This window comes from Myxocyprinus asiaticus, chromosome 7 (assembly GCF_019703515.2).
Source record: "Myxocyprinus asiaticus isolate MX2 ecotype Aquarium Trade chromosome 7, UBuf_Myxa_2, whole genome shotgun sequence".
Classification (NCBI taxonomy): Eukaryota; Metazoa; Chordata; class Actinopteri; order Cypriniformes; family Catostomidae; genus Myxocyprinus; species Myxocyprinus asiaticus.
This window is the reverse complement of record NC_059350.1, coordinates 33,603,674-33,885,958: the sequence shown is the minus strand read 5'-3', so window position 1 is coordinate 33,885,958 and position 282,285 is coordinate 33,603,674. Positions and strand designations below refer to the sequence as shown.

Genomic DNA, 282,285 nt, shown 5'->3' with positions numbered 1-282,285 from the left:
CTCGCCACAGACTGGAGTGCTTTGCGAGTGGTTTCTGATCATAACATTGCTGTTTTAGATAAAACTTCAGTTTCGCTTGATTATTAGGATAACCATTAATTGCACACTTTGTCTGGAAAATTTTCAACAATTCAAAAGCAAGAATCTAACCGCAAGACACGCAAGCAAGCAGAGACCGGCTACACACAAAATGTCAACCAATCACACTTCTGGTATCCAACCGGAAATTCCACCCACCTAGTGAAATACAGTGGACTCGCTGAGAATATTGTGGATATACATTTATATATTCTGATGCATATAACATTGCTAAACAAAAGAAAAAAAAATTGAGCCCTGAAAATGTTTCTCTCTCTCTCTCTCTCTCTCTCTCTCTCTCTCTCTCTCTCTCTCACACACACACACACACACACACATGTTGGTGTGGCTATCCTTATGAGGACTCTCCTTAGACATAATGGTTTTTATACTGTACAAACTATAGATTATATCCCCTAACCCTATCCCTACCCCTAAACCTAACCTTCACAAAAAACTTTCTGCATTTTTACATTTTCAAAAAAACATTGTTTAGTGTGTTTTTAAGCGATCTGAATTATGGGGACACTAGAAATGTCCTCATAAACCACATTTATAGCATAATACCCTTGTAATTGCCAGTTTGTTATCTAAAACAATTTCCTCGTAAACCACCCAAACCCGCCCCCACACACACACACACTCACCTATACACATCTTTATGTCATCATCTTTATATAAACCTCTTAAAGCAAACATACAAGCTTGTACATGTTTATTCTATAGCCTACACACTACTTCTTTGTATTTTCCAACTTGCATCTTATATGCTGGAGTAAAATATGTCAAATTTTGTAAAAATGCAACAAACTGTTTGCAACCATTTTGTATTTAGGCAAATCATTAGATTTGGGCTAAAGTGACAAATAATGGTTTAAAAGTTATCAAGCTAACAGTCGCAGGCTTTCTCTGAACACTTGAGGATGCTTTCTGGCTGGGTATGCCTGTTCTGCTGGAGGAGGTAACCTTTAGGCTTTTTTTAAATCAGTTTGTGGTGGAACTATACCTGCTCCGATAAAATTCCAACCTCGTTTTTTTCACCAGGGATGCTGAAAGCAAAAATTTTAGGCAGAAGCCTTTTACAGAGCAATAGATGCTATTTCCACTAAGTGTAAAGAGCTACAAAAAACATATTCTTTGCACTAAGTGGCCAAACTGGCTGGTTGTGACGTCATCAAACCAACATTCCGCAGTCAATATGCAGATTGTGTTGTATACAAAATTTATACTAGATCAGCTTTAAAGATTGTCAAAATCATGGTGACGGACTAGTTCTTTGTCTATATAAATATTAGTCAAAAACTGTCTCCTTACACAATTCAAATGTTGACATAATCAAACTAAAAAGATTCAAATCTGCTTCCACGCCTAACCAGGGACTGGGGCTGCAAATTAGCCTATGGCTAGAAGGCTGTATGCAGAGCATCTACTGCTTGAAACTCTATGTGTTAATGTTATTCTGCATTGTCCCTGTCAAATAAACGAACAAACAAACACAATGAGAGAATGGCTCTGCATTACAAATGGGATAAATCACCCTCTGAGGGGCACATTTTGAAGGGTGAACAATCATGAGAGTCATGCTGTTAGATCACTTCAAACAGAATTTCCAATAAAAATGACTTAGAAAGTGAGTTTGAACGACCCTTATTCCTCACAGTGGAAGGTAAATTCTTTGAAAGCAATAGGGCATAGGGATGATCAGTTCTGAATGGAACGCTCCTTTGCTATGCACAATTCGCACAAACTGCTGCTCAAACTGTCTTTTCAACAACATGTTAATTTTATGTACTGTATTAACTATGATGTTATCTTACCATACTTATACAACAGTAAGAGAGAAATTGTTTACAAGGATACTTTTATCACAGTATTTTTTGTAGCGGTATTTCAAATTTTGATCAATTTCAAATAAATTATATTATTATTTTCAAGTATAATTATTTTTCATTCCTTTACAGAAGAAAGAAAATGTATATACTCTTGGCTCTAATCCAGCCAATCAGATTTTAAAACAACATTACACTAATGACCACCAAATTGGCCAACCCCCACTACCTTCCAGAGCTGTGTTTGAGAGTGTATTAGTGTATTACTTATTATTTATAATTTCTTTTTTTTTTTTTTTTTTTTTTGATGAATGGCTATGAGAAATTTGAATATATGGATTACATGGAGCATCTCAACCTATCTGTTACCAGTAAATAGAGAATCTATGTGACTAGGATAATTTATTATTCCATGCAAATGTCTAACCCCCACTCTCTTTTATAACATGTAATTACTGTTTATTTCATTAACATTTCTTTGATTAATTTTATCCCTTGTGTAAAAGCTCTCAGACAATTGCTTAAATGGCGTGTCGGATTTTGAAAGCATTCCAAGGTCGAGGTTGGCACCTGTTTAAAGTCAAATGGATTTGGCACAAAAGCAAAGTGGACACGGCTGGCACCAGCACCTCACAAATCTGCTGTGCCACCACCTTGGCCCTTCACCAGTAATATGGTCGCTGCATGCTAAATCATACATTTATAAAGAAAAACAGTACACAAAAAATACAAAAAGTACAGGCTTCCTTCATATTGTGATGGTAATTGAGAAACCAATTCTTTAGGACCAGTTTTATTTATTTTGAATTGAATTAAAAATGTGGGTGCAAAAACACACCCTTGTGTTGTATATGTGATATCATTTCTAAATGTTTTTTTCAGTATGGATGTATTTCAGTTCTATATATACATCTTTGTGAGAATTTATATTCAAAAGAATACTTCAACCATAAATGATAATAAATTATTATTTACTCACTCTTATGCTGTCTAACTTGTATATTTATTATTTCTATACAACACAAGTCAATGGGTACTAAAACTTTCAAGCTCCAAACAGAATATATGTAAAGGCAGTAGAAAAGCATTCTGTTCTATACGTCTTCAGTAGTTTCCATCTCCATATTCTACAAATCCATATTTATTATCTGAACGGTATAGGGTAGGTAAGAAATAGAACAAAAAATATAACCCCCAAGTTACAGCATACCTTACCATTGCAGTCTCCTAGGTGTGATCATTATTCGAAACTAATTTACACTGCCTCATACTTAATCCATGCATTGTGCCAAGAACACTGTAGAATTTATAGTGTTTGCAAAAACACTGGAGATGTCAAGAAGGAAAGTGTTTCTCAACCAAATCCAATCACATTTCTTCAGAAGAAATGACCTGAACCACTGACTTGAACCTTTATGCTGCCTTTATATGCTTTATTCACGTGTGTTTTAAGGATATACATCTCCATCAAAATATCTTTGTTCTTTGTTCCACAGAAGTAATAATGTCATACAAGTTTAAGATGGCAAAAGGGTGAATAAATGATGAGAGGATTGTCATTTGGCTAAACTATTCATTTAACAAAACAAACTAAATAGAAATATTTAACATTAAAATGATAAACATATGTCCATAATTAGAGAACATACACACTCACAATGGTATAAAAAAAACAAACAAATGAAGATCAAATTCAGTTAGAGTCATAGCCTTGCTCTAAAATATGGTGTTGTTGCATGACTGGTGACATGAGTTTAAGTCTTAGCTTGTGAGGTGTTTTCCTGATCCCATTCCCACTCTTCTCCCCTGTCATTATCTCTGCTGTCAGATAAAGCCAAAAGGCAATAAAATAATGTGAAAAAAAAAACAAGAAAATCGAATTCAGTGAGATAATTCTGCCCCTTTATGGAAAAGGTTTTGACTTTTCAACCTGAAAACTGAAAAAGAATCCATGAAAAAGGAAAATATGAAAGCAGTGAAATGTATGTCAATCAACCATTTACTACTAATGATGGTGGGTTGTCCATTTAACAGCTCTGGACCAGATCATGACTAAGCTGATTTTTCACTGAACTTAAAACAACATTGTTGAAAGCAAATTCAGGTATATGGGGAAACAACAGCAATTTACCTTTATATGATATAATGTAAACATAATAAACAATGTATAAAAGTCATTTACCTCTTATGTGATTTTGAAGGGAATGGTGTGCCACCTTCTTCCTTTTCTTCTTTTTGTTGTCTGTTAGTTCAGGCTCATCTGATTCGCTCAAACTTGGTGATGAGGAGGTGGTGTCATCATTGTGATCATGGTGGTGGACTTCTTGTTTCACGTTCAGAGGTGCTAAAAATAAATAAACAAAAGTGTAGCAAAGCATTATTAAATCATCACTTTTTAGGAAGCTGACAGTTATTGACAGTTAACTGGCAGGTTTACATGTTAAAAACACCTTATTTTCATCCTGCCTTCATATACAGCCTTTGAAGGCAGCATTTTTCTCTATTCAGATGCAGCCTTAGACAATAAATGGCAATTATTTAGAATCAGTAGCTAATCATTGGCTGGATGACACTTTATTAATCAGAAAAGTAACAGAACTTTTGAATTTTAGAGATTACACATTTTTATAAATGTGACTCTGTGTACGCTTTTGCAAAATATGTCAAACATGTATCTAGGTACAATTCACTACAGTTTCCATTTGAAATGATCAACCTAGGCTCATGGTGAAAATGTCACAATGTGGTTGGAAATCTAACCAGTACTGTTCTCTGCATATAGGTCTCTGCAGTACAATAATGGCCATTCCCTGATTGGTGGGCATTTCCATAACATAGGGCATTATTTTCCACTGCTTTACCTGATTTGCACAAACCACGCCACGGGTTAGGTGAGATACGGGGCGTCGTTTTCATTGCTTCATTCTGAGTGTGTTACTTCTGTGGCTTCAAATCCTTACGCGCTCACTGTTATGTAAGCTGACTGAATCATGTCAACAGCGTACACACCACTGAGTGTTAGAAGTGACAAAACGATGCGTTACAGTAAAAGAGTTTAGATATCATAAAACAGCAGCAAGTTATAGACCTTATTCAGAGCAAAGCCATCTTTAATTTTTAACAGGAATGACAGCGAGGCTGTGAGGGATAGACGTAGGTCTCTTCTGTGGGCTGTATTGTTGTTAAAGTGTTTTTAGATGAAACACTGCAAAAATATCTTTCCAAGAGATTTCAGTAGACAAAACAATTTCCAGACAACAAAGCTATGGAAAATGTTAAGTCATCTAGAAGCTTTACAGCTTTTTACAGCGGATGGCACTGAAAAAATGGTAAGTCTATCCCTCCAGCCTCGCTTTTATATCTGTCATGGCGTTGCTCTGAATAAGGTCTATCGAATGAAAAATAAGTGTTTACAAAGTTGGAATCGGCTACTGTACTCGTGATTTGTGTTGAAAGCAAATTAAATGCACAGTTGCGCCTCTAGTGCTCATTTCACTTGGAAACTTCAAATTGTACCTACAATCAGGTTTGACACATTTAGCAAAAGCATGGGAAGAGTAATGTTGTCACAATGAGCCAGTGTTGAAAAATAACTAAAGCTGTTAACCAAAGCTAACAGCACTCAGCAGCCATACAAATTAAATCAATGAAAATGCCAGAAGTTTAAAAAGTCTGATGTGTAAATTGCTTGTATGTAATAAATATCGCACACACATCATATTATTATACTATCCAACATCTTGTCCTTTGGCTTTCCCAAGAACCTGTTCTCGGACAAAATCACGTTCATTTTCTAGCTCTCCGATCATTTTTCTTGCCACTTTTCTCTTTTCTCTATTTTCCCTTCCAGAAATTCTATCTTAATTTTCATGGAAAAAATGCCTAAAAACAAAATATCCGAAAGGAATATTAGTAAGCTAACAATTAATACTGGACACAAATACAAGTAGTTAATTGCTATTTGTGACATAGACAAAATGACAACATACTATTATCAGAACCCTGGCTACTGCAGCTTGGTAAAGAAGGTTAATTTTCCTCCAGATCATTAGGTGTTGCGTCTTTGGAGCTCTCAGGAATGGACTCCTGCTGCTTGTGTTGTTGCTTCAACTTGCGCTTTGGCTGTATAAAAGGTCACATGAATTAATTTTTATTAACAATATTACCTCATAACCCCAGAAAAGTTGGGATATTTTGTAAAATTCAATAAAAACAAAAATATGTGATTTGTTTATTCTCTTGGATGTATAATTTACTAACAAAAGTTAAAAAAAAGAAAAGAAAAAGAAAAGAAAAAAGAAGAAAAATTACAATGTTTTCACTGTCCAACTTAACTGTATTTGTAAATATACCACTTAAGCAATAAAGTTTTGTCTTAATCTAATTTTAATTGCCAGTGGGTTGGCAAGATACTGTCAAACAGTCCTTTCTGTTAAGTTTAGACCATCAAATTCAGTATAAAATATTTGTAAATCATACTCTTGTACTATGGAATACTCTTGTCGTTTTACATCTCTTATATCAGTCTACTGTCTCATTATTCATGCATAATTTTAAATCAATACAAGTATTTAATAATATACAATCAGCTTGATTCTAATCACCCTGCTTATTTTGTGATGACAGGCTGAGTGTATGTTATCAAATATATAACAACTTGTTTATTAAAACATCAGGACCATTAAATGTTTTATGCCTAAATACCAACAAATGTGTTCATTGGTTGATGCAAGGAGGGTTACTGCAGAAATACATGTATTGCCCATCATGCCACCACATCATGAAATTCAAGGACTTCTACAACGAAAAGGAAGCTGCATGTAAGAAAAGTTATATTATCCCATGCTCAATATTATTCAACTGTGTTTCTCACCGAATTCAGTGGGGGAGCCTCTCTTTCTCTCTGTCTCAATTTACAATGTCAAAGTGCCCTACTTTAGTACCTTATTGGCATGATTGTTTACAATGTAATGTATTGTAATGTCATGTGAATTAGAGCAATGGCCTATATTATTTATTATTATATATTATTTATATATATTATGTATTATTATATATTATTTATTATATCATATAATATTTAGTATATTATATTATTATATGTGTATAATATATTATATGTAGTGTATTATATTTCTTTTTAAATTAAATTTCAGTGTAAAGTTTTATTTAGTAGGAATTAATTTGTTCAGTTTAATGTTGAGAATGCAACCCTATTTGTTGCATGATTCTTTGAGTTGTTATTTAGATGTTACAATAATTAAAACTTATTAAAACTCAAAGATTCAAACATGTTGATTCAGACTTGATTCAGGGTTTGTAATTTTACAGGCAACACTGTTATAAAATATAATTTGCTTTCTAATTCAATGTTCTTAATTCAGTATATCACCTGTCTTTAAAGTATGCATTTGCTTTGAAAATATTACATTTTTAAATAATTTTGGTGTTGTGAAGCTAGTATGCTTATTTTAATTATTTTTAATTATCATCTGCTAGGGTGTGTCGAAATAAATGCCACATGAAATCTTATAGCAAGAGCATTCGAAAGCTCAATATTTTCCAAGTCTCATCTCAGCCTCCAGACATGGATTCATTTCATTGACAGGTAAGAATATATCATCCTGTGTTTGTTACTTAATGAGGGTTGTTTTAATAACTATTTGTGATTATGTAATAATTACTGTATTTGTGTTGAGAGGAAAGTATTTTGTAGTATATTACCCAATCAGATAATATCATAACTTCATTGATAGTGAATTGAGTATTGAGAAATGTTATGATCCTGATGTATTATCCTGTGTATCCTATGTGTTTGCTTTTAAACTGTAGATTTTCACAAGGACTCAGGTTGCAGCAAGTAGACATGCTACAGGAAAGCATCACTGGAAGCTCTTACACACTAACTAAACTTGCTTATTGTCTACGTGGAGTCTGCAAATCTTCAATTAAAAGAATGAAGAGGTGACCTGAAAATTGGAAAAAGACACAATTTGTTTTGATTGATGAGAGCAAATTTGGCCACAAAAGAAAGGTAATATATTTTCAATTAAATCTGGTCACACTTTATAGTAAAGATGAACGATACAGTATATTTATCCTAACAGTTTAAATTTTGTCATTTTTAGTACAACCGAGGAAGACAGAGCAATAGGAGTTCATGGGTGTTTGGAATGCTTGGGGTCAAAGAGGAGAGTAGAAGATCCATTCTGAGAGTTGTCAGTCAGCGTTCAGCTCAACACCTCATGCCAAATCTCCAGAAGCATATTAGATAAGGATGCACTGTTGTCTCAGATGGGTGGAGAGCCTATAACTGTCTCAGAGATGCTGGATATAACCATCTAACTGTGAACCATAAAGAGGTTTTTGTTGATCCTCGGGCAGGTGCTCACACACAAAACATTGAGAGATTCTGGGGAGTCTGCAAGGCAACAGTGTGATTTAGGGGGAACAGCAGAGAAAGCATACTCAAAGACCACTTAAAAGTAATCGAGTGGACTTACTGGCATGGTGACAAACATAAAAATGGCCCCCAGGGTATGATTTTGTATGACATTAGAAGGAAGTATCCCGTGTGAAAAATGCAAATGTTCAGTTTATTCTGTGACCATTATCATTTGTGATAAAAACAAATTTGTCCATAAATTGTTTGCCAATTGACTGTGATTATTCAAGATGTCTCTCATCTGCAGTTTGTTCTCTTGTTGAACAATAAAACAATAAAGACTGAATTCTTCACTGCAATATTTAATGTCTCTTTTCTTATTGGAAAACAACAAATGTTTACTTTAGAACAGGGAACATACTCTGAAGTAATATTGCCTTAATATGCATTTATTAGTGAGAAATGTGCTTGTTACCCATGAATAAATTCAGGGAATGTTTCAGTTATAAATAATTTGTTAGTATAGAACAACTACTAGAAAAACTGTGCTTTTGTGTAACATAATTGTGCTTTTTTTTCTAATTTATATGTCTGTGTTGAAATGCCCATTCTATATTTATTTCATACTTATAAGCTACACATTCACTCAGTGTACTGAGAACCTATAAAGTGTGTATTTTGCACACTATTAGTATCTTTTATTTTTAGCTAATAAGTTCATTGTTAGGACAGAAACAAGTGTAAAGGGGCTATAAGGCAAAAATAAGAAAACAACCAATAAAGGCCTTATAAATAGCTTGTAATGGCATACAAGTCCATAACTAGTCACTTACAAATGCAGTTATTAGTCATTAATTATTGTCTAATTTCTGATCCTTAAAATAAAGTGTTACCCAAAACAGTTTTCAATATCTTATCAAGAAAGGTACTTTGAACATTCACACATAGGCCTACAGCTGCAATCGCAAGTCGAAAGCGCACTTCTTGCAAGTGCACATAATTTTTTTTATTACAACTTGTCCCTCCTTTTCTTTAAAAATGGCAAAAATCTGGGTTACAGTGAGGCACTTACAATGGAAGTGAATGGGGTCAATCCGTAAACGTTAAAACACTAAGGGGCGAATTCACTAAACAGTTGCGCCACTTTTGCTTGTGGTATTTCACTGCAAAAACCTGCAACTTATTCACTAGCCACCAACAATCTTGTTTAAGCAAGCACAATTGGCGCAATTTACATCATGCTATTACTGCCTGTTGAAAGCAATATAAACTGTTTTATGGGTGCATTTACGCTATTGCCTGATCTGTAAAATTCCTTTAGTAAATGAGGTGCTAAACTTCTGATATAATACTGCTAATAAATAGCACATTTACCAGCTACAATTCATTCTTAGTACATTTCTCCAAAGTCAAAGTCAGTTTATTGTTGCTCTCCTGCATTGGAAAACTAAAGTGTGTGCAGGAGATACAGTACAGAACTTATGACATCAATATATTACTGTGGTGGGGAGGAGGGCATGGCCAGGCTGTGGTGGAGCTCAGCCGGCGCTGAGTCAGCTGATAAGTGGGAGAGCGAGATGGGGGGTGGCCGGAGACGCCGGTTCAAGATAGAGAGAGAGACACACATGGCCGCGTTGCATGTGTGTCTGTGTCATTATGTTTTATGTTGTTTTAAGTTCATTTATATCATTAAAGTTTATGTTTACTGTTCAGCCTGTTCCCACCTCCTCCTTGCCCATACTTATACTGTTACAGTGGTGCTGAAACCCGGGAGGGAGGAGGGATGCGCTGTTGCAGAGTCCTTGCCGCTGCCATCTGCCAGGGGAGCAGCCGCGACCGTCTGCCTGGGGACAGAGGGGTCGCTGCTGGCTGCCGGAGGACTCGCTGCTGTCCGCTGAGGAAGGAGCGAGCTGGCTCCCGGACGCTCCCATCTCCCACTGATCAGCTGACTCAGTGCCAGCCGTGCTCCACCACAGCCCGGCCACGCCCTCCTTCCTGCCACAATTACAAATACTTTATATTATGCAGAATTTACACAGACAATAAATGCAGACATTTGCACAGCTGAAATGTGTCCTAAAATGTATTAAAAAATAATTTGAAGATGTACTTTTTACATTAAATGTATCAAAGCTAGATATGTGTTGCGTATTATTCGAATACATAGTTATTTCACTCCAGGTAAATGTATATATTCTCGTGTAAGTGTCTCACTGTAACCTCGATTTTTGCATTTTTTAACCTTCCTATCATCACAGATGCCCAATAGTATCATTATAAAAGACTTTGTTTTCAGTTGTAGCTTTGTGAAGTATTGAGTGCAAAGTACTGAGCCTGTACTTTTTCTGCTATCTTGTTTTGTCATTGCCTGTTTTTGGATCATTGCCTGTTTTCTGACTACGATTTTGGATTTGTCCTAAAAAAGTAAAGTTTCTGGCTGCCAGCATCTTCCTGGATGAACAACTGGCCAGAAAGTTGAATGCAACCCTTCAAACCATTCATCCTCCCCTTCATATCCACTCACTGGACGGTCAACCACTGGGTAAAGGGGCCATAACTTACCAAACTGCCAATCTTACTCGACAAGTGGGAGCACTGCACTATGAAGAATTATAACTGCACCTTATCAAGTCACCTAAAGATCCTCTGGGCCTTTGACACCCTTGGCTTCAGCTACATAACCCTGTAATCTCACTTCATGCTTGTCTTTGTCATGTCGATCCACATCAGTGGAAAGCCCTTCACTAAGCAACCTGGATAATATTGTAGGGCTTTACTGGCTGTTTAGATCAGTGTTACTATCAGAAATAATTAATAATTATTTCTTTAGTTATTAATTAATATTTAAATTAATTAATTGAATCTAACTCATTAAAACCTCATATGGGGCTCCACTAAATGTAGTGCACTACATTTAGGAGCGGGTTTGGTTATTAGCAATAATTAATAATTATCAAAGACAATAATTAATTATTAAAATCAACAGAACATTGATGAGAATCAATGTTAGCTTTTCCTAATCCTTTAAATCAACAATTATCAAAGATAATCGTTAATTGTTAACATCAATGAAACATTAATTAAAATTAACACTAGCTTATTGATCATTCAAATTCAACAATCATCAAAGATAATTATCAATTATCAAAAATCAATAGAATATTAATAAGGATTAACATTGACGGGGCACCACCCTGGAATCAGGGACTAATAACCAGATAGTATAACAGTCTCAATATTAGATTGTTTTCTTAGGAAAATCGACATCCGAAGAATATCGATTTTCAGGAAAAAAACAATGAATGAAGGCTTGAATACGAGCACTGACATCCCGTCAGCATGACACAGGTGTATGCAAAACAAACCAAAACACTTCTCTTTGTAATATAACAAAGTTTATTTATGCAGTAATATCAATTAATAATTAATATAATGCAGTTAATAAACTTCCGACTTACAACTACAAACTAAACAGTGATATGATTAGATATGGAAATCAAAATAATCCTATAACACATGAGGGTGTGTGTGTGTGTGTGTAAGAAGGGACGTGCACAAAATGGCGGACGTGACTCTCGTGGAGAGTATGTCACACGAGACTTCCGGCCAGGGAATATGGCCGCGAATGTGGGCAGAGAGAAACCAGTCAATGGCGTCTACCAGTTACCACGTGTATCCGCTTGTACGATAGCTTAGGGACAAAGCTGAGCTTTATCACGAAGCTATCTACTAGCCAAAAATGTGTCCGAGAATGTTTGTGAGGGATCGTGTGTGTGTGTGTGTGTGGTTAGTATGAGAGGGAGAGAGAGAATTAAGTGATGGCCCCAAAGCTGATTTCGCGATCGTGGGAGAGAAAGCAGCTGTTAGTTTATCACTCAGAGACGCGGTGGACAGCTCATAAACCGTCCCGCATTCTTTAATTCTTTAATGGATAAACTCAGTTTGCCGGTCTCACCCGCAATGGCGGAAATGCACAACAGCCCAATGTGGTTGGACCACAATACAGCAATCAAATTTGTGATAATTAATACCCTGAGTATTAATAATGAGCGGACATGGCGGTCTGTAAACTGTACAAGCAAAAACCTTGGTACACAGGAATAACACACTATAATATTCTATCTCTGCCCAGACGTAAACCTCTTACTTGAATCGCATGAGGAGGCAGAATGTGTGTTCATCCGTCCTTTAACTCAGACTCGGTTCCTCGAGGCTCGGGTGATGACGGGAGGCCGTTTCCTTGCTCTGTCGGCAGGCGGTACAGCTGCTGATTCTCGGTGGGCTGGCGGAGAAATCAGCGACGTTGACTTGATTGAAGAAGGAAGAGAAATCTTTTCTCTTCACTTCTGCAGGCAAACGGATGAACATGCGGATTGCTCGGCAGTCTCCTTCGGATCCGTTAGAGTGTTCGGTGGAACACAGAGTAATCTCAACTCATCCAGCAAGATGGAGATTGTATGGCCACAGTTTCAAGTCGGAAGTTACTTCCTTGTGCCACGAGGCTGCACCTGAGAGCAGCGATGAGCTGCGTCTACACACGGCAAGCAAAGTTGCTGGAAGCAAATTCCTGAAGCATTTCAGAGGTATTTCTACTCCTGATGATGTCATGGTTGAGGGACGTTCTGTTGTGTGCCTTATCTAATAGGAGTTGAGAGTTCGATCCTTTAGTGAGCAAGGCTTCATGGGATTTGTAGTCTGTCTTGGACTCCCTTTGTTTGATTTTGGCGCGGTTTTTATCAGTAAGATTTACGACTTGTTATGTGGGGGCCTGAGTTAGGTTTTACGACTGTGTTAGGCCTTCCTTTGTCTTCTATCTGACTACATGAGGCCCAACATTCCCCCTTTGGTCTGAAGAGTTGGTTGTTGTCCAGCATCTTTAGAGCAACTGAAGGGCCGACAGTTCTTGTCGGTTCACAGTAACCTGTGGGTTACGCCATCCATGTATTCCTGATAGGAAAGAAAATGGTTGCACAGTCCATACAGTTCATTAGAGTTCACAGAGGCTTTATCGTCTGGACAGAGATTGAGGCACATCTGGGCATAGAACTTCTAGCTAAAACTAAAACTACATTCATCACACATAAACATTTCAAGTTATTGGAAGGCACAGCATTAACCGTAACACAATCCTTTGTTGTTCTTTGGTCATAACACAAAATCAAAGTAGAACCTGACATTGGTTACTAGGAACAAAATGTTAGAGGAAAGGAGGGTTAAAGGTTAAAAGGCTTATCCTTGGAAATGATTTGGGTTAACCTGTGGGATGGGCTCAGACTGGTGTGTAAAACGCGGCTGTATGAGGAGTGAGTCCAGTCTGGCCTGTAGGTGTTGAATGTACCTGTACATGGTGTGTGCAATAATTGCGATGATGATCCAACCACTAAGGAGGAGCCAGAGGGCAACCAAACTGATAGGGTGTTCTCGGTAAGATGACGTTCTGCTTATGTGACTAGGAAAAATAGTGATCAAGCCAGTCGGTTTGAGACTGAACTTCACTAATTTCATCCCTTCAGCCTGAAGCTGCTGTTGAAGGGTGTCATCAATGGTGAGGTTGTGACCTCTAAATACATCCATGATCTCAATTTCTGCATCATGTTTATCGACGTTGAGATGGAGGACAATATCGTCAATGTGCACGGTGGCTCCTTGGGGAACCATTTAGAACACCGTTTGGTTTGGTAGCCTTAGTTTAATGGCTGTATCATGGCGGTTGTATGACATTGGGATTTCGGTGACTGGTGTGTTAACGAGCCAGCAATTGCCTGCTCGCTCTACCCTTGTCTCTGTTCCTTCATCTTTGATGGAAATGCTACCTTGACACTTGTTCAGGGAGGTAGTTAGTCACCTATCTAACAAAGGGGTTGTGTTTGGACAAACCCAATGAATGTTCTTTGTCTTGGTACACATGTTTAGGTTAGAGATAAGGTAGAGCGAGGGGTCCTCATCATGGTAGGCGAGTGTTGGTGTTGTTTTGAGATGAATGTGTGCATTACCTCTCTGAAAACCAACATTAAAGACAGACTTTAGTCTATATATATTCTGCCTATGACAGTAGATTGAGGATAAATCCTATTTTGAGGTTCTGAGGATTTACATGGTTTGGAATTGCAATGCCAAAACTATATGCCAGGTGTATCTGTGAAGGTTGCACAATGGAGATAGTAGCAGATCTAAGGATTTGTTCGACAAGGTCTAGGGACACCAGGTAAGCTGGAATCATTCCACCACTCAGACTGTTGACTGAGGAGCTAATTTCCCTGAGGTCCTGCATTAGATCTCTAACGATACACACATAAGTTGTCTTCTCTGACAAAGTCTCTAAAGTGTGCAAAGTGTTATTGATAAGAACGGAGTGCAAATTTACAGTGACTATAGTACCCTGAAGGGTTTTATTCAGGCCCTGTAATTGTTCTTATTGGAGTCGTCGTCTCTGCTGGATTTTTGGACAATGGCGACTTGTCCATCTGAAGCTGCGAACTGTTTTCTGGACCAAGTGGTCTCGGTATGTCAACCTGAGCCCATGTGTCCACGACGGCAGTCAATGAGCAGAGCCAGTCGGTTCAGTAGGTCCTGGCCAACTAACAGTGGTTCCGTATTAATGGGACATATGTAAACAGGGTGTACTAGCGTCATCCCTTGAAAGGAGTAAATTCAGGCCCGTTTTGTGATAGACAACCTATCTTGCGTGTAGCTTGTGATGCTTACATTGTAGGTCTCTGTCTATAATGGTTTGCCAAGGGAGAGCTTTGCTCTAGCCACCTCTGTAAAGATGTTGGAACCCATTAGACTATTTCGGAACCGGTGTTGAGTAGTGCGTGGGAGCTGAATGACCCATGTGTCAGGCGTTGCCCTTATGGTACAGATCGCCCAAGGAGGTCAGAAAGGAGGGTGTGGCATGTTAGGAATGACTGTTTTGGGGAGCAACTTGGACCCTGTTCCCCTTTTCCTGACCTACAAAGTAAACTTTGGCGTTAACGGGAGGGGGTACATTGTCTAGTCATACTGACGGGGTTTCAGTGCTGTGTTCCTTTGAGGAGTTCGGTGGACCTGGTGAACAATGGAGCACGTCAAGCTTCGTTACTAACTTAGTCAAGCATCTCCTTATATCCTCCATTTCTTTTCTCAAATCTTGTTTTCTGAGGGGATTTGAAACCTTTTCTACCCACCCACCTTCTTGTTTGAGTTTTCGTTTGAACCGCGCCTTTCCTTTCGGCCGGCGAACGTTTTGTTGTTTAGGCCTGCCATGACCCTGGGGGTGTGTCTGGTTACCACCCCCTGGTTCTGTTGCCTACCCTGCTGGTGGAGTGATCGGCGCCTCTGGGGTCCTGTTCTAGCATTCACCTTAACTCGAGGCATTTCATTGCCTTCAAGCGCTAAGTCTGCATATGAGGCTTGGATCCCCAGGGCTCTGGCGTCGCCTTCGTGCCCTCGGTCAGGGTGCACGCGTGTTTCCCATGCCAGTTGCGCAAATCTTCTGATTTCCTGCATGGTGGGGTTGCCCGTTCTGCAGTGCATCGTGACGTCATATCACACGCACTCGTGGAGGTTGTGAAGGAAAAGAGACTTGAAAGCTCATTCCTCCTCCAGACATTGTGCATTATTTCCTTGGAAGTACGTGGTTCTCAGGCATCTGTAATACTCACACGGAGGCTCGTGCCTCTTCTGGGTGATGGCAAAAGCAGCTATGGTAGCGGCGGCTTCGTCGATATACAGCGAATACTCCTCACGTAGGGCTTTACACAAAGCTGAGTAGCGGTTTCGTGTACCAGTCAGTAGCATTTCCATGAACGCATGGACACTCCTTATCATGGTTTTCCATATAAGCTTGAGTTTTTCACGCAACGAAGCATAAGGCAAGTCAACCAGGCAGTGCTCAATTTCTCTGAGATAATTGTCGATGTTTGAATCTCGATTACTTGGGTCAAAGCATTCTATGACCCCTGCAAGGGACATGAGTTGTCGGATTCGCAAGCGTTGGTGGCGGTATGACCACGGGTCGTCTGAGTCATCCGAAACACCATAGTCACTCAGATCGCTATAGCGATGAGGACGACTTCCCTTCGTGGTGGGGAAGGAGTCCAGTCAACGCGTGGGGGTGGACCCCGGGTTGCATACAGCTCCCTAGCTAATGGGATCTTCGAGCCACTTACACCACTCTGGGCTTGAAAATAACTGTCCCCCCTCCATGGTGTGGAATCAGTCAGTTTGAAATGCAAGGTGACGTGACTGAAAACTGACTAAGGGGGGCAACTGTAAGGAGGGGAACCTGCATCCAACCAGCGGGCCGCTGGAGGAGCTTGAAAGGTGTCTTGGAGGACGAAGTCAGAGACTGTACCACTAGGGGCAGCTTGGCTCCTAGCGTGTGTCCCTGGGTTTCTCAGGGGCACATTCCTACGCGTATTGCTAAAGAGGGGGCCCTCTTTTATGATGTTGTGCTGTGCATTTCAGCTGCACTTACCTGATCTGACTCTACTCTTAGCTGGGCAGCTTGAAGCTGCCTGCCCAGGGTTTCGTTTTCCTCCTGCATTCGGGCATTATCTTCCTGTGCCTGGACTTTCTCAGCTTGGGTGCACCTAACGTCTTGGTGCAGGCTGAGATTTTCCTTCTGCACTGCTTGGTAGCTGCTCTGCAGCTGGGCGAGCTGGGCCTGGTGCTCTGCGGTTTGCAGTTGGGTTTTGCAGTGATGAAGAAGGAACATTTGGCCCACTAGGTCCGGGATTGTGCTCTTTGGCTTCCCGACCGGGTTGTTGACATAATCAACTAGTTCCTGCAATGCTTCATCACAACGACTAATATTGTAGCCGTTAAGGTTATCTCTCTTCTCTACGGAGAGACGGAGGACAGCAGCGACCACATCTTGCAGTGCTGGGTCGACTAACCTCTGTGGAGCTTCAGGAGCATCGTCACGCGGGGCGATTGGTGACTTGTTTTACTGGACAGTAAAAATTCCTGCAACACAGTGGCTCTGATAGCTTGTTGTTTTACAGTTTCTATAATGCTGACACAAACGAACAGGTGAGAGGCTTTGACCTGTGGCTTACGGGCTACTGTTATGTAATGTGCAAATTTCACTGTGTTCTCTCTTTGGTGGACATCAATGAAGTGACTTGGCACCTCTCTGTAACATCTAGGTGAAAACGTTAGGAGTAAAAAAATAACAACAGCAGGTTTTAAGCAGACTATCGTAAATTTACCAACCCCTAATTCACTCTTAAGAGCACTTTCACGCCACACTGGCTAATGTTTGGCAAGTTGTGAGAAGTCAATTGTCAAACAGAACCAAACTTTGAAGTAATTATTACTCTGGATTCTTATGCATACACACTGTGACAAAGTAGGAGTTGTTTAGATCAGTGTTACTATCAGAAATAATTAATAATTATTTCTTTAGTTATTAATTAATATTTAAATTAATTAATTGAATCTAACTCATTAAAACCACATATGGGGCTCCACTAAATGTAGTGCACTACGTTTAGGAGCGGGTTTGGTTATTAGCAATAATTAATAATTATCAAAGACAATTATTAATTATTAAAATCAATAGAACATTGATGAGAATCAGTGTTAGCTTTTCCTAATCCTTTAAATCAACAATTATCAAAGATAATCGTTAATTGTTAACATCAATGAAACATTAATTAAAATTAACACTAGCTTATTGATCATTCAAATTCAACAATCATCTAAGATAATTATCAATTATCAAAAACAATAGAATATTAATAAGGATTAACATTGATGGGGCACCACCCTGGAATCAGGGACTAATAACCAGATAGTATAACAGTCTCAATATTAGATTGTTTTCTTAGGAAAATCGACATCCGAAGAATATCAATTTTCGGGAAAAAACAATGAATGAAGGCTTGAATCCGAGCACTGATATCCCGTCAGCATGACACAGGTGTATGCAAAACAAACCAAAACACTTCTCTTTGTAATATAACAAAGTTTATTTGTGCAGTAATATCAATTAATAATTAATACAATGCAGTCAATAAACTTCCGACTTACAACTACAAACTAAACAGTGATATGATTAGATATGGAAATCAAAATAATCCTATAACACATGAGGGTGTGTGTGTGTGTGTGTGTGTGAAAGCGAGTGTGTGTGTGTGTGTAAGGAGGGACGCGCACAAAATGGCAGACGTGACTCTCGTGGAGAGTATGTCATGCGAGACTTTTGGCCAGGGAATATGGCCGCGAATGTGGGCGGAGAGAAACCAGTCAATGGCGTCTATCAGTTACCACGTGTATCCGCTTGTACGATAGCTTAGGGACAAAGCTGAGCTTTATCACGAAGCTATCTACTAGCCAAAAATGTGTCCGAGAATGTTTGTGAGGGATCACGCGCACGCGTATGTGTGTGTGTGGTTTGTACGAGAGAGAGAGAGAATTAAGTGACGGCCCCAAAGCCGATTTCGCGATCGTGGGAGAGAAAGCAGCTGTTAGTTTATCACTTAGAGATGCGGTGGACGGCTCGTAAACTGTCCCGCATTCTTTGATTCTTTAATGGATAAACTCAGTTTGCCGGTCTCACCCGCTATGGCAGAAATGCACAACAGCCCAATGTGGTTGGACCACAATACAGCAAATCAAATTTGTGATAATTAATACCCTGAGTATTAATAATGAGCGGACATGGCGGTCCATAAACTGTACAAGCAAAAACCTTGGTACACAGGAATAACACACTATAATATTCTATCTCTGCCCAGACGTAAACCTCTTACTTGAATCGCATGAGGATGCAGAATGTGTGTTCATCCGTCCTTTAACTCAGACTCGGTTCCTCGAGGCTCGAGTGATGACGGGAGGCCGTTTCCTCACTCTGTCAGCAGGCGGTATGGCTGCTGATTCTCGGCAGGCTGGCGGAGAAATCAGCGACGTTGACTTGACTGAAGAGGGAAGAGAAATCTTTTCTCTTCACTTCTGCAGGCAAACGGATGAAAATGCGGATTGCTCGGCAGTCTCCTTCGGATCTGTTAGAGTGTTCGGTGGAACACAGAGTAATCTCAACTCGTCCAGCGAGATGGAGATTGTATGGCCACAGTTTCAAGTCGGACGTTACTTCCTTGTGCCACGAGGCTGCACCTGAGAGCAGCGATGGGCTGCATCTACACACGGCAGGCAAAGATGCTGGAAGCAAATCCCGGAAGCATTTCAGAGATATTTCTACTCCTGATGATGTCATGGTTGAGGGACGTTCTGTTGTGTGCCTCATCCAATAGGAGTTGAGATTTCGATCCTTTAGTGAGCAAGGCTTCATGGGATTTGTAGTCTGTTTTGGATTCCCTTTGTTTGATTTTGGCGCGGTTTTTATCAGTAAGATTTACGACTTGTTATGTGGGGGCCTGAGTTAGGTTTTACGACTGTTTTAGGCCTGCCTTTGTCTTCTATCTGACTACATGAGTCCCAACAATATTCCTGTGGAGTACAACCGGTTCCTGGATGTGTTCCTCAAGTCAAAGGCAGCTGCACTACCCCCACATCGCCCGTGGGACTGTGCAATTGACTTGCTGCCTGGTACATCTCTCCCTCCAGGTAAAATATATCTTAGATAACTTTCCATCCTTGAATCTGAAGCCTTTCATCAACACATTGAAGCTCTACGTCTTAGCATAATCAGACCATCCAAGTCACCTGCTGCTTCAAGTTTTTTCTTTGTAGGAAAGAAGTCCGGGGGGCTAAGACCCTGTATTGACTACCGTGTCCTAAATTATATCATAGTAAAATTCCACTACCCACTTCCATTGATCCCAACTCCTCTGGAACATTCAGCAACCTTATTCACAAAACTAGACCTCAGAAGCGCCTACAATCTCATCCAAATATTTGAAGGGGATGAATGGAAAACTGCATTCATCACCACCAGGGGGCTATATGAATACACTGTGATGTGTCTATGGTCTTTCCAACTCACCTGCAGTGTTCCAATCTTTCATGAATGAGATCTTTCAAGACATGATTAATAAAATTTTTATTGTGTACATTGATGATTTGTTCATTTTCTCTTTAAACCTGACAGATCACATCCAACATGTACAAAGAGTTTTTCAGCACCTCCGAGATCACCAGCTATTCATGAAAACAGAAGAATGTGAGTTTCATCGAACCACTATCGCATTCCTTGGCTATGCAATCAGGCCCCAGGGTGTTTGTATGAATGACCACAAGTTGTCTGCGATTCGAGATTTGCCTGAACCAAAAACGGTCAAGGAAATGCAACACTTTCTGGGCTTTGCCAGTTTCTACCGCAGGTTCACAAACCTCAGCATGGAGGCAGCACCTCTTACCAATATGATTAGTAAGATTCCCAAGACCTTGCAATGGACTGACACTGCCAGATCTGCCTTCGACCATTTAAAATTGCCCTTTACCACAGCCCCAGTTCTAAAACAGCCTGATCCCACACTTCTGTTTGTGGTAGAGGTTGATGCCTCAGAGGTTGGAGTGGGAGCCATCTTCTCTCAGTGCCATGGTATACCTTCTAACTGTTCCCTTGAGCCTTTTTTCCCTATAAGTTGTCTTCTGAAGAATGTAACTATGATGTGGGAAATGTGAGCTTCTTGCCATCAAGTTGTTTCTGGAGGAGTGGAGGCATTGGCTGGAGGAAGCAGTTAATCCGTTTATGGTCTCGACTGATCATCGGAATCTAGAATATGTTCAGGAAGCATGCAGACTCAACCTGAGGCAGGCGAGGTGGTCCCTAATCTTTACACGCTTCCATTTCACAGTCACATATAGGCCAGGAACAAAGATCACAAAAGCAGATGCTTTATCTCACCAGTTTGAACCCCCTAATACCTCTTCTATTCCAGAAACTATTCTACCCTCGTATCGCAGCCCCAATTAGTTTGCAGATAATGGATGCCCTGTAAAAAGCACTCCACTCTGATCCCAGTCCACCTAACACGCCTCCAGCCAAGACCTATGTCCCAGCCAGAATTTGTCCTCAACTCATGCAGTGGGTTCACACCTCATCATATGGACCATAAAATTACTTACCCGCAAGTTCTGGTGGCTATCTCTCCATGACGATGTGAAGGATTTCGTACTGCCCTGCCCCGTGTGTGCTCAGTCCATACACCCTCAATCCTTACCCATAGGTAAAATTGAACCCTTACCCATTCCCCATCAACCATGGTCTCACATAGCAATGGGCTTTCTAATCAATCTGACCAAATCTAATGGCTATACTACAGTACTGGTCATCAGAGATTCTCCAAAATGGGCCATCTCCTTTCCCTTGCTAAATTAATCACTGCAATGGAGTTGGCTGAATGTCTGTTTGAGCATGTTTTCAGGATATATGGCATCACTGAGGATATTGTTTTGGATAGAGGACCACAATTAATATCCAGAGTCTGGAGAATGTTTTGTAAGCATCTTGGCATCAATGTAAGCTTGTCCTCAGGCTACCACCCTGAATCAAATGGACAATTAGAGAGGTTGGACAATATCTAAGACAATATTGTTCAAGCAATCAAACTGAATGGAGCATGTACCTTCCCTAGGCAGAGTATGCCCAAAATTCTCTGGTACATTCCTTGCAGCGATTAACCCCATTCCAATGTGTTTTAGGGTACCAGCCACCAATGGTCCCATTAGAGACTGAGGATAGCAGTGTCCCAGTCTTGGATGAGTGGTTCCGAAAGAGCGAACAAATATGGAGGTCAAATATCATTCATAAAAACAATTCAAAATTATTCAAAAATGCTTACTCCTTTATTGGTATTGAAATTATAGAGGCTTATACAAGACTTTCTTCTTGTACACACAGGCACTGTGTTAAGCAGCATGTAATCTATTCAAATGAATAGTGTTTCTGGTTATTAAATGTAAATTTCAAGTTTCTGTATATCAAATCCAAAGCCTACAATAAAGAAAGCAAACATGGCATAATCTTCCGTGACTGATGTAGGTTCAGTTAAAGTTAATGACTGAAATGCATGGGGTTCGACAGAATCATACTCAAGTCTGAAACCAGACCAATGCTGCAGGGATTGCCAGAAACAACTGCTGATTCCAGAGTGAAATCCACCTCAAAGACAGTGGAATGCAAGGAAGAAGAATGCAGGACAGAGGAAAGTCAGACAAATTAATTTCAAATGTCACAAAGCATCTCACTATTATTCCAGTCCCTCTACTTCATTTTAGAAGAACATATAAACCTTAGAATATTCCAATGTCATGAAGAATTTAAAGGCAGTGTAATTGTCTCTGTGATGGTTCCTCTTTTTCAGCTTTCGAAAAATGGCCTCCTGCTGCAGTATTACAGAGCTAGTGGAGAGAGGGTACCTGAAAACGTCCTGGTTACTTTCGCATTGGAGTGGAAATACGTCACATGGTCTTACTGAGTTTTGTCAGAAGTATGTCTTGTGGAGAAGTCCCATGGTAGGTCCTACCCAAGGGGGGAGGATCTCTACAGACACAGTGACCAGGGGCAGAGGAACCTCTGCCCAAGGAAGACGCAGTTTACCAACAGGGAAACCATTTTGCGGAAGATACATCACATGGGGTTACCTACGGTGAACCAGCTCATGTGGAGCACCTACCCCAGTACAGGGCCTAGTTAGCACACATACTGGGCCGGCAGTGAGTTTCTCCGCAAACCCACCTGCCACAGGGCTGAGGAGGAAAGTCATCCAGGGTCCACAACTTTGTGGACATGACTGGGAGTCAAAGCACATGTCTTCACCTGGGGGAGGGGAAAGGCGCTATGCACAAGCGGTACACCTGTCCAGCTGTCCCGGAACTTACCTGTTCGTACCTGAAAACACACGGGGTGAAACCGGCTCAACCCGGAGATTACAGAATTTTGCAAAGGTGTTGGGTGTTGCCCAGCACGCCACTCTGCAGATGTCTGCTAAAGAGGCGCCATTGGTCAGAGCCCAGGAGGCCGCCACACTCCTAGTAGAGTGGGCTCGTAGCCCTAAGGGGGGCGGCACGTCCTGGCCGTGATGTGCCATAGCGATGGCGTCAATGACCCAGTGGGTGATCAAAGAGCTGCTCAGAGCGTCTAGAGCTCTGCGTGCAATCCCAGTAGATGCGTAAAGCACACATCAGACACAACAACGATAAGGCTGGGTCTGCCTACTCCCGGGGCAGCTTCGCTTGCAGGTTCACCACCTGATCCCTAAACAGAGTCTTGGAAACCTTGGGCACATAGCCCGGTCGGGGTCTCAGGATCACATGAGAGCAACCCGGACTGAACTCCAGGCACGTTTTGCTGACAGAGAATGCCTGCATGTCCCCTACCCTCTTGATGGAGGTGAGCACCATCAGGAGGGCAGTCTTCAAAGAGAATGCCTTTAGCTCAGCTAGGTGCTCAAATGGAGCTCCCCGTAGGGACCGAAGGACTGGAGGACAGTCGCCCCTCCAGCAGGAAGGATGGCACTGATCCAACTGCGCATCTCTGGGTGTCTTCGTGTCGGGAAGAACACCACTTAGCAAACAGACGTCACTTCAAGGCATACAGGCGCCTCGTAGAGGGAGCCCTGGCCTGAGTGATCGTGTCTACCACTGCCAGTGGTAGGCCACTTAGGTCTTCCACGTCCCGTCCAAGGGCCAGACATGGAGATTCCAGAGGTCTGGTCGTGGGTGCCAGATGGTGCCCCGTCCCTGAGAAAGAAGGTCCTTCCTCAGGGGAATTTGCTGGGGGGGGGGGGGGCTGTTGCGAGGAGCATGAGGTCTGAGAACCAGGTCTGGGTAGGCCAGTAGGGCACAACTAGGATGACCTGCTGCTTGTCCTCCCTGACCTTGCACAACATCTGTGCAAGTAGGCTCACTGGGGCGAACGCATACTTGCATAGCCCCAGGGGCCAGCTACGTGCCAGTGCATCTGTGCCGAGGGGAGCCTCAGTCAGGAAATACCAGAGCGGTCAGTGGGAGGATTCCTGGGAAGCGAACAGGTCCACCTGCGCTTGACCGAATCGACTCCACATCAGCTGGACCACCTGAAGGTGGAGTCTCCACTCTCCCCTGAGTGTGACCTGCTGTGACAGCGCATCCACTGTGCTGTTGAGGTTGCGCAGGATGTGAGTGTCTTGCAACGACTTGAGTCGCTGGTGACTCCTGAGGAGGAGACGGTGGGCGAGTTGCGACATGCGACGAGAGCGCACACAGCCTTGGCGGTTGATGTACACTACCGTTGCCGTGTTGTCCATCCGGACCAACACGTGCTTGCCCTGGATCAACGGAAAAAGCCTCCACAGGGCGAGCAATACTGCTAGCAACTCGAGGCAGTTGATGTGCCAACGCAGTTGCAGGCCAGTCCAAGGACCTGCAACTGTGCACCCATTGTACACAGTGCCCCAGCCACGCTTGGAGGCATCCATTGTAACCACGACATGCCTGGAGACCTGCTCTAGGGGAACCCTGCCCATAGAAACACCAGGTTGGTCCAAGGGCTGAACAGATGGTGGCAGACCAGCGTGATGAGCACGCGGTGTGTGCAGTGGCCCCATGCCCATCTCAGGACTCGAGTCTGAAGCCAGTGCTGAAGCGGTCTTATATGCATCAAACCGAGCGGCGTGACCGCCGCTGAGGATGCCATATGCCCCAGGATCCTCTGAAATAATTTAAGTGGGACCAACATTTTCCGCCTGGACGCTCTCAGACAGTTCTGCACCGACTGCGCCAGCTCGCTCGTGAGGCGCTCCATCATTGAGACTGAGTCTAACTCCATGCTGAGAAAAGAGATGCTCTGAACCGGGGATAGCTTGCTCTTTTCCCAGTTGACCCAAAGCCCCAACCGGCTGAGGTGCCTGAGGTCCATGTGTGCACACAACAAGTCCCGTGAGTGAGCTAGAATCAGACAGTCATCGAGATAGTTGAGGATGCGAACGCCCACTTCCCTTAACGGGGCAAGGGCTGCCTCTGCGACCTTCGTGAATGCGCGAGGTGACAGGGACAGACCGAAGGGGAGGACCTTGTACTGGTACGCCCGGCCCTCAAAAGCAAACCTGGTTTAACCACACAGTTTCCCTCGACTGTTGTGACAGTCCTGAACCGCACACATTGTCCCAGAACCTTTCAAGTACATTGTTCAACATTTAAAAAGCAAAAAAATAAATAAATAAATAAAAACAAAACAAAAAAAAAACACGCCAGCTAACTATTAACAGCTACACACAAAAAGCAAACCAAACTCACTTCCTTCAGCCAAGTGGAAGTTCCACCCACCTATCCAAAATGTTACCTTTTTTTACAGAAAGAAAATATATCTTGTTTTACAGAATGAAAACAAATGAATATGTAAAAAAAAATTGCCGCTGCCCTGCAGCACTCCACCAGTCTATGATGTGCTTCATTCATTGATGATATTTCATAGTTCAATTTTGATGATAATTAAATTACACCCTATAAAAATGGCAAATGACTTTTGTTTAAAATACAATTTGCATTTTATACAATGGTGACTAAGGCCTGTACATCTACTTATTCATGTGATTATCTAATCAGCCAGTCGTGTGGCAGCAATGTATAAATGCATGCAGATATGGGTCAGGAGCTTCGGTTAATGTTCACATCAACCATCAGAATGGGGAAAAAATTTGATCTCAGCGATTTAGACCATGGCATGGGTTTATGATTTCTGAGGCCCCAAGCAACCGACCAACCCGGGGCCCCATTTCGAAAATCTTGCTTAAAAAATTACATAAAATTGATTTTAAATAAAAAATGTAAATGCATTCTATCAGCCATTGTAGCCAAGTACATTCAAAATGTTTAATGAAATAAAATTCTAGATCAAGACAATTAATGCATGTTTTCCAGTTTTTTTCAATAATACATTAAAAAAAGCAATATTTACCTACATATATTTATACAAAACACTTAAACACTTAAATAATCTGGAATAATGTTAAACATTGTAACTGTCACCTCTTTGCAACCTGAACTTGTTCAAAACATTAAATCTTTGTGACACCTAAGCTAAAAACAATCTAGATGCAATGTTACGGTCATGGCTTGCTTTCGTAAGCTTTTCGTAAGTCACAGACTGATGCGGAAATGATGGACATGCTTTCCCGGGCAGCCGCGAGCGTCAGGCTAGAGTGGAACCCTCCGTTCTCCCCTAAACCCTCACGGCTCGATGATTGGTTCCTGGGCTCGGGGCGCCGCTCTAAGCAACCACGCCCCGCTCCAGTTCCTTTCTTCCTGGAAGTGCATGAGGAGCTGACAAGATCGTAGGAGGCACCTTTCACTGCCCGGTCCCGATCTTTCAGCTCCCCCAGGATGGCCAGGGGCTATTCGGCCATTCCCTTGGTGGATAAGGCGCTCACGGTGCACCTATGCCCGCAGAGTGCCGCCACCTAGCGCGGACGCCCAAAGCTCTCATCCAAGGCCTGTAGGTTCACGTTGTCCCTAATGGCCAAAGCCAACAGTGCCACTGGACAAGTCGCCTACGCCCTGCACGCCATGGCTCTCCTGCAAGTCCACCAAGCCAAGGTACTGAAAGAACTGCAAGAGGGTAGATCCACCCCAGATTTGATGCAGGAGCTGCGCTCGGCGACCGACCTCACTCTCCGTGTGACGAAGGTCACGGCGCGGTCTCTCGGGCAGGTGATGTCCACCTTAGTGGTCCAGGAGCGCCACCTTTGGCTCAACCTGGTTGAGATGGGTAAGGCCGACAAGGCATGGTTCCTTGCTGCCCCCATTTCCCAGGTTGGCCTATTTGGCGACACAGCAGTTCTCAACAGTGAAACAGCAGAAGGAGGCTATCTGGCACATCCTGCCCCGACGCGGCTCATGGTCCCGCACCCCGCCTGCTCGTCGCCATGTGTGTCCCCCTGCGGTGACTGCACCAGCTCCGCCGCAGCCCGCCCCTTCGGCCCGGCTCCGGTGTGGAGGCTACCGCAGGAAGCAAACGCCACCCATCTCACGGCCGGCCGCCAAGTATCCTCGCAAGGCTTCGAAGCGCCCCTGAGACGGGCGACCCAGGGATGATGAAACCCACCTTGGAGCTGGTAAGGAGACCACTCCATTCCCCGGTGGAGGGCTGGGAGGAGAATCTTTTGTTGCTTTTTCATTTAATTTCGCTGCATGCCCAAGTGGCTGCGGTACCCAACAGTTCAGCAAAAGAGCGGTTTCCTTGTTCCCTGGGTCACTTACCCGGTGTGCATGGCCGTCATCACGACCACCGTCCACCTTTCCATCCTTGCAGGTTTGACGCTCCAGCGGCGGTCTCCCCGCCCCTGCGTGCTCAGCTGTGGCACAAATCCGCCCCCAATGTGACAGTCTCCACGGGTCACGAGGACAGGCCTCTTCCTCCCCATCCCAGGCTGTTCCAGGGGTGGTCACAAGGAGCCAGGTAAGTGCTTCAATGTCCCTGAACTCAGCACGGCCACAACATGGCGTGGCACCTCGAGCTCCGCCCCGCCGTGAGGCCCCACCCACCATTGCAGGTGTCCTCCCAGGTTCAGCGGCATCCACTTCACCTCGGTAAAGGGTGTGAACACTGCTACCTTGCGTGCGGAGATCGCTACCCTCCTACGGAAGGATGCGATAGAACTTGTCCCTCAGGCTGAGATGAAGAAGGGGTTTTTCAGCCCCTACATTATTGTACCGAAAAAAGGCGGTGGGTTGTGGCCAATCTTGGACCTGTGAGTACTGAACCGGGCTTTACACAGACTCCTGTCCTAGATGCTGACGCAAAAACGCACTCTAGCGAGCATCCAGCATCAAGATTGGTTCGCGGCGGTAGACCTGAAGGAGGCGTACTTCCACATCTCGATTCTACCTCGACACAAACCCTTCCTGCGGTTTGCATCCTTCCTTTCGGTCTGTCCTTGTCCCCTCGTGCCTTCACGAAGATCGCAGAGGCAGCTCTTGCCCCAATAAGGGAAGTGGGCATTCTCATTCTCAACAATCTCGAAGACTGGCTAATCCCAGCCCACTCTCGGGATACGCTGTGTGCACACAGGGACCTGGTGCTCTCGTAGCTCAGCCGACTAGGGCTTCGGGTCAAATGGGAAAAGAGCAAGCTCCTCCCGGTTCAGAGCATCTCTTTTCTTGGTTTGGAGTTGGACTCAGTCTCATTGACAGCGCGCCTCATGAACGAGCGTGCACAGTCGGTGCTGACCTGTTTGAAGGCATTAAAACAGAAAACAGCGGTTCCACTGAAACTCTTTCAGAGGCTCCTGGGGCATATGGCATCCTTAGCAGTGGCCACTCTGCTCGGGTTGATGCATATGAGACCGCTTCAGCACTGGTTCAGACTTGAGTCCCGAGATGGGCATGGCGCTGTGGGACACATCGCGTGGTCATCACGCTGGTCTGTCACCGTCTTTTCAGCCCTTGGACCGACCTCTCGTTTCTACGGGTAGGTGTTCCTCTAGAACTGGTCTCCAGGCGTGTCATGGTCACGACAGACGCCTCCAAAACAGGCTGGGGCACTGTTTGCAACAGGCACGCAGCCGCCGGACTGTGGACGGGCCCGCGACTGCATTGGCACATCAACTGCCTCGAGTTGTTGGCAATTCTGCTCGCCCTGTGGAGGTTTCGGCTGTTTATCCAGGGCAAGCACATGTTATTTCGGACAGACAACACGGCAACGGTAGCATATGTCAACCGCCAAGGCGGTCTGCGCTCTTGTTGTATGTCACAACTCGCCCGCCGTCTCCTCCTCTGGAGTCAGCAGCACTTCAAGTCGCTGCGAGCCACTCACATCACGGGCAACCTCAACACTACAGTGGACACGCTGTCACAGCAGGTTACCCTCAGGGGAGAGTGGAGACTCCACCCTCAGGTGGTCCAGCTGATTTGGAGTCGATTCGGACGGGCACAGGTGGACCTGTTCACCTCCCAAGAATCCTCCCACTGCCCGCTCTGGTACGCCCTCACCGAGGCTCCCCTCGGCATAGATGCGCTAGCAAACAGCTGGCCCCCTGGCCTGCACAAATATGCGTTTCCTCCAGTGAGCCTACTTGCACAGACCCTGTGCAAGGTCAGGGAGGACGAGGAGCAGGTCATCCTGGTAGCACCCTACTGGCCCACCCAGATGTGGTTCTCGGACCTCACGCTCCTCACGACAGCCCCCCCTGGCAAATTCCCCTGAGGAAGGACCTTCTTTCTCAGGGACAGGGCACCATCTGGCACCCGTGACCAGACCTCTGGAATCTCCATGTCTGGCTCCTGACCTGCGGTGGTAGACATGATCACTCAGGCTAGGGCACCCTCTACGAGGCACCTGTATGCCTTTAAGTGGCGTCTGTTCACTAAGTGGTGTTCTTCCCGATGGGAAGACCCCCAGTGATGTGCAGTCATAGCAGCACACCACGACGCAGTCGACGGTAAGTCCTTAGGGAAGCACGACCTGATCATCAGGTTCCTAAGAGGTGCCAGGAGTCTGAATCCCTCCAGACCGTGCCTCGTTCCCTCATGGGACATCTCTGTAGTTCTTCAGGGTCTACAGAGAGCCCCCTTTGAGCCTTTGCAGTCAGCCGAGCTTAAGGCACTCTTCTTGAAGACTACCCTCCTGACTGCGCTCACTTCCATCAAGAGGGTAGGACACCTGAAAATGTTCTCTGTCAGCGAAACGTGCCTGGAGTTCAGTCCGGGTTTACTCTCACGTGATCCTGAGACCCCGACCGGGCTATGTGCCCAAGGTTCCCACGACCCCTTTTAGGGACCAGGTGGTGAACCTGCAAGTGCTGCCTCAGGAGGAGGCTGACCCAGCCCTGTCATCACTGTGTCCGGTGCGCACTTTACGCATCTATTTGGATCGCACACAGAGCTTTAGAGTCTCTGAGAAGTTCTTTGTCTTCTTTGGTGCACAGCGGAAAGGAAGCGCTGTCTCCAAGCAGAGGATCACCCACTGGCTCATTGACATCATAACTATGGCATATCACGCCCAGGACATGCCGCCCATGGTAGGGCTACAAGCCCATTCTACCAGGGGTGTAGCAGCTTCCTGGGCCCTGGCCAGGGGTGCCTCTCTAACAGACATTTGCAGAGCAGCAGGCTGGGCAACACCCAACACCTTTGCAAGGTTCTACAACCTCCGGGTGGAACCGGTTTCGTCCCAGGTAGTGGCACGCAATACAAGCGGATAAGCCCGGGATAGCCGGCCGGGTGTATCACTTGCACACAGTGCCTTCCACCTCCTTTTGAGATGAAGACATGCACCATTAATTCCCAGTAGTGTTCACAAGTTTTATTCTCTGGTTGACTTCCTCCAAGCCCTGTGGCAGTCGAGTTTTCGGAGAGGCTCGCTGCTGGCCCAGTACACGTGCTAACTAAGAGTCCTGTTCTGGGGAAGGTGCTCCGCATGTGGCGGTTCCCTGTAAGGCTAACCCCATGCGATGTATATCTTCCGCTAATTAGTTTCCCTGTTGGCAAACTGCATCTTCCTTGGGCAGAGCCCCTCTGCCCCAGTCTCCATGTTTGTAGTAACTCCTGGTGGCCCAGTCGGATAATCCCCCTTCTTTTTCAGGGAGTGGAAAAAGAGAAGGGGAAAAGAGGCCACAACTGGGTTAAGCCTGTCTCTATCTTTTGGGTAGTCGACTTGTCCCCAAAGGGCCGTTCTACACTCATAACTATGTTGGGGGAGGTTACGTGTCGACCTGGTGTGCTGGCTGTGAGGCACACAGTAGTCTGCCCACCACACACCGCCAGTTCACGTAACACAGTTCAGCCAATTGTGGCATTTCGTATTGGGACCCCTAGTGTCACTACATCGACACAACGTCGAGTGAGTGACAGATAGGGAATGTCATGGTTACTTGTGTAACCTCCGTTCCCTGATGGAGGGAATCAGACGTTGTGTCCCTCCTACCACAACGCTGAACTACCCCCTGAAATGGCCGGTACTTATATCCGCTCCTCAGCATAAAACCTGAATGAGTGGTTGCATACCAGCTCCTTTTATACCCGTATGTCTGGGGGAGTGGCATGCAAATACCACTCGCCAATTTTCATTGGCCTTTTATCAAAGACCAGAGGTGTCTCGGGCTCCCAAGAGTGACCCCTAGTGTCACTACATCGACACACTGTCTCGTTCCCTCCATCAGGGAAAGGAGATTACACAAGTAACCACGACGTTTCTTGTATTGCAGGGTGAAATCTCTCTCACTGGGTCAGGGGCCTAAAGCAGAGAGGATGATTCTGTAAGGTCTGAAGATTGGCAACCGGATCTTTATACAAAACTTTGCTGTGTCACCTTGCGGTGTCCTGGATGCTGGCAATGGAGGAGGTCATCTAAACATTCAGTGAACATACAGTAGTTTGTATGTGTGTACGAGACATACATTTAAGTGTGCTTGCCTAGCCCATATATTAATTATTCTCATTTACTTCATACATTTGTTTTTTGAATATTATATTGTGGGCTTGGTATGAGGGCTTTCTCCAAAACCTTGGCACTAAAGCTAAAGCTGTCAAATTAGTATGATCTGCCAAATGACCTTGTCAAATGGATGACTAGATTAATTAAATATTTCTGTATGTTTTTATTGAGATTTCTCTGTGTATGGTTCGATGAAAATATTATTCTGTTCTGACTATCCTGTTTTGCATCTAATTTGATTCCAATATAAAGCCAGGCATAGTATTCTATTGCCCTGTCTTCTATTGTCCTGTCCTGTTATGACCTATGACTTTGAAGACTTCAGACTGTCCCTCAGCTCTACGCCTACCAAATGTTTTTCATGTCACTGTATTACAAAATTCTTTCAAGGTACAAATAAGTACATAAAAAGCTTTGTAATTTATTGATTTACAATTTATGCTCACACACGAGAACTGATTTTGAACAGGACAAATACATAAATATTGGCATTTGTCAGGAAAGTATGCACATTATATATTTTTTTTTATCTCTCTCTCCTTTTCCAATCCCGCTGCCTTTTTGCTATTTTGATTGTTGTGTGATAGAGAAAATCTGAAGGTGTCCTTTTTTGTCAAATACTTCTATGAATTCATTTTCATGGCATCAGATGTAATCGTGTGTCAATAAAGAGTAAAGCCTCATACGTCTATACCTTATATGTTGATGGCATGCACATATTTTTACCTTTACACGTAATTCATAAATTCAGCACTGGAATATGTCTGCACATACATGAAACACTAACCCAGTCACACACTCCTGCAAGAAGAAGATAACACTTCATAGGAATACTTTCATGTTTTATTTGCTGTCTACCTAAATACATTAACATCACTGTGCTCAGGGTTGGGAGGGTTACTTTTGAAATGTATTCCACTACAGATTACAGAATACATGATGTAAAATGTAATTTGTAACGTATTCCGATAGATTACTCAAGGTCAGTAAAGTATTCTAAATACTTTGGATTACTTCTTCAGCACTGGTAGATTTTTTCACTTGTTTTGACTATAAAATCTCTGCCAGTACAGTAAAACTTTCAATAAAACTTTCAATAAAATTTCATTATCTGAAAAACCTAAATATCTTATGCAGTGTTGTTTCTAAAACAAGATCAATTTAATTGATCTTGTTTTAAGGATTTTTAGATATTTTTACAGGAAAACAATACAAAAATTATTATCAAGAATAAAATGTTTGCCCTAATATCAAAGGTCTTATAGAAAAAAAGAAATTATGATCCAAATTATGATGAATTTTCTTGATAAAATAATATGATCATGCCTGGTTACATGTGCAAGTAAAATGGCTAGAAATAGCATTTTAGCTTAGCATAAAGCTGACAATTTACACAAGGTTTATTTCTATTTCTTCTGCTCAAAACTTACCTCAAACTTACTTCTCTGTCTGCTCGAATGAATGTAACACATCATAAGAAAGTTTCACCACTGTTCAAATGCACTTTGGATCGCATCATTTATATGTATAAATGTTTTCCATCTGAAAGGACTAAATATTAAATAAAACAAATGACAATAAAATGCAAAGTAATCTCTTCAGTAATCAAAATACTTTTTGAAAGTAACTGTATTCTAATTACCAATGATTTAAGTTGTAACTGTTGTGAAATTACTTATATTTTGTATTATAAATACGTAATCCTGTTACATGTATTCCGTTCCCAACCCAGCGTATAAAACATAAATGAGAAATGTATGAATGTTGTCTGATATAGAAATGTGGCCATGCTTCTGGCACTTTTCACAAATACAGTACACCTTGGTTTCCTATAACTTTTTTTTATCCAAGCATGAAATGTAGCTAGTTGTAAACACATTAAATGTCTGTACAAAAAAAAAAAAAAAATGTGTTACAAGCCCTATTGTGTACCCTATTCACTGTAAGAGCCTTTTGGTTATAGTCAGACAGAGTAGTTACAGCCTTTTACTTTTCACTGAAAGCCTCTTGTATTCTTTCACCAAAAGCTACATTTCATGTTTTCTAACCATAAGAGACATCTGTTATGTAATTTGCACTCTTACAATTAACTAACACTGAGATCATTTTAACCCAGTTTGTATGCATTTCTCTTAGCATGCATCATTTTACAGACCATCAGCTGCTGATAGTAAACGTTGTTCAATTTGATGCAGCTGGTCTTGTGCAGGGACTATGAGAGAATGTTCCAGTAATGTTGTTATGAGAGGCTTCATGATATTCTATCTTATTAATTCTTGATAAGTTGCCAGTCAGTGATGCAATGAAATGGAATGTGTTTATACAGTATGTGTGTGCTTTACTGTCTCTGTAGGCAAGTTTACGTATGGAGGCAAGATGATGGATGCCTGGTATCTTCTCCTCAGCTACATTAGAGGAGGGCTACACCTACTCTAAATCAAGTACACACACAAATACACACTTTTAAGTATTATCACTCAAGCAAGACTGCAGTTGTAATGAATATCAGTATGGCTGTAATTTATCCACAGTGTTTTGGATGTTTTGCTTACCAAAACTGAACTGGAAGTATTTGAAAGAAAGGTAGAGGGAGCTGGTACTGGTCTTCTCCATTCTGAACAGGTGTATGTGTGACAAAACTCTGACTGAAGAGAGAGAGAGATCTCAGTGAAACTGAGTAGGTAGGTGTGACATTCTTGGCCAAAACCAAGTTTTTTTTAGCCGGATAGTGAGATACTGGCTTCAATATAATGTTATGGCTGCACAGCCTGACACCACAAATAGAAACCAAGTGATCAACAGAATTTATTATCGCTCATCTTGGCTTAAGACAAACATTCTTTATTAACATAGAAAAGATATACTTTTTTATAATGTATTGTGTCATGTCTGGTTAGGACACGGTGTGACTGTGGCTGTTTCAGTCTCTCCCATCTCTCTCAGTTTGATTTCCGAGTACTCCAGTTCATACAAATAAGGCTGGTCATAGAAATGCATGTTTTCTGGTTTGTCTGCAGCTGTGTTATGTTTTCTGTTATTAATATCTCTGTGGTTGTGTCCTTTTACTAAACAAGCAAGTTTTTGCTTGAATGCATAATCCTGCGATTGGGGGCAGTGTAACTGCTGCTCTCGTGCACTATCATGAACGTGCACAGGAGAGTAATGGTTGGTCAAGATTTTCACAAAAAAATAAGTTATGTAATACGTTATATGTTTTATATTGTTTCTCGCCAAAATATTATCGTATGCCTTCAGAACAAGGCACAAATCACATTGAAATAATTTATTAGACTTCTGAATTATATTTTTGCATTCTTTTAAAGCTTGAAGAGGTGGTCATCATTCACAGCCATTGTATTATATCACTGAGCTGAATTCTTTTTTTAACTTTCTACCTTTGTGTACTGAAAAAAAGTCATATTGGTTTAGAACAACACGAGAGTGAGTAAATAATGAATGAATTTTCGTATTTGGTTGAATTATCCCTTTAAAGGTACTGCTCTGAATTTAATAAATTCATAATCCTTCCCATATAGAATTCTGATACATGGCAATTAACATATATATATAAAACTACAGTTAATATATTTAGGCTAGGGATGCACCGATATGGAATTTCTGGGCTGATACTGATAACTGATAATTCACAGCTCATTGTGGCTGATACGATAACATATATATATATTTTTAAAGTTTTATTTTTTTATACTTTTACCTAGAACTGCTAGCAAATTCATTAAAATCTTATTTGAAAAAATGTGTCATTTAAAAGCTTGGAATTTGGACTTGCAGCTATTTAAAGTTTGGCGGATGTAACATGAACAAGAAATGTGCATATATTACAGATGTTTGCTAATTTGAATGAGAAATAAATGACAATACACTTGCATAAATTGTATGGTGCCCATTTATATGAGTGTTTATGTTAATCCTGATGAAGTGCTATCAGTTCGTAACCTTACGAACATTAAGGCTACACTATGTAACTTTTGGCCGTCTAGCGGTTAAAAAATAAAACTGCAAGCATCTTGCAGAAGAACATTGTTTTGGTAATGATGCATGTTTTGCTTCGGCTATGCTCCTCTGTGCAGATGAACGTGGTTCGAGGCACCGGTGCACACATGGATACAGGACATCTTATCAAAGCGAATGGACAAATAAATAACAAAAGAAAGAAAAATACAGATTTCCGAAAACATGTCATCTGAGCAGGTAAGTGCCATATCTTATGCTGTTGTTGTTGGAAACATTGATGTTTTGTAATAAATGTCATTACAAAAGTTAGGCAACGTTCATTAACATTAGACATAGCGATTACTAGTCTGGTAAGGTCAAACATTGTTAAGTTTTTATAACTGCAGGATATTCTGGCCAAATAGACTACGATAATAGCTAATATATAGATTAGTCATTTATAGATAGTCATTGTTACCAACCAGTTGTCAACAGACATGTGTGTGTGTGTGTGTGTGTGTGTGTGTGTGATTACACAACTATACATAAACCAAATATATTACCTGTTGAGTAAGAAAAAAGCCATCCCTCGGTCACTTTTAAATCCTTTCAGATCTCGAAGTTGTTGCCACCTCTGAAAAGCCAAGCCGATGTTGATTCGGGTTTTATTACGGACTCTGACGCTATCCCTTATAGTAATCTTTGTTTTTACAACTGGTGATTCCCTGGAGGTTTGCTGTTTTGAATGATCCATGGTCAATTTTGATCATTCTTTGTGACAACAAACTTTCAGCTTCACACTACTCTCTGTCACATATTCCCTGTTTTTTGCATTGACTTTTATGTTGAAATTCTTGTTTAGTTCCCACGTCCCTGTTTCCTGTTAGTTTGTAGTCCTTTGTAGATTAATTTTATGATTGGTTTTCCCCTGATTGTTTCTACAGGTGTTCCTCATTCCCTTGTTTGCCCCTGCGTATTTAAGCCCTTGTTTTCCCTGTTTCTTTTGTCAATCTTCACATGTATTGTCATGTCCTGTACCGGGTTCCCTGTGTTTTATTTTCATTTTTATTCTGAGTTACTTTGTTCATCTTTTGTTTCCATTAAAAACTGCACTTAGATCCTCCATCCTCGCCTGTCATGTTACAGAAAGACTGACACTGTCTCGGCCCTGCGGCCGCCTCCCAGGACTCCTGACCATGTCCCCACCTTGAGGTCATCTACTTGGTCTCCTGGCCATCCACCTGATCTGCTCTGGTCTCCTTGATCTCCTGGCCATCCGCCTGATCTGCTCTGGTCTCCCTGGTCTCCTGGCTGTCCGCATGATCTGCTCTAGTCTCCCTGGTCTCCTGGCCGCCTGCCTGATCTGGTCTGGTCTCCTTGGTCTCCTGGCCATCCGCCTGATCTGCTCTGGTCTCCTGGCCATCTGCCTGATCTGATCTGCTCTGGTCTCCTGGCCGCCTGCCTGATCTGCTCTGGTCTCCTTGGTCTCCTGTCTGCCCACCTGATCTGCTCTGGTCTCCTTGGTCTCCTGGCCGCCCGCCTGATCTGCTCTGGTCTCCTTGGTCTCCTGGTCACCCGCCTGATCTGCTCTGGTCTCCTTGGTCTCCTGGCCGTCCACCTGATCTGCTCTGGTCTCCTTGGTCCTCACTCCCATCGGCTCTGCCTTGGTCTTCCGAGCCCCCTGCTCCACCTAAGCCCTCGGAACCTCTGGTTCCAGATTGGTCCTCAGAGCCTGCAGCATAGCCCTGGCTCTCCATCCCTCCAGCTCCGCTTTGGTCTCAAGCCTCCCTAACTTTGCCTTTTTCCTCTGCTCCCCTTGCCCCATGTGCCCCCTTGAACTGCCTGTTTACCCCTTGTGCCCCCCTGAACTACCTGTTTTCCCCCACACCCCATGGACATGGGTTTTTGTTGTTTTTGGAGCTTCTGGAATCCACTCCTTAAAAGGGGGCTCTGTCACATATTCCCTGTTTTTTGCATTGACTTTTGTTGAAATTCTTGTTTAGTTCCCACGTCCCTGTTTCCTGTTAGTTTGTAGTCCTTTTAGTTTCCTTTGTAAGTCTTCACATATATTGTCATGTCCTGTACCGGGTTCCCTGTTTTTTGTTTTAATTTTTATTCTGAGTTACTTTGTTCATCTTTTGTTTCCATTAAAAGCTGCACTTAGATCTTCCATCCTCGCCTGCCGCGTCACACTCCCACACCATACACGCGCTACAATAGCCAGTGCTTATTTTCTGTGTACGGATATGACGTGAACACGCATGGGCAAATGAAGAATGTATGCAATTTCCTGTGAAATCCGTCCTGACAGCTCTAAGATATAAATCATTATTATAGGTTTATCAAAGTGTATTTGGGTAAAGACTTGGTTTGGAAGATGGATTTTTGTTGCACTCTCTCATTAATAACATTTTGTTATTTTTTTTTTTTAACAAAAAAAAGTTACATAGTGTAGCTTTAAACAACAAAACACACAATACAAACCCCAATTTCTGTATACATGGTGTAATATTTATGATAGCAGCCAGACTGTGAGGACAGTCGTAGTTTGTGTGTATGTTCGGACATTGTGCTTATGCATGTCTCATTCACAGACGCTTGTTACAGTGCTCCTCTCTGACAGTTCCACTGTATAACTCATGAAATGTATACACAACAATCACAATGGGAATAGATAACATCATACAGATTGAACAGTCATGAGTTATAATGTTAGAAAAGTCTCATCTCGTAAAATACAAGCACATTCGTTTCACTCACAAACTAGTGTTTTTAGCCAGGTTGTGTTTGGGTTTGTTTTAATCACAATGTTGTCCTGTTGTGAAATTTCCCACAGTCTGTTTATGTTTCATGAAGTAATAACCAAAAATAATTGCTCCCAAGTAAAATAGATACATGTTTTTTTCACATTTCGTTTATTGCCTCATGAAACCAACAGAATATAGGAAATGGCTTGTCCTTACTTACAGAAGATGACTAAAACCAGCCCCCAAAACAATGTAACAGGGTGCAGAGATGTTGAAATAATCCTCACTGAGTGACATGAGCTTGGTATCACACTGACACATTGTGTGTGTGCATGTGCACTGTCGTTTGGAGCTGCCTGAGTCCCTGCCTGAAGGAAAGAAGCCACAGGCAGTCAGTAGGCTTGGGATCGATGGCTTTTTCACACATCGATAATCGGAAGATTTTCCAGATGATTATTGATATACACAACCGGTCAAAGGTTTTGAAACACTTGACTGAAATGTTTCTCATGATCTTAAAAATTTTTTGATCTGAAGGCTTATGCTTAAATGTTAAACTCTAGTTGAAAAAGAATGCTTGCCACCATATTAATTTATTTCATTATAAAACATATAAGTACATGTCTGCAAAATCTAGGCAAAGGGTGATGTGGCATGGGGGGCGTGGTCATGTGTCGGTCTGCGGGAGAGGGAGAGCGGTAAGGCTCGTCACCTGGCTCATAATTATCTCTAACACCTGTCTCTCATTATAGTGATGGCGGAGGGAGACTTAAAAGGCATGCCAGAGCATCAGAGAGGTGGAGAGAGTGACCTACAAGCACAAACAGCCACAAGTGCTTTTCTTTGTTTATTATTTAGTCTGTTCCGACGGTTACCGTCGGTTGTGTGTGAAGCTGACAATTAAAAAGACTGACCTTGAATCTGCTTCGCTGTCTCCTGACTCCTCCATTGCCCCAAACTAAGAACTTGTTAAAGGTGACTACTTTGAAGATGCTAAAATATAACAGTTTTGATTTATTATGGATTTTGTTTAGTCACAACATAATTCCCATAGTTACATTTATGTTATTCCATAGTTTCGATGACTTTACTATTATGTGAAATGTGGAAAAAAAAAAATTATAATAAAGAATGAGTTAGTGTTTCAAAACTTTTGACCGTTAGTGTATATACACACACACATATATATATGTATATATACATATATATTTCTTAATAAGAGATACAAAGATAACAAGGAATCATATCAGTTTTATTTCAGTGGCTATACAGAGGCAACAGCCTGGATTTGAATATTTATGCAGGTGCAATTCATTACCTCATAGACTTCCATTGTAAATGCATTACTTTATATGCAATGCATGCTTGTTTTTACAAACTGCGGGATGAGTTGACAATGATTTCTGTGGTAAGCAACAGCATGCCACAGATGCTGTTTTAATTTGATTTGTTAAGTTGTCATGGGACTGTATAGGTTAATTTCATACATACATGGCTCACAGGTTTGTAGTCAATCTGTAAAACTGATTGTTATTCCAAAAACTATTTAGTCACTTTCATTTCTGTGTTTTTTAGTATCAGAGTCATTGTGCACAGGGAATATTCTCATATCTCAAAATTTTCTTCCAGTAAAGGCCAGTAAGGTTTGAGCCTCATGATGTTGATATTATAGCACACAAATGTGGTCAGAGCGGCTCACAAACAGATTCATCCAAATATGCACACACTCAGAACATTCCAAACATACAAAGGCACACTCTGTCTCCCAGTCAAAAAAGAAGCTATCATAAACAACTATAATTTCTAAATGCCCTTGCTTCACTCAGTTGACACACACATATGGTCATAGCTCGCTTGCATGGCTTGATAGGCACACCCAAACTTTAATTTTTGACTGGATCTGCTGTTCCTTGTAGCTGGTCTGGAGTTCTCTGTTACTGTAAATAACACACACGCCTGCACAATAAGCTCATGCTAATATGGATAAATGCTGGAGGTATGCATGTTTCAGAACTTGGCACACAGGCTGCACATATGTGAATGAACTCTAGTTGAAATTTTAGCAGGGAAACGTCCTGGTTACTTTCATAACCTCCGTTCCCTAATGGAGGGAACGAGACGTTGTGTCGATGTAGTGACACTAGGAGTCACTCTTGGGAGCCCGAAACACCTCTGGTCTTTGAAAAAAGGCCAGTGAGAATTGGCGAGTGGTATTTGCATACCACTCCCCCGAACATACAGGTATAAAAGGAGCTGGTATGCAACCACTCATTCAGGTTTTGTGCTAAGGAGCCGAGACAAGGTCCCGGCCATTTTAACGGGTAGTCCAGCATTGTGGCAGGAGGGACACAACGTCTCGTTCCCTCCATCAGGGAACAGAGGTTACGAAAGTAACCAGGACGTTCCCTATCTGTCACTCACTTGACATTGTGTCGATGTAGTGACACTAGGGGTCCCTATACGAAATGCCACAACTAGCTGAACTGTGTTACGTGGACTGGTGGTGCGAGACGGGCAGACCACTGTGTGCCTCATTGCCAGTGCACCAGGCTGACACGTAACCTCCCCCAATGCTGTTATGAGCGTCAAACGGCCCTTCGGGGACAAGTCGACTGACCAAAAGATAGGGACAGGCTAGCCCAGTTGTGGCCTCTTATCCTCATTTTATTTTATTTTTTTCTCCCCCCAAAAAAGAGTGAAATTTGTTAACCGACTGGGGCCACCAGTGTCTATGTTGGGGGGGGGGATGGTGTCACTCCCAAGGGGAGGACAATGCGGAGACCATTGGGGGGGGGGGTATTTTGAGTGGAAATACGTCACATGGTCTTGCCGAGCCTTGTTGGAAGTATGTCATGTGGAGAAGTCCCATGGTAGGTCCAACGGGGGAGGAGTTTTTACAAACATGGTGACTGGGGCAGAGGGGCCTCTGCTCAAGGAAGACGCAGTTGACCAACAGGGAAACAAATTAGCGGAAGATATACATTGAATGGGGTCACCTATGGGGAACCAACACATGCGGAGCACCTACCCCAGTACAGGGCTTTGTTAGCACATGTACTGAGCTGGCAGCAAGTTTCTCCGCAAACTCGTCTGCCACAGGGCTCGGAGGAATTCATCCAGGGAACACACCTTGTGAACACTTCTGGGAGTCAACAGCACACGTCTTCAGCTCAGGGGAGGTGAAAGGCGCTATGTGCAAGCGATACACCCAGCCAGCTGTCCCAGACTTACCTGCTTGTGCCTGCCACTACACGGGACGAAACCGGCTCAACCCGGAGATTGTAGAACCTCGCAAAGATGTTGGGTGTTGCCCAGCCCACTGCTCTGCAAATGTTAGAAAGGCGCCACTGGTCAAGGCCCAGGAGGCCACCACACTCCTGGTAGAGTGGGCTTGTAGCCCTGCAGGAGGTGGCACGTCCTGAGCGTGATATGCCATTGCTATGGCATCAATGACCCAGTGGGCGATCCTCTGCTTGGAGACAGTGCTTCCTTTCCGCTGTCCATCAAAACAGATAAAGAGCCACTCAGAGACTCTAAAGCTTTGTGTGTGATCCAAATAAATGCATAAAGCATGCACCGGACACAACAATGTCAGGGCTGGGTCTGCCTCCTCCTGGGGCAGCGCTTGCAGGTTCACCACCTGATCCCTAAATGGGGTCGTGGGAACCTTGGGCACATAGCCCGGTCAGGGTCTCAGGATCACGTGAGAGTAGCCCGGACCGAACTCCAGGCACGTTTTGTTGACAAAGAATGCTTGCAGGTCTCCTACCCTCTTGATGGAAGTGAGCTCAGTCAGGAGGGCAGTCTTTAAAAAGAGTGCCTTAAGCTCAGCTGAGTGCAGGGGCTCAAAGGGGGCTCCCTGTAGACCCTGATGAACTACAGAGAGGTCCCATGAGGGAATGAGGTGCAGTCTGGAGGGAAACAACCTCCTGGCGCCTCTCAGGAAGCTGATGATCAGGTCGTGCTTCCCTAAGGACTTACCGTCCACTGTGTTGTGGTGTGCCACTATAGCGGCTACATACACCTTCAAGGAGGAGGGGAACAGCCACCCCTCCAACCTCTCCTGCAGGAAGGAAAGCACCGACCCGACTGCGCATCTCTGGGGGTCTTCATGTCGGGAAGAACACCACTTAGCGAACAGACGCCACTTCAAGGCATACAGGCACCTCGTAGAGGGAGCCCTAGCCTGAGTGATCGTGTCTACCACCGTGGGTGGTAGGCCACTTAAGTCTTCCACGTCCCATCCAGGGGCCAGACATGGAGATTCCAGAGGTCTGGTCACGGGTGCCAGATGATGCCCCGTCCCTGAGAAAGAAGGTCCTTCCTCAGGGGAATTCGCTGGGGGGGCTGTCGCGAGGAGCGTGAGCTTTGAGAAACACATATGGGTGGGCCAGTAGGGTGCTACCAGGATGACCTGCTCCTCATCCTCCCTGACCTTGCACAGGGTCTGTGCAAGTAGACTCACTGGGGGAAATGCATATTTGCATAGTCCAGGGGGCCAGCTGTGTGCCAGTGCATCTATACCGAGAGATGCCTCGGACAGGGCGTACCAGAGCAGGCAGTGGGAGGATTCTTGGGAAGCGAACAGGTCTACCTGTGCCTGCCCGAATCGACTCCAAATCAGCTGGACCACCTGAGGGTGGAGTCTCCACTCTCACCTGAGGGTAACCTGTCGTGACAGCGGTCCGCTGCAGTGTTGAGGTCGCCCGGGATGTGAGTGGCTCGCAGCGACTTGAGGTACTGCTGACTCCAGAGTTGTGACATACAACGGGAGTGTAAACCACCTTGACGGTTGATGTATGCCATCTTTGCCTTGTTGTCTGTCCGAACTAACACATGCTTGCCCTGGATCAATGGCCGAAACCTCCGCAGGACGAGCAGAATTGCCAACAACTTGAGGCAGTTGATTTGCCAATGCAGACGCGGGCCCGTCCAGGAGCCGGCAGCTGTGTGCCCATTGCATAAAGCACCCCAGCCTGTTTTGGAGGCGTCTGTCGTAACCACGACGCACCTAGAGACCTGATCTAGGGGAACGCCTGCCCGTAGAAATGTGATGTCAGTCAGTCTAAGGGCTGAAGAGGTGGCGACAGACAGGTGTGATGGCCATGTGATGTGTCTCGCGGCGCCATACCCATCTCGGGACTCGTGTCTGGAGCCAGCACTGAAGCGGTCTCATATGCATCAACCCAAATGGAGTGGCCACCGCTGAGGATGCCATATGCCCCAGGAGCCTCTGAAACAGTTTCAAACAGGTCAGCACCAACTGTGCGTGCTCGTTCGTGAGGCACGCCGTCATCGAGACTGAGTCCAACTCCAAGCTGAGAAAAGAGATGCTCTGAACCGGGAGGAGCTTGCTCTTTTTCCATTTGACCCGAAGCCCTAGTCGGCTGAGGTGCGAGAGCACCAGGTCCTTGTGCGCACACAACATATCCCGAGAGTGAGCTAGGATTAGCCAGTCGTTGAGATAGTTGAGGATGCGAATGCCCACTTCCCTTAACGGGGCAAGGGCTGCCTCTGCGACCTTCGTGAAGACGTGAGGGGACAAGGACAGGCCGAAAGGGATGACCTTGTACTGATACGCCCGACCCTCGGATGCAAACCGCAGGAAGGGTCTGTGTCGAGGTAGAATTGAGACACAGTACGCGTCCTTCAGGTCTACCGCCGCAAACCAATCTTGATGCCAAACGCTCGCTAGAATGCATTTTTTTAGGGGCTGTAAAACCCCTTCTTCATCTCGGCTGGAGGGACAGGCTCTATCGCACACTTCCGTAGGAGGGTAGCGATTTCCGCACGCAAGGTAGCAGTGTTCTCGTCCTTCACTGAGGTGAGGTGGACTTCACTGAACCTGGGCGGACGCCTGGCGAACTGAATCGCGTAGCCAAGTTGGACGGTCCGGACCAGCCATCGCAACGGGTTGGAAAATGCAAGCCATGCGTCCTAGCTTTGGGCGAGGGGGACCAAGGGGACAATCTTGTCGGACTTAAAATGGGAGGTCAGTGGGGGGATACCCGGCGGAGGTGGTCCCATCAAGGTCCCCAAATCGCCCCCAGTGCTAGCTGTGCCAGCCTCATACCTGTAGGTACAAGGACTGAGGCGGGGAGCCGCTGGGGTGGCTTGCTTTCTTACGAAGGCAAGCCGTGACCGCAACGTTGCCATGGTCATGTTCTCGCAATGAGTACATGACCCATCCACGAACGCTTTCTTTGCGTGGGTAGCGCCCAGACACGAAAGACAGCGATTGTGACCGTCAGAAGGTGAGAGACAATGACCGCAAACAGGAATAACACACAAACAGAAAGGCATCTTTAAAAAGACGTTCCGTGTGTGCCGCTCTTTTAGAGAAATATACTCTTTTTTTTAGAATATACTCTTTTATTTCTGCCGAAATGCCCAGGGGTGTTCTCTGCAGTGCACCAGTGCAGAAGGGGAGAAGCCGCTGAAATGCGCCATCAGATCCAGCAGAGGTGAATGAACAGCCGTGAGAATTCAGCTCAGTGAGCACTGACCGTTCGGCTCCGAAGAGAAAATCTGAATGAGTGGTTGCATACCAGCTCCTTTTATACCCGTATGTTCAGGGAAGTGGTATGCAAATATCACTCGCCAATTCTCATTGGCCTTTTTTCAAAGACCAGAGGTGTTTTGGGCTCCCAAGAGTGACCCCTAATGTCACTACATCGACACAACGTCGAGTATGTGACAGATAGGGAATGAGTGTTCCCTTCTACATAAACATGAATAGATTGATGTAAACAGCAGAACAGATGACCACAGGCTTTTTTGAGAGATAAAACTTATCCATCTGATGTTGTCCTCAGATTTAAAGGAATAGTTCACAAAAAAAAAAATCAATTTCATTATTTACCATGCAGAACCGAATTATAAGAATTATCTACCATCCATCAGCACTGTTTTTTCATTGTTTATTTATGTACTCGTGCTAGATGCACAATTACATAGATACACATATCTAATCATTTTTCTTTTTTTTTATCTTCTTGAATGAGCACCATATTTTTAAGATGCTGAGCCAAGTTATAAGAACTTCAACTTTTGGAACAACTGCACATGTTTTGTCTAAGCAGCCATACCCCCATGTAATTTCAAATTCATAAGATGTTTTCATAAGAATCAGTGGAACACAAAAAGAGGTGTTTAGCAGAATGTCCTGCTCTTTTCAACACAATGAGAGTACATGTAGTATAAAAATCAGTTGCAAGAGAAATAAAACTAGGTTAACAAAACTAAAACATGCTTCTTGCACACTGTTCACAGATACAAAAAGCCATAATTAAACTATTAATTTAAATTGTTTTATTTTTGTAATATATATTTTATAACAAAATGACCTGTATCCACAGTTTTTACCTATTGCTACATAATACAACAGAGCACATTGTCAGAATAAAGTCACAAAATAATGACACTGATTACGTGGTCAACTGGACACAAGTGCGTTATGAACACGTTAACAACTGTAATATTTATATAAAAATGTCAAGATGGTGAAAGCCACTGTGAAAGAGCATGTCTATTAATTCTACCTTGAATGTAAGTTCTGTTAGTTGCATTGGCAAGGGAAACAGAAACATAGCAAAGAATGTATTGTGATGTGACTTCCAAAGGGTTTATGCTGCCCTTACATGGTATTGCTGCACATGAACCTGAAAGATACATTTCTAGCTGTTTTTACTATACTGACAGTTCTACCACACACAGTATACTTTTTACATAAACCAACTCATGTGCTCAGTGTATAAAGACAAAAAATATCACCCAAACAGCTTGTCCAAGGGTCTGCATGTTTGTTTGAAAAGTCACGCTTATTCTTTTTTTCTTAATTACTGTAACAATTGGTCACGTTTATCTCAGAATGATGAGAGAGGAAGGAATCAACTTTGGTGATAGACACTTCTCACACTTAATCATGTAGTGCTGTTTTATTATCTTTAACTTGTCTAAAAAACAACAACAAAAGAACAAAACCAAATGCAATGATACTGTGATTATGTGTAGTCTTTTGAGACTGCCTCAATGAAGTTTGGTGCAGACATGAGAATGGTAAAGGTACAGATAATGGAGAAAAGGGAAAACGCCACCAGACAGAGCCGATCCACAACTGCTGCTGCAAATTTCCATTCACTACAGATTGCCTCTGCCTCATCCTGGTCACGGAACCGTTGGGCAATATACATCACCTCCGCCAGAATGCGATGGATTTCCTGCTCACCTGCAAACATCCTAACTGCCTCCCGCTGTTCCTCGTTGGGTGACCCACCCACTCGCCCTCCATTGCAAGACACACCGGAGTCACTGCTGGGTGGGCAGCATGCACTGTCAATGGAGTGGTAGCCGAAGTACAGGTTCATGTGACCGTTGGTTGTGGAGTTGGTAGAGGATGGCTGAACAGGCATAACCCCCATCTGAATGCTGCTAGCACTGGCATGGTGTGCTGGAGAGTGGCCATATTTGTAGCTGGCTTTCCGTTCCTCACCTGGCTTCTTCATGCGCAAGAACCAGGCACACCAGTTGAGCAGGATTATCCGCACCTAAGAAAAGAAGGGAGAAGCTTCTAAAAGATGTTCTCAAAGGTTTTCTGATTAATTAATGAGGTATTCTACTCTATATGATTATAGATTGCTGTGGGAAGTCAGTGTATTTCAAAAGATTATGGGAGAAAGTGTCCACTAAAGGCTCATGTGTGTTTAAAGATTCAGGCCTGCTTCAAGCTGCAGGTGCTTCCCACTGGACATGAACTAAATAAGCAACACCAGACAGCTGTACCTAAGAGTTATTTTCTGCTTATATGAGTAAGACATTAAAAATTAATGCTAATAGACCTCATTAACTCTCTAGCGAGAAACCATGATGCACTAGAGTCATTGCAAAACTTTCAAGAAGCTCACCCACACTGGGTATTTTTCAGAGCACAAGATGTTTTCTCATGTTCTTAAAAATCAATTTCTCTAGTTGGATTTTTTTAATAATTCCATTACTCAACGTTGTGTCGACTAGGGGTCACCCTTGGGAGCCCCAAACACCTCTGATATTTGAGAAAAGGCCAATTAAAATTGGCAAGTGGAATTTGCATGCCACTCCCCTGGACATACGGACATAAAAGGAGCTGGCTTGCAACCATGCAGATTTGTTCTTCGGAGTCAAGCGGTGTCGATGAATTCCACTGCCATTCCATTCACCTCTACAAAGTGTTGTAAGCTGTTGGATATATGGCGCATTGCAGCAGAAGTGCAGAGAACGCCCCTGGGCACTTCGACAGCTATGCTAATAGAGTATATACTCTAAAAGCATGAGCACTGATGGAAAGTGTCTTTTTAAAGATGCCTTTCTGTCTGTGTGTAGTTCCTGGATGCAATCGCTATCTCTCCGCCTCTGACGGCCATGATCGCTGCCTCAGGTATATGGGCCATAGCCATGCTGAGACAGCATTCATGGATGGTTCATGCTCTCACGCGAGAGCATGACCATGGCAATGTTGTGATCATGGCTTTCCTTCTGCCTACGGGCACCAGGCCACAACGGTTAGAGCTGGGGGCGATTTGGGGACCCCACTGGGAGCGGTTCCACCGGGTGAACCCCCATGGACCTCCCATTCCCCAGTACACTCGTTTGCCCTGGTCGAGTTCTGGGATGAGACAGGCTGCCTCCGCCCTGCATGCCATGGCCCTCCTGCAAGTTCACCAGGCCAAGGCACTGAAAGAGCTACACGAGGGTAGTCCTGACCCAGGAGTGATGCAGGAACTGCGCTCAGAGACCGACCTCGCCCTACAGGCAATGAAGGTCACGGCACAGGCTCTCGGGCAGGCGATGTCCACCACTGTGGTCCAGGAGCGCCACCTGTGGCTTAACCTGGTTGAGATGAAGGACGCCGACAAGGTCCGCTTTCTTGATGCCCCCATCTCCCAGGCTGGCCTATTAGGCGACACCGTCGAGGATTTTGCCCAGCAGTTCTCGACGGTCAAGAAGCAGACAGAGACTAATCCAACACATCATGCTAAAGACTAATCCTACACATATGAGACCGCTTCAGCACTGGCTTCAGACTCGAGTCCTGAGATGGGCATGGTGCCGCGGTATGGATCTGTGGCTATCACGCCGATCTGTCACTGCACATTCAGCCCTTGGATGGACCTTGGATTTCTGCGGGCAGGGGTTCCCTTAGAACAAGTGTGCAGGCATGTCGTCATCACGACAGATGTCTCCAAGTTAGGCTGGGGCACCATTTGCAAAGGGCATGCAGCCTCAGGATCCTGGACAGGACCTCGACTGGATTGGCATATCAACTGCCTCGAGTTGCTGGCGGAATTGATGGCTCTGCGGAGGCTTCAGCCGTTGATCCAGGGCAAGCATGTGTTGGTCTGGATGGACAACATAGCGACAGTAGCGTACATAAACCGCCAAGGCCCCCTCGGCACAGACACACTGGCACACAGCTGGCCCCGGGGTCTGCGCAAGTATGCGTTTCCCCCAGTGAGCCTGCTCGCACAGACTTTGTGCAAGGTCAGGGAGGACGAAGAACAGGTCGTGTTGGTGGCACCATACTGGCCTACCCAGACTTGGTTCTTGGAGCTCACGCTCCTCACAACAGCCCCTCCCTGGCGAGTTCCCTTGAGAAAGGACCTCCTTTCTCAAGGACAGGGCACAATTTGACACCCATGCCCAGACCTCTGGAATCTCCATGTCTGGCCCCTGGACAGGACGCAGAAGACCTAAGTGGACAGCTTAGCACTATCACTCAGGCCAGGGCTCCCTCTATGAGGCAGCTATATGCCTTGAAGTGGCATCTGTTCGTGAATTGGTTTTCTTCCCGAGGTGAAGACCCCCAGAGATGCTCAGTTGGGTTCGTGCTTTCCTTCCTGCAGGAGATGTTGGAGGGGCAGCTGTCCCCCTCCACCTTGAAGGTGTATGTGGCCACTATAGCGGCACACCACGATGTGGTGGACGGTAAGTCCTTGGGGAATCACGACCTGATCATCAGGTTCCTTAGAGGTGCTAGAAGGTTGAATCCTCCTAGGCTGCACCTCATTCCCTTGTAGGATCTCTCCGTGATCCTGCTGGTCCTATAGAGAGCCCTGTTTGTGCCTCTGGAGTCAGTCGAGCTAAATGCCCTCTCCCTGAAGACGGCCCTCCTGACTGCACTCACTTCCATGAAGAGGGTTGGGGACCTGCAGGCTTCTCTGTCGGCAATACGTGCCTAGAGTTCGGTCCGGCATACTCTCACGTGGTCTTGAGACCCCGGCCGGCTATGTGCCCAAGGTTCCCACTACCCCTTTTAGGGACCAGGTGGTGAGCCTGCAAGCGCTGCCCCGGGAGGAGGCAGACCCGGCCTTGTCATTGCTGTGTCCAGTACGTGCTTTGTTTATCTACTTGGACCGCACTGAGAGCTTGGACCACGCTCCGAGCAGCTCTTTGTCTATTTTGGGGGACAGCGGAAGGGGAAGGCTGTCTCCAAACAGAGGATTGCCCACTGGATTGTAGATGCCATCACTTTGGCATACCAGGCCCAGGGTGTGCAGTCCCCCCTGGGAGTACGAGCACACTCCACTAGGAGTGTGGCATCTTCCTGGGCCTTGCCGAACAGCGCCTCTCTAGTATGTATGTACATGTTTGTATTTTTGAGAAAATAACGTTTATGCGTGGTTTTTAAAAAAACAAAAATTGTAAGTCACTGAAATAAGGCCATATTTCACATGCTAAACATTTGTTCACAAGACTTTTGAGAACTGGATCTTGTAGCCTAGAGTTTTTGCTATAAAAATTATGTGCAACCATCCTGATCACTCATTCAAACAAAACAATATAGAAATGTAACTTTTGTAAGACATTTTGAATGTTAGAAAGGCCATATGCAAGGAGGCGTGGATGATCATGAATATTTATGTGATTCACACCTGAGGAGACAAAGACCCCTCCCCTGAGAGAGAATGAATGTGAGGAGACTTAATGATTGAATTTATTATCTGACTATACATTTTCTTTACAAAAAGACTTTACTTAAAATCTTTAGACCTACACTACCATTTAAAAGTTTTAGATCTCTAAGATTTTTTAATGTTTTTAAAAGAAGTCACCAAGGCTGCATTTATTTGATCCAAAATACAGCAAAAACAGTGATATTGTGAAATATTTTTACAATTTAAAATAACTGTTTAATATTTGAATATACTGTCAAATGCAGTTTATTCCTGTGATCAAAGCTGAATTTTCAGCATCATTACTGCAGTCTTCAGTGTCACATGATCCTTCAGAAATCATTCTAATATGCTGATTTTCTAATATGGTCATATTTACAGCACATTTTACACATTTACACCCGAACAGATATTTGCAAGCACAAGCTACATTGATGATAATGAGGCAGCATAAACACTAGTTAAAATATAATCTAAACATTCATATTATTTTTATATCATATTACATATCATATTTATATCATACAGCATACAATTTAAATACCTGCTTTAGCCGAAACAACATTTAAATGTAACTAAATCTTGCCTATTAGGACATATTCCAAATTTCAATACTCTGAATCTTGGCTGGCAAGTCTGGAAATAGTCCAATTAGTAAAATATGTCCATGTTTATATAAAACAGCATGTCAACTAATGTAAGTAAAATTAAATGACTTACTCATCCGAAATTGTATCCTCGCTAGATCAAGTCGCTCTTCAAAATGTAAACGTTCATCGTCGGAGTCCTGCTCTTCTTCGGAGGAAAATGTGAACTCTTCATCACTATCCAGAACCATCTGTAGAGCTTCCTCACCTGTGTAGCGTGCCATCTTCCAAACGCGCAGAAAAGTGAATGAACTTGATGTTTTTTAAGGCATTGTTGTGGGGGCGTTTACCATTTACACAGATCGCCTCAGCACATTACTGTATGAATAGCGCGCTCTGCTGGTGGGTGGGATCACATTAGCGATAATGAGCTGAGCCAGGAGAAACTGTACCTCGCTTTGTTTCATACAGATTACATTGCAGGATAATATTTGTTTTAAATTTGAATTGTTTTATTTAAAAGTAGACATTTTAAGCTTTCTTTAGACATAAGTTTCATGTTTGTTTGATAAGTATTCATGGAGTTTCACTTCATTTTTGTGACGTGTTCCAGAAAGATGCTCACGGAGACAGAGACGGCTGAAAGCGTACCCTGTTTATTTTCTTTATTTTACAAAAGCACAAGGTTTTGTTGTTATTGTGAGGGTACACAAATAAAAGTAGACCCTTTATAGTTTCTAATGATGTCTTACACTTATCTGTATGCCCAAAAATGACGGAGTATTTTAAGTTGTTTCCGGTGTTATGCGAAAAAAATCCAGCAGGATGCGCCGGAGCGTCCGTCGACTCCAGAGGGTTAACCTCCCCTTCGGGCAGGATGTGGTCTCCATGGTGTCTTTCCCCTTGGGAAAAAGAACACCTTCCCTGACACGAATACATCTGGCCCCAGCTGAATGATTTTTCATTTTTTGTGGGAGAAAAAGAAGAGAAAAGGCCGAAGCGGCTGGTGCAGTCTGTTCCCATTGTAAGTACGTCTTGTCCGCCCCCACCTTTGGGTACGAGGGACCGTGCGACGTTCATGGGGCATTGGGAAGGTTACATGGGGGCCGAGTGCACTTGCTACTAGGCATGCAGTGGCCTGCCTGCACCTGCACCGCCAGTCCACGTAACACAGTTCAGCTGGTTGTGGCGTTTTGTATAGGGACCCCTAGTGTCACTACATCGACACAACGTCGAGTGAGTGACAAATGGGGAACGTCTTGGTTACTGTTGTAACCTCCGTTCCCTGATGGAGGGTACGAGACATTGTGTCCCTCTTGCCACAACACTGAACTAACTGCTGAAATGGCCGGGACTCTGTTTCGGCTCCTCAGCACAAACCTGAATGAGTGGTTGCAAGCCGGCTCCTTTTATACCTGTATGTCCAGGGGAGTGGCATGCAAATTCCACTCACCAATTTTCACTGGCCTTTTCTCAAATATCAGAGGTGTTTGGGGCTCCCAAGGGGGCAACCCCTAGTGTCACTACATCAACACAACATCTCGTTCCCTCCATCAGAGAACGGAGGTTACAACAGTAACCAAAACGTTTTGGGTAAGAAAAAGACTAAAATGTAACTACTTTTTCACTATAAATCTTGCCATCTGCAGTCTTCTTGGTGATCATGATTTGAAGTTCAGTTACACTTCCTCACCATGCATTGTGTAGCGATCAGCGCATGCGTTCAGGCTTCAGTACTTTCCAAAAGCATAGTTTTCATTTACTTCATTATATGTACTTCACGTCCAAAATATAATTGCAAAGTAAATGTCTGCTAACCACTTTGTGTTTACCACTAGATGGTTTCATGACTTTAATAAGGGTGAGGTAGCATAACAGTGCAGTTTTGTGTCTTTGTATTCTTGCATATGTTGCTTGGCATGCAGATGTGAGGGACTTCAATATTTGTTTTTTGTTTTTTAAATTATTACATATAAACATTCCTTTCTCTTTCTCTTTCTCTCTCTCTCATTGCTTTCGTACTAGTGGTGCCCTGAAGTTGCCTGATAAAAACAAAGAGTCTCCACTCACCCATCTTGGCATCTTGCCTCCTTGTGGATCATGATGATGAAACTGCAGGATGAGGACGGTGACAACAACTGACAAGCCCACAATCATCATAGTGCTGGCAAAGTACTGAGCTACAGAGAACCAAAGATGACAGCAGTTGGGTTCAGAAGTATGGGTTTGAGGATCTATATTGAAAATCTGGGATTCAAAATCGAATTTAAATTTGAAACTAATGTTTTAGGATTTTGAAAAGAATTAAAACCAAAAAACATTATGGATCATTACGTTTTGCACAAATTTGTGGATTCCATGTTAACTTGAATACATGCTGTCATTAAAGCAAAAAGGGGACCAACAAATACTAAGAATATTTTTTTTTTAATTCACTTGAATTACGCTGATATCATTTGCAATGAAAAAAATTATATATATATATATATATATATATATATATATATATATATATATATATTACAAGAAGAATGCAAAATAGAAGCTTTTTCACTAGTGGTCTCAGACATCTGGACCCCACTGTATATTGTCTAAAACTTACTACTCTAAATGGTTTATAGGGATATGCAAAATGTTGGTGCTGGGACTACATTTCAGGATTCTCCTCATTGTAAAGTATGTGATAGAATAAAGCATTAAACCAATATCATTACAGTTTTGTCCAAAACCAATCTTATTTAATTTTTAAGAAATATGATCACACTTTTCAAACAATCAACCAATAATCTCAATGAAGTACATGTCTTACCTATGAGAGGAACAGAGTCAGAGGTGGCTGGCATGATCTCAGCCACCAGCAGCATGAAGACTGTTAATGACAGGAGGACAGTGATCCCTAAAATAGGGGGAAATTGAAGGGAAGTATAAAATTATTTTAAGTTCAGTCATGAAACTCTACATGGCACAAGCTGATAGGTTTTTTGAACTTGATATCTGTTAGCCAATTGGCTCACTCACATTTGGTGTGTTAAGACAATTGGCTTGCATGGTGTAAGCTGATAGGTCCTTTGACATGTAATCAGGTAGCCAATAAAATTGTGTATGCACTCTTTGGTTAAATTGCTTAGTTTTGCAAATAAGCCTGTTTGCAGCATGCCGCAATAGATTTTCTCTGAAACCCTCCTCCTCCACAGCTCCATTTGTCTAGTTTTTCTACATAGGGATTGTATGTTTGTCTAAAGGGCCGGGTATACTTTGTTTTCTGCATTCTGGATTGGATTGCGCCCGGCCAACCATGTTGCCTTTCAAAGTATACTTTCTTGACCGCTAACAAATACGAACATGTTTGACGCATGCCCACTACAACTGCTTTGTGACACTCTTTTAGTACAGTCAATGGCTGGTGCAAGCAACAACTATGCGCACAGACAAGGCCTGTGTCCGCGGGTCGAGAAAACCCAGCGCAGACTGTAAATTTGTGTCACGCATACTGACTACGTTTACATGGACACCAAAGTAGCTTATTGCGAGAAAGCGGGTTATTGCAAGAAAGCAGCGTTTCCGTTTGCATGCACTGAATAGGTGGCATACTCTTTGCTCCCATATACATACGGCTCGGTCAGTAAGCAGCTTTCTCCACAGCAACGTAATTTCCCACCGACACTTGTGTAAATAACAAACATGGTATCTGAGGAAGACTTCACTATTTTATTCTCCGTTGCTTCACTTTATTTCCAGATATTCCAGGGTTGTTGCTGTGTTTGTTTCCTTAACTTTCCATCCCGATATACAGTGGAATTGCACTGCAGTAGTGGGGTTTCCCACTTATGTAAAACTCCAGGATTCCCTCAATGTACGTGCCATATACGTAAACGTGAGATGTTTTACATTGGTGTGTGTGAATGTGTATAGTTTATAGTGCATGTGCTTTTACAACTGTAGTCCCAGAAATGTTGAATTCTTTACACTGCGTTGACTTGTTGTTGGGCTCCATCCTATGATGTTTGTTATCTGGCTTTCTGCAAAAACCCTGAAATAAACAGTTTTCTTGAGTGCATGCTAATGTGATCACTGTGCACGGAGTGATCATCAACATGGACAACCGAAGTATACTTTGGCCTCAATTGTGCAGCAAATGCATGTCCACATGCTTTACACGGTATGTCTATGTATGTTCTAGCAGTAGAAAGTCTTCATACTTGCTCTGCAGCAGCAGCGTAACAGATCTATTCTGCCAAGACCAAATCCTATCAGTATGTCATACCCACATTAACATGCTGAATCATTTCAAGAGTTGTCATAACTGAAATGCCATCCACTCATGTGGGTGAAACATCTTTTGCTAGAGAGACACTTGAGCAAATGCACACCTTAAGTTTGGAGGTGCAAGTTAGGGCAAAATCTTTCCAAAAAAAAAAAAAGAAAAAAAAAAAAAGAAATTATATATATATATATATTGGTGCACACTCTTTTACAAGATTATTTTATTACCACTGTTTCGGCAACAAGCCTTTGTCAAGGGACAATTTCCTCACAATGGAGAGCAGTATAAATAGAGTCAGTCGTTACACGCAGGTGAAAGCAATTACATCACAATGGATGTTTAGCTAACAAGCCTGTCTCAACCAGTTAAGACAATTGAGATATCAGGCTGATTTGTATGTCACAAGAAACATTACTTAAGTACATTTAAAACCATGAGATACAATTAAATCCTAAAGAGCCACCACATCATATCATAAGAGAACCCTATGCACAAACCATACACACACACACACACACACACACACACACACACACAACCATCAATTGTTTGAGAGAACTCCCAACCTTCAATTTAAGATGTGTACAAAATAGATTTAATTTCCTCATTTGTAAAAAACAACTCAATTCAAAATCAACATTCAAACCATGAGGCACCAAAGTTTTTAATCTGTGTATCCGAAAGGCTTCTCATTTCAGCAAGAGTTGATCCAAATCCCCACCTCTTCTTGGTAGTGACACCTTCTCAATACTTATATATCGTAAAGATGCAACTGGATGATTATGTTCTATAAAATGTGCTGCTAATGGGTAATTTATATTTTTACATCTTATAGTACTATGATGTTCTGCAGTTTGTGTTTTTAATTCCCTGCTTGTTTTTCCCACATGTGATTTACAGCAAGGACACATTATTAAGTTAATCACAGCTTTTATTTTGCAGCTTATTGTACCTTTTATCGGAATACATTTTCCAGTGTGAGGATGTTTGAATTACATACAACGATATGTGTAGTTACATTTGTTACATTCAACACAACGACGGTTACCTTCTGGGATAGGTGTCAACATGCCATGTAATTTCACAGGTGGAGAAGAGATCAAGTCAGCCTTAACCAAGTAGTTTCTTAAATGATGTCCTCTTTTGAACACTGTAAATGGAGGGTCCTGAAAAACACCAAGTCTCTTACCCGATTGTAAAATATGCCAAAGTTGATTTATGATTTTCTTAATTTGCTCTGAACATTTAATATATTTAATGGTAAATACAATTGAGAACTTTTTTGGCGTTTCTCTTTTTTCTTGAATAGGTCTAAACAGAATTGTTTTTAATTTTTATCTTCTTCAGGTTGTAACTGTTTGACATTATAGCCTCTGCAATAAAAACGTTTCTTCATACCATTCAAATTCCTATTAAGATCTTCTGGTCTACTACATATTGTTTTTATCTGACGAAATTGACTATATGGAAGACTATTCTTTAAAGGTAACGGATGGTAAGAATCAGCTCTCAGTAATGTATTTCGGGCTGTAGGTTTCCTAAAAAGGTCTGTATGAAGCTAATTTCTTTTACAATCCATAAATTCAGAAAACTGATTTGGTTCTGATCAGCATCCATGGTCAAATTTAAATATTCAGAGCAATTATTTAAGTATTGGTGGAAAGAGGGAGGTCACGTGATGCCATGCAAGGGGCAGACGTGTGAGCGACGAGCTCTGCGCACTTTGCTAAATTTTTAATTATTTTCATGTTATAATCTGGTGAATTTTGATACACCCAGTTACACATTTGCTCTTTGATGCAAAACATGGCAAAGAAGACAAAATCCTTGGGCTCTGGAGACATAAAAAGACACTTACGTGTTCAGGATGAAAGCCCCGACAGGCCTACAGACCGGGGACTCGATTTGGATGGTGCAGCGGGAGAGGAGATCCAGCATCAGTTGTCCAACATGTCGGTGATGCTGATGAAGATTCTTGCTGACTTGGAGGATCTCGCTGTAATATGTTGATCGATTACGAAATAAAATTCTCTGAACTAGTTACAAGAGTGACTGATGTTGAGAGACGAATCGATTTTTTGGAATCTTCGGAGAGGGAATTAACTGCTAATCCGCCCGCGACCAAAGTTGATTTGGAACATCTCCTTGAAAAGCTTGAAGATCTTGAGAATAGAAGCCGCAGGAATAACGTTCGAATTGTTGGAATTCCTGAGCATGAGGAGGGCAGAGATATAGTGAAATTCCTAGATGAGTATTTCCCGAGTCTGCTCGACATAACAGGCCACAAGCTGGAAATCGAGCGAGCTCACAGAGTCCCAGCTCACAGATTCGCTGAGGGAGAAAGGCCCCGATCGATTCTGGCCAGATTTCTGAGATCATCCGATAAAGATCTTGTGTTGCGCCAGGCGAGGAGCAAAGGGAAGCTTTCTTGGAAGAACCATAATATTTTCTTGTTCCCGGACTTTGCGAGTTCGACAAGAGAGAAATGCGATCGGTTCAAGGAATGTAAGAAACTCTTACATCGGCGAAAGATCACTTTTGCTCTGATGTTTCCGGCCAAACTGAGAACAGAAACGAAGGACGGTCGCAAAGTATTTACATGTCCCAATCAGGCAATGTCTTTTATTGAATCAATGGGTGAGTAAACCATTGGGTGTTTCTCATGTGAGTGGGTCGACTCGCTGTACTTACTCTTGAGGAAGCTGGGCATCATTTTGGTTTCTTTTTTCTTTTTGCCTTGGCTCCGCCTAGCGGCTGGAGTTTGTTTTGTGAACAACACTTTCCTTAAAGAAACTTTTGCATTGACAAAAGATTATTTTGCATTGAAGTTCCCGGTTTGAGAGTGGACACTACGGATGACCGCAAAATATCTACATGCACACTGTAACGTCTGTGTAAGATCAGTGATGGTTAATTACACTTTGTTTAAAAAAACCCTTTTAGCCTTTTGACATTTGCATATAAATTACTGACCTGGCCTCCGCGTTTACATTTATATGGGTGCTAAATTGCAGATGGTCTTTATCACTATCAAAAGGATGCTAAAACAGGTCGCCTCTGGAGTGTCTCCATCAAGCTTCAAACACATTCCACAGAAAGGGGGTGACCCCCCGTGCCAGGCACCAGAGCAGTTGTCTGTCTCCAGTAATTCCAATACACGTCACACACACACCTAAAGACATTTTCTCTATTTAGGCCATAGTAAGCAGTTATAAATGTATCTGCTATATGCATGTGTTGTATGTATATTCCCCTATTATATTAACTTAGTTAAAACCCTTTACTTGTATTAGTTAGACGTTAAACGCCTATATTCAAGTGTATGAGTGTATCTCTGCTTTAATATCGTCTGGAGGTTACCTTCTTGGTATCAAAATGATCTTCTCTTTATTTCTCACACCATAATGTACACCATATGATCGTGAAATGCATCGAACAATTCTTACTATGTTTTGAATTAAAAGCTGCAATAGCGGTCCAGATCAGCAATAAAATGCGAATGGGCCATAAACGGAGACAAAGGATGTCTCTCCCGCTCAAAATGCATGCCTCTGATTGGCCACTCCACCCACAAAATGGGTGCGGCAATGAACTATCAAAACTCCAGAACGCAGACTAATCATCGCTCAAAACTCTTCTTCTTGAGACCAACACACTCCAAAAACTCTCCTTTTGAGTTTAACCTTCTGGCAGTGTTTACCTTCAAGTAACTTTGTGGATTTCCTGTGGACTTCTTCAACTCACTCCTAAAGAAATCGTCGAGAACCTTGTCTACCGCATCAAGACTCTTATTCAGCAACAAACCAATGCAAGTAACCATTTACAACTGATTAGATGCGCGTTTAAGTTTGAACCCCTTTTAAGGTGAATTGTGCCTCTGATGATTCTCATTTAGGTTGTGGTTAACTGATGTGAATTACTGCCTTCTTTGCTCTCTCTCTCTCTCTCTCCTTTCCTTACTTTCCTTCATTCTATATATGTATGTTTTGCTTAGTTTGTTTGTATGTTAGTTATAGTTTCATTTATTAAATCCCTTATATTCACAATTGATTGTCTCTGTGTTCCGCTCACAATTCAAAGTCACTGAATGTTGCTCCTTGCTACATGCTAAACTACTGCTAGCACTGTATAAGTAGGAAGGCTATTGTTTCTTGGCCAGGAAAGTAATCTTCCTAGAATTGATAAATAATTATATTGCCTGCTCGGTGGACGGACAGATCAAGTAATTGTAATATCGATTCTGCTACAGTTAATTCTAAGATCTAATCTAAATATTTATTATTAATTATAACCAGTTATAATTAATTATAAATAATTCCCTTTTAAGCTAATTTGCTACAACACACAAAGGATGTCTTTTATAAAGTTGACGGATTGTGTAAGTCATGGTATATACTTTTATGTGGCCTCCGAGTGAATTGACTCGACCATCCAGGGAACCGGGATGCCGGTTTTGTTTCTTTTTGTATTGGTTCCGCCTAGCAGCTGGAGCTTGTTCTATTGAATAACACTCCTTTGGAACAGCTGTGGATTAATCTGTTCGTTCTTTGTGCTTATTCCTCCTGCTGGCTGTAGTTGAGTATTTTTACGGGACATTGGAATGATTACGTCATCCATTGAACTCATTACAGCCAGCTCACTGAACATATCTGAACAGTTTTATATCAGCTGGAATTTGTTTTGTGGAAGATCACACCTTTGAGACAGTTCTGTGAATGAATCTACACATTCTTTGTGTTCATTCTTCCTATTGGCTGGGTTTATTTGACAAAGTATTTTCTGTTATGTAATTTTGCCTCACAAATTTGTGAGGCAAAATTGTGCAATCCGATGGCAAAGTTGTCGTAGGGGCTCGTGGGCGTTCATGGACCTTTTGAGTTTAGAGGGATTGTCGCCAGTTGGCACTTTCGTGCGTGGGGTTAATGACCACATTTTCCTTTTTTCTGTTTGTTTTGTTCGGGGGGAAGTTCAGGGTTTGATTGATTCACTAATGGGGAATGTGGTCTGTATAATTTTGTTTTTGACACAATTTATTTTTTCTACTATATAAAAATGTCAAATGTATTATCTCTCTCCACGTGGAATGTGAATGGGTTGGGGCACCCCATAAAAAGAAGGAAGGTTATTACTTTTCTGAAACATAAGAAATATGATATGGTGTTTCTTCAAGAAACACATCTCTCCCCGCAGGAAGCTGAAAAATTTGGGAAGATATGGGGTGGACATGTTTTTTTTTTAATGCTGGCTCAAGTAAGAGCAAAGGAGTCATTATATTGGTAAATAAACATTTACAATTCAAATGTCTCAAACAGACTAAAGATAAATTAGGGAGAGTCATTATTGTTTTTGCTGAAATTCAGGGGCAAAGGTTGATTTTGGCTAATATTTACGCACCTAACGCTGATGATCGGGGCTTTTTTATAGATCTTGAAGGGATGCTGCAAACCGCTGGCACCCCTCATGATATAATATTGGGAGGAGACTTTAATCGTTTGATGGACTCAGTCCTTGATCACAGTGAAGCAAAAATGTGTAAACCCCCTAGAGCAACACTGGCGCTTCACAGGATGTGTAAAAATCTTGGTCTTACGGATATTTGGAGACTTTTGAACCCATCTGTTAGGGACTATACATTTTTTTCATCAGTCCATAAGATTTGTTCTAGAATAGTTGTTTTTTTTTTTTTTTGATATCCAAATCCCTCATTTCATCTGTTGTGAATTGCTCAATTGGAAACATTTTAGTTTCGGATCACGCCCTGATGAGTTTAGAGGTGATGCCACATATAGAGAAAAAGAAATCATATAGTTGCCACCTTAATGTGTCCCTTTTGTAAAATCCCGATTTCCAACAAATGTTAAAGACTGAAATCAATGTTTATATGGAGACCAACTGGTCCTCAGTATCCTCTATGGGCATGGCTTGGGAGGCACTTGAGGCGGTTCTTAGGGGCCGGATCATACAGTATGCCTCATTCATCAAAAAATCCAAAGCACGAGAACTCGTGGAGTTGGAAGGAAATATTAAAAGTGCAGAGGCAAAGCTGTAGTGCTGTATGTCAGCTGATGGCCTCAGAGAATTGACCCGATTGAAATATCGATATAATACTATTTTGTCGCAGAAAGTGGAGTTTTGGTTGTTCAGGGCAAGACAGTCATACTTTGAGTGGGGTGACAAAGCAGGGAAGCTTTTGGCTAGATATATAAAGAGAGAGAGTCTCTTTCTATTATTCCCTTAGTGAAATCTGCTGGTGGTGAAATTTTTACCTCAGCCATTAATATTAATAATGCCTTTAAAGAATTCTATATTGATCTTTATAGTTCCACGTCTTCATCTACTGATAAAGATATTAGAAACTTTGTGGAACCACTAGATCTTCCTAAACTGACGATTGAGCAAAAAAACTCTCTTGATTCTGAGATAACCTTGGAGGAGCTTGCTGAGGTATTTAAGTCCCTACCTACTGGCAAGGCTCCGGGGACAGATGGTTTTGCCGCAGAATTTTTTAGATCTTATGCTACAGAACTGGCTCCACTTTTGTTAGAAGTTTATACTGAATCATTAAAGAATGGAAAGCTTCCTCCAACCATGACACAAGCCCGGATTAGTCTGATTCTTAAAAAGGACAAAGATCCAAGCGAGTGTAAAAGTTACCGTCCAATCTCCCTGATCAAACTAGATGTAAAAATATTGTCAAAAATTTTGGCCAACCGATTAAGTAAGGTTATGACATCTCTTATACATATAGATCAGGTGGAATTTATTCTCATCAATATCATGTGGTCAGTGGCGAATGATCAGTCTCCGGTCGCTGCCATCTCACTTGATGCCGAAAAGGCGTAAGATGTGGTAGAATGGGATTATCTTTTTAAGGTTTTGGAAATATATGGGTTCGGGAGTAAATTTATTGTTTGGATTAAGTTACTTTATAGACACCCTGTAGCAGCGGTACAAACAAATGGATTAATGTCAGATTATTTTACTCTGGATAGGGGCACTCGGCAGGGCTGACCTCTTTCCCCTTTATTGTTCTGGCTTGCCCTGGAAGATTTCTGGACTCAAGATGGCACCGAGAATGGCTGCTGTGTTGCGAACCCCGACACAACATGGTAGTGTTTTGTTTGTTTTGTTTACAGTTCTTATGTTTTTTGTCTTTGATGTTGTCTGCCTTATTGTCTACGACAGACAAACACTTTTGGACATTGGTTCAGCAATTATACACCGTAAACCAGACTTCAAATTTCTCAATGCCGACCCGCTGTTTACAAACACACCAGCGGAGCCCTTTGTCTGGGCTGCCCGGCCGCGGAAACGCAGGAGGAAAAGGGGAAACAGAACCGCCATTCTCATCAGAGTAAGACGCTGTGCAAATCGACCCCTGCTACCCAGTATTCTACTGGCAAATGTTCAGTCTCTGGATAACAAGCTCTGCGAGCTGAAAGCGCGGATCTCTTTCCAACGAGAGACGAGGGACTGCTACATTATCTGCCTTACAGAAACGTGGATGTCTGCAGAGATTCCAGACTCAGCCATTGAACCCACGGGGTTCTCATGCACTGAGTGGACAGAGTGAAAGACCTCTCAGGTAAAAGCAGAGGTGGTGGTGTATGTTTTATGATCAACAAATCCTGGTGTGATCAGAGGAACATATATTCTATCAAGTCTTTCTGCTCTCCTGATCTGGAATTTCTCATGCTTCTGTGTTGACCATTCTGGCTACCGAGGGAATTCACAGCGGTCATTATCACTGCTGTGTACATCCCGCCAGAAGCCGACACAGACTGGGCACCCAAGGAACTGTACGGGATTATAAGCAAACAGGAAGCTGCGCACCCTGAGGCTGCATTCATTGTGACCGGGGACTTTAACAAAGCCAGTTTCAAATCAGTCGCACCAAAATACCACCAACACATCAGTTTCAACATACAAGGGGACCGGGTTTTGGACCATTGCTACTCTCCTTCCCTCGATAGCTACAAATCCCTCCCCCGCCCACCATTTGGCAAATCGGACCACTCTTCCATTCTGCTTCTGCCCGCTTACAGGCAGAAACTGAAACAGGAAGCACCCACCCTCAGAACGATCCAGTGCTGGTCGGACCAATCAGACTCTATGCTACAAGATTGTTTTGATCACGCGGACTGGGAGATGTTCCGGTCAACCTCTGATGACGACATCGAGCTTTATGCTGATAGCGTAACTTGTTTCATCAGAAAGTGCGTAGAGGACGTCGTTCCAACCAAAACAATACAGATCTATCCAAACCAGAAGCCATGGATTAATAGCGATGTTTGCACGGCACTTAATGTGCTGACCTCCGCTTTTAATTCCGGGAACACGGAGGAGCATAAACAAGCCAGTTATGCACTCCGCAAAACTATCAGAGCAGCCAAATGCCAGTACAGGAACAAGACTGAAGGACAGTTTAACACCACCAACTCTAGAAGCATGTGGCAGGGAATTAATATCATCACAGACTTTAAAGGGAATAAAAACTCCGCCATGAACACCGCTGCCTCTCTCCTAGATGAGCTAAATACTTTTTATGCTCGTTTTGAGGGAAATAACACCACACTCGTGGAGAGAGCTCTCGCTGCCGAAGCTACATAGGTTAGTTCACTCTCTGTCTCTGTAGTGGATGTAACCCGATCCTTTCGACGGGTGAATATATCCGCAAAGCCGCGGGTCCAGACGGCATTCCGGGCCGCGTCATCAAAGCATGCACGAGCCAACTGGCTGGTGTTTTTACGGACATTTTCAACCTTTCCCTCTCCTTGTCTGTAGTCCCCACATGCTTTAAAATGTCCACCATTGTGCCTGTACCAAAGCAATCCAAATTACATTACATCTGCTCTGTGCTGCCTCTCTCACTGGACCCATTGCAGTTTGCTTACCACAACAACCACTCCACTGATGATGCCATTGCATCTGCAATACACACTGCTCTCTCCCACCTGGAAAAAAGAACACTTATGTGAGAATGCTGTTTGTAGGCTACAGCTCAGCATTCAACACCATAGTGCCCTCCAAGCTTGATGAGAAACTCTGGGCTCTGGGCTTAAACAGCTCACTGTGCAGCTGGATCCTGGACTTCCTGTCAAGCAGATGCCAGGTGGTTAGAATAGGCAGCAACATCTCCTCATCACTGACCCTCAACACTGGAGCCCCGCAGGGCTGTGTTCTCAGCCCACTCCTGTATTCCCTGTACATACATGACTGTGTGGCAACACACAGCTCCAATGCCATCATTAAGTTTGCTGATGATACGACGGTGGTAGGTCTGATCACTGACAATAATGAAACAGCCTACAAAGAGGAGGTGCACACTCTGACACAATGTTTTCAGGAGCACAACATCTCCCTCAACATCAGTAAGACAAAGGAGCTTGTGGTGGACTTCAGAAGAAAAGACAGAGAACACAGCCCCATCACCATCAATGGAGCACCAGTGGAGAGAGTCAGCAGCTTCAAGTTCCTGGGTGTCCACATCACTGAGGAACTCACATGGTCTGTCCACACTGAGGCCGTTGTGAAGAAGGCTCATCGGCGCCTCTTCTTCCTGAGACGGCTGAGGAAGTTTGGAATGAACCGCCAAATCCTCACACAGTTCTACACCTGCACTGTAGAGAGCATCCTGACTGGCTGCATCTCCACCTGGTACGGCAATAGCACCGCCCACAACCGCAAAGCACTGCAAAGGGTGGTGCGAACTGCCAGACACATCATCGGAGGTGAGCTTCCCTCCCTCCAGGACATATATACAAGGCGGTGTGTGAGACTCCAGCCACCCGAGTCATGAGCTGTTCTCACTGCTACCATCAGGCAGGCGGTATTGCAGCATCAGGACCCGCACCAGCCGACTTCATGATAGCTTCTTCCCCCAAGCAATCAGACTTTTGAACTCTTGATCTCCCATGATCAACATACATCAGCACTGCACTTTATTACTCTTACTCTTATATCTCACACCGGATTGTCATAAATTACATTATTATTATATTAGATTCTCTCTTAACAACTTACTATCAACCGACAGCCTGAATGTCAGTACAGTACAATACAACCTACTGTATATTCTATATATACTTTTTTATTGTATAATGTGTATTCTATATTGTGTGTTTTGTATACTTTACAGTGTATGTTATTATTTGTATATTGTGTTGTGTGTAATAATGTGTATATTAGACTTTAATTGTGTTGTGTTAATCTGATGTTTATTGTAAATTGGTATATGTCTCATCACTGTCACGACTGCTATGTTGCTCGGAACTGCACCCAAGAATTTCATGCACTATTGCACTTGTGTATATGGTTGTGAGACAATAAAAGTGATTTGATTTGATTTGGAACCATTAGCAGCCGCGATAAGAAAGGAGGATGATTTTCCAGGGGTGATGGCGGGAGGTATGGCGCATAAGCTTCTGCTTTACGCAGATGATATTTTATTATTTGTCTCTGAACCTACTAGATCTATGCCTTGCCTCCAAAAAATTATTAATTCCTTTTCCAAGTTCTCAGGATACAAAGTTAATTGGTCTAAATCCGAGGTTTTGGCACTGACAGCGTACTGTCCAGTAACGGCTTTCCAGCTGGGTGCCTTCCAATGGCCCAAACAGGGCATTAAGTTTTGGGGATTTTATTCCCAGCAAATTTGTCTGATTTAGTTAGTGTTAATTTTGACCCTTTAATAAAAAGATTTTCGAGCGATGTGGGCAGGTGGGCTTCATTACATTTATCTATGATTGGGAAGGTTAATGTTATTAAAATGAACCGTATTCCAAAATTTAACTACCTGCTACAATCTCTCCTGGTAGATGTCCCCCCCCCCTCTTATTTCAAGCAATTTGATAACATAGTGAAGTCCTTCATTTGGAATGGTAAACATCCCAGATTACACTTCAGTAAGTTACATAGGCCGATGGACATAGGAGGGCTAGTCCTACCCAAGATTCTGTTTTATTATTATGCATTTGGTCTCAGACATTTGGCTCATTGGTCACTTCCACCTGAAAGAGCCCCTCCCTGGTTCTGCATTGAACAAGAACTGCTTGCCCCTATTTTGCCATTGCAAAGCCTTTCCATCAAATTAACCAGAGAAGTTAAATCACACCCCGTCATTTCACATTTGCACTCAGTATGGACAAAAGTGTCCAGAGTGTTTAACTCAGATAATTATCTAAATGTTGCCTCGAGCCTATGGCTAAACCCCAAACTATGCATTAATAAGTGCCCTTTTTGTTGGTCAGAGTGGATTGCGAGGGGGGTTAATACACTCGGTGATCTTTATGAGAGTGGTGTGATGAGATCCTTTGAAAATTTGGTTCAATATTTTGGGATCCCCAGATCTCAATTTTTTTAGGTATCTTCAGTTACACCACTTGCTCTGTACTATTTTTGGGAGTAGCATACACCACCCTTAAGCAGCAGATACTCTAGGAGAGGTGACTTCTGCTTTTGGAAAAGGTCATGAGGCATCAGTGAATTACTCTCTGTTAATTCAGAGTCTGGGGGACAGAACTTCGACTTCTCTCAAGAGATTGTGGGAGAAAGATTTGAACTTGGTATTGGAGGAGGGAGTGTGGAATAGGATTCTAAAAAACATTAAGTCTACATCTAGAGATGCAAGGGTCCGTCTGATGCAATTTAAGATTTTGCATCGATTATATTGGACCCATTCTAGATTGTATAGGCTGGGTTTAAAAGACACACCCACCTGTTGGCGTTGCCAGTTGGAGGATGGAGATTTATTACATGCCTTCTGGTCATGTTCGAGGATTCAGGAGTTTTGGTTAAGAGTCCAGAATTTTGTTTCTGAGGTCCTGGGCACTCAGGTTCTGTTTTGTCCCAGACTTTGTGTGTTGGGCGATGGGGCAGTTATGGATATAGCTGATGGGTATGTAAAGAGGTGGGTCCTCACCAGCGTGATGATCGGGAGACAGATAATTGTGAGGGGATGGAAGTCAATGGGCGCTCCCTCTTTTTATGAATGGTGCACCGAATTGTGCAAGGTAGTGTCATTTGAAGAGATGTCATATAGACGGCTTGGCAATTCGGCTGCATATGATAAGAAATGGGGCAGGTTTTTGGACTTTTTGAGGGGTGCTGGTACAAAAAACACTGGTAAAGTATTGGTGGAAAGAGTCAAGTTGTTCAACACTTCCCTTAAAAAGACACTTCCCCAATCATCCAAATATCTCTTCCAAATCAACACATTAGTAATAAAGTCATACTGTGAACTTCAAAAAGACCCATATATAAGTTTGCAAAAGAGGGTGCAAATGCACTCTCCATGGCCACACTTAATTGTGAGAGAGTACAATTTCAGTTAAGGTGTTAATACACTCATTAGAAGGAGCTGAATCAACATTATGTTTTGATAAGAAATTAGTCATGGACTCAATGCCTTCCTTATGTGGTATACTTGTATAGAAGGATTGAACATCAAAAGATACAAGTAGAATATCATTAGGGACAGGATTGATTGAATCAATAAGGACAATATATGACTAGTGTCCTTTAGAAAAGATTGCCAGTAAGTCGGAGTGATAGGGTTCTTGATCTTTAAGAACTCAAATTCCCTTTTAGTAATCTGACCAGTTTGAAAGAGTGAGTCAAGAGTTTCATGAATCTGATATTTAAATAACATAGTCGGATCACCTGGTATTTTTCTGTAAAAATCAAAATCTGAAAGGTGTCTTTCACATTCCTTTACATAGTCAACATTATTCTGAATGACAGTTGCGCCTCCTTTATTGGCTGGTTTAATTATAATTATTTTATCAGATTGTAGATTATGCAGTGCATTTCTTTTGTCTTTTGACAAATTGTCACATCTTTTTGTCGCTTAATAGGATCTCAATATCATATTCTATTAGTCTAAAATAGGTCTCAACAGATGCATTTCGATTTAGAGTAAATGATCTTTTAATTTTAAAAGGTCTCACATAATTTTCACCATTAAGTGATACTTGACAATGAGGTTGATCAAACTGTGTACTAAAAAATTCCTTAATTCTGATATTTTTAAAGAATTTAAACAAACCAACATTAATGTCAATATCCTTTGCTTCAAAAGGTGGAACAAATGACAACCCCTTAATAAGAACCAAAATATGAGATGTACTCAGTGTCTTACTAGAAAGGTTGAACACTGTCACTTCCTGGTTATCACCCATGATCGAGTCCATGGTCTTCTGCTGGCTTGTCTTCTTTTCCCACCTAGTGTGTGAGAATCATCTTCTCAGTGCTGTTATGGTCACATCTGCATTGACCGGCAGATAAATAAACTTGAACTAGAGGTAGTACATATGGAAATGGATGTCAAGTCAGATGATTGTGGTTGTTCTTGTCAGGGATATGGGAGTACCAGTTGGTAGGTTGTGTTTGGAAGTTCTCCAGTACACATATCGCTGTACGTCATCCAAAAATCCTCACACTGGAAAATCTATTCCAATTATTATAATCAAAAAGTTATAATAAACTGCAAAACAAAAGCTGTGATTTACTTAACTTGTCCTTGCGGTATATCATATGTGGGAAAAACAAGCAGGGAATTAAAACACATATTGCAGAACACCATAGTACCATAAGATGTAAAAATATAAATTACCCATTAGCAGCACATTTTATAGAACATAATCATCCAGTTGCATCATTACGTTATATAGGTATTGAGAAGGTGTCACTACCAAGAAAATGTGGGGATTTGGATCAACTCTTGCTGAAACAAGAAGCCTTTTGGATACACAGATTAAAAACTTTGGTGCCGCATGGTTAGAATGTTGATTTTGAATTGAGTTTGAGTTTTTTTTTATAAATGAGGAAATAAAATCTATTTTGTACACATCGTGAATTGAAGGTTGGGAGTTCTCTAAAACAATTGATGGTTGTGTGTGTGTGTGTGTATGTGTATATGTATGTATAAGTGTATGTGTATATATATATATATATATATATATATATATATATATATATACACACACACACACAGTTGAAGTCAGAAGTTTACATACTCTTAAGCTGATGTCATTAAAACTCATTTTTTAACCACTCCACAGATTTAATATTAGCATACTATAGTTTTGGCAAGTCATTTAGGACATCTACTTTGTGCATGACACGAGTAATTTTTCCACAATTGTTTACAGACAGATTGTTTCACTTTTAATTGACTATATCACAATTCCAGTGGGTCAGAAGTTTACATTCACTAAGTTAACTGTGCCTTTAAGCAGCTTGGAAAATTCCAGAAAATTATGTCAAGCCTGTAGACAATTAGCCAATTATCTTCTGATTGGAGATGTATTGAATTGGAGGTGTACCTGTAGATGTATTTTAAGGCCTACCTTCAAACTCAGTGCCTCTTTGCTTGACATCATGGGAAAATCAAAAGAAATCAGCCAAAACCTCAGAAAAAAATACTGTGGACCTCCACAAGTCTGGTTCATCCTTGGGAGCAATTTCCAAATGCCTGAAGGTACCACGTCGATATGTACAAACAATAGTACGCAAGTATAAACACCATGGGACCACGCAGCCATCATACCACTCAGGAAGGAGATGCATTCTGTCTCCTAGAGATGAACGTAGTTTGGTGCGAAAAGTGCAAATCAATCCCAGAACAACTGCAAAGGACCTCATGAAGATGCTGGAGGAAACAGGTAGACAAGTATCTATATCCACAGTAAAACGAGTCCTATATCGAAATAACCTGAAAGGCTGCTCAGCAAGGAAGAAGCCACTGCTCCAAAACCACCATAAAAAAGCCAGACTACAGTTTGCAAGTGCACATGGGGACAAAAATCGTACTTTTTGGATAAATTTCCTCTGGTCTGATGAAACAAAAATTGAACTGTTTGGCCATAGTGACCATCGTTATGTTTGGAGGAAAAAGGGTGAGGCTTGCAAGCCGAAGAACACCATCCCGACCGTGAAGCATGGGAGTGGCAGCATCATGTTGTGGGGTTACTTTGCTGCAGGAGGGACTGGTGCACTTCACAAAAAAGATGGCATCATGAGGAAAGAAAATTATGTGGATATATTGAAGCAACATTTCAAGACATCAGTCAGGATGTTAAAGCTCGGTCGCAAATGGGTCTTCCAAATGGACAATGACCCCAAGCATACCTCCAAAGCTGTGGCAAAATGGTTTAAGGACAACAAAGTCAAGGTATTGGAGTGGCCATCACAATGCCCTGACCTCAATACAATAGAACATTTGTGGGCAGAACTGAAAAAGCTTGTGCAAGCAAGGTGGCCTACAAACCTGACTCAGTTACACCAGTTCTGTCTGGAGGAATGGGCCAAAATTCCAGCAATTTATTATGAGAAGCTTATGGAAGGTTACCAAAAACGTTTGACCCAAGTTAAACAATTTAAAGGCAATGCTACCAAATACTAATAAAGCATATGTAAACTTCTGACCCACTGGGAATGTGATGAAAGAAATAAAAGCTGAAATAAATCCTTCTCTCTTCTCTTAAAATAAAGTAGTTATCCTAACTGACCTATGACAGGGATTTTTTCCACATTTAAATGTCAGGAATTGTGAAAAAGAGTTTAAATGTATTTGGCTAAGGTGTATGTAAGCTTCTGACTTCAACTGTATATATACAGATGAAGTCAGAAGTTTACAAACATTTAGGTTGAAGTCATTAAAACTCATTTTTTTAACCACTCCACATTTCATATTAGCAAACTATAGTTTTGTTAACAAATTGTTTAGGACATCTACTTTGTGCATGACATGAGTAATTTTTCCAACAATTGTTTACAGACAGATTGTCTCAATTTTAATCGACTACAGGTGCATCTCAATAAATTAGAATGTCGTGGAAAAGTTCATTTATTTCAGTAATTCAACTCAAATTGTGAAACTTGTGTATTAAATAAATTCAATGCACACAGACTGAAGTAGTTTAAGTCTTTGGTTCTTTTAATTGTGATGATTTTGACTCACATTTAACAAAAACCCACCAATTCACTATCTCAAAAAATTAGAATATGGTGACATGCCAATCAACTAATCAACTCAAAACACCTGCAAAGGTTTCCTGAGCCTTCAAAATGGTCTCTCAGTTTGGTTCACTAGGCTACACAATCATGGGGAAGACTGCTGATCTGACAGTTGTCCAGAAGACAATCATTGACACCCTTCATAAGGAGGGTAAGCCACAAACATTCATTGCCAAAGAAGCTGGCTGTTCAAAGAGTGCTGTATCCAAGTATGTTAACAGAAAGTTGAGTGGAAGGAAAAAGTGTGGAAGAAAAAGATGCACAACCAACCGAGAGAACCGCAGCCTTATGAGGATTGTCAAGTAAAATCGATTCAAGAATTTGGGTGAACTTCACAAGGAATGGACTGAAGCTGGGGTCAAGGCATCAAGAGCCACCACACACAGACGTGTCAAGGAATTTGGCTACAGTTGTCGTATTCCTCTTGTTAAGCCACTCCTGAACCACAAACAATGTCAGAGGCGTCTTACCTGGGCTAAGGAGAAGAAGAACTGGACTGTTGCCCAGTGGTCCAAAGTCCTCTTTTCAGATGAGAGCAAGTTTTGTATTTCATTTGGAAACCAAGGTCCTAGAGTCTGGAGGAAGGGTGGAGAAGCTCATAGTCCAAGTTGCTTGAAGTCCAGTGTTAAGTTTCCACAGTCTGTGATGATTTGGGGTGCAATGTCATCTGCTGGTGTTGGTCCATTGTGTTTTTTGAAAACCAAAGTCACTGCACCCGTTTACCAAGACATTTTGGAGCACTTCATGCTTCCTTCTGCTGACCAGCTTTTTAAAGATGCTGATTTCATTTTCCAGCAGGATTTGGCACCTGCCCACACTGCCAAAAGCACCAAAAGTTGGTTAAATGACCATGGTGTTGGTGTGCTTGACTGGCCAGCAAACTCACCAGACCTGAACCCCATAGAGAATCTATGGGGTATTGTCAAGAGGAAAATGAGAAACAAGAGACCAAAAAATGCAGATGAGCTGAAGGCCACTGTCAAAGAAACCTGGGCTTCCATACCACCTCAGCAGTGCCACAAACTGATCACCTCCATGCCACGCCGAATTGAGGCAGTGATTAAAGCAAAAGGAGCCCCTACCAAGTATTGAGTACATATACAGTAAATGAACATACTTTCCAGAAGGCCAACAATTCACTAAAAATGTTTTTTTTTTATTGGTCTTATGACGTATTCTAATTTTTTGAGATAGTGAATTGGGTGGGTTTTTGTTAAATATGAGCCAAAATCATCACAATTAAAAGAACCAAAGACTTAAACTACTTCAGTCTGTGTGCATTTAATTTATTTAATACACGAGTTTCACAATTTGAGTTGAATTACTGAAATAAATGAACTTTTCCATGACATTCTAATTTATTGAGATGCACCTGTATATCACAATTCCAGTGGGTCAAAAGTTTGCATACACTAAGTTAACTGTGCCTTTAAGCAGCTTGGAAAATTCCAGAAAATTATATCAAGACTTTAGGCTTTTGGGCACTTTGTTCAGGAGCGGTTTTGGTTATTAGCAATAATTAATAATTATGAAAGATAATTATTAATTTTTAAAATCAATAGAATATTGATTAGAATCAACATTAGCTTTTTAATACTTTAAATCAACAATCATCAAAGATAACTATCAATTATCAAATTCAATATTAATTATTATCAAAGATAATTATTTATTATTCAAATCAATAGAACATTATTAGAATCAGCATTAGCTTATTAATCCTTCAAATCAACAATCATTAAAGTCCAGAAAACATCGACATTCAAAAGGAAAACAATGAAGGCTTGAATCTGATCACTTGCATCCCCTGCCAGCCCTTGACACAGGTACATGTAGAACCATACCAAAACACTTCTCTTTAAAGTATAACAAAGTTTATTGATGCATCTGACAAGGAGGAGGGCCCCAATCGGGCTAATCAGCCGAGGAGAGGGATAAAGGCAGCCGAATGCGGCAGGTCGGGAGAGAGAGAGCCACACGCAGCTGCCGAGAGTGCGTTTGTGTTTTGACTTTATGTTTTAATTTTACATTAAACATTACATTTATGGTTCATCCAGTTCCCACCTCCTCCTTTCCCATTTTAATCCCCCTGTTACACTGGTGCTGAAACCCAAAAAGGAGGAGGGATGTGCTGTTGTGGAGTCCTCGCCACTACCAGCCAACCGAGGAGCAGCCACGGCTGTCCGCCCGGGGATGGAGGCATCACTGCCGGCCACCAAGGATCTGAGGCATGCTGCCATCCCCCCATAGGAAAAAAAAAAAGAAAAGAGAAAAAAAGAAAAGAGAGAGAACAGAGGGGGAGTAATGTGACCGTCTGCCCGGGGCCGGAGGACCACTACGTCCACTGGGAGAGGAGCGTGCTGTCGCCCGCCAGAGGTGGGGGAGTGGCTGAGGGCCGGGCAACAGCGTATCTGGTTGCCGGTGAACCAAGTATTTCCTCTCTCTCCTCTCTCTCTCTTGCTGCCGCCCCATCATGATCCTTCCCTCTCCTCTTATCAGGCACAGCCAGAAGGGCAACACCCCCCCCCCCCAGAAATGAGGTGGGGGGGGTGTACGTCATGCCAGGGGTTCCCTGGACTGAGGCAAACGAGGGAGGAGTGTGATGAGGAGGAGGGTGGGTGACTACACATGCCCAGCCCCAGTCGGGCTAATCAGCCGAGGAGAGGGATAAAGGCAGCTGCATGTGGCAGTTCGGGAGAGAGAGCCACACGCAGCTGCCGTGTGTGCGTTTGTGTTTTGATTATGTTTTAATTTGACATTAAACATAAATTTTATGGTTCATCCAGTTCCTACCTCCTCCTTTCCCATTTTAATCTGCCCGTTACAATGCTGTAATATCAATTAATAATCAATACAATGCAGTCGATAAACTTTCAACTTCCAACTACAAACTAAACGGTAACATGATTAGATATGGTAACATATAAGCCTATAATACATGAGAGGAGGGTATGTGTGTGTGAATGGGTGTATGTGTGTGTGTGTGTGTGTGTGTGTGTGTGAGAGGAGGAGGACACAAAATGGCAGTCTTGGCTCTTGTGGAGAGTATGTCACGCGAAGTTTCTGGCCAGAGAATGTGGCCGCGAATGTGGGCGGAGAGATTAGTTAATGCCGTCTGCTCGTTTAACACGTGTCTCCTCTGGTATGATAACTTAGGGAAAAAGCTGGGCTCTATCACCAAGTTATCTGTTCGCCAAATGTATGTGCGGGTATGTTTGTGAGGGGTCGTGTGTGTGTGCAGTTAGTACGAGAGAGAGAGAACAGAGTGACGGCCGAAAACGAAGCCGGTTTTAGCGATCGTGGGAGAAAAGGCAACCGTTAGTTTTATCACTCAGAAAAATGGTGAACTCGTAATCTGTCCACAGCGGTTGTTATTTCTTTAATGGATAACTCAGTGTGCCTGTCTCACCCGCGATGGCGGAAATGGACAACAGCCCAATGTGGCTGGACGACAACACAGCAAATCTCATTTGTGGTAACAACAAGTTAAATTAATACCTTGAGTATAATTAGCAGCAATGAGCAGACTCGGCGGTCTGTAAACTGTACAAGCAATAGCCTTGATACACAAGAATAACACACTATAATAATCTATCTCTGCCCAGACGTAAACCTCTTACTTGAGTCGCGTGAGGATGTGGGTAGAATGTGTGTTCGTCCATCGTTTGACTCCAACTCGGTTCCTCGAAGCTCGGGTGATGACGGGAGGCCGTTTTCTCACTCTGTCGGTGGGCGGTATGGTGGCTGATTCTCGGCGGGTTGGTGGAGATATCAGTGAAGTCGACTCAGTTGAAGAAGGAATAGAAATATTCTTTCTTCACTTCTGCAGGCAAATGGGTGAGACGCGGATTGCTCAGCAGTCTCCTTTGGATCCATTACTGTGCTCGGTGGAACACGGAGAAGTCTCGGCTCGTCCAGTGAGATGGAGATTGTATGGCCAAAGTTCAGGTACGTATGTTACTTCCTTGGGCAATGAGGCAACACCTGGGAGCAGCAGGGCTGCAACTAGATGAGGCATATACTGTCACTGGAAGCAAAGTGCTGAAGGAATTTCTGGGTTTTATGCTCTTGATGATGTCATTGTTGAGGGACACGTTCTGTCTTGTGTTTCATCCAATAGGAATTGAGAGTTCGATCCTTCAGAATTTTACAAAGGTGTAAAGTGCACAAGGCTTGATGGGATCTGTAGTCTGTTTTGGACTCCCTTGTTTGATTTTGGTGCCGTTTGTGTTATCAGGTTGAGTGTTCCTATAGGCCGCAGTCAGGCTTTATGACTGTATGTAGGCCTGCCTTTGTCTTTTATCTGAGTACATGAGGCCCAACATTCCCCCCTTTGGTCTGAAGAGTTGGTTGTTGTCCAGTGTCTTTAGAACAACTGAAGGGCAGAACAGTTCCTGTAGGTTCACAGTAATCTGTGGGTTACGCCATCCGTGTCTTCCTGATAGAAAAGGAAACGTCATGGTTACTTGTGTAACCTCCGTGCCCTGATGGAGGGAACGAGACATTGTGTCGATGTAATGACACTAGGGGTCACTCTTGGGAGCCCGAGACACCTCTGGTCTTTGATAAAAGGCCAATGAAAATTGCCGAGTGGTATTTGCATGCCACTCCCCCAGACATACGGGTATAAAAGGAGCTGGTATGCAACCACTCATTCAGGTTTTATGCTGAGGAGCCGATATAAGGTCCGGCCATTTCAGCGGGTAATTCAGCGTTATGGCAGGAGGGACACAACGTCTCATTCCCGCCATCAGGGAACGGAGGTTACACAAGTAACCATGACGTTCCCTATCTGTCACTCACTCGACGTTGTGTCGATGTAGTGACACTAGGGGTCCCTATACGAAACGCCACAATTGGCTGAACTGTGTTACGTGAACTGGCGGTGTGTGGTGGGCAGACTACTGTGTGCCTCATAGCCAGCACACCAGGTCGACACGTAACCTCCCCCAACATAGTTATGAGTGTCGAACGGCCCTTTTTGTGGACAAGTCAACTACCCAAAAGATTTTTTTCCACTCCCTAAAAAAAAAGGGGGATTAACCGACTGGGCCACCACGTCTAGTCGGGGGGTGTCCCTCCCAAGGGGAAGACACCACGGAGACCACACCTCGCCCAAAGGGGGGGGGGGATATTTAAGTGGAAAAATACGTCACATGGTCTTTCCAACCATGTGGAGAGTCTTCAAGGTAGATCCTGCCCAATGGGGGAGGAGTTACTACAAACATGGAGACTGGGGCAGAGGGGCTCTGCCCAAGGAAGACGCAGTTTGCCAACAGGGAAACGAATTAGCGGAAGATATATGTCACATGGGGTTAGCCTTTCAGGGAACCGCCACATGCGGAGCACCTACCCCAGAACAGGACTCTTAGTATGCACGTGTACTGGGCCAGCAGCGAGTCTCTCTGAAAACTCGACTGCCACAGGGCTCGGAGGAAGTCAGCCAGGGAACAAAGTTTGTGAACACTACTGGGAATTAATGGCGCATGTCTTCACTTAAAGGCATACAGGCGCCTCATAGAGGGGGCCCTAGCCTGAGTGATCGTGTCTACCACCGCATGGAGATTCCAGAGGTCTGGTCATGGGTGCCAGATGGTGCCCTGTCCCTGAGAAAGAAGATCCTTCCTCATGGGAATTCGCCAGGGGGGGCTGTCGCGAGGAGCGTGAGGTCTGAGAACCACGTCTGGGCGGGCCAGTAAGGTGCTACCAGGACGATCTGCTCCTCGTCCTACCTGACCTTGCACAGGGTCTGTGCAAGTAGGCTCACTGGGGGAAAACGCATATTTGCACATGCCAGGGGGCCAGCTGTGTGCCAGTGAAAAGATCGGGACTGGGCAGTAAAAAGTGCCTCCCGCGACCTTGTCAGATCTTCATGCACTTCCGGGAAGAAAGGAACGGGGGAGGGGCGTGGCTTTGAGCGGCGCCACGAGCCCAGGAACCAATCACCAAGCCGCATGGGTTCAGGGAGAGCAGAGGGTTCCACTCTAGCCGACGCTCATGGCTGAAAGCATGTCGTCATCTCCGCATCAGCCTGTGACTGGGCAATCGTCCCCGAAGGGAGGAGTCCAGCTGAGGCTTCCGACTGGACGAGCCCGCTCTCCGATGCTGCGCTCGACAGCTCATCACTTTCGCAGGCTCCGAATAAGAGGTCGAACTCACCGTGAGATGAGCCGGCGGACTCATCCGGAAGCCCGATCGGGGCAGACGAGCGTGCTGGGGAATGGGAGGTCCGTGGGGGGATACCCGGCGGAGGCGGTCCCATTGGGGTCCCCAAATCGCCCCCAGTGCTAGCCGCGCTGGCCTCATACCCGTGGGTAAAAGGACCGAGGCGGGGAGCCTCTGGGGTGGCTTGCTTTCTTACGAAGGCGAGCAGCGACCATAATGTTGCCATGGACATGTCCTCGCAATGAGAACATGACCATCCACGAATGCTGTCTCTGCGTGAGCAGTGCCCAGACACGAAAGACCGTTAGAAGGCGAGAGATAACGAGCGCAACCAGGAATAACACACAATCAGAGTTCCATAGAAAGACACGTCTTTAAAAAGACGTTCCGTGTGTGCCACTCTTTTAGAGAAATATACTCTTTTATTTCTACCGAAGCGCCCAGGGGCATTCTCTGCAGTGCACCAGTGCAGAGGGGGGAGAAGCCGCTGAAATGCGCTGTCAGATCCAGCAGAGTTGAATGAACAGTCGTGGGAATTCAGCTCAGTGAGCATGACCGTTCGGCTCCGAAGAGAAAAGCTGAATGAGTGGTTGCATACCAGCTCCTTTTATACCCGTATGTCCAGGGGAATGGCATGCAAATACCACTCGCCAATTTCCATTGGCCTTTTATCAAAGACCATAGGTGTCTCGGGCTCCCAAGAGTGACCCCTAGTGTCACTACATTGACACAACGTCGAGTGAGTGACAGATAGGGAACTGTTGCACAGTCCATACCGTTCATAGAGTTCACAGAGGCTTTATCATCTGGGCATAGAACTTCTAGTTAAGTCTAAAACTATATTCATCACACATAAAGACAAACATTCCAAGTTATAGGTAGGCACAGCATTAACCGTAACACAATCCTTTGCTGTTCTTTGGTCATAACACAAAATCATAGTAGAACCTGACAATGGATGCTAGGACCAAAAAGTTAGAGGAAAGGAAAGGAGGGTTAGAGGTTAAAAGGCATATCCTTGGAAATTATTGGGGTTAACCTGTGGGATGGGCTTAGACTGGTTTGTAAATCGCGGCTGTACGAGAAGGAGGGAGTCCAGTCTGGCCTGCAGGTTTTGAATGTACCTGTACATGGTGTGTGCAATAATTGGCATGATGATCCAACCACTAAGGAGGAGCCCGAGGGTGACCAGACTGATAGGGTGTTCTTGGTAAAATGACGATCTACTTATGTGACTAGGAAATATAATGGTCAAGCCAGTCGGTTTGAGACTGAACTTCACTAATTTCGTCCCTTCAGCCTGAAGCTGCTGTTGAAGGGTTTCATCCATGGTGAGGTTGTGACCTCTAAATGCGTCCATGATCTCAATTTCTGCGTCATGTTTGTCGACGTTGAGATGATGGAGGAAAATATCATCAATGTGCACGGTGGCTCCTTGGGGAACCGTTAAGGACACTATCTGGTTTGGTAGCTAGTTTAGTGGCTGTATCATGGTGGTTGTATGACATTAGAACTTTGGAGGCTGGTGTGTTAATGAGCCAGCAATTGCCTGCTCGCTCTGCCTTTGTCCCTGTTCCTTCATCTTTGACAGACATGCTACCTTGACACTTTTGTTCAAGGGATACGGCTCTTAGGCTGCAGAGGTAGTTAGTCGCCTCTCTAACAAAGGGGTTGCTTGAACAAACCCAGTGAATGTCCTTTGTCTTGGTACACATGCTTAGGTTAGGGATAAGGTAGAGCAAGGGGTCCTCATCCTGGTAGGTGAGTGTTGGTGGTGTTTTGAGGTGAAGGTGTGTTACCTCTCCGAAAACCAACATTCAATATGGACTTTAGTCGATATACATTCTGCCTTTCTATGATGGTAGATTGAGGATGAATCTGATTCCGAGGTTCTGAGGATTTACATAGATTGGAATTGCACTGCCAAGATAATATGCCAGGTGTATCTGTGAAGGTTACACAATGGAGGTAGAAGCAGATCTAAGGATTTGTTCAACAAGGTCTAGGGAGACCAGGTAAGCTGGAATCCTTCCACCACACAGAGTGGTGCTAGGATTTAGTCCGTGCTGACGGGATGGGTTGAGGCATGCAGCTATCCTTATGGTGCTACTGTGGTGTGTCTTCTCCCCTTTGGAGTGAAAACGGCTTGAAAAGCTTAATCTGATTTGAATGGACCCATTTGTATGCCGGTGTTTGGCTTGGTTTGAGACCTTGATGTGGGAGGCTACTGGTGAGAGCTTTCCCACTATCTTGAAGGGGCCTGACCAACTTGGTAGGAACATTTTAGAGATTCCTGCCAGTTTGGTGAACCTGAAATAGAGTACCTTGTCACCTACTTGGTACACGCGGTGAGACGCCTTCCTGTCATAGTAGGCTTTAGAAGTTCTTCTGGGCCCATGCGAATGTGGCCTGAAGATGGTCGCACAGGTCCGTCACATATTGGTGCGCTGTATAGGTGATTGCAACACTGACGTCTTCGGGGCAGTACAGAAGGTGTAGCGGAAGGGTCATTTCTCTTCCAGTCATCATTTCGAATGGTGTGACTCCTGTGGAGTGGTGCAGAGTAGACCTAATGGCCATCAGCTCCAAGGGGAGTTTCACATCCCAATCTCTGCCATTGCTGTTAACATACTTTTTAAGTATGTTGATAATGGTGCGGTTGGCACGTTTGACCTGTCCAGATGACTGGGGATGATACAGAATACTGAAGTTGACTTCCACGCCCATGATTTTGTACATGGTAGTCATGATGCTTGAGGTGAAATGGGTGCCTTGATCCAAAACAACGGAGAGGGGTAGCCCCCAGCGGCTGAACACATGATTCAGCAGCAGAACTGCGATTGTTGTGGCTGTGTCGTTAGGGGCAGGGAGGCTTGGGGACTTGTCCAATCCAGTCCACCTGGAGGTGGGACCACGGGAACATGATCCCTTGTTTCTGGAGTGGGGCCCGATCCAGCAGTCTGGATGGCTGGGACTGGCTACAGACCAGGCATTCTTTGACATGGTGACGTGGGCCATTGATGGCCAATAAACGATTTGCTGGAGGGTCTTGAGGGTGGCCTTGTAACCCCAGTGGCCTCCGACAGGGGAGTCGTGAGTGTGGGCTAGCATCACTCACCAATGATTGGTTGGGACAACCCAGCAAGCTGGTCCCTGGTCAGTTTGGGTATAGACCAACAAACCTTTCTCCAGTTTAAGACGCGGCTGGTCGCAAAGGAGAGCATGTAGCTCCTCCGACTCACCCGGTGGGGTTTGAGAGGCCCCTTTTGTTGCAGAGTTTCCTACCCACTGCCAGACAGTTTGGATGGCCGGGTCTTACTCCTGCATGGTGTTCATATCTGCATTGCTGGGTCTCTGTCCAGGTGCAGAGTCCGTGGGCAGGTCTGTGGGTCTTCTCGCCTTTCTTTTGCCTGCCGACAGGTGATTGCATTTACCCCACATTTTTGGGTAATTGGAAGCCACTCATCTCGGAACTCCCAGGCTGTTCCCTGTTCCGCACCTAGTTTGGCTTACCGTCTTTGTCAGGACCGGAGGTTTGAGAATGACCTTTGACCTTTTTCCAGTACAAAGTCAGGAAGACTTCAGAGTGCTTGACTTCCTTGTTTCTCATGTTCCTCATGCCGTTCTCTTTCCATGTGGGAAAAAGAGAGATAAAACTATGACTAGGGGCAGCTGGGCTCCTAGCATGTGTTCCTGGGTTTCCTAGGGGCACATTTCTACTGGTTGTGCTAAAAAGGGGGCCCTCTTCGATGTCAGATGTTGTGCTGTGCGTTTCCTGGGTGGCCAGGTCAGCAGCTGCACTTACCTGATCTGACTCTGCTCTTAGCTGGGCAGCTTTGAGCTGCCTGCGTAGGGTTTCGTTTACCTCCTGCATCCGGGCATTATCTTCCTGTGCCCGGCCTGTCTCAGCTTGGGTGCACAAAACTTGTTGGCGCAGGCTGAGATTTTCCCTCTTTACCGCTTGGTAGCTGTTCTGCAGTTGGGTGAGCTGAGCCTGGTCCTCTGCAGTTTGCAGTTGGGTTCTGTGGTGATGAAGGTGGAAAATTTGGCCTACAAGTTCCGGGATTGTGCGCTCTGGCTTCCCGACCGGGTTGTTGACATAATAAACTTGTTCCTGCAATGCTTCATCACAACGACTAACATTGTAGCCATTGAGGTTATCTCTCTCCTCTATGGAGAGACGGAGGATAGCGGCGACCACATCTTGTAGTGCTAAGTCGTCTGACCTTTGAGGAGCTTCAGCTCCGGCCACGTGGAGCAACTGGGAATCATTTTACCGTGGCAGTAAAAATGCTCGCAACACAGTGGCTTTGATAACTTGTTGTGTTACAGTTGCTATAATGCTGACACAAATGCACAGGTGAGAGGCTTCGACCTGTGGCTTACGGGTTACTGTTATGCAATGTGCGAATTTCACTGCGACCTCTCCTTGGTGGGCGTTAATTAGGTGACCTGACACCATTCTGTAGCATCTAGGCGAAAGCGTTAGGAGTTAAACAACAACAACAGCAGGTTTGGAGCAGACTATCGTAAACTTACCAACCCCTAATCCACTCTAACAGCACTTTCACACCACACTGGCTTATGCTTGGCAAGTCATGAGAGAAGTCAATTGTCAAACAGAACCAAACTTTGAACTAATGATTCAAGTTATTTGAATCACACACTGTGACAAAACTGGCATGTAGGATGCCTCACATGGGGCACCATTAATGTTGGGTGCTTCGTTCAGGAGCAGGTTTGTTTATTAGCAATAATTAATAATTATCAAAGCTAATTATTAATTATTAAAATCAATAGAACATTGATTGGAATCAACATTAGTTTTTAATCCATTAAATCAACAATCATCAAAGATAACTATCAATTATCAAATTCAATAGAATATGAATTATTATCAAAGATAATTATTAATTATTAAAATCAATAGAACATTGATTTTAATAATGAATAATTATCTTTGATGATTGTTTATTTGAAGGATTGATAAGCTAATGTTAATTCAAATCAATGTTCTATTGATTTAAATAATTAATAATTATCTTTGATAATAATTAATATTCTATTGAATTTTATAATTGATAGTTATCTTTGATGATTGTTTAAATTTTTTAATTGATTGATTTAAATTATTAAAAAGCTAATGTTGATTCCAATCAATGTTCTATTGATTTTAATAATTATCTTTGATAATGATTAATTATTGCTAATAACCAAACCCGCTCCTGAATGAAGCACCCAACAAGGCAATTAGCCAATTAGCTTCTGATAGGAGGTGTCCTGAATTGGAGGTGTACCTGTGGATGTATTTTAAGGCCTCCCTTCAAACTCAGTGCCTCTTTGCTTGACATCATGGGAAAATCAAAAGAAATCAGCCAAGACCTCAGAAAAAAAATTGTGGACCTCCACAAGTCTGGTTCATCCTTGGGAACAATTTCCAAATGCATGAAGGTACCACGTTCATCCGTACAAACAATAGTACACAAGTATAAACACCATGGGACCATGCAGCTATCATACCGCTCAGGAAGGAGATGCATTCTGTCTCCTAGAGATGAACTTAGTTTGGTGTGAAAAGTGCAAATCAATCCTAGAACAACAGCAAAGGACCGTGTGAAGATTCTGGAGGTAACAGGCAGACAAGTATCTATATCCACATTAAAAATAGTCCTATATCGACATAACCTGAAAGGCTGCTCAGCAAGGAAGAAGCCAATGCTCCAAAACTGCCATAAAAAAGCCAGACTACTCATGGGGACAAATATCTTACTTTTTGGAGAAATTTCCTCTGCTCTGATGAAACAAAAATGGAACTTTTTGGTCATAATGATCATTGTTATGTTTGGAGGAAAAAGGGTGAAGCTTGCAAGCAGAAGAACACCATCCCAACCGTGAAAGATGGGGGTGGCAACATCATGTTGTGGGGGTGCTTTGCTGTAGGAGGGACTGGTGCACTTCACAAAATAGATGGCATCATAAGGAAGGAAAATTATGTGGATATGTTGCAGCAACATCTCAAGACATCAGCCAGGAAGTTAAAGCTCGGTTGTAAATGGGACCTTCAAATGGACAATGACCCCAAGCATACCTCCAAAGTTATGACAAAATGGCTTAAGGACAACAAAGTCAAGGTACTGGAGTGGCCATAACAAAGCCCTGACCTCAGTCTGATAGAAAATTTGCGGGCAGAACTGAAAAAGCATGTGTGAGCAAGGAGGCCTACAAACCTGACTCAGTTACACCAGTTCTGTTTGGAGGAATGGGCCAAAATTCCAGCAACTTATTGTGAGATGGTTGTAGAAGGCTACCCAAAACTTTTGACCCAAGTTAAACAATTTAAAAGCAATGCTTTCAAATACTAACAAAATGTATGTAAACTTCTGACCCACTGGAAATGTGATGAAAGAAATAAAAGCTGAAATAAATAATTATCTCTACTATTATCTATACTATTTCAAATTCTTTAAAAAAGTAGTGATTCTAACTAACCAAAAACATGGAATGTTTTCTTTCTAAATGTCAGGAATTGTGAAAAACTGAGTTCAAATGTATTTGGCTAAGGTGTATGTAAACGTCTGACTTCAACTGTGTGTGTGTATATATATATATATATATATATATATATATATATATATATATATATATATATAAAATGTATGTATATGGTTTGTGTATAGGGCTCTCTTATGATATGATGTGGTGGCTCTTTAGGATTTAATTGTATCTCATGGTTTTAAATGTGCTTAAGTAATGTTTCTTGTGACATACAAATCAGCCTGAAATCTCAATTGTCTTAATTGGTTGAGACAGGCTTGTTAGCTAATTACTAAACATCCATTGTGATGTCACTGCTTTCACCTGTGTGTAATGACTGACTCTATTTATATTGCTCTCCATTGTGAGGAAACTGTACCTTGTTACTGAAATGCTGGTAATAAACTTGTAAGAGAGTGTGCAGTTATATATATATATATTTTTAAACATCTTTTGCACCATTCAGAGACATAACCTGTCATATACTGTATATTTCTTTAGAAAACATGAATATAATGTGAAGTTATAAAGTTTCCACTATTCTTAACCTCGTGCGACCCCGCGGGCTCATGCGAGGACATGCTAATTTGGATTTGCTATGCGCAACGCATAATTTAAATTCATTTAAACCCATTGCATACTGTTCAGGACACTCTAAAGAGTCATTTAAGGGTCACGTAACCAAACACCATGGCACCAATTTCCGTGAACTGCTTCTATGGGCGCAGCGCCAACAAAAGCGCCTCTGGTAAGAAACCTCTTCAAATTTCACTGAAACCTGTACGCTATAAAGAGTAGCGTCTCTAGTTTCATTTGATATGCTGCTTTAAATATTTCATTCATTTTTCTTGTTTTGGCGCACTGATAAACATGAAGTACTCGGATAAGTGCTGTGGAGCGGTTTTCTGACAGACGTTCCAAAAAAATAACAAATAAAAATTATATATATATATATATATATATATATATATATATATATATATATATATATATATATATATATACTGTATATTACACACTGGTGGCCAAAAGTTTGGAATAATGTACAGATTTTGCTGTTTCGGAAGGAAATTGGTACTTTAATTCACCAAAGTGGCATTCAACTGATCACAAAGTATAGTCAGGACATTACTGATCTAAAAACAGCACCATCACTATTTGAAAAAAGTCATTTTTGATCTAATCTAGAGAGGCCCCATTTCCAGCAGCCATCACTCCAAAACATTATCCTTGAGTAATCATGCTAAATTGCTAATTTGGTACTAGAAAATCACTTGCCATTATATCAAACACAGTTGAAAGCTATTTGGTTAGTTAAATTAAGCTTAACATTGTCTTTGTGTTTGTTTTTGAGTTGTCACAGTATGTAATAGACTGGCATGTCTTAAGGTCAATATTAGGTCAAAAATGGCAAAAAATAAACAGCTTTCTCTAGAAACTCATCAGTCAATTATTGTTTTGAGGAATGAAGGCTATACAATGCTTGAAATTGCCAAAACACTGAAGATTTCATCCAAGGGTGTACACTACAGTCTTCAAAGACAAAGGACAACTGGCTCTAACAAGGATAGAAAGAGATGTGGAAGGCCAGATGTACAACTAAAGAAGTGGATAAGTACAACAGAGTCTCTAGTTTGAGAAATAGATGCCTCACATGTCCTCAGCTGACAGTTTCATTGAATTCTACCCACTACTTACTAACAGTAAAGAGAAGACTCAGGGGTGCAGGCCTTATGGGAAGAATTGCAAAGAATAAGAAACACAGACATTGGACAACAGATAATTGGAAAAGAGTGATATGGATCTTAACCCCATTTAGCTTTTGTGGGATTAGCTAGACTGTAAGGTGCATGAGAATTGCCCGACAAGACAGCCACATCTATGGCAAGTGCTATAGGAAGCATGGGGTGAAATGTCACCTGAGTATCTGGACAAATTGACAGCTAGAATGCCAAGGATCTGCAAAGCTGCTATTGCTGCACATGGAGGATTATTTTGATCAGAACACTTTGAAGTAGTTTAAGAAGTTCTGAATTTTTTTTTTTCAAATTGTAATAGTCATTTTTCATGTTATTAAAGTCCTGACTATATATTATGATCAGTTGAATGCCACTTTTGTGAATAAAAGTACCATTTTTTTTTCCATAAGAGCAAAATCTGTACATTATTCCAAACTTTTGGCTGCCAGTGTGTGTGTGTGTGTATATATATATATATATATTGTTTATTAGGTGGTACTAGTTACAAATCAAAAAATGAAATGGAAAATGCACACAGATGTCACATGGGGGTCTCAGGAGGTTAAAAAAAAAGGCAATCAGTGTCATCACATCAAACAATGTGGTCTCAACAGTGTGTTCACTGGCTTAAACCGATGTCCCACCTACAATCCAAACATCATAGCCACTAAATCTCACCGGATCATTCACGTGAATATTATCAAGAGCAAGAATCAGGCAGACAATTTCTTCCAGCAGGCCATCATACTGTTGAAGTCCAACATCAAATAACACTATAAACAAAACCTCTGCCAACCTCTCAGAACCGCACCTCATTAGTCGAACGACACTGTAATTACTGCCTATTTATTGCATATCACCAAGCACATCACACACATGAATACATTTTTGCATCTGTCACTGCTTTATGTCTTGTGTTTAAGTAATTTGCACATTTGTATAACTGTCACAACTGTTTATCCAGTAATTTGCATATTTTGTATTATGGATAAATGTTCCTAATGTACTACAAAAATTTGTATGTGTTAATGTCTCGTGTGTTTTGCACATTTGTCAATCTATGAATTATGTGTATATAATATATATTGTGCTTCTGTACATTGTGTATATTATGTTCTCCTGTCTGTATAAGATCGACTGTTTATTACTGTATGCAATCATTGCACTCGAATATGGGGTGTATATGGTGGAGTGACAGAGTGATTTGAAGAATGAAAAAAATGGGGTGGTAAAAATGGCAAAAGGATGTTATATTGCTTCAGGGCAATGTTGTGTAGTAGACTAAAGGGATAATTCTGTAGATATGGTTAATATGATGTGCGCTAGTAAAAAAGAGAGTGATATTTTACCCAGTGATATCTTCTCTCCAGAATCTGCAGGCAGCAGGAACACTAGCAGAGCCAGACCAGAGATAAGCACACATGGAATGAGCAGATTCAGACCATAGTACAGTGTTCGCCTGCGCATCGTCACTGTAAATGTCACGTCAGGGTACGGCTCTTTGCAGCACTCATAATACAGCTCATTACGCTTTCCCGGGACACCTGAAAACACATGCACACACATGCACAGGAACAATTTCAGTCTTATGTCATACAATAGCAGAATGGCTAAAGGTAATTGCTTACCAGGATTAAAAGTGAGATGAGGGAATTTACAAAAATCTAGGCTGTTATGAACTGGTAGCCAACACGAGCAGACTTGTGACAAGACTAAATCATAAAAGGATTTTTCATGACCTTCTAAACTTTTTGGTAAAATCTGAAGCAAAAACACAAGCATCAGTCATAATTTATTCTCTGTTTTTGTCCTTGATCTGTGTGTTCAGCACACTAATATTTGCTTTTAATTTTGCAAATATTTTTCAATGTAATCCACTAAATCCTGCTGGTCTCCAAAGAATGTAAATAAATAACTCAGTCCATCAAAGTCAAAGAAGCTTGACCCAAGTTTGAATAATATGAAACACAGTCTTATCATCTGTAATATGCCATAAAAACTCAATGCAATATATATATATATATACAGTTGAAGTCAGAAATTTACATACGCCTTAGCCAAATACATTTAAGCTCAGTTTTTCACAATTCCTGACATTTAATCGTAGAAAACATTCCCGGTTTTTGGTCAGTTAGGATCACTACTTTATTTTGTACTGTGTTTTATCATTAGTTGTTTTGAGATGCATGTTTTATCCATTTGTATTAAGCTCTGTATTTTTATATTTTATTTTAATTTTTTCCTTTCTATGTAAAGCGCTTTAAGAGGTTTCTTTAAAATAAAGTTTATTATTATTATTATTATTATTTTAAGAATGTGAAATGTCAGAATAATAGAAGAGAGAATGATTTATTTCAGCTTTTATTTCTTTTATCACATTTCCAGTGGGTCAGAAGTTTACTGTATATGTAATAATGTATGTATATATATATATATATATATATATATATATATTGTATGTATGTATGTATGTATTAGGACATAAGTGAAAGATACCCTTGGCCCAAATATTTTTGTTCGGATGCAGATTTTTCTTTTCGTGCCATTTCAAAATAACCTGTAATCCTGTATTTTCATTTAGGGGACTTTTAGTGAATCTGTATTTTTAAATAATAGCAATTTGTCTTGAGTAATTTAATTTATTGGCTAGTACCATTGTGCTGTAAAGCCTACTTATTAACATTCACTGTTACATAAAGAGAAGACTAGAGCTGCTTCAAAATAGAGTGACAGCTGTTCCACAGCACAGCATATAGACAAAGAATTCTGTTCATATACATCTGTCCTCTACCAGGGTGTGAATTAAGTAAGGGTTCAGGTCTGACCTATGGCTATTACTTTTCGACAACTCATGAAACCTAAAATAAATTCATATATATTATATTAATATAATATAATTTTAATCAGTCCTAACATGGGTCAGACTATTGATATTGACTGAGCAGTCCAATATATTAACTGGATGAAAAACTGAGCGCATTAAGAGAACACAATTATCACATAAGAATCTAGACGAAAAAATTTCTTAAAAATCGAGTCTCCTTTTTAAACTTAATTTTTATCCCATACATTTGCCACATAGTTTAATGATGATGTTAAATGTAAGAAATTAATCATTTTCATTCTGTTAAAATTAACATTTATTGAAGCACAATATGTTCCCTATCTGTCATTCACTCGACGTTGTGTCAATGTAGTGACACTAGGGGTCACTCTTGGGAGCCCGAGACACCTCTGGTCTTTGATAAAAGGCCAATGAAAATTGGCGAGAGGTATTTGCATGCCACTCCCCCGGACATACGGGTATAAAAGGAGCTGGTATGCAACCACTCATTCAGATTTTCTCTTCAGAGCCGAACGGTCATGTTCACTGAGCTGAATTCCCACGACTGTTCATTCACCTCTGCTGGATCTGACGACGCATTTCAGCGGCTTCTCCCTCCTCTGCACTGGTGCACTGCAGAGAATGCCCCTGGGCACTTTGGCAGAAATAAAAGAGTATATTTCTCTAAAAGAGCGGCACACACGGAACGTCTTTTTAAAGATGCTTTTCCGATTGTGTGTTATTCCTGGTTTGCGCTCGTTATCTCTCGCCTTCTGACGGTCACGATCACTGTCTTTCATGTCTGGGCACTGTTCACATGGAGACAGCGTTCGTGGATAGTCATGTTCTGGTTCTGGCAACGTTCTGGTCGCTGCTCGCCTTCGTAAGAAAGCAAGCCACCCCAGAGGCTCCCCGCCTCGGTCCTTTTACCCACGGGTATGAGGCCAGCGCGGCTAGCACTGGGGGCGATTTGGGGACCCCAATGGGACCGCCTCTGCCGGGTATCCCCCTGCGGACCTCCCATTCCCCATCACGCTCGTCTGCCCTGATCGGGCTTCTGGATGAGTCCGCCGGCTCGTCTCACAGCGAGTTCGACCTCTTATTCGGTGCCCACGAAAGTGATGAGTTCTCGAGCGCAGCATCGGAGAGCGGGCTCATCCAGTCGGAAGCCTCAGCTGGGCTCCTCACTTCGGGGATGATTGCCCAGTCACAGGCTGACTCGGAGATGATGACATGCTTTCCCAGGCAGCCGCGAGCGTCGGCTAGAGTGGAACCCTCTGCTCTTCCCTGAACCCTCGCTGCTGGGTGATTGGTTCCTGGGCTCGCGGCGCCGCTCAAAGCCACACCCCGCCCCCATTCCTTTCTTCCCGGAAGTGCATAAAGAGCTGACAAGGTCACGGGAGGCACCTTTTACTGCCCAATCCCGATCTTTTCAGCTTCCCGCCCTCACTACCCTCGATGGTGGGGCGGCCAAAGGCTATTCGGCAATCCCCGTTGGATAAATGCGCTCGTGGTGCACCTATGCCTGCAGAGCGCCGCCACCTGGCGCGGGTGCCCAAAGCCCCCATCCAAGGCCTGTAGGTTTACGTTGTCTCTGACGGCCAAGGCCTACGGTGCCGCTGGACAAGCCGCCTCTGCCCTACACGCCATAGCTCTCCTGCAAGTCCACCAAGGCACTAAAGTAACTGCACGAGGGTAGTTCCGCCCCGGGATTGATGCAGGAACTGCGCTCGGCGACCGACCTCGCTCTCCGAGCGAGCGTCACCTTTGGCTCAACCTGGTCGAGATGGGTGAGGCCGACAGGACATGATTCCTTGCTGCCCCCATCTCCAAGGCTAGCCTATTCGGTGACACCGTCAAGGACTTTGCCCAGCAGTTCTCGACGGTGGAGCAGTAGATGGATGCTAGCCGGCATATCCTGCCCCGGCGCGGCTCAAGATCCCGCACCCCGTCTACTCATCGGCAAGGGCGTCCCCCTGCGGTGACTGCACCGGCTCCACCACAGCCTGCCCCTTCGGCCCGGCCCCGGCGTGGAGCCCACCGCAGGAAGCAGATGCCACACATCTCGCGGCTACCCAGAAACCGTGAAAGGCTTCAAAGCGCCCTTGAGATGGGCGACCCAGGGACAACGAAACTCACTGCTCTGGAGCTGGTAAGCAGATTTCTCCATCTTTTGTTACCTTTTGCATTTAATTGCACTGCATGCCCAAGTGGCTGCAGTACTCAAGAGCTCAGCAAGAGCGGTTTCCTTGTTCCCTGTGTCACGTATCCGGTGTGCACGGCCGTCATCACGACCACCGTCCATCACTCTATTTGGCAGGATTGGCACTCCAGTGGCGGTCTCCCACCCCTGATCGCCCAGCTGTGGCACAAATCCACCCCCGATGTGACAGTCTCCACGGATCATGAGGACAGGCCTCTTCCTCCCCCGTCCCAGGCTTTTCTGGGGGTGGTCACAAGGAGCCAGGTAAGTGCTTCGATGTCCTTAGACTCAGCACAGCCACGACGTGGTGTGGCACCTCGAGCTCCACCCCACTGCGAGGCCCCACCTGCCGGTACATCCGATGATGTTGTCCCTTTGGTCCCCCTTGCGCGGAACTTGGACGCATGGCTTGCGCTTTCAAGTCCGTCGTGAGGGCTGGTCCGGACCATCCAACTCGGCTACGCGATTCAATTCGCTGGGCATCCGCCCAGGTTCAGCAGTGTCCACTTCAACTCCTACGGAAGGGCACGATAGAACCTGTCCCTCCAGCCGAGATGAAGAAGGGGTTTTTCAGCTCCTACTTCATTGTACCGAAAAAAGGCGGTGGGTTGCGGCCAATCTTGGACCTGTGAGTACTGAACTAGGCTTTACACAGACTCCCGTTCAAGATGCTAATGCAAAAACGCATTCTGGCGAATGTCCGGCATCAAGATTTGTTCACGTGCTCTCACACCTCAGCCGACTAGGGCTTCGGGTCAGCTGGGAAAAGAGCAAGCTCCTCCCGGTTCAGAGCATCTCTTTTCTCGGTTTGGAGTTGGACTCAGTCTCCTTGACGGTGCACCTTACGAACGAGCACGCCCAGTCGGTGGTGGCCTGTTTGAAGGCATTCAAACAGAAAACAGCTGTTCCACTGTAACTTTTTCAGAGGCTCCTGGGACATATGGCATCCTCGGCGGTGGCCACCCTGCTCGGGTTGATGCATATGAGGCCACTTCAGCACTGGCTCCATATTCGAGTCCCGAGATGGGCATGGCGCCACGGGACACATCGTGTGGTCATCACGCCGGTGTGTCACCATCTTTTCAGCCCTTGGACAACCTCTCGTTTCTACGGGCAGGCGTTCCTCTAGAACTGGTCTCCAGGCACATCGTGGTCACAACAGACGCCTCCAAATGGGCTGGGGTGCTGTTTGCAATGGGCACGCAGCCGCCGGCCTCTGGACGGGTCCGCTACTGCATTGGCACATCAACTGCCTCAAGTTGTTGGCAATTCTGCTCGCCCTGTGGAGGTTTCGGCCGTTGATCCAGGGCAAGCACGTGTTAGTTCAGACAGACAACACGACAACGGTAGCATATGTCAACCACCAAGGCAGTGTGCGCTTTCATTGTATGTCACAACTCGCCCGCCATCTCCTCCTCTGGAGTCAGCAGCACTTCAAGTCGCTGCAAGCCACTCACATCCCGGGCAACATCAACACTACAGCGGACGCGCTGTCACGATAGGTTACCCTCAGGGGAGAGTGGAGACTCCACCCTCAGGTGGTCCAACTGACTTGGAGTCGATTCGACAGGCACAGGTGCAACTGTTCGCCTCCCAAGAATCCTCCCCACTGCCCGCTCTGGTACACCCTGACCGAGACCCCCTCAGCATAAACGCGCTGGAACAGAGCTGGCCCCCTGGCATGCACAAATATGCGTTTTCCCCCAGTAAGCCTACTTGCACAGACCCTGTGCAAGGTCAGGGAGGACGAGGAGCAGGTCATCCTGAGTGATCGTGTCTACCACCGCAGGTTAGGGCCCCCTCTACGAGGCGCCTGTATGCCTTTAAGTGGCGTCTGTTCGCTAAGTGGTGTTTTTCCCGTCGGGAACGTCGCTGTGTCCGGTGCGCGCTTTACACATCTATTTGGATCGCACGCAGAGCTTTAGAATCTCTGAGCAGCTCTTTGTCTGCTTTGGTGCACAGCAGAAAGGAAGCGCTGTTTCCAAGCAGAGGATCGCCCACTGGCTCATTGACACCATAACTATGGCATATGTCACCCAGGACATGCTGCCCCGGTAGGACTACAAGCCCATTCTACCAGGGGTGTAGCGGCTCCCTGGGCTCTGGCCAGGGGTGCCTCTCTAACAGACATTTGCAGAGCAGCGGGCTGGGCAACACCCAACACCTGTGCAAGGTTCTACAACCTCCGGGTAGAACCGGTTTCATCCCAGGTAGTGGCACGCAACACAAGCGGATAATCCCCCTTCTTTTTTAGGGAGTGGAAAAAAAGAAGGGGAAAAGAGGTCACGACCGGGTTAAGCCTGTCTCTGTCTTTTGGGTAGTCGACTTGTCCCCAAAAAGGGCCGTTCGACACTCATAACTATGTTGGGGGAGTTTACGTGTTGATCTGGTGTGCTGGCTATGAGGCACACAGTAGTCTGCCCACCACACACCGCCAGTTCACGTAACACAGTTCAGCCAATTGTGGTGTTTCGTATAGGGACCCCTAGTGTCACTACATTGACACAACGTCGAGTGAGTGACAGCTAGGGAACGTCATGGTTACTTGTGTAACCTCCGTTCCCTGATGGAGGGAACAAGACGTTGTGTCCCTCCTGCCACAACGCTGAACTACCCGCTGAAATGGCCGGTCCTTATATCGGCTCCTACATCCACACAACGTCTCATTCCCTCCATCAGGGAATGGAGGTTACACAAGTAACCATGACGTTTCTTGAAATGAATAACACACACACGCACACACACAAACAGTAACAACAAAAATTAGATAGCAAAGCAGACACTTGCATATACATGAGACTAACTGTCTCACATGTAATTAATCATATATATAATCATATATACAGTGCATCCGGAAAGTATTCACAGCACTTCACTTTTTCCACATTTTGTTATATTACAGCCTTATTCCAAAATGGATTAAATTCATTATTTTCCTCAAAATTCTACAAACAATACCCCATAATGACAACGTGAAAGAAGTTTGTTTGAAATCTTTGCAAATTTATTAAAAATAAAAAAAACGAAATAATCACATGTATATAAGTATTCACAGTATTATAATTTTTTTATATAATTATATTTATTTATCACACATTATACATTTGCACATATATAGTGAAATTCTTTTTTTTTCACATATCCCAGCTAAGCTGGGGTCAGAGTGCAGGGTCAGCCATGACACAGCACCCCTGGAGCAGTTAGGGTCAAGGGCCTTGCTCAAGGGCCTAACAGTGGCATCTTGGTGGTGCTGGGGCTTGAACCCCCGACCTTCTGATCAGTAACCCAGAGCCTTAACCGCTGAGCCACCACTGCCTTTGCCATGACACTCAAAATTGAGCTCAGGTGCATCATGTTTCCACTGATCATCCTTGAGATGTTTCTACAACTTGATTGGAGTCCACCTGTGGTAAATTCAGTTGATTGGACATGATTTGGAAAGCCACACACCTGTCTATATAAGGTCCCACAGTTAACAGTGCATGTCAGAGCAAAAACCAAGCCATGAAGTCCAAGGAATTGTCTGTAGACCTCCGAGACAGGATTGTATTGAGGCACAGATCTGGGGAAGGGTACAGAAAACTTTCTGCAGCATTTAAGGTCCCAATGAGCACAGTGGCCTCCATCATTCGTAAATGGAAGAAGTTTGGAACCACCAGGACTCTTCCTAGAGCTGGCCGCCTGGCCAAACTGAGCTATTGGGGGAGAAGGGCCTTAGTCAGGGAGGTGACCAAGAACCCAATGGTCACTCTGACAGAGCTCCAGCGTTTCTCTGTGGAGAGAGGAGAACCTTCCAGAAGAACAACCATCTCTGTAGCACTCCACCAATCAGGCCTATATGGTAGAGTGGCCAGACGGAAGCCACTCCTCAGTAAAAGGCACATGACAGCCCACCTGGAGTTTGCCAAAAGGCACCCAAAGGACTCTCACACCATGAGAAACAAAGATTGAACTCTTTGGCCTGAATGGCTAGTGTCATGTCTGGAGGAAACCAGGCACCGCTCATCACCTGGCCAATACCATCCCTACAGTGAAGCATGGTGGTGGCAGCATCATGCTGTGGGGATGTTTTTCAGCGGCAGGAACTGGGAGACTAGTCAGGATCGAGGGAAAGATGAATGCAGCAATGTACAGAGACAACCTTGATGAAAACCTGCTCCAGAGCGCTCTGGACCTCAAACTGGGGCGAAGATTCATCTTCCAACAGGACAATGACCCTAAGCACACAGCCAAGATAACAAAAGAGTGGCTACGGGACAACTCTTTGAATGTCCTTGAGTGGCCCAGCCACAGCCCAGACTTGAACCCGATTGAACATCTCTGCAGAGATCTGAAAATGGCTGTGCACCGACGCTCCCCATCCAACCTGATGGAGCTTGAGAGGTCCTGCAAAGAAGAATGGGAGAAACTGCCCAAAAATAGGTGTGCCAAGCTTCATCATACTCAAAAAGAATTGAGGCTGTAATTGGTGCCAAAGGTGCTTCAACAAAGTATTGAGCAAAGGCTGTGAATACTTATGTACATGTGATTTTTTTTTTTTTTTTTTTTTTTTTTTTTTTATAAATTTGCAAAGATTTTAAACAAATTTCTTTCACATTGTCATTATGGGGTATTGTTTGTAGAATTTTGAGGAAAATAATGAATTTAATCCATTTTGGAATAAGGCTGTAACATAACAAAATGTGGAAAAAGTGAAGCGCTGTGAATACTTTCCGGATGCACTGTGTGTATATATATATTTGTTTAGATAAAAAATTTATTTCTACCCATTAAGAGTAAAGGGAAACAAAGACATGTTGCAAATGAAGCAGTGTCTTAATCTTTCAGGGTCAGACAGCCCTCCTCTCCAACTGATCAAAAATGAAATCAGAATTGTAATTAATCAAAGTAGGCGGTTGGAGGAAGAGCTTTCTTCAGGATTTCACGATGTGTAGTGACTTGTCACAATTGTCATGGAACTTAGAGACAATCACATCAAATCAAAATTCTGGTTTGAGTCATTTAACTGATTACAAAAGACTTACCTAAGCAATGTGGTTTGTGTGTGTGTGTGTGTGTGTGTATGGTGAGGGGACTGCCATTTGTAATCATGTCTGCAATATTAGATTGAGCCAGTGATGGTAAATAAACAAACTTAGCAATTGATAACAATTTCTTTGTTGTTTGGCATCATGCATTATTTATGTTTCAAGGAGGCTAAAGGCTACAGCCTCTTGCGTCAGTCGCTAGCACGCCTCTTGAGGCCATGGGAGTGAGGTTTACACACACTGCACAGCACGTACCAGCTGGCTACCATTACACTCACCCCCTAAACCTCACTCCCATCCGGGTCATGGCACCACTGTAACCAGTCCTGCTCGACCCGCTCCGAGCGGAATTCGAACCGGCGTCTCCGGCATGGGAGGCAGGTGTACTAACAAAGAGACTAAAGGCTACAGCCTCTAGCGTCAGTCGCTAGTGCGCCTCTATAGGCCAGGGGATTGAGGTTTACATACACTGCACAGCACGTACCAGCTAGCTACCATTACATATGCAACTGTGTGTTGTATGTTTGCCTGCAGTGTTAAAGATGCCCATTCACAGACTGTCTATGTCACTGCACTAACGTGGCACCCAACTGGGCATTGGTGCCAGCCATAATCAGTGCAAAGCACTGCCAACTACCATCAGGACCCCATCTGTCGACCAGACCCTGGGTCAGATTGGCACTGACTCAAAGAAAGAAATGAGAGACTGAGACAGATACATTGACAGAGAGATTAAAATGCCAGAAGCCATCAAATTATGAGATTACAAAACCTCTGCCACTGGAAAAGGGGTGAAAAGGGCCATGTAAACATTCAATTTGTAATATTAGTGCAAAACATCTAATGGTGTTGCATGATTAAAACAGTTTAATTAATACATATTAACGATGTTGACCCTAAAATACATACATGGGTAAAAAATATTTTTCTATATTTTTCACATAAAGTGTTTTTTTTTTCACCTGACCTTTCAGGAATGCCCCCCAAAATAGTGTTTGCATTAATATCCCTAGTTTAAATATGTAGGTCATTATTTATTTATTTATTTCAGCGATTATCTATATATGTAATTACATATAGGCAATGTTTAATATCAGGTTCCTGATCAGACTTATATTTAGTAAGAAAGCAGATGTCATTTAGCAGATGCTTTGACCTAAAATGTTTATACATTTTTTTATTATGATTTACAGTATATTTATTACAGTGAAAGTCCAACTGGAGCAGCCTGGTAAGGTACACACATCTTTAAATTAGAATTAGAAATTAGAATTAGAATTTTCTTTGTGAAAATAAGTAGTCTTATAAAGAACAGCATTTAATTTTTGATCCACAATTTTTGAGAAGTTAGCCATGCATTTTACTGTTAATCGCGTTATAGTTCAAAAATATCCAAGAAAATGGATGACTTTGTTGTGATAAACAGGATGTTAAAATTTGTTTTAATCCATAAAAATAATAGGAGAAATGCTCTCATGAGAGTACGAGAAAGTCGAGATATTTTCCAGTTTGTTTTCCATTTTTTTATTTTGTTCCTGTGTATGGACATAAAAAGAATAATGTCTTTCAAAGACCTTCTGTCCTGTGTGTTAAGTTGTTGTTTCCTGCAGTCCAGCAGGGAGGAAATAATCCACTCAGCATTAAGATGAAACAACATTCCTTTTACACAGTTTTCTATAAAATAGATGGAGAAAATGATCAATAGTGTCCCTTTAGGCCAGAGGTGTCAAACTCAATTCTAACCCGGGCCACATGAGTGTTATGTGTGCCCTCAAAGGGCCAGTTGAAAATGTGGCACTGGCACATGATTTGGCACCCATGCAGTTACTAATAATATTGCATATTTTGTGCATTGAAATTCACATTTGAATTTAAATGGGTATCACGATCTGCACTTCTCACCAGCACTGTTAATAATCTCTGGATATGCTGCACAGTCTAGACAGTCTATTCTGCGGATAAACGCATCTGCCTTGCACTAGCGCAAGTCTTTTCATTCTGCTGTGCTAATAACTGATCGAGGTAATGGCTAGCGCTGTTGATAATGATCTGCATGGTTGTGACTGGTCCACGAGTAAATGCACCTGCTCTGCACTCATGCCGCTCTATCCATTGAGCCATACTGAAAATTGGTGCAGATAGTGCAGTTTTCGTTCCGCTTTTGGAGAGAGCAAAATTTGCTTCAACAAATGAGGTTAGAACAACAGGGGAAGGCTCATTAATATTCACGAGAAAAGTGCTAAGTGATTGGCCAATGACATGTTCCGTTCATCTGCCATCCTACGTTTTTTAAATTTGCTTGCGGGCTGCATGAAATGAGGTGGTGGGCCGGATTTGGCCTGCGGGCCTTGAGTTTGACACCTGTGCTTTAGGCAAAGAAAGAAACCAACACAGAGCTGATCTCACTGAGCACACATTAATAAGCTACTAAACTGACACTTGAAATCCAAAAAGTGAGGAAACATATCTATACCATTATATAGAGAATGTGTCAGGAGGGATGTGTTTGTTCTTGAAAAGTGCTTTTATAAAAATGTATTAGGTATTTCACAAAATGCTCTCTCTTAAGGTACGGTGTGTCATTTCTGTGCCACTAGCGGCACCAAACTGAATTGCACTGTGGCAGGGCGGAGGGCGGGCCGGGTCGTGATTCCGCACACCCGGCCCTGAATTAGGCTGATTAAGCCCGAGAGGGATAAGGCCGACCGGAGACGGCAGTGCGACAGAGAGAGAGTTACGGACAGCTGTCCAACACCTGTGTGTGTTTGTGTCTTTTGGTTTAAGTTCATTATTAAAATATTATTTATATTGTTAAGCCGGTTCTCGCCTCCTCCTTTCCACTGATGTGTTACACTGGTGCCGAAACTCAGGAAGGAGGAGGGATGTGCCGTAGTAGAGTCCTCGCCACTACCATCCACCCCAATGGAGCAGCCGCGGCCATCCATCGGGGGACGGAGGATCCCGGCTGCCTGAGAGCGGAGGAATGGCCGCCGACCATGAGGGGAGGAGGGGCTCCTAACCAACCGCCTGGAGTGGTCAGGGCCACTGCCAGGGGCAGAGGAGACCCCTACCAGCCGCTGAAACGCGGGGGGGTCTGAGACTGCCGACTGCGAGTGAGGAGGGGCACCTGGCCGACCACCTGGAGTGAGAGGACCACTGCCAGGGGTGGGGGAGACCCCTTCCGTCCACCGAAAACGTGGCGGGCCGTTCCATCCGCCAGGGGCCGGAGGACTGCCTCCGATCCGCCCGGGGAGGCGTGGCTGTCATCCACTAGAGGGTGGAGGAGTGGCTAAGGCATATCGGAGAACCGGCTTAACAATGTAAATAATATTTTAATAATGAACTTAAACCAAAAGACACAAACACACACAGGTGTCGGACAGCTGTCTGTAACTCTCTCTCTGTCGCACTGCCATCTCCGGTCGGCCTTATCAGCCTAATTCGGGGCCGGGTGTGCGGAATCACGACCCTGCCCACCCTCCACCCTGCCACATGCACAAATAATTATTTATTTACAAACAGGTTTCCCAAACACTCGCCATCTGGAAATACAGACAGTCCTTACCCAAACTGAGACTGATTTCGCAGGAAATCTGCATTAGGAGGTCTTTTTTTTTTTTTTTTTTGTCTGCTAAAGTCAGTTTCTGATTTCCGAATTTCTAAGTCAGAAGTAGTTGAACACATTCACACCTTTGTGTGCAAGACATGAGCAAACATTATCTGAATGAAACATTTAAATAATTACATTAATATATTTGTAACCCTGATCCAAACCCTAACCCTAACAGTACTGAGACCAAAACTGAGTTCTTCCACTATTTTGCAAATGTAGTATATCACTAGACAGAGATCAAATGGGATGTGACGTCAAAGGCACAGCATGGCCAATTTCTGGGGTATGAACATTTGCATCGTGGTGGGTATTTGTGTGCAAAAAACATTTAGAGCTAATATGCCTATTTCCTTTGTGATCATGTTGTTCAAACTCATGCCCTTGGTTGCTCTGTCAGGCTGTTCAAACAATATTTTAAAGTGCCTCAGAGCCAGAGTGTTCACACCATTTGGAGAATTCAACATACGAATGTCGTTTTCTCTGCACATTAAAGGAATTGTTTAACTAAAAAAAGGTCTGTCATCATGTACTGTCCCTCATGTCATTCCAAACCCTTATAACTTGCTTGATGTGATTAGGCATGTACAATGCACAATATTGTTATCGTGGGCACTTCAAAATACAGTAAATAATTCTACATAACCTTTTTAACCAAATTGTTTAGATTTTTCTAATCGCACAGTAGTTTTTTTTTTTCACCAACAAATTAAGATTCACAAAACTGCGTAAACAAAACCGATGTGGACGAGAAGCATGGCTGAAGGAGGAATGCAGCTGACGCTTTATCAGCCTTCTAAAAGTGTTAAATTGAAAGTGTGGAAGAATTTTGGTTCCATAAAAATGCAGAGGGATTGTTGGTCGAAAATGGTTTCCCTTTGTGTAAAATGTGGTAGAAAAGTGGCAGAGAAACACGGGAGCATCTCCAACATGTTCACTCAGCTGCGGGACAATCATCCCATGGAATTCAGTGAGATAAAGGTAAGTTGTGACAGTACTGCTTGTTTTTCTAAACTGTTTTTGAAAACTGAGTGACAACACTCTAAGTGTCACGAACTCTAGGACTTCTACTGCTCACCACCAGAGGTCTCCCTCACCCGAGTTCTGAGAGCAGTAGGAACTACACTTCCCAGCATGCCTACCTGGACTGATTACACTCACACCTGTTCCCAATTCCATGGACTATTTAAGCGCTGTACAAACTCAAGTCTATGTGAAGTCTTGTTTTGCCATTGTTAACATTTCTGAGCGTTTAGGCAGTGCCTGCCTGCCTGCCTGCCTGCCTGCCTGCCTGCCTGCCTGCCTGCCTGCCTGCCTGCCTGCCTGCCTGCCTGCCTGCCCGCCCGCCCTTTGATTCTCTGCTGCCTGCCTTTGATTACAACTGTTTATCTGGACTTATACTTTCATTGTTTGCTGCCTGCCCTGAACCTTGCCTGTTACGACCTCGACGCTCATCTGTCTACGCTGTTCTATTGCTGGAGATTTACCCTCCCTGTCTGTTTATGATTTGCACCTTTACTAATAAACTGCACATGGATCTAAACCCAGTTTGGCCAGTTTGGTATTTAAAAAAATAGTTAAACTTGTTATTAAGAGAATAACAATACATTTTGTTTAACTTTCAAACTGTTTTTGTAATGTATTTCAATACCGTGATAATACCGGTTACAGTCGAATAAAAACATATATAGATTGACAGCATGCCCATTTTCTTTCATTATATGTAAAACAGCAGCCAGTTTATTCTTTAAATATTCACCTTTTGTGTTCCAAAAAAGAAAGAAATTCAAAGGATTTGTAATGAGGGTGAGTAAATGATAGACTGATAGGACTACTCCTTTTTAAGCTGGAACAGGAGAAAGTATTTTAACACAGAAAATTTTTTACACGTTAGCTTTTAAAAATGCGCTTGTGTATTTGCATTCACGGGGTCTCTTACCCACTAAATCCCACTCTCCATTGGGGATGTATGTAGAAATGTCCACTGCCTGCATCTGTAGGTCTAGCATCCAGCCGTTATGAGTCCAAGAGCCAAATTTTAGGTCACACTTTTGAATATCGAATGGGAACCAGCGCACATCTATGTAACATGTACTCTTCAGGATACCTGCCAGGTCACACACGACAACATACATGTGCTTTAGAGTATCATACAATGCATCAAGACATGCAACTGCCATTAAGATTAATGAGAATGCTAACAAACGGCTCTCTCATGTATTACAGACCTCCTTGGACTATTCCACTATCTACTTGTTCAGAATTCAGTGTTCTGAATAACTGCAAAACTCCTGTACATATTTTTTGGGTAATTACAGCCTAACAGTACCATGCATATATGCTAACAGGCCGATTTAACATCTTAGAAAGATTTACCAGTCCAAAACAAGGTCTAAGACCTTAAATGTGTGGTGGATAGAGGCTCTGGAAGATCTTGTTTTGTGGGGTGGTAAGGACGCTTCTTACCTGGTGGTATGTACTGGCATGAGCCCGATGCATTAACTAGGACATTCGTATGGAAGGTGGCATCAAACCTCTCATCAGCACTACAGAGAAGAGTGCAAGAAAGAACAAAGCAAACTTTTTTTTTAAAATATTTTTGCATATTAATGACTATAATAGTTGCTGAATTGTTAACCACCCTGTATTCTGCATAAAGTGACACAAAAATAAGACATTCAAATGATAAAACATTTTTGAATTAAAACTTGTTTTTATTCGATGTGATTGGTCACTATCCAACTTAAAATTTTTCTATCCCACTCTATGTCTTTGTCCGATTGTGTTTCTCTGGCCTTCTACAAGGATACTATTCCTTTTATTATGAATGTCAAATTTAGTAAGACAGTGTGGTTACCAAGAAGCAGTCCTGCAGTTGTATTATTCAAAAACCAATTCATAATTAATCAAACATGCCAAAGCACAATCAGGAGTATGATTTAGAAGTAAAATTTCAGCAGATACTAAAGCTTTGATAATACCTTCATAAAATAATGTAATGGATCCTCAGTGACATTTAGGAGTCAGGATTTACCATTAGTATGTAAGAGGTACACAATATGGTCAATTTAAATCTGTCAATGTAATTATAAACATGTTCTGACCTTTTCTTTGGCATATTAGTCAATACATTAGTAACTGGACAGAAATGATAGGTTGCACAGGTGTGTATGTGCACTGAGTATGATATGTATTTGGGTTATGGGTGTTATGTGCTTTTGTGACTGCATATGTCCTGTATACTAAAGCTTGTGTGTGTAAGTGTTCTCTGACATTAGGAACAATATGTGTTGGATGAAGCAAAAATGCTGAATTATGACAATGTCACACTGTTGCATGTTGCACATTTATATGAGAGTTTAAGCACTGATATATAATTTGAAAGCCAGCATGTATCAGCATCTGACTGATCAAAAATGGAAAAGCCAGCTTTGAAATGTTTTTATTTAATAATAGAAAATCATTAGCAGTTAAGTAGACATTAGGTCACTTAAAAGTAATGACTGGCTACAGAATTAGTGAGGCTTTCATAGCTGTGAGTTAAAAGACACATGACCAAAGTTCAGCCATGCAACTCTATGTGGCGCAAGCTGATAGGTTTTTTGACTTGTCATATGTTAGCCAATCGGCTCGCTCACATGTGACATGTTAAGCCTATAGGCTCACATGGCGTAAGCTAATTGGTTCTCTGACTTGTTATTGGGTAGCCAATCATTTTGTGTCTCTCTCCTTGTGTTTTATATAAACGGCTCATTTTTGCAGTTAAGCTGGTTGCCAGGAGGCAGTTGGCAACGCTGAGCTGTGACTGGAGTGGAGATGATAGGAAGTGATGATGGATCAGGAAGTGAGAAGGATTTGGACGGGATGGATGAAGGTGGAGAGGGAGGTAGGAATGAATCAGAATGGCAGTTAGTAAGTAGAAAAGGGAAAATGAAGAAAACATATGGGCACAGTATGGATAATGATGATGAAGTCAGCAGAATCAAAAAATGAGAAGAATATAAGGTTTCATAAAATGAGTCGCCTGGCTCGAGGAATCTGTTGAAATTAACTCAAGCACTGAAGAATAAATTGAGAAATATTGAATATGCCAAGCCACTATGAGATGAAAATATAATTATACCATATAGGACTAAATGGGAATCTAAGAAAAATCAAGAAACACCCTACTGGATTACGTATACATTGCGGGATGACAGAATCTTTGGAACATGTCTTGTTACATAGCAGGGCATTTGACAGAGCAAGAGAAATAATGCAGACAAAAATACAAGTATAAGGGGTACAGAATATGACTTTGGAACATCACGAGTAGCTGTGATACATTTTCTGAAAGACACAGGAACTTGCACAAGAATATATTTTAATTAACTATTTGTATTTTTTATTATTATTTTTATTTGTTTTTCCTTCACATTGAAGCTCTTCACTCCAGTTCAGTAGGTGGTGGTAATGCACCATAAACTGGTTTGCCAACCGCAAATAAACAATACATGAAGTTAAGATGGTTTCTCTGCAGCACGCTGAGTTCCCTATCTGTCACTCACTCGACGTTGGTGTCGATGTAGTGACACTAGGGGTCACTCTTGGGAGCCCGAGACACCTCTGGTCTTTGATAAAAGGCCAATGAAAATTGGCGAGTGGTATTTGCATGCCACTCCCCCGAACATACGGGTATAAAAGGAGCTGGTATGCAACCACTCATTCAGATTTTCTCTTCGGAGCCGAACGGTCATGCTCATTGAGCTGAATACTACTGTTCATTCACCTGCTGGATCTGATGGCGCATTTCAGCGGCTTCTCCCTCCTCTGCACTGGTGCACTGCAGAGAATGCCCCTGGGCGCTTCGGCAGAAAAACTAGAGAGTATATTTTCTGAAAGAGCATTTTTCCCCTCTAAAAGAGTATATATTTCTCTAAAAGAGCGCACACACGGAACGTCTTTTTAAAGACGCGTCTTTTTAAAGATGCTTTTCCGATTGTGTGTTATTCCTGGTTGTGCTCGTTATCTCTCGCCTTCTAACGGTCACGATCACTGTCTTTCGTGTCTGGGCACTGCTCACGCGGAGACAGCGTTCGGGGATGGTCACATTCTCATTGCGAGAATGTGTCCATGGCAACGTTGCGGTCGCAGCTCGCCTTCGTAAGGAAGCGAGCCACCCCAGAGGCTCCCGCCTCAGTCCTTTTACCCACGGGTTTGAGGCCAGCGCGGCTAGTACTGGGGGCGATTTGGGGACCCCAATGGGACCGCCTCTGCCGGGTATCCCCCCGCGGACCTCCCATTCCCCAGCACGCTCGTCTGCCCCGATCGGGCTTCCGGATGAGTCCACAGGCTCGTCTCACGGCGAGTTCGACCTCTTATTCGGAGCCCGCGAAAGTGATGAGCTCTCGAGCGCAGCATCGGAGAGCGGGCTCGTCCAGTCGGAAGCCTCAGCTGGGCTCCTCCCTTCGGGGTCGATCGCCCAGTCACAGGCTGACGCGGAGATGACGACATGCTTTCCCGGACAGCCGCGAGCGTCGGTTAGAGTGGATTTCACCGCTCTTCCCTGAACCCTCGCGGCTCTGTGATCGGTTCCTGGGCTCGCGGCGCCGCTCAAAGCCACACCCCGCCCCGTTCCTTTCTTCCCGGAAGTGCACGAAGAGCTGACAAGGTCGCGGGAGGCACCTTTTACTGCCCGGTCCCGATCTTTTCAGCTTCCCCGCTCTCACTACCCTCGATGGTGGGGCGGCCAAGGGTTATTCGGCAATCCCCCGGTGGATAAAGGCGCTCGCGGTGCACCTATGCCCGCAGAGCGCCGATACCTGGCGCGGGTGCCCAAAGCCCCCGTCCAAGGCCTGTAGGTTTACGTCGTCTCTGACGGTCAAAGCCTACGGCGCTGCTGGACAAGCCGCCTCCGCCCTGCACGCCATGGCTCTCCTGCAAGTCCGCCAAGGCGCTAAAGGAATTGCACGAGGGTAGTTCCGCCCCGGGATTGATGCAGGAACTGCGCTCGGCGACTGACCTCGCTCTCCGAGCGACGGAGGTCACGGCGCGGTCTTTCGGGCGGACGATGGCCACACTAGTGGTCCAGGAGCGCCACCTTTGGCTCAACCTGGTCGAGATGGGTGAGGCCGACAGGACACGATTCCTTGCTGCCCCCATTTCCCAGGCGGGCCTATTCGGCGACACCGTCGAGGACTTTGCCCAGCAGTTCTCGATGGTAGAGCAGTAGATGGATGCTAGCCGGCTGGTCCTGCCCCGGCGTGGCTCAAGATCCCGCACCCCATCTACTCACCCCCTGCGGTGACTGCACCGGCTCCGCCGCAGCCCGCCCCTCCGGCCCGGCCCTGGTGTGGAGCCCACCACAGGAAGCCGACGCCACCCGTCTCACAGCCGGCACCGAAGAACCCACGGAGGTCTTCGAAGCGCCCCTGAGACGGGCGACCCAGGAACAACGAAACCCGCTGCTCTGGAGCTGGTAGGCCCCACCCGCCGGTACATCCGATGACATTGTCCCTTTGGTCCCCCTTGCACGGAACTCGGACGCATGGCTTGCGCTTTCCAGTCCGTCACGAGGGCTGGTCTGGACCGTCCGACTTGGCTGCACGATTCACTTCACTGGACATCCGCCCAGGTCCAGCGGTGTCCACTTCACCTTGGTGAAAGACGGAAACGCTGCTACCTTGCGCGGAGATCGCTACCCTCCTACGGAAGGACGCAATAGAACCTGTCCCTCCAGCTGAGATGAAGGGGTTTTACAGCCCCTACTTCATTGTACCGAAGAAAGGCGGTGGGTTGCGGCCAATCTTGGACCTGCGAGTACTGAACCGGGCCTTACACAGACTCCCGTTCAAGATGCTGACGCAAAGACGCATTCTAGCAAGTGTCCGGCATCAAGATTGGTTCGCGGCGGTAGACCCGAAGGATGCGTACTTTCATAGCGCCTTCCACCTCCTTTTGAGCTGAAGACGTGCGCTGTTAATTCCCAGTAGTGTTCACAAAAGTTGTTCCCTGGTTGACTTCCTCCGAGCCCTGTGGTTTTCGGAGAGACTCGCTGCCGGCCCAGTACACGCGCTAACTAAGAGCCCGGTTCTGGGGTAGGTGCTCCGCTTGTGGCGGTTCCCTGTAAGGCTAACCCCATGCGATCTATATCTTCCGCTAGTTCGTTTCCCTACTGGCAAACTGCGTCTTCCTTGGGCAGAGCCCCTCAGTCTCCATGTTGTAGTAACTCCTCCCCCATTGGGCAGGATCTACCTTGAAGGCTCTCCACATGGTTGGAAAGACCATGTGATGTATTCTTCCACTTAAATATCCCCCCTCTCTTGGGGCGAGGTGTGGTCTCCGCGGTGTCCTCCCCTTGGGAGGGACACCCCCCGACTAGACCTGGCGGCCCAGTCAGATAATCCCCCTTCTTTTTTAGGGAGTGGAAAAAGAGAAGGGGAAAGAGGCCACGACTGCGTTAAGCCTGTCTCTATCTCTGGGTAGTCGACTTGTCCCCAAAAAGGGCCGTTTGACACTCATAACTGTGTTGGGGGAGGTTACGTGTCGACCTGGTGCGCTGGCTATGAGGCACACAGCAAGTCTGCCCACCACACACCGCCAGTTCACGTAACACAGTTCAGCCTTGTGGCGTTTTGTATAGGGACCCCTAGTGTCACTACATCGACACCAACGTCAAGTGAGTGACAGATAGGGAACGTCATGGTTACTGGTGTAACCTCCGTTCCCTGATGGAGGGAACGAGACGTTGGTCCCTCCTGCCACAACGATGAACTACCCGCTGAAATGGCCGGACCTTATATCGGCTCCTCAGCATAAAACCTGAATGAGTGGTTGCATACCAGCTCCTTTTATACCCGTATGTTCGGGGGAGTGGCATGCAAATACCACTCGCCAATTTTCATTGGCCTTTTATCAAAGACCAGAGGTGTCTCGGGCTCCCAAGAGTGACCCCTAGTGTCACTACATCGACACCAACGTCTCGTTCCCTCCATCAGGGAACGGAGGTTACACCAGTAACCATGACGTTTTTCTCTGAAAGTCTCGCTCTACTCTCTTTTGGGGGAACAATTGTCATATGCATATAGCTGGTGGCTGTTTGAGTTCAGGTTTTCGTTAATGTTTTCAATTAAATAATTTAACATACTGCTCCCTCTAATTGCTTTCCAAGCGGCAATGTCTCACCTTCACGGGAGTTGTCGCTCTGCTCCGATCTTCATGTCATTAGGAAGTTTGCATGTTCTGCATTTTGCAGCAACTGTGCTGAGCCACGTGGACCCGTTTATTGCTCTGTTTTCAACAGCGTTTGCATGTGAAGTTCCCTGCAGCAGGCAGTCAGCTTTCAGCATTCATGTACATCAATTTATGCATAGGTCCCAGTGTACCCGATGTTTTGCTCCCATGATGGTCTCCTACTGTTGTTAAGTTGTTTCAATTTAATCTCATTCATATTCATTTTGCTTACTAATGATTTGCAGCGAGCTCCTGCTAATTATGATTCACAGCAGTTTGTGCGTTAATTCATCTATACTGATATTCTCTGCGAGCTTTGTCATTCTTCGTGATATTGCAGCGAGTTTTATTTCATGATTTGCAATGAACTCGTTTTCCTATTATGATTTTGCAGCAAGTTCACTTTAAATGTTTCGAAGCAAGATCGTGTTTCTTAATTTCATGTGAGCCCGTGATTTTAATCATGACAACACTGCAATCTTTGATAATTTGGCAGCAAGCTCTTGTTCAGTTGTCTGGCTAACGGGTGCGCTGCTTGTTTTCTCGGTGGGCCGCAGGGCTATGGCCCATTCCTGTTGTTTTAATCATAACTCTGCTAGTTTTCAATCTAAATCTTTGATTCTGTGCTAGTTATTTTTAAGTTTTGTAAAAGCACTTTACAAAAAGATGATTGATTTCGCAGCCACCTTTGTAAGATTTTGTTTTAATGTCTCACTGCAAGCTCTTAATCCAACTCATAATTTTGCAGCCATCTCTTGTGTTAAGTCTTTTAATTCATGATTTTGCAGCAAGATCATTTTAATTGCTTGTAGCAAGATTTTTCAAATTCTATTCCATTTAACTGTAACTCTTTTGTTTGTAATTTATAATGACACCACAAGCTCTTGGTTAAGCAGTGAGCCCTTGTTTTTAAATTCATTATTTTGCAGCAAGATTTGATTTAAATCTTTTTCACCGTAAGCTCTTAACTAATAATTGTACAGCCTTCCTTTCTAGTAAGAGTTTACTTAAAGATTCATTAGCAAGCTTGTGTTTTTATCGATTTCGCAACAAGCTCTATAAATTACTCCTTACATACCACTGCAAGCTTGTATTTAATACGATTACACTACAGTCGTGACTACTGTACATCTCATCTCATGATTTTGCAGCAAGCTTTTCTTTTAATTCAGTATTGCCGTAACATCTTATGCTAAGTCTTAATCTACGCAATTTTTCAGCAAACTTGATGACCTAGGCCTTAATATCACCGTAAGATCTATGGTTTTATTTAAATTGCAGTGATTTTGGGTTCTAATTCTTAATTTTCAGAAAGCTTGTTTTAATATTTCACTGCAGCTCTCTTAAATCATGATTTTGTAGCCACCTCTTGTTTCAGTCATTTAATTCAGGACTTTTAGCTAAATTTGATTAGATATGATCAAGCAGCAAACTTTTGTGCTAGTGTCTTTATACTTGATTTCACAACAAGCTTGCTTTATTCATAATTTCTCTCCAAGCTCTTGTTTTAATTCATGACTACACAGTTTTGTGCTGCATGAATGGGCTTAATTTGTTTTCATATCCTCAATAGGCTGGGTAAATGCATTAATTTATGAATGATATTTGCTCAGGTGGTGCTGGGGCTTTTTTTCTATCAGCTTATATGGAAAGGTCTGCTTTGGTCATGACACATAGAAGTGCATCTTCATAAGGTAAGCCTTAGCCAAATCTGGCTGGCACACATCGCTATCTTAGGTCAATAGATTATATAAATCCATATATAGCTAGTTTAAGTCACTAGTTAAATAATCTTTCCTAGCTCATGTACACACGAGTAAGGTCACTAGCGTTTAAGCTATTCAACTAAGCAGGTCGAGACACACATAGAAATTTAGTTCATTAGCATTATGCCATTGGCCTGTGGCCTAGGCACACCTAGCAAGCATACACTCTGTGCACATAGCTCTTTGGAGCAGAAGCAGTACATATGTCTTGGCGATAGATCTGCTTGATTGTATGAAGGTAAATCTGTTGCAAAACTCGAGAGCTTGTAGATTTGAATTTGAGAACTTGTACAATAAATATTTGTACTTGTAAATTGAAACTGACACTCGCAGCCCAATGTGAAAACTTGGAAAATAAAAATCTGAAGTTTAATGCTGCAATCTGCATTTACAGACAATAATCCAAAACCTGTGTTTTGAATTCAAAGTTGCAGACAAATAGTCACATGTGTAAAATTACATTCATATAAATACAATGACAGACACAAACTTGTATTACATATTTACTTTTGTACTTTAATTCACTTTCGCAGTACAACCACAAATCGGCATTTAAAACCTCTCAGATCTGCCAATGCATTTTCAAATCTTCCCACCTTTTGCGAAACACCTGTAGCAAAACTCACTTGTTCACTTGTAAATCAAGATGTGAGAGAGCAGACTACCGGTGCTGGGCGGGGTTGGGGCAAATTAAGTTGTGACCAGTCATAAAAGCTGGAACGACTGATGCCGGACCAATCAAAATGGATCATCTTAGAACGTGATGTCACGTAACAGTGCCAGTGCCATTTTTGTAAGCAAGACAAGTCCAGCAGTGGAAGTGGAATTATTAAAAACACCAGACATTGTAGCTGGCAAATCCTTAAATTGTTATCTGTTAGCCAATCGGCTCACTCACATTTGACATGTTAAGCCAGTAGGCTTGCAGGGCGTAAGCTGATTGGCTCTCTGACTTGTTATCGGGGAGCCAATAATCTTGCGTCTCTCTCGTGTTTTATTTAAATAGCTACATTTTGCAGTTAAGTTGGTTTCTCTGCAGCGTGTTAGAGTTTTTCTCTGAAACCCACCTCCACCCCAGCTTCCACCTGCCTAGATCTGCTACACGGTGACTGTTTACGTCTATTTGTGCAGCAGGATGTAACACATGCTCGATGCAGCAGGTCTTGTGTTTTGTCTCAGTGTGCAGCAGCAGCAACATGTCTACATGCTAACTCCGTATGTATGTGTTTTTCTAGCAGTAGAAAGTCTCAGTACTTGCTCTACAGCAGCAGCATAGCAGAGCTAGTCTGCTAAGATCAATATCCTATCAATATTTCATACCCACATTCACATGCTAAATCTTCCAAGAGTTGGCATGACTGAAATACCAACATGGAAAAAAATTACAGTTGTCATGGTAAAGATGTGGTGGCATGGGGGGGCGTGGTTTTGTGCCTGTCTGCGGGAGAGGGAGATGTTCAGGCTCGTCACCTGGGTTGCGATTACTCTAACACATCTCTCTCATTATAGTGATGGCGGAGGGAGACCTGATAAGGCACGCCAGAGCATCAGTGTGACAGAGAGAGACAGCAGAGAGAGTTATGGCTGAATGTGCCCGCCTGACTAACAAAGACTCGTTTGTGTGTATTTGGCCACCAAATGCCCTTTTTAAAAAAACATTTGTGTGATGCTGAAGTGTAATGAAATGCTCACATTATGCCTCCTGACTCCTCCATTGCCCACAAACTTAAACTTATCACAGTGGAGCTGAAAACCCAGCTTTGGAGGATTATGCCATTATGGAGTCATCACCGCTAGGCGAAGTTGTGAAGTCTCTCGCCAGCATCCAGGAAAACCAGCATTGAGCCCTAATGGAGTTATGCCTGGAGCAGGAACAGCATTTCTAAGTCCCGCTCCAGGCACAAGCAGAGGACCAGCAGGTGTTCCGGAACCTGATAGCCAGTCAGGGGACTGGCACTGCGACCTCCCCGGAGCCCACCCCACTTGTGACCCTGATGAAAATGGGGCCAAATGATAATCTGAAGGCCTTCCTCGACATGTTCGAGAAGACAGCCGAGGTATGGAAGTGGCCTCCCGACCAGTGGGCGGCCCGCTTATTGCACTTACCATTTGAGATACGATTCAGGGGAAAAAGGCATCGAGTCGAGGCTGTGGGTAATTCCTGGCTCACCCATCCTCTAATTCTGTGAACCAATTGTCCTGAGTTAAATTTATTGAGGGTAATGTGTGTGTGTGTGTGTGTGTGTGTGGATGGGTCCTGTAAAGTGGTGTCGTGAAGTTGTTCTGGTTCCTAAGAGCGACAGGTCAGTCCGGTTCTGTGTGGACTACCGGAAGGTGAACGAGGTGTCCAAATTTGACACTTACCCAATGCCGTGTATCGGTTGGGTGTGGTTCAATTTTACTCAATGCTGGACTTGACAAAGGGTTACTGGCAGATCCCTTTTACTCCAATATCCCGAGGAAAATACAGCTTTTTCCACTCCGTTCAGATTACACATTATTTTGTTTGGGGCCATGTTTCAACGCCTCATGGACAAGATTCTCAGACTGCATATGGCATATGCTTCCGCATATCTAGATGGCATTATTATTTATAGTAATGACTGGGGGCAGCATATGCAACATCTGAGGGCTGTCCTGAGAGTGCTGTGACAGGCGGGACTCACGGCCAATCGAAGAAGTGTGCAATTGGGCGGGTGGAAGTTAGGTATCTGGGGTTACACTTGGGTCATGAGCAGGTGCATCCACAGGTTGACAAAACCGCAGTGATCATGGCCTGCCTGATGCCCAAGACCAAAAAGGAAGTAAGGCAGTTTCTGGGGCTGGCTGGCTACTACCAGAGGTTTGTGCCTAGCTATTCTGATGTCCCCAGCCCGCTGACTCACCTTACTAAAAAGGGGGCCTCCGATCTGGTCCAGTGGACAGAGTCGTGCCGACAGGCTTTCCTTAAGGTAAAGTTTGCACTTTGTGGGGGGCAGCTTTTACATGCTCCTGACTTCTCTCTCTCCCCTTTATTTTGCAGACAGATGCATCTGACAGGGGGCTGAGGGCAGTGCTCTTCCAGGAGGTGGGAGGTGAGTAATGGCCGGTGCTGTTTATTAATCGCAAGCTCTCCTTCAGGGAAACAATGTACAGTACCATCGAGAAGGAGTGTCTTGCAATTAAGTGGGCTGTTCTTATCCTCTGCTACTACCTGCTGGGGTGGGCCTTCACCCTCTGTTCTGATCAAGCTCCTCTGCAATGGCTCCACCGCATGAAGGATATTAATGCGCAGATCACCCGTTAGAATCTGGCTCTTCAGTCCTTTAAGTTCGAGGTGATCCACAGACACCTCGCAAATGGTTGTGGCTGACTTTCTCTCCAGAAATGGGTGGGGGGGGGGGGGGGGAGTTGGCAGGCCAGATGTTGCCCCGGCCTGAGTCGGCGGTGGGGGTATGTGGCACGGGGGGGCATGGTCATGTGTCTATCTGTGGGAGAGGGAGAGCGATAAGGCTCGTCACCTGTGTTGTGATTACTCTAACACCTGTATCTCATTATAGTGATGGCAGAGGGAGACCTGATAAGGCACGCCAGAGCGTCAGTGTGACAGAGAGACAGCAGAGAGAGTTGTGGCTGTGCGGAGTCTGTGCTCACTGAAATTTGAACCAATGCACCCAGTGGCCGAAGCTGGAAGTGTTGTTGAACGCATAGGCATGTGTGAGCTCAAGTTTCCCAAAAGAGGCACCAAAAGTGACTTGTATTTTTAGTTTTAAATAATGCAACAAAGTCAACAGGAATGCATATTTTATTTACCCGACAACTTAAATGCCAACCCTAAACCTGTCAGTGGGGAAAGGTGTAATTTTAGATCTAATTGTTAATGTCAACGCGATTACCTTCTGGTTTGGGACCAAAATCTATGTATCAAAGGTTGCTCATGCTACATGTTACATGTAGTGCCAGAGGGAAAGGTAAACACATTTGAATTGAAGGAAAAAATGTCTGATGGGGGATGGCACTTGTCAGAAATTCAGCAAAATGGGGTCAATTCCAGAGTGCATGAACATTTGGAAGCAAAATGTCAATTTCCTGTGTGAAGTGATCATGTTGTAAAATCTCACTGGGCAGTTTTAATAAATGAATGTCATCATATATTTTAGTGTTGATGTGAAGAACCAGATGGTTTATTGTCTATAAGAAAAGCACTGCTTCTCTGACCGTCTCCTCTTGCCTCGCTGAGATAACATGAAGTTGACAAAGCGACCTGGAGAACAAGGCCTATGCATTGTGCGCAGAAACCTGTGAAATCAGTCAACATAAAAGAACACTTTGCTCTGTTAGGTAACACAGACGTTAAGTACACAATCAGATTCTTAAAAGTTACTGGTACATACTCAATGCTATGACAATAGTAGCAGAAGGAATGGTTGAATCACATTTGTGTGCGTTGGCTTCTATTCACCATTTACATTATGTTTCATGTATCCACTGGCACAGATGTCTACAATTTAATGAACCCAACTATTTCCAACATCATTGGATATTTTAGCTAAATGTGTCCTGTCTCGTTATTAGAGGTTTATCCTCTTTTGAGGCAGACAGCAAAGTCAGCATGTTCCCAGTCTTTCCTGCGTGAATATGGTGGCAAGATATATTAGCAAATTACTTCTGCCAAGAGGACCATTATAATTAGCTGAGTGATACAAGTGGCCATATGCAATATTTTATGGTGCACATGATCTGGCATTTCAGAAAGACAGAATCAGGATTATGTGAATTAAAAGCTCTTTACATCCAAACAGGAAGTGGCTGTAATGCAGATTTAGGTTTGGTTTGACACTCTGACAACCAGCGACAAAATACATTTGCATAATTCAGATTTATGAAGCTGGGCAAGACAGAGGGCAATTACTCTTCAGTCATTGACACAGAACAAATCTTCTTTTTTATCTTACAGACATATTCAATTGCATTTGTAATTACCCATGACAAATGTGTTGTAATTAAAACCAAATTATTATAGAGAACATTTGGTATTATTAATATGGTTGAAATAAACTATTTGGAGCCCATGGGGCCAATCTAGACCAACAAAGTAACAAATAAAGTGACATGTTGTTCATTTTTGACACATTAATGAGCAAATAGATAACAGTGCAACTTCGATAGACTGATGAGTTAAGAGTAAACTCTCTAAATAATAAAGCAGTAAACATTTCCTGAAGTTCATGTAATTCAGCAAGAACAGGGTTTCCCAAACGGGGGTTTGCAAACCCCTTAGGGTTTGTGAGGGAACTCCAGGGGGTTTGTGAGTGAGTGAAGAGGTTACGTACAGACAATTTGACAGAAGATTTGTCCTTCATTTCACAAATAAAAACAAGACAGAACACAACTTAAACCAAGCATGTATATTTTACTTTTAACTATTGTATGTCTATGTGGCTTCTCTCTCTCTGCACACTTCATATAAGTTTGTGAGTGAGAGAGACAGAGTGATCTCAAGCAACTGATGGTGATAAAATGGCACTTTTGAATGCAAAAGTAAATTACTTATTGCTAATCTCCATAAATGTTTTAACGTAATAATTACTTTTACTATCAGCAACACAATAATGTTTTTAAAAGTAAACTCAGAGTCATTAACCTGACCCTGTGGTCCTAAAAAAACATTAGGTGATTGGTGTACCTCCTTGGGCTGTACTGTTAACCACTTGTGCGTTGGTTCAGTTCACTGATGAACCAACCGGTTGACCCAGGTTTCTGCTGGGTCTTAAAGGTTTTGTTTAGGTGGCCGACTAGTATTTGCTTGTACGGCTACCTTCAAGTTTTGAAATATAATGTATGGTTTCCAAAAAATATAATGTTTCATGTAATGTTTTCACCAGGTTATAATGATTACTACAGCCCTGGCTTTGGTACTTCTATAAAAAGTCATTTTTAATTATTGAAAATGTAAATATTGGCTATATCATATCAAGACATCAAATGTGAATACACAAATGACATGACATACATTTTTAAAATTATGAGGGAAATAAAAACAGAAATGATAAATAACAATAGACCCTTTTCACAAGTATGACTACTGTGATGGATAATGATTATATGTGGTCATATCTCTGATTGGGATAGATATGCCAATGGAGAATTAAATAACATTATTTTAAATATTATAAGAAAAGAACAATAAATGTAATAAAGATTCATTTAAAATATAACAATAAGAAAAATAAGTGCAAAGTGCAAAGACACAAATTTAATTATATTTTGAAAGGTTAACATTACTTAAAATATAAGGGGGTCCAAATTGTCACTTTAGCTGACAGTTTGGAAACCCCTGAGCTAAAACGGTTGGACATCCAAAGTTTGAATGTCAGATGTTGTAAAACACCTTACAACAGATTCCCAGGCAATTTTGCTTCTGTTTGATTAGTGCGTAATGGATGTCCCAAGTAAGAAGTTTATTTTATATAGCACCATTCCCAAGCTTAGTGTCACTTTACAATTAGCATATTTCATTGATACAAACACACACACACAAAAAAAAAAAACAGGATATTCTTTACTTTCATGAGTAAATTTGTTTTTATTTTCAGTGTTCATTTCTAGAATTTGTTGACAATGTATAATAATAATAATGTCATATTCTTTGAGAAAAATATTTAAGAAAGCAGCCTTCTGAGTACTTTTGCATAGTCATATTGTGCAAAATCGGTGCACAATCCACATAGAAAAGGTCTGTTTTCATTCCAGCTCAAAAATTAACTATATCAGCCACCATATCGGTAATTGATTAATTTTCCCCCTCTAAAATCGGTATCGGTTTCAAAAATCCCATATCGGTCGGGCTCTAGTAATCACGTAAACACCATAAATGGCATTCCATTATCGGTGTAAGGTCATAAACGGCGCAAGAATAAACCGGTCGATACAAGAACATTTTTGTCCACTATTCCGATTTTGCTTTGCATGTAAACACCTTAACTGGTGTTCTTACCGGCTCATCCAATGTGCGCACGTGTTGAGTGCATGCCTCTTCAAGTTTTTACGTCAAAAGCAGAGAATAACATGATTATTTCAAATTTCATGTAAACGGTGTGGTGATGGGGCCGTGGTCGTGTGTCTGTCTGCAGGAGAGAGGGAGTGGTGTGGCTTGTCAAGCTGGTTAACATGATTTCTAACAGCTGTTTCTCATTACAGTGATAGTGGAGAGACTCCTTAAAACAGCAGAGCACGCCAGAGAAGGTAGAGAAAGAATGAGTGTGCAGTGTTGGCATCGGTTTATATTGAGTGTTTAGTCCATTGAGTATTGTGAAGAAGTTTGTTTATTTTGAGAGTGAATCACTGACTGAGTGAAAAGCCAGCAAAAAGTACATACGCTGCACACCAAAGAAAGAGAATAAAAATCTGACCTGAAGCGTGTCACTGCTCCCCGTCTCCTAATTTCCACACATGAACCCTGACGTGATGTCACACAGATTTCTTGCCTTTTTTAAAAATGGCTGATTTTAGAGAGTAATCAGCGTATTGGTGTGCATGTAAACGGGCTCAATGATTCCCATAACATGTTATCATTGAAAAGAGTGTGTGTGTGCATTACACGTACAGGAAAGGACAGGAAACAGGAAAAGACACTTTAAAGGGGCTGTACCCACATGCACCATATTTGCTCTGTCCTTCACTTGTACTGTTTTTACAGTCCTCTCACAATTCATGCCTCAAGAACACACTATCATGTTCATAATGTCATGTTATGAATATTTTACCGCCTGTGTTATGGGGGGAATTGATGGATTTTCTGTTATCAGGTTTGCATGTTTTGTTTGATCATGTATGTGTGTGATGTAATATTTCAAGCTGACCTGTCAAATTCTTGTTTTGAACATTTGCTTTATGATTCACATATATATTAGCATATTGCAAATATTTCGCAAATCAAGCACTTGTGTATAAAAACACCCTGAACACTTAGCACCTCTCGCATGTCAAATAATTTCAATGCAAATTCTTTCATATCTAAAGTTATTTTGCATCTAATTTCCTTCTACCTTTAGCTTATGGCACTCTTCAAGGAATGAAAAAGTTGCATCCAATAAAGTTCCCTATCTGTCACTCACTTGACGTTGGTGTCGATGTAGTGACACTAGGGGTCACACTTGGGAGCCCGAGACACCTCTGGTCTTTGATAAAAGGCCAATGAAAATTGGCGAGTGGTATTTGCATGCCACTCCCCCGAACATACAGGTATAAAAGGAGTTGGTATGCAACCACTTATTCAGATTTTCTCTGTCTCACAGCCGGCACCGAAGAACCCATGGAGGTCTTCGAAGCGCCCCTGAGACGGGCAACCCAGGGACGAGGTAACCCACTCACGTGGAGCTGGTAGGAAGACCACTCCATCCCCGGTGGAGGGCCGGGTGGAAAATCTTTTGTTGCCTTTTTGTTTGATTTCGCCGCACGCCCAAGTGGCTGCGGTACCCAACAGTTCAGCAAAAGAGCGGCTTCCTTCCTCCCTGAGTCACATACCCGGTGTGTACGGTCGTCACCACGACTACCGTCCACGGGCTTTATCTTGCAGGATTGGCGCTCCAGCGGTGCCCTTTCCGCCCCTGAGCACCCAGCTGTGGCACAATCCACCCCCGATGTGACAGCCTCCACGGGTCGTAAGGACAGGCCTCTTCCTCCCCCATCCCAGGCTGTTCCGGGGGTGGTCACAAGGAGCCAGGTAAGTGCTTCGATGTCCCTAGACTCAGCACGGCCACGACGTGCTGTGGCACCTCGCGCTCCGCCCCGCCGCGAGGCCCCACCTACCGGTACGTCCGACGATGTTGTCCCCTTGGTCCCCCTCGTACGGAATTTGGACGCGTGGCTTGCGCTTTCCAATCCATCGCGGTGGTTGATCCGGACCGTCCGACTCGGCTACGTGATTCAGTTCGCCAGGCGCCCACCCAGGTTCAGCGGTATTCACTTCACCTTCGTCAAGGGCGAAAACGCTGTTACCCTGCGTGCGGAGATCGCTACACTCCTACGGAAGGGCACGATAGAACTTGTCCCTCCAGCCGGGATGAAGAGAGTTTTACAGCCCCTACTTCATCGTACCGAAGAAAGGCGGTGGGTTGCGGCCAATCTTGGACCTGCGAGTACTGAACCGGGCTTTACACAGACTCGCGTTCAAGATGCTGATGCAAAGACGCATTTTAGCGAGCTTCCGGCATCAAGATTGGTTCGTGGCGGTAGACCTGAAGGACACGTACTTTCACGTCTCGATCCTTCCTCGACACAGACCCTTCCTGCGGTTCGCGTTCAAGGGTCAGGCGTGTCAGTACAAAGTCCTCCCTTTCGGCCTGTCCCTGTCTCCTCGCGTCTTGATGAAGATCGCAGAGGCTGCCCTTGCCCCGTTAAGGGAGGTGGGCATTCGCATTCTCAACTATCTCGACGACTGGCTAATCCTAGCTCACTCTCGAGATGTGTTATGCGCACACAGGGACCTGGTGCTCTCACACCTCAGCCGACTAGGGCTTCGGGTCAACTGGGAAAAGAGCAAGCTCCTCCCGGTTCAGAGCATCTCTTTTCTCGGTTTGGAGTTGAACTCAGTCTCCTTGACGGCGCGCCTTACGAACGAGCGCGCCCAGTCTGTGCTGGCCTGTTTGAAGGCGTTCAAACAGGGAACAGCGGTTCCACTGAAACTTTTTCAGAGGTTCCTGGGGCATATGGCATCCTCGGTGGTGGCCACCCCACTCGGGTTGATGCATATGAGGCCGCTTCAGCACTGGCTCCAGACTCGAGTCCCGAGACAGCCATGGCGCCACGGGACACACAGCATGGCCATTACATTGGTCTGTCACCGTGTTTTCAGCCCTTGGAATGACCCCTCGTTCCTACGGGCAGGTGTTCCTCTAGAATTAGTCCCCAGGCACGTCGTGGTCATGACAGATGCCTCCAAAATGGACTGGGGCACTGTTTGCAATGGGCACACAGCCGCCGGCCTCTGGACGGGTCCGCGACTGCATTGGCACATTAACTGCCTCGAGTTGTTGGCAATTCTGCTCGCCCTGCGGAGGTTTCGGCCGTTGATCCAGGACAAGCACGTGTTAGTTCAGACAGACAACACGACAACGGTAGCATATGTCAAACCAAGGTGGTTTGCACTCTCGTTGTATGTCACCACTCGCCCGCCATCTCCTCCTCTGGAGTCAGCAGCACTTCAAGTCGCTGCAAGCAACTCACATCTCAGGCAACCTCAACACTACAGTGGACGCGCTGTCACAACAGGTTACCCTCGGGGGAGAGTGGAGACCCCACCTTCAGGTGGTCCAGCTGATTTGGAGTCGATTCGACAGGCACAGGTGCACCTGTTCGCCTCCCAAGAATCCTCCCCACTGCCCGCTCTGGTACGCCCTGACCGAGGCCCCCCTTGGCATAGACGATCTGGCACACAGCTGGCGCCCTGGCATTCGCAAATATGCATTTCCCCCAGTGAGCCTGCTTGCACAGACCCTGTGCAAGGTCAGGGAGGACGAGGAGCAGGTCGTCCTAGTAGCACCCTACTCGCCCGCCCAGACGTGGTGCTCGGACCTCACGCTCCTCGCGACAGCTCCCCCCTGGCGAATTCCCCTGAGGAAGGACCTTCTTTCTCAGGGAAGGGGCACCATCTGGCACCCGCGCCCAGATCTCTGGAATCTCCAAATCTGGCCCCTGGATGGGATGTGGAAGACCTAAGCTGTCTCCCACCTGCGGTGGCAGACATGATCACTCAGGCTAGGGCCCCCTCTACGAGGCGCCTGTATGCTTTTAAGTGGCGACTATTCGCTAAGTGGTGTTCTTCTCGACACGAAGACCCCCAGAGTTGCGCAGTCAGATCAGTGCTTTCCTTCCTGCAGGAGAGGTTGGAAGGGAGGCTGTCCCCTTCCACCTTGAAGGTGTACATTGCTGCCATAGCAGCACACCATGATGCAGTCGACGGTAAGTCCTTAGGGAAGCATGACCTGATCATCAGGTTCCTAAGAGGCGCCAGGAGGCTGAATCCCTCCAGACTGCACCTCGTTCCCTCATCGGACCTTTGTAACTCTTCAGGGTCAACAGAGAGTCCCCTCTGAGCCTTTGCAGTCAGCCGAGCTTAAGGCACTCTCCTTGAAGACTGCCCTCCTGACTGCGCTCACTTCCATCAAGAGGGTAGGTGACCTGCAAGCATTCTCTGTCAGTGAAACATGCCTGGAGTTCGGTCCAGGTTACTCTCACGTGATCCTGAGACCCTGACCGGGCTATGTGCCCAAGGTTCCCACCACCCCTTTTGGGACTAGGTGGTGAACCTGCAAGCGTTGACCCAGGAGGAGGCAGACCCAGCCCTGTCGTCGCTGTGTCCGGTGCACGCTTTACGCATCTAATTGGATCGCACGCAGAGCTTTAGAATTTCTGGGCAGCTCTTTGTCTGCTTTGGTGCACAGTGGAAAGGAAGCGCTGTCTCCAAGCAGAGGATCGCCCACTGGCTCATTGACGCCATAACTATGGCATATGTCACCTAGGACATGCCGTCCCCAGTAGGGCTACCAGCCCATTCTACCAGGGGTGTAACGGCTCCATGGGCCCTGGCCAGGGGTGCCTCTCTAACAGACATTTGCAGAGCAGCGGGCTGGGCAACACCCAACACCTGTGCAAGGTTCTACAACCTCCGGGTGGAACCGGTTTCGTCCTACGTAGTGGCATGCAACACAAGCGGATAAGCCCGGGATAGCTTGCCGGGTGTATCGCTTGCACATAGCACCTTCCACCTCCCTTGGAGCTGAAGACGTGCGCCATTAATTCCCAGTAGTGTTCACAGACTTTGTTCCCTGGTTGACTTCCTCTGAGCCCTGTGGCAGTCGAGTATTCGGAGAGACTCGCTGCCGGCCCAGTACACACGCTAGCTAAGAGCCCTGTTCTGGGGTAGGTGCTCCACATGTGGCGGTTCCCTGTAAGGCTAACCCCATGCGATATATATCTTCCACTAGTTCGTTTCCCTGCTGGCAAACTGCATCTTCCTTGGGCAGAGCTCCTCTGCCCCAGTCTCCATGTTTGTAGTAACTCCTCCCCCATTGGGCAGGATCTACCTTGAAGGCTCTCCACATGGTTGGAAAGACCATGTGACATATTCTTCCACTTAAATATCCCCCCCTCTCTTTGGGCGACGTGTGGTCTCTGCGGTGTCTTCCCCTTCGGAGGGACACCCCCCGACTAGACCTGGTGGCCCAGTCGGATAATCCCCCTTCTTTTTTAGGGAGTGGAAAAAGAGAAGGGGAAAAGAGGCCAAGACTGGGTTAAGCCTGTCTCTATCTTTGGGTAGTCGACTTGTCCCCAAAAAGGGCCGTTCAACACTCAACTGTGTCAGGGGAGGTTACGTGTCGACCTGGTGTGCTGGCTATGAGGCACACAGCAAGTCTGCCCACCACACACCGCCAGTTCACGTAACACAGTTCAGCCTTGTGGCGTTTTGTACAGGGACCCCTAGTGTCACTACATCGACACCAACATCGAGTGAGTGACAGATAGGGAACGTCATGGTTACTGGTGTAACCTCCATTCCCTGATGGAGGGAACGAGACGTTGTGTCCCTCCTGCCACAACGCTGAACTACCCGCTGAAATGGCTGGACCTTATATCGGCTCCTCAGCATAAAACCTGAATGAGTGGTTGCATACCAGCTCCTTTTATACCCGTACATCCGGGGAGTGGCATGCAAATACCACTCGCCAATTTTCATTGGCCTTTTATCAAAGACCAGAGGTGTCTCGGGCTCCCAAGAGTGACCCCTAGTGTCACTACATCGACACCAACGTCTCGTTCCCTCCATCAGGGAACGGAGGTTACACCAGTAACCATGACGTTATGTAATGCAAGTGTTAAAATGTATCGTCTTTCAAATCATGCATTATAAGTGTTTTGAGATTGTGTGAGTAGCCAAGTAAAAAATGTGTTAATGAACTTTAAATTTTTTAATCAGCTGTTTCACTTGTGATTTGTTTTTAAAGTGAATAAAACTAGTTGTTATTAGAGCCTCTCTCTCATATATATATATATATATATACACTATATTGCCAAAAGTATTCGCTCATCTGCCTTTAGACGCATATGAACTTAAGTGACATCCCATTCTTAATCCATAGGGTTTAATATGACGTCGGCCCACCCTTTGCAGCTATAACAGCTTCAACTCTTCTGGGAAGGCTTTCCACAAGGTTTAGGAGTGTGTTTATGGGAATTTTTGACCATTCTTCCAGAAGCGCATTTGTGAGGTCAGACACTGATGTTGGACGAGAAGGCCTGGCTCGCAGTTTTCACTCTAATTCATCCCAAAGGTGCTCTATTGGGTTGAGGTCAGGACTCTTCTCAACTCATCCATGTCTTTATGGACCTTGCTTTGTGCACTGGTGTGCAGTCATGTTGGAACAGGAAGGGGCCATCCCCAAACTGTTCCCACAAAGTTGGGAGCATGGAATTGTTCAAAATCTCTTGGTATGCTGAAGCATTCAGAGTTCCTTTCACTGGAACTAAGGGGCCAAGCCCAGCTCCTGAAAAACAACCCCACACCATAATCCCCCCTCCACCAAACTTCACAGTTGGCACAATGCAGTCAGACAAGTACCGTTCTCCTGGCAACCGCCAAACTCAGACTCGTCCATCAGATTGCCAGATGGAGAAGCGTGATTCGTCACTCCAGAGAACGCGTCTCCACTGCTGAGTCCAGTGGCGGCGTGCTTTACACCACTGCAGCCGACGCTTTGCATTGCACTTGGTGATGTATGGCTTGGATGCAGCTGCTCGGCCATGGAAACCTATTCCATGAAGCTCTCTACTCACTGTTCTTGAGCTAATCTGAAGGCCACATGAACTTTGGAGGTCTGTAGCGATTGACTCTGCAGAAAGTTGCCGACCTCTGCGCACTATGCGCCTCAGCATCCACTGACCCCGCTCTGTCATTTTACGTGGCCTACCACTTCGTGGCTGAGTTGCTGTCATTCCCAATCGCTTCCACTTTGTTATAATACCACTGACAGTTGACTGTGGAATATTTAGTAGCAAGGAAATTTCACGACTGTACTTGTTGGACAGGTGGCATCCTATCACAGTACCACACTGGAATTCACTGAGCTCCTGAGAGCGGCCCATTCTTTCACAAATGTTTGTAGAAGCAGTCTGCATGCCTAGGTGCTTCATTTTATACACCTGTGGCCATGGAAGTGATTGGAACACCTGAATTCAATTATTTGGATGGGTGAGCGAATACTTTTGGCAATATAGTATATATATATATATATATATACACACACAATGGCAGCCAAAAGTTTGGAATAATGTACAGATTTTGCTCTAATGGAAAGAAATTGGTACTTTTATTCACCAAAGTTGCATTCAACTGATCACATTGTATAGTCAGGACATTAATAATGTGAAAAATTACTATTACAATTCGAAAACAAATGTTCAGAACATCTTAAACTACTTCAAAGAGTTCTCATCAAAAAATCCTCCACGTGCAGCAATGACACGCTATGCAGATCCTTGGCATTCTAGCTGTCAGTTTGTCCAGATACTCAGGTGACAATTAACCCCACGCTTCCTGTAGCACTTGCCATAGATGTGGCTGTCTTGCCGGGCACTTTTCATGCACCTTACAGTCTAGCTGATCCCACAAACGCTCCGTCTACAGTTGAAGACATTAGAAACTTTATTGAACCATTAGAACTCCCTAAACTGACGAATGAGCAAAAAAATTATCTTGATTCTGAGATAACCTTGGATGAGCTTGGTGAGGTAATTAAGGCCTTGCCTACAGGCAAGACTCTGGGGCCAGATGGCTTTGTCGCTGAATTTTTTAGATGTTATGCTATAGAACTGGCTCCACTTTTGTTAGAAGTTTATATGGAATCATTAAAGAATGGAAAGCTTCCGCCAACCATGACACAAGCCCGGATCAGTCTGATTCTTAAAAAGGACAAAGATCCAAGCAAGTGTAAGAGTTACCGTCCAATTTCCCTGGTCCAGCTAGAAGTAAAAATATTGTCAAAAATTCTTGCTAACCGATTAAGTAAAGTTATGACATCTCTTATACATATAGATCAGGTGGGGTTTATTTGGGGCCGCAGCTCGTCTGATAACATTAGGCATTTCAACAATATTATGTGGTCTGTGGTGAATGATCAGACTCCGGTCATGGCCATCTCACTTAACGGTGAAAAGGCTTTTGATATGGTAGAATGGAGTGATCTTTTTAAGATTTTGGAAATATACGGGTTCGGAAATACTTTTATTGGATGGATTAAGTTACTTTATAGACACCCGGTAGCGGCAGTACAAACAAATGGATTAATTTCAGATTATTTTACTCTGGATAGGGGCACCCAGCAGGGTTGCTCTCTTTCCCCATTATTGTTCTGTCTTGCCCTGGAACCATTTGCAGCCATGATAAGAAGGGAAGATGATTTTCCAGGGGTGGTGGCGGGAGGTGTGGCGCATAAGCTTTTGCTTTACACAGATGATATTTTATTATTCGTCTCCGACCCCATTAGATCTATGCCTTGCCTCCATAGAATTATTCATTCCTTTTCTAAATTCTCAGGATACAGAGTCAATTGTTCTAAATCCGAAGCTTTGGCTCTGACAGCGTACTGCCCAGTAACGGCTTTCCAGATGGGCGCTTTCCAGTGGCCCAAACAAGGCATTAAGTATTTGGGCATTTTATTCAGAGCAAATTTGTCTGATTTAGTTAGTTAATTTTGACCCTTTAATAAAAAGGTTTTCGAGCGATGTGGGCAGATGGGCACCATTACATTTATCGATGATTGGGAAGGTTAATGTTATTTAAAATTAATTGTATTCCAAAATTCAACTACCTGCTACAGTCTCTCCCTATAGATCTCCCCCTCTCTTATTTCAAGCAATTTGTAGCATAGCGAAGTCCTTCATTTGGAACGGTAAGCGTCCTAGATTACATTTTAATAAGTTACATAGGCCGATTGACAAAGGTGGGCTAGGCCTACCCAAGATTTTGTTTTATTATTATGCTGGCTCATTGGTCGCTTCCACCTGAGAGAGCCCCTCCCTGGTTTTGTATTGAACAGGAAGTTCTTGCCCCTATTTTGCCATTGCAATGCCTTTCTATCAAACAAATTGGAGAAGTTAAGTTACAACCTGTTATCTCGCATTTGCACTTGATATGGACAAGTGTCCAGAGTGTTCAATTCGGACATTTATTTAAATGTTACCTCAAGCATATGGCTGAACCCTAAATTGTATTAATAAGTCCCCTTTCTGCTGGTCAGAGTGGATTGTAAGGGGGGTTACTACACTCGGTGACCTATATGAGAGTGGAGTGTTGAGATCTTTTGAAAATTTGGTTCAACACTTTGAGATTCCCAGATCTCAGTTCTATAGGTATTTGCAGCTGTGCCAGCTGCTCTGTATTGTTTTTGGGAGTAGCACACACCCCCCTAAAGCGGCTGATACTCTGGGAGAGGTGATTTCTGCTTTTGGAAAAGGTCATGAGGCATTAGTGTATTACTCCCTGCTAATTCAGAGTCTGGGGGTCGGAGCTTTAACTTTTATCAAGAGATTATTGGAGAAAGATTTAAACTTGGTATTGGAGCAGGGAGTGTGGGCTAGGATTCTAAAAAATATCAAGTCTGCATCTAGAGATGCAAGGGTGCGCCTTATGCAATTCAAGATTTTACATACTGTAGATTCTATTGGACCCTCTAGATTGTATAGGCTTGGTCTTAAAGACACACCCACCTGCTGGCGATGCCAATCAGAAGGTGGAGACACAACCCACATTTTTTGGGGGTGTGTTAAGATCCAAGAATTTTGGTTGATGGTTCAGAGTTGTATGTGTGACGTTTTGGGCACTCAAATTTGACTTTGCCACAGACTCTGTATTTTGGGTGATGGGGCGGTCATAAATTTGGGGGATAAACACATTAAAAAAATTGGGTTCTGACCAGTATCATGATTTGCAGGCAAATTATTTTAAGGGGATGGAAGTCAGATGGAGTGCCCTCATTTCTGGAGTGGTGTGCGGAGATGGGAAGGGTTGCAGCTTTCGAGGAGGTGGCAAGTAAAAGGCTGGGGTTTTGGGACTTGTTCGATAGGAAATGGGGGAATTATTTAGCCTTTTTGGGGGACTCTCGGGGAGGGGATGTGGAGAGAGAAGTTTAGTTTAATTATGTATGTTTATTATATGTGTGTGTGTGTGTGTTTGTGTTTTATGATATGTGACCACAGGGGTGTTCATTGGGGGTCAGGGTGGAGTTGGTGATTGGGGAGGGATATTAGTGGGAGTTGAATGTTAAATGTTGATTCGATGTATATGTGTTGTGTTTTTCTTTGAATTGTGTTTATTAATCAATAAAAAAAAGATCCATAACACTCTTTTCCAGTTATCTGTTGTCCAATGTTTGTGTTTCTTTGCCCACTGTAACCTTTTTTTTTTTTTTCAAAAGTGGCTTTTTCTTTGCGATTCTTCCCATAAGGTCTGCACCGCTGAGTCTTCTCTTTACTGTTGTACATGAAACTGGTGTTGAGCGGGTACAACTCAATGAAGCTGTCAGCTGAGGACGTGAGGCATCTGTTTCTCAAACTAGAGACTCTGATGTAGTTATTCTCTTGTTTAGTTGTACATCTGGGCCTTCCACATCTCTTTCTGTCCTTGTTAGAGCCAATTGTCCTTTGTCTTTGAAGACTGTTGTGTACACCTGATTGACTGACAAGTTTCTAGAGAAAGCTGTTTCTTTTTTTGCCATTTTTGACCTAATATTGACCTTAAGACATGCCAGTCTATTGCATACTGTGACAACTCAAAAACAAACACAAAGACAATGTTAAGCTTAATTTCAGAACCAGATAGCTTTCAGCTGTGTTTGATATAATGGCAAGTGATTTTCTAGTACCAAATTAGCAATTTAACATGATTACTCAAGGATAAGGTGTTGGAATGATGGCTGCTGGAAATGGGGCCTGTCTAGATTTGATCATAAATTACATTTTTCAAATAGTGATGGTGCTGTTTTTTTACATCAGTAATGTCCTGACTATACTTTGTGATCAGCTGAATGCCACTTTGGTGAATTAAAGTACCAATTTCCTTCCGAAACAGAAAAATCTGTACATTATTCCAAACTTTTGGCCGCCAGTGTATGTGTGTGTGTGTATGTATGTGTGTGTAATATATATATATATATATATATATATAATGTATGTATGTATGTATTCAAACAATATCACACAAGCCGCAGGCCGAGTGCCGCAGGTGATCACAGCCGTGCTGATTTAGGGACATACAGCATGATTGCGAGTGTGATATTGCTTATAAACAACAGTTCAATGAATAAGTGAACAAAAAAAAAAAAAAAAAATGAGGAAAAACTAAGGACTGTCACAAAAAATACATGGAGTTATTTTTAACATACAGTTATACATGGAACTACTTTCTTACGCAACGGATCAGAGTCTGTTGTTGCTAGTTCAAAAGATGCGCCCAATCCTCCATTACTAATTCGAAAACGTCACTTTATAACTAGTAACGACGGCCTGGGATGTTTCTAACAAGTTATTGGAGAAATAAGGATGTGTGTGTCTGTGTGTTAGTGTGTGTGAGAGAGAGAGAGAGAGAGAGAGAGAGAGAGAGAGAGAGAGAGTGAGAGAGCATGTGCTATTACCTATGTCTGTCGTGACTCTCAAGCAGAGATGATGTAGTGTGTCAGCTTGATAAAGAATGTAATTTTGCTCAAAGACAAACTATTTTCTCTGTGGCAAAATAGCCATCAGACCGGGGGTGTTCCTCCCTATTTCGCGGTAGCCGGTGCACGAGAGTCATTCGCTATAGAAACCATTCTCTCCACCGCCATGTTCAATTACATCTTCTTCAAAGTGGAAACTCCAGTAAAAAAGGTAAGCGCCTTGAGATTTTTCTGCTGTGTCCCTCAGCATTCATAAGTCTTAATGCTGAAGCTGTAGTGTAGTAGAAATCCGAGCGATCATCGAGCGAGAGACAAATGTAAGTGACTTCAAAGAAACCGCTCTGTGACGCTGACTGTCAGCAATGACTCAATGCACGTCAACTTAACTGGCTCAACACACAAAAATGGTCAAATACATCCTATTTTCTCTGTGTTAAAATAGACCTCCAAGTGGGGGGTCCCCCCTGAGTGTTTCGCGGTAGCCAGTGCTCTCCTCTGCCATGTTGATTTGATCTCCTCACAATGCGGAAACTCCTGTATAGCTACGGAACTTGAGTATATTTGTTATTTTTCCATCTGTTGTGTCTCTCAGCTGTGATAAGCCTTAATGCTGATGCTGTTAGTTTAACTGTATTTCAGTACTGTAATATTGTAATAGTAATGTGAGCGATCATGGAATTTGAGACAATGCCGATGACTTCAAAGAAACGGCTCGCTGACTGATGTGCGCTGACTCAATTCACTTTACTGGCTCATTACACATAAATATTGTCTTTTGTCACCACCTGCTGGCTAAAATCTTTAATGCCACAGGGAAAAATTAAAAGACATACATCTGCGCTGCTCTTACAATTTAGTTAAGAATACCACAAACATAAGCGATGGTGTGAGACATCAGTACTCATGGAACATCTATCGTGCAATCAGATTCGAGGACCAAAACTAGAGGTCGACAGATATATCAGTTTTGCCGATTACACGGCACCGATAACAGATTTCTGGACCTATTGGTTATCAGCCAAAATCCACACTGATAGTTTTTCCCCATTGCGTCCAGTGCTGGAGCGGCTGGGAAGGGTCCACTGTCATTATACATTATTAGAGCAGCACTTCACTGATGCCTTGTGGTGTTTGTTTTGACACGTGTCTCAATATGCTTTTAAAGTTCTTTTTAATTAGACACATCATCTAAAAAAAAGCGCTCCTGCACGCTGAATAAACAAACAAAGCAAAACAAAGATGTTTGTCTAGTGCACGTTTACATAGAAAAACAACTGGATGGTTGCAAATACGTTCAGTGTGGACAGCCTTTTACTGTAGGTGGAGGTACTTGGCCATTGCGTCTTGCTCTCTTATAAGCGTTTCTCAGATTAAGCGATGAGTTGTTTAAATACTTTGTCAGGAAAGATGTCCAACTTGGAAATGTGTGTCTCGACTCTTGAGATCCTCGTGTTCAGTTCCAGTCTGTTGTGTTCCATCAATTTGAACAGCCCCTGGCCTGGGCTGATAGTCTGAGCCACTTCACCACTGAGTTCAGCCGAATACCACTGCTATCTGTGAACATTGCTATCCTACATACAAATGTAATGAATAAAAACAATGTGCTATTTCACTGTTATTATAGCTTGAGTCTGGGGTAGTATACAGTGGCATCAGTGCAAGTGTAACACCATGTGAACTGCCTATTGACAGTAAAACGAGTCCTATATCGACATAACCTAAAAGGCTGCTCAGCAAGGAAGAAGCCAATGCTGCAAAACCATCATAAAAATCCAGACTACAGTTTGCAAGTGCACATGGGGACAAAGATCTTACTTTTTGGAGAAATGTCCTCTGGTCTGATGAAACAAAAACTGAACTGTTTGGCCATAATGACCATTGTTATGTTTGGAGGAAAAAGGGTGAGGCTTGCAAGGTGAAGAACACCATCCCAGCCGTGACGCATGGGGGTGGCAGCATCATGTTGTGGGGGTGCTTTGCTGCAGGAGGGACTGGTGCACTTTACAAAATAGATGGCATCATGAGGAAGGAAAATGATGCGGATATATTGAAGCAACATCTCAAGACATCAGCCAGGAAGTTAAAGCTTGGTCGCAAATGGGTCTTCCAAATGGTCAATGACACCAAGAATACCTTCAAAGTTGAGGCAAAATGGCTTAAGGACAACAAAGTCAAGGTATTGCAGTGGCCATCACAAAGCCCTGACCTCAATCTGATAAAACATTTGTGGGCAGAACTGAAAAAGCATGTGAGAGCAAGGAGGCCTACAAACCTGACTCAGTTACACCAGTTCTGTCTGGAGGAATGGGCCAAAATTCCAGCAACTTATTGTGAGAAGCTTGTGGAAGGCTACCCAAAACGTTTGACCCAAGTTAAGCTATTTAAAGGCAATGCTACCAAATACTAACAAAGCATATGTAAACTTCTGACCCACTGGGAATGTGATGAAAGAAATAAAAGCTGAAATAATAAAAAGCTTCTCTCTACTATTATTCTGACATTTCAAATTCTTAAAATAAAGTAGTTATCCTAACTGACCTAAGACAGGGAATTTTTCTACAATTAAATGTCAGGAATTGTGAAAAACTGAGATTAAATGTATTTGGCTAAGGTGTATGTAAACTTTTGCCTTCAACTGTGTGTATATATGTGTGTGTGTATGTATGTATGTGTGTGTGTGTGTATATATATATATATATATATATATATAAAACATTTTTTATAGTAAGATTTAAATTTATTGTATATTCATTATATGGCCTAGAAATTTACATTTTCGAATGGTTTGGCCTACATGTTTCAAAGGGCCACTTTCTGCCACATTCATTGCAATAAAACAGATATGATAAGTTCTTATTTCACTGTCAAAGACACTGTCAACTAATAAACATCACATAAACCAGAGAAGCATTTAAAAACAAGTGAGAGATATATTCAATAAAATAGCTGCAAGCAGCAATTACAGGGCCAAGCACCAGCATGGCAACCACTGCAAAACCCAAAGATCTCACACAGCAAGCACAGATAACATTGCCCCCAGACAGATTTGAACTCATGACTTTCTGAGCCACAGTTCAGCGCACTATCCACTGCACCACAAAATTGTCAGTCAGCATAGGGACATACTAAGCATGGAGGAATCACAGCCAAGCACAGCTTTTACCATGATCAAATTTATATTCATATAACTTTTCAACAAAGATGCAAATCAACATTTGATTGGGAAAAGCCCAGCCTCCATTCAGTAAGCACAATACAAAAATCTCCAGAACTACACACATTGCTAATTCATGACTTACTGAGGTGGGTATCAAACTGGTAACCTTAGAAGAAATAGCTTAGAAGAATCACAGCATAGCACATCTGTTACCATGATCAACTTTATATTCATGTAACTTTTAAACAAATGGGAAAATAAAAATTTGTTTGGGGAAAAGCCCATCAACCATTCAGTAAACATTATTCAAAAATCTCTGATATAGAAAGCATTACACCATAGTAAGCACATTGCATGAATATGACATACAAAGCAACCCCACATGACTTCACAAGTCATCAAAAAGTGACAGAAACAGAAAAGTTTCACAGGTGCCAAAGATACATACCTAGCTGAGTCAGCAGGTTTTGAATTAAAAAAAATATTTAAAATGATGGTGTGCTGAGATGGCTGATATCAAACACAACAGAAAGAATGAGCAAACTGGTCATGATGAATTTTGCAATTACTCAATGTTTTTCCATTTTCCCCAAGCTGGTCTTGAACCAACTACCTTTCAGTCTCCACAACACACTGCTGGACCACATTGCCACAGATGCTGAAGAAACATACCAAGCTGAGAGTCAGCAGGTTTTGAATTTAAAAAAGTATTAAAAATGGTGGAGAGTCGATATGGCTGATATCAAACACAGCAGAAAGAACAGACCTTGTCATAATGTATTTTGCAAATATTCAAACTTTTTCAAATTGCCCAAAGCTGGTCTCGAACCAGCAAACTTCTGATCCCCAGAGCACAAAAGCATGGTGCACTGTAGGGAAATTTGGTTAATGTAGATGTACACGGTATAGATTAAAATTATATTTTCAATAAGCCATGAGAATAATATTACTCCAATACGTGAATTAATCAGTGGATACAACGAGACTTTGTATTACGATTTTAATGGTGGAGAATATTTAGACAAATAATCAAATTATTTGTAATTTATCTTTCTTATAATGGTTGTCGAACATGTACCTCCATCATTATGTAGGGAAATTTATAATGGAATTAGCCGTGTTCGACAACCATTATAAGAAAGATAAATTACAAATAATTTGATTATTTGTCTAAATAAAATTCTCCACCATTAAAATCGTAATACAACGTCTCGTTGTATCCACTGATTAATTCACGTATTGGAGTAATATTATTCTCATGGCTTATTGAAAATATCACAAATATTTTAGGTATAGCTTTAGGGCCGGATCTTTGAAAAAATCAATTGACGAGATTATTTATCAAAATACCACAGTCAAATTATTCTTGAATACAAACAAGACTTTATTGCTAATCTAAACATAAAAACTAATCTAACACATACAAACATGAAACAGGTTAAAGAGTAAAGTGAACAGAGTGACTTGGATGGAAATTATCTATACAGAGAAAGGAACTTTATGGAGTCTGTAGACAATGCCTTAAGAACCACTGATCCTTTTTTGAGTCTAAATCGATTTGCAATCAGATTACACAAAGTATTTAAATAATACACCAGCACTTTCAGCAAAAGTCTGGAGATGTACTTGCATGTCGTTGCGTTTCCTTATGTTGCTTGGTTCTTTGGCTCTTATAGAACGTTTGGGTGGTTCCGTCGATGTTTGGACTGTTAAGATCATGGATAGTTTGTTGTCTGTTGCGTTGATGGATGATGAGGGTTTTGAAGCGAGGCCTTCCGCAGTAAGGACCGTCACGTGTGTGTGCAGAGAAGAGAGGGGCTTCCTTGGAGCTTTACTCCGAGCCTTCTTGGACTTCTACATGGTACGGAACTTGAGAGGCAAGAGGCTAAAAGCCACGAGGGCCAGAGCGCGGAGCTGAAGAGGAAGTGGAGCACGGAGAAGCCGAAGAAGAAAATTCAGAACTCGAACTCGGAACTCTAGGGGGTTTCTCACACTGGCATTTTTAACCCTTTCAGTTTGTTCACACCCCAAAGAGGATCTAGGCCAATCAGAGGCGGATTTTCAGAGTCACATGATCAATTTTTCTGTCCTTTTCAAAGTTGATTAACAACCCTTTGTGTAAATTCCCGCTCCATGTTTTAACCATACATTTTATATCTTGGATACAACTGAACATATCAAAAATTAATTAACATAAACATTCCTGAAATGCAGAAAGTATCTCAACGATAGTAAACATGAGGTGTTTTATCATGAATATTTACCATTCTTAGTAAAAATTACGAATAACAAAAGATTAAAGATTATAATCATCGATTTGTCATTTATAAGTGATTACAAATCACTACACATATTTTAAAAGGTACATCAGTCTATAATCATTAATTTGTCAGTTATAAAATTGATCACAGGTCATAACGTCATTTTCAGAATTATCTAGCAAGGCTAGGTATTGTGTGCATTTTATAGGGTTAACTCAGTAAAGTACTGTGACTTTGTGTGAAATGTTCCTGGTGTAAGATGAGATGTCCTGAGATACATGTATTGAAAAGTTCATTTGTACATTTGAAGTTGTGAGCATTAGTTTGTTCTCCTAAAGAAAATTCAAAAGTTCAGTTCCAATCTGTTCAGTCTCTATGTCTTGAACAATGACGATAGTCATGTGATACAGGAAATGTTTAATTTTTAAGTGTTTGTGTGTTACTAAATGAATGAAACAAAGGCACTTCTTTTTTTAGCTGCTGTTTGCAGAATACTGATCAGAAAGGATGTCTCATGACTAATTTGGAGCCTAGAGAATTGGTTATTGTCCAGAATAAAGAGTCATAGAATTGGCATTGTTTGTTCATTGTAATTCAGGAGGGTCTCCCAAGGAAACCTGCTTTAGCTCTGTGTGGAAGTTCAGAACCCCAAGTCACAGTCCCATGGGTTGAGGGGCCTCTCTGACCAATGGCCTTCTTGTTTTAAATCATGCTGTTTTAGTCTCCTTGACCATTTTATCGCCCAAAGGCAGGCCTCAACTAGAATCCTTGGTGCCTAGCTGAGCAGCATCTTTTAATTTATGACACTGAGGAATTCTAGGGTTAAAAGATTGGGTTTTCTGGATTCAAGTCATATTGCTTATAATATTTCCTGCCTTCAGTCACTACTAGTGATGGGTTGTTCATGAACGATTCGTTCATTTTCAATGAATCTTTTATGTGACTCAGAAGAACGAGTAGTCTCAGAGAGGGATTCATTCATTTTGTGTTGCCCGCGCATGCGCAATGCGCAACCTCCGTTCGTTTTTTTACGCGAAAACCGCATAGGCACTGTACAGGAAACTTTTGGTCCGAGTCGTTCGTTCTTTTGTCATGTGACAGCCGTATATGCTATGCATTGCTCACACAGGAAACAGAAATGATTAGTTCACCTCGAGTCATCTAGCATATATGGCTGTCATGTGACAAAACAATGAATGACTCGGACATTAGGTGAACTAATCTTTCTGTTTCTCATTTGTCCTTGGCTGCATTATCATTTTTTCCTTATTGGGACTATAATCAAAGTTTGCATAAGTAGACATGTTGGGGGGATTTGGCTATTGAAAATGTAACATTTTAATTTCATTCTGCTCAAATGAATGAAATGACTTGAATAAAGATTCGTTCATTTTGCTGAACGAGACTCAAAGATCCAAGTCAGTAAAATGATCCGATCTTCCCATCACTGGTCACTATAGAACTGACTGCTGGGCCACACTGTCACAGGTTTTACAGGTGCTGAAGAGATATACCATGATGATAATCAGTATGTTTTAAATTTAAAAAGCATTCAAAAGGATGGAGTGCTGATATGGCTGATATCAAACACAGCAGAAAGAAACAACAAACAGGTCATGAGGCATTTTGCAATTTAAGTTTTTTCAGTTGTTCTAAGTTGGTTTCAAACCAGCAACCTTTCAGTCTCCACAGCACACAGGTATAACACACCATACCACTGGACCACATTGCCACAGGACTCACAGATGCTGAAGAAACATACCAAGCTGAGAGTCAGCAAGTTTTGAATAATAAAAAAAGTATTCAAAATGGCGGAGAGCCGATATGGCTGATATCAAACACAGCAGAAAGAAAGAACAGACTGGTCATGAAGTATTTAACTGATTAGCATGTTAAACTAATGTTGCCTATGGATAGCATTGTGAACAGAAAAAATATTCAGAGCTATCTACCCCATGTGACTGTTTTCCTAAGTTATAAAATTTATAAATTCACGCCTAAGATAAATAACATCATTTTATTTTAATCGTATGGGGAAAAAGAGGCTGAAGTTTAAAAGTCTTAGGAGTTTTGAGCGCATATTTTATCATCCGAAATTACAGTGGCAATAAAAAGTATGTGAACCCTTTGGAATTACCTGCATTTATATAACAAATTGTCCTAAAACCAGGTCTGATCTTCATCACAATCTGTTTTAACTAATAACACACAAATTGTTTGTTTTTTTTTCATATTGAATACATCATTCAAACATTCACAGTGTAGGTTGGAAAAGTATGTGAACCCCTAGGCTAATGACGTCAACAAAAGCTAATTAGAGTCAGGAGTTGGCAAACCTGGCATCCAAAAAATGAAACAAGATTGGACGTGTGGGTTAAAGCTACTTTGACTTATAATAAGAACTCAGACATTTTGAGTTTGCTATTCACAAGAAGCATCTACTGATGTGGACCATGCATCGCAAAAAATAGATCTCAGACACCACGCAGGAAGCCACTGCTTTCCAGCAAAATCATTGCTACGTGCCTGAAGACCAAAGATCACCTTGACATTCCACAGCGCTACAGGAAAAAAAAAATTGTGGACTGATGAAACTAAGGTTGAATTGTTTGGGAAGATAACGCAGCACTACGTATGGCATAAAAAGGGCACTGCATACCAACATAAAAGTATCATCCCAGCGGTGAAGTATGGTGGAAGGATCATCATGATTTGAGGCTGCTTTGCTGCTTCGGGGCCTGGACCGCTTGCAGAGGTGGGTAGAGTAGCCAAAAACTTTACTCAAGTAAAAGTACAATTACTTAAAAAATACTCAAGTAGAAGTAAAAGTAATAATGTTAAAGATTACTCGAGTAAGAAAGTATCCAATAAAAAGAATACTCAAGTAGTGAGTAACTAGTTACTTTCACATATAACATAATGGATGTTTGCTCTCCTATATTCCAGTACATGATATACATTTAACATGCATTACAGAATGATTATTATTATTATTAATAATAATAATAAAACTATTATTAATATTATTGTTAATAATGGAAATTGTCATCATTCACCACCATGTTGTTCCAAACCCATATGACTTATTCTTCCATGCATCAAATTAAAGGGAAAGTTAACCACAAAAAAATAAAAAAATAAATAAAAATAAAATAAATGTAAATGCTCATTTTCTCACCCTCATGCCAACTCAAATGTGTGACTTTCTTTCCTCTGCAGAACACAAATGAAGATTTTTAGAATATCTCAGCTCTGTTGGTCCATACAATTCAAGTGAATGGTGACCAGAACTTTGAAGCTCCAAAAAGCACATAGAGGCAGTATAAAAGTAATTCATATGACTCCAGTGATTTTCAAAAGAAATATGATAGGTGTGGGTGAGAAACAGATAAATATCAATAACTTTATATATTATAAAGTCATTTTTTACAATTAATTCTCCTCCCTGCCCAGTAGGTGGTGATATGCACAAATAATTGAATCACCAGAAACACAAGAAGAAGAATGTAAAAGTGGAGATTTATTAGTAAAAAAGGATTTAAATATTGATCTGTTTCTCACCCACACTTATCAGATCCCTTCTGAAGACATACAGTACTGTGCAAAAGTTTTAGGCACTTGTGAAAAATGTTGCATAGTGAGGATGTCTTCAAAAATAATGGCGTAAATAGTTTTCATTTATCAATTAACATCATACAAAGTCCAGTAAACAAAAAACTAAATCAATATTTGGTGTGGCAACCTTTGCCTTTAAAACAGCCCCAATTCTCCTAGATACACCTGGACACAGTTTTTCTTGGTTGTTGGCAGGTAGGATATACCAAGCTTCTTGGAGAATTCACCACAGTTCTTCTATCTATTTAGGCTGTCTCAGTTGCTTCTGTCTCTTCATGTAATCCCAGACTGACTCGATGTTCAGTGGGGGGCTCTGTGGGGGCAATACCATCTCTTGCAGAGCGCCCTGTTCTTCTATTCTAATCTTTTCTATTTGCAAAAGTAATGTTTGGGAGTCTAAAATGTATTTTTCCTATTGACACACTAAAGATGAACATATAAATAACCATCTTAAGACAAATGTTTTTGTGAAACATCTTAAGTGCCTAAAACATTTGCACAGTACTGTAGATTGAACCAGTGTCATTTGAATTCCTTTAATGCTGCCTTTATGCGCTTTCTGTGCTTCAAAGTTTTGTTCACCATTCACTTGCATTCTATGAACCAACAGAGCTGAGATATTCTTCAAAAATCTCAGTGTTCAGCAGAAGGAAAAAAAAAAACACATCTGGGATGGCATTAGGGTGAGTAAATGATGCGAGAATATTAAGTTTTGGGAAAATTATTTAAGGAGATGTTAGACAGAATGCTAGCCTTAAAAATCATTTACTTTCACTGCAAGTTTTTTTTCCCCCCTCCATATTTTGAAAGGGAATGGTGGCTGAGACTGTCACTCACTAACATTCTGTCTAACATCTTTTGTGTTCCACAGAATACAGAAAGTGTCACAGGGTTGTAAGAACATAAGGGCGGGGAAATGATAACAGAATATTAATTAAAGGTGAACTATCACTTTAAGGACACTTCTTAGATTTGTACGAATCTGTCAATTAGAAGAGAAGTTTGGAAACCTTTTTCTAGTAATTATTACGGTGAAAAATGTGAACAATGTCACACAGTCCCAAATTATATATAATGTTTAATTATACACTGAAGCAAGATCATCTTTTATTCATGCCTTCTGTCGTAATTTCACAGCTTTTTACATCCTGCGTGAATTCAGTTCAGTATAGCTCCAGCACTGTCAGTGTCGAAATAATCTAGATAATTAGTTCTGTACACTAAGGGTAAATTGCACCTTATCTCTGTGTTTGGAAGCTTGTTTTCCATGAGACAAAGCCGCCTGCATCTGTCAAACTCTGTGCACGCGCCAACCTTGTACGTGCAGAAATGCTCACAATTGCGATCGGCAGGGCAAAATATTTGCACTTAACACAGATGTTTACACGGATTTATACAGTAAGCAGTGATGTTGCAGCGCTGATACAAAAATGTAAACGTAGAAACTGAGGTCATAAGAGCCCACAGTTACAGATTCACACTGAAAATGAATGAGCATCACCAAGACACAGACAAGCCTACATTATTACAATCTCTAAAACTTACCTCACCATGTTTTCTAAATTGGAGCTGCAATTTTAATCTTGAAATATGTCCTTGGCTTGGTGTAAAATGAAGGCATTGTGTGGAGTGAATTTTTGTTTTGTTTTGGAAAATAAAGTGGTTGGAGCCTCTGTATGAAACAGGATGCTCATCAACTGAATGCAAGTGTTATCGCCGCATCTGATTTTTACAGCATAAATAGCTTCATTATAATGAGAGCAATCTAGTTTTGCTGTTGTTTTGAAAGGTTTGATGCTTACATTATCCAGCCCAACTGCCTCTGAAGTTAGCGGTTGATTATTTGAGGCCAACAAGCTTTTGGCTGTTGGTGGAATAGGGGTATCAGACAATGGCTATGTTTACATGCACTAATTTTCATCAATCCGAATAAATTCAATCCGATTTCAAATTTTGAATTTACTGTTTATATATACCCTAAACTTTGCAGTCCGATACAAATATTCATTTACATGTGCATTACAAATTCTGCACATGCAAACAGTGTCAGCTGTTGCGTTTTGAGGAAGCAAAGAAAGGCTGAGAAAGTGAGAATGGCAGTGGAAATTCTGCAATTGGAGTTTTTGCTTTTTTGAGATATCTAAAAAATATGCCAGAAAAGCTTTCTTCTTATGTTACTCACTCACCTCGGCAAACGAAGAGTTTGAAGCAGCATCTAATACCCTGTCTGACTTAACCATATTTGCATCATGCCCATTCCTCCTTCAGTTTAACCGTAGGCATCTCTGGAAAAGTCTATGGAGAAACATGCTTTTTACCATCAGGTGGTGTAGTTCCAACCTCTACCAGCAGGGGCTAACAGGGACCTGCTAACCAGCCAATTCCTGACCCCCTAGTTACATCAGGGTGTCTTCCATTCAGAAGTGATCATCCCTATGCCCTATTCCCTTCGAAACCTTTGCCATACACTGTGAGAGCTTTGGAGGTCTAAAAGGTGTGGGTTTCAAAAATAACGTTTATTCCGAACTCACCTTTTAAGTCATTTTTATTGGAAATTCTGTTCAAAGCTGTCTCACAGCATGGCTATCATTATTGGTCTCCCTTCGAAGTGCCATACGGAAGCTGATTTATGCCATTTGGAACACAGGGTTGGTTTGCCTATAAGCTTAGCATACCACTAGCTTCTTCTGCGCTCCACTTTCATTAAATTTCTCCTCACTGTCGCCACCTAGTGATAAGGTGGTATGATTGAATTCAAAATAACTTTTAATTTGTGGTATATTTAATGATTTTACAAACTTTCATTTTTAAAATCTTTGTGGTTATGGTTAGGTTTAGAGTTATGGATAGTTGTAGGTCTATGTATGTTACTGCAGGACTAAATAAACACAACAAATAGTGTATGAATGTGGCATCCAACATACAGTACATACACACCACTGCTCTGCGTATGAGCACAAGGTATTTTAGAATACAACTGAGAAAGTAGTTGGATTCAAACATTTACATGGCTAATATTTTTCTTTTAAATTGACTATTTTAGATCTACACCACCCCTTTCAATTGGATGGAAATTTCATTCGGATCCAGCTCAGTTGGATCATTTTTGTGTTTACATGAAGGATTTTCAACCTAACTGAATTATCAGTCTGATTATAAACTGATTATTTGGTTGCATGTAAACGTGAATAATGATTGGGTGCACCTGGATGTGCACTCAGTAACTTTTGTCTTTGTGTCATCTTGGACTTACACTGACACCTAGCGGCTTGGATGCAGCATCATTTAAAATCAATAGTTTTCGGATTCAGATGCCATTGTAGAAATGTTGGACCGAGGCAGCGCATAAGGCTTGGAAGACCGAGGCGGAGCTGCAGGATCGGAGGACTAAGGCAGAGCCGGTTGGCATGAGGACCAAGGCGGAGCCGGAGGGAAGGAGGTCCCTGGTGAATCCGGAGGTGAAGCCAGGTGACCAACTGACCAAGGTGGAGCTGGAGGTATGAGGGATCCCGGTGATGCCGATAGGTTGACGGCCCACAGTGGAGACTGGGGGACGTAGAGCGGAGGTGATGAAGAGGGATCGGAGGGCCAAGGCGGAGTCCAGGGTGGCCAAGCCGGTGACTTGAGGGGAACCGTCTGAACAGAGGGAACAGGAGGAAGAGCGAATGTTTTAAGTGGAGCCAGAGGAGGAGGAAGGGATAGGGCACAGGACAGAACCAGGGTGTCCAATATGCTGGCTGGAACCAGCAGAGGGTGAAGGGTAGTCAGGGTGGGGATCAGGGTGGGAATAAAGTCCAGGTCTACCAACTTAGTGAGAGCTGGGTCTGGGACAGATGGGGCTACAGGCTCTGGGACGGTAACCATGGCAGGCATGGGCACTGGCTCGTGAGCTGTGGCAGGCATGGGCACTGGCTCGTGAGCTGTGGCAGGCATGGGCACTGGCTCGTGAGCTGTGGCAGGCATGGGCACTGGCTCGTGAGCCGTGGCAGGCATGGGCACTGGCTCGTGAGCCGTGGCAGGCATGGGCACTGGCTCGTGAGCCGTGGCAGGCGACGAGGGAGGAGCCGTGGAAGGCTGGAGGGTGTCCATTGTGGGAGGAAATTCCAAGTCCTCATCCACTACACCCACAGTGAATGGTGAGCCGCTGAGTTTTAGAACCTCCTCAACGTAGTCGGCGAGCATCCAGTGAGGACCCGTCGGAGGCATCAGCTCCTTCAGTGCACTACTCAGACCAGCCCGGAAGAAATTAACCAGAGCATGGTCATCATAGTGCACCAAATTTGCCAGATGGAGAAAATCACGAACATGATCCTCAACTGGATGCTCCCCCTGCTCGAGGAGGATGATCTGTACAGCCGCTAGATACATCCTTTTCGGTCAGTTCTTCTGTCACACGTTGTGTTGGAGAGGATGATGAAGGAGAGGCAAGAGAAGCAATGTATCTATATGCAGGCTTTAATGAAGAAGATGAAGATGATACAAAACAATGGGACATGCCATAAGCAAAATCAACGAACTAACACAAGCTTACATGGACAAGAACTGACAATGAATGAACAAAACTGAAGGGTATATATAGATAAGGAACTAATGAGGGAATAGAAGACAGGTGAGGATGATGTGGAACAGATGGAGGTGATGAGGGCAATGCACCATGGGAAATGGAGTCCAGGGGGAAACTTCAAAATAAGAGTCCATGGAAAACATGAGGGAGGCAGAACGTGACAACACATATATACTTTAACTGTCATGAAGTGGTGACCAGATGAAGGGGACAAGGGATTATCAGGCAACTGACAATTTTAATTATATTGTCTAAAAAGTGAAAACAATATAGTCAAAACATTTGACGATGAATAAAAGGAGAGGTATGAAAAATGCTTAAATGGGATTTCTTGACTTTTATCATGACTGAAAGTCACCATATTTAATAATTTCCAAGGCATACTGATCTGTTATTTACTGTAATTCAGTAATGTTTTTCATTAGGTGAGAAAAGGCACACAGCAACAGATCCCCCTTTTAGAGAGAACAGCGCATGTAGATATGAAGTAAAACAACAACAACATGAGAAGTATCATCTTAAATTAACGAAGATAATCTGACCACGCAAAATGAAGTATCATGCATAATAACGTACATGAATATTGGATCATGATCCCCCAATGCAGGAGTATCTCAGGCATACAAACACTGTGGTAAACAAATGAGCAACGTGAAGTTGAACTCAGCTACCCGCGTGTTGCAGCCGCCATGCTGGTAGAGCACAGTCTATCTCACACCGATCAGGAAGATCGGTGCGCAACCAGACTCTTGTAAAATAAAACATTCCCGCTTGAAAACGATACTGATGCAGTATGATGAATATAGTAAACGAGAACAATAACATTTATAGCAGAAAACCCTAAAACCCCAACAATCACCAGCTAGGAGCATTGACAGTTGTTCCCCCAAGAGAAGAATAAACAGAAGACTTGCATATCTTGGTGATTGAGGCCAGCTGCGCTGAGTATGAACATCGTGGTGAGTAAACCAAATGACGTATAATCCAAAATGAAGCAACTGTTTGCTTAAAAAGGTGCGACTGTGTGAAAACAATGCACATAACAAGCAATGAAAGACAGCTGCAGAGCTCATAGAGCAAATGCTGGATTATGATTGGATAAGATGCCTGAATCGAATGAATGGTGTAATACTACTACGACTTCGTGACAGAACTACCGCTATGCTTACATTTCCAGTTTATCCCAAAGGTGTTCATTGGGGTTCAGGTCTGGGCTTTGTGCAGACCAGTTCTTCCACACCAGAATCAGTAACTGATTTTTGTATAAGAACATTGTATGGCTGTTTGTTTTATTTTATGCACCTGTTATGCAATAGGTGTAGCTGAAATAGGCAAACATTAATTCAAAGGGAGTGTCCCCATAATTGTGGCCATATACAGTGGTGTATACGTAAGCTACATATTTACACACAAAAAATAAAAAAATAAAAATAGACATTTAAGAGAAAATAAAAGTTTACGGTATGTGCTTTTTTAAAAAACTGGTTGTAAATATTACCAGATTATGGTTCTTTGGCTTGTAACAAATAACAATAGCCTTTACAGCAATACCCTATAGCAAACCCTTGTTGGTGGCCCTCTCATGAAGTTTACCATGAAGTTAGTAAGCTGTCAGTAGTCAATTAGCAGATGATTTTATCCAAAGCGACTTATAATTATCACAGTGCCTTGCTGAAGGCCAAAATGGTGATGGTTCATAGATCACCAAATGCAGGGTTAATACCTCAGATCTTTAACCACTACAACACAACCCCCACCCCCCACCCAAAAGTTAGAAAAAGTAAACTGTTGTCCTTCGTGAAACTATTTGTTAAATAGCCAATATCAACACATCTGTGTCATTCATTTGATTCTACAATTTAGTTGCTACATTTCTCGGCAACCGTAGAAGAACTGCTTATTCAGATTATTGTTGATAATAGATTTAATCATTTATTGATTAGTGTCTTTTATCATATTGCTGCTGGCACATTGTAACAGGTAGGGGATGGGCAAGGAGCAGTCAACGAACTTTTAATGACAAACTCAACTTAAAACATCATAAAACATAAGACCACATGCATCTCTCTCTCTCTCTCTCTCGAACTGGCATCTCCGGCTCCCCTTTATCTCGCTCTCCCGCCTATATATTGACTCCGCGCCGGCTGTGCACCCTCACAGCCCAGACACACCGTTCCATCAGCCGGTGGTCCACCCCGCCTCCTGGGAACCTTGGGGAGAGACGAGGGAAGGGAGAGGGGAGAGGGAAAGTGCGAGTGGGAGACACAGAGAGAGAGAGAGGAGAGAGAAAAACTTGCTCGCCGGTCACTGGACATGCCATCGCCTGGTCCTCTACCCCTCCTCCGCCCTCTGGCGGATGACACCGTTCCATCAGCCGGTGGTCCACCCCGCCTCCTGGGAACCTTGGGGAGAGACGAGGGAAGGGAGAGGGGAGAGGGAAAGTGCGAGTGGGAGACACAGAGAGAGAGAGAGGAGAGAGAAAAACTTGCTCGCCGGTCACTGGACATGCCATCGCCTGGTCCTCTACCCCTCCTCCGCCCTCTGGCGGATGACAGCTGCTCCTCCCCAGGCGGACTGGAGCCAGTCCTCTGACCCCTGGATGGAATGCCCCTCCGCATGTTGGGAACTCCTCCGCCCCTGGCAGCGGCTCTTCCGCTCCAGGCGGTCGGCAGTGAGCCCTTCCTCCCCTCGCGGACGGCGGCCATTCTTCTAATCCCGCTGCGTTTTGGCGGCCTGTAGGGAACTCCTCCGCCCCTGGCAGTGGCCACACCACTCCAGGCGGCCGGCAGTGAGCCCCTCCTCCCCTCACGGATGGCGGACATTCCTCTGCATCCAGGCAGCCAGTAGCAACTCCTCCGTCCCCTGGCGGATTGCCGCGGCTGCTCCTTTATGGTGAATGGTAGTGGCGAGGACTCTACGACGACGCATCCCTCCTCCTTCCCGGGTTTCGGCACCGATGTAACAGGGTTTAAAGTTGGGAAAGGAGGAGGTGGGAACGGGCTGAACAGTCAAAATAATGTTTTTAATAAACTTAAACACAGAGACACACAAAAATAAAGGCATACAGGGCAGCTGCCTGTAGCTCTCTCTCTCTCCCGAACTGCTGCATCTTGTTGCACTTATCACTCTCCTCAGCTGATTAGCCCGATTGGGGGCCAGGCGTGCATAGTCACGGCCCGGCCCCACCCTCCTCCTGTCACACACATGTTTAAGAAGAACGCAAAATTATGGTCGGTAAAGAAACAGAGTAATTTAAATGTGAGTATGGGTGTGGTACCTGTTATAGAGTAGAATATCAGGTGTCCAGATCTGACTGGATGGAAAGCGCAGGGTCTGAACACCAGGATAGTTATCAGGGTTCCAGCTCAGATAGATATCCGTCCATGACTAAACACACAAAACACACACACACACATTAGCACCACAATGACGTGCAAATGCAGATTTCTATACAGCCATTAAACCACAGTAAATACACAATCACAGCTGGAGTTCACCCAAGGTCCACATATGTATGTGTACCACTGGGAAAAAAGAAAAGGACATACACACACATACAACACACATCACAAAAAGGCACATACATACAGAATGGATACTACACACACACACACACACACACACACACACACACACACACACACACAGTTGAATATTAAACTAAAAGTGCTTGAACAGTCTCCAAAAACACATACATGCAAATAATTAATGGTACATCAGGCCTTTATTGTGTTTTGGTGTCTTTTTATGTTTGCTATGACCAGTTCTCTGGGTTTATATGTTTCCACCATTTTAATGCGACTTTTCATCTATTTGTGATAACTTGTGTGTGTGTGTGTGTGTGTGTCGCTGCTGTGTGATTAATTCAGCTGATAAAACCGCATTTGTGTCATCCTCACAGATCACATTCGATAATTTAGGAGGAAAGAGAAGGTTCTGTTCTCTCTCTCTCTCCTTCTGGTGGTGGCTTGGATATCCCTGCGTTAGTGAACATATTCCCTGAGGTACTGCCTCGCTCTCTGCAGAAACGCGATGGCTTGCCTGGCACTGACATTATGATAGGATCGGGGAATGGGCAATGCACATATTTCATCTATGCACTGAAACATGCAATTGGAACACACACTTTCCATGTCAAATAAATGCACAGGAGAAAAACAACAGAAAGAGTCTCCCCACAAAAACAAGAGCAAGGATCCCTTAGTCAGCTAGAACTTTATATCTCCACACACTTCTCTCTCTGTCTCTCTGTCTGTATGTCTCTCTCTCTCTCTCTCTCTCTCTCTCTTTCTTTCTCTCTCTCAGCCTTAATCTCAATCACAAACCCAGATGTCTCATGCTACAATGATGCAAGTGCCATGCATCTGTGGGCCATACAATTATAACATCAAATAATATTTTTGCTGTGGGTGATCACCTGTGTAAGATCTGTCTCTGGACAGGCACTTGGGAAGGCAACTGGTCTGAATGTTGAGTTTAAAATCAGAGCAGGCCCATTGTTGAAAATTTATTTTCCAGTTTAATTTCATGGTTAAGTGATCAGTTGGCTAAACTCATGCTTTCTGGCTGATGGGGTCAATAAATGTGAATTTGAGCTGAGGAATGTATCAAACAGATAGAAAGCACCAACTGGTGCCAATTGTGAGTTTACACTAGTGCCCGACCGATTTATCGGTCAGCCAATATTATCGGCCGATATTAGCCTTTCACAGATATATCGGTATCAGCGTATATGTTTTCCGATATGCGCAGATGTGAAAACTTTTTTTTTCAGAACATATAATGCAGATCATGCTTGGGGTGATTTAGAATTGGTGTCATAATTTGTCCAGCAGAGCGCACTCCGACTCCATTGTTTACAGAACTGAGCTGAACGTGGTTCTGTAGATAGTGCGGAGGTAAGTTGCTAACTAGTTTGTGAAATACATACTGGAAAGTTAATAAACTATGACCCCATCATTTTGCCTTTTAATTATAGCTAATATAATGTTAATCCTGTCCCTGACAACCATGTCACTCATATTTATCATATCTGTTTGCTATGTCAGCCAGCTATAGTTTGTCAGTGCAGTCAGTAACATAGCAGATTGAAAGGTGAACATCAGAGCATATTTTTGCAGCTCAGCAGATAACGGTGCAGTGGTGGATTGCATCTGTTGAGTGTTGATTTCACGCTACGTTGTTACCTAGTTGTTGAGACGCAATGCTGGAAAGTAAATAAACAACGTCCATATTTTACTCTTCATGACAACGAGCTTATAGCTAACTAGCTAACCACATAGCTACTTTCATTGCGTGTCAGCTGAGTGGAAGCTAATGTGTAAACGTATTCACCAAACTGTTTAGTTCAGGATTCGCAGTTTGGTACTCCCTTCAACTGAACAATTTAAAAGTCTGGTTTTCCACAGTTGAAAATTTCCCCTGAACTTGTATAGCAGAATACGGTGTAACACCGTTGCTGCTGTTTATCTCTTGACTCGGCAGGTGTAAATGCTTCTTGTTTTACAACCTGCCCCTAATTGACTGGCAGTATTAAAATAGTCAGCATTTGACTGATACTAAACAGTACTACTAATGTTTATTTAGCCATTTATTTTATTTTTATTTATTCTGTATTTAAATGGTCAGCAATTGACTGATACTAAAGAGTACTGATGTTTATTTAGCTATTTATTTTATTTGAATTTATTCTTTATTTAAATGGTCAGCCATTGACTGATACTAAACATACAGTACTGATTTTTATTTAGCTATAACTTTAATTTATTATTTATTTAAATGGTCAGCAACTGAGTGATACTGAACATACAGTACTGATGTTTATTTAGCTATTTCTTGTATTTTTATTTATTCTTTATTTTCTCAGTATTCATTTCTAGAATTTGTTGACAATGTATAATAATAATGTCAAATAATGTCAAAAAAATATTTAAGAAAGCAGCCTTCTAAGTACTTTTGCATAGTCATATTGGTGCAAAATCCACATAGAAAAGGTCTGTTTTCATTCCAGCTAAATAATTATCTATATCGGCCACCATATCGGTAATTGGCGAATTTCCTCCCTCTAAAATCAGTATCGGTCTCAAAAATCCCATATAGGTCGGGCTCCAGTTTACACTAGTGGTCGACCGATATATCACCAAGGACGATAAATTGGCCGATATTCAGAATTTTTTAATTATCGCATTGGTCCATATATTTTCCCATTTGGCCGATTTGTTTCTTGAGGGCGCTGATAATCGGCTGCTTGCATGTGAAGCGACTGAGAGATGTAAACGACCAGTCACAGTTCATTTTGTTGTTACGTGCCATAATGTTACTACAATAATAGACCGGTGTGCAACACAGTCTCATTTAAACGGTGCTTATAATGTTAAAGTGCTCACCTGTTTCATTCTCCCTCTCTCTCCTCAACAGTTTCCTGTAACCTTTAACTGTCTTGTCTAATGATAAAAAGGCAAATATAAAAAAATAATATCATATACGTCTGCAAATATGCACATATCTCATTTAAACAGATGTAATAAACCAACCTCACACAACTTCAGCAGATCCAGCGTCCTGTGAAGCGCTCATTTATTTACCTCTAAAACACGTATTCTATTAGCCTCTCCTCAGCAGTTCCCTGTCACTTTTAACTTTTTCTAATCATAAAAGGCAAATATCAATGTAACGTCTATTATATACTGTCTGCAAATATGCAGATGTCACATTTAAACAGATGTAATTCACAAACCTCACAAAAATCCAGCGTTTTCTTCCTGTCGAGAGCTCATCTAATATCTTCCTCTGAAGCGCGTATTCTATCAGCCAGAATCAAAACTTCAGGATCAGGATCAAAAGTTCCTCTGATTCACAAATCATGACGGTCACTCTGTGACAATCCAAGCAGGCAATTCAGGCCATTTAAACTGTCAGGAGATTGCTTCTCTCACTAGATCCGCAACTGCATGTGAGTGCAACTTCAAAGTAAAAGTGCTTCACGTGTGCTATAAGCAAATGTCTTATTCACTGTGCAATGTATGTATAATTGGTTTGATTCTGTATTTTTTGAGAAAATGTGATTGCTAATGTGGACATGCCATTCATGGTTGCTGGACTACAGTGTCTACTGTTATTTCCTTCTTCCTAATATATTAACAATTTCTTTATGGGCAAAGTCATTATTAAAATTTGAAGACTAAACAGAAATCAGAAGAAACTGCTATCTACTCTTTAAAATACAATATTATTTTGTTTAAATTCTTTTTTACAAAGTTAAAGTTTTGTGTGAAATTGAGTAAATATAGTGCTAAATAAGAGTTTATTATTTTTTATTTTTTAGCAATTTGATGTTTTTGTTGTTTACTATATTAAATGATGTGATATATCAGCATTGTATCGGCCTATCGGTCACCCTGCTCTCTGGATATCGGCCATTAAAAAAACCATTTCGGTCATTTACACACAAATTTATGAACATTCTTGCTGGCTCTCTAAAGTTTGGGGGGGGGGATGGGGGGTGAGATCTAAAGGCACAGGGAATCTTGTGAATATTGATGGCAAGATGAATGCATGTTATCAGAAAATACTGGCAGACAATTGGCATTCTTCTGCACGAAAGCTGCACATGAGACGCTCTTGGACTTTCCAGCACGACAATGACCCTAAGCACAAGGCCAAGTTGACCCTCCAGTGGTTACAGCAGAAAAAGTTGAAGGTTCTGGACTGGCCATCACAGTCTCTTGACCTTAATATCATCGAGCCACTCTGGGGAGATCTCAAACGTGTGGTTCATGCAAGACGACCAAAGACTTTGCATGACCTGGAGGCATTTTGCCAAGATGAATGGGCAGCTATACCACCTGCAAGAATCTGGGGCCTATAGACAACTATTACAAAAGACTGCATGCTGTTATTGATGCTAAAGGGGGCAATACACAGTATTAAGTGCAGACTTTTGAACAGGGGTCATTTCATTTTTTTCTTTGTTGCCATGTTTTGTTTTATGATTGGACCATTCTGTTATAACCTACAGTTGAATTTGAATCCCATAAGAAATAAAAGAAATGTGTGTTGCCTGCTCACTCATGTTTTCTTTAAAAATGGTACATCTCCAAAGGTATGCAAACGTTTGAGCACAACTGTATATACTGTGTATACTGTGTATATAAATATATACAGTATATATATATATATATACACACACACACACACACACACACACACACACACACACACACACACACTAGGCCTGTAACGATATACAAAATTCACGAAACAATACGATACGATACATGGCCTCACGATACGATACAATACGAGCACCCACAAATGTTTCGCTCAAACTTATTCAAGGATTCAAAATAAATGTCTTTTAAATCATAAATGCCACAAAAGTGTCTGACATTGGCAACAAAAAGCAGAGCTCTAAGTAACTTAAACAACAGCACTGCATTTATTTTGTTTGATTGAGAAAAACTAATATACACTCTAGTCATTTATATTTGTATAGCACTTTTCACAATACACATAGTTTCAAAACAGCTTTATAGAAAATCATGCCTTGTTGTCAGTGTTGAGCAAGCTACTCAAAAAATTTAGCAAGCTAAGCTACAAACTACCCAACAGAAAAATTAGTTAAGCTAAGATAAAAGCTACACTGCAAGTTAGACTACAAGCTACATACCAAAAGTAGCTTGCAACATTTAAGCTAGTTCATATTTTTTCAACCGCAGATGCACAGAGCATACCGTCACAGACAAAGTATCTAAAACACTTATTCACATGATGTTTATCAAAACCTTAGTATAGTATATTACAGTTTAGTGCAATACAGTATACAAGTATACAGTATGGTGCAATCTGTACCGGTATGTGCATGCAAAAAAAATTACATTCATATTTAGACATGCTACTTATACAAACCCATGTGTTCAACATTTAAAGTAACTATTTTTACATTTTATTTTTCATATTTATACTACTACCTCTACAAACACGTGTTCAAAATAAAAAATCACTATTTTTACATTTTATTTTTCAGATTTAGACTACTACCTCTACTACTTTGGTTGTTCTTCTTCTTGTCATTTGTAGGTCTGATTGGTGATTGGGGCGTGAATTGAGCGCACCTGAATCTCTTCATGGCACCTTATTTAAGCAACGTGCAGTTGTGACGTGAGGCCGCCACTAAGCTGTTGCTTAATCAGTTTGCCAGACCCATGCTCCAGTTTCTGAGAACATTTGTTTTTCATTTATTTATTTGTTTTGGAGTCATTACTGACTAACATTATTGGTTACGGATATTTTTGATTATGTGGTTTCATTTATCCTTGTTGTAATAAATAATTTTTGAGTTAATTTTGCCGTGTCATCTCCCTTTAATGTCACATCTTTGAGCCAGGTGTGACATATGGGGGTTCGTCTAATTTTATTTTGGTTCGTCAGTAAATATCATTGAATTAGTTCATTTATTACTTGTAAAGAGTTTTTGACTGGAGCACCGATCTGTGTTCGTCATCAGCTTTGAGAAGGTGAGTTCTTGTGGTTTAAATTGTGTTTATTGTAAGTACTTCCCAGTCAGGTTGTAGCAACTCTTTGCGTTGTTTTTTTTGTTTTAGTTTGTTGTTTTTGTGTGTCTCCTGGGTTGAGTGCACTGCCGTGGTGGTGTTTTGAACTGTTTGTTCAGTTCCACGCCATCGGTATTTGGGTGCTTCAAGGGGCTTGACTCTCGGGAGCGCATGAAGACTAGGAAGGAGTTAATTAGAAGGTGTTGTTAGGATTAGGTGGGGAGACAGAAAATGTGTGCACAGTTTTGACCGTAAGAATTACCTTGTGTTTTTTTTTTTTAAACCGTTTTTTGTTATTTGGAATAAATGTCGGATTATTGAATTATGACATTTGTTGAAGAATTTGATAACGCTCCTTCGGAGGAGTTGTTAAATCTTTGTTCTAAAAAAACTTCTGTGGGAAATTGTAGAATGGTATGAATTGAGTGGTATAGACAAACGACTAAGAAAGGATGAGCTTAGATAGGGAATAAGATGAAAATTAAGTGATCTCAAAATTTTGCCTAGTACATCAAAACCAGTAATTATAGCTGGGGTTAGTTCTGCGGCTCAAACTCCTCCTGTTTCATTTCTGGGGTTTTCGTTTGAGCAGCAGAAAGAGCTTATGAGAATGCAACAGTTTCACGAGAAGGAAATGTGAGAGCGTGAGATTGAAATAGAAGAGTTTTGAGAAATTGAGTTTGATAAAATGAAACACGAACAAAAATTGGTGGTAGAACAACAAAATCATGAATTCAGTTAAAGTTTGAAAGGTTGATTGTCTCTCCATCACGACAGGAGAGGTCAGGGTTTGTTTGATTTTATTAATAATTTAAAATATCTGCCTGCGTTAAATGAGAGGGATCCTGATGTGTTCTTCTCATTGTTTGAAAGCATAGCTGATGAACGGGGGTGGCCTGATGCTGACCGTACAGTGATGCTTCAGTCTGTCTTAGTGGGGAAAGCCCAGGAGGCATATAATGTTCTTTCAGTAGAGGAAAGAAGAAATTATGGTAACGTAAAATCTGCGGTCCTTAAAGCTTTTGAATTAATTCCAGAAGCTTATCGCCAACGTTTTCAGACCTGGAAAAAGGGTGAGAGACAAACATGTCGAGGTTACTAGAGAATTGACAAACCATTTTGATCGGTGTGCGACATCTAAGGTACAGTCTGTTAGCGAGTTGCATGAAACGATGATTATTGAACAGTTAAAAAACATTGTTCCTGATCATATTGCTGTATATATTAATGAGAATAAACCTCGTACTGCAGCCGATGCCGCATCATTGGCAGATGATTTCGTTTTGACGCATAAGGATCGATTTGTTTATGGCGGTTGCGGAAACAGAAATTATCAGCAAAGAAGTGATCGAGGATTATTTTCCCAAAGGGTAATAACTGACTCCATGTGTTGGTATTGTTTTGAAGAATGAATGCTCTGTCCTTAAAGGTAAATGGGGATATGTTAAAAAAAAAGATCTGTAAATATTTCTGCGCCTGTATTATTGACTAGTTGCACACAGATGGTACAATGTACAGAGAATATGTCGGCAGTAAAAATAAATTGTTCCATAATTGAACAAACAATAGGATATGCACCGTTTATTTCTGAAGGACTCGTTTCTCTGTCGAGAGCAAGTGTGAGAGTTCCTGTTAAAATTGAGAGATACTGGTGCATCGGAGTCATTTATTCTGGAATCCGTACTCCCATTTTCTACAGATTCAAATGTTGGTAAGAATGTTTTGATTCTGGGAATTATGCTTCAAACGCTATCTGTTCCTCTGCATAAAATTATTTTGCAGTCCCCATTATTAAATGGGGAGGTGATTATGGGAGTGCGACCCTCATTGCCGGTATAGGGGGTGGAGATGTTTTTGGGAAACAATTTAGCTGGTGAGAGTGTGTGGCCGGAATTGTCCCCCTCACCTATTGTTACTCCATCGCCACTTCCTGATCCAGTTATTGATGATATGGTTGAGGATGCATCTTGTGTTGTGACGCGCTCAAAGACTAAAATATTACCTGATTGTGATACTAACTTGCATGAGATCAGCAGGCCGGTCAAGTTGGTCGCTCTTGGATTGTCTCTCCTGTTGTCTACATTTTTCTATTTCTCAGATAGATCTTATGGTTGCTCAGAAGGATGATCTTGGGCTGAAGCCTTTGTTTGCTGTGGTTCTTCCACCAGAAGATGAGGAGAGTGCTGCAAGTGGATACTTTATTGATGATGGGGTACTGTTGCGTAAGTGGCTTGCTCAGAGCAAAGACTGCGGTGGGGAGTCCATTGTCCAGGTTGTTGTGCTGGACAAATTTATCGCCGTTGGCCCACTTCGATATAGCACGTCATTTAGGGCTGAAGAAAACATATGACAGAATTTTGCGGCATTTTTATTGGCTGTTATTGCAGAAAGATATATCACGGTTTATTAAATGTCAAACCTGTCAATTGACTGGGAAACCTAATCAGCCCCTGAAACAGGCTCCGCTGTGCCCAATACCTCCTGTGGATCAACCGTTTGAGCATCTTTTAATAGATTGTGTCGTTCCATTACCTCCCTCGAAGTCGGGAAATAAATATTTGTTGACTTATGTGTCAGAATGTGTTATCAAGCGGCTTATGTGATGCGTAAAATCACTACTTGATCTGTAGTTAAAGCCATGTCTCAATTCATTTCCACGAATTTTACGTAGAAAATGTTTGCGGAGGTATTAAGGCAACTGGGAATTCGACATCAACAGTCCAGCACGTACCATCCACAGAGTCAGGGCGTGCTGGAGTGGTTTCATCAAACGCTAAAGGCTCTTTTGCGTGTGTATTGCATTGAATTGAACCGAGACTGGGAGGAAGGAGTTCCATGGCTTTTGTCAGTTACGCAGTCTAGTTTGGGGTTTAGTCCAAACGAATTAGTTTTTGGACATAAGGTACGTGGTCCACTTGCTGTTTTACATGATCATTTAAAGAAAAAAGAACCACCAAACAGTTTGCTGGAGTATGTGAATGGTTTTCGAAGACTGTTATTTTTAGCCGGTTAAACAGCACGAGAAAATTTGGGAAAAGCTCAAATAAAGATGAAAAGGCTTTTCGATCACCAGTCTGAGCAGCGTGTATTTAGGTTGGCGATCAGGTCTTGGCCTTATTGTCTCTACCTGTCTCTCCATTTTGTGCAAAATTTGTGGGGCCTTACACTGTTGTGCGATCGTTATCTGATCTTAATTATGAAATTTCAACTCCAGACAGGAAAAAATCTAATCAAGTTTGTCATGTGAATCTGTTGAAATCCTACTTTTTCCACGATTGTAATCAAATTACTGTTAAACCAGCCATTATGGCCAGTTCGGTGTTTGGTGGGTTTGTTCAACCTTCTGTAGTAGATACGGAAAGCGTTAAGGTCCCTGATGATGCTGTATTGCAACCCTGGTTAAAAAATTCAGGAACCCTGAAAGAACTGGGGAGTCTTATCTCATTTATCCGTTTCGCAGCAGGCCAAGCTGTCACAGTGTTTTGTTTTTTTTTTGTTTGTTTTTTTTTGTCATTGTTCGGGGATGTTCCCTCACGAACCCATTTAATAGAGCATGATGTAGATGTGTTGATGCTCTGCTCTACCTATACGCCAGCAGTTTTATCGTGTTCCTTCTGAAAAATGTAAAAAAATTAGAGTCTGAGGTTCAATATGTTGGAGAATGACATTGCAGAGCCTTCATATTCTAGTTGGGCATCACCGTGTCTACTAGTGGGTAAACCAGATGGAACATTTCGGTTTTGTACGGATTATAGGAAAATTAATAAAATAACAAAACCTGATGCTTTTCCACTTCCTAGGATGGAGGACTGTGTGGACCAAGTGGGCTCTGTGAGATACAGTAAACTTGACTTATTGAAGGGTTACTGGCAGGTGCCTTTGACATCTCGGGCACAGGAAATAACCGCTTTTATTACTCCCTCGGGTTATACTCCAATTCTGTTATGAGTGTCGGGTTGCGAAACGCTCCAGCGACCTTTCAGAGGTTAATGAACCGTGTAGTTTCAGGCTTGGAGGGCTGTGCCGTTTATTTGGACGATGTTATCGTCTATAGTGACGGTTGGGACCAGCATGTGAACCGTCTCCAAACCTTGTTCCAATGTCTAGTGGAGGCTAGGTTGACTGTAAACCTGTCCAAATGTGAGTTTGCTTGAGCAACGGTCTCCTATTTGGGAAAGGAAGTGGGTCAGGGTTGAGTGCGTCCTTTGCGGGCTAAAGTGCTCGCAATGGAAAGTTTCCCTACTTCCTGTACTAAGAAGGAGCTGATGAGATTTATTGGAATGGCTGGCTACTATCGTAGTTTTTGCCCTAATTTTTCATCTGTTGCTGGTCCTTTAATCTGTTAAAGAGCTCTGTTAAGTTTGAGTGGTCCTCACAATGTCAACGAGCATTTGAGAATATGAAATTGTTGCTGTCTGCTGCCCCTGTGTTAGCAGCTCCACAAAGTGAGCGTCCGTTCAAAATTCAGGCTGACGCAAGTCAAATCGGAGTGGGAGCAGTTCTTCAGACCCATTTAGTTGGGATAGACCATCCAGTTAGCTATTTCTCACAAAGTTAACTCTTATCAGAAATTCAGTTATCGAGAAAGAGACACTTGCCTTGATTTGGGCCCTTCAACATTTTGATGTTTACATGGGAGGAGGGTCTCTAGTTGTCATTTATTCTGATTATAATCCTTTGACATTCCTCCATTCATTGCAGAGTCCAAGCCAACGGTTAATGAGATGGATACTTTTCTTGCAGCCTTATAATTTGGTGATTGAACACATTAAAGGGGCTGATAATGTGTTAGCTGACACCTTATCACGTGCCCTGTGGTGGAGTGATGAGGTGGTTATATGTACTTTTTTTTTTTTTTTTTTTTTTTTTTTTTAAGAGGGGGGGGGTGTGTTATGACAGTTGTTGTGGTTTTGGTTGTTTCTTCTTTTTGTCGTTTGTAGGTCTGATTGGTGATTGGGGCGTGAATTGAGTGCACCTGAATCTCTTCATGGCACCTTATTTAAGCAACGTGCAGTTGTGACGTGAGGCCGCCACTAAGCTGCTGCTTAGTCAGTTTGCCAGACCCATGCTCCAGTTTCTGAGAACATTTGTTTTTCATTTATGTATTTGTTTGAGTCATTACTGACTAACATTATTGGTTATGGATATTTTTGATTATGTGGTTTCATTTATCCTTGTTGTAATTATTTTTGAGTTAATTTTGCCGTGTCGTCTCCCTTTAATGTCACATCTTTGAGCCAGGTGTGACACATTTAAACGTAATTTCATTTGCACATTCCTGTATAAAAACTGTGTACATGCAGTATACTATTCATCTATATATTAATCTATACAATACAGAAATACATCAGCTAGACACCGAATTACAGGATATATCATCAGAGGCCAAATTTTGTGTGTGTGTTTCGCTCCGATAACAATGTTACAGCCAATATATTCTACTTTGAAGTTTCCATTCGGGGGCTGGAATTTCTAGTTATGTTTTGGCCTGTGTGATCCTGCCCACTGCCCACTCACCAATAGTATTTAGACACCGCCGGATTGCCAGATTTGAACAAGTTTGCAGGCAAACAACACTGCGTGCTGCAGCCTTGGAAGCCAGCAAATTAACTGGATCAGAGATAACAGATTCCACCCGACCTAAAAAGCCTCACCATCCGTCTAAAAACCACCATGACCAGAGGCGTAGTAAAACGAGGACAAATATTGGAGATGCCTTTGGAAGATGGAGACTTCCTTTAAAACGGATGCTGAGTTGGCTAATTTGCATGTCAACATTCTGGCAACCCGCATGAGCTTCGAGTCTAGGGCGGGGCAGGCAATTCTCCAATATTTTAAATGTGGACTGCAATACCCATTTTAAACGCTTGTTGTCAATCTTACATATAGCACCTTTAACATTAGTGCATCCAGGAAATGGTACAAAGTAACATGGTAATGCCATGGTAATTTTTATGTATTTTAGTGTATGTTAATACGTGTTTTGATACTCTTTTGGTTGGAAAATGTATTTACCTGCAGATGTCGTTCACAAGCTGCAAACTTGTTGAACTTTTTAAAGACCATCTTCATCACTGGCAAACGATAGGACGCATTTGCAGGTTTGGTTTCCATTGATTGTAGATCCACTGCAACCAGTGTTATCTCTATTTTCCATGTTATAAAATATTCCGTGAGCTTATTGGCAAGTGAGAGCATGCACAAATTATTCAGCAGCGCGCACGCAAGCTTTGAGGCATTCAGATTGAATCGTGAACCGATTCAGACTGCTTTCCTATTTTAATGACACACCAACACAGGAACCAACAGAGGTGAACTCTGGTGCGGGAGTTTATTGATCAGAACACAGAGGAAACGGGTAAGTAGCGTGAGGTGAGTATTCAGGCAAGTAAACAGTCTTAATAACACAGCCTTTCATAAAACCAGAAAACATAGGCAGAAGGCGATCAACTGATCACCACTAGTATCCACAGATCTGTATTGCTAATCCAATCCTTGTAAAAACAGGAAATATAAACTTCAACTGGGTTTCAGACTCTCAGCATCCATAAACTGAGGAGCAGGTCAGAATTTAAAGGCATAATGCACATTCAGGGTTTTCAAGTCACTTATTTTGCACATCCAGAGCAGATCGTTGATACACAGGTAAGTTACACACAGGTAAGTAGGTATACTGCAAACTCGGGGTTCTCAAGGTCACTTATCTTGCACATCCAGAGCAGATTGTTGATACACAGGTAAGTTAACACACAGGTAAGTTATCTTCCTCTGAAGCAGAGCGAAAGGTGAGTCCTAGGAACTACTAGGAGTGTAGCGGCCTCCTGGGACATGACCAGTGGCGCCTCTTTGGCAGACATCTGCAGAGCAGCGGGCTGGGCAACACCCAACACCTTTGCAAGGTTCTATAATCTCCGGGATGAGCCGGTTTTGTCCCGTGTGTTATCGGGTCCGAACAGATAAGTTCAGGGACAGCTGGCCAGGTGTACCGCTTGCGCATAGCACCTTTCCCCTCCCATGAGGTGAAGACGTGCGCTTTTGACTCCCAGTCATGTTCACAAGTTGTGATCTCTGGATGGCTTTCTTCCTTAGCCCTGTGGCAGACGAGTTTGCAGAGAAACTCGCTGCCGGCCCAGTACATGTACTAATTAGGCCCTGTACTGAGGTAGGTGCTCCACATGTAGTGGTTCCCCGTAGGTGACCCCATGTGATAACTTCCACTAAATCGTTTCCCTGTCGGTAATCTGCATCTTCCTTGGGCAGAGGCCCCTCTGCCCCTGGTCACCATGTTTGTACAAACTCCTCCCCCCTCGGGTAGGACCTACCATGGGACTTCTCCACATGACATACTTCCGACAAGACTCTGTAAGACCATGTGACGTATTTCCACTTTCTCTGGGCAGGGTGTGGTCTCTGCGGTGTCTTCCCCTTGGGAGTGACACCCACCCCAACATAGACATTTATGGCCCCCATTCAGTTAACAAATTCCACTCCTTTTGGGGAGAAAAAAGAGGAAAAGAGGCCACGGCTGGGCTAGCCTGTCCTTATTTTTTTGTGCAGTCGACATGTTCCCGAAGGACCGTTCGACGCTCATAAGAGTGTTGGGGTAGGTTACGTGACGGCCTGGTGTGCTGACTATGAGGCACGCAGCGGTCTGCCCGCCTCGCACCACCAGTCCACGTAACACATCGACACTACGTCGAGTGAGTGACAGATAGGAAATGTCCTGGTTACTTTTGTAACCTCCGTTCCCTGATGGAGGGAATGAGACGTTGTGTTCCTCTTGCCACAACACTGAACTACCCGCTGAAATGGCCGGGACCTTGTCTCGGCTCCTCCGCACAAAACCTGAATGAGTGGTTGCATACCAGCTCCTTTTATACCCATATGTCCGGGGGAGTGGCATGCAAATTCCACTCTTCAATTCCCAGTGGCCTTTTTTCAAAAAGCAGAGGTGTTTGGGGCTCCCAAGAGTGACACCTAGTGTCACTACATCAACACAACGTCTCGTTCCCTCCATCAGGGAATGGAGGTTATGAAAGTAACAAGGACGTTATTTGTCATGTGGTTATTTTTGAGAGCTAATTTTTTTCTGTGTTGTTTTTGTTTGTCACCATCTTTGTGATTTGTGTGTTAAATGATGAGGTCCGTGCTCATCTGCAAGACTAAAAATGTATTGGTAGTGGTCAGGACTGGTCAGTCGTGAGTCAAGGAGCAATCTAATGACTACAGGAAAAGTAGTTATTCTGTGTTTCACTGCTCTCTCACAGTATATGGAGTTCTAAATATGATTTTGCAATGGTAGTTATAGTATAACAATCATATAAAAATTATTTAAAATAATGAAAGAATCTCCTCGTGGGACCCCCTCAATACATCGGGCCCTAGACGGCTGCCTATATTGCCTTTTGGACTGGCTGACCCTGCCCAAACCCAACCCCACTGCTAAATATCACTGCTAAATATCTATCCTAACCAATTATTACAAATCTAAAACATGTAACAGACTGGTAAATTTAGTCACAGTAATTTGATTTACATTACATTCTTATTCAAGGTTGGGGAGTAACGGAATACATGTAACGGGATTATGTATTTAAAATACAAAATATAATTAACTATATTCCGCTACAGTTACAATTTAAATCATTGGTAATTAGAATAGTTACATTCAAAAATATTTTGATTACTGAAGAGATTACTTTGCATTTTATTGTCATTTGTTTCATTTAATATTTAGTCCTTTCAGATGGAAAACATTTATCCATATAAATGATGCAATCCAAAGTGCATTTGAACAGCGGTGAAACACTTTCTTATGATGTGTTATATTCATACGAGCAGACAGAGAAGTATGTTTAAAGTAAGTTTGGAGCAGAAGAAATAGGAAAAAAAAAACCTTGTGTAAATTGTCAGCTTTACGCTAAGCTAAAATGATATTTCTAGTCATTTTACATGCAAATGTTACCAGGCATGATCATATTTTTTTTATCAATAAAATTCACTTTAGATCATAATTTCTTTTTTTCTAGTAAGACCTTTGATATTAGGGCAAAAATCGTATTCTTGATGATAATTTTTGTATTGTTTTTTTGTAAAAATATCTAAAAATACTTAAAACAAGATCAATTTGATATATCTTGTTTTAGAAACATTTAGAAATGTGTATTTTGTTTTACTGTACTGGCAGAGTTTTTGTAGTCAAAACAAGTAAAAAAAATCTACCAGTGCTGAAGAAGTAATCCAAAGTATTTAGAATACATTACTGACCTTGAATAATCTAACGGAATACGTTACAAAAGTAACCCTCCCAACCCTGCTCTTATATAGATCATTTTGGGCCCCTAACACTACCCCTATGCCTAAACCTAACCAATTCGTAACAAGTACAGTCACAAGTGTTTCCCCAAAAATGACGAAAAGCATTATTATATAAGTATTCCAAACCATACGATTGTGTGAGGAACAGAGTGAAACGTCATGGTTACTTGTGTAACCTCTGTTCCCTGATGGATGGAACGAGACGTTGTGTCGATGTAGTGACACTAGGGGTCACTCTTAGGAGCCAGAGACACCTCTGGTCTTTGATAAAAGGCCAATGAAAATTGGCAAGTGGTATTTGCATGGCACTCCCCGGACATATGGGTATAAAAGGAGCTGGTATGCAACCACTCATTCAGGTTTTGTGCTGAGGAGCCGATATAAGGTCCGGCCATTTCAGCGGGTAGTTCAGCATTGTGGCAGGAGGGACACAAAGTCTCGTTCCCTCCATCAGGGAATGGAGGTTACACAAGTAACCATAACTTTCCCTATCTGTCACTCACTCGATGTTGGTGTCGATGTAGTGACACTAGGGGTCCCTATACGAAACGCCACAATTGGCTGAACTGTGTTACGTGAACTGGCGGTGTGTGGTGGGCAGACTACTGTGTGCCTCATAGCCAGTACACCAGGTCAACACGTAACCTCCCCCAACATATTTATGAGTGTTGAATGGCCCTTTTTGGGGACAAGTCAACTACCCAAAAGATAGAGACAGGCATAACCAGTCGTGGCCTCTTTTCCCCTTCTTTTTTTCCACTCCCTAAAAAAGAAGGGGGATTATCCGACTGGGCTGCCAGGTCTAGTCGGGGGGTGTCCCTCCCAAGGGGAAGACACCGCGGAGACCACACCTTGCCCAAAGAGAGGGGGGGATATTTAAGTGGAAAAATGTCACATGGTCTTTCCAACCATGTGGAGAGTCTTCAAGGTAGATCCTGCCCAATGGGGGAGGAGTTACTACAAACATGGAGACTGGGCCAGAGGGGCTCTGCCCAAGGAAGACGCAGTTTGCCAACAGGGAAACAAATTAGTGGAAGATATATAAATCGCATGGGGTTAGCCTTACAGGGAACCACCACATGCAGAGCACCTACCCCAGAACAGGGCTCTTAGTTGACGCATGTACTGGGCCAGCAGCGAGTCTCTCCGAAAAATCGACTGCCACAGGGAGGGCCCAGGGAGCCGCTACACCCCTGGTAGAATGGGCTCGTAGCCCTACCAGGGGCAGCATGTCCTAGGTGACATATGCCATAGTTATGGCGTCAATGAGCCAGTGGGCGATCCTCTGCGTGCTTCCTTTCCGCTGTGCACAAAAGCAGACAAAGAGCTGGCAGAGATTCTAAAGCTCTGCGTGCGATCCAAATAGATGCGTAAAGCGCGCACCAGACACAGCGACAACAGGGCTGGGTCTGCCTCCTCCTGGGGCAGCGCTTGTAGGTTCACCACCTGGTCCCTAAAGGGATGGTTGGAACCTTGGGCACATAGCCCGGTCAGGGTCTCAGGATCACGTGAGAGTAACCTGGACCGAACTCCAGGCACGTTTCACTGACAGAGAACGTTTGCAGGTCACCTACCCTCTTGATGGAAGTGAGTGCAGTCAGGAGGGCAGTCTTCAAGGAGAGAGCCTTAAGCTCAGCTGACTGCAAAGGCTCAAAGGGGGCTCTCTGTAGACCCTGAAGAACTACAGAGAGGTCCGATGAGGGAGCGAGGTGCGGTCTGAAGAGATTCAGCCTCCTGGCGCCTCTTAGGAACCTGATGATCAGGTTGTGCTTCCCTAAGGACTTACCGTCAACTGCGTCGTGGTGTGCTGCTATGGCGGCAACGTACACCTTCAAGGTGGAAGGGGACAGCCTCCCTTCCAACCTCTCCTGCAGGAAGCAAAGCACTGATCCGACTGCGCATCTCTGGGGGTCTTCCCGACGGGAAGAACACCACTTAGCGAACAGATGCCACTTAAAGGCATACAGGTGCCTCGTAGAGGGGGCCCTAGCCTGAGTGATCATGTCTACCACCGCAGGTTCCACGTCCCATCCAGGGGCCAGACATTGAGATTCCAGAGGTCTGGGCGTGGGTGCCAGATGGTGCCCTGATGGTGCCAGAAAGAAGGTCCTTCCTCAGGGGAATTCACCAGGGGGGAGCTGTCGCGAGGAGCGTGAGGTCCGAGCACCACATCTGGGTGGGCCAGTAGGGTGCTACCAGGACAACTTTCTCCTCGTCCTCCCTGACCTTGCACAGGGTCTGTGCAAGCAGGCTCACTGGGGGAAATGCATATTTGTGCATGCCAGGGGGCCAGCTGTGTGCCAGCGCGTCTATGGCGAGGGGGGCCTCGTCAGGGCGTACCAGAGCAGGCAGTGGGGAGGATTCTTGGGAGGCGAACAGGTGCACCTGTTCCTGTCGAATCGACTCCAAATGAGCTGGACCACCTGAGGGTGGAGTCTCCACTCTCCCCTGAGGGTAACCTGTCATGACAGTGCGTCCGCTGTAGTGTTGAGGTTGCCCGGGATGTGAGTGGCTTGCAGCGACTTGAAGTGCTGCTGACTCCAGAGGAGGAGACGGCGGGCGAGTTGTGACATACAACGAGAGCACAGACCGCCTTGGCGGTTGACATATGCTACCGTTGTCATGTTGTCTGTCTGAAATATCACGTGTTTGCCCTGGATCAAAAGCCAAAACCTCCGCAGGGTGAGCAGAATTGCCAACAACTCGAGGCAGTTAATGTGCCAATGCAGTCGCAGACCTATCCAGAGGCCGGCTGCTGCGTGCCCGTTGCAAACAGTGCCCCAGCCTGTTTTGGAGGCATCTGTCATGACCACAACATGCCTGGAGACTAGTTCTAGAGGAACACCTGCCCGTAGAAACGAGAGGTTGGTCCAAGGGCTGAAAAGACGGTGACAGACCGGCGTGATGACCACGTGACGTGTCCCATGGTGCCATGCCCATCTCGGGACTTGAGTCTGGAGCCAGTGCTGAAGCAGCCTCATATGCATCAACCCGAGCAGGGTGGCCACTGCCGAGGATGCCATATGCCCTAGGAGCCTCTGAAAAAGTTTCAGTGAAACCGCTGTTTTCTGTTTGAACGCCTTCAAACAGGCCAGCACCGACTGGGCGCGCTCGTTCATAAGGCGTGCTGTCAAGGAGACTGAGTCCAACTCCAAACCGAGAAAAGAGATGCTCTGAACCGGGAGGAGCTTGCTCTTTTCCCAGTTGACCCGAAGCCCTAGTCGGCTGAGGTGTGAGAGCACCAGTTCCCTGTGTGCGCACAACATGTCTCGAGAATGAACTAGGATTAGCCAGTCGTCGAGATAGTTGAGAATGCGAATGCCCACCTCCCTTAACGGGGCAAGGGCAGCCTCTGCGAGGAGACAGGGACAGGCCGAAAGGGAGGACTTTGTACTGATACGCCTGACTCTCGGACGCAAACCGCAGGATGGGTCTGTGTCGAGGAAGGATCGAGATGTGGAAGTACGCATCCTTCAGGTCTACTGCCGTGAACCAATCTTGATGCCAGAATGCATTTTTTGCATCAGCATCTCGAATGGGAGTCTGTGTAAAGCCTAGTTCAGAACTCACAGGTCCAAGATTGGCCGCAACCCACTGCCTTTTTTTGGTACGATGAAGTAGGGGCTGAAAACCCCTTCATCTCGGCTGGAGGGACAGGTTCTATCGCACCCTTCCGTAGGAGGGTAGCGATCTCCACGCAAGGTAGCAGCGTTTTCGTCCTTCACCAAGGTGAAGTGGACACCGCTGAACCTGGGCGGATGCCTGGCGAAGTGAATCGCGCAGCCGAGTCGGACGGATTGGAAATCGCAAGCCATGCATCCAAGTTCCGCGCAAAGGGGACCAAAGGGACAACGTCATCGGACGTACCGGCAGGTGGGGCCTCGCGGCGTGGCAGAGCTCGAGGTGCCACACCACGTCGTGGCCGTGCTGAGTCTAAGGACATCGAAGCACTTATCTGGCTCCTTGTGACCACTCCTGGAACAGCCTGGGATGGGGAGGAAGAGGCCTGTCTTCGTGACCCGTGAAGACTGTCACATCGGGTGGGAGCTTTTTTTGTGCCACAGCTTGGCGCTCAGGGGCGGGAGACCGCTGCTGGAGTGCCAAACCTGCCAAATAGAGTGGTGGACAGCGGTCGTGATGACGGCCGTGCACACCGGATACGTGACCCAGGGAACAAGGAAACCACTCTTGTTGAGCTCTTGAGTACTGCAGCCACTTGGGCATGCAGCGCAATTAAATGCAAAAGGTAACAAAAAGATGGAGAGATTTGCTTACCAGCTCCAGAGCAGCAGGTTTCATTGTCCCTGGGTTGCCCGTCTCAAGGGCACTTTGAAGCCATTCACGGGTTCTGGGCGGCCGCGAGATGAGTGGCGTCTGCTTCCTGCGATGGGCTCCACGCCGGGGCCGGGTCGAAGATGAGTAGACTTGGCGATGAGTAGACAGGGTGTGGGATCTTGAGCCATGCCGAGGCAGGATATGCTGGCTAGCATCCGTCTACTGCTCCACCATTGAAAATTGCTGGGCAAAGTCCTCGACGGTGTCGCCAAATAGGCCCGCCTAGGAAATGGGGGCAGCAAGAAATTGTGTCTTGTCAGCCTCGCCCATCTCGACAAGGTTGAGCCAAAGGTGGTGCTACTGGACCACTAGTGTGGCTATCGTCCGACCGAGAGACCGCGCCGTGACCTCCGTCGCTCGGAGAGCGAGGTTGGTTGCCGAGCGCAGTTCCTGCATCAATCCCGGGGCGGAACTACCCTCGTGCAGTTCCTTTAGTGCCTTGGCGGACTTGCAGGAGAGCCATGGCGTGCAGGGCGGAGGCAGGTTGTCCAGCAGCACCGTAGGCCTTGGCTGTCAGAGACGACGTAACCTACAGGCCTTGGACAGAGGCTTTGGGCACCCGCACCAGGTGGTGGTGCTCTGCGGGCATAGGTGCACCACAAGCGTCTTCATCCACCTTGGGATTGCCGAATAGCCCTTGGCTGCCCCACCATTGAGGGTAGTGAGGGCAGGGAAGCTGAAAAGATCAGGACCGGGCAGTAAAAATTGCCTCACATGACCTTGTCAGCTCTTCATGCATTTCTGGGAAGAAAGGAACTGGGGCGGGACGTGGCTTTGAGCGGTGCCGTGAGCCCAGGAACCAATCACCGAGCCGCGAGGGTTCAGGGAAGAGCAGTGAGTTCCACTCTAGCCAACGCTTGCGGCTGCCTGGGAAAGCGTGTCGTCATATCCACGTCAGCCTGTAACTGGGCAATCATCCCCAAAGGGAGGAGCCCAGCTGAGGCTTCCGACTGTATGAGCCCGCTCTCCGATGCTGCGCTCGAGAGCTCATCACTTTCGCGTGCTCCGAATAAGAGGTCGAACTCGCCGTGAGACGAGCCGGCGGACTCATCCGGAAGACCGATCGGGGAAGACGAGCGTGCTGGGGAATGGGAGGTCCGCGAGGGGATACCCAGCGGAGGCGGTCCCGTTGGGGTCCCCAAATCGCCCCCAGTGCTAGCCGCGCTGGCCTCATACCCGTGGGTAAAGGACCGAGGCAGGGAGCCTCTGGGGTGGCTTGCTTTCTTACGAAGGCGAGCCGCGACCGCAACGTTGCCATGGACATATCCTCGCAATGAGAACATGACCATCCACGAAAGCTGTCTCCACGTGAGCAGTGCCCAGTCACAAAAGACAGTGATCGTGACCGTCAGAAGGCAAGAGATAACGAGCGCAACCAGGAATAACACACAATCGGAAAAGTATCTTTAGAAAGACGCATCTTTAAAAAGACGTTCCGTGTGTGCCGCTCTTTTAGAGAAATATACTCTTTTAGAGAAATATACTCTTTTATTTCTGCCGAAGCGCCCAGGGGCATTCTCTGCAGTGCACCAGTGCAAAGGGGGGAGAAGCTGCTGAAATGTGCCGTCAGATCCAGCAGAGGTGAATGAACAGTAGTATTCAGCTCAATGAGCATGACCATTCGGCTCCAAAGAGAAAATCTGAATGAGTGGTTGCATACCAGCTCCTTTTATACCCCTATGTCCGGGGGAGTGCCATGCAAATACCACTCGCCAATTTTTACTGGCCTTTTATCAAAGACCAGAGGTGTCTCGGGCTCCCAAGAGTGACCCCTAGTGTCATTACATCGACACAACGTCGAGTGAGTGACAGATAGGGAACCGAAGGTTTTAATCACTGAAAGTCTTCCCCATCTGTGAGGGCAGTCACATCTCATTCAAATATAAATCCAAACTTGAGCTTGTTGCAAACCATCACAAGACATGCGAAAGCTAATGGCATTTTATATCACTGATGTCAAACCTGTGTCATCATGCTTCTTGGGAAAGCAATTTTAGATTTTTTTCCGACTGCGAGATTTGTTACAATGGATGTCAGGGGACCGTGATTGTTGAATAAAGACTTAAATTTGGGTCTGTTCTTCACACAAAGTGATCGGAAGAATTGGAATACACCCGAAACTAAACAGGTCACTTCAGCAGAGCAAAATGTATGCAGAAAACAACAGATTAAACATTATCCACAGCAAACTATTAAATGTTGCTGATTAAACATTAACCATTGTGAATACATGTAGCTGAGTTTAAATAAAAACCATGCCCCAACATCAGTGCTCAAAGTGGGAAGAGATCCTTGCTGGTAGTCCCCCTTGCCATCCAACCCCCTGATAGTTTTGCGAGAGAAGGATACGTACGCAAAAATAGCTGCCGGTACTGTGATGTAATTTGTGCTTCGTTTCTGGTACGCTGTACTGCGAGCTAGGGCTGTGTATCAACAACGTCACAATAAGATATGCACCACAATACAGAGGTCGATACAGGTTAATTTTGAAAGTGAATTTCTCCTGAGCATATTTTGTAACATAACAGCTGTTTATTGTAAACTGTATAACAATATAGGAAAAACCGGTTACCAAAAAGGAAGTGACTTATAATAGCCTTTTCTTCTTTCTGCTTTCAAAGTGTTTTTGCCACCTTTACTATAGTTTCAAATATTCTGGTTCAAAATCAATTGTTGTTTTTGTACAATAAAGTGTGCAACAGGTAAGGCAAAGCCTTTAGGAAGAAATTAATTGTTAAGTCACATACAACTAATTTCTACACACTGTTCTTGTATTTTTAATACAATAAGAGTGTTATAATAATGAAACAATTAGTACATTTAATAAAATAATTTAGCTAAAATATGCTATGCTAACATCAAATGAAAACACATACTGTATAAGACTTCACTTATTGTGTTTTCTTAATATAGTTAGTCTAATTCACCCTTGCATGTGAAATCTGCGAGAGTTCATTTTTGCCGGCTATTCAAGTGATTCAAATAGCCAGTTTGCGTTGCGTGATACATGTGGCTACCCTTAAACTTTCAAAGTGCTACCTAATTGATAGGGAAGAAGCTGCATCAATAAGCGCATCTTCAAAGAGATGTGATAATGTATCATCGTTTTGATATTTTGAAAAGCAGAGAAGCACCTACAAGTTCAGGAACCCTTCTGCATAGGGGAGCCTAAAAGATTAGCATAAAATAGCATAATGCTGCGGTCCCACAGACATTCTATGGGCGGTACACTGGCGAGAAAAGATGCCATATTTTTTTTTCTTTTTTTTTTTATGGATGACTATGGAGGAGATGCTTCAGTGTGCTGAATAAACTGCTTTTGAGGAAACAGCTCATGCCTGTCCGCCAATCTTCAACATGTTTTACACTAAACAATCCTTTTGGAATTAACTATGTGATGAGTTTACTATGATAAAATTGCTGTTTTATAAGAGAAGTCACAGACAATTTTACGGCTCTCCCCATTCATTTGTATGATATCCACAAACGGTGACTTACTGTCGTAACATGCTAGTTGACATTACGCTCTCTCCAATATATTCTATAATATAGTTTTTTCTATATTTTCTCCTCAAGCATTACATCTAGAACACGTTTTCATTTGTTCACTGTGAAACTGTATAGGCAATATAAATAACAAAGCCTGTTTGAGAGCACCAGGGGATAAAAGCCTTGAACAGGCCATTCCAAATAAAACAGCCAAAGTGATCAAGTCAGGATGCCCATTATAAGTCAAGCTCCAAGGTAAAGACCTGCTCCTCACTCCAGGCTGTTTTTGTAGTTGTAAATTTGCCTGATTTAGCAAAGGGGCCATGACATTAAACCCAGCTTGTTTCTCTAAGGTTTGAAACCTTTGATACCATCTCTCGTGAGCCATGCAACAGGATCAACCTATTTAAATTTCGAATAATACAGCTGTTGTCTTGACTTTTTGTCAGATGTCTAAACAATGAGCATTTGAGGAAAATGTGTCACTGAGCAGCACAATTGATCAGAACAGGAACGCAAGGACTGTCATGTTTAAACCAAGCCAAAATAGCTACTAGAGTTTCTAAAATTATGTGTGGGTCACACACTTACACAATACATGTGGGCAGTTTACATGATATGATGTTTTCACTGCCCCTTCCTTAAAAAAACAAACAAATAAAACTTCTCATAAATGTACCCTTTAATTAAGGATTTATAAAGGGTTTTATTAATGACTTATAAATGCATTATAAATCATTGATATGCAGTTATAAAAAATGTTTAAGAAGGGCGGCTTTCATACAATACCAAATAGTAAGCAAACAGTGAACTAATTTTTTATAAATGCTTAATGAATACACTTACACATACTTTACTTAAAAACATAAAATGGCATACAGTAATTCATTATTTATGTCATGATGCTGGAGAAATAGCCTATTATAGTGAGATTAAAAGGACGGAGAATGTCATACTGCTACAGTTGCTTTGTGTTCATGTTAATTAATGTCTTGGCTAACTTATGTTGTCACTTTCCTTGTCACATTGATGTCACAAGAATGGTTATACTTTGAATGATGAGTTACCAACATTACTTAGCTATGAAAGCCACAGTCAGAACCTCTGTTTAGCCAATCAGAAGACTTTCTGTCTGTCAATCAATCACTGTGCGCATTCACAGGGCAGCCCATATATGCTGGTATAAGTGCCAGTACAATGTACTGTTCCCAAGATACACTCAGGGTCGGATAGCAAAACAATAAGGCAGACCCTCCCCCTCCATCTCTCCAATACAACGGTCTCCAAGTGTGTCCGTGTGTGCACGTGTCTTTGAGGTGCAGGGTTTTGGAAAGAGGGGGTGTGGGGTGGAATTTCAAGAACGGCTAAAATTGCTTACAGCACCTTTAAACAAAATCACAGTTTTAACTTGATGATTTAAGTTATATTTTTACTGTCTTGCAATACACTGTTCTTATTTTGTTAATATAAACAGTTCTCTCCATTATTATTATTTTTTTAATTTATGTAAATAATACAAATTACATGAAGCACTTGAAGTTTAAATGGTAATTGTTAGCTTTAAAGCTGTAAAAATTTTAAACTGTCCTGCGGTGACACACTGTAAAGTCCTGTGGTGAGAGATGCTAAACTCCATCTAAAACTACTTTAAAAAAACAAATATATAAAATCTCACTGCAGGACCATTGAAATAAAAATAGAAAGGTTTATTAAAAGTGATGAAAAGCTTACGACATAAGAAGTAAAAAGTTATAGCATCCAAAAGGAGATCCCTTACACAAATACATTTTAACATACAGTCTTGATGTTTACAGTATTTAAATAAAAAAACAAGCATGCATGCAGGCCAACATGAGTGCAAATAGGAAAATATGTAAAAACTCACCAGTTGTAGCCAGGCATTGGTTATTAATACCTGATTTTTTTCATCCTGGGGCAGAGAAAGAGGACAGAAAAAATAGTATCAAAGGAGGACATTAGTGAAGGATTGAAAAAAAAAATTCTTCTTTATGCTTCTATAATCCCATCTCTTTCTGTGAACAAAGACTTTTTTTCTTTTTTGTACCATTCGTTCTCTATCTCTCTTGTTCTCACACCCATGAATACACACTTTGCCTATTGGAGCATTTGAGATAAGGCCAAAAAAGAGCAGCTATGACACACGATCAATAGAAGCAATCTAACCTTAAAGGAGTTTCACAATGGTACAATCACCATTACAATAAAGATCTTATAGTAAATCTCTTGGGTTTAAAGCTTTCACTTCAACATCGGTCTGTGTCATAGTTTGTGTGTGTGTTCTTGTGTGCAAGTGAGCTCCATATTTTGCTTTTACTGATCCAAGATGTTTATTTTATTCCAAAAAGTGTCAAGTCTGCTTTCCTTACATTTCATTCAGTTTGGGCCAGGGAGGATCCACAGTCATCAATTTGCCATGATTTTTACCCATAGATATTCATGTTTTTAGCATCTGCTATAGTTAAATAAGTAACTGAAAGATTACAGCAGAGAGCATCCAACACAGTCTATATACCAATATCACCAGCTGCCACCCCCCTCAAAAGACACTGGCCATCCCAATGGCCCCCTATCCACCATGATCATCAAATTAGCTATATATTTAACATAAAATATATATATTAATATATATATTTTAACATTAAAATAATATTTTAATTGTCTATGTATTTTTGTCAGACATTCAATATTTAACATAAAAATAGATTTGTTTGTTTTGAATTACCCTTTAAAAACTCAACCCCACTTGTCTCGAGTATGAACACTGTAGTGCGCCATTTGAATCATCTGCAGTGTTGAAGAAGAGTGTGAACTTGACTATGACAAAAACCAGCTCCTTGGACAAAACACTAAAGCATTTACAGTACAATATATTTCACCAATGTTTTCCATTGTCAGTTCTATTATATATATGGTATAAATAACAGTGATGACAGAGATAATAATTAATTAACCATATAATTTACCTGCATAATGTTAAATAACACCAGGTTTGCATTTCAGGCATCACAATATGCTGTGTATTTTGTATGTGATCAAATTGTGTGTTGCACATTGTTTTTAGTACTATGCTTTCACAAAAAAGAAGATTGAAATAGAAAAAGAAAGATGGAGGGAGGCTGTGTCTTTTCAAATGTGGAACAGATTTTGGAATTTGGTTAACTGGAAAATTATGCAAAGCTCTTTAAAGCCCCAGCAAGCAAGCAGGCGAAACATGATGAAAATGTATAGATAAATATCCTTCGCACTGTGTCTCCAATAAAGTACTATTTCTTCAAATTAATTTGCCATAAGAGGAAGTATAATGTATAACTTTGTGTTTGAAAGCAAAATATATTTTAAGAAAGATTAATGTTAGTATACAGAACAAAAAATAAATACAGATATATTCATTTCACACATATTCTATATTTAGCATTATATATATATATATATATATATATATATATTGCATCAGATTGGTTCCACATGGACGGAGTATAGCTATTTTTTTCATAATTTAGTATAATACAAAAAACAAAGTGTTTTTTCTTGACTCGGAGAAATGGAGCATACTGTATAAAGTGTCATTGATTTATAAAAAAAAAAAAAGGTGCTTTTCGCAGACAATTTAATGCAAAAAGGCGGTATAAATATATGGAATTACAATCACAGGAAACAATGAAGCAATTAATCAGTTTTTATGTGTTTCTGGTGACATGTGACAAGTTTTAAGAGTGGAAGTTCAACTTCTAAAAAATGTGTCTCATCCTGCTCCATTGTACTGCTGCAGCTGGCTGCGAGAAATGCATTCTGTGCTTTGTGTCAACAGACACGGAAGAAGTGAGATGTCGCAGCTATGAGAACCGAGTCTCACCATGTGTGTAAACAAACAGGTAAGATACGAGATGTTGCGACAGTGAAGACCAGCGTGTGCTTTTGCCTCTGTTAAAGCATCCCAACATTAAGAGCGGCTGTAGTTTATCAGTTGAAAAGAAAGAAGGGGCACATTATTTAACCTGTTGGCATGTCCGCTAAATTTTTTTTTATGCTATTTTTTTCTCTGTGCTTAATAAAAACATCGTGCCATGGTAGCTCAGACTTGAGTCATTATTTCAAAGTGGGATCCTTGCATTAAAGTACCCAGAAAACCAGGATGGTCTGGCCATGAATAAGTAGGACCGAGGGACCAGAATGTACCTGCAAGTCGAGGGGGTGATGGGACACAGAGAGAGCATACCAGTCAGAACTGATTGAGTTTGAGGTAGGAGATCACTCCACCACAACTCAAAACTACGTGCTGATGGGGCTGGAGGCCCCCATTTTGGGGATGGGCCTCCTCAAGCCCATGAATGCTATTATCAATGTCAGTAACCACCAGCTGGTGTTGGGAGAAGGCAGGCAATATTGAGGAAATCTGAAAGTAGCCAACGGGACAGCCGAGGTATCCATAGCAACCACGCTGCATGGAGACTAGGCCATGTTGGGTTCATGTCAAGCCATATGCTCCAAAACCCCGTAGTGTGGATCACACACAAAAACAACTGCGGAAGGGCTTGAAGGTCGAAACCCAGGAGTTTAGAACAAAGATGGCTCTTGTCTTGCAACCTATAAAAGGCTGATTGCTGGTATGCTGTTTGTTCTCTGTGCTTAATAAAGACAACATGCCATGGTAGCTCAGATATGAGTCTTTATTTCCTACTACAGAACCCGACCGCAAAACCGAAAATAACCAGTTTCATGGGGCTGCACGATGTAAGTCAGTCACAACAGTGGAAATTTACATTTAAGTCTTAAAGAGGAAAAGAGACAAAACTGAGTGTTTAAGTCAGAGGGCAAGAGACAGGGTGAAAAAATATCATATATTACTAAATTAATGTTTTGGTGCAAAAAAAAAAAAAAAAAAAGAAAAATACATTTATATTATAAGGGAACCTCAGGGAAAATAATACAATTATTAAAAATAAGAGTATGTCATGACCCCTTTAACTTGCTTTAAGAGAGCCCTTGAAAGTGCCTCGATACATGTAATGAATGACGCAATTTCATTTTGCAGAAATGATTTTAGATCAGGCTGGGTGGTAAAAAGTAATAGCTAAATGGCTAAGAAAAACTAGTTCTGAGAAAAGGTCTAACATCATTTGTTTGCAGATTCCATTCGTTTGATATTTTGCAATGAAATTTATATATTTATAACTGTGTAATATTACAATAATTACTACTACTTTTGTTCATGATGTCCATAAGTACACAGAATGCATTTTTAGTTTAAAAAGCTTGATGCAGTGCAATGAATGGAAGAGAATGCAGGTGTCTCAAGATGCGTTTTAAATATTCTTTAACTTGCCACAGTGTTGTAAAAACGTAGACATACCGCAATTGTCATAGACATACCACAATTGCACAATGGTCAAAAACCTCAATCTAACATATATTTACATAGAAAAAACAATTACAAAACAATGTAGACAGATGCAAAGATATGTTCTTCTGCATTAATTTTTATTTCTTTTTGCCTGTCTTTTTGCCTTTCTGTGCTTTATTATTAAATAATAATTTTTGGCCTATCTGCTGAATATCTGTTGCTTTGATGAAAGGAACGATGCCGCTCACTGTCTCTCTTTCTCTCTTTCAGCCTTAATGATGCTCACTGATCTTTTCTGTGCTCAGTCTGCATGTTTAGTGAGCAAAGGACAGATATTAAGCCAACTTGATTTAACATCCCCAAACATGTTTTCTTCTCTCCATCCTCATGGTACATCAGTTGCCTGTTTTATCTTTTAATATTTCTTTTTTTTTTTCTTTTTTTTTCTTTTTTTTTTTACCTCTCTTTGGCTGTCAATTAACTACTTTTCCGCAGAAGAAAGTGAAGCTTACATGTTGTCTATGAAGGACAAACTGAGGGTTTCTGGTATACAATCAACTTCAAAGAGAGCCAGCACGAGTCTAAACAAAATTGCATCTGTATGGCACTATTCCTGCAAAGCCAGACCTTTGACTTTCAGCATTTCAGCTTTTCTGGCCCAGTTAGACAGAAAGAGAACATCTGACCAACATGAAATGACAAACCTCAGTTAATTTTGTTTTTACTGGCTTTTTATGGGCTAATAAATGTAAAACAATCTACACTAACAGGGATGGAAAAAATTGCACTGCACTGTACAGAAAATACAGAGTAATCACAAATGATCACTTTCTGTTCATCTAAAAGTAAAAGGTACTAATTATTTCAGAAGCCAACTTAGAAAACAAAGCAGAATGTACAGTTCTGCTCATGGATATCTAGTTGTTATATCTACTCGATACATAGCTTTGACTTTCAAAGACTGACAAAAGCCTCACAAACCTTCAAATCCACTCATTAGTTCTCATCAGAAGCATTCATTGTAGCAGCACAGTAAACACAACTTTGTGTCCTGATTGTGTGATAAAAATCACTACAACCTAACTCCCGGAAATTGCATACCAGCCAGCCAGGGATGCGTTTCCCAAAAGCATCCTTAGCCAACTATGGTTGCAAGTACCATCATTACCAACATAGTTCAACGATTTGGAGTTTCCCGAATCCGTAGCTCCAACGAACATTCGCAAACAGTATCACAAAGTCGTGTGGTTAGAACTACAGCTCTTTACCTGTGGTTAGAAGCAAAGTTTCTTGTTAGTTTGCTGTGTGGACATCATTTCACTTCGCTGAGGCTTCTATATCTTTTATTCCATATATATCTTTAATTCTGTCAACACTTTGACCATGTTTACATGCATTTAAGAAAACGGCTTATTCTGGGGTTTTGCATGAAAACGCTGTAAACACGAATGCAGAAGTTTAAGGGATTAGAGGCTGTTAAGAGAAAGCACTTTATCACACACAGTTTCTGTCAGAGAACATGGCTTTTATGTGTTTATGTTAACACATAAGTTGTGTTTATATGTTTTTGAAGAGTACATATGTGTTTATGTGCTCAAGTGCACTGGGGAACCCCAGAGTTTGATAAAGAGGGAAACCCATCTATTGCAGTTTGTATCTACAAAGTGCTTTCAGCTTCCCTGTCTTCAGCAGCTTTCTTGCATTAAATGGCTTTCTGTTGTATGTTTAAATGAGCTTTTATAATTAAATATTCACGCAAGTTATTACTCCATCCCCTCAACACTGGAGCCCCACAGGGCTGTGTTCTCAGCACACTCTTGTATTCCTTGTACACACATGACTGTGTGGCAACACATAGCTGCAATGCCATCATTAAGTTTGCTAATGACACGATGGTGGTAGGTCTGATCACTGACAATGATGAAACAGCCTACAGAGAGGAGGTGCACACTCTGACACACTGGTGTCAGGAGCACAACCTCTCCCTCAACGTCAGTAAGACAAAGGAGCTTGTGGTGGACTTCAGAAGAAAAGAGAACACAGTCCCATCACCATCAATGGAGCACCAGTGGAGAGAGTCAGCAGCTTCAAGTTCCTGGGTGTCCACATCACTGAGGAACTCACATGGTCCATCCACACTGAAGTCGTTGTGAAGAAGGCTCATCAGCGCCTCTTCTTCCTGAGATGGCTGAGGAAGTTTGGAATGAACCGCCAAATCCTCACACGGTTCTACACCTGCTCTGTAGAGAGCATCCTGACTGGCTGCATCTCCGCCTGGTACGGCAATAGCACCACCCACAACCGCATAGCACTGCAAAGGGTGGTGCGAACTGCCAGACACATCATCGGAGGTGAGCTTCCCTCCCTCCAGGACATATATACCAGGCGGTGTGTGAAAAAAGCTCGGAGGATCATCAGAGACTCCAGCCACACGAGCCATGGGCTGTTCTCACTGCTACCATCAGGCAGGCGGTATCGCAGCATCAGGACCTGCACCAGCCGACTTCATGATAGCTTCTTCCCCCAAGCAATCAGACTTTTGAACTCTTGATCTCCCACGATCAAAATACATCAGCAATGCACTTTATTACTCTTACTCTTATATCTCACACCAGACTGTCATAAATTATATTATTATTATATTATATTCTCTCTTAACAACTTACTATCAACCGACAGCCTGAATGTAAATACAGTACAATACAACCTACTGTACATTCTATATATACTATATATACTTTTTTATTGAATAATGTGTATCTATATTGTATGTATTGTATACTGTACAGTGTATGTTATTATTTGTGTATTGTGTTGTGTGTAATTATGTGTATATTAGACTTTAAATTGTGTTGTGTTAATCTGATGTTTATTGTAAATTGGTATATGTCTCATCACTGTCACGACTGCTATGTTGCTCGGAACTGCACCCAAGAATTTCACACACCATTGCACTTGTGTATATGGTTGTGTGACAATAAAAGTGATTTGATTTTTGATTTGATTTGATTTTTTTAATGTCATCAATGATAGCTCTATGTTGTTGAACCAACGTGGTTCAAATTATGGATGTGCAACATAGTTACTACAGTTTCGGAAACAGTCATGACTAGCTAGTTAATTTCTCCAAAGATGCATCATACTTTGGTGGTTAAGTAGTGAGTTACATCACTGTGCGGGAAACTTACCCCAGTTTGTGGAACTGCATCAAAAAAATACTGTATAAGAGAGCGTCAAAAGCATGATTTACATTACTGATTACTAATCTGTACATTATCTATTTAACGATTGCTAACAGAAGTGCTTAGCTTTATGATTTGCTAACCATAAGTAAACCTGAATAGTAAGAAAACGTCTTGGTTACTGATGTAACCTCTGTTCCCTGATGGAGGGAACGAGACGTTGTGTCAATGTAGTGACACTTGGGGTTTGATCTTGAAAGCCCCAATCACCTTTGCTTAAAATAGAAAAGGCCAATGAAAATTGGCGAGTGGAATTTGCATGCCACACTCCGCCCCGGACATACGGGTATAAAAGGAGATGGCGTGCATCACTCATTCAAATTTATGCTGAGGAGCCGATAGACAGTACCGGCTATGTCAGCGGCTGGTTCATCGCCGTGACAGGAGGGACACAACGTCTCGTTCCCTCCATTAGGGAACAGAGGTTACATCAGTAACCAAGACATTCCCTGTCTGTCACTCACTCAACGTTGTGTTGATGTAGTGACACTAGGGGTTCCTATAGGAAACACTGCAGGTGCTGAACCGTGTCATGAGGCATGGAAGAGTGGACACAGGCAAGCTTCTGTGTGCCTCGCAGCAAGCGCTCAATCATGTCTTGACCTTCCAGTGAGTTAGGTAAGGTGTCTCCATAGTCCTGTTAAGGGGGGAGAAGGCACTTACCCAAGTAGGATACTGGCAGTGCCTTTCTTAATTTGCTGTTAAGCAATCTCCCGCTGAGCACTTTCTAGAATAGTGCTGGGAAGTGCTCTTCCCTCTCCAGGAAGGAGAGCACTACGGAGACCACATCCTGCCCGAGGGAGGTTAACATGTGGAGCATACTTCACATGGACTTACCGACGGGGAAGTACACATATGGAATGATACCACAGGAGGATCCTATCTACAGAGAGGGTACGCAGCACAGTGGCCGAGACAGAGAAAGCTCTGACAAGGGGAAACACAGGTTTCACCTAAGGGGGAAACCGAACAGTGGAAACTCATCATACAGGATAACCAAAGGGGAATCACCATGCATGGAGCACTGAGCCCAAGAACATGGGCTCACCTGAAAAGGGGAATACCACAAGTACTGGGCCTGGTGGCATTACTCCTCTGCCGATTTCATCACCGGACAGTGCTAAAGAATTAAAGAGGTGTCTGGAGTTCACCGGTACGGGGAAATGTTGTGGACAAAAAGCGCACATTATCACCTTTGAAAAAGGGGAAAGGCGCAATGCAAGCGGTACACCCAACCGGCCGCCCGGTCTACCTGCTGTTACCGCATAACACTTGGGTTGAAACCGGGTCTATACGTAGGTTATAAAACCTTGCAAAGTTATTGGGCGTAGCCCAATCCGCAGCTCTGCATATGTCTGCTAGAGAGGCCCCCCCCCCTGCCAGTGCCCAGGAGGACGCAACATCTCTAGTGGAGTGCGCCCGGACCCCCAAGGGGCAAGTCCTGAGACTGGTATGCAAGAGAAATGGCATCCACAATCCAATGGGCCAACCTCTGCTTGGAGAAGATTTCCCCTTCTGCTGTCCTCCAAAGCAGACAAAGAGTTGCTCTGAGCATCTAAAGCTCTGCATGTGGTCTAGATAGATGCGCAGGGCATGAACTGGACAGAGCAACGACAAGGCCGGATCTTCCTCCTCTGAAGGGAGCGCTTGCAGGTTCACCACCAGGTCCCAAAAAGGAGTGGTTTTTACCTTCATCACCTTCTTGATGGAAGTGAGTGCCATCAGGAGGGCCGTCGTTAGAGACAGAGTGCCGAGCTCAGCCTGCTCCAGGGGCTCAGACGGGGCTCTCTGTAGGACAGGTAGGACCACAGAGAGATCACAAGAGGGGATCAGGTGAGGTCTAGGAGAATTCAATCTCCTCGCGCATTTGAGGAATCTGTTGATCAGGTCGCGCTGTTGTGAGGGACTGCCGTCCAGTGTATCATGGTGAGCTGCTATGGCAGCCATGTACACTTTCAGGGTAGAGGGAGACAGCCGTCTCTCCAGCCCTTCCTGAAACAAAGGCAGCACAGACCCGACGATGCATCTCTGTGGGTCTTCCTCACGGGAAGAACACCAGTTAGCGAAAAGATGCCACTTCAAGGCATACAGCCACCTCACAGAGGGGGCCCTGGCCTGAGTGATCGTGTCTACGTGTCTACGTGATTTGGAGGCATCCTGTCCAGGAGCCAGATGTGGAGATTCCAGAGGTCTGGCCTTGGGTGCTGGAGCGTGCCTTGCCCCTGAGTGAGAAGGTCCTGCCTCAGGGGAATGTGCCAGGGAGGTGCTACTGTCAGGAGCATCAGATCCGAGAACCAAGTCCGGATGGGCCAGTACAGCGCAACGAACAGGACTTGCTGCTCTTCCTCCCTGTTTGCACAGAGTCTGTGCAATGAGGCTCACAGGAGGAAACGCATACTTGCGTAACCCCTGAGGCCAGCTGTACACCAACGCATCTGTCCCGAGGGGGCCTCGGACAGGGAGTACCACAGGGGGCAGTGAGAGGAGTCTTGGGAGGTGAACACATCTACCTGTGCCTCCCCGAATCTCTCCCAAATCAGCTGGACTATATGGGGGTGGAGTCTCCACTCCCTGTGGAGTGTTACCTGCTGTGAGAGCGCGTCCGCTGCACAGTTGAGGGCTCCTGGAAGATGAGTGGCTCGCAGAGACTTCAAGGTCTGCTGACTCCAAAGGAGGAGGCGGCGGGTGAGTTGCGACATGCGATCTGAGCATACGCCACCTTGGCAGTTTATGTACGCTACGGTCGCCGTGTTGTCAGTTCGGACCAACACATGCCTGCCTTGAATCAATGGCCGGAGCCTCCTCAGGGCCAGCGATACTGCCAGCAACTCTAAGCAGTTGATGTGCCATTGGAGTCGGGGCCCTTCCAGAGCCCTGACACTGCCTGCCCATTGCACATGGTGCCCTGGCCCAAGTTCGAGGCATCCATCATGACCACAACACACCTTGAGACCTGCTCTAGGGGAACACCTGCCCGTAGAAACGCCAGGTCCGACCAAGGGCTGAAAGTCTGATGGCACTGTGGTGTGATGGTCACACACCGGGTGCCGTGGTGCCATGCCCACCTCAGGACTCGAGTCTGTAGCCAGTGCTGAAGCGGTCTCATATGCATCAACCCGAGGGGGAGAACCGCCGCTGAGGATGCCATATGCCCCAGGAGCCTCTGAAATTGTTTTACTGGCGCCGCTACCTTCTGCTTCGGTCATAAGACGTGCCCTGAGAGCGACCGAGTCCAACTCCATACCGAGAAAAGAGATGCTCTGCACAGGGGAGAGCTTGCTCTTCTCCCAGTTGACCTGAAGCCCGAGTTGGTCGAGGTGGTGAAGCACAAGATACCTGTGTGTACACAATAGATCTCGCGAGTGAGCTAGGATTAGCCAGTCATTGAGATAATTGAGAATGCGTATGCCCTTCTTCCTTAGCGGGGCCAGGGCAGCCTCTGTGACCTTGGTAAAGACGCGAGGGGACAGGGACAGACCGAAGGGGAGGACCTTGTACTGGTATGCTCGTCTCTCGAAAGCAAACCGAAGAAAGGGTCTGTGTCCAAGAAGGATCGATACGTGAAAGTACGTGTCCTTCAGGTCGACGGCCAAGAACCAATCCTGATGTCGTACTGACGCCAGGATGCGCTTGCACCGTAGTGGAGAGGATGCCACTGAACCAGGGTGAGCATCTGGCGAACTGGATCGCGTAGCCGAGGCCTCCAGCCTCCGTGACAGCGGCACCAGGGGGACAACTGGACTTACCGTGCCTGGGCAGGGTGGTTCGTGGCAAGGCAGAGCAGGTGCCCCATCTGGAATACAGCCCAGGGGGGACATGCTGCCCTGTAAGCCAGCAACGGTGGCCAGTGACTGGGGCGGGTGAATGGCCCCAGAGACCAGCACACTTACCTGTTCGCTGGCTGTCTCTCAACGGAGAATGAGGGAACTTTAAGTACTCACGTTCGCCTGATTGACCGGAAAAACTTCCAGCACCTGCCCGTTGCGAGTGCGCTGGCTCAGGGAATGAGGAAACTGCTCTTTTATTATTACCATGTGGGTGCCGAGGCCCTGAGGGCACTCGTTGATGTCATAATCACCACACGCTGGCCCAGGGGTGATGGTGGGGCTGGAGAGATGTCCTGGGCCAGACCGGTCAGGAGCAGTCGCCTCATCCCTGGGCGGGCCATGTCAGGACCGCCTCGAAGCCCGTCTGGGGTTCTTGGAGGCCGACTGATGGGCAGGTGGAGCCAACTTCCTGCGAGAAGCAGATGGGTGCAGGACCTCTGTGACCTGAAGGCAGCCGGGTCGTGCCGCAGCAGTATGTGTTTAATTGCCTCGGTCTGCTTTCTCACCGTAGAGAACTGATGGGCGAAATCCTCAATGGTGTTTGCCAAAAAGCCCCCCTTGGGAAATGGCGCATCAAGAAAGCGGACTTTCTCGGCATCACGCATCTCTGCAAGGTTGAGCCACAGGTGCTGCTCTTGGACCACAAGCGTGGACATCGTCCACCCCAGGGCGCGCGCCATGACCTTCGTCGCACGTAAGGCGAGTCCTACCCTCGTGCAGGTCTTTTAGCGCATTGGCCTGGTGGACCTGCAGGATGGCCATGGCATGTAGGATGGAAGTGGCTTGACCCGCCGCCTTGTAAGCCTTCGTCATTAAAGAGGAAGAGAACTTACAGGCCTTGGAAGGGAGCCTTGGTCAGTCGACCTGGGGAAGCTCGACATTTCCCTTAGCCGCTCTGCAGTCAAGGGTAGTCAGAGTGGATGAGCCCGCGAAGCGTGTACGGGCAGTAAAAGGTGCCTCCACGACTTCGTTAGCTCCTTGTGCACTTCCGGGAAGAAAGGCACAAGGGCGGGGCGCGGCCATGAGTTGCGCTCCGAGCCCAGAAACCAATCATCCAGCCGCAAATGCTCAGGGCAGGGTGGAGGATTCCACTTCAGCCCGATGTTCGCAGCTGCCAGGGCAAGCACAGCTGCCATTTCAGTGTCTGACTCATCCTGTGCTCTACCACCCGTGGGCGGGAGCTCAGAAGATTCGTCCGCTTCCGATAGCAGAAGCCCACCCTCCGATGCCGCGACCGAAAGCTCATCCTCATCGCGAGCAACGAACGACACATTAAACCGCCTGCATTGCTCGACAGCTCGTCCAGACAGAACGAGCGTGCTGGGGGATGGGAGGTCCACGGGGGCTGAGCCGGCGGAAACGCTCCCATGTCCACATTCAGATCGCCCGCGGTGCTTGCCGACCCAGCCAGCTGAGCGTTAGCCCAGGACGGACCGGGTTGGGGAGAAGCCGCAGTGGCTCCTTGCTTCATGAAGAAGGAAGTGAGCCACGACCACAACGTTCTCATGGGCATGTTCTCGCAATGAGAACATAACCCTTCCACGAAAGCCACCTCACCGTGCTGGTGCCCCAGACACTTAAGGAAGATTTCATGGGTATCCGGAGGGGAGAGATAACAGCCACATCCAGTAGCGCAAACGTGGAAGGACATCTTTAAAAAGAAGCCAAGCATTTGCGTGAGCTCTTTTAGAAGGAAATATTCTCTTTCTAATATACTCTTTTAGCACCTGCAGTCTCAGGCTGCCGAAGTGCCCAGGGGAAACACAGCACTCAACCGTATGAGAATGACCTCTGATATGCGCCATAAGAATCCAGCAGCATAGCAAAGAGTGACAGGACGAACACACATGCATTCAGCTCCGAAGAAAAAATCTGAATGAGTGATGCACACCATCTCCATTTATACCCGTATGTCCGGGGCGGAGAGTGGCATGCAAATTCCATTCACCAATTTTCATTAGCCTTTTCTATTTTAAGCAAAGGTGATTGGGGCTCTCAAGATCGAACCCCTAGTGTCACTGCATCGACACAACATCGAGTGAGTGACAGACAGGGAACATCAGTTATGTGATAAACAGTATATAAGTGAGAGTCCTGATAAAACTGTGTGCTACAGTAAAACTGTATTCTTCTCCTGCCTTGTAAGAAATTCTGAATACAGTGTATTACTGATTTCATGGATTAGACCTTCAACCACACAAGGCTAAGCTTTTCCCTAAACCTTATCCTGCATATTTATGGCAGTAATCATAAAATCACAGATCCATCCTTTGCCTCTGGCAGCTGCCTATATAAGCTATTAAGAATTTTGCCTATGTCTAAAATACAGAAATAAAATGTGGTCTAAATGGAATCTGAAAATATTATTAGTACTGTAATTCTAATCTGGCTAGTGATTTGACAGTCTGATACAAGTTTGTTACCTATATGAAGAAAGATATATTTTGATAGGCCAATCACTGATTTTGACATTACATTAAGTGACATTTCTTTTATTCATTTTGTCTTCATATTCAGAAAGCTAACATATTTCTATCCATGATTTTCTAGAAAGTTGTAGTGTAAACAGACCTTTTTTAATCTGTAACATCACGAATTTACCCATCAACACTGAAGCTTCATCTCAGTCAATAATCAACTATGGCGGGAATTACTAAGATTTAATTGATCAATTACTTTAAGTGACGTATGTTGGCTTTCTGAATATGCAGACAATGTATAAAAGAAATGTCACTTAATAACATTACATTAAGTGGCATTTATTTTATTAATTTTGTCTGCATATTCAGAAAGCCTACATATTTATATACATGAGTTTAAGGGTGCTGGAGTGAAGAAGCAAACTCAAAGTAGTGTAAAAGAGGGTAATACTGTTCCATCTGCAACTCCCATAGTGCAAATACAAACATCCAATAAGGTTTTAGGTCCTGAGACAATAGAGAGACTTGCTCAAAGTTTGCCATCAGAACATGCACATTTTTCTGAGTTTAGGAGAGTGCTTTACAGAAAATTGTAGCTCTGTGACATGTCTCTACCTGAAATCAGTCAGAGTTCAGTGGTTTTGAAATTGCTGTTGATAATTCTGAGTTTCATCATGCCAGTAAAGACGACTTGCGAGAGGCAGTTCTGAGAATACTAAAGAACATTATTGGGCCAAAGGTGGAATGGTCAAAAGTCACTAATTGTGTACAGAGGAAAGATGAATGTGTGAAGGAGTATACTGAGATTTTGTCAAGTGGCTGCAGCATATAGTGGTATAGCTGACACTTCTGAGAAGGTTCTAGATGATAAGGGACCACTAGGGCAGCTTGTTAAGAGACTAATTGTTAGGGCTGTGAGTGCTTATCTTTCCCTAGAAGTTAACAGCAAAGATGAAAGACTTTTTGCAATTGAAATCAAAATACACTATATTGCCAAAAGTATTCGCTCACCCATCCAAATAATTGAATTCAGGTGTTCCAATCACTTCCATGGCCACATGTGTATAAAATGAAGCACCTAGGCATGCAGACTGTTCTACAAACATTTGTGAAAGAATGGGCCGCTCTCAGGAGCTCAGTGAATTCCAGCGTGGTACTGTGATAGGATGCCACCTGTGCAACAAGTCCAGTCGTGAAATTTCCTCGCTACTAAATATTCCACAGTCAACTGTCAGTGGTATTATAACAAAGTGGAAGCGATTGGGAATGACAGCAACTCAGCCACGAAGTGGTAGGCCACGTAAAATGACAGAGCGGGGTCAGCGGATGCTGAGGCGCATAGTGCGCAGAGGTCGCCAACTTTCTGCAGAGTCAATCGCTACAGACCTCCAAAGTTCATGTGGCTTTCAGATTAGCTCAAGAACAGTGCGTAGAGAGCTTCATGGAATGGGTTTCCATGGCCGAGCAGCTGCATCCAAGCCATACATCACCAAGTGCAATGCAAAGCGTCGGATGCAGTGGTGTAAAGCACGCCGCCACTGGACTCTAGAGCAGTGGAGACGCGTTCTCTGGAGTGACGAATCACGCTTCTCCATCTGGCAATCTGATGGATGAGTCTGGGTTTGGCGGTTGCCAGGAGAACAGTACTTGTCTGACTGCATTGTGCCAACTGTGAAGTTTGGTGGAGGAGGGATTATGGTGTGGGGTTGTTTTTCAGGAGCTGGGCTTGGCCCCTTAGTTCCAGTGAAAGGAACTCTGAATGTTTCAGCATACCAAGAGATTTTGGACAATTCCATGCTCCCAAGATTGTGGGAACAGTTTGGGGATGGCCCCTTCCTGTTCCAACATGACTGCACACCAGTGCACAAAGCAAGGTCCATAAAGACATGGATGAGCGAGTTTGGTGTGGAAGAACTTGACTGGCCTGCACAGAGTCCTGACCTCAACCCGATAGAGCACCTTTGGGATGAATTTGAGCGACGACTGTGAGCCAGGCCTTCTCGTCCAACATCAGTGTCTGACCTCACAAATGCGCTTCTGGAAGAATGGTCAAAAATTCCCATAAACACACTCCTAAACCTTGTGGAAAGCCTTCCCAGAATAGTTGAAGCTGTTATAGCTGCAAAGGGTGGGCCGATGTCATATTAAACCCTATGGACTAAGAATGGGATGTCACTTAAGTTCATATGCGTCTAAAGGCAGGTAAGCGAAAACTTTTGGCAATATACAGGTGCATCTCAATAAATTAGAATGTCGTGGAAAAGTTCATTTATTTCAGTAATACAACTCAAATTGTGAAACTTGTGTATTAAATAAATTCAATGCACACAGACTGAAGTAGTTTAAGTCTTTGGTTCTTTTAATTGTGATGATTTTGGCTCACATTTAACAAAAACCCACCAATTCACTATCTCAAAAAATTAGAATATGGTGACATCCCAATCAGCTAATCAACTCAAAACACCTGCAAAGGTTTCCTGAGCCTTCAAAATGGTCTCTCAGTTTGGTTCACTAGGCTACACAATCATGGGGAAGACTGCTGATCTGACAGTTGTCCAGAAGACAATCATTGACACCCTTCACAAGGAGGGTAAGCCACAAACATTCATTGCCAAAGAAGCTGGCTGTTCACAGAGTGCTGTATCCAAGCATGTTAACAGAAAGTTGAGTGGAAGGAAAAAGTGTGGAAGAAAAAGATGCACAACCAACCGAGAGAACCACAGCCTTATGAGAATTGTCAAGCAAAATCGATTCAAGAATTTGGGTGAACTTCACAAGGAATGGACTGACACACAGACGTGTCAAGGAATTTGGCTACAGTTGTCGTATTCCTCTTGTTAAGCCACTCCTGAACCACAGACAACGTCAGAGGCGTCTTACCTGGGCTAAGGAGAAGAAGAACTGGACTGTTGCCCAGTGGTCCAAAGTCCTCTTTTCAGATGAGAGCAAGTTTTGTATTTCATTTGGAAACCAAGGTCCTAGAGTCTGGAGGAAGGGTGGAGAAGCTCATAGCCCAAGTTGCTTGAAGTCCAGTGTTAAGTTTCCACAGTCTGTGATGATTTGGGGTGCAATGTCATCTGCTGGTGTTGGTCCATTGTGTTTTTTGAAAACCAAAGTCACTGCACCCATTTACCAAGAAATTTTGGAGCACTTCATGCTTCCTTCTGCTGACCAGCTTTTTAAAGATGCTGATTTCATTTTCCAGCAGGATTTGGCACCTGCCCACACTGCCAAAAGCACCAAAAGTTGGTTAAATGACCATGGTGTTGGTGTGCTTGACTGGCCAGCAAACTCACCAGACCTGAACCCAATAGAGAATCTATGGGGTATTGTGAAGAGGAAAATGAGAAACAAGAGACCAAAAAATGCAGATGAGCTGAAGGCCACTGTCAAAGAAACCTGGGCTTCCATACCACCTCAGCAATGCCACAAACTGATCACCTCCATGCCATGCCGAATTGAGGCAGTAATTAAAGCAAAAGGAGCCCCTACCAAGTATTGAGTACATATACAGTAAATGAACATACTTTCCAGAAGGCCAACAACTCACTAAAAATGTTTTTTTTATTGGTCTTATGATGTATTCTAATTTTTTGAGATAGTGAATTGGTGGGTTTTTGTTAAATGTGAGCCAAAATCGTCACAATTAAAAGAACCAAAGACTTAAACTACTTCAGTCTGTGTGCGCTGAATTTATTTAATACATGAGTTTCACAATTTGAGTTGAATTACTGAAATAAATGAACTTTTCCACGACATTCTAATTTATTGAGATGCACCTGTAGTGTATGTTTTGAAGGGGAAGTGGTTAAGTACACTCACAGTCCTGAATGTTACATTATAGCACGTTCCAGTCATTCACTCCTCTTTTATGATGTCTTTGTGACTGATGTTTCTTAGAGGATTTAAATTAGATGTTTTTTCGATTGTTTGTGCATTGTTCTTAAGTAATTGAGGACAACAAATTCAGAAGATGCTGTTGCTGAAATCTGGTCACCTGCTAGCTCATTAACAAACTACAGAGACAATAGAACACAAACCACCCACAGGAACAGACTAGGACACACGGACCAGTGAGGTGCCCAGGAAGAACCAAAGTGCATTAGGCCTTGGGGGCCAGACCTGTGGTGAAGACTGCCTCATAGGTTTTCCCCTTTCAGTAGTTTATCCTCACCTCACTGGTCCATAGGTGTCAAATTTTGTTACACTGGGGGAAAAAACTATACGATCAACTGAAGTCTTACATAGTGAAGTATATGCATGAATACTGCTGGTTTGCTGCTTCTTTGTTTTTCTTGTGTTGCAGGTATGGACATATGTCAGAATGTCATTCTCATTGCCCTGCTGTTGACCAAGCCCATAGACATCCACTGAAAAGCATCATGAGGGACACAAAGAAACTTCTCCTAAGCAATTCATCTATGTTGGCTGTCAAGAGGACATTGGACACAGTGCTTCCACTTTTGAGCTACATGATTTTCTGTGTCATCATGTAGTGTATGCAACATGTTTCCACCTGTTGTTGTAAATGTGCAGCAGTTACGGTTTTAAAAAAAGAACTGTCATCTATAGATTCTCTTACATTTACCTGACTCTGGGATACAGAATAAGAAATATGTGCCTGTAACTATTTAAGGTTACAAGATTAAAAGATGGGGTGCTGAATGCCTATAAAATACAATGTATGCCTCCCTAAGTCAGACTTGATGACTGCAGCATGAGACAGCACCTTCTGACGTGTAGACTGATTCTTCCGATCTTCTACAATAAAGAATCCTGTTGAAGCTTTACCCGAGTCTCCTGGTCTTCTCTGAGAGTTTCCAACAGGTGCTTTCACACTTGGTTTGATTGGTTGGACCCAACCCGAGTTCGTTTCCTCCTGCTGTCCACACAGGTCTGTGTTCACATCATATTGTTTGGGTCTGAACTGCAGTCCGATTATGTCATCAACATGCATATGAGTGGTAGCTGTTTACCACTGTAACTAGGTAACAACTTGAGAAGACATCACTGTGTTAAGTGAAGTGTTAAAGTTTGTCCCTTTGGATTTACCACAAAAACTTGCCATGTACAGAACAACACATGTTTGTCTCCCGTGGATGCACTGAATGTTCAATAATGTGATAAATATTAGCGTTTGTCTGCATCAAGTCTGCAGATGCATTGAAAGAGATGTGAAGAATGTGAACTGCTGTCTGATGCCAATTTATTTGGAGACAAGTAGGTATGAGAAATGCATTATACCACAATAACTGCGATCGCGAGCCTGCAAAGATGCAAATGCTGGGGCCGTTGTGACAAACTAGCTGTCCCAAAGTTTATACACTTTTCCCCATTCAAAATACCAGGGAAAGAGTTTATTCTATCAGCGTCCCTGCTACGAAGGCATCTCAGGGTGCCCATATTTCATGCTTGAATATAATAAAGGCAAAACCATTATTAAAACTTCATCAGCCAGCCTCAGTTTTAAAGGAGTGAGTTTTCCCCTCTGCTGTGCCGCTGGTTCAAAGGCAGCTGCCTAAGCCATGCATTAATCCCTCTCTCTGCCTGTCTGTCAGCTTGGCAGCAGTTGATGGGCATTTCGAAGTGGGTGCTATGAACGATAAAACATGGTTATACAATTCAGTTCAACCCGCCTGTGTTCAACAGGGTTCTTCTGACAGAGGTTTCAGTTTGAGAAGCCCTGTTTTTGAGGCAGGAAATTCACTCTCTCTTAGAAAAAGGGGCAATAGAGGAAATTCCCCCTTTTCAGACAGAGTGCGGTTTTTACAGCCATTATTTCCTGGTCTCTTGCGTTCCATTCTGGATTTGAAGCGCTTGAATTTCTGATGAAATGTCAAATCAGAATGCTAACGCAAAACCAAATAATGTCACAAGTGCAGCCAGGGGACTGGTTTGTGACAATAGATTTGAAGGGCACTTACTTCCATATGCAGATTGCACCGAGGCACTGGTGTTTTCTCAGATTCGCTTTTGGGGGCAAAGCATATCAATTTTGCGTCCTTCCGTTCGGACTTGCATTGGCACCACGCACTTTCACAAAATGCATCAATGCGGCTTTGACACCTTGAGGCCTCAGGGCTTCTGCATTCTGAATTATCTCAATGACTAGTTTGTGCTAGCCCATTCGGAGACTTTGGCTGCCCAACGTCGAGATGTAATTCTCAGCCACTTGGGCAATCTAGAGATGTGTGTAAACCTAGACAAGAGTGTTCTGTTATCAAGGCAACAGACTCTGTTTCTAGGGGTGGAGCTAGATTCATGGACGATGCAGGCGCGCCTGTCTCCAGTTCACGTTCTGTCATTCCGCCGGTGTCTAGCGATGTTCAAAGTGGGACATGTTCTCCCTGCGAGAACATTTCACAGGTTTTTGAGGCTCATGATCGCGGCTTCCGCTGTCATTCCCCTGGGCATGTTGCATGCAAGACCTTTTCAGTGCTTCAAAGTGAACAGAGTTTCAAAGTGACACGTGGGTGCTACCGAACACTGTTACCATGGAAACGGACACACCTTCTGATGTTGGGCATTCCGTTGGGAAAGGTGTGCCACCGCAGAGTTATAATGACAGACGCCTCCTCTCGCCCCAGCACTGTACGCGTCTTTACGCATTTCCTCCGATCAGTCTACTGCACGCAGTGCTGCAGAGAGTTCAGGAAGATCGGGTTTGGCTTCTGTTGGTGGCGCCGTATTGGCCATCTCAAGTATGGTTTTCAATGCTGGTCTATCTCCTGGAGGAAGCACCTTGGGAGATTGCGGTCAGAACAGACCTGAGTACAGCGCGAAGAGAAGATCCAATTCACTGCCCTGTTGGTATAGGGTTGGAATTTTTGCAAGAGCATTTTGGGGCCGGGATTGCCCCGGCAATGCTTAAAGTGTATGTTGCCGCTATAGCGGCTGAGCACATGCTTATTAATGGAGTCTCTATCGGTATACATTCTCTTGTCTCGCGTTTTATGCACGCCGTACGCAGGCTTAGACCTGTGCGTCCTGCCCTCATTCCCTTATGGGATTTTTCTGTTGTTTACATTTACATTTATGCATTTGGCAGACACTTTTATCCAAAGCGATTTACAGTGCCCTTATTATAGGGACAATCCCCCTGGAGCAACCTGGAGTTAAGTGCCTTGCTCAAGGGCACAATGGTGGTGGCTATGGGGATTGAACCAACAACCTTCTGCTTACCAGTTCAGTGCTTTAGTCCACTATGCCACCACCACTCCATTTGTTGTTTTACAAGTGCTCTCGGGAGCTCCGTTTAAACCCTTGGAAACAGTTACTGATAAATGTTTGACTCTTAAAATGGCCCTGCTGGTGGCATTGGCATCGTTTAAAAGGGTTGGTGATTTGCATGCCCTGTCGATCAATCCCTCATGTATGGTTTTTGCACTAGGATATTCAAGGGTGGTGTTAAGACCTTGCTTGGGCTATCTGCCCAAGGTCGTTTCTACATCCTTTCGCTCACAGACTATAAATTTTCAGTCTTTCTATCCTCCCCCATTTGAGTCGGAGGAGCATGAAAGATTACATATGCTTTGCCCAGTTAGGGCACTGCGAATTTATGTTGACCGCACTAGCTAGTGGCGTGAGTCGGAGCAGCTGTTTGTGTGCTTTGGTGGTTGCAACAAGGGTGTTTTGGTGTCCAAGCAGAGACTGTCTCATTGGCTTGTCGATGCAATTTTGAGTGCTTATGAAATGTGCAGTTTGCCTTCGCCTTCGGGTATTCAAGCCCATTCTATGAGGAGCGTTGCATCCTCATGGGCTTTGGCTAGAGGTGCGTCATTGGAAGACATTTGTATGGCAGCGGGTGGTCCTCTCCGCATATATTTGTGAGATTTTATAATCTGGATGAGGGTTTGACTCCAGCTTCCCACTTTCTCTCTGTTGGAACAGGAGTAAGCTCATAATTTCCTGTTTATTCAGACACTTTAGCTCGCTTGTGCGCTGCTATATGCTTGCCACACAGGCATAGACAGTTGATAGCTTCTGTTCGCATGGCGTGAATGTACATCGCTCCCCAACGTGATTATGCAGCTCGAGTGATCTCGATAAGGAACGTCTCAGTTACATGAAGCGTAACCCTGGTTCCCTGAGTGGGAACGAGATGCTGCGTAAGCTTGCCATGTTCTCAAGTAGCTGTGTAGGCTCATGCCTTCCTGCAGAATTTCTGACGCTATGGCACAATGCGAGCGCCTTTATGGAACTTGTGACGTAGCTCCCTGGGGGCATCCCTCAAGCGCCATAGCCAATAAATTGGCGTGATTGTATAAGGGTCACGTGACATGGGACATGTCCCCAATGCGATAATGCAGCATCGTGTTCCCTCTCAGGGAACTAGGGTTCTCTAAAAATTGACGAGTGGTATTTGCATACCACTCCCCCAGACATACGGGTATAAAAGGAGCTGGTATGCAACCACTCATTCAGATTTTCTCTTCGGAGCCGAACAGTCGATGTTCACTGAGCTGAATTCCACGACTGTTCATTCATCTCTGCTGGATCTGACGGCGCATTTCAGTGGCTTCTCCCTCCTCTGCACTGGTGCACTGCAGAGAACGCCCCTGGGTGCTTCGGCAGAAATAAAAGAGTATATTTCTCTAAAAGAGCGGCACACACGGAACGTCTTTTTAAAGACACGTCTTTTTAAAGATGCCTTTCCATTTGTGTGTTATTCCTGGTTGCGGTCGTTATCTCTCGCCTTCTGATGGTCACGATTGCTGTCTTTCGTGTCTGAGCGCGACCCATGCGGAGACAGCGTTCGTGGATGGATCATGTACTCATTGCGAAAACATGACCATGGAAATGATGCGGTCGCGGCATGCCTTCGTAAGAAAGCAAGCCACCCCAGCGGCTCCCCGCCTCAGTCCTTTTACCTACGGGTATGAGGCCAGCACGGCTAGCACTGGGGGCGATTTGGGTACCCCAATGGGACCACCTCCGCCGGGTATCCCCCCACGGACCTCAAACTCAGCATGCTCGTCTGCCCCGATCGGGCTTCCGGATGAGTCCGCCAGCTCGTCTCACAGCGGGTTCGACCTCTTGTTCGGAGCCCATGAAGGTGATGAGCTCTCGAGCGCAGCATCGGAGAGCGGGCTCATCCAGTTGGACGTGGAAGCCTCAGCTGGGCTCCCCCCCTCGGGTATGGTCGCCCAGTCACAGGCTGACGTGAAAATGATGGACATGCTTTCCCGGGCAGCCGCGAGCGTCAGGCTAGAGTGGAACCCTCCGCTCTCCCCTGAACCCTCGCGGCTCGATGATTGGTTCCTGGGCTCGCGGCGCCGCTCACAACCACGCCCCGCCCCAGTTCCTTTCTTCCAGGAAGTGCACGAGGAGCTGACAAGGTCATGGGAGGCACCTTTTACTGCCTGGTCCCGATCTTTCAGCTCCCCCGCCCACACTACCCTCGATGGTGGGGTGGCCAGGGGCTATTCATCGATTCCCCCGGTAGATAAGGCGCTCGTGGTGCACCTATGCCCGCATAATGTGCTGACACCTGGCATGGGCACCCAAAGCTCTCGTCCCAGGCCTGTAGGTTTACATCATCCATGATGGCCAAAGCCTACAGTGCCACTGGACAAGCTGCCTCCACCCTGCACGACATGGCTCTCCTGCAAGTCCACCAAGCCAAGGCACTAAAGGAACTGCACAAGGGTAGTTCCGCCCCGGGATTGATGCAGGAGCTGCGCTCGGCGACCGACCTCGCTCTCCAGGCGACGAAGGTCACTGCGCGGTCTCTCAGGCTGGCGATGTCCACCTTGGTGGTCCAGGAGCGCCACCTTTGGCTCAACCTTGTCAAGATGGGAGAGGCCAACAAGGCACGGTTCCTTGCTGCCCTCATTTTCCAGGTTGGCCTGTTCGGCAACACCATCGAGGACTTTGCCCAGCAGTTCTCAGCAGTGAAGCAGCAGACGGAGGCTATCTAGCACATCCTTCCCCAGCGCGCCTCAAGATCCCGCACCTGCCTGCTCATCGCCAAAGGCATCCCCCTGCATTGACTGCACCGGCTCCACCACCCGGCCCAATGTGGAGCCCACCGCAGGAAGCAGACGCCACCCGTCTCACAGCCGGCCGCCAAGAACCCGCGAAAGGCTTCGAAGCACCCCTGAGACGGGCGACCAAGGGATGATGATACCCACTGCTTTGGAGCTGGTAAGCAGACCACTCCATCCCCCGGTGGAGGGCTGGGAGGAGAATCTTTTGTTGCCTTTTCATTTAATTTCGCCGCATGCCCAAGTGGCTGCGGTACCCAAGAGTTCAGCAAAAGAGCGATTTTCTTGATCCCTGGGTCACATACCCAGTGTGCACGGCCGTCATCACGACCACTGTCCACTATTCCATTTTGGCAGGTTTGGCGCTCCAGCGGTGGTCTCCCCGCCCCTGCATGCCCAGCTGTGGCACAAATCCACCCCCAATGTGACAGTCTCCATGGGTCACGAGGACAGGCCTCTTCCTCCCCATCCCAGGCTGTTCCGGGGGTGGTCACAAGGAGCCAGGTAAGTGCTTCGATGTCCCTGAACTCAGCACGGCCACGACACGGTGTGGCACCTCAGGCTCTGCCCCGCTGCGAGGCCCCACCCGCCGGTACGTCCGATGAGATTGTCCCCTTGGTCCCTCTCGCCTGGAGCTTGGCCAACTTGCACGATGGCTGGTCTGGACCGTCCGACTCGGCTACGCAATTCAGTTCGCCAAGCATCCGCCCAGGTTCAGTGCCGTCCACTTCACCTCGGTGAAGGGCGAGAACGCCGCTACCTTGCGCACGGAGATCGCTACCCTCCTACGGAAGGATGCGATGGAGCCTGTCCCTCCAGCCAAAATGAAGAAGGGGTTTTACAGCCCTTACTTCATTGTACTGAAAAAAGGCGGTGGGTTGCGGCCAATCTTGGACCTGCGAGTACTGAACCGGGCTTTACACAGACTCCCGTTCAAGATGCTGACGCAAAAACACATTCTAGCGAGCATTCGGCATCAAGATTGGTTCGCGGTGGTAGACCTCAAGGACGCATACTTCCACGTCTCGATTCTACCTCGACATAGACCCTTCCTGCGGTTTGCATCCGAGGGTCAGGCGTATCAGTACAAGGTCCTCCCTTTTGGCCTGTCCTTGTCCCCTCGTGTCTTCATGAAGGTCGCAGAGGCAGCCCTTGCCCCACTAAGGGAAGTGGGCATTCGCATCCTCAACTATCTCGATGATTGGCTAATCCTAGCTCACTCTCAGGATGTGTTGTGTGCACACAGGGACCTGGTGCTCTCGCACCTCAGCCGACTAGGGCTTTGGGTCAACTGGGAAAAGAGCAAGCTCCTCCCGGTTCAGAGCATCTCTTTTCTCGCCGTCTCCTCCTCTGGAGTCAGCAGCACCTCAAGTCGCTGCGAGCCACTCACATCCCGGGCGACCTCAACACTGCAGCAGATACGCTGTCACAGCAGGTTACCCTCAGGGGAGAGTGGAGACTCCACCCTCAGGTGGTCCAGCTGATTTGGAGTCGATTCGGGCAGGCACAGGTAGACCTGTTCGCTTCCCGAGAATCCTCCCACTGCCCGCTCTGGTATGCCCTGACCGAGGCACTTCTCGGTATAGACACGCTGGCACACAGCTGGCCCCCTGGACTTTGCGAATATGCCTTTCCCCCAGTGAGCCTACTTGCACAGACCCTGTGCAAGGTCAGGGAGGACGAGGAGCAGGTCGTCCTGGTAGCACCCTACTGGCCCACCCAGACATGGTTCTCGGACCTCATGCTCCTCGTGACAGCCCCCCCCCACGGCGAATTCCCCTGAGGAAGGACCTTCTTTCTCAGGGACTTGGCACCATCTGGCACCCACGACCAGACCTCTGGAATCTCCATGTCTGGCCCCTGGACGGGACACGGAAGACTTAAGCGGCCTACCACCCGTGGTGGTAGACACGATCACTCAGGCTAGGGCCCCCTCTATGAGGTGCCTGTATGCCTTGAAGTGGCGTCTGTTCGCTAAGTGGTGTTCTTCCCGACGTGAAGACCCTCAGAGATGCGCAGTCGGATCGGTGCTATCCTTTCTGCAGGAGAGGTTGGAAGGGCGGCTGTCCCCCTCCACCTTGAAGGTGTATGTAGCCGCTATAGCGGCACACCACGACATAGTAGACAGTAAGTCCTTAGGGACGCACGACCTGATCATCAGGTTCCTGAGAGGTGCCAGGAGGTTGAATCCCTTCAGACCATGCCTCGTTCCCTCATGGGACCTCTCTGTAGTTCTTCAGGGTCTACGGAGAGCCCCCTTTGAGCCCTTGCAGTCAGCTGAGCTTAAGGCACTCTCTTTGAAGACTGCCCTCCTGACTGCGCTCACTTCCATCAAGAGGGTAGGAGATCTGCAAACGTTCTCTGTCAGAAAAACGTGCCTGGAGTTTGGTCCGGGCTACTCTCACGTGATCCTGAGACCCTGACCGGGCTATGTGCCCAAGGTTCCCACGACCCCTTTTAGGGACCAGGTGGTGAACCTGCAAGCGCTGACCCAGGAGGAGGCAGACCCAGCCCTGATGTTGCTGTGTCCGATGCATGCTTTACGCATCTATTTGGATCACACGCAGAGCTTTAGAGTCTCTGAGCAGCTCTTTGTCTGCTTTGGTGGACAGCGGAAAGGAAGCGCTGTCTCCAAGCAGAGAATCGCCCACTGGCTCATTGATGCCATAACAATGGCATATCACGCCCAGGATGTGCTGCCCCCGGCAGGGCTACGAGCCCATTCTACCAGGGGTGTAGCTGCTTCCTGGGCCTTGACCAGTGGCGCCTCTCTAACAGACATTTGCAGAGCAGAGGGCTGGGCAGCACCCAACACATTTGCAAGGTTCTACAATCTCCGGGTGGAACCGGTTTCGTCCCGTGTAGTGGCAGACACAAGCAGATAAGTCTGGGACAGCTGGCTGGGTGTATCGCTTGCGCATAGCACCTTTCACCTCCCCTGAGCTGAAGACATGCTCTGTTGACTCCCAGTAGTGTTCACAAACTGTGTTCCCTGGATGATTTCCTCTGAGCACTGTGGCAGACGAGTTTGCGGAGAAACTCGCTGCTGGCTCAGTACATGTGCTAACTAAGCCCTGTACTGGGGTAGGTGCTCCGCATGTGCTGGTTCCCCATAGGTAACCCCATGCAATGTATATCTTCCGCTAATTTGTTTCCCTGTTGGTAAACTGCATCTTCCTTGTCACCATGTTTGTAGAAACTTCTCCCCCGTAGTGTAGGACCTACCATGGGACTTCTCCACATGACATACTTCCGACAAAGCTCGGCAAGACCATGTGACATATTTCCACTCAAAATACCCCCCCCCCTCATCTCTGGGCAGGGTGTGGTCTCTGCGGTGTCTTCCCCTTGGGAGGGAGACCCCCCTGACGTAGACCTGGTGGCCCCAGTCGGTTAATTCTTTTTTTTTGTGGGGGAGAGGAAAAAAAAGAGGATAAGAGGCCACGACTGGGCTAGCCTGTCTCTATCTTTTGGGCAGTCGACTTGTCCCCAAAGGGCCGTTCGACACTCATAACAGCGTTGGGGGAAGTTACGTGTCGCTTGGTGCGCTGGCTACGAGGCACACAGTGGTCTGCCCGTCACACACCACCAGTTCATGTAACACAGTTCAGCCAGTTGTGGCGTTTCATATAGGGACCCCTAGTGTCACTACATTGACGCAACGTCGAGTGAGTGACAGATAGGGAACGTCCTGGTTACTTGCGTAACCTCCATTCCCTGATGGAGGGAACGAGACGTTGTGTCCCTCCTGCCACAACGCTGAACTACCAGCTGAAATGGCCGGGACCTTGTCTCGGCTCCTCAGCACAAAATCTGAATGAGTGGTTGCATACCAGCTCCTTTTATACCCGTATGTCCGGGGGAGCGGTATGCAAATACCACTCGCCAATTTTCTTTGGCCTTTTATTAAAGACCAGAGGTGTTTCGGGCTCCCAAGAGTGACCCCTAGTGTCACTACATCGACACAACGTCTCGTTCCCTCCATCAGGGAACGTAAGTTACACAAGTAACCAGGACGTTATGCTTCACGTAACCGAGACGTTTACCAGTGCTCCGATAATGTCTTATTCGGTGTCATAGCCGTTACCGTCAAGCTCCAATTTACATTAAAGAAGCATAAAGGCACTATTAAAGTAGTCATTTTGACTCACGCATTATATTCAAAGTCTCTTGAAGCCATACAATAGTTTTGTGAATAGCAAAGGATGCGTTTAATAAGTAGATATATCATCTGCATGCAAAGCTTGCTTCAGTGAATGAGTGCAGCTCTGTTGTTGGCACACACTCATAGCACGCACGGCTCGTGAAGCTAATGTTTTTAGCACAGCTCAAAGTTCTTCCTGGAATGTTCTGCCAAAATAAAAGTTTAAAGTTGAGAAATGACGACTGAAATTTTATTATTGTATAATAAAACTTTATAATTTTTATTATTATTAAATTACAATAATATTTAAATTGACTGAGTAATGTGATATTCTATCACAACTAAAATGAACACAAAAGAAATCCACTAAAAAATTTATTCTAGATTCTAGGTCCACATACAGTGTGGGGGAAAAATGTGCCAATAGAACTGGCTTCATGTTCACTGAAATGTGTAGTTATAGAAAAGGTGGTTTCAGTGTACTCCTAATAATAACATTTAGAATTTGTTCAATTATTCCAAACAAAATCTAAATGTAAATAATCATTTTCGGCTTTCGGTTGCAGATGTGGCACATTTACCAGTAAAAGCAATCCAACAATTTTACTGCAATTTACTAGGTTTTATGTTTGAAAGTAGCTATTGAAATGTCAATACATGTGAGCCATGTTTGCACTAAAATGACTTGAACACTTAAGGTGCAGCACTACTTCAGAGACTTTAGCTCCTGGTTGAACTGAGGGTAGTTAGTGAATAAAACAGGTTTTTGCACTCAAATGTGTGCAGAAGAGACGCAACTATATAGTGAATCCATCCCTGTGAGTTTACCTTGTCAGGTCAGTCAAAGAGAGTTGCATCTGTTTTTGGACAGTGCAAGACTGTCCAATAGGACTCAATGAATAAACACTTCTTCAGTACTTGTAGAAAAAAATAGACATGTGTACTCTGGTAATGAGCAGTGACTGAGTATTGTGATCATTTTCAGATAAGGGGGCACATAAGTGTTTTTACTTTAAATTTAATCTTTCATATGAAAAAGCCATGGAATGAACCCGAGCTGCAGATGACAGGAGATTATCCATAACTATGGAGGGCTCTTCAAATGGAGAATATAATTTCATATAGTGAATATGATTTGATTTGATTTGATAAAAAGAGGATGTGACTCTAGCAATATGCACTCAATATGAGTAGGAAGTGAACAATTGGAGTGGAACTATGGCGAATCATAGCTGCTAATCATGGCCATATCTATACACCCCCCACCCCTTCTTTCTCTCGCTCTCTCTTTTCTTCTATGACCAAGTTCATACAGGAAATGTTTGGGATAGACAAGTGTATTTACTAACAGGTGTGATTCTCAAATTGTCTTCTTCATACAAAAGCTTACAGGAGCAGCTAGAAAATTTTCTGTATGAATAAATAACCGGAGTCAAGGCCCTGGAGGAGAATTTGTCTCACAGTATCCACGAATAACACTTGTTATCATAGTTGCAGTGACAAAAATAAATGTAAAAGATGGTGACTTCCATAATAATAATTCAAATCTTAATAAAAGGAAAAGTTTACCCAAAAATAATTTTCTCATCATTTACTCATCCTTATACTTCTCAAACTTGTGACTTTCTTACTTTTGAGTAAAACAAACAGAGATATTTTCAAGAATATATGATGCTTATATCCATACAATGCAAGTCAATGGGGTACAAAACATTCAAGCTCCAAAATGTAACTAGTCAAGCACTATGAAGTGTAATCAAGCTTTTCTCATGAATGTGTCATGTAAACTGTAAATGCCAAGATTTATGGTGGTGAGCGAGAACATGCCCATGAGAACGTTGAGGTTGTGGCTCACTTCCTTCTTCGTCAAGCAAGGAGCCACCGTGGCTGCTCCCCAACCTGGGCTGTCACTCAGCCGGCCGGGTTGGCAAGCACCGCGGGCGATCTGGATGTGGACATGGGAGCATTCCCGCCGGCTCAGCCCCCACGGACCTCCCATCCCCCAGCACGCTCGTTCTGTCCGGACAGGTGCAGGTGGTCTGCCTCAGATCGCAGCTCGCGACAAGGATGAGTTTTCGGTCGCAGCATCACAAGATGAGGTGGACGCTGAGATGGCAGCCGTGCTTGCCCGGGCGGCTGCGAACATCGGGCTGAAGTGGAACCTTCCACTCTGCCCTGAGTGTTCGCGGCTGGATGATTGGTTTCTGGGCTTGGAGCGCAACTTACGGCCATGCCCTGCCCCGGTGCCTTTCTTCCCGGAAGTGCACGAGGAGCTAACGAATTCGTGGAAGGCAACTTTTACTGCCCGTACACGTTTTGTGGGCTTGTCCACTCTGACTACCCTCGACGGCGGAGCGGCTAAGGGATATGTCGATCTCCCCCAGGTAGAGCGCGCCGTAACGGTGCATTTATGCCTGCAGGGTGCAGCCACCTGGCGCAACCGACCAAGGCTTCCTTCCAAGGCCTGTAAGTTCTCTTCCTCTTTAATGATGAAGGCTTACAAGGCTGTGGGTCAGGCCGCTTCCACCCTGCATGTCATGGCCATCCTGCAGGTTCACCAGGCCAAGGCGCTAAAAGATCTGCATGAGGGTAGGACCGACCCAGGACTGATGCAGGAACTGCGCAATGTGACCGACCTCGCCTTCCGTGCGACGAAGGTCACGGCGCGCTCCCTGGGCCGGATGATGTCCACTCTTGTGGTCCAAGAGTGGCACCTGTGGCTCAACCTTGCAGAGCTGCGTGACGCCGAGAAAGTCCGCTTTCTTGATGCGTCCATCTCCCAAGGGGGGCTTTTTGGCGACACCATTGAGGATTTCGCCCATCAGTTCTTGACGGTGAGGAAGCAGACAGAGGCAATTAAACACATCCTGCCATGGCGCGACCTGGCTGCCTTCAGGCCACCGAGGTCCCGCACCCCATCTGCTTCTTACCAGAGCCATTCCCCTGCGGTGCCGGCCCCGGCTCCTGTACCATCGGAGCCCGCATGCCAGCCCAGAGAAAATTTTTCCATCAAGCATCAATTCTGATACACATCAGAATTTTTTTTCCTCATAATTATAAAACTAAATACCATGCTTTAATGTAATGAACATCAGCAGTACAAATCAAAATGAAGACTTTGCCATGCCAAATATTTTTCAGCTCTTTGTTTCTCACAGTCCACCTATCCCTGCACTCAAATCCCTCCCGGCATTGTGGTGATGTAGAGTGGTGTGGCAGCTGCCACCCCCAACCCCCTCTAGCTGATCTTGAACAACTCATGCGTTCACAGTTTCACAGCACCCCAGTCATGGCTTATGGGCCTCTTGCCATCTGGGGCTGTGCAAAAGCAACATCATGGCAGCCATGATTTAACACACATGGTAAACAGATATTTCACAATTCACACAGTGAGATGGGTGACTGGAGATAGATTTCAGCATGGTGACAGAGCTCATGGGACAGCAGGAATGGGACAGTCATGCATGCAAAATTGTATTTTATTTCATTTAAATGTATTTATTTATTTTTAAGTAATGCTATCTGCATATGGAGGGTAAGCAAAATAAACTACTACAAGAAAATCTTGAAAGCGACTAAATTAAAGTTAGAAAACCTGTCACATTTGATAATTTTCCAATTACCAATATATTAGCACAATTAAAAAAAAGTGAGGCAACTATCCATATGCAATTAGATGCCCCAAACACCAAAATAATCATATTCAAAAGTTCACTGAGAGAGTAGACAGACACAATATAATTGGTAACTGTCACAACTGTCTTGAGACAGTGACTCAACAAAAACTCTACATAAAGAACTGGAAATAATTGAGAAAACTCTTGTATAATCCACCACAATATCTGTAGTCTGATTTGCCCTGATATGAAGATTAAGCTGCATGTTAATTTAACAGTAAACCTGAGGCCATTTCACAGGATTATCTATGTTGCAAACACTCTTCTGTCATGATGTACCCCTAGTCCAGGATGATGAGACTAAACTACATACTAAACTACATGATCAATTCAAGAGTGGTCTTGTTTACACAAAGATGGTGTTAAATGCCTTCCATGGCCTCACAAATCTATAGATCTAAACATCATTCATTCTTTATGGGAAAATCTAAAGAGCAGAATGTGCATTTTCATGCATGTAGTTAATATCTAGCTGCACACAGGTTAGATCCTAGGTCTGTTAGATGGCAACACTCCAAAAAGATATGAAATTGTTCTGAAGGCAAAAGGATGCCTCCATAATAAGCCATAGTATTTGTAGATATTCTTGTGTAAAGTGTGGTTCTATCAATCATTCATTTGTGTATGTTTGCAAAGACACAGAAACATAAAATTTTGGCAAATTGAAAGACCCTTTTTACATTTGAACAACTTTAGAGAATTTAGAAATCCTTTGGAGTCAGGAAATGAGTGAAGCACACATTAATTATTAATCTGTGTTTCACTCATTTGCTGATGCGTGTGTGGGTTGTCACAATTGTCCTGAAACTTCTGATTCTTTGAATTATAAAATGTAAAGTATAAAATATATGTGAAAATGTGAAGTATAAAGGTATAAAAAAGGAAAAAGTATAAAAAAGTATCAAATATATGTGAAACTTCACAAATATTTTAAACGTTTTACTTTTTTATACTTATATATATATATATATATATATATATATATATATATATATATATATAGTTTCACATATATTTTATATTTGTTGATAATACAAAAAATGGAAATAATCATCTGAATGTGATTTATACCTAAATATTTAAACATTTTTCTCAGACAAAGTTTCAATGTTATTTACTGATAAAGAAATACCCACTATGGCATTATGTCGGAGTATTGAACTCGTTCATCAGCGACTGTATTCTCGTTCCAGTAGGTTCTGGGAATTTTTGTTCTGAGCAGATGTCAAAGGATTCATGAATATCTGTACATCTCTAATGTTATAATTACATAAAGTGCTTACATTTTAGATGCTGTGAATATGTTCATATTGTACATTTCAGTGTCTATTAAAACCTTTTTTTTAAATGATGTGCAAATGTTATGTACAAATATATACGAACACTAATGAGATCAACCTCAGTTTGTTTTTTAATATACACATATTGTGTGCAGGGTTGGAAGGGTTACTTTTGAAATATATTCCACTATAGATTACAGAATACATGCTGTAAAATGTCATTTGTAACTTATTTCATTAGATTACTCAAGGTCAGTAACGTATTCTAAATACTTTGGATTACTTCTTCAGCACTGGTAGATTTTTTCACTTGTTTTGACTATAAAAACTCAGCCAGTACAGTAAGACAAAATACACATGTTAAAAATACATTCTCTGAAAAATCTAAATATCTTATGCAGATAATCAAATTGATCTTGTTTTAAGGATTTTTAGATATTTTTACAGGAAACCAATACAAAAATTATTATCAAGAATACAATTTTTGCCCTAATATCAAAGGTCTTAGAAAAAAAGAAATTATGATCCAACGTGAATTTTCTTGATAAAAAAAAAAATATGATCTTGCCTGGTAACGTGCATGTAAAATGGCTAGAAATAGCATTTTAGCTTAGCGTAAAGCTGACAATTTACACAAGGTTTATTTCAATTTCTTCTGCTCCAAACTTACTTCAAACTTACTTCTCTGTCTGCTCGTATGAATGTAACACATCATAAGAAAGTGTTTCACCGCTGTTCAAATGCACTTTGGATCACATAATTTATATGTATAGATGTTTTCCATCTGAAAGGACTAAATATTAAATGAAACAAATGACAATAAAATGCAAAGTAATCTCTTCAGTAATCAAAATAATTTTTGAATGTAACTGTATTCTAATTACCAATTATTTAAACTGTAACTGTAGTGGAATACAATTACTTATATTTTGTATTTTAAATACGTATTCCCATTACATGTATTCCGTTACTCCCAAACACTGATTGTGTGATATTGTTTTCATTACACTTTACACGTTTCCATTAATTTTTTCCACCTTATTCATTGCGTACATATTTATGTGACTGATATGCATGCATTGTCAAGGATAACTGCTACTGAGTCAAACTGTCTTATTAATGTTTCATCTGGATCTTTTCATGCTCAGGGCCCCCTGCTGTAATGAACCATCAACATATGTATTCATCTGGCATATAAAAAAGGGAGAGAGAAAAATGAAAAGGAAAAAATGTGCTGCAGTGTCTTTCACAACACTTTCTAGACAAGATCAGCTTCATGTTATCTCTTTTCACTTGGCTCTTTTCCTGGTCTTCTTGTGTCTCATTCTGCACATTCGGTGAGCCCCTATTTATAATGCTGAGTTTGAGAATGGCTTAAACAATATTCATATTAGACCTCACAAAGATATGTAGTAGATCAGTCCATGAGAGTAAGATTCTAGAACACAGAGAGCAAGATTTTCATATTTAAAGATAATAGCAAAGTCATAAAAACTATTAAATAAATGAATAAATGGAAATATGTCAATCAAACTGAAATAAGTGAGTGGATGTGGTAGCACTGGATGGATCCAACTGCAAATCTACAATGAACAAATTTGCAAGTGGCAGACACATGGTGTGATGCAAACCAGAATCATGAAAGGACGTCACATAATCACATAAAAGAGAAGCAGACACAGATAATTACCACATCTATGATTTGAAGCAGTGTGAGTCCCAAATCCACCACTATGGGTGCAGAATCATTGAGCACAGGCCTTTCCAGTCTGTTATAGTTCTCCATCAACTCCTTATACAACTTCCGCTGATATTCCCCCTGTGACGAGTCTACAGAGCGAGAGAGAGAGAGAGAGAGAGAGAGAGAGAGAAGAGAGAGAGAGAAAGAAAGAAAAGAAAGGAAAGAATGTTAACACCCAATGCACGAGAGGCAGATGGTTTGGGGTTAAATTATTTATTAATCATTTCACAGATTTGATTGCCTCAGGCTCAGTAAGTGAGAATAATTCCTTGAGGGACATTGTTGCTGTCCTTTAGATAAAAACACACAGAAGGGACAGTCTGGAAGAAAAAGGGAATATTAATGTAAATCTACAGGGTACCAACCATTAAAATATTAATAACTGACTCCCTCCTGCCAAAATGGACTTGAGTCCCCTGATGTGTACAAATGGGATTTACTCAAATTTAAGAAAATTATGCAATAGAGAGATGAAATAGAAAATGTGTTCAAATTAATGGATGACATAATATAGGTAGTCCAGGATGATTCAGTGTGGATAATACAATTTTCTTGGAACATCTATGATGATGTCTACATTACCAAGCGAGAGGCATCATTCACACTCTCCTGACTCTGCATATGAGGAAATTATCATGATAAAAAGAGCATTTATTCCGTGTATCTGTGAGTGAGGTTGTGTGTCTGTGACGAGAAACTGGGTGAACAGATGAGGTTTTTAATGTTAATGCTCTGTCTCGTTTAAATCAACAAAACCTACATCCCTAAACTAAACCTTAAACCTAAACCTAACCAATAGTGTCTTAAAAACCAAATGTGTGATGAAAAATAGATATATTTTTAAGGTTAATGCACTATCGAGTTTTAAATAAGGAAAAACCCAAGTCCTTACCATAAACACCTAAACCTAATAGATTGGGTTATAAAAGCAAATGTGAGGTGAAAAAACACAATTGCTGAAGCACCCACATCATAATGTGTTGCTTCTATTACACTTTAGGCTCATAGAGGTATGTCGACTTGTGTGCTCTGCTGGACTCCTAACCAGGTCCTCCGTGTTGCAAGTACAATGATAGCACATGTACATCACCCAGATGTCTATTTGATGTATGTGTTTACATCTGGAGGACATATTTTTAACATTATTTGCTCATCTGCAAAACATCTAAGATGTATGTCAATAAGTATGTCTCGGATGTCAATAAAACATTCAGCAGATGTCTTTGAGATGTTTATGATTTAGAATGTTTGTAAATCTGAACTTTTTAACATGTCTCAATACCTGTACTGTAGTAAAAGTGTGTCAATGTCATAGATAGCATTGTGTGAGGAACAGAGCGAAAAGTTGTGTTTATGAACAGGTAATCTGCCATTTTACTTGTGATTTTTGTGAAAGGGAATAAAAGTCACTGTTGTTTTAGTGCCTGTAGTGTTTATTTAATCAGAAAACTGCCACAATACGTAGAATGAGCCACATAAAAGTCATTGTGCAAAAATGTAGTTATAGAAACATGATTCTCTTATACCAGGTTGCGTATGTAACAGTGGTGTAGCCACAATTGTGCCAGGGTGTGTAAATGCCACCCAAAACATCAGCTTGCACACCCAAATTAAAAGAGTGTTGTTTTTTCTTTTTTCTTTTTTCTTTTGTGTATTTTTATTCAATATTCCCATACAGTGGAAATTGTCACTCCATCTGCAGTTTGTGTCTTCAGCATATTTCAGAAAATAATTATGAATTGTTCCAAAATAATCTAATAGATTTGTGATAGATTTCAGTTTTCATTACTAAATATATTAAATATAAGTGTAATATTTGGATACATTAACAGGCCTGCCTACTCCATTGACATTAAAAAAAAATTATAATGTAACATGGGCTGAAAAATAATTTTGAGCTAAAAAGACACTAATGAATGCTTGTTAACAGTCACTTTATTGTGCTTAAGTTTCTTGCACGCCCTGATTTCCCATGGCACACCAAGAACCTTGTTTCTGGCTACACCACTGGTATGTAACAGTGAGAGAGATTTATTTTGTGAGTTTGTTCGTGTGTGCATGTGTGTGATGGTATGTTTACTGCAAATGTGTTGTATGTGTGATATCTTAATTAAGCACTCCCCTGCTACCTCATGCCTTATCGGAAAACACTTCCACAAGCAGCTCACAGCAAATCTTTTCAATATGAATCACTGTTTTGAATGAATACACAACTCTCTACATTCTGATGCAAGATGTGCTTCTCAAAAGTGTCAGAAATACTACCCAAAAAGCATGCTGTGGCTTTTTATTGTGACTTCTATATAACTTCACTGGTGTTAAAAATAGGTGTTGGTATTCATTGTCTTAATTAACTTCAGTTCCAGAAGAAAAAAATATGCTAATTTCAATTTGTATGTTGGGCCTCATGTATTCAGATAGAAGACAAAGGCAGGCCTAACACAGTCGTAAAATCTAACTCAGGCCCACATACCAAGTCATAAATCTTACTGATAAAAATCGCGCCAAAATCAAACAAAGGGAGTCCAAAACAGACTACAAATCCCATGAAGCCTTGCTCACTAAAGGATCGAACTCTCAACTCCTATTGGATGCAGAACGCACCTCAACCATCACATCATCAGGAGTAGAAATACCTCTGAAATGCTTCCTGGATTTGTTTCCAGCAACTTTGCTTGCCGTGTGTAGACGCAGCTCATCGCTGCTCTCAGGTGTAGCCTCGTGGCACAAGGAAGTAATGTACGACTTGAAACTGTGGCCATACAATCTCCATCTCACTGGACGAGTTGAGATTACTCTGTGTTCCACCGAACACTCTAACGGATCTGAAGGAGGCTGCCGAGCAATCCGCATCTTCATCCGTTTGCCTGCAGAAGTGAAGAGATTAAAAATTTCTCTTCCATCTTCAATCAAGTCGACATCGCTGATTTCTCCGCCAGCCCGCCGAGAATCAGCAGCCGTACCGCCCGCCGACAGAGCAAGGAAACAGCCTCCCGTCATCACCCGAGCCTCGAGGAACTGAGTCGGAGTTAAAGGACGGATGAACACACTTTCTACGTCCTCATACGATTCAAGTAAGAGGTTTATGTCCGGGCAGAGATAGAATATTATAGTGTGTTATTCTTGTGTATCAAGGTTATTGCTTTTACAGTTTATGGACCACCGAGTCCGCTCATTGCGGCTAATACTCAAGGTATTAATTATCACGAACAAGATCTTTTTTTTTTGTAGTCCAACCACATTGGACTGTTGTGCATTTCCACCATCGCGGGTGAGACTGGCACACCCAGTTTAATGGAGTTTATCCATTAAAGAATCAAAGACTGCGGGACGGTTTACGAGCCGTCCATCGCGTCTCTGAGTGATAAACTAACAGCTGCTTTCTCTCCCACGATCGCGAAACCGGCTTTGGGGCCGTCAATTTATTCTCTCTCTCTCTCGTACTAACCACACACACACACACACGACCCCTCACAAACATTCTCGCACACATTTTTGGCTAGTAGATAGCTTCGTGATTAAGCTCAGCTTTGTCCCTAAGCTATCGTACAAGCAGATACACGCAGTAACTGGTAGACGCCATTGACTGGTTTCTCTCCGCCCACATTCGCGGCCATATTCTCTGGCCGGAAGTCTCACGTGACATACTCTCCATGAGAGCCACGTCCGCCATTTTGTGCGCGTCCCTCCTTACACACAAACACACACACACACACACACACACACACACACACACACACTCTCTCTCTCTCACACACACACACACCCTCATGTGTTATAGGATTACTTTGGTTTCCATATCTAATCATATCACTGTTTAGTTTGTAGTTGGAAGTTTATTGACTGCATTGTATTGATTATTAATTGATATTACTGCATAAATAAACTTTGTTATATTTCAAAGAGAAGTGTTTTGGTTTGTTTTGTATACATCTGTGTCACATGCTGACGGGATGTCAGTGCTCGGATTCAAGCCTTCATTCATTGTTTTTTTTCCGAAAAACGATATTCTTCGGATGTCAATTTTCCTAAGAAAACAATCTAATATTGAGACTGTTATACTATCTGGTTATTAGTCCCTGATTCCAGGGTGGTGCCCCATCAATATTAATCCTTATTAATATTCTATTGATTTTTGAAAATTGATAATTATCTTTGATGATTGTTGAATTTGAAGGATCAATAAGCTAGTGTTAATTTTAATGTTTCATCGATGTTAATAATTAATAATTGTCTTTGATAATTATTAATTATTGCTAATAACCAAACCCGCTCCTAAACGTAGCACATTTAACAGCCTAAATCTAGACTGGGGTGCTAATAAAATAAAATAAAAACGGTCTCCTGCAAATAGTTTTGAAAGACAAAGTAATTGCAATAAATCACAGAACAAAATAAAAGTCTTTAAATTGCTTTTTAATTACAATTTGGAAATGATTGGTTCGGTAATAGTGTCACAGACACACATACACCAAACACAGCATTGAGCGCTGACAATGGAGGAAGCAACAGATGATTTAAAGCTGAAGTACGTAATTTCTGTGCCACCAAACGGAATTGCAAAAATAAACTTTCTGAATAGGTCCCCTGTCTGCCGTTGAAAAAAAAGAAATAAAAAAATAGAAATGGGGGGGGGGGGTGATTGGGGTGGGGTGGAATAATAGGGTTCAAAACAGTGTTACTATGAATGCAAACTTTAATACAGTGAAAAGATACTATTAGCATAACATAAATATATATAAATAAATAACAATTTCCAACATTATTTTGAATGTCCATGTACTAAAATAAAATATTTTATGCCATGAGTGTACCTTCATTTATTATTACTATTATTTTGAATGGCCATGGAAAATGAAGCAATGTGATAACAATTTTACCTGGTCCCAAAAAGTAGTCCCTTAATTTACCTGATGAACTTTCACCTTTTGCTGACCCTTTATGCTTCGCAAAGCTAATGTGTGCTTCTAAATCACTTGCACCTTTATTAGCAACTGACACATAAGTGCCAGCTTTACATGTCATACATTCTGCTTCCCACGGAACTCGACCTGGATGAAAGCATGGGAATTTTTTTGTGCAAATCTTCTGTAAATTTGCACTTTCGTTTGGGCATTGTTTCCACTCAGCTGTCATTTGCTGCTACTGTCAAGCAATTGTTTGATGCCGAACACAACAGCACTTCACGCGTTCGTGAAGAGATTGACAGGCAGGAATTTGGCCAGTAGTTGCTGCAAGTGTCTTATAATCGACCAATTGATGTGCAAGAATGCAGGACTTACAAAGAGGGGTTAAAGCAATGCAAATATGCGCGCACACACAATGAAGTATAAGACCAGATGCACATCATAATGCAACTAAAGCTGAATCCCGGACATTTTCGCAAATTTAAAAATCCCGGCCGGGCGCTTTTTTAAGGTCCGAAAAAGAGGACATGTCTGGGAAAAAAAGGACGTATGGTCACCCTAGGTTTAAGTGGGTAGCTCAAAACAAACAGAGCAATTTTCATAGCGCAAAAGAAACAGTGTTTACAGTTTTCTAGAAGATTAATCTCTTCATAGTAACACAGAAAAAGTTTTTTCTTTTTATCACTATTACAGCCCATGATGAGCAGGACTGACACTCTTAATGAGATCCCTACTGAGAGATGACAGATTCTATTAAAAGCAACACATTAATTTCTCTTTTGTCCTCTTACATAGGCCATTGGTAACCAGCAAACAACTACCACATTAACAAGAGACAGATTTCTTGTGATTCCTCTAAAATGGAGCTTTATACAGGATGCCATTGATGTGTAATGGAATAAGTGTTTTCCCATCTAAAGCAGTTTCTGTTGGTTGTGATCCAAATACATAGCTCAGGTATGGAGGTGAGGTCGAAAATCTAATGACAGAGACATATTGAAGAGGATCGCACACCGGACGAGAAGCCCTGCACTGCGTCACATTACATGTAGGACAAAGTACAGATATTGCAAAAAGAGTTATAGAGGTGGCAGTACAGAGTAATGTTGTTGCGGGTCAAAGAGGGTTGCTCAAAACAAACTGAGCAATTTTTATAGCGCAACAGAAACACAGTGTTTACAGATTTCGAGAAAATGTAACCATTAATGGCTTACTAATAGTTGTCTCTGCATATTAAGCTGGAATAGGAAAACACAGAAAAAGTTACATACTTCAGCTTTAATGTAATTAAATGGAAAACTATGTGAGTGATGCTCAGTGGCGCCCCGAAGCCATTGGATGCCTAATGGCGGCGGCTGCGCGAACATTAATAGAAAACAGTAGTTTCTTTTCAAGTCTGTAACTTCGACGCAGTGGCGGTGACCTTGAAACACTATACCATCCAGCTAATTTAACTGGCTGGTGACACTTAGCACTCCGCCATATGCTTACGTCATCATGGGCATGTGAGCCAGAACCCAGCGCCACACCATCAGAATTTTCCTCTTTTAGGGTACCGTATACAACTCTCTTTCTGGAACCCTATAACCAATGCTTCACTGTTTAATCTGCACCCGGTCAGCGAGAACAAATTCTATTCTTCTCCCTGTGTGCTCCAGCAAAGAAGCATATCTTCAAAACATTTCTGCACTTGCAATGTTTACATTGCACTCCTTAAAGAGTAAATTGGAAAAAAAAAAACCTAAAAGAGTAATTTCCTGAAACATGTCTTTTTAAAGACGGAAATGTTTCGCAGATGTTGTCCATCTTGTGAGTATTACATGTCCGATGGGGATACATGTCTGATGGGCACAAGCCTTGTGCACCTCAACCACAGATTTGGCGCTCTGGGCTACCAAGATCACTGCCCAGGCCATCGGCAGATCTAGGGGGTTCCCTGGTGTCCGCTGAGAGCCACATCTGGCTTAATTTGTCAGATTTAAGCAACAGGAAAAAGCTGTTCTGTTATGAGACCCGGTGTTAGCAGAGGCTGATGCATCCACTGAGAGGTTTCAATCAGGTAAAAAAGCAATCGCTGACTTATAAACACATCCTGCCCGGGCAAGGTCAACTATTGTGCAAGATATGGGAAGACAAGGAGATAGTGTTGCTAGTTGTGCCGAAATGGCACAGCAGCCACTGCTTCCTGGTGGTGATTGAGCTGTTGGATACTCCCCCTGGGAAATTCCTTTGAGGATGGTTCTGCTCATGCAAGCTCGAGGCACGATCTGGCATCCTCAACCAGAGCTTTGGAGACTGCAATAGGGTTGTCACAAATGGTGCTAGGCACCATACGACAGGCCAGGGCCCCCTCAATGAGGCTGCTGCATGCTTTAAACTGGAGACTCTTTGCTGATTGCCCTGTGAAGACGTATTCTCTCCTTTATACAAGAGCGTTTGGATGCAGGACTCACTCCAGCCATGCACAAAGTATACATGGCTTGCGTAGCGTCTTCTCATGACATTCTTGAGGGCTTGTCTGTAGGCAAACACCCTTTGGTCAGCATATTTTTGCTGTTGTGAGACAGCTGAGACACTCTTCAAACATGGTCGTTAAAGCTCATTCCACAAGGAGTATGGCCTCCTCCTGGGCATGGGCAAAGGGCGTGTCACTAGAAGACATATGTCTGGCTGCAGGTTGGGCTAAATATATATATATATATATATATATATATATATATATATATATATATATATATATACACACACACACATATATATATATACTGTATATATACATACACTTATTGAGCACTTTATTACAAACACTATACCATTGCTGGGTAGGGCCTCATGGTCCATGTTGACTTGATTGCATCACGCAATTTCTGCATATTTGTCTGCTGCACATTCCTGCTGCGAATCTCTCGTTCTACCACATCCCAAAGGTGTTCTATTGGATTCAGATCCGGTGACTGGGAAGGCCACTAAAGAACAGTGAACTCATTGTCCTGTTCATAAAACCAGTTTCAGAAGACATTTGCTTTGTGACATTCTGCATTATAATGCTGTAAGTTGAAGCTAGGTAAATTGTGGCATGAAGGTTTGCACATGATCAGCAACAATACTCAAATAGGCTGTGGCATTCAAGCGATGATTGATTGGTATAAACAGGTCCAAGAAAACATTTCCCACACCATTACACCACCACCGCCACCAGCCTGGACTGTTGACACAAGGCAGGTTGGGTCTATGGATTCATGCTGTTGGTGCCAAATTCTGACCATACCATCTGTGTGCCTCAGCAGAAATTAAGATTCATCAGACCTGGCTACGTTTTACAGTCTTCAGCTGTCCAGTTTTGGTGAGCCTGTGCCCAGTGCAGACTCAGCTTTCTGTTCTTGGCTGACAGAAGTGGAACCTGACATGGTCTTCTGCTATTATAGCCCATCCGCCTCAAGGTTCGACATGTTGTGCATTCTGAGATGCTATTCTGCTCACTAGAATTGTACAGAGTGGTTATCTGAGTTACTTTAGCCTTTCTGTCACTTCGAACCAGTCTGGCCATTCTCCGTTGACCTCTCATATTAACATGCATTTCCTTCTTCAGAACTGCCGCTGACTGGATGTTTTTGGGTGTTGGCACCATTCTGAGTATACTCTAGGGACTGTTGTGTGTGAAAATCCCAGGAGTTCAGCAGTTACAGAAATACTCAAACCAGCCCATCTGGCACCAACAATCATGCCACAGTTTAAATCACTGAGATCAAATTTTATTACCATTCTGATGGTTGATGTGAACATAAACTGAAGCTACTGACCCGTATCTGTATGATTGTATGCATTGCACTGTTACACACGATTGCCTGATTAGATAATCGAATTAATAATCAGGTGAGCAGTTGTCCAATAAAGTGCTCGGTGAGTGTATATTAGCTGGAAATATAACAGTGCTATATTATGTATAAGTAATTCACATCTTTTTATTTTCAAATACAAATATACTTTGAATCAAGCAATAAATAAAAAACATACTGCCTACTAACAAAATTAATTATACATGTCTACATTTATGAGTTTTCTTGTTGGATAAGTCACCATAAGATCTCTGAAATGAGAAAAGTACCAGATTGTTCAGTCTATCCTGAGTCATTACTGCTCTCATGTAGTTCTAGTAAGTCTTAACTTGCTGACATTTACATAGAGTCCAAAATTAATTTAATTTAAATTAAAGAACAGACCAGCAACCCATTTCTTTGTTCATGACCCACGATTTGTGAACCACTGATCTATGGGACACATAAAAGCCTTTAAGTCATGTTCGTTAAATTGTATTACTTATTTAAACCCTTTCTCCCACTGGCTGGCACACTCTTATTACTATGTATGTGCTGTCAGTGATTAATAACTTTACATGAAAAGAATAATGAGCATTTTTGAGAGAAACATAAACAAAAGACCACTAATTACATTTCCTTCCCATACGTCAAAACAAAGTCAACATAAAACAGATCATAAGAAGTGGGTACACATTTAACACAAAGCAAAATAAAACTGCTGAGGTGTGAAGTCCAAAGCTGTACAAACAGCAGCTGTGAAACACAATGTAGGGCAGAGCAATATTACATATTTAAACAGACTGGAACTGTTTTGTCACATCAGCTTGTCTTTGAAACAAGAACACACTAAAGTTTTCCTCACCTTCATTTGAGTGCTAGCATACAGTGCAAAAGGCCCAGATATACTTCATAAAAAATCAAAGAATGAACAGGTATGACGTCATTTAGAACTAAATCTGGGCAAAACGAAGGTGTTTTTGGTTCATTTCAGTAGTTCATTGAATCAGTGTCATCATAAATTACAAAAAAAGAGTGTAATCGGTGCATATTATAAGCATAGTATAGCGTGTTATCGTCATGAATTCAGAATCTAAACAAGACAAATTAAACATTTTATACAGCATATATATTCATTTAAATCATCATCGAGTGGTTAAAACAACTTCTTTTCCTGACCTCATGTAAATTCTACTCATAGAATGAGGCATAAAGTCATTGATAACACATTTTAATGTCAGACTGGTCTGACCAGTGTCTGAATGTTGGCAAACAGTATACCATTGCTCGGCTGTTTAGAACCTCTTTTTACCCCTGAACGAAGAATGAAGAAGAATTTCTCCAGAAGTATATCGGGGCCTTAAACCTCTAACAACCATCAGTGAAGCTCCAGGGTGGAGCATGATGTCCGCAATCTGAGTCTGAACCTGATGGTGATAGTGTGAGGGGTGATTTATTGAAATTCATGCAAATCCTGTAACAGAATAACTCAGTGTTCAAGGGGAGCTTTGTGATTGTGACACTGGTTAAAATTTAAGTGGACAGAATGTGAAAAGGTGAAGAGAAAGATTTTAGAGGTTAGTTTAAAGAGAAAGAGAACTGAGGATAGTGGGAAAGTGTCTGCAAATAATAATTTTCTTAATCTTAAAACATACAAATGTCCTTAAAGCAAGATAAACTGACTTTGCATAAGATATTTAGACTTGTATTTACAAAATATATCTTAATTGAATGTGGCAAAGGGGTGGCGAGGGGGTCAATATGGAAGTGGGACAGGTAAATTACTAGTGAGAAGATACAGATAAATTACTAGAAATGCTGACTACACCACCCCGTTTCTATAAACGGGGAAAATTACTAACCTAAATAAGAAGGGGCACACAGGTTCGCTGTTCCGAACAAACGGGAGCAAGAGACATGAATAAAAAATAAAAAAAATTTTTTTTTTAAAAAAACTCTTTATTTTTAACATTTGGATAGGCAACTAAATACTCTTTTCATCATTACTAAAATATTAAAAGTCACAATGAAATCCAGATATTAACTGTGGTTCACAATGGGGTTCACACAAGACTCTCACACACACTCAAAACAGGTACTGTTTCGGTACCACACGGAAAGCTGGAGCTTACCATTTGCAGGAAGCCTAGCAAGCGCAAGGTTCCCCCTTATAAAAGACACTTCACCCACCAGTGTAGTCACGTGTGCACACACACACACACACACACTAGTACACTCAGTTGTATATACACAGCACTCTGTGACAGGGATGCCGCCACCTCAAGCTGACAACACTAGCCCCCTACACTGGACCCTCAGCTCCTGACAAACAAACACAGGAAACAGAAATAAAACCAAATACATCATATAATAAAAAACAATAAAATACAAGAAACCACACTCTGACCAGCCTTGAAAACATGGGATCTGAAAACAAAATAAAATATGAATGTGCAAAATGTAGGGGAAGACTAATGGCAAATCACCCTGCCAACATCCATTTTGTACAACAAATGACAAAAAATAATAATTTCAGAACAAAATAACACTAACTACGTTTCCATCCAAAAGATTTTTTGCGAAAAAATTTTAGCGCATCAAAATAAAGCTGATGGAAACGCAAATTATTACTAAAATTGTCGACATAATATTTTTCCGGTTTACTCTAGCGCATAAACTCTATGTCGATACTTCAGATGTCACGAAAAACTGGTTTGGAAACACATTTTGTCGAGAAAATTGGCATTAACGCAAAAATATAGTGTCACATGACAGAATTTGCCCCAATCGTTAGCTTTTGTTAATCATGATGACAAGGTATACATCCTTGAAAGTCAATTTATTGTACATGATTATGGATTGATCTTAACGGCATATAGATCCAATGCTGCAAACATGACACTTCCAGGAGTGCCAACACAAATATCTCGTATCATGAACATCGACAAGTGCACAGAACAAATGAATGGCCACTCTTTGCGATTAATTTAATCAAATCAAATCAAATCGCTTTTATTGTCACACAGCCATATACACAAGTGCAATGGTGTGTGAAATTCTTGGGTGCAGTTCCGATCAACATAGCAGTCGTGACAGTGATGAGACATATACCAATTTACAATAACATCAAATTAACACAGCACAATTTAAAGTCTAATATACACATAATTACACACAACAATATACAAATAATAACATACACTGTACACTATACAATACACACAATATAGAAACACATTATTCAATAAAAAAAAAAAATATATATATATATATATATATATATATATATATATATAGTAGTATATATAGAATGTACAGTAGGTTGTATTGTACTGTATTGACATTCAGGCTGTCGGTTGATAGTAAGTTGTTAAGAGAGAATATAATATAATAATAATATAATTTATGACAGTCCGGTGTGAGATATACAGGTGCATCTCAATAAATTAGAATGTCGTGGAAAAGTTCATTTATTTCAGTAATTCAACTCAAATTCTGGAACTCGTGTATTAAATAAATTCAGTGCACACAGACTGAAGTAGTTCAAGTCTTTGGTTCTTTTAATTGTGATGATTTTGGCTCACATTTAACAAAAACCCACCAATTCACTATCTCAACAAATTAGAATACATCATAAGACCAATAAAAAAAACATTTTTAGTGAATTGTTGGCCTTCTGGAAAGTATGTTCATTTACTGAATATGTACTCAATACTTGGTAGGAGCTCCTTTTGCTTTAATTACTGACTCAATTCGGCGTGGCATGGAGGTGATCAGTTTGTGGCACTGCTGAGGTGGTATGGAAGCCCAGGTTTCTTTGACAGTGGCCTTCAGCTCATCTGCATTTTTTGGTCTCTTGTTTCTCATTTTCCTCTTGACAATACCAGGTCTGGTGAGTTTGCTGGCCAGTCAAGCACACCAACACCATGGTCATTTAACCAACTTTTGGTGCTTTTGGCAGTGTGGGCAGGTGCCAAATCCTGCTGGAAAATGAAATCAGCATCTTTAAAAAGCTGGTCAGCAGAAGGAAGCATGAAGTGCTCCAAAAGGTCTTGGTAAACGGGTGCAGTGACTTTGGTTTTCAAAAAACACAATGGACCAACACCAGCAGATGACATTGCACCCCAAATCATCACAGACTGTGGAAACTTAACACTGGACTTCAAGCAACTAGGGCTATGAGCTTCTCCACCCTTCCTCCAGACTCTAGGACCTTGGTTTCCAAATGAAATACAAAACTTGCTATCATCTGAAAAGAGGACTTTGGACCACTGGGCAACAGTCCAGTTCTTCTTCTCCTTAGCCCAGGTAAGACGCCTCTGACGTTGTCTGTGGTTCAGGAGTGGCTTAACAAGAGGAATATGACAACTGTAGCCAAATTCCTTGACACGTCTGTGTGTGGTGGCTCTTGATGCCTTGACCCCAGCCTCAGTCCATTCCTTGTGAAGTTCACCCAAATTCTTGAATCAATTTTGCTTGACAATCCTCATAAGGCTGCAGTTCTCTCGGTTGGTTGTGCATCTTTTTCTTCCACACTTTTTCCTTCCACTCAACTTTGTTAAGATGCTTGGATACAGCACTCTGTGACCAGCCAGCTTCTTTGGCAATGAATGTTTGTGGCTTACCCTCCTTGTGAAGGGTGTCAATGATTGTCTTCTGGACAACTGTCAGATCAGCAGTCTTCCCCATGATTGTGTAGCCTAGTGAACCAAACTGAGACCATTTTGAAGGCTCAGGAAACCTTTGCAGGTGTTTTGAGTTGATTAGCTGATTGGCATGTCACCATATTCTAATTTGTTGAGATAGTGAATTGGTGGGTTTTTGTTAAATGTGAGCCAAAATCATCACAATTAAAAGAACCAAAGACTTAAACTACTTCAGTCTGTGTGCATTGAATTTATTTAATACATGAGTTTCACAATTTGAGTTGAATTACTGAAATAAATGAACTTTTCCATGACATTCTAATTTATTGAGATGCACCTGTAAGAGTAAGAGTAATAAAGTGCAGTGCAAGCGCAGTATTTTGATCGTGGGAGATCAAGAGTTCAAAAGTCTGATTGCTTGGGGGAAGAAGCTATCATGGAGTCGGCTGGTGCGGGTCCTGATGCTGCGATACCGCCTGCCTGATGGTAGCAGAGAGAACAGCCCATGGCTCGGGTGGCTGGAGTCTCTGATGATCCTCCGAGTTTCTTTCACACACCGCCTGGTATATATGTCCTGGAGGGAGGGAAGCTCACCTCCGATGATGTGTCTGGCAGTTCGCACCACCCTTTGCAGTGCTTTGCAGTTGTGGGCTGTGCTATTGCCGTACCAGGCAGAGATGCAGCCAGTCAGGATGCTCTCTACAGTGCAGGTGTAGAACCGTGTGAGGATGTGGCGGTTCATTCCAAACTTCCTCAGCCGTCTCAGGAAGAAGATGCGCTAATGAGCCTTCTTCACAACGACTTCAGTGTGGATGGACCATGTGAGTTCCTCAGTGATGTGGACACCCAAGAACTTGAAGCTGCTGACTCTCTCCACTAGTGCTCCATTGATGGTGATGGGACTGTGTTCTCTGTCTTTTCTTCTGAAGTCCACCACAAGCTCCTTTGTCTTACTGACGTTGAGGGAGAGGTTGTGCTCCTGACACCAGTGTGTCAGAGTGTGCACCTCCTCTCTGTAGGCTGTTTCATCAATGTCAGTGATCAGACCTACCACCATCATGTCATCAGCAAACTTAATGATGGCATTGGAGCTATGTGTTGCCACACAGTCATGTGTGTACAAGGAATACAAGAGTGGGCTGAGAACACAGCCCTGTGGGGCTCCAGTGTTGAGGGTCAGTGATGAGGAGATGTTGCTGCCTATTCTAACCACCTGGCGTCTGCTTGACAGGAAGTCCAGGATCCAGCTGCACAGCGAGCTGTTTAAGCCCAGAGCCCGGAGTTTCTCATCTAGCTTGGAGGGCACTATGGTGTTGAATGCTGAGCTGTAGTCTACAAACAGCATTCTCACATAAGTGTTCTTTTTTTCCAGGTGGGAGAGAGCAGTGTGTATTGTAGATGCAATGGCATCATCAGTGGAGCGGTTGTTGCAGTAAGCAAACTGCAATGGGTCTAGAGAGAGAGGCAGCACAGAGCAGATGTAATCTCTGATTAGTCTCTCAAAGCATTTGCTGATGATGGGGGTCAGAGCTACAGGATGCCAGTCATTTAAGCAAGTTATTTTTGATTGCTTTGGAACAGGCACAATGGTGGATGTTTTAAAGCATGTGGGGACTACAGACAAAGAGAGGGAAAGGTTGAAAATGTCTGTAAAAACACCAGCCAGCTGGTTCGCGCACGCTCTGATGACGTGGCCCGGAATGCCGTCTGGGCCCGCGGCTTTGCGGATATTCACCCGTCGGAAGGATCGGGTTACATCCGCTACAGAGACGGAGGGTGAACTAACCTCTGTAGCTTCGGCCGCGAGAGCTCTCTCTGCGAGGGAGGTGTTATTTCCCTCAAAATGAGCATAAAAAGTATTTAGCTCATCCGGAAGAGAGGCAGCGGTGTTCATGGCGGAGTTTTTATTCCCTTTAAAGTCTGTGATGATGTTAATTCCCTGCCACATGCTTCTAGAGTTGGTGGTGTTAAACTGTCCTTCAATCTTGTTCCTGTACTGGCATTTTGCTGTTCTGATAGTTTTTCGGAGGGCATAACTGGCTTGTTTATGCTCCTCCGCGTTCCCGGAATTGAAAGTGGAGGTTCGCACATTAAGTGCTGCGCGAACATCACTATTTATCCATGGCTTCTGGTTCGGATAGATCCGTGTTGTTCTGGTTGGAACAACGTCCTCCACGCACTTTTTGATGAAACACATTATGCTATCAGTGTAAAGCTCGATGTCGTCATCAGAGGCGGACCAGAACATCTCCCAGTCCGTATGATGGTGGGCAGTGGTAGCTCAGCGGTTAAGGCTCTGGGTTACTGATCAGAAGGTCGGGGGTTCAAGCCCCAGCACCGCCAAGATGCCACTGTTGGGCCCTTGAGCAAGGCCCTTAACCCTATCTGCTCCAGGGGCGCCGTATCATGGCTGACCCTGCACTCTGACCCCAGCCTAGCTTGGATATGTGAAAAAGAAGAATTTCACCGTATATGTGCAAATGTATAATGTGTGATAAATAAAGAAAATTATTAAAAATTATTAATTATTAATTATGATCAAAACAGTCCTGTAGCGTAGAGTCTGATTGGTCCGACCAGCACTGGATCGTTCTGAGGGTGGGTGCTTCCTGTTTCAGTTTCTGCCTGTAAGCGGGCAGAAGCAGAATGGAAGAGTGGTCCGATTTGCCAAATGGTGGGTGGGGAAGGGATTTGTAGCCATCCCGGAAGGGAGAGTAGCAATGGTCCAAAACCCGGTCCCCTTGTGTGTTGAAACTAATGTGCTGGTGGTATTTTGGTGCGACTGATTTGAAACTGGCTTTATTAAAGTCCCCGGTCACAATGAACACGGCCTCAGGGTGCGCAGTTTCCTGCTCACTTATACTCCCATACAGTTCCTTGAGTGCCCGGTCTGTGTCGGCTTGTGGGGGGATGTACACAGCTATGATAATGACCGCTGTGAATTCCCTCGGTAGCCAGAATGGTCGACACAGAAGCATGAGAAATTCCAGATCAGGAGAGCAGAAAGACTTGATAGAATGTACGTTCCTCTGATCACATCAGGATTTGTTGATCATAAAACATACACCACCACCTCTGCTTTTACCTGAGAGGTCTTTCGCTCTGTCCGCTCGGTGCACGGAGAACCCCACGAGTTCAATGGCTGAGTCTGGAATCTCCGCAGACAACCAAGTTTCTGTTAGGCAGATAATACAGTAGTTCCTCGTCTCTCGTTGGAAAGAGATCCGCGCTTTCAGCTCGCAGAGCTTGTTATCCAGAGACTGAACATTTGCCAGTAGAATACTAGGTAGCGGGGGCCGATTTGCGCGGCGTCTCACTCTGATGAGAACGCCGGCTCTGTTTCCCCTTTTCCTCCTGTGTTTACGCATCCGGGCTGCCCAGACAAAGGGCTCCGCTTGTGTGTTTGTAAACATCGGGTCGGCATTGAGGAATTTTAAGTCCGGTTTACGGTGTGAAATTGCTGAACCAATGTCCAAAAGTGATTGTCTGTCATAGACAATAAGGCAGACAACATCCAAGACAAAAAACATAAGAATTGTGAACAAAACAAACAAAACTCTACCATGTTGTGTCGGAGCTCGCAACGCAGCAGCCATACTCGGCGCCATCTTGAGTCTAATCATGGTAGACATCCGTTTATTTATTAACGTTGATTTTACACACCATTCAAAATAATAGACGGCAGTCACGGAATTAGCCCACAATACAAAAAACACTTTTCTACACTTTTTTCAAGACTATAAACTATCAGAACTATTTGTCCAATGCCGAGTTCACTTTCAGAAAATGAGCTTTTGAACATTTTAAAACATTTAAATATTTTAAATCTAACCCTCTTTACCTCGGATCTCATTTGCTGAGCTTCTTCAGAAAATGTAAATTGCATTATGACACTTGCATTATGATGATAATCAAGTTCAGTTGGTAATTAAAAGTTGCTGGACAAATATGCGGGATATAATGCAGTTGTGATGGCAATGCTTTAGATTAGATGATTGTTCAAAACAGCCTATTGAATATCAGGAATGTATCATATGTAAACCCTGATATTACACCGAATCAGTTTTTCTTGAATAGTTGTGCACACACATGTACACATCGATGGATGGTCCTTATACTAAGACCGAAAGTTTCCCCCACTACTTGGTGCAGGTTGCTAGCTTGAACAGGGCTATGATGATTCACTTTTGGGTCGGAACTGGTGGCAACCTGCGATAGGCACAACATCAGGACCAATATTACATTCCTACCAGAAGGGCAACTGTTCCCTTTTGACTGCAATTCCTCCTCTTCTGATTGCTTTTATTTGTGAAATTAAAATGACAGTAAGCTGTCTGATTTCAATGAATTGTCTCAATACTCTCCCCATTTTACCAAAACATTGGAGCGAAAAAATTAGGGACATCTGGGAGCGATAAACACACATTTCTGTATGGAAACAGCTTAAGGGCAGATTTATTTTGCAATAAACCAAAACTTATGCGACAAAGTGTTTTTTTAGGCATGACATCATCACGCACACCATTTTTATCGATAAAAGGCATTTGAATGGAAACAGGCAGAAGACGGCAAATGTCATAACATTTTTTATGCATTTTCACTTTGTCAATAACAAAATAGCACAAAAGGTGGATGGAAACTAGGCTATTGTTCCCACACCCAAAATGATCTCACTGGCTCCAGGTATACACAAAGAGAAATTGGTCACACCTCTCTCAATAAATCCCAAAATAGTGATTTAGAGCCAGTCACAGGGTTTAACAGGGAACCAGTGCAATACAAACAGAACAAAACAAAGAACATCAAAAACAAAACAGTAGAAAACAGGAACAAAACAGAAGAGCCCGATGTTCAATCTTGCAGCCTCAGTGCAGGCGGGTGCATGCTGGAATGCAAATTACCTAAACAAATAAAAGCAAACAATGAGAATGGCGCCAACATAAACTGCCACATTACAAATAACCATTTTATAAAACTCCTGATTTTACATACCGATAGCGGTGAAGCTACCACCATGAATGCAGCCGCAAACACACAGATGCCAATGGCATAGAAGAACAAAAAACAACACATATCATCACATGCAACATACGTACTGATCAAAACTCATGCTCACAAAGACAGCAACATACATAGATGGAAGGCAATCAGCCAACCAGTGACGCTTGATATGAATCATGCATGAACAGCCGCTAAACACACAAGGAAAACTAGCATTAACTGACTGGCTATGAACCCCTACCTAGCCAGAAAAGGAGCATGGTAAAAATAAACCAAACACTCTGGGGAACAACTTTGCAGGGAGACAACTGTCTTTCCCACTACAATCAGTTTATTTTTCTTACCCCATGGGTAAATATTTTTTTACCCATTGTTTTAAATTTAACATTATGTGAGGTTTAATTCTGTGAGATTAAATTTCAATCTGTTCATCACACAAAGCAATCCTATGGCTTTAGAAGACTTGGATTATAGCACAAGAGTCATATAGGCCACTTTAATGATACTTTTATGGTGCTTTTGTGCCCTATTTGTAGCTTGAAACCTCCGGTCTCCATACACTGTAACAGCATGAATAACATCAGTATCAGAATAAGTATCAGAGGCAGATGTTATTTGTGTGTATTTATGTGTATGTGTGTGTGTGTGTGTGTGTGTGTGTGTGTGTGTGTCTGTGTGTGTTCACTCACAGTAAAGGGCTTTCATGGGGATTTATGTCAATCTAAGTATGACTATGGCAGCACAAGTTAAAGCTCAAAGCTCAGATTGGTATCAGAAACACCGTAAATTTGCTGTAATCTTTTGGCAAACTTGTGATGTGAAAAATGACCCATTTTAATACTCTCCTTCTCCACTGAGGATAAAAAGCAATTCATTTTATATGGAAGCTTGATCAGGAACAAGATATTCTTTGACTCAAACATCAAATCATCTGGTCTAATGACATGCCAAGTATTTCAATTAATGTGTGTGGAAAAAAGAGAGGGAGGAAAACAGAAAGAAAGAGCAAATCCCTGTGGAATAAATGGGTCAGTAGGATTGTGCTATTGTCCAAATTAGCAATGATTGTCTGTCTTTAAACACTGAATAGGTATCACATCACTCTATCCCTGATGAAAAACAAGACAAGGATCAGGGGAAAGGCTAAACAAAGCACTCTTTGCCAATTGATTCATTCAGTAATGGCAGTAGTGGTGAACAGGGCAGAGGAGAGAGAACAGGAATTAGGAGACTAATCCCTTATTTTCATGCTTTCTATTGCCTGAGTATGGTCAAACTTTGTTTTGAGTATGGAATTTTTGTCCTGAGGTCCATGTATAATATTAGTAAAGTTCTTTGTGCCAAAAAAGTCATATTTAAGTTTTATATGACCATTTTACACTCTCTCTCTCTCTCTCTGGCCCTTAGAACTAAACAGTCTGTTTTTGGCTGCTTCACTCTAAAAAAAAAAAGAAAGTGCAGAAGTGCAACAGCACTGAGTGCTGTGAACCGGTGCGCATACTGCTTCCAGATTTGCTGCCATTTAACACTGTGAAAGGATCCCACAACAATCCATGCTGAAATATGCAGCACAAAAATCTGAAATGATATAAAATGTGTGTGCTGCAGATGACACACACAGCCAAGAACAAAACAAACTTTCCCTCGTTTTACCTTTATATCGTTAGTTCCTCTGTTATTTTGGAACACTAATATCTATCCTGCTTTCTCGGGTGATCCGAATCCGATCACAAGTGGTCAGGCAAGACACATCAATATAATTTGGAAGTTAAATGCATCTACTGTTATTAATTGTATATTTCAAGGGAAGGGTCTCTGACACAATGACTGCATACATCACATACACTGTGTTACTCTATGTTGATAAAGTGCAAAAAAGAAAATGAACAAAAATTAAGAAACTTAAAGGAAAAGTTAACCCAAAAATGAAAATTCAGTGATTGTTTACTCACCCCTGTGTTGTTATAACCCCATATGACTTTCTTTATTTTTCTTAACACAAAGGGAGAAATTGTGAAAAAAAATGTTGTGCTCAGCTATGTCATACAAAAGCAGTTTATGGTGACTACCTCTTCAAGCTCCAAAAGGACACAAAAGTACAATTCAGAAGTCTAATAAATTATTGTATGCGACTCAAAAAAAACAAAATCTAATGTATTAAGTGTGTGTGTGTGTGTGTGTGTGTGTGTGTCAGACATCCACAAAAAGAGTTGTTAGATATGTTATTCTCGGCCAAAATCAAGTAGTTTTAACAGTTTAAAGAAGTGAGATGCTGGCTTCAGTATAATCTTATGAGAATGATTTTGGACCGGTACCAGTTCATAGTGGATTGGGTTACCCGGCACTATGCCAAATATAGAAACCAAGCGATCGACAGAATGTCCCGTCGCTCTTTCCAGCTGCTTGGTACAAAGCAAAAAAACTCTGATTAACATAGAAAATATAACTTTTATTGCTTGTCGTTTGGCATCTGGTTAATGCTGGGCATAGAAATGCATCTATTTTTTGACTACAAAGTCTTCAGACATGTTTGTTAGTGCTGTATTCTGGTTTGTGTGCAGCTATGTTGTGTTTTCTATTGTTAATATCGCTGTTGGTCCTGTTGAAGCAAAAAAATATGAGTCTTACGCTTGAACGGCCCATCTCGAGAGGCTGCTTTGCACTGCTCTCGTACAAGGAGCTCTAAAGCTCGCGTGCAGTCTGTTTCATGAATGCGCACAGGAGATCAACAGTCGGTCAAGAGTTTCACTTAATAATACGTTAGATTTCGGTTTGTTTCTCACCAAACCTTATGGGATTCCTTCAGAATAATACATGAGTCGCATACAATAATTTATTAGTCTTCTGAATTATACTTTTGTGTCCTTTTGAAGCTTGAAGAGGTGGTCACCATAAACTGCCATTATATGATGTCATTGAGCACAAATTTCTTTTCACAATTTCTACCTTTAAGGATTAAAAGGTTAAGAGTTAGGAAAAAGAAAGTCATTTCATAGTTGCGGAACTTCGGAACAGTTGGGTACAAATGGTCTAAAGGCCCCCTAGGGTAAAAGGCACTTTTGATTTTATTTTCTCCCAAAACACTAAACAGCAACAAATTACACCACCGTACTTTCCTTAACACCTGTTTGTCAGTATAGGCTACACTGCAAAATATTCCTGATGCATGAGATCATTGCGTGCAATATATAAAGTTTGAATCTGAGTTAATTTTCTCAAATATTAAATCATATTTAAAATGTTGCAAATTTATGTAGCTAATGAGAACCCCTGAAATTATCACATTTATTTTAAAACTAAATATTTTTTTGTAATTTTCAGTTTTGTTTAAGGTGATTAAATCAAATGTTTTTTTTTTAATAACTGTCCAATGTGTGAAGGGATAGTATTTGGGCTAAAAATCACCCCTGATAAAGGGGCTAAAGGCTATAGGGATAATATAGGACAAACAAAGTGGGCGCTTAATCAAAGAATGACACAGCAGATTCTGTCAGTGATTCTGTTTCCAGTAAAAGTAATGCAAGAAACACAACAGAATAAGTAAGACTGAAAATAGGCCTAAAAGGACTGTGAGGTAATATTAGTATTGTGTGTATGCGGGGTGTGGGGGGTGTTGAAGGGGTAATGGGTTTAGGCACTGCATGCCACTGGTTTCTGTGAAAGTGATTTTTTTTTTTTTTTTTTGCTCTGGAGAATCATTGTAACTTGGGACTTATAGGGCATGTACCTCTACAACAGCTGCCTGTGTTTAGGCTAAATATAAAACTCACAAAATCGATAGTTCCAACTTTAAATTATGACTGGATGTGCCACGATTGGAGCTGTTGTAAAATAGCCTAAATGTATGCACTTGTGGTTGCATATCAGTTGAATTCTATTTTAGGGGTCATTACAAGCTTTTTTTTTTTTTTGTATTTATTTTTTTATTATTATTATTTTAATATGTTCCTTGAGGTTCACTTATAATATTAGGAAAGTTTTTTGCACAAAACACAGTCATCTATTTGTTAAACATGATAATTTCCCACCCTTATTCTGGTCCTCTGTCAGAAACACTCATGTTTGGTGCTCCTTCTCCTTTAAGACTTGACAGTAAACGCCCACTGTTATGATTGGCTCTCTGCTCTTGACTGACCTGATCTCTCCTTGCCATCTAACTGCTCACCGCTACTGGGCAGTCTACTGAAGTGATAAAGGTAAAGTAGGCGTTGATGTGTTGTGGAGGCGGTCAGATGCAAATGTCTTCCACAGTGTGATATCACAATGTGGAGGAAGTAGAGTATGAGACGTTTTGGCAGCTTGGTTTCAACAAATGCTCTTTTTGCTGTGAGGAGTAAGTTTTGAGTTCTGAAACTTACGGTATGTTTTTATAGTACAATGACCTCTTATAAAGGAGAAGTTGATTTCTCATGTCATGTCCCCATTAATGTGACATGTGCTATTGCTTGGTAGCCTACCGTTGGGCTAATGAAATATTTCTTGTCGTAATAATTGTTTATTCTTAACTCTCTGAAAGATTTAGCACATTAATGTGGGTATGAAATATTGATAGACCTGATACACTGCTGCGGCCGCAGAGCAAGTATGGAGACTTGCTACTGCTAGAACATACACAGATATACTGAGTTAAGCATGAGTACATACTGCTGCACACTTAGAAAACAAAACACAAAACATGCTGCATCAAGCATGTATGACATGATGCTGCACAATTTGATATGAATACAATACCCCAACAGAGCAGGGAAGCTGCACAAATGCATAACACAAAACACAACCCCCAAGCAAGCAGATCTACTGCCAAGAATTGTGCACTGCTGCTGCACTGAAGAACCATGTGCACAGAGTGTATACTAGCTTGGTGTGCCTAGGCTTGCTTGGCTGAATGGCATAACACTAATGGCTTAAATGGCTAGTGACCTGACCGATAATATGTACCTGGACCTGGAAAGATGAGCGCTTATTTAACTAGTGACTTACACTAGCTATGAATTTAAACTAGTAAACTAAGATAATGATGTGGCCAGTGCCTGATTTGGCTCCAGCTTCCCTTGATAAAGATGCGCTTTTATGAGTCATGGCCAAAAGTAGACCTTAACGTGCAATCCCAGCAATCATTAGCATTTGTAGAGAAAACTCTTACTCATACAATTACAACTGAGAATATGCATTTAAGAACAGAACAACAGGATTCATAAACATACAGTCAGCCTCATTTCATGAACATGACGTGACCCTGGCAACATTTTTGCAAAATGCAATTTTGTTTCATTACATGTTTCGCTATAGTTTCCAGCGAGGGACACCAAAAGCAAGTGATCAGACAAGGTTTTTAAGGTGAATGATAAATGGAGGTTTTAATGAGTGAAACATAACTCCCTAACCTAAAACTTTAACCTACACCTAACCAATAGTGTCCTAAAGCAAATTACAGGTAAAAACAGACATCCTTACCCTAACCAACACCTAAACCTAACTGATAGTATCCATAAAGCAAATGCTACATGAAAAGTACATTTTCTGAAACAACCACATCATTTTGTGTTGCTTCTATGATATTTTCGGCTCACGTGTCAACTTACATGCTTGGCTGGGCTCGAGCCTCGGTCTTCCGAGAGAGCTACCGCACAAACTAATCACATCGGAATGAGTGTGTAAATGTAGGTGGGTCTGTAATTTAAGCATTAAAATGTAAAAGTGTTTCTATATCATAACAAAGCAGTGTGTGAGTTAGAGCAAAAAATACGTGTTTATGAAGTTATAATCAGCCATTGTACTCCTGATTTGTGTGAAAGTGAATAAAACGCACAGTTGTTGTAGCGCCCTGTAGGGGTGGGCGATATGACCTTATATCACAATATGGATAATTTTATATCACAGTAACGACATATATAAATATAGCTGTGAGCAGCAATTAACGGGGTTCAAGCAGTTTAAGGCCTTTAAGCACATGCGTAAAAAGGTATTATGTTTTATTTAGCAAGCATGTAACCACCTAGATCATAGATGGAATAGACCATTTACAGCCAATTCAGTCAATTTACTAAGGAAATACATGGTTTTAAAGCTTTTTAAAGCTCATAGCACCACCTATGGTCTGATCTCCATAAAAGTCTTCATGCTTGTTTAGAATCATATGTTGCATGTTCTCACCTAATCCACCACATAAACCTCACCTAATCGTGAAGTTCTGAGTTTTTGTTTAGGAATTATAAATGACACTGTTATAGCTACCCAAAGGGTAAAGTTCAACTTTTTTTTTTAATAATTATTGCCCTAGAGAGTCCAGAGAATGTACTGCATTGGTTTTATTGAGGCTGAGTGAAAAACCTAGGACTAGTTCACAGAAGTAGGTTTTTTACATAATCGTGAATATTTAATGAACGATTTGATTGACAGCAGTGGTTCTTGAGGCAAAGTTGTTCAGTATGAGGAGATCTAACAAATTATATGAATTATAGCTGTGTCCCAATTCAGAGGATGCATCCTTCAAAGGTCGCATTTGAAGGCCGATTGCGTCATTATTGCGCGATAAAGGCTGTCCCAATTCGAAGGCTCCTTCAAATGCGGCCTCCAAATGCATCCTTCGTTTCCCGTGAAATGAAGGATACAACAGATGGATCCTTCGCGGCCTTGCCTACCCCAGAATTCATTGCGCACCAGTGACGACAGGATTGTTTTGAGAGAAATTGCAGAATTACACTTTTAAATGTAAGTATTGGGTTTCAACTTACTCAAATATCAAATGATACAAATGTAAAAAAAATTAAAAAAAAACCTTTAAAGTGGTTCAAATGTTGACATATCTTACTAAGATGGGATTATATATATAGAAATGGTATATATATTATATACAGAAATGAACCATGGTGAAAAAGTTTAATATAACTTTCAAAAAAGTCCAGTACAAACGTTAGTCACTCGGCAGCTGTCACAGTTGTTAGGCGACAAGAACAGTCCTCCGTAGGCTAGACTGTCCCAATTAACAATGCTCAGTCCGACCTTCGTGGCCTTCGAAAGCGTGGCCTTTGAAGTTTGAGTCCTTTGAAGGATGCAGCCTTTGAATTGGGACACAGCCATTGTGTGTATGTGTGAAACACCACGTGATGACAAAGGCATAAATCTCGTTAGCGCCATCCATTGGCCGATTTCTTTCAAATTTCTCACAGACCTCTAGGGCCAGGAGTCGAACAGGCCCACCGAGTTTTGTGCCGATCAGCCTCCGTTAACCGTTTTCAACTCAATCAGACTAATGGTTGCGTAGTTAGAGCTTTTTTCCTGTTTTTTTCCTGTTATAGCGCCACCAAGTGGCCAAACTCTGCATTTTATTTACTGTGACCTCAGATTGAGCTCAAACATATGTGTTCCGAGTTTGGTGAAAATATCTCATTTCATTCGGGCGTTATAGCCATTTTAGTAGAAATGGCCCGCCCTTTTCGAACGTTTTGGCACCCCTTAGCGACCGTGAGTCGAAATTTCAACTTTTTTTTATATAATTATTGATAATCAGACTCCAGAGTATATTTCTGCACTGGTTTGGTTCCGATCGGGCGAAAAACCTAGGACTAGTTCGCAAAAGTAGGTTTCATGAAAAATGTTTATAGGCGGAAATTAAATCGGAGATATATGTTTTGTTTGGTTTGAGCCAAGGATTCCAATGGTATAAAGAGTCTACGACAAACGGTCTAGGAGTTATGAGCAGTTTCGTGTTTTTGATCGCTGTAGCGCCCCTATTGACCGATTTGGCCGAGTCCGTGTTTCTGAGTAGCGAGCAATACTACTACCATCTGACCAAGTTTCAAGTCTTTAGGCCTTACGGTTTGCTCTACACGATCAGTTTTATGGCAGTATAATAATAATAATAATAATAATAATGCAAATCGTAACAATTACAATAGGGTTTCAGCACGGAGCGCTTGAACCCCTAATAAAAATCTTAACAATTACAATAGGGTTTCAGCGCTAAGCGCTTGAACGCCTAAAAATCTTTACAATTACAATAAGGTTTCAGCGCTGAGCACTTGAACCCCTAATGATATAGTAAAATTATCTGGAAAATCAATAAAAAGCTAATTATATATTGAATAACCATATATGGACAATCCAGACAGTAAATTAAATACTTTATAAATAAAAACTACTTCCTCTTTTATAATTTTCTCTTTATTTGGAACTTAACAAGCATGGTCAAAGTAAAAATACATTAAAAAAAAATACTCAACTTGGTTTGAAATCAGCTTTATGCTAAATTTCACATTATGACACATTTCAGTCTGAAATGTTGTTAACCAATATTATGTTATTTATATACAGTATATTAATAATAATAATAATATGATTATATATGTAGGGCTTTACCGGTTGTTTAGATCAGTGTTACTATCAGAAATAATTAATCATTATTTCTGTAGTTATTAATTAATATTTTAATTAATTAATTGGATCTAACTCATTAAAACCTCATATGGGGCTCCAGTAAATTTAGTGTGCTACGTTTAGGAGCAAGTTTGGTTATTAGCAATAATTAACAATTATCAAAGATAATTATTAATTATTAAAATCAATAGAACATTGAGAATCAATGTTAGCTTTTTTAAACCTTTAAAATCAACAATTATCAAAGATAATCGTTAATTGTTAACATCGATGAAACATTAATTAAAATTAATACTAGCTTATTGATCATTCAAATTCAATCATCAAAGAGAATTATCAATTATCAAAAATCAATAGGATATTAATAAGGATTAACAATGACGGGGCACCACCCTGAAATCAGGGACTAATAACCGAATAGTAAAACAGTCTCAATATTAGATTGTTTTCTTAGGAAAAATCGACATCCGAAGAATATCGATTTTCGGGAAAAAAACAAAACAATGAATGAAGGTTTGAATCCGAGCACTGACATCCCGTCAGCATGACACAGACATATGCGAAACAAACCAAAACACTTCTCTTTGTAATATAAACAAAGTTTATTTATGCAGTAATATCAATTAATAATTAATACAATGCAGTCAATAAACTTCCGACTTACAACTACAAACTAAACAGTGATATGATTAGATATGGAAATAAAAATAATTCTATAACACATAGGGTGTGTGTGTGTGACAGTGTGTGTGTGTAAGGAGGAACGCGCACAAAATAGCGGACGTGACTCTCGTGGAGAGTATGTCACGCGAGACTTCCGGCCAGGGAATATGACCGCGAATGGGGGCGGAGATGGCGTCTACCGGTTACCGTGTATATCCACTTGTACGATAGTTTAGGGACAAAGCTGGGCTTTAGCATTTAAGCTATCTATGAGCCAAAATGTGTGCCAGAATGTTTGTGAGGGGTCACGTGCCTGCGTGTGTGTGTTTGTGTGTGTGTGTAATTAGTATAAGAGAGAGAGAGAGAGAGAGAGAGAGAAGTGACAGCCCTAAAGCTGATTTCGCGATCGTGGGAGAGAAAGCAGCTGTTTAGTTCGTCGCTCAGAGACGCGGTGGACGGCTCGTAAACAGTCCCGCGTTATTTGACTCTTTAATGGATGAACTCAGCTGCTGTCTCACCCGCGATGGCAAAATTGCACAACAATCCAATTTGGTTGGACCACAATACAGCAAAACAAATTCAATAATTAATACCCTGAGTATTAATAATGAGCGGACATGGCGATCCGTAAACTGTACAAGCAAAAACCTTGAAACACAAGAATAACACGCTATAATATTCTATCTCTGCCCAGACGTAAACCTCTTACTTGTATCGCATGAGGACACAGGTAGAATGTGTTTTCCTCCGTCCTTTAACTTTGACCCGGTTCCTTGAGGCTCGGGTGATGATGGGAGGCCGTTTCCTCGCTCTGTCGGCGGGCGGTACGGCTGTTGATTGTCGGCGGGCGGTACGGCTGTTGATTGTCGGCGGGCTGGCGGAGAACTCAGAAATGTCGACTTGATTGAAGATGGAAGAGAAATCCTTAATCTCTTCACTTCTGTAGGCAAACGGATGAAGATGCGAATTGCTCGGCGGTCTCCTTCGGATCCGTTAGAGTGTTCGGTGGAACACAGAGTAATCTCAACTGGTCCAGCGAGATGGAGATTGTATGGCCACAGTTTCAAGTCGTACATTACTTCCTTGTGCCACGAGGTTGCACCTGAGAGAAGCAAAAAGCTACGTCTATATTCGGTGAACTAAGTCGCTGGAAGCGAATTCTGGACACATTTCAGAATTATTTCAACTCCTGATGATGTCATGTTTGAGGGACGTTCTGTTGTGTGCCTCATCCAATAGGAGTTGAGAGCTCGATCCTTTAGTGAGCAAGGCTTCATGGATCTGTAGTCTGTTTTGGACTCCCTTTGTTTGATTTTGGCACGATTTTTATCAGTAAAATTTACAACTTAGAAGGTGGGGGCTTGAGTTATGTTTTTACGACTGTGTTAGGCCTGCCTTTGTCTTCTATCTGAATACATGAGGCCCAACATATATTAACTTCTCAAATTCAACATCTTCTCAAAGCAATACAACAAAGAAAAAATACATAAGTAAAAATATCCAATGAAAATAAACACTTCATTAACACAGGCTCTTAATGACAGTTTCCACCTGGTATTACGATGTGTCTCAGGTGATCCGATCATATGTGGGTCAGGTGAGACACGTCGCTGTTCACACCTGGCAGCTTAAATGCGTCTCCTGTGACCACTTGTGTTCGGATTTGGAGGGGAGGGACATCAATCAATATGTCAGTGTGTTACTGCATGATAATAAACTGCAACAAAATCAGAAAAGATAAAGCACAACAAAAATGGCATGCTGTTTCTCCCAGATGTGGTTGAAATTTAATCTAAGCACAAATGTAGAATTCTGTCAAGCAGAATTATTCTTTATTTTTGTTGATTACCTGTATTAAAGGAGCTTCAGGTGTTTGTGCTTGTCATCTGTGTTGATATTAGGCCTGTCACGATAACTAATTTTGTTGGACGATATATTGTCACAGAAATAATTGCGATAACTTAAAACTTGATTAACTGTAATTTTAAGACCATTTTATGCCACTGATATAATGATAATATAATAGCATAATAATGCAAGTACACCCTTTCAAAGAGCAATGAACTTTTAATTTTTAAAAATATTCAGACATGGGGGGCCTGGATAGCTCAGCAAGTACTGATGCTAACTATCACCCCTGGAGTCGCGAGTTCGAATCCAGGGTGTGCTGAATGACTCCAGCCGGGTCTCCTAAGCAACCAAATTGGCCCGGTTGCTAGGGAGGGTAGAGTCACATGGGGTAACCTCCTCATGGTTGCAATTAGAGGTTCTCGCTCTCAATGGGGTGTGTGGTAAGCTGTGTGTGGATCGCGGAAGGTAGCATGAGCCTCCACATGCGGAGTCTCCACGGTGTCATGCACAATGAGCCACGTGATAAGATGCACGGATTGGCGGTCTCAGAAGCGGAGGCAACTGAGACTTGTCCTCCACCACCCAGATTGAGGTGAGTAACCGTGCCACCAGGAGGACCTACTAAGTAGTGGGAATTGAGCATTCCAAATTGGGAGAAAAGGGGATAACTTTTTTTAAAGAATATTCAGACATTGAAATCGGAATGTAAAAAAAAAAATAAAGTCGGGAAGGTCCCTCTCCATCTCCAACTGCGGTTTTTGTTCCCAGCTCGGAAAACTGGATGGGATGGTTATGTTTTAGATGAGCTTTTAGGTTAGTTGTAGGGCTTGGCAAGATGGCTTCAGAAATTATATCTCGATATTTTTCAGCAAATTAACGATATTCAATATAAATCTCGAAAATTATGTTTTTGCTCTGAAATCAGATGAACGTTCATTTCATCTAAACAGCCATTGTAGCCAAGTACAATTCATATTTCAAAGGTATTAAATAAAAATCTATTTAAAAACAATGAAGGCATTTTTCCTAAAATGTTTCACTAAATTAACACAAGGGAGAGTAAAATGTAATCATTTTCATTGATTTGCACACTTATATTTAACAAACAATCATACATGGAAGCTTAATAAAAATCTTATTTACCTTCATATTGTAATGATGAGGAGGCGGAAGCCGAGGAAGAATCCATATGCGGATGTTTATTCAAACAGTCCATCAAAATCCAAACACAGTGTCAGAAAAACAGGCAGTGAGGTCAAAAACACAGTAAAGCAGTCCAACCAGGCAAACAGGCAAAAGGGGAGATCCAAAAGAGAAGTCAAAACAAACAGGTCAAAACACTAGGTAATAAGGCAATGATATAAACGCTTGGTAAGGCAGATGATCTGGCAATACTTCGCAATATGGGAATGAGCATGCATGGCTTATATACTGGGCAAACAGGAAATTACATTACAGGAACTGATGTGGCAGGAAACATGAAGTGACAGTTCAGAATTCAGGTGAGGGCTCCCTCTGGTGGGAAGGAGACCGCTCATGTTACAGAACCCCCCCCCTCTAGGAGCGACTCCTGGCGCTCAGCGTGGACGTCCCCGTGGTCGTGGCACTGGGCGGTCTGGCCTGGCTCGATGAAATTCCTCTATGAGTGAGGGGTCCAGAATATCAGAAGCAGGTATCCATGATCTCTCCTCAGGCCCGTATCCCTCCCAGTCCACCAGGTATTGGAGCCGACCCCCTCTACGCCTCGAGTCCAGCAGCATGTTCACCCTATAAGCTGGCGATCCGTCAATGTCCAACGGAGGCGGTGGTTCTTGAGACTCAGCGTTGGGATCAGCATTCAGGTGGACCGGTTTGAGGAGCGAGACATGAAGTAATGGAGAGATGCGGTAGTTAGCAGGAAGCTCAAGCTGATATGTAACCTCATTTATCTGTTTTACGATTTTGAATGGGCCAACATATCTTGGGCTGAGCTTCCTGCTCGGCAGACGTAACTTGATGTCCCTCGTAGAGAGCCAGACCCTCTGTCCTGGTTGGTAGCGAGGATGTGGGCGCCATCTTCGGTTAGCCTGGAGTTCTTGCCTTCGTACGGCTCTTTGAAGATGGACATGAGCGCTATCCCATACCCTCTCGCTACGACGTATCCAGTCGTTGACCGCAGGAACAGAGGAAGGTTCGCCAGACCACGGAAACAAAGGAGGTTGATATCCTAGCACGCATTGGAATGGGGTTAGTCCTGTAGAGGCATGGGTTAATGAATTCTGTGCATATTCTGCCCATGGCAAGAACTCTGCCCACTGATTCTGTTCCCGGCTACAGTATGTTCTCAGATATCTATCGATTTCTTGATTCAGTCTCTCGACTTGACCGTTTGACTGGGGGTGATATCCTGACGTCAGACTCACATTTATGTCTAATTGTCGGCAGAAGGCTTTCCACACCTGAGATGTGAATTGAGTCCCCCGATCAGAGACGATGTCTTCAGGTAAACCATAGATGCGGAAAACCTGGTGAAACAGGGCTTGAGCCATTTCCATGGCGGTTGGCAGACCCTTGAGGGGAATAAGACGGCAAGACTTGGAGAATCTATCAATGATGACAAGAATTGTTGTGAAATTTTCGGATGGAGGGAGATCAGTAACAAAGTCTATTGACAGGTGAGACCATGGACGTTGCGGGATGGGTAGTGGTTGCAGAAGACCAGATGGCAGTTCCTTGGGGGTCTTCGTTTGTGCACAAACTTGGCAGGCTTTCACGTAATCAGTTACATCTCTGTTCATCATTGAGCACCAGAAAGCGTTGTGGATTAATTTGATTGTGCGTGAGATACCTGGATGACCTGAGGTGATGGAGGTATGAACCCATTGCATGACCCGTTGTCGTAGTTCCTGGGGAACATATTGTTTGTTCGGGGGACACATAGCAGGCGGAGGATTTTGCTGCATGGCTCTTTGGATCTCCTCCATGATGTCCCAGTTCACAGGATCGATAATTACAGAAGAAGGGAGAATGGGTTCAGGAGAATGAACTTGGAGAGGAGGGTCATGGCGTCTGGAGAGGGCGTCTGCCTTGCTATTCTTACTTCCTGGGCGATATGTCACAGTAAATTGGAATCTTGAAAAGAACAGTGACCATCTGGCCTGACGTGAGTTTAGTCTCTTGGCACTCTTTACATACTCAAGATTTTTGTGATCGGTGATAACCTGGAACGGGTGAATGGCTCCCTCCAACCAGTGTCTCCACTCCTCTATCGCAGCTTTCATGGACAGTAACTCCATATTTCTAACATCATAGTTTCTTTCGGCAGAAGTGAGTTTTCTTGAAAAAAAATGCACACGGGTACAACTTAGCTGGTTGACCCTGACGCTGTGACAGTACTGCTCCAATTCCGCAGTCAGATGCATCCACCTCCACTACAAATGGGAGGTTAGGGTCAGGGTGTTTCAGGATAGGTGCCGAAGTAAAACTTGACTTGAGTTTTGTGAAGGCGATGGTGGCTTCGTTTGTCCACTTTAACTTGGATGGTTTCCCTCTCATAAGAGACGTCAAAGGAGAGGCGATCATGCTGTAATTCCTGATGAAACGCCGGTAGAAGTTGGCAAAACCTAGAAATCTTTGAAGTTCCTTGATTGTGGATGGTTGGGGCCATTCTGTGACTGCCTGGATCTTGGTAGTGTCCATCTCCACTCCCTGATGACTTATGTGATATCCCAAGAACGTTGTTTTGTGAACATGGAACTCACATTTCTCAACTTTTACATAGAGTTGATGCTTAAGAAGACGAGAGAGGATGTTTTGGACATGTTCAATGTGTTCAACTTCCGACTTTGAGTAAATTAGGATATCGTCAATGTAGGCAATAACATACTGGTTCAAGATGTCTCTGAAGATATCGTTAATGAATGACTGAAACACAGCTGGCACGTTGGCTAGCCCAAACGGCATCACCAAGTACTCATAGTGACCTCTGGTGGTGAGAAATGCAGTCTTCCACTCATCAAGTTCCTTAATCCGGATGAGATTATAAGCGCTTCTTAAGTCTAACTTGGTGTATATCTTTGCTTCACGAAGTTGTTCCAGGGCAGCAGGAACAAGAGGGAGCAGATAGCGGAATTTTACCATCACGTTGTTAAGTCCACGATAATCAATGCATGGTCGTAGACCTCCGTCCTTCTTCTCAACGAAGAAGAAACCTGCTGCTGCTGGTGAGGTTGAAGGTCGAATGAATCCAGAGTTAATAGCCTCTTCGATGTAATCTTCCATGACTTGAGATTCTTGACGCGATAGTGGGTAGACTTTACTCTTAGGTGGCATGGCACTGGGCAGAAGGTCGATGGTGCAATCCCAGGGGCGGTGTGGTGGTAGCTGTGTAGCTTTGGATTTGCTGAATACCTCTAAGTAGTCGTGATAGCAGGCAGGAATTTTGGGACTGGGGGCAGAGAACGGACTCTCAACACTCGTGGCGAGAAATGGTCTTGGCATATTGATGTTCATGCAATGGGTGAGGCAGAATTTGGACCAGTGAGACAGTTCTCCATGATACCATGATAGTACAGGATCGTGAACAGATAACCATGGATGTCCAAGGATGATTTCATACCTGGGTGAGTCAATGATGTAGAGTGATATGTTTTCACTATGGAACAGACCAATCTGTAGCTGTGCAGGTGCAGTTTGTCGGGTGATACCTCCCTCAATGGGTTTATTGTTGACATTAGTGATGCAAATTGTGGGAACACAAGGTAACGTAGGTAGACTGTATTTCTTGACAATATCTTTGTTGATCAAATTCAGAGCAGCACCAGAGTCAATCAACGCAGTCAAGGTAATGGGACCATTTTTTGTAGTCAGTTGAACAGGAATCAACAACGATTTTGATATCTGAAGAGAGCATTGATTAACACTCCCCCGTCTGGTAGTAGTGGTGGCTCTCCCGACGTTACGGTGGCCTGCTTCACCGCAGTAAAAACACAGATCATGTTGGCGGCGTTGAGTTCTCTCTTCATCAGATAGATGTGCATAGCCTATTTGCATGGGTTCTTGGTTGACGGTTGGTGTAGTGAGGAAGTGTGTGTGAGGCAGATGAGCAGATTTCCTCTTAGGATTGTTTCTCAACAGGTTATCTATCTTGATGGCCATAGTAACAAACTCAGAGAATGTTAAATCCTCACCCTTGCAGGCCAGTTCCGTCTGAAACTCAAGGTTTAAACTCTGTTTGAAAACAGCCCTTAGAGACATATCATTCCATCCACTTTGAGCGGCCAGGGTTCTAAATTCTATAGCGAAATCTGTAGCGGTACGGTTGCCTTGAGACGTGTAACAATTGTGTGGAAATATCCTTTCCCCCCTCGGGATATTCAAACACATCTCTGAGTAGTTGTAAGAAGTATGCAAAGGAGGAACGAAACTGTGAATCCATCTCCCAAACCACTGCAGCCCAATAAATCGCCTTACCAGATAGCAATGACATCAGAAAAGTGCATTTACTTGCTTCACTTTGAAACTGATCTCTCTGGCTTTCAACATAAATGCGTGCTTGTCTGATAAAACCACGACATTGTCCTGCAGAGCCATCAAACTTGTCTGGCAACGCCAGTCTTACCGTTGGTGGTGTAGCCGAAGGAAGCGAATATAGTGGGTCAAATGATCATTTGCCGACTGCAGTTTGTTGAGCTGCTCTTGGTAGTTCTTCAGCATTTCGCTCTGATAAGCGAACGCCGCTTGAAGCTGAGAAACTTCCGCTGGATTCATAGTAGGCGAAGTATTCTGTAATGATGAGGAGGTGGAAGCCGAGGAAGAATCCATATGCGGATGTTTATTCAAACAGTCCATCAAAATCCAAACACAGTGTCAGAAAAACAGGCAGTGAGGTCAAAAACACAGTAAAGCAGCTCAACCAGGCAAACAGGCAAAAGGGGAGATCCAAAAGAGAAGTCAAAACAAACAGGTCAAAACACTAGGCAATAAGGCAATGATATAAACGCTTGGTAAGGCAGATGATCTGGCAATACTTCACAATATGGGAATGAGCATGCATGGCTTATATACTGGGCAAACAGGAAATTACATTACAGGAACTGATGTGGCAGGAAACATGAAGTGACAGTTCAGAATTCAGGTGAGGGCTCCCTCTGGTGGGAAGGAGACCGCTCAGATGTTACACATATATTTTTACTAAAACATTTTTCTTTGTGAATGAACAAGGTGTGCAAAAACTACTTTTTTTGGAAACCAGATGAACATTGCATTATACTAAATTACTGTGGAACCCAGTCAAGATTATTATTATAATATAATACTAAACCATTATTATATTCAGGGTAAGATTTGTTAAAAAAAATAAATGTATATATTTCTGTCCTATTTAATTCACCCTAAACTGGGGTTTTAGGGGCCGTTTACACGACAACGTTTTCAAATAAAACGGAAAACTTTTTATGCGTTTTGGCTGTTCGTTTTCACGACAGTGGCATTTTGGGGCCTGAAAACGCAAACTTTTGAAAATGGGTTTCAAAGTGCAAGTTTTTGAAACGATGCCCTTATCGTCTCTGTGTAAACACACAAAAACGTAAATTTGTGAAAACGATGACGTCATGCGCACGCGTATTACGTGTTCAGTCTATAGGTATGCGTGCGAGTACTTCAAAACAACGCGCGAGACATTCAAAACTACAATGGCGGACTACAGGACTGTGTTTGTGCTGCTCAAGATTTTGAGTTTATTGACGCTTCTCCAGCAAAGTGTAGATCTTCATTGTTTGTATTCACCGCTCTGTGGAAGAATGCTTATGTGCACAGGCACGTAGTGTTTCTTTACAAAGTGACATCGCCATCTACTGGCCTGGCATGCATAATGCAGCGTTTTTAGTCATTTTCGTGGATCTGTGTGAACGGGGATCGTTTTGACATTGTTGTCCTCTGTACGCGAAACTTTTCAAAAACGCAAAGGAAAAACATTTCAGTTTTTAGTACATCGTTGTCGTTTAAACGTACCCTTAATTTTGACACTGCAAGTACAGTTGTGTTTATTTCACCTTCACCAGGAGCTTTTATTATGAAATGGGAAGTGCAATGTTTGTTTGACAGTTCTAAGTTTAGGATCTTGTGAACCGCTGTCAAACCCTCCTTACTATTCTGCGTTTGTAGATTTGTACAATAACTTTATAGCAGTTACTAATGTTTGGAATTGTGCGAATGCTTGAGCCTGCAGTACTTTAGAGTGCAGGTGAACTGCACTACAAACATCGGTTCATTCTGAAGCGCACACAGACCATGTTTATCTGTCTTTAATCGCAGCCTTTGGCGGTTAAATAATCACAAATGATCATATCTCCATTTTGATGTTATTTTGATTAATTATACAGCCCTGAAGAATCATGAAATTAGTCTACTGATGCACTCTATGAAACTTAATGGCCAGATAAAAGGCTCATTAAAATCATCACGATATACATGATATTGTTGAATTTTATATCTTCAGCAAAATCATCGTGATGATATTATGATTATTCAATGTATCGCCCAGCCACTGTTATTAAACAAAGTCAACAAACTGACTCGTTCACATTAATGGGCTCTCCTCTCTCATTCAGCTTAAAGCCAAAATGTTCCCACACCAGAGCTGTGGAATGCGGCTTAGAAACCAAGTCCATTTGGACATATTCTTCCAAACTTTCTGGCTGGAATTATGCAGTCATTGGGAAAAGCACCTATTAAAACACCTATTAGCCTTGAGTAACACGTAATCTTCACCTGTCACTGTCCACTCTGTGTGTGTGTGGAGGAGCTGCCTGAGCCCTGCCTCCGACAAACATGCATGTAAACACAATGGGCAATATAGAGGACAGCAAAAATTATCAAGGTCATGTCCATATATTGTACGATAAGTCGATAACGTAATTATTGTGACAGGCCTAGTTGATTTCAGACACACTAAAGAAGATCTGTAAAGCTCTCGTGATTATGTATGCATCCGCTTTATAAAACTTTCCGATCAGACGGTTATTTTCTTTTTAAGAAAAAAACGTTTGCCCATATAAATGGAAAACTTTAAACTCTTGTTTTAGGAGGTGCAGGAGTTGATTGACAGGTAAGGGATGGCCCTTCACTGCTGCCGGGATGCATACAGGACAGATTAGCATTCACACCTCAAATGCGATGTGAACACATGCGTAATTGACCACATTCAAATGTGGTTTCTGTGATCCAATCACAAATAATTTTAGACCCCGTTTAGACATGTATTTAGGGCTGACCACATGTGAAATGCATCTTAATACCAGGTGGAAACGGGGTCAATGATTTAAGTAATCTCCATAGAGAATATGTGATCATCTGAAGGCAAACATAGCTACTTTGTTTTCTAATCTCTAACATCATTCGAACAGACCAGTAATGGTGATGATGTGTAGTTTTAAACCCCTTTATTATGTCCCCCTATTTAGACTGTCATGTTCAGTTATTCCTGGTCTAGTCTTGTTCATAGTAGCTCTGAAGCTAGTAGTTCCTTTGTTCTTCAAGCCTTGTGTTAGATGTATTTGTACATTCATCTTCTTCATTAAATACTGCATTTGTGTTCACTATCTTCTCTCTCTCCTGGCTCATTGCTGACAGTTGTGTGGTCTGCGCCACAATTTTTAGTTGCTCAAGTGATCCCGCTCTGCACTCTCCTGTTTCCAGAGCACAAATATTGAAATGCCTGATGGATTTGCGTGCTCCAGAGATACTCACGTGAAACAAAGATGCGCGTGTAAGATGAGATACATATTTAGCACTTATGAATGTCGAACACAAAATGAATGTCATTGAATTTGCTGAATTTCATTCAACTTTTCAATGCTGGGAAAACCCTGTCCATGTCTCTTCAATTCTCTCAGTCTTATGTGAAGCCCTGCTCACTGATAGATACGCACATGAATATTTAAGTATCGCAATACACACAAAATAGAAAATTCTCAATTAATTGACACATTATATCGTCGCCACAATATAAATCGTCACATCGACCAGCCCTAAAGCCCAGTGTTGGGTAAAGTTACTTTTAAAAGAAACTCGTTCGAATATTGCGTTACTCCTTAAAAAAGTAACTAAATTAATTAAAAAGTAGCTTTTTATGGAAAGTAATGTGTTGCGTTACTATTGCATTACTTTTCTTTTTATCTCCACCCGCCACTCTCTCTTCTTTCAGAGCAAAATCGTTATGCATTCCATTCAAATGAGCCATGCATTGTATACAAGAAACATTACGGGTAGTGATACTGTACCTACTGCTACTGTACAACACTCATGTAAAAACAACATGCTAAACAACAGTTGGTCTATTAATGTCATATTTATAATTAAGTGACTCAATAACAGGAATGTGCATGATTTACTTTTCCATCTGCATGACAGCCAACATGAATATTAAAAAATAATCACTGTCTTACCTAATGCAACAAAGTCCAACACTTGAAAATACATTACAGGTGCATCTCAATAAATTAGAATGTCGTGGAAAAGTTCATTTATTTCAGTAATTCAACTCAAATTGTGAAACTCGTGTATTAAATAAATTCAATGCACACAGACTGAAGTAGTTTAAGTCTTTGGTTCTTTTAATTGTGATGATTTTGGCTCACATTTAACAAAAACCCACCAATTCACTATCTCAAAAAATTAGAATATGGTGACATGCCAATCAGCTAATCAACTCAAAACACCTGCAAAGGTTTCCTGAGCCTTCAAAATGGTCTCTCAGTTTGGTTCACTAGGCTACACAATCATGGGGAAGACTGCTGATCTGACAGTTGTCCAGAAGACAATCATTGACACCCTTCACAAGGAGGGTAAGCCACAAACATTCATTGCCAAAGAAGCTGGCTGTTCACAGAGTGCTGTATCCAAGCATGTTAACAGAAAGTTGAGTGGAAGGAAAAAGTGTTGAAGAAAAAGATGCACAACCAACCGAGAGAACCGCAGCCTTATGATTGTCAAGCAAAATCGATTCAAGAATTTGGGTGAACTTCACAAGGAATGGACTGAGGCTGGGGTCAAGGCATCAAGAGCCACCACACACAGACACTACAGTTGTCGTATTCCTCTTGTTAAGCCACTCCTGAACCACAGACAACATCAGAGGCGTCTTACCTGGGCTAAGGAGAAGAAGAACTGGACTGTTGCCCAGTGTTCCAAAGTCCTCTTTTCAGATGAGAGCAAGTTTTGTATTTCATTTGGAAACCAAGGTCCTAGAGTCTGGAGGAAGGGTGGAGAAGCTCATAGCCCAAGTTGCTTGAAGTCCAGTGTTAAGTTTCCACAGTCTGTGATGATTTGGGGTGCAATGTCATCTGCTGGTGTTGGTCCATTGTGTTTTTTGAAAACCAAAGTCACTGCACCCGTTTACCAAGAAATTTTGGAGCACTTCATGCTTCCTTCTGCTGACCAGCTTTTTAAAGATGCTGATTTCATTTTCCAGCAGGATTTGGCACCTGTCCACACTGCCAAAAGCACTAAAAGTTGGTGAAATGACCATGGTGTTGGTGTGCTTGACTGGCCAGCAAACTCACCAGACCTGAACCCCATAGAGAATCTATGGGGTATTGTCAAGAGGAAAATGAGAAACAAGAGACCAAAAAATGCAGATGAGCTGAAGGCCACTGTCAAAGAAACCTGGGCTTCCATACCACCTCAGCAGTGCCACAAACTGATCACCTCCATGCCACGCCAAATTGAGGCAGTAATTAAAGCAAAAGGAGCCCCTACCAAGTATTGAGTACATATACAGTAAATGAACATACTTTCCAGAAGGCCAACAATTCACTAAAAATGTTTTTTTTATTGGTCTTATGATGTATTCTAATTTTTTGAGATAGTGAATTGGTGGGTTTTTGTTAAATGTGAGCCAAAATCATCATAATTAAAAGAACCAAAGACTTAAACTACTTCAGTCTGTGTGCATTGAATTTATTTAATACACGAGTTTTACAATTTGAGTTGAATTACTGAAATAAATGAACTTTTCCACGACATTCTAATTTATTGAGATGCACCTGTATATGTCATAATATGCGGTGCCCATCGACAATGCCAGTGTCAACTTGAAATGTTTTTCAGAAGTCAGTGGGGAATGCCAAACTAACATGTTCAAAGAATGTGTCTAATGAATAAATTAATATTTTTCACTGAAGTCATCTCAGTGTAGGCTTCTTTTGAGTTAATTGAGAAAACATTCAGAGCACAGTGCATACAGACGTACAGCTGCAGGCACCACTGCCTGATTGCATACTATTTCAAATGCTTATATGGATATAACTTGAATGAAATCATTTTTTATGCTACCCAAATATCATAAAATTATTTGTTTTACAAATCACACTACTTGTTTAATATAAAACCAAAATGTTTAATCATTTTAAAAATGAAGAGATTATCTCTACGCACACAAACCATGTAGGATGTTGCTCGCAGCCGCTGATCCAGAGTTAGCTTTTCTCATCTCAGGTGAGTACAACTGGATTCCACCGAAGGATTCAGATTTATGTTCATTTACAAGCAATATTTTGCATTTTTTAAAAGCAATCTCAGGGAGGGCTAAAAGAAGATTGTGGCGCTCTGAACATCACTGAAACGCATTGCTCATAATCTCTAGAACTACAATACCCATCAGGCATACATAAATCAGCTTCATTCTCTATGCTTTACTAATAAGCAAGTCTCACACTATCTAAAACTATATTACCCATTATGCACTACACAAACATACAACAACATCTCCTCCCACAGAGCTGGCATTCTTTTACTCCTGATTTCTCACAAATCAGGGAAAGGAGAGGTGTAAAAGGTAACCCAGATATTATGGTCTTAAATAAAAAATATAAAAATTGTGTTACTTTACTCATTACTTGAAAATGTAATTACTAGAGCTGTCAGAATTAACACATTAACGTATGTGATTAAAAAAGTTTAACAAGTTAATTTTTCTTCATTGCGATTAATACACCAGCATAAACGCTAATTACCACAGAAGCTGTCAAGTCTTAACTATCACCAAAACGCAGAATGAGACTTTTTTGCCTGCAAGTGCTTTTCATGAGGATATAAAAGCGGCACTGACGCCCTGACGTGAAACATGAATGTGGCTTTACGATTGCTGTAACAAACCAGATAGCTACCGGCAAATTGTGGAGGATTTCAGTTTAAAAGAGTTAATGCACATTGCAATGAAAATGCAACATATCTATGTGTGGACTAGTTCTTTCAATTAATCAAACTCCCACTTAGACTTTGGGAAACAATTAATGTTACTTGAATTGGTGATATTTTAGTGCATTTCTATCCTTATACTGTGGAAGGCTTTGTCTGGAAAATGTTAATAAAGCATTATATATTATTTTGTTTTCTTTTCTTTCCTAAGATGGAAATAAATGCATTTTGACATGAAAAGAAGTATATATAGTGTCAAATTTAATCACATTCAAAATTAACTTCAAACAATTATGCTATTAATAGCGAATAAAAAAAAAATGTAATTGACTGACAGCACTACTAATAACCAGGGTTGGAGAGTAACGGAATACATGTAACGGGAATACGTATTTAAAATACAAACTATAAGTAACTGTATTCCACTAGAGTTACAATTTAAATCATTGGTATTTAGAATACAGTTACATTCAAAAAGTATTTTGATTACTGAGGAGATTACTCTGCATTTTATTGTCATTTGTTTCATTTAATATTTAGTCCTTTCAGATGGAAAACATTTATACATATAAATGATGCGATCCAAAGTGCATTTGGGCAGCAGTGAAACACTTTCTTATGATGTGTTACATTCATACGAGCAGACAGAGAAGTAAGTTTGAAGTAAGTTTGGAGCAGAAGAAATAGAAATAAACCTTGTGTAAAATGTCAGCTTTACACTAAGTTAAAATGCTATTTCTTTTACATGCATGTTACCAGGCACAATCATATATATATATATATATATATATACTGTATATATATATATATATATATATACTGTATATATATATATATATATATATATATATATATATACTGTATATATATATATATATATATATATATATATATATATATATATATATATATATACTGTATATATATATATATATATATATATATATATATATATATATATATATATATATTTTATCAAGAAAATTAACTTTAGATTATTATTTTTATATTTTTTTTTTCTAGTAAGACCTTTGATACTAGGGCAAAAATCGTATTCTTTATAATATTTTTTTTTATTGTTTTCCTGTAAAAATATCTAAAAATCCTTAAAACAAGATAAATTTGATTTATGTTGTTTTAGAAACAACACTGCATAAGATATTTAGGTTTTTCAGAGAATGTATTTTTAACATGTGTATTTTGTCTTACTTTACTGGCAGAGTTTTTATAGTCAAAACAAGTGAAAAAAAAAAAAATCTACCAGTGCTGAAGAAGTAATCCAAAGTATTTAGAATACGTTACTGACCTTGAGTAATCTAACGAAATACGTTACAAATTACATTTTACAGCATGTTTTCTGTAATCTGAGGTGGAATACATTTCAAAAGTAACCCTCCCAACCCTGCTAATTACGTAGCATGCGTTAATTGTATCACATGACCCCCAACACTTGTAGCACCTCTAGTGTTAATTTCACCAGGAAAATGCAGCAAAACATAGAATAGGGCACGTTCGTTCTATGAGACAAAGTTGCATACAGTACAGACATATGATAATATCTTGACCACACTTAGAGGGCTCTGGACTGGTTTATTGAGGACTCTCCACATTTATACTTGAATTCATATTTCCTCTTTGTTACTAATATGACAGCTAGCAAAATCCCTCTCTCTCTCTCTCTCTCTCTCTCTCTCTAATCTGCATCCTGACCATCTCTCAGCCAAATGATGTAAACTTCTGGTCTATGGGATATTAAGGTCATGGGTTAAAATCTAACATTCCACAGTAGCTGGGGGTGTGATGTGAATGTTATCGGAATGTTAGATTTTTACCAATATTAGGATACAGTCCTTTTTAGCAGGAAATATTGTATAAAAACAAAGAACAGTCATGTCCATGGATATTATTTTAAATAGGAGACAAGAGTGATCCCAAAAAATGTGGAAAACTATACTACCTTTTAAAGAAACCTGCAAAATCAGCCTTAATATATTACCTTAGCTGGCACAGAACTGACCAAAGCTATAAAATCACAGTCATTTTGCTGAAACACTTAGACTATTATAATCAGAAGAACTGGCACAATGTGAGGATGACCTCTGCATGCAGTTCAGGGGAACCCCCACCTTAAATGGTTAGATGTAAAAGCCATAAATATTTCCAGAACAAAATAGATTTAAGAGTTCTGGCTGACATTAAAGGAAATAAAACACACCAAGAGACTGCTTTCATGTCTTATGAATTGCACAGATTGTCCTAAGAGGTAAAAGGCATACTTATATGGTGCGAGACGTTGTTTACAAATACTGAAATGAAGTCAACCATACACTTGATGCGCGCACGCATGCGCACATACTGTACATTCCTGCAATGAGTTAACCCCTGATAAGGATAGATTATAAAGCTTTTCTTTTATCCTGCCCTTTCCATGCTTACTCACGTCTTATACTGGTGTATTAACGAGCAGATTTAAGGATATATGGTATTTTTTGTCAGTGCATGCTCGTGTTAGTGCGAGCGTGCCAGATGTTACTGGGGTTTTAAGAGGTCGTGGTGCTACAAGGCAAATCGCATCCAGAAACTCTTGAAAGCTAAACACACACATACACATCAATTCTCGCATTTGTATGCTGTGAAATGATTATTATTCACTTTTATTTAATAAGTCTAACTAATTATTTAAAACAATCCAAGTCATAATTTAAGTAGCATAAGCAAGCAAAGCAATTAACCAGCCACTTGCTGTGGGAATAGAAAATATAACTGACAAAATGTTAATGTTTGAAATATAATGTATCCCTTCTACATATACTGACGGGGAAAACTGATCTAAAGCAACTCATTGTACAATGTTGTCGATCAGGGTTAATGTAGGCTACACAAATGCATGTAATTTTATGTGCGTGGTAATTTTAGCTAAAGAACTTAGAAAAACATATTTGCACCCACCTTTAATACAAAATGAAGCCCATACAAAAATTCCAAGCTGTAGAATCCCCAAATATCTTTGATTCTGCATCATTCCTGTAATGGAAATAGGTCCTTACAGGAACAAGCCTACTAAACTTTGATCTGTCAGCATCCGAGCAGTGTCCTTAGGTAAACGCGCGATCTCTCTCTCTCTCTCTCTCTCTCTCTCTCTCTCTCTCTCTCTCTCTCTCTCTCTCTCTCTCTCTCTCTCTCTCTCGCTTTTAATTTCACAAATAGGCATGAGCATTCCGTCCATAATCGGCATGTTATCTGTATCAACTATGACCCATTAGCGTTCTTTTTCTATGGTATAATCAAAACTAAGTCAAGAATCTAATCACTATGCACTATACATAAACAATTTAAGGGATTGACTTGCGCTCATATGCGTAAAGAAACCATCTGGACACGGGCTATCTGCCGGAATCATTTAACTCATTATCACTTGGTGTGGATAATATGTTGCAAGCACGACATGGGTGCTTGTAAGATAAACACTCAAATAATTGGATCCTTGTTGATATGTATTAATATTTATTATGTGTTGTAACTTATTGTGTTAATTTTTGGTTCTGTTAGAATTTAATTTTGTATAAAAAAAATAAAATAAAAAAAAGAGCACATCATCAAGTGTTTTGAAGCATTAAATCTGACGTAGCATATTACACGCTTATCGTAAATTTATTTTAGTGGTTAAAGATGAAGGTCGCTGTTTTTAACTCCGTACCGTGCGATTCATGATTCCTGTCATCATTGTGCCCTTGAGAAAAGCGCTTAAACCATGTTGCTTCAAGGGGACTTTTCCTATAGTCAAGTAGCCTGCCGTTATTCGCGATGAATAGCTCCAGTGAATATTTCTCAGGGTGAGGTAAGTATGTTTCTGCATAGACATGCCTTGACTGTTAAAATACTATTGAATATTTCCTACTCAGAAAAAAAGGTAGACTACTGTTTAATACATTTAACACATGTTGACTTTTGTGTCATTGGGGTAATTTGTCACTGAGGGAATCTGAGAACACAGTTAAACATTCAAAACAAAAGTTCTGATAGGGGAGAGCGGGGCCCAAACAAACAATTTTTTTGGTTTTCTTAAGTTTGTGTATATGCACTTTTTTAACAATAATTTTATACATGTTTGGTACAAATATTTGGTCTTGTGTCATGAATACAGCGTATACTTTTTTCGCCATTTACCTGGAAAAAAGGGCGGGAAAAAACCTGGACGAATTCATACAAACGAAATCATATGAAAATAGAAAACTGTTGATATGGCAACAAGTAAACAAATTAAGTTTTGTCTTATCAGTTTGTGTGGAAACGTTTAAACCATGTGTTACAACTAGCCCAGCGTTAGTTTGTGTCCCGCTTTCCCCTACTTTTGTAAATATATAACATTGAATATACATTAATATGTTAAGCATCATAATAATATTTACCATTTGACTTTATTCTGCGGAACACAAAGAAAGATATTTTGAAGGATGTATGGTGTGTTTTGTCCATACTGTGTAAGTCAGTGGGGTCCAAAACGTTCAAGCTCCAAAAAGGACATAAAGGCAGTATAAATGTAATCCATACAATTTGAGTGGATTAATCCGTCTTCTGAAGGGTGAGAAACAGACTAAAATTTAAGTCCTTATTCACTGTCATCGTTGGCATGTTCATGAGAGAAGCTGATTCTCACACTTCCTCAAGCTTGATGCGTGCGCAGAATGCTGTACACAAACCAGACACAGTGTGGCCAGATTGCGGTTTTCACACACAGTTGCACTATTTTGAAAATTGCTGACGTGAATTAAAATGATAGGGTTGTGTTGTTTTGGAATACTTTTAAAATGTACAACAGTTGCCAAAAGGTTGATGTTACACTCTAGAAATTAAAATACAATGTCTTATTGATGTATAATAATACTGGGATTGAGTACCTGGCAACCACGTGCAGCGTCAAAGAATCACCGTCTTGAATCCTGCAATGTGTTCTAATTGGGTCAGATGTCAAGATTTATAGTGAATAAAGACTAACATTTTGGTCAATTTCTCACCAAAGTTATTGTATCACAAGACATGAGTCATATGGATTACTTTTATGCTGCCTTTGTGTCCTTTTTGAAAAGTTTTGGACCCCATTGATTTACATTGTGTAAATCAATGGGGACATTATCGGGATGAATAAATGATGAGAGAACCATCATTTCTGGGTGAACTATCCCTTTATCAACTTTAATATGATATGAAATACTGTTTGTTAAGTATCACTGAAGTTATTGTTGAGTCTGGATTACAATGTTGTTTGTGGATAATCAGGTATCATATAATAGACTTGTTTAGAAACGAATTTAAGTGGGTGGGTATATTCATAAAATAAGGCATAGCTCTTTCTGTACCTAATCAAGTCTAGACGCATGTGATAAATAAATGAGAACCTGCTTATTACATACTGTAGTACATTGTACTCTTACACAACAACTATCATTAAAAACCAATTCAAATTAAGCTGCTTGATGTTACAGGCTGACAATATTTAATTGGCTCTTGGAGCGCGTATGGTTTTACAGTGTATTGCACTTCACAGCCACATGAATTGCAAATGGATTCATCACATGATTGTGCCCCGACATAAGTTTGTTCTAAGACAGGACTATGAATGAGAGTACAAGGCATTGATTCTGACAGTCCCCAAAACCCTGTCAGTGGCAGACACCGGTATATGACCTCTTCACTTCCCTACTTCTCACAGCATCAATAAACTTTGCACAATTGTCTCTCAGCATCAGGGAAGAACAGTTGGGAAAAAAAAGGCAAGAGTCATGCGCTGTCAGCTTGACTCAGCATGCACTGGCTAACTTTTATTGCATGAAAACTAAATGGCAGTTTCATCACAGCAAAATAATAAACACATTATTCTCTACTTTCTTTGCAGTAAGAGGACATCCCTCTTTCCATACTTAGATACTGTCAGGGTTTGTGTAGTGATGAGGCGAGAGAGAAGATTCAGATTCAGCTCTTTTAAAGAGCACCTATTATGGTTTTTCAAATATTACCTTTCATGTAATGTGTTATATAGCTGTTTGTGAATGTAAAAAAGTCTGCAAAGTTTCAAAAATCAAAGTGCACGACAAATGGAGTTATTGACTCCCAAAAGAAAGAACCAATTCTGAACACCTAAAACGAGTTGTTAGTAATTCCAAACTTACTTCCTGTACTTCCTGTAACTAAATCCCACCTCTGGTCTTCATTGGCTGCTCGCAAACAGCTTTGACCCGCCCTCAAACACTACACTAAGTGGTAGACAAATCACAACAGACTGGGACATCTGACCAATCAGAGCAGAGTAGGCTCTCTGAAAGGAGGAGTTTAGAATGAATCCTTTAGAACGGATCATTGAACAAGTCGTTTTTGATACTGGGAAAAAAGGTAATGCTGCAATTTAAATTATGAGCAAATTAAAGTGTTTTTTGACCTTGGATGCATGTAAATCTATTGTATGAGACTTTTAAAACAAAATAAGGCACATTTAAAAACCATAATAGGTGCTCTTTAATGATAAATAAACAGAAGAAGATACAACTCAACAAAGGTAAACAAACTTCACAGCAGTATGCTGGCTTACAAAGATCTACATACAAACAAGAACCGATCCTGGAACAAGGAACAAGAGGAAATATATACACACTTGGGATAACAAGGAGACAAGGAACACCTGGGATACAATTAAGGCAAAGAACAGGAAGACAGACATAAGAGGAAGACACAAAACTTCAAAATAAGAGTCTTTTCAAACTTTCAATATAAATGTCCTTGGGGAAAACATATGAATGACATGACAGAATTATGTAAGATGTCTTTAGCAAAGGTGCTGACATAATAATTAAAAAAAAAAACCTGTTTAGGTCACCTTCCTCTGCTCAGCCTCCATGACAGTGACCATGCGCCCTAGAAGTCCAAGCAGAGATGCTGAGGTATCATTCATAGTTGTCATGATGTCTTGATGCATCTCTTTTGTTTGCAGCATGAAACGTTCATCTGCAGCTTGAAAATATTCCAGCAGGTCCTGGTTACTGTCACGTTTTCTTTTTTTCTGTGTAAGAGAACAGTAACAAATTAGAACACAATTTAAAGGGAACTAGTGTCATAACACACATAGGTGTATTTTTGGATAATGTTTGTTGTGCAAAGCAATGCCATTACCTGCTCTTCTGCTCCTCGGTGTATGTGATGAGGCAGTACTGCTCGTGGAAGTCTCTGCCTCCTCCAGGTCATCTTGCTGATCGGTACAGGAGTCTAAATACAATGTAACAAAAAGTCAACATGCAGGTCACTTACTTATTAATGCAGTGCATTATCCATAAAGTGGACTATAGTGTAGTGCAGACTATATTTTGATTTGTAATGTGTAAATTGTGTAAGTGGACTGCACACTGATGAAACAAGCATTACAGATACATTTCACTTACTGTTACACTTGTGCAAGTAATAGTGATAAAGAGATTTGATTTGTTGAATCGTGTACTTAATGGTTCTTTCACTGTCCTGCAGTGTTTAGTGCCAACCATGATCAAACTCACCTGCCTGTAACTTTCTAACAATTCTAAAGACCTTGGTTAGCTTCTTCAAGTGAGTTTGGTCATGGATGAATCTAAACAATACTGCAGGACAGTGGACCTCGAGGGCCAGAGTTAATAAAACCATAGGTAGCTAGTGAACATATTAGCCGGCGACTAGCTAGTTCGAAAAAACATGGGTAAGATAGGTTGCTTTACAACATTTTCCTAACACAGCATAACACATGTTCTCATAACGTTAGAAAACCATGAATGTAGGCTTGCTAGTGTTGAACACATACCGATATCAGCTGCAACAGTAGACGTCGATGAACTCGTTGCCTCCAGCAGGTAAGTCGCCGAATTTAATGCGCCAGTTGACTGACTTGCCGGCCGATGTCCCAGAACGGAGTACATAATGTCAAAATTAATAATTTTGCTCCGTCCACTGCTGCTTCTGTTCATCTCTGTTTTCTGGTCCCTGTATTCCTTTAAAGTGCACCTATTATGATTTTTAAACATGCCTAATTTTGTTTTAAAGGTCTCATACAATAGATTTACATGCATCCAAGGTCAAAAAACACTTTAATTTGCTCATAATTTAAATTGCAGCATTACCTTTTTTTTTCCCAGTGTCAAAAATGACTCCTTCAATGATCATTTCTAAAGGATTCATTCTAAACTCTTCCTTTCAGAGAGCCTACTCTGCTCTGATTGGTCAGATGTCCCAGTCTGTTGTGATTGGTCCATCTGAAAAAATGTCTGTTTTACCTTACCAATTTGAGCCCGAGTCCGATAGTGATACATCAGAAGATCAACCCGAACCACCATTGCAAGACGAGAACAGGATGTTTCTCTGTTTTAAGTTTATATGTAGTTTGACAATAACGTGAGTTAGCCGGTTAGCAGAGGCTAACAGCTAACAGGCTAACAGCCTGCACTGGCTGTACATGTAAACAGACCAGAGGCAGGTTTTTTGTTACCAAATTACGTAGGTTAGTACAGGAAGTAAGTCTGGAATTACTAACGACTCATTTCAGGTGTTCAGAATCAGTTCTTTCTTTTGGGTGTCAATAACTCCATATTTCGTGCAGTTTGATATTTGAAACTTTGCAGACATTTTTACATTCACAAACAGCTATATAACACACTACATGAAAGGTAATATTTGGAAAAACCATAATAGGTGCTCTAAGTTTTTTAATTTGTTGACCACTTGAACGGCAGAACGGCTAAATCCTAAGGTGGCCATTTCCCCTGCTATCTCCTCATATACGCGCTTTTTTTCTGATGCTACTTTCCAATTTGTCTTGAATTTCTCTCGTCGACCAGATGGCAAGGAGAGAGTTGGTGTCTTCTGCCGACCACTGTTGAACCGACATGTTTAATCTCTAGTTGTTAATGTTTACCTCAACTCCGAAAAAAGCTTTTAAAAATGGCGCCTTTAAAACTGCGGTCTGTAGTGAAAGCTCCGCCTACTGATGTCAGGTGCCCTTGGTCGAGACCAGCAAGGTTTCAGGGCCGGTTTTGCTCCAGGAATTGGGCACCGGCCCAGGGTTTTTTTTGTGTGTGTGTGTGGAAAAGCGCAGCCCGGTTTGAGATTGGACTCCAGCTCCGGCTCCAGCCCCGGTGGAAAAGCGGTATCAGGAGGTGGAGCCGCAGGGGGCGGAGCAGTATGCGGCTCAGGAGGCGAAGCCACAGGTGGTTCAGGGGATGGAGCGGACAGAGCCGCAGGAGGCGGAGCGGACAGAGCCACAGAAGGCGGAGCAGGTGGAGCCACAGGAGGCGGAGCGGGCAGAGCCGCAGGACTCTCAGGAGGCAGAGTGGGTGGTAAATGATGAGAGAACCATCATTTCTGGGTGAACTATCCCTTTATCAACTTTAATATGATATGAAAATACTGTATGTTATTAAGTGTCACCAAAGTTATTCTTGAATCAGGAGCATTATGTTGTTTGTGGATAATCAGGTGCCATATAATAGACTTGTTTAGAAACTAAGTTAAGTGGGTGGGTGCATTCACAAAATAAGGCTCTACTCTTTCTGTACCTAATCAAGTCTAGGCCCATGGGATAAAAAAACAAGAACCTGCTTATTACACAGTAGAGAGCTCAGAGGGTGGAGCCACAGAGGGCGGAACCTCAGAAGACTCTGAAAGTGGAGCGGACGGAGTCACTGGAGGTGGAGCGAGCGAAGGCACAGGAGGTGGAGCGGGCGGAGCCGCAAGAGGTGGAGCAGGCGGAGCTGCAGGACGAAGAGTCTCAGAAGGAGGAGTGGGCGGAGCCGTGGAAGACTAGGGGGGTGGAGCCATGGAAGACTTGGTGGCGGAGCCGTGGAAGACTCGGGATGAGGAGCGGACAAAGCCGCTGGTTAAGAAGCGGGTGGAGTCGCTAGAGGAGGAGTGGGAAGCAGAAGGGTGTCCGACGAGGGGGTCTCCGGAACCACCAAAGGTCAGCAGAAGGTCAGCCCTAATGATTTCAGAGATAAAATCTTGAAGAGACAGATGATCACAATCCAAAGGGACCAGCTTCCTCACATGGCCACTGAGTCCAAACCAGAACATAGCTCTGAGGGATCTCTCATTCCAGTTCAATTGGGTGGCCAGATTCCAAAATTTGAGGCAGTAGTCCTCCACAGGAGTCTCTCAATTAGTTCTGCTGGATCCATTTTGTGGGGCCGGTTCTTCTGTCAGGGTTTGTGTAGTGATGAGGCGAGAGAGAGGATCCAGATGCAGCTCTTTTAATGATAAATAAACAGAAGAAGATACAACTCAACGAAGAACGTAAACTTAAACTCCACAACAGTATGCTTGCTTACAAAGGTCTGCATACAAACAAGAACTGACCCTATATATATATATATATATATATAGGGTCAGTTCTTGTTTGTATATATATATATACACACACACACACATAGACATAAGAGGAAGATATAAAACTTCAAAATAACAGTCTCTTCAAACCTTCAACATAAGAGTCCAAGGGGAAAACATAAGAATAATGTGACGTGTCACATACAGTATAGCCTATTGCCATGTAGATATCACATTTAGCAGAACACATAATGTATGACTTATTAATGCTTCTGGACATAAATGCATCAGGTTACAGAGATAGATCTTATTGGAAGTTGTAGAGACATTACAATTGTCACACTTTCCTTTGATTTAAAAAAATGTCTCTGTGGTCTTTAGTCCCCAATAGAGCTTGGTCTATTAAAGTCAAGATTCTACAAAAAAAACTTGGCAGCAAGCAGTTGATCTGATTACTTTGTGCTAAATCAAGTCTTTGGAATAATCCTATATTTAAATTCATACAAAAAAATTTTGTTGTGCATTCTTATGTCGAAGAGATTATAACCCCACAAAACATGTAACAATTCTTTTAGTTTTATAGAAAATTCAATAAAAAAACAAATCAATTAAAAAAAAGACATTTTGAGGGTCAAAGTAGAAGGTAGATAGTATGTAAAATAAGCATTACACATACAATCAGGGAGAGAGAGAGAGAGAGAGAGAGAGAGAGAGAGAGAGAGAGAGAGAGAGAGAGAGAGAGAGAAGTTTTTATGACTCAAACACTACTTAAATGATTGGAAACTAAACTAAGATCAAAAGAGGCAGAAGATTTTCAAGGTATGACCTCTAAGAAACTTGAAGATCACATAAAAATATACATATAAATCAATACATCAAGCTAACTGCTAGCCAGGCTAACATTTCATGGCAGTTAAAACAGTTGATCACAGCTGATGCAGTAGCATTTTTCAGAAATGAAGAGGAGCTGGAAATAATATATGCAGCAGAAGTTAAATCAAACAAAGATAAGAAGAAGATGAAAGGGATGATCCTGAGAGAGAACCCAAAGATACTACTGTCTGATTACAGTGGACCAGAACCCAACAGAGTCCGGTGTAACCTGCTCTTCTTCACTGATCAGCCATCAGCCTGGCACAGCACTCTCATAACTGGCATGAACTGCAGCAGAAAAGGTGGCATCAGTAAAGGCAGACAACTCACTCTAGAAGGTGAAAAAGAGATAAAGCTGATTGTGAACTTGTATCACAATGGTACAGTCATGGTCCAGGGGTCAGAACCCAGCTTTGAAGAATTAACAGCCACAAACACTGACCTCAGCTCGAGGAAACTACCAACAGCCTTTGCCAGCTCCAAAACCAGACAAGCCACCTCAGCATACAACAACTTCAACAGCTCTGCTTTACTGTCAGACAGTTGGAGGTGAACAACCAGGAGCTGCAAAATGAGCTGAGGAGGGTGAGAGAGGAGCTGATCAAGTGAGATCAACACAGCAATGTGCTGGAGAAACAAATAGAGGAGACAACAGCTACACACAAGCAATGAACACATCACAGCAACAGTGTGCCAGGACACAAACACTCAAAACCTCTACTCCTGAACACATCACAAATACAACACTAGCAGTGTGTCAACACACAAACACATATCATCCCATCCCTTGCAACCCTATAGGTTTCTCAGGTCACTCAAGCATCTCAGAACTCCAAGAGAAAAGACATCAGCACCAAACAGAGATATCCACAAACCACAACAACATCTATCAGCAAGATGGTGATATGAGATCAGTGAGATGGTGGTTGCTGGTGTAGAAAGACTAACTAAATTGTGCCCAAAAAAATAAATAAAAAAAATGGCAATTCCAAGTGGGGTGCCCCCTGTCTACTAGGTTAATTAACAGTCCTTAAATATATTCATTATTTCTTAATGTATGTTACTGTATCTTTTTGCTTTACAATTGACATTCTAAGGTATTTCATTTAATTCTGTATTTCATAATATGATTTGGTCATGAATCATACATTCTTATTTCTGGTCAAATCACAATGTCATCACTTAAAATCACATACTATAACATCCAAGGTATGTTTTCTACTGTTTTTGGAGAAAAAAGCAAGAACCCTGATTTTATAAATATTGTATATAGTTCAGATATCATAATATTAATTGAGACATGGAGTCGATTAGAGTAAAAAAAAATTACACTCCTTTAAACTACAGAGAATTATATATACCATCAGGGAAACACCCTCACATTAAAAATGGAAGAGATTCAGGAGGAATTATTGTTGGGTTTAAAGAACATCTTTTCCATTACATTCAATCTGTTAAAAAAGGGAGAACATATTTGGATGAATTTTAAAAAGGAACTTATTTGTTCAGTTGAAGATACTTACCTGTGTGTCACCTATATCCCCCACATGAGTCTCCCTATTATAGCGAGGCGATCTTCTCTACATTACAATCTGTGATCATTCAGTTTCAGTCTCTATGCTCAGTCCTGATAATAGGGGGATCTAAATGCAAGAACTGGGAAAGAACTGGATTATATTATTATTGTGGCATGGGGTGGGGGGGTAGTTCATGTGTCTGTCTGTGGGAGAGGGAAAGTGGTAAGGCTCGTCACCTGGGCTTTAATTATTCTAACACCTGTCTTTCATTATAGTGATGGCGGAGGGAGACCGGATAAGGCTCGCCAGAGCAGCAGGGGAGAGAGAGTGGCAGAGAAGAGTGGTGTCTGCTTGTTTACCACAGAAAAGTCTATGTTTACCCTCTGTGTTCAAGTTGGCTACTGAGAGCCCTTTTATGTTAAAGTTTTTTGTGTGTGTGTGTGTGTGTGACGCTAAAGAATAAATAAATACTCACCCCAACTGTTTGCTGTCTCCTGACTCCTCCATTGCCTACGAACTTAACCTTATCACAATTATACACTCATTTGGTGAGTAATTTGGTACGTTTATTATTAATAATACAATTATACATCAAAACAAACATTCTACTAAACCATGTCTGAGCTATGACATGATAAACAAAAATGGAAAGCAAATTCTGCAGCTCTGTAAAAGTATGGGTTCTATATAGTGAACAGCAGAACAAAGGATGATTCTTTGGGCCAATTTACCTACTGCTCCTCTCTAGGCAGCAGCACAGTGGACTACACCATCACAGATCTAGACCAAAACAAGATAAATGACTTCACAGTGATGCCACAGCTACCTTTCTCAGACCCCTGTCACATTGTCATTAGTCTGAACAAGTCAGACAGTCTTCTACCATCTTCAGATCAGAAGTCTAAATTGTATCCCCTCCCAACCAGATTCTTCTGGGGAAAAGACAGTCCAGCACAGTATGAAGCTGTACTCCACAGCACTCAGGTTGAGAACATGATAGATGCGTTTCTCCACCACATTTGGAGAACATAAGAAAAGCATCAATATGGCAACAAAACAATTAAATAAAATCTTTTTCACAACTGCCAGCAAATCATTGAAAAAATCTGAATGAACAGGATTAAAAAGAAAATAGTTCAAACTTACTGGTTTGACAAAGAATGTCAAATGTCAAGAAAAGAACTACGATTGTTATCAAATAAAAAACACAGCAAGCCAACAAACATGTGCCACCTATCAACAAACTCTTAAAAAGTACAAGTCACTGCTAAAAAGCAAAAGAGCTGAACAAATGACAACAAAGCTCAACACGATTGAGGAAGCAGTTGATCAAAATTTATTCTGTGAATTATGGAACAATTTCCAAAAAAGAAGAACAAATTCCCATCTGTGACCCAAACACCTGGGCAGAACATTTTGGAAACCTTTATACAAAAAGTGAACTAAACTCCACCGAAAAAAAAACATGACCTCCCAACTACATCAACTAGGATAAAGGGTCAATTTAATCATTTGGACACCCCCATATCACTAAAGGAACTAATCAAAAAATCAAATCACTCAAAAATAAAAAATCTTGCAGCTCAGCTGGAATTTGCAAAAATATGTTGAAACATGGCAGCCCAAAACTGAATGAGGCCATTCTCAAATTATTCAATTTGCTTTTAAAATCAGGACACTTTCCTGAAAATTGGTAAAATAACCAAATCACCCCAATTCTCAAACAAGGTGACACATTTAACCCAAACAACTACATGGGCATTTCAGTGAGCAGCAACCTTGGCAAACTATTCTGATGCATTATGAATAACAGTTTAGTCCAATATCTCCAAGAACACAAGACTTTAAACCATTGTCAAATTGGATTCATGCCAAAACAGAGAAAAACTGATCATATATACATACTGCACACACTTGTACACAAACCTGTCCACCAAACAAAACAAGAAATAATATTTGGTTGCTTCATTGATTTAAAAAAAAAAGCCTTTGATTCAGTTTGGCATAACGGACTCTTCTTAAAACTGATTCAGAGTGGAATAGGAGGAAAGGTTTATGATTTAATTAAGGACATGTACAAAGACAACAAATGTTACATTATAATAAACAACAAAAGGACTGAATATTTCAGCCAGAGTAAGGGAGTTCATCAAGGCTGCAGCCTAAGCCCAACTTTATTTAAAATTTATATAAATGAATTGGCCACAATGCTTCAAAACACTTCTAGCCCTGGACTCAATCTAGAGGACAGAGAAATCAAATGTCTTCTATACGCAGACGACCTACTGCTGCTCTCACCTACTGAAGAGGGATTACGTGAAAGCCTCACAATTCTAGAAAATTACTGTAGTAACTGGGCCTTACCAATAAAAATGGACAAGTCTAAAGTCATAATTTTTCAAAAGATCGTCTTAAAGACAAAAAAATATATGTTTTTATATTTGGGGGAGAAATTCTTAGCCATGTTACCAGTTACAGTTATTTAGGTCTAACAATCTCAGCTCTGGACAATTTAATATGGCCGTAAAGGACCTAACAGACAAAGCTCGTAGGGCATTTTACAGTGTAAGAAAAATATTATTCAAAGTTAATCCCCCTAATCAAACTGTGGCTGAAAATATTTGACAGTGTCATCAAACCCATCTTTCTCTATGGCAGTGAAATCTGGGGACCTAAATATAAACTAAATTATGAATCCTGGGGCAAAAGTTCAATTGAAACTCTCCACCTCGAATTTTGTAAAAACATCCTGGGAGTTCAGAGACGTGCTTTTAACCTGGGCTGTAGGGCAGAACTGGGCAGATTCCCTCTCTTGACTGACATTCAAAAGAGAGCCAGTAAATTCTGGTTCCACCTATCAGACACTTCCCCAGAAAATCACTATCACTGTGTGTTTATACACAGAGCAGAACACCCAGAGAGTGACCCTTTACAGTATTTAGTGGACAAGCACAAGCTAAATGTATCAAATCAGTTCAGGCAGGCAAAATTAAAACAAATACAAAACCCGACTTAAGAAGAATATATTCATCATTCTCAACTCAAAGAAATAAACAAATTAACCCATTTCCAAAAAAATAAAATAAAATAAAATAAAAAAAATAAGACAGAATATAAATTGACATCACATCTGACCAAAATTAAAAACTACTATCACAGGAAGCTTCTGACGAAGTATCGTGTGAGTGAGCACAGTCTGGCTGTAGAGACAGGTCAGCACAGACAGAGCTGGAGACCTGGAGAGGACAGGCTGTGTTCACACTGCACTCAAGGAGTCATAGAGGATGAACATCACTTCCTCACTGAGTACAGTAAATATGAGGCCATCAGACACACATATTTTAAATTCATAGGACAGATACTGCCTGAATTCAGCAGAGTGAGTAATGTGGAGAAACTGTCATATCTTCAAGGAGAGAATGCTGAATGTATAGATTTAGAGAGAGAGAGAGAGAGAGAGAGAGAGGAAGTATTCTAGGAAGTTGGAATACTAGGAAGAATTCCAGGCAAAGATTTATATAAAAGCAACCATTATAAACCTCAGAAGACCCTAGCTGTTACTATGAGGGTTACATCCACCCCCTCCCTCCCTCTCTCTCTCTCTCTCTCTCTCTCTCTCTCTCTCTCTGTATGCTGGGAGTGTTTGGGTGAGTCGAGTGAGAATTGAGCTGCAAAGGCTTTTTTTTTCTCTTCCTTCTTTTCTTTTTTTTTTTTTCAGGTTTTCATTTTTTTTCTTTTGCATGTTCTGGCAGTTTTTGTTTTGTAAGCGTTTCATTAGAGCGTAACAAAGTTGCGCGATAGGATGGCCATCTCTATCGTTGCAGCATGGTATACGGTGTGATGACGGTGTTATGGTGGAGGATGTTCTCGTGGCAGTGGGAGAGGAGGTAGGTTTATCTGCGTCCCGAATGAATAAAGCAGTTGTTGTGTTTATAAAAGAGAAAAACACTGCTAGCAGGTTAATTGAAAAAGGTATTGCCATATGTGATAATCTTGTGCGAGTTACTCCACTTTATGAATCTTCCAGCAAAATCATAATTTCAAATATCCCGCCTTTCATTTCTAATGAGGTGTTGGAAAGTGAATTGATGAGATTCGGAAAGTTTGCTAGAGCGTTTAGAACGATCTCTTTAGGCTGTAAACATCCACATGTTCAGTCTTTTAGTGTATATGTTTTTGGACTCTCCAGAAAATACACTGGATGTTTCTTTCCGTGTAAAACATGAAGGAAGATCATACATGATTTATGCAACTACTGGTAACTTGCGATGTTTTGATTGTGGTGACATAGGGCATAAGCGGCTTGCTTGTCCACATCGGGAGCGAGGAGCGGAAAATACTGCTTCAGAGGGGGAGGTTGATGTTGTGATTGCCCCCGCAAATGTTGTTGAGAAAGAAATTGCAGGTCCTTACGAAATTCGAAAATCAGATACTGGCATGGCATCGCGTGTCATCTCTGAGCCAGTGCCTGAAGTGCAGACACAGTCAGACGCGACAGAGATTTCTGAGTGCAATGTTAATGGTGTTAGTGATGTCACTCGCAGCGGTAATGCTGAGAACATTACACCTGCAACTAGTGTTGTTGAACGGAATAGCGTTTCTACTTTTGAAGTACCATGTAACAGGCAAAAGTGATTTTAATGTTGAAGAATCTGATGGAATTAACCAGAGTGGGTCATTAAATTGTACAAATAATGACATGATTGATGCCATGTCTGATGAAACTGATTCTATTGACATTGATAGTTCACAGGGAAATCTTCTAAAGGAATTTTCCTTATATACCCTTGAGGAAATAAATCATTTTCTTGATGATACTTTTGGCAAACAGGTGAATGTTAAAGATTTTTTCCCTGACATTAAGAAGTTTGTTAGGTCTGTTACAGTTTTTCAAAAGGCAGTTGGTTTTGATCTTTTGAGTGAAAAGAAGAGTTTTCGGTTAAAGAATCATCTTACAGCGAAAAGAAAATGCAGGAAAGGGAAAAAAAAAGATTTTGAGTGACTGACCAGAAATGCATCACATGAGTTTTCTATCTTTCTTCTTTTTGTGATATGTCTGTCGTTCTCCCTCTTTACATACAGTATATGGATATCTTGATGGTGGGCTCCATTAATGTTAATGGTGGGAGGGATAGACATAAACGTGATTTGGTCTTGGAAAGCATACAGCTAAAAAGACTAAATGTTGTAATGCTTCAGGAAACTCATAGTGATGTAGATAATGAAGCTGATTGGAGAATTTGTTGGAAGGGGCAACAGATACTTAGCCATGGGACAAATTTTAGTGCGGAAGTGGCAATTCTTTTTTCACGAGAAACTAGAGTTAATATTTTAAGTTCAGAAGCAGTAATACAAAGTCTTTGTTTTAGTAAAAGCTGAAATTGAAGATATGCACTGAATGTGGGGCATGAGATAATCACATTTTTCAGTATTTTAAGTGGAATATTGAGACAGTGTTACAATAATGGCAATGTGATTATTGGGGGAGACTGGAACTGCACTGAAAATTTTACCACTGGTCGAACTTCTGAAGAACCTCATATGCAATCTTCTATTTATCTGTCTAAATTAGTAAAAGAAACTGAACTTTTAGATATGTGGAGGATCAAACATAATACTGTTATACAATATACTTGGGTAAAAGTCTCTGATAATAGAGTGAGTGCTGCCCAGTTGGACAGAATTTATATATCTAAGTGTTTTAGTAATTGGGTCATTGAGTGCTCAATTTTTCCAGCGGGTTTCTCAGATCATCATATGGTTTTTATGTCATTAAGTTTGTCACAATTTTCTAGGAAATCTTCATATTGTCACTTTAATGCTAAGTTATTGCAAGATGCCAATTTCTGTAAACATTTTGTGGTTTTCTGGGAATGTTGGAAAAAAACAAAACATACTTTTGAAAATTTTAGACAATGGTGGGGAATTGGCAAAAACACAAATACAAATGTTTTATCAGCAATATACAGTCAATTCTACAAATAGGACAAAAAAAGGTATTCAAACTCTTTTTGCCTTATTGACCACAGAATACAAGATTTGATCAAAATGTCTTGCTAATAGATTAAAGAAATATACATACAATAGTGCATAAAGATCAGACATATTGTGTACCAAATAGGTCAATAATGGATAATTTGTTTTTAGTACGAGACATTTTAGACATTTGTAAAACCTTTAATTTAGGGGTTGGGTTAGTTGCCTTAGATCAGGAAAAAACTTTTGATCAGGTAGATCACAGTTATTTATTCAATTTATTTAAAGCTTTTGGTTTTGGGGAAGGTTTTTAAAATTGGATAAAACTGCTTTATGCTGATGCTTCATGCATGGTAAACGTGGGGGGCGGGTTGAGCAAACCAATTTCTGTCCAAAGAGGAATCAGGCAAGGTTGTCCGTTGTCTGGTTTGTTGTATAGTATTGCCATTGAACCTCTACTTTTTAATATAAGAAAGAATTTATGTAGTTTTTCAATACCAAATGTGTTTCAGAATTCAAATGTTACTCTTACTGCTTATGCTGATGATGTGAATGTGTTTGTTAATCATGGGCAGGATATTAATGCCCAGTCTGAAGTTCTTCAATTATATGAGAAGGCTTCATCAGCAAAAGTAAATTGGGACAAAAGTGAGGCTTTTTGGACAGGTCAAGATGCTCTACATTGTTTACCATCACTGCCAGGAAAGCTTAATTGGGGTAAAGAAGGGTTAAAAATCTTGGGAGTTCATTTGGGTTCAAGTGATTTTCAAAAGTTAAATTGGGAAGGTGTAATGGAGAATGTATGCACCTGATTGTAACGCTGGACCTGGTTGCTACCCAAACTATCCTACAGGGGGAAGAGTCTTGATTGTCAATAATTTGGTCGCTTCCACCTTGTGGCACAGATTTTATGTGCTACAACCACCTGCTGGACTAGTGCAAGAAGTCCAAAGAAAGTTGGTGACTTTTTTCTGGTCGGGACAACACTGGGTTCGTTCCTCTGTACTGTTTCTTCCAGTACAAGAAGAGGGGCACAGTTTGGTGGATATCAGGTCCAGGCTAATGACTTTTCGTTTACAAGCTGCCCAGAGACTATTATATAATAATGATAGTGCTTGGTTTGACACTGCAGTGGTACTTTTGAAAAGAGCTGGTGGAATGGGACTTGATAAGCATTTGTTTCTGATGAAGCTAGAAGAGGCTGAGCTTACAGATCTTACTCCTTTCTACAAATCTGTTCTGGAAGCCTGGAAGGTTTTTGCTTTTTCAAGATCACCTGAAGTATCTGCTGGGATGTGGCTGTTGGAGGACCATTGTTTTTTAACTCCTTCCTGCCTTCGAGACTTTTATCCTCAGCATTTTTGCATTCACGTTTACTGTCTGCTGGGTGCACAAAGCTGGGTCATATCCTGCATACCAGTTTGGAATCTTTGGGCAAGAAAGCTGGGGTGAGGTCAACTCGACTATTACAAAAACTCACCACAGAGGTGCTTGGGGAACTAGATTTTAACTATCATTCTTTCTTGGACAATTCAACTGTAATTGATGAATGGAGAAGGGGATGTGAGTATTTTTTCCCTCTCTGGTTGTAAGAGCTGCTGTGGGGGACTGGCAGGAAGAGGAGAGATGTATACTGTCTTTTAGAACTCCACAAATGGATGACTTTGAGTCAGTAGGAAAGAAAGCCCTTTATGTCACCTGCGTAAAGGTGTCTAATTTACATTCTTTGGTTGGGGTTCTTTCAACCAGATGGACAGAAGTTTTTGGCACTGACTCTTAAAGGTAGTTGGCGTAACCTGTACAAATGTCCGATTGACAAGCGGACTGGTGACCTCCAGTGGAGGATTGTACAGGGATCTATAGCTACAAACAGACATGTGGTGCATCTTGATCCTAGTGTCAGTGTGGGTTGTCCTTTTTGTTCAGAGATTGAACCTGTTTTTCATCTGTTTATGCAATGTATAAGGTTGATGGAACTTTTTTCCTTGTTAACACAATGGGTTACATCTTTGGGTGAAACCTTTTCATTTCAGTTGTTTATCTTTGGTCCAAAGTACACAGTTAAGCAAAAGAATGTTTTGGTTTTACTTAATTTCTTATTTGGTAATGCCAAATTAACTAACTGGAAAACAAGGAAAAATAAGATATCAGGACAAGGTGCAGTAAATCCAATTTTTATGTTTTTGGGCCTAGTTGTTTCTCGTCTTAGAGTGTAATATGCATATTACAAATTGGTTGGGTGTTTACCAATTTTTATGGAAATTTGGGGTTCAATGGTTGTGTCAATGTAGTGACACTAGGGGTCACTCTTGGGAGCCCGAGACACCTCTGGTCTTAATAAAGGTCAATGAAAGCCAATGAAGGCCAATGAAAATTGGCGAGTGGTATTTGCATGCCACTCCCCTGGACATACGGGTATAAAAGGAGCTGGTATGCAACCACTCATTCAGATTTTCTCTTCGGAGCCGAACGGTCATGCTCACTGAGCTGAATTCCCACGACTGTTCATTCACCTCTGCTGGATCTGACGGCACATTTCAGCGGCTTCTCCCCCCTCTGCACTGGTGCACTGCAGAGAATGCCCCTGGGCGCTTCGGATTGTGTGTTATTCCTGGTTGTGCTCGTTATCTCTCGCCTTCTGACGGTCACGATTACTGTCTTTCGTGTCTAGGCACTGCTCACATGGAGACGGCGTTCGTGGATGGTCATGTTCTCATTGCAAGGACATGTCCATGGCAACGTTGTGGTCACGGCTTGCCTTCGTAAGAAAGCAAGCCAACCCAGAGGCTCCCCGCCTCGGTCCTTTTACCCACGGGTATGAGGCCAGCGCGGCTAGCACTGGGGGCGATTTGGGGACCCCTATGGGACCGCCTCCGCCGGGTATCCCTCCGCGGACCCTCCCATTCCCCAGCATGCTCGTCTGCCCCGATCGGGCTTCCGGATGAGTCCGCCGGCTCGTCTCACGGCGAGTTCGACCTCTTATTCGGAGCCAGCGAAAGTGATGAGCTCTCGAGCGCAGCATCGGAGAGCGGGCTCGTCCAGTCGGAAGCCTCAGCTGGGCTTCTCCCTTCGGGGACGATTGCCCAGTCACAGGCTGACACGGAGATGACGACATGCTTTCCCGGGCAGCCGTGAGCGTCGGCTAGAGTGGAACCCTCTGCTCTTCCCTGAACCCTCACGGCTCGGTGATTGGTTCCTGGGCTCACGGCGCTGCTCAAAGCCACGCCCCGCCCCCGTTCCTTTCTTCCCGGAAGTGCATGAGGAGCTGACAAGGTCGCGGGGAGGCCCGATCCCGATCTTTTCAGCTTTCCCGCCCTCACTACCCTCGATGGTGGGGCGGCCAAGGGCTATTTGGCAATCCCCCGGTGGATAAAGGCTCTCGCGGTGCACCTATGCCCGCAGAGCGCCGCCACCTGGCGTGGGTGCCCAAAGCCCCCGTCCAAGGCCTGTAGGTTTACGTCGTCTCTGACGGCCAAGACCTACGGTGCTGCTGGACAAGCCGCCTCCACCCTGCACGCCATGGCTCTCCTGCAAGTCCGCCAAGGTGCTAAAGTAACTGCACGAGGGTAGTTCCGCCCTGGGATTGATGCAGGAACTGTGCTCGGCGACCGACCTCACTCTCCGCGCGACGGAGGTCACGGCGCGGTCTCTCGGGCGGACGATGGCAACACTAGTGGTCCAGGAGCGCCACCTTTGGCTCAACCTGGTCGAGATGGGCGAGGCCGACAAGACACGGTTCCTTGCTGCCCCCATTTCCCAGGCGGGCCTATTCGGTGACACCGTCGAGGACTTTTCCCAGCAGTTCTCGATGGTGGAGCACTAGACAGATGCTAGCCGGCATATCCTGCCCTGCCGTGGCTTAAGATCCCGCACCCCGTCTGCTCATTGCCATGGGAATCCCCCTGCGGTGACTGCACTGGCTCCGCCGCAGCCCGCCCCTTCGGCCCGCCCCCAGCGTGGAGCCCACCACAGGAAGCAGACGCAACCCATCTTGCGGCCGCCCAGAACCCGTGAAAGGCTTCAAAGCACCCTTGAGTTGGGCGACCCAGGGACAACGAAACCCGCTGCTCTGGAGCTGGTAAGCAGATCTCTCCATCTTTTTGTTACCTTTTGCATTTAATTGCGCTGCATACCCAAGTGGCTGCAGTACTCAAGAGCTCAGCAAGAGCAGTTTCCTTGTTCCCTGGGTCACGTATCCGGTGTGCATGGCCGTCATCATGACCACCGTCCATCACTCTATTTGGCAGGTTTGGCGCTCCAGCGGCGGTCTCCCGCCCCTGAGCGCCCAGCTTTGGCACAAATCTGCCCCCGATGTGACAGTCTCCATGGGTCACGAGGACAGGCCTCTACCTCCCCATCCCAGGCTGTTCCGGGGGTGGTCACAAGGAGCCAGGTAAGTGCTTCGATGTCCTTAGACTCAGCACGGCCACAACGTGATGTGGCACCTCGAGCTCCGCCCCGTCGCGAGGTCCCACCTGCCAGTACGTCCGATGATTTGTCCCTTTGGTCCTCCTTGCGCGGAACTTGGACGCATGGCTTGCGCTTTCCAATCCATCGCGAGGGCTGGTCCGGACCGTCCGACTCGTCTACGTGATTCACTTCGCCGGGCGTCCGCCCAGGTTCAGCGGTGTCCACTTCTCCTTGGTGAAGGACGAAAGCGCTACTACTTTGCGTGGAGATCGCTACCCTCTTACGGAAGGGTGCGATAGAACCTGTCCCTCCAGCTGAGATGAAGAAGGGGTCTTTCAGCCCCTACTTCATTGTACCAAAAAAAGGCGGTGGGTTGCGGCCAATCTTGGACCTGTGAGTACTGAACTAGGCTTTACACAGACTCCCGTTCAAGATGCTGACGCAAAAACACATTCTGGTGAGCGTCTGGCATCAAGATTGGTTCGCGGTGGTAGACCTGAAGGATGTGTACTTCCACGTCTCGTTCCTTCCTCAACACAGACCCTTCCTGCAGTTTGCGTCCGAGAGTCAGCCATATCAGTACAAAGTCCTCCCTTTCGGCCTGTCCCTGTCTCAACTATCTCGACGACTGGCTAATCCTAGCTCATTCTCGAGACATGTTGTGCGCACACAGGGACCTGATGCTCTCACACCTCAGCCGACTAGGGCTTCGGGTCAACTGGGAAAAGAGCAAGCTCCTCCTGGTTCAGAGCATCTCTTTTCTCGGTTTGGAGTTGGACTCAGTCTCCTTGACGGCGTGCCTTACGAATGAGCACGCCCAGTCAGTGCTAGCCTGTTTGAAGGCGTTCAAACAGAAAACAGCGGTTCCACTGAAACTTTTTCAGAGGCTCCTGGGGCATATGGCATCCTCGGCGGTGGCCACCATGCTCGGGTTGACGCATTTGAGGCCGCTTCAGCACTGGCTTCAGACTCAAGTCCCGAGATGGGCATTGCGCCACGGGACACGTCGCGTGGTCATCACGCTGGTCTGTCACCATCTTTTCAGCCCTTGGACCGACCTCTCGTTTCTACGGGCAGGCATTCCTCTAGATCTGTTCTCCAGGCGCATCGTGGTCACGACAGATGCCTCCAAAATGCGCCCACCATCTCCTCCTTTGGAGTCAGCAGCACTTTAAGTCGCTGCAAGCCACTCACATCCCGGGCAACCTCAACACTACAGCGGACACGCTGTCACGACAGGTTACCCTCAGGGGAGAGTGGAGACTCCACCCTCAGGTGGTCCAGCTGACTTGGATTCGATTCAACAGACACAGGTGCACCTGTTCACCTCCCAAGAATCCTCCCCACTGCCCGCTCTGGTACGCCCTGACTGAGACCCCCTCGGCATAAACGCGCTGGCACACAGCTGGCCCCCTGGCATGCGCAAATATGCGTTTTCCCCAGTGAGCCTACTTGCACAGACCCTGTGCAAGGTCAGGGAGGACAAGGAGCAGGTCATCCTGGTAGCACCCTACTGGCCCACCCAGGCATGGTTCTTGGACCTCATGCTCCTTGTGACAGCCCCCCCCCAGCAAATTCCCCTGAGGAAGGATGTTCTTTCTCAGGGACGGGGCACCATCTGGCACCCGCGCCCAGACCTCTGGATCAGTGCTTTCCTTCCTGCAGGAGAGGTTGTAAGGGAGGCTGTCCCCTTCCACCTTGAAGATGTACGTTGCCGCCATAGCAGCACACCACGACACAGTCGACGGTAAGTCCCTAGGGAAGCACGACCTGATCATCAGGTTCCTAAAAGGCGCCAGGAGGCTGAATCCCTCCAGACCGCGCTTCGTTCCCTCATTGGACCTCTCTGTAGTTCTTCAGGGTCTACAGAGAGCCCCCTTTGAGCCTTTGCAGTCAGCCGAGCTTAAGGCACTCTTCTTGAAGACTGCCCTCCTGACTGCGCTCACTTCCATCAAGAGGGTAGATGAACTGCAAGCATTCTCTGTCAGCGAAATGTGCCTGGAGTTCGGTCCGGGTTACTCTCACGTGATCCTGAGACACTGACCGGGCTATGTGCCCAAGGTTCCCACCACCCCTTTAGGGACCAGGTGGTGAACCTGGAAGCGCTGCCCCAGGAGGAGGCAGACCCAGCCCTGTCGTCGCTGTGTCCGGTGCATGCTTTACACATCTATTTGGATTGTACGCAGAGCTTTAGAATCTCTGAGCAGCTCTTTGTCTGCTTTGGTGCTCAGCGGAAAGGAAGCACTGTCTCCAAGCAGAGGATCGCCCCCTGGCTCATTGATGCCATAACTATGGCATATGTCGCCCAGGACATGCCGCCCCCAGTAGGGCTATATGCCCATTCTACCAGGGGTGTAGCGGCTCCCAGGGCCCTGGCCAGGGGTGCCTCTCTAACAGACATTTGCAGAGCAGTGGGCTGGGCAACACCCAATACCTGTGCAAGGTTCTACAACCTCCGGGTGGAACCAGTTTTGTCCCAGGTAGTGGCATGCAACACAAGTGGATAAGCCCGGGATAGCTGGCCAGGTGTATCGCTTGCACATAGCGCTATCCATCTCCCTTGGAGCTGAAGGCGTGCGCCATTAATTCCCAGTAGTGTTCACAAACTTTGTTCCCTGGTTGACTTCCTCCGAGCCCTGTGGCAGTCGAGTTTTCAGAGAGATTCGCTGCCGGCCCAGTACACGCACTAACTAAGAGCCCTGTTCTGGGTTAGGTGCTCCGCATGTGGCGTTTCCCTGTAAGGCTAACCCCATGCGATTATATATCTTCCGCTAATTCGTTTCCCTGTTGGCAAACTGCGTCTTCCTTGGGCAGAGCCCCTCTGCCCCAATCTCCATGTTTGTATTAACTCCTCCCCCATTGGGCAGAATCTACCTTGAAGACTCTCCACATGGTTGGAAAGACCATGTGACGTATTTTTCCACTTAAATATCCCTCCCTCTCTTTGGGCGAGGTGTGGTCTCCGCTGTGTCTTCCCCTTGGGAGGGACACCCCCCGACTTGACCTGGCGGCCCAGTCGGATATTCCCCCTTCTATATTAGGGAGTGGAAAAAAAGAAGGGGAAAAGAGGCCACGACTGGGTTAAGCCTGTCTCTATCTTTTGGGTAGTCGACTTGTCCCCAAAAGGGCCGTTTGACACCCATAACTATGTTGGGGGAGGTTACGTGTCGACCTGGTGTGCTGGCTATGAGGCACACAGTAGACTGCCCACCACACACCGCCAGTTCACATAACACAGTTCAGCCAGTTGTGGCGTTTCGTATAGGGACCCCTAGTGTCACTACATCGACACACCGTCGAGTGAGTGACAGATAGGGAACGTCATGGTTACTTGTGTAACCTCCGTTCCTGGAGGGAACGAGACGTTGTGTCCCTCCTGCTACACCGCTGAACTACCCGCTGAAATGGCCAGACCTTATATCAGCTCCTCAGCATAAAACCTGAATGAGTGGTTGCATACCAGCTCCTTTTATACCCGTATGTCCGGGGGAGTGGCATGCAAATACCACTCGCCAATTTTCATTGGCCTTTTATCAAAGACCAGAGGTGTCTCTGGCTCCCAAGAGTGACCCCTAGTCTCACTACATTGACACAACGTCTCGTTCCCTCCATCAGGGAACAGAGGTTACACAAGTAACCATGACAATTTCACAGCCATATAGAAGTATAGGTTTGATGATGCTGTCGAAGACTTTCAGCCACAGTTTAATTATTTGTAAGACCAAATAATAATAGCAGTTGGCATGATGAAGGATTGTTCCCCTGATTGTAAAAATATATTTATTGTTCATAATGCGTTTTTTTTTCCTTCTGAAAAATCTCTCCATGTTTATTGGTAAGGCCCAATCACTGCTATATTTTTCTAAAACCGAGAGGCTTTCGTGTAGTCCCTCTTCATTAGGTGACAGCAGAAGGAGGTCGTCAGCGTAAAGGAGGCATTTCATTTCTCTGCCATCTAAGATCAGTCCAGGGCAAGGTGAATTTTGTGGCCAATTCATTTATATAAATATTAAATAGAGTTGGGCTGAGGCTGTAGCCTTAACGAGCTCCCTTGGTCTGATTGAAATAATTGGTTCATTTGTCATTAATCTTAACACAGCATTTATTGTCTTTGTACATGTCTTTTATTATATCACATCTTTCCTCCTGTCCAGTTGTGGATGAGTTTAAGAGTCTGTTATGCCAAACAGAATCGAAGGTCTTTTTAAAGTCAATGAAGCAGCCAAATATAAGCAGCCTTGTTTTGTTTGCTGAACATATTTCTGTATAAGTGAGTTGAGTGTGTAGATATGTTTAGTTGTGCTCTGTTTGGGCATGAATCCAATTTGACATTTATTTAGTGTCTTGTGTTCTTGAATGAAATTCACTAATCTGTTATTTATAATGCAACAGAATAGTTTCACGAGGTTGCTGCTTACTGTAATGCCCCTGTAGTTATTTGGGTTGTACTTGCCCTCTTGTTTGAAAATCGGGGTGATTTGATTTCCCTTCCAATTATCAGGAAAGTGTCCTGATTTTAATAAGGGATCTTTCAGTTTGGGGCTGCTATGTTTCAGCCTCTCATTGTATATTCCATCCAAGCCACAAGATTTTTTATTTTTGAGGGATTTCATGTTTTCTGTCAGTTAATTTAATGATATGGGGGTGTCCAAATGGTTTAACTGCTCTTTTATTGTGTGTTCCAGATGTAGTTGGGAGGTCAAATGTTTTTGGCTGAGGTTTGGTTCATTTTGTGAATAGAGGTTTCTGAAATGTTCTGTCCTGAGTTTTGGGTTTCAGATGGGAATGAATTTGACTTTTTGGGATTTATCTAAATTGTTCCATAAATCCTAAAAGGAATTTTCGTTGACAGCCTCCTCAATCTTGTTGAGCTTTGCTGTCATATGTTCAGCTCTTTTCCTTCTTAGTAGTGACTTGTACATTTTAAGGGTTTGATGAAATGTGATTCTTGTGTGCTGGTTTCCAGGGTCTCTGTGTTTTTCATTTGATTATGATCGTAATTCCATTCTTGATGTTTGATAATCTTTGTCAAACCATTCAGCTTTAACAATTTCTTTTACTTCTGTATATTTTTCTTTTTCTCAGGGCTTTGCTGGCTACTGTAGAAAGTTTTTTAGTTAACTGTTCAGTTGCCAAATTGATACTTTTCCAAATTTGGTGTAAAAAATGTGTCTATCATTTTCTGAACGTGAATGCTGTGGAGCTCAGCTTCATACTGTGTAGGACTGTCATTTTTCCTTATACATTTGGTGGTGAGGGAATACAATTTATTTTCTGATCAGAAGATGGCAGATTTGCTGACTAATTACTATGTGACTGTGATCTGAGAAAGGAAGCTGTGGCATCACCATGAAGTGGTTGATCTTATTGCGGTCTATATCTGTTATAACGTAGTCCACTGTGCTGCTGCCTCGAGGTGAGCAGTAAGTAAATCGACCCAGAGAGTCTCCCCTTGACCTACCATTAACTATATATAAACCCAGGCTTTTGCAGAGCAGCAGGATTTGTTTCCCATGTCTGTTTATCCTGTTGTCATAGCTCTGATGTGCTTTAGTAAAGAGTTAATTCTGTTGTATATGTGTACTGTTAATATATTTATCTCCAGCTGAACTAATGTTGTCTGGTTCCTTTCCAGTCCTTGCATTCGGATCCCCCATTAACAGTACAGAGCCTAGAGACTAAAACTGAATGATCTCTGACTGTATTGTAGATAAGATGTCCTCATTATAATAGGGGGACTCATCTGAACAAATGAGTTCCTTATTAAGTGTCTGCCCAGATGCTGTGTGACCCTCTCCTCACTGACAGGATGTGTTCTCTGGGGGCTCCTCAGAGTCACATCCTTGATGGATTTTGCAAACAGTCTCATGCCGACTCGATGACTGTGCAGGCAGTCATATAGATGTTCATGGGTGATGTGCTGATGGTTTGCAATGTGCACATTTGACACTGGTGCACAAACACTAGCTATCTCTGTATTAATTGCATTAATGATTTTTTGTGGAATGTCTCTGTGAGGGAGAAGGTTAGAGATGATGAAGTTTTTCACCACGTCAGTCAGAGCTTTAGTGACATCCACCCTTCTAGTGCTGAAGTTGTTTGTCCTGGTGTGCAGTATGATGTGAGAGGGCACGCCCAATACACCCTCTCTCAGCAGCTTCAGAGAGGAGCCGGTGGTGGAACACAAGAATTTCCTAACAGTCCCCCCGGGAACAGCCGTCTCTGGTCGAGGTGTTTGCCGTTGGAGTCACAGAGGGTGACAATGTTGTCCTTTCTCCTCTGTTCTCTGTTGGGTGGTGTTGTGGTAGATGGATGGCTCTGCCTGCTGCTGCTGTCTTTCCTCTTGGGGTTCAGTGAAGGCTGAGGGGTTGTAGGGGTGGAGGTGCTGTGAGTTTGTGTGCTGACACTGTGCTGATGTTGTGCTGTGTTTGTGAAGTTTGCAGTGTTCTTGTGTAGCTGGTTTCTCGTCTCGTCTAGCTGTCTCTCTAGCTCCTGGCTGTGCTGTTCTCTTCTCAACACCTCCTCTTTCACACTTTTCAACTCTTGGTCTCCTCCAGCTGTCTGACAACAGAGCAGACCTGCTGAAGTAGTTGCATAATGGGGTGGCTGGCCTGGCTTTGGAGCTGGCAGAGGCTGCTGGTAGTTCCCTCTTTAAACAGGAAGTAATCCTGCTCCAGCTCAGCAATGCTGTCTCTCAGGGTCTTAATCTTGGGAGAGACAGGAGTGTCAGTGTGTCTTCATGTTAGAGGGTGTTCGAGCAGGGGCCGGTGCTGATGGATGATGTATCACTGGGCACACCTTCTTCACTACTCTTCACCTGATGTTCTGACTTTAGCTTCTGAACCTCCATCTTAAAGTGTCTGAAATTCCTCTGAAATTCATTAAGCCTGGACTCTGGCCCCTGGACCATGAATGTGCCGTTGTGATAAAGGTTCACAGTCAGCTTTATCTCTTCTTTGCCTTCCAGATTGAGTTGTCTGCCCTTGCTGGTGCCCCTTTTTCTGCTACAGGTCATGGCAGAGCAGAGGGTGGTGTGCCAGGCTGATGGGTTTTCAATAAATAAGAGCAGGTTACAGCAGACTCTATTGTCTTCTGCTCCACTGTAGTCAAAGAGAAGCACCTCTGGGTTCTCTCTTAAGACCATCTCTTTTATCTTCGTCTTTTCTTTACTAGATTTAACTTCTGCTGGATAAATTATCTCCAGCTCCTCTTCATTTTTGGAAAATGCCTGTGATGTCAACAAGAGTTTTAACTGCCATGGAATCTTAGCTTGGCTAGCAGTTAGCTTGATGCGTTGATTATATTTGACATTTTTAGGATGGTCTTAGACTTTTTAGAGGTCTTACCTTAATAATCTTGTGCCTCTAGTGTTCTTAATATAGTATCCAATTATTTAAACAATGCTTGAGTCATAAAAACATATAATCTCTGGCAAAAAATGTATGTTATATCAGGAGCTCATCTTTCTTGCTGCCAGTTGCCAACGGAAACCTCTCTCTCTCTCTCTCTCTCTCTCTCTCTCTCTCTCTCTCTCAATTAAATTAAATTCAAAATAGCTTTATTGGCATGACCGTATACAATGTACAATGTTGCCAAAGCATTCAGTAACAAAAAACAAAACAAATAAACAGAAAAAAGAAAAACAACATGTATTACATACATAAAAAGTAATATAATAAAATATTATTAATTATAATAACAATAACAGTAAAGATGTAAAGAAAAGTAACTACAGAGAACAATAAGTAACAGTATAACACTTTCAGTCTTTAGTGAGGGACCATCCTCCCTCCCTCAGATCATGACAAGAAGACACATACTCAGCTGCTAAATCAATACATTCAGCTTTCTCTCTTAGAACATATGAACGTTTCTTCACATTAATCACTCTGCTGAATTCAGGCAGTATCTATCCTATGACTTTAAAATATGTGTGTCTGATGGCCTCATATTTACTGCACTCAGTGAGGAAGTGAAGTTCATCCTCTATGACTCCTTGAGTGCAGTGTGAACACAGTCTGTGCTTTCTGGGTCTCCAACTCCATCTGTGTCGACCTGTCTCTACAGCCAGACTGTGCTCACTCACATGATACTTCGTCAGAAGCTTCCTGTGACAGTAGTCTTTAATTTTGGTCAGATGTGATGTCAATTTATAGTCTGTCTTATTTTTTTGGAAATGGGTTAATTTGTTAATTAATTTGTTTATTTCTTTGAGTTGAGAATGATGAATATATTCTTCTTAAGTCAGATTTTGTATTTGTTTTAATTTCGCCTGCCTGAATTGAATTGATACATTTAGCTGGTGCTTGTCCACTAAATACTGTAAAGAGTCGCTCTCTGGGTGTGCTGCTCTGTGTATAAACACACAGTGATGGTGATTTTCTGGGGAAGAGTCTGATAGGTGGAACCAGAATTTAGCGGCTCTCTTGTGAATGTCTGTCAAGAACCTGCCCAGTTCTGCCCTACAGCCCAGGTTAAAAACACTTCTTTGAACTCCCAGGATATTATTATTATTATTATTATTATTTTTATATACAAAATTCAAGGTGGAAGATTTCAACTGAAAGTTTGTCCCAGGTCACATAATTCAGTTTATATTTGGGGCCCCAGATTTCACTGTCATACAGAAGGATGGGTTTGAGAGTTTCAGCCACAAATTAATAGGGAGGTTGCATTTAAATAGTGATTTTCTTATGCTATAATATGCCTGCCGAGCCTTGTCTGTTAAGACTTTTACTGCTAGATCAGTCTCTCTCTCTCTCTCTCTCTCTCTCTCTCTTCACACACACACACACACACACACACACACACACACACACACACACACACATGTTGGTGCATCTATCCATATGAGAACTCTCCATGAACATAATCATTTTTATACTGTACGAACTATAGATTCTATCCCCTAAGCCTACCCCTAAACCGAACCCTCACAAAAAACTTTCTGCATTTTTACATTTAAAAAAAAAAACATTGTTTAGTATGCCCACACACACTCACCTTTCATTATAGCAGACAAAATATCACAGTGCTCAGAAAATGGGAGTTGAAGCTCCAAAGATTGAAGAGGAGAAAAAGAGAGCCAGAGAAAAAGAGAGGAATATAATTTAACTTTTGGGACTTTGACCCTTTATCAAATCAATGCCATGGAAATGAAAGAGTAGCTTTGCTGGAATCCTGATTTTACGAGCCACATAAATTAAATGTCTGTGTGTGTGTTTTTTAAATAAATTTCACTGTTTCAAATTCAAATTCATTTCATTTGACAGAAGCATATGTAAAACTGGTTGCACTTTATTTTACAGTATGTGTACTTTTAGTATACTTACAATGTACTTACCCAAGAAAGTACTGAGTAGTATTAGGTAACTACATGTACTCAATATGGGTTAGGGTTAGTACCTAGTAATTACTATAGTTGTTGTAATTATATAGTATATAAATGTATATAAATGTAGAACAGTACTGTAAAATAAAGTGCTACCGAAAAACTTGTTGACTGCACAGTCCTAAAGTACTTTTACATATATATCTACAAGAATGCTCTATAGTGATGTGTGTTTGAGTTTGGAGCCTTGAGCTTTGATAAAACAGAGACCAGCATTTATCACTGACTTTCAGTTAAGTTAATTGCTTTTAAGTACATTACTTGGGTTACACATTTTTCTAAAATAATAGCATTTATTTAGAATACAGTACATGTTAAACATGAATTATGTTCATATTTATGTCTGTTTGCATTTCTGTGACAGTTGAAGGGTGTGCACCCCATAACAAGTTATTTGTAATTGACAAACACAAGGGGCTGAGTGTGTGACTTGCATGCCACAATAAACAAGGAGAAAATATAGACCTTCTTTTGAATTCGTTGAGCAGAAAAACAAGAATTTTTCTGTGATAAGTCTTTTTTTATAAAGTAACTTAAATGTAATTGTTAATGTGATTACTTTTTCAATGGATTAATCTGTAAAGTCAGTAATCAGATTACCATTTTAGAGAGAAGTCATTTTTAGTGGATTACTTTTTTGAGTAACTTACCAACATTGACAGAGACAAAGAACCAAAGTAAAATAATTATAAATTATATAAGATTTGTTTTCCTTTTAATTTGTATCTTAATCCACTGAACCAGCAGTCCTGGACTCTGAATCAACATGAAATAAGCCCAGCGCAGTTGCAATGAGACAGTACTATACATACAGTACGTGTGTGTCTGTGGTAACAGAGACTGACATGATGTCCCCTCTGATTAACTGAGCATGCTCCTTTTAGCAGGTGACTTTGGGTATGGTCCTTTGCTGCTATCATGTTCAATGGCAACTAACTGTAAGTGACACATTGGTTTTTACATAACTCTGTGAAAACTGATTTCTAACAGCTTGAAGTTCACAACCAACTGTTCTATAAGGTACCCATTGGAACACTTGGATACACAGTATCGGAATTCAGTTCAGACAGGAATCCGTGACAGGTGGTGCACAGAGGTGTGGTGGATGATGTTAAATGTAAATCCCATTTGAGAGAATTGGGACAACAAAATGTACTTGTTTCATGTAGAATAGTGTTTTAACTTATCTCAGTGAACCACATAATGTTTCTTTCTACCAACTAAATTTATCTGTAAATAAAAGTTCCTTCAAAAGTAGGGTGGCCAGACGTCCCGTTTTTCCAGGGACAGTCCCGTATTTAAGCACTTTTTCTAGTGTCCCAACTTATGCTGAAAAAAATTTGTTTTGTCGTGAATTTCCCCTCTCCTAAAATTTCTCTATCACCTATGTGGCTTTCTCAGTCACATGAAAATTCTAATCAAATTTAGCCAAGGATACGGCTTGTAAAACCAATAAAATCACACCGTGTTATTTAAAGTACATGATTGGATTAAACTATCCAATCACAATCCCCTATCAATAGACGTCCAGTTAGTGAACTGATTGAAGAGTTAGTTTGCAAGAGCACACAGATGAAACTGCAGCTGGAAAAATGTCAAGGAAGCATGCATGTACATTTAATGAGGATCTTCAAAAAGAGTTTACATTTCTAAAAATGGAGTCACAGACAGAGCCTAGTAAAGTGAGGTGTGAGATTTGTGGAGCTCGCTTTTCCATCGCCCATGGAGGCAGCACCGACATCGTGCAGCATGTTCATAGAGAAATGCATGTGGATGCTGCTAAAAGTAAGTGTGCCACACTTTTTTTTTGTTAAGCAAAGTTCAGAATCTGACAAGGTGCACGCAAGTGAAGGACTTTTTGCTTGTCATTCTGTTGTGCACAGCTATAGCTTCGCACATTCATGACCTGAGAAAAGTCTTGCAGGCCAGGCTGGAGGAATCATTCATACCCTCTGACATTAAAAACAGTTGGATGCCCTGGTTGAAGCTGGTGACATGTGAGTGGATGATTTCTTTTGTGCAGTGAGAAACTTTTATTCAGCATTGGTGGATTACCTCCAAAATTGGAGCCGTTCATTGGAGAACACAGAAAAACTTGAGTGGGCCCTACTGAGAGACATCCCAGAGTGGAAAGACATTCAGAGCAGCCTCGAACACTTCTACTCCAGAATCCCCGCTCTCAGTTTGACTGATGAAACCACGCTCTTTGATGAGTGGGCTTGTGCGAAAAGCATTGTCACTCGTTGCATCACTGAGTGGAGCATGAACAAGACGGTCATGTCTGATAGATGGACGTTTTTCATGAGCTAGAGAGCAAGACCATCAACTTCGGAGTCTTAGCTAAGGTCGTGGAGTTTGTTTTATGCCTGCCTGGGACATCTGCATCTGTGGAGCCTGTGTTCTCATTAATGAACACAGTATGGACACAGGATAAATCTCGACTCAGTGTAACAGTTATGAAGGCAATGCTTTTCGCATGTTTTAATTTTGGACTGGACTGCTCTGCATTTTATGATAAACTCTTGAAAGACAAGCGCACACTGACAAAAATGGCTGCCAGAGAAAAGTACAAGGTGACAACAGTTACAGATGTGGATGCACCCTCTACTTCGCATTGATCTTCGCCTAGGCAAGGATATATCAATTTAATTTTTGCTGGGAGGGGGCTGTCCCGTTTTCCACAAGCAGGAATCTGGCCACCCTATCCAAAAGGGATGCTGGTCATAAAGATCATCATTAGATGTCCAATATCTTTACTGTAGGATATGCTGCCATCTCTTGGTAATGACCTGACTTGAAAACAGTTACTCTGCATACTCAAAAAATAACTATGCATTTTGAGAACAATACATCCAGAAGAGCCAAGGATGTAACCACATATTCAGGATTGGGGGGGACCAAATATAATAATTGAATAATCGGGAGTCACGTGATGCCGTGTGAGGTTCGGACATGTGAACGGCGAGCTCTGCACACTTTGCTAGTTTTAATACTTTTTATGTCATAAACCGGTGAGATTTGATACACCCTGATCCTTAACTGTTCTAGAAAGACAATATGTCACAGAATTCAAAGTCCTCGGGCTCTGGAGACATTAAAAGACACTTACGTACTCAAGCTGATGCCCCCGAGCAGGCCACAAGCCCGGGAGCCAATTTGGCCAGAGAAGTAAGGGAAATTTGGCAAGAATTATTGAACATGTCGGCAATGCTGATGAAGGTCGTTGCTGATTTGGAGGATCTTGCTGTAATATGTCGATTGATCACTGCCATGGGGACAAAATTCACTGAAGTGGTAACAAGAGTGGGGGATGTAGAGAAACAGATCAATTATCTGGAGTCGTCGGAGAGGGAAGTAGCTGCTAATCCACTAGCGACCAAGGTGGATTTGGAGTGCGTCTGGGAGAAGTTGGAGGATATGGAAAACATCCGTATTGTTGGAATTCCTGAAGCCGAAGAAGGTCGGGATATGGTGAAATTCCTGAATGGGCTTTTTCCGAATCTGCTTGACATAACAGGCCACAAGCTGGAAATCGAGCGAGCTCACAGGGTTCCGGCTCAGCGATCCGCTAATGGAGACAGGCTCCGATCAATTCTGGCCAAATTTCTGAGATCATCTGATAAAGATCTCGTGTTACGCGAGGCGAGGAGTAAAGGAAGGCTTTCTTGGAAGAACCACAGCATTTTCTTGTCCCCAGAATTTGCAAATTCGACAAGAGAGAAACATGATCGATTCAAGGAACGCAAGAAACTCTTACATCAACGAAAGGTTACTTTTGCACTGATGTTCCCGGCCAAATTGAGAATAGATGCTAAAGATGGCCGTAAAATATTTACATGTCCCCATCAAGCGATGTCCTTCATAAAGTTAATGGACTGAGTAAGTTATTTTGTAGAACTCATGTTGCAGCCAAGTGGACCGAGTCACTGAACATTCATTTGACTGTCCGAGGAAACTGAGTGCCTTTTTTGTTTCTTTTTGTGCTGGTTTCGCCTAGCAGCTGGAGTTTGGTTTGTGTAGTAACACTCCTTCGGGACAGTGTTGTGGATGAATCTGCACATTCTTTGTGCTTATGCCTCCTATTGGTTGGAGTATGTTTTGTGGAGTATTTCTTCCAAGACATTGGAGTGATTAGGTCATTTGTTGCACTCATGTAGCAGTCAAATGGGCCGGCTCACTGAACATTCGTTTGAATGTCCGAGGAAACTGAGCGGCCCGTTTTTTTTTTTTTTTTTTTTTGCTGGTTCTGCTAGCGGCTGGAGTTTGTTTTGTGGAGGAATACACCTTCAGGACAGTTATGTGGATGAATCTACATGTTCTTTGTGTTTATTCCGCCTATTGGCTGGAGTTTGTTTTATAGATTATCTTCTGTTGTGTAATTCTGTATCGCAAAGTTGTCGTGGGTGCTCTCATAGGCGTACATGGACTGTTTGAATTTAGAGGGATGGATGCCAGTTGGCGCTGTCGTGCGCATGGTTAATGCACATGTTTTTCTTTTTTCTCTTTGTTTGGTTCTGGGGAATGTTTGGGGT

General features: G+C 42.7%; 1 protein-coding gene across 1 annotated transcript; it reads right to left on the bottom strand.

Annotated features, from left to right (window-relative positions):
• Window positions 1-45,504: 45,504 nt before the first annotated feature.
• On the bottom strand, window positions 45,505-248,327 carry chrna8 (cholinergic receptor, nicotinic, alpha 8). Its single transcript, XM_051702363.1, has 10 exons — window positions 248,207-248,327; window positions 203,771-203,910; window positions 170,028-170,072; window positions 144,727-144,836; window positions 101,656-101,735; window positions 101,129-101,296; window positions 86,875-87,069; window positions 53,616-53,702; window positions 52,877-52,986; window positions 45,505-46,838 (listed from the first exon to the last, which is right to left on the bottom strand). The coding sequence occupies exons 1-10, from the start codon at window positions 248,277-248,279 to the stop codon at window positions 46,296-46,298; spliced, it is 1,551 nt and encodes a 516-aa protein (XP_051558323.1). The 5' UTR covers window positions 248,280-248,327; the 3' UTR covers window positions 45,505-46,295.
• Window positions 248,328-282,285: the final 33,958 nt, after the last annotated feature.

What these genes read in the sequence shown, in the direction of transcription:
- chrna8 (XM_051702363.1), bottom strand. Translation starts at nt 248,279, where the DNA reads ATGATGCAGAATCAAAGATATTTGGGGATTCTACAGCTTGGAATTTTT. An exon ending in TGGAGAGAAGATATCACTGG is followed by an intron (nt 53,703 to 86,874) that starts GTAAAATATCAC and finishes CCCCTATTTTAG; the next exon opens with GGATCACTGTCCTCCTGTCA. An exon ending in TGACTCTGTTCCTCTCATAG is followed by an intron (nt 52,987 to 53,615) that starts GTAAGACATGTA and finishes GGTTCTCTGTAG; the next exon opens with CTCAGTACTTTGCCAGCACT.